The sequence below is a fragment of the Enoplosus armatus genome, chromosome 9 (assembly GCF_043641665.1).
Source record: "Enoplosus armatus isolate fEnoArm2 chromosome 9, fEnoArm2.hap1, whole genome shotgun sequence".
Lineage (NCBI taxonomy): Eukaryota > Metazoa > Chordata > Actinopteri > Centrarchiformes > Enoplosidae > Enoplosus > Enoplosus armatus.
The window spans coordinates 8,445,375-8,731,391 of record NC_092188.1 but is presented as its reverse complement, the minus strand read 5'-3'; the positions used below and the strand labels follow the sequence as shown (position 1 = coordinate 8,731,391).

At 41.0% G+C, this 286,017-nt stretch overlaps 19 protein-coding genes and 1 long non-coding RNA gene across 27 annotated transcripts in view; 13 read left to right on the top strand and 7 right to left on the bottom strand.

Moving 5' to 3' along the window:
* The first annotated feature begins 52,037 nt into the window (after positions 1–52,037).
* erfl1 (Ets2 repressor factor like 1) lies at positions 52,038–59,291 on the top strand. Its single transcript, XM_070912678.1, has 5 exons — positions 52,038–52,104; positions 52,757–52,991; positions 54,812–54,989; positions 56,659–56,788; positions 58,474–59,291. The coding sequence occupies exons 1-5, from the start codon at positions 52,044–52,046 to the stop codon at positions 59,289–59,291; spliced, it is 1,422 nt and encodes a 473-aa protein (XP_070768779.1). The 5' UTR covers positions 52,038–52,043.
* Positions 59,292–73,057: 13,766 nt separating this feature from the next.
* arhgef1 (Rho guanine nucleotide exchange factor (GEF) 1) lies at positions 73,058–101,132 on the top strand. Of its 3 annotated transcripts, XM_070911295.1 has the most exons (30): positions 73,058–73,122; positions 77,477–77,563; positions 77,701–77,814; positions 79,411–79,509; positions 81,303–81,345; positions 81,474–81,579; positions 82,238–82,378; positions 84,313–84,342; positions 85,212–85,323; positions 85,525–85,600; positions 85,797–85,826; positions 86,260–86,460; positions 87,384–87,525; positions 90,893–91,080; positions 91,204–91,350; positions 91,746–91,828; positions 92,113–92,238; positions 92,480–92,594; positions 93,440–93,540; positions 93,713–93,787; positions 93,906–93,981; positions 94,628–94,795; positions 94,894–94,981; positions 95,078–95,185; positions 95,316–95,368; positions 95,479–95,622; positions 95,736–95,861; positions 96,735–96,916; positions 97,412–97,516; positions 97,977–101,132. In XM_070911295.1, exons 1-29 carry the CDS (start codon positions 73,096–73,098, stop codon positions 97,484–97,486), a joined length of 3,063 nt encoding a protein of 1,020 aa, XP_070767396.1. In that variant the 5' UTR covers positions 73,058–73,095; the 3' UTR covers positions 97,487–97,516; positions 97,977–101,132. The 3 variants fall into 3 exon arrangements, with proteins under 3 accessions (XP_070767396.1, XP_070767397.1, XP_070767398.1); XM_070911296.1 differs by lacking the exon at positions 85,797–85,826; XM_070911297.1 differs by lacking the exons at positions 73,058–73,122; positions 77,477–77,563; positions 77,701–77,814; ... (2 more) ...; positions 81,474–81,579; positions 82,238–82,378 and adding an exon at positions 84,082–84,221.
* Positions 101,133–101,663: 531 nt separating this feature from the next.
* Positions 101,664–104,094, top strand: cd79a (CD79a molecule, immunoglobulin-associated alpha). Its single transcript, XM_070912618.1, has 5 exons — positions 101,664–101,718; positions 102,180–102,515; positions 103,269–103,384; positions 103,709–103,771; positions 103,967–104,094. Exons 1-5 carry the CDS (start codon positions 101,679–101,681, stop codon positions 104,090–104,092), a joined length of 681 nt encoding a protein of 226 aa, XP_070768719.1. The 5' UTR covers positions 101,664–101,678; the 3' UTR covers positions 104,093–104,094.
* Positions 104,095–105,182: 1,088 nt separating this feature from the next.
* Positions 105,183–132,673, top strand: lipeb (lipase, hormone-sensitive b). The gene is made up of 14 exons (XM_070911309.1): positions 105,183–105,273; positions 112,904–113,145; positions 114,083–114,367; positions 115,287–115,377; positions 116,525–116,670; positions 117,076–117,261; positions 118,282–118,434; positions 122,909–123,053; positions 123,761–123,996; positions 125,158–125,337; positions 125,995–126,025; positions 127,599–127,762; positions 128,466–128,650; positions 130,363–132,673. Exons 1-14 carry the CDS (start codon positions 105,183–105,185, stop codon positions 130,400–130,402), a joined length of 2,175 nt encoding a protein of 724 aa, XP_070767410.1. The 3' UTR covers positions 130,403–132,673.
* A 2,510-nt stretch (positions 132,674–135,183) lies between these two features.
* Positions 135,184–167,461, top strand: tmem145 (transmembrane protein 145). Its single transcript, XM_070912574.1, has 15 exons — positions 135,184–135,294; positions 145,415–145,489; positions 146,026–146,103; positions 147,924–148,010; positions 148,693–148,794; positions 155,513–155,597; positions 156,129–156,200; positions 158,570–158,638; positions 159,297–159,377; positions 159,713–159,791; positions 161,187–161,280; positions 163,912–164,084; positions 164,785–164,905; positions 165,286–165,474; positions 167,219–167,461. The coding sequence occupies exons 1-15, from the start codon at positions 135,184–135,186 to the stop codon at positions 167,459–167,461; spliced, it is 1,659 nt and encodes a 552-aa protein (XP_070768675.1).
* Positions 167,462–171,255: 3,794 nt separating this feature from the next.
* mrpl17 (mitochondrial ribosomal protein L17) lies at positions 171,256–173,241 on the bottom strand. Its single transcript, XM_070912496.1, has 4 exons — positions 173,165–173,241; positions 172,856–173,048; positions 171,819–171,887; positions 171,256–171,702 (listed from the first exon to the last, which is right to left on the bottom strand). The coding sequence occupies exons 2-4, from the start codon at positions 173,027–173,029 to the stop codon at positions 171,448–171,450; spliced, it is 498 nt and encodes a 165-aa protein (XP_070768597.1). The 5' UTR covers positions 173,030–173,048; positions 173,165–173,241; the 3' UTR covers positions 171,256–171,447.
* Positions 173,242–176,919: 3,678 nt separating this feature from the next.
* On the bottom strand, positions 176,920–178,274 carry LOC139289985 (trypsin-1-like). Of its 2 annotated transcripts, none has more exons than XM_070911669.1 (6): positions 178,235–178,274; positions 177,984–178,134; positions 177,618–177,872; positions 177,369–177,495; positions 177,100–177,201; positions 176,920–176,967 (listed from the first exon to the last, which is right to left on the bottom strand). In XM_070911669.1, the coding sequence occupies exons 1-6, from the start codon at positions 178,272–178,274 to the stop codon at positions 176,920–176,922; spliced, it is 723 nt and encodes a 240-aa protein (XP_070767770.1). The 2 variants fall into 2 exon arrangements, with proteins under 2 accessions (XP_070767770.1, XP_070767769.1); XM_070911668.1 differs by having other exon boundaries at positions 177,369–177,505; positions 177,622–177,872.
* Positions 178,275–180,080: 1,806 nt separating this feature from the next.
* LOC139290111 (trypsin-1-like) lies at positions 180,081–181,383 on the top strand. The gene is made up of 6 exons (XM_070911805.1): positions 180,081–180,120; positions 180,199–180,349; positions 180,444–180,694; positions 180,859–180,995; positions 181,142–181,243; positions 181,336–181,383. The coding sequence occupies exons 1-6, from the start codon at positions 180,081–180,083 to the stop codon at positions 181,381–181,383; spliced, it is 729 nt and encodes a 242-aa protein (XP_070767906.1).
* Positions 181,384–183,891: 2,508 nt separating this feature from the next.
* Positions 183,892–185,448, top strand: LOC139289987 (trypsin-1). 3 transcript variants are annotated; one of them, XM_070911670.1, is made up of 6 exons: positions 183,892–183,931; positions 184,239–184,389; positions 184,501–184,751; positions 184,846–184,982; positions 185,098–185,199; positions 185,308–185,448. In XM_070911670.1, exons 1-6 carry the CDS (start codon positions 183,892–183,894, stop codon positions 185,353–185,355), a joined length of 729 nt encoding a protein of 242 aa, XP_070767771.1. In that variant the 3' UTR covers positions 185,356–185,448. The 3 variants fall into 3 exon arrangements, with proteins under 3 accessions (XP_070767771.1, XP_070767773.1, XP_070767772.1); XM_070911672.1 differs by having other exon boundaries at positions 184,501–184,755; positions 184,856–184,982; XM_070911671.1 differs by having other exon boundaries at positions 183,892–183,937; positions 184,501–184,755; positions 184,856–184,982.
* Positions 185,449–187,934: 2,486 nt separating this feature from the next.
* On the bottom strand, positions 187,935–207,205 carry LOC139289984 (trypsin-2-like). Of its 3 annotated transcripts, XM_070911665.1 has the most exons (17): positions 207,083–207,205; positions 206,059–206,439; positions 200,506–200,652; positions 200,261–200,417; positions 199,732–199,853; positions 199,049–199,186; positions 198,877–198,964; positions 198,601–198,732; positions 196,395–196,574; positions 196,013–196,156; positions 195,763–195,821; positions 194,967–195,050; positions 194,727–194,779; positions 189,592–189,745; positions 189,242–189,501; positions 188,218–188,354; positions 187,935–188,087 (listed from the first exon to the last, which is right to left on the bottom strand). In XM_070911665.1, exons 2-17 carry the CDS (start codon positions 206,433–206,435, stop codon positions 187,935–187,937), a joined length of 2,385 nt encoding a protein of 794 aa, XP_070767766.1. In that variant the 5' UTR covers positions 206,436–206,439; positions 207,083–207,205. The 3 variants fall into 3 exon arrangements, with proteins under 3 accessions (XP_070767766.1, XP_070767767.1, XP_070767768.1); XM_070911666.1 differs by lacking the exons at positions 194,727–194,779; positions 194,967–195,050; positions 195,763–195,821; ... (8 more) ...; positions 206,059–206,439; positions 207,083–207,205 and adding an exon at positions 189,841–189,880 and having other exon boundaries at positions 188,218–188,337; positions 189,228–189,488; positions 189,588–189,745; XM_070911667.1 differs by lacking the exons at positions 194,727–194,779; positions 194,967–195,050; positions 195,763–195,821; ... (8 more) ...; positions 206,059–206,439; positions 207,083–207,205 and adding an exon at positions 189,841–189,880 and having other exon boundaries at positions 188,218–188,337; positions 189,228–189,488; positions 189,588–189,739.
* Positions 190,919–192,814, top strand: LOC139289988 (trypsin-like). The gene is made up of 6 exons (XM_070911673.1): positions 190,919–190,973; positions 191,202–191,358; positions 191,641–191,739; positions 191,867–192,030; positions 192,411–192,547; positions 192,662–192,814. The coding sequence occupies exons 1-6, from the start codon at positions 190,934–190,936 to the stop codon at positions 192,812–192,814; spliced, it is 750 nt and encodes a 249-aa protein (XP_070767774.1). The 5' UTR covers positions 190,919–190,933.
* A 4,311-nt stretch (positions 207,206–211,516) lies between the features above and the next one.
* Positions 211,517–228,074, top strand: bcl3 (BCL3 transcription coactivator). Its single transcript, XM_070912443.1, has 9 exons — positions 211,517–212,048; positions 212,740–212,860; positions 219,545–219,653; positions 224,195–224,396; positions 225,751–225,839; positions 225,958–226,035; positions 226,405–226,572; positions 227,061–227,160; positions 227,274–228,074. Exons 1-9 carry the CDS (start codon positions 211,517–211,519, stop codon positions 227,390–227,392), a joined length of 1,518 nt encoding a protein of 505 aa, XP_070768544.1. The 3' UTR covers positions 227,393–228,074.
* A 1,870-nt stretch (positions 228,075–229,944) lies between these two features.
* On the top strand, positions 229,945–237,454 carry LOC139289713 (probable ATP-dependent RNA helicase ddx6). Its single transcript, XM_070911331.1, has 12 exons — positions 229,945–230,209; positions 230,452–230,515; positions 230,703–230,807; positions 232,052–232,181; positions 232,414–232,560; positions 232,911–233,005; positions 233,096–233,218; positions 233,312–233,440; positions 233,941–234,121; positions 234,215–234,316; positions 234,434–234,646; positions 235,352–237,454. The coding sequence occupies exons 1-11, from the start codon at positions 230,031–230,033 to the stop codon at positions 234,637–234,639; spliced, it is 1,461 nt and encodes a 486-aa protein (XP_070767432.1). The 5' UTR covers positions 229,945–230,030; the 3' UTR covers positions 234,640–234,646; positions 235,352–237,454.
* A 514-nt stretch (positions 237,455–237,968) lies between these two features.
* tomm40 (translocase of outer mitochondrial membrane 40 homolog (yeast)) lies at positions 237,969–243,318 on the top strand. The gene is made up of 9 exons (XM_070911941.1): positions 237,969–238,016; positions 238,910–239,143; positions 239,754–239,914; positions 240,282–240,383; positions 240,503–240,608; positions 241,364–241,486; positions 241,762–241,838; positions 242,150–242,252; positions 242,836–243,318. The coding sequence occupies exons 2-9, from the start codon at positions 238,927–238,929 to the stop codon at positions 242,973–242,975; spliced, it is 1,029 nt and encodes a 342-aa protein (XP_070768042.1). The 5' UTR covers positions 237,969–238,016; positions 238,910–238,926; the 3' UTR covers positions 242,976–243,318.
* Positions 243,319–245,378: 2,060 nt separating this feature from the next.
* Positions 245,379–251,175, bottom strand: LOC139290110 (meprin A subunit beta-like). Its single transcript, XM_070911804.1, has 13 exons — positions 251,118–251,175; positions 250,903–250,928; positions 250,725–250,809; positions 250,459–250,576; positions 249,965–250,143; positions 249,290–249,508; positions 247,926–248,090; positions 247,440–247,670; positions 246,876–247,328; positions 246,576–246,752; positions 246,329–246,434; positions 246,189–246,236; positions 245,379–245,798 (listed from the first exon to the last, which is right to left on the bottom strand). The coding sequence occupies exons 1-13, from the start codon at positions 251,173–251,175 to the stop codon at positions 245,720–245,722; spliced, it is 1,944 nt and encodes a 647-aa protein (XP_070767905.1). The 3' UTR covers positions 245,379–245,719.
* A 2,927-nt stretch (positions 251,176–254,102) lies between these two features.
* LOC139290109 (meprin A subunit beta-like) lies at positions 254,103–257,240 on the bottom strand (the record flags this gene model as incomplete). The annotated part of the gene is made up of 9 exons (XM_070911803.1): positions 254,103–254,254; positions 254,460–254,624; positions 254,738–255,178; positions 255,567–255,791; positions 255,883–256,035; positions 256,130–256,348; positions 256,668–256,846; positions 256,956–257,073; positions 257,201–257,240. Coding segments are annotated over 9 exons (1,692 nt in total), but the record flags the coding sequence as incomplete, so codon positions are not given.
* On the bottom strand, positions 257,241–257,789 carry LOC139290442 (uncharacterized). The gene is made up of 4 exons (XR_011597537.1): positions 257,771–257,789; positions 257,625–257,666; positions 257,395–257,426; positions 257,241–257,297 (listed from the first exon to the last, which is right to left on the bottom strand). It is a non-coding gene; the product is annotated as an uncharacterized lncRNA (long non-coding RNA).
* Positions 257,790–268,805: 11,016 nt separating this feature from the next.
* Positions 268,806–270,335, bottom strand: LOC139290807 (apolipoprotein A-IV-like). The gene is made up of 4 exons (XM_070912670.1): positions 270,196–270,335; positions 270,041–270,088; positions 269,727–269,877; positions 268,806–269,599 (listed from the first exon to the last, which is right to left on the bottom strand). Exons 2-4 carry the CDS (start codon positions 270,078–270,080, stop codon positions 269,023–269,025), a joined length of 768 nt encoding a protein of 255 aa, XP_070768771.1. The 5' UTR covers positions 270,081–270,088; positions 270,196–270,335; the 3' UTR covers positions 268,806–269,022.
* Positions 270,336–272,262: 1,927 nt separating this feature from the next.
* On the top strand, positions 272,263–280,789 carry LOC139290107 (uncharacterized). Its single transcript, XM_070911802.1, has 8 exons — positions 272,263–272,302; positions 272,480–272,630; positions 272,776–273,343; positions 279,220–279,292; positions 279,584–279,649; positions 279,741–279,894; positions 280,068–280,355; positions 280,444–280,789. Exons 1-8 carry the CDS (start codon positions 272,263–272,265, stop codon positions 280,787–280,789), a joined length of 1,686 nt encoding a protein of 561 aa, XP_070767903.1.
* A 5,104-nt stretch (positions 280,790–285,893) lies between these two features.
* Positions 285,894–286,017, top strand: part of apoc1 (apolipoprotein C-I) — a 1,304-nt gene continuing 1,180 nt past the window's right edge. Inside the window, exon 1 of the mRNA XM_070912421.1 lies at positions 285,894–285,970. The gene's annotated coding sequence lies outside the window, so the exon portion shown is untranslated. The remainder of the gene's footprint in view (positions 285,971–286,017) is intronic.

The window sequence follows — 286,017 nt, the reverse complement described above, 5'->3', positions numbered from 1 at the left end:
TCCTTGGACACGTGAAGCCTTCTTTGCACAAACTTATCCTTGCACTTGGCAAACCTATTAATTCCTTTTCAGATAAACTAATCTTTCACTCCTACATCACCAAAATGAGCAATCCTCCCGTCTCATGACAATCCCCCCCTTTTTGATGACAATAAGGCCCCTTCCTAATGACACTCCAGTTGATAGAGAGGCCTCCACCAGCAGCCCAACAAATGGCCCCACATCAGGACCAGAGGAATGGAGTACAGTGGCGGATATGTAGATTGGGGAGCGCAGACAGAGATGGATCAGGGGGCTTATGTGTGGATAAACAGAGTGAGGTTGATTGCTAGCACAGAGAGGGGCCATTACGGCGAATCCGCACGCTAATCATAATGAATCACTTACTTATTAAGCGTTAATTATGGCACCCAAATACATCCCATGCAGGCGAGCGAGCAGGGAGGCAGGCGATGGTGCCTGCCACCGTTCTGGGGGGTACAGGAGGAGGCGAGGAGGCCACATTAATTTATTCTTATTTATTAATTTCCTTAATTAAAACAACAAGGCTGTGGAATAGAAGTGTTTTCTTTGGGTGAAACAAATGAAGGCTCTGGAAAAGTGATATGAAACCAGGCGTGGCATGGTGCAAACATTAAATCATGTGAAGTGATGGTGCTTGTTCAGTTGTTCATTATAAGAATAGCTTTATCCTATTGGGCTGCCCCCTCTTACCCATTTTCTTTGTTGTTGTATCACACAGCAGCCCCTCCTTATACTCTGTGTGATGTGGATGGCAGATTTCATCATTATTCAGTGAGTGATTTACTTGCCACACCACAATAAGCCACAGTTCCTCCTTGAACACATCCTCCTGAAATGCCATAAAATCAGACAGAAACGCCCCATCTTTCCCATTTGATTGTCAGATGTTTATACCTTCTCTCCCACAACTGTACAGGCCTTTTACTGGAGCTAAACTGCTTCTCCCATTTTCTCAAATTCATTCATCTATCTCATCGTCCTCCTCCCTCCTTCTCCACACTGCTTTCTCTCAATTTCCTGATCTCTCTCTCTCTCTCGGTCCCGGAGTGTCCCACCTGAGCGGGCGGGGCGCGGTAATGGCGTTAATGCCCGGTAATACGGGCCAGATATTATAATCTCAACACTGTCACATTGCGTTAGCCGCGGGAGACTGACGTGTCAATGCCATGGCGAGCAGGTGACGCGCGGGGCTCAGGAAGCGTGGCCCGGTAATCGCCCAATACAGACACATTTATTTTAGGGTTGAATATTTTCACCACGCTGCCTTTGCCGCAGCGCAGCGCGTCTTTAGAGGGAAACTCGTGTCAGTCCGTCGGTCAGAGAAGAGGCACTACATCTTATATGTAAACTTTAAAACAAAGCTCCAAAACATTTTAAATATGGTGGTGACATTTGTAATACCCAATTAAGACTGTTGTCTTTGTTTCAGTGCCTTAAAAGCCCAGTCACTGTTTTTGCTCTAAAAAATAACACATATGATTGAAATGTTTGACTTACAAACTAAAAGTAATAGGCATTGTATTTTGTTGTTCGTTGTCTTGGGTTAATCCATGTATTTAATGACCTCTTTATCCATTTTATATTGAAAATCAACTTTATTGGCCAAGTATGACACATACATTACAAGGAATTGACTCCAGTTCTCAGTAGCTCCAAATTTACTTAAACACCATGCAGAGGGCAGATTTACTGGATGACACGGATGCAGACTAAACTAAAAATACATGTGAAGCTTTCAAATATAAGAAAACTTAAACATATAGCTGTTATTATATACAACGTGTTTTGAATTTTGGTGGTGATGCTACACTTGTGGATTATACCTTTGATAATTTTGTAAACTACATGAGTGAAGTCAAGTTTGTTGGTACACATCTCAAAGTGCTTCACATTCCATATCATGTACTGCAATATACATCACATCACATCCTCATGTATCGCTGCATGTTGTACTGGATATACAGACTATATACTGTATAAATCAGTTGCATACACTGCATCACGTATGTGCCTTATACAGTGTTACAGCATAGTGAGTAGTGTGAGTCTGTATGGCCAATTTTTAGTGAATCTCTTTTCACCTCACCTTTGAATTGTTGGAGAAAAATTGGGCACCAAGAGGAAACTCATGCGACATGGAGAGAACAAACAAACTCCACCAGAGATTGAAACCTAACACTTTTGTTGTGAGGTAACAGTATGAACCACTGCATTTTGGGAATCTTCTTGAGATGTGAACTTCCAGCACACACTGATCTTTGGTATTGGGGCACCGTAGAAAACATATCTGACTAACTTGCAATGTATTTGAGACAGTCAGTCTGCGTCTGCTTCTGAAAACCAAACAATATCAAAAAGGACATATTAAAGGTGTTGTAGACTCCCTCATGCCGTATAGTGTCTATCCATTGTAAAAGATCTGCAGCATACCCTATTCTGTCTGCAGTCTTACCTCCAAAACATTTTTTGGCCTTTCGTGAAAGCAATGGCAAAAGAAAATGATCCATCCCTCACATGGCAGTCCCCAGTTACACTCACGTGGGTGCACGGCTCGTCAGTGATTTATGCGTGTGTGTAATTGAGTGTTAATAAAAAGTGTGTCCGGAGCGCATGTAATTGTGTGTTTTCAGGACCCGCCATGTGTGAGCTTGTGTGTAATTGGGTGTTATCGATGTTGTGAGTGTATGTCGGGGTTGAAAGAGCGAATGGACAGGTTACAGTGTGATCTGCAGTTTGGAGAATGCCTTTGAAAGTACTTTTTTTTTATATTCTATATTTTTAAGGCAGGAATTCTTTTTAATGATTTTTAATGATTTTTTGATTTTAATCTGATTTACTTGATAAGTTACAGGATTTGTTGTAACCCTCATTCACACCAATATCCTTTAATTTGTGTTTGCTTATTTTGTATGAGACTATAGCATTAGCAAAGGTGTTCAAAAACCTAAAAGAAACAAGAGAAATAGATTTGTTGACCAAGAAAATCAGTTGTAGCTGTTGCACATATTAGCAGAGTGGGGTTAAGTGCGTTAAAAACAGTGCAAGTATTTATTGTATGTTGTTTTCAGTTTGGCTGTTTAGGATATAACATTGTGAGACATGGCTATGAAAGATACAGTCTTACATAGTTCAGTCTTGTCTTTTGCATATTTTCTGCTAGCTACTAAATGTGTGTGTGCTATATTTGTGCTTATATGTGTTTTAAAGTGTTGCCGTAACAATCGGTGTGTGTATGTATGCGGTGGTGATGGCAGTGTATAGAATAGGCGCGTGTGTGTATATATAGTGTGGTGCGGGTGCTGTTTAATTGATGCGGGCTGGCCATCGATCCCTCCCGCCCAGCCTAATGAAGGCCTGATTGGTTTGTGAGGGCTGGCTGGTTCTGCTTAGCTGCCTCTGCCTGCTGCCCTGGCTGCACACACTATAACACACACGCACACACAATTCAACGTCATTCTTCTCTTTCTCTTTCTCTCTTGGTCTCGTGCTTTGTCTCTGTCTCCCACTTTACATTTCTGCTCTGACTTTCTTTTTCTCGTACTGTCTGTAACTCTCTCCAGCTCCTCTTTTATTCTTTGTATCGGTGCGTCCATTCTTAGGCTGAATCCTAAAATGACATCTCAATTCCCCATAATTTACAGCAGAGTGCTACACTTACTGATAATGAAAATTCACTTTTTTTTATGAAATTTCAAGATACAACACTCAGCGATCTATCAACGATACACCTTGAGTGCTCGAGCTTGACCCTAGCTGTGTAAAGTCTTGGCCCTTTTTGATCAGTTTGAAAAACTTTGGTGCTGAAGTGTCAATACAGTGAGTGAAATTATGCTGACATATTCCTGCGTGTAGCTATCAGACAGTCTTGTAGAACATGTGGGTCCTCCCTCACTCTCTCTGACATGATTCGTGTCCCGTCTCTCGTCTCCATCACTGTCTCAGTGGTGTTGGTGTCTCTGCCTGCCTTTATCTGTCAACCAGCTCGCAATCAAGTCAGTCAGTCAGATGTCACAGTGCTTCTCCTGTCATGGCAGTGCCCATAAATGTCTTTTCGTGTCACTTAGCTCGCTACAGACACAGGTATTACACCGCCCTGTTAATGGCTTTGTCAGATGGCCTTTTTCACAGAGCCAGTCACGAAGACAGACAGCGGACTGCTATCAGTCTGTGTGTGTGTCTCTCTCTCTCTCTGGGTACATGTGTATGTTTCAGCCGCAGGAATCAAGATTCGGTTCAGGAAATAAAAGGCCACCCAGGTATCCGCCACAGTCGTGTATCAGCAAAATTCCTCTGAGTGGCTTTCCAGTCAGTCAGCAGAGCAGTCGTTCCAATCTGTTACTGCCTGTCATCCAGCCTGCCATCATACTCAATAATCTGGCTGATATGTTATTTTATAGAAAGATTATTACATTACAATCCTGAAAAACTCACTTAACAAACTCACTTCTCTGCAACACGGTGAAATGATGCCATTAACAAATGTATACACACACAAAACACAATATTAGTGTTTTATCAACTTTACTCATCACTATAGTGCCAAATCCAGATGCACATTAACTTTTCCTTAAATGGGAGATTGCCAAACGTTAATGATAATAAATTTCTGAAATAAACTATTAACTATTATAAAGGCCATGCTATAGGCAAAAGATATAATAAATATCTCTTGATTATATCTAATAAGACTGGACATTACGGACCCGCCAACTCCCAAAAGATAATATGTATTTTATATTGTTCGCACAGGATGTTATCTTTGCACTCAAAGGACTTTGGGAGCGTCATACAAAGTAAACAACAACAATATCTCCCTTTTGTGGGAGGACAACTTCAGCACCACCACCATGGACAGCTCCATGCTCAAAGTATTCAGAACAGTACTTTTTGGACAGCGATCATGTTCTTTTACTGACTCAGAAACATCCAAATGGAGGGCTTATTGTCATTTTCTCTGTCTTAAATCAGGCACCTACTGTCTTTAATGCAGCAGAACAGTGTCTTAGATTACTGTCATTTAAAATGTATTAGAAAGACATTTTAGTTTTCTGCTTTCCACTACGAAACCAATATAATGACGGTATAGAGATTTGTGTTGAAAGTATTGATGCAGATCTTGATTACCACCATAAGTTTCTCTTTTCATTCTAATAAGTGGTTTGAAAGACGAGGCTAGCGTTTTTATATTTATATATTTTTCTTATTGTCAACAAATCCCATGAAACCCACAATGCATTATTCTGTATTTCAATACTTTGCAAGATAGATAAACTACCCTGTCTGTGCACTCAGCCCAATGCCCAAGATGTAAATCTTCATTAAGAACACAAATACAGTTTCCTTTTTTAAAAAGGCTCAGTAATTTCCTAAAACAGCTGACAACTATAGTTTTTAGCAAACTTAACTCAAACAATAGTAAATAGATAATTTGTTAGAAACTATTTTCAGCTGTGGGTTAATACACATTTATGGCACCAGGGTGGAGTGAGATTGACTTAAATAAGCTACAGTTCCTTACTGTTTACTGTTGTTTTAGGAATAAGCTATATCTGGCTTTGGCTACACAGACTTGTTAGTACGATCATTTCATTGATGGTTTTGGTCTTTTATTTGGGATTTGTTGACAATCAGAAAAGTATTGACAGCAGTCGACAGCACAAGACTTATTCTCCACAGTCTGTATAAAAATTCCACATACTCTAACTGTGCACATTTCAGCAGTTGCAGTTTCAGAGCAGAAGGGTAGAGTGAGCGACCAACAGTGCATTGATCAAACTGCCTTTCAACCTGTGGTGCATCTTTATTTCACGTCTGTCTGTCTGGTACAGTAACCCACACCTCTTGGCCTCATATACCACAGTCTTCACCTTGCCAGCCTTCGCCAACAAATACACAACAGCATACACTGTGATAAGTGGTGTGTGTTTACAGCTTGTTCATTTCCACTCTCCAACTCTCAGCAGAGGAAAAGAACGGGGGAAAAAGAGAGAGAGGGGTAGAAACGATGGGGAGAGAGAAGGGGCTATCGGAAAGGAGAGGGAGGGCTTGTGGGGAGTGTTTTTGTCCTGGAGAGAAATAGCCCTCTAGGTTGTAATTGGAGGTAGAGAGAGAGAGGGAGAGAGAGGGACAGAGAGGGAGAGAGAGGGAGAGAAAGTGAGCGAGGGAGAGGAGGGAGGAAGAGACAGGAGAAATTGCTTGGCTGGGGCTGTGTGGGATGATAGTGTTTTTGACAGGTAAATAAGGCTGTGATTGTCGACAGTTACACTGCACCTCGCTGACCCTCACACACACCGGCCTCCTCCATCTATATTTCACTTTGACACACATGCTGACTCTCTGCCTCTCTCTGTCTCTACTGACACGCACACACACACACACACATTCACGCATGTGCACATACATGCACCGAAATACTCAGACGGTGATGTTATCATAACTTATGGTTTGTTAATATGACATAAAATGCTCATGTTTACAGTGCTACTGAAGTTGTCTCAAGCTACGACTAGTTTCCCAACACCCTTTTAGTTTAATAGACAATCACATGACTGAACACTGAAATGCAACATCTATTTTTTTACGTTTTTTGAAGCATCTCACTTATCATTTCTACAGGCCAATGGCCACTCGAATGACACAAACCCAGGCTAGAGTTTACCACATAATATTGTTTTGAAGTGCACAGCAAAAGCAGCATTTATTCAGTGTATGACTAAATCAAGAAAACAGGAAACAAGAACTACAGCCTCAAAAATACACTACAGAGTTAATTTAACACCTTTATGACACCGTTGCAGTTTAAAAATAGAGCAGTATAAGCTTCACAAATGTAGGAGGTTATATTGCAAGCCCATATTAGATTGTTTTGTACAGGTGTTTATGTTGTTTTGTCGACCCTATATATATATATATATATATATATATATATATATATATAGATATAGATATATGTATATCTATATAGATATACATATATATATAGACCCTATACCTAGACCCACATTGCTGCTGCCTCTGCGACACCACCAGTACTATCTCTTCTTCCTATCCCCTTTTCCCCTTCCTTCCATCTTCCCATTCTCTTTTATCAAGTCAACAGCCGTCTCCCCCTCCCCTCCTGCCTGCCCTTGCCTCCCTTCTCTCCTCTCCCCTCCCTCTCCCCACCCTCTCTCTCTCTCCCTCTCTCACTTCAATCTCAAGTGTTTTCAATTTTATTCTAGAGTGGAATTAACTACCCCCGATGTCAAATTGCCGACGAAATCGATAATAATATCTTTACAAAAGAGGATATTCCAGTCTCTCGCGTCGGCTTTTGAAAAATGGAAAATTTAGCCGAGATTGATTCATTAGTTGACACGTTATAGGACGGTATAAGTATTGATCGCGGCCTGTCATGTCCCATCTCGGCTAATCGAAGCTGAGGCGCTCTGTCGATGGGCGCATTTTTCATAATTCCGTCGCCGGGGAGAGAGACCAGCCGGCAGAGGCGACTGCAAGGCACAGAGAGAAAAAGAGGAGAGTATAGGGGGGCAGGAGAAAGATAGACGGGGGGAGAGAGATGACTTGGGGGGAAATAGGTAGGGGGCAAAGAGTGGAAGAGTGAGAAATAGAGTGAAAAAGAGGCATGGGGTAAAAAGGGAGGGAAAAGGAGAGCACAGTTTTGTGTGTCTGTGCGTGTGCGCGCCTGCCCGTGTGTCCATACAACCTCTCCAGCCCAGAGGCCTCGAGGTGAGGCAGAGAGGGAGCCACGGGGAGGAGAGGGTATGTTAATGGTGCAGGTATTGGGGCGTAGATAATTAATGCATTAACTAATTAAAGTCAAACGGGGGAGATAACGAGGTGGAGGGAAGTATAAGGGAAAGGGAAAAGACGGCGGGATGGAGGGAGGAGAATTAGGGCGACAACAGGGGAAGAATGGGTTTTAATAGCGAGCGAGGAGATGCGGAGAGGTGTGAAAAAGGAGAGATGAGACGGAGGATGAGGGAGACCGAGAGGAGGTGTTGGGTGGCGGGGGTGGGAGAGCTCGAGGAGTGGAGGGTGTGTGGAGGGGGTGGGGGGGTGAAATAAATAGAAATTGAATGGCTTGGGTGCGAGCAGAGAGAAGTTCTGAGGCGGAAAAAAATATAAAGAGGAGTGAGAGAAGACACAACGACAATGATGGAGAAACTTTTGATAGTTGTGCAATTCGTTTGGAAAGTTGGCATTGGGGTGCTCAGGACTTATAAGTCCAACATAATGCCACTCCTCTGGCAGTCTTGTCACGAGTTGCACAAATCCAGGGGCCCTGTCAATCAACAAAAGGAGGTTGTTGCAAAGGAATGGAGTCTACCTGTTTGTCTTTGCGTCTAAAGCCTGAGACCCCCAGCCTCCATTGTTCCCCGTTGGGTATAGAGCACGAGATATATATGATTATAGGTCATCATCTTGCACAAGGAGCCACACAGGTTTTGCAATAAATGCCAAAAAGGTATTCGCTTACCGCACAGACAAATCTTGCCAGAAGTCAAAATAGTCTGCTAATACATGTGCACTTTTATCTTTTAGACCATCTACTGTCCCACTACTACCCATCTACTGTTATAGCTCACCATATCCTACAACGATCCTCAAAGGTTTCACAAATAAAATGCCTAGAATTCATTTGTCCACCATAAACTAATGCTATAAAAGAAACCCATATAGTCCAGTAAGAGGCAAGAGGTTTTCAAAGAGTCAGTGGATCTGACAGGAGCTCATCTTTTCGCCATTATATAACAACTCATAGCCAAAAAACATGCGATTTGTCATGTTAATGTCTTTTGTTTGGTTGGTTGTGACCGGCCTCTGCAACATTTATCTGTGTGTGTTTATCTTTTGGTCCATTTTTTGTCGTCTGTATGACACGCCACCAAATTATAGCTGGCTGTGTTCTACAACAAGCCTTACAGGTTTCACGAATAAAATGCCAAACATGAATTCATCCATGATAAAGAAAACTGTATCATAACGGACAACAATACAATCCAGTAAGAGGCTCTCAAGGAATCAGTGGATCTTAAAGCAGCTCATGCATTTACCTACAGTCTGTCTCGCTTATATCTTTTTTTCTGTTGGTTTTGACATTCTTGTGCAACATTTTTGCTAATTTTCAACACATTCGTGTCTGTGTTTATGCTCCTTTTAAACACTGCATATTTAAATAATACAATGCTGGGCCAATAAGTGTCTTTGTAGGCATGTTGTGTTGAAAACCAGACACACAGATGTGCTGAAAATGACACGTCAATTGTCAGAGTGAAGCTGAAGCAGAGTGTGCCGGTATCTCCAATGAGCCTGTGCTCCAAGGGAAAGCCATGTGAATCTCAATCTCATAATTGATTTTGATAAACTAACATGCATGGTGTGAGGAAGTCCTCTTGCATTGAGAGAAAATGGGAGTGTGTCCAAGAGGCCACCCCCAAATCAGCAATGATAAAAGTGGAGCTGAAATGGGTTGTGGGATGGAATCAAGAGAAATGAGATACACCAAATTAGAAGAGATTGGCCTGATGGACTTGGATTAGAAGGAAAAGAGGTGTATAGGGAGGGGATGACGAGAAAAGGAGGAGAGTGAGGGAGTGAGTGAGTGCATATGTGGAAGATGGGGAGAAATGGAGGGGAGGGGGGTCTCGGTACTTGGCAGTCTCTGGGTATCTCAGGTTCTCTCCGGCCGGGAAAGCGGTCGATATTTAATTGTTATTGCTAGCATGGAACGCACGGAAGCGGGGCCTGTACGAAAATTTCTCATTTATTTGGTATTCTTGTTTTCTCTCCTTTTCCTCCTTCCACCCGCCGCCCCTCTTTGCGGGGTGAGGTGGAGGAAAGTGTGTGTGTGTGTGTGTGTGGGGGGGGGGGTATTGTATGCGCACTGGGGGCAAATGGAGAAAGGGGATGAGATCCTTGGATGAAATCTGAAGGGGTAAAAACACCGCGTCCTCCTCTCCCAAGTTTAGTTTCTGTCCCTGGACACATCATATCCACCCTCTATCACCTCCACGCCGCCCCCACCCTCCTCTGCCCCCACCTCTCCCCTCACTCCATCTACCCCCACCTGTCCAAAATGAAAAATCCGTCATTTTCATCAAACGTCCAACCAAATATTATCTACACTCCGTTCCCAAAGATCGAATCTTATTTAGGGGCGACGGGATTCGCCATCTGTTTTCAAATTTCATTCCTCCATGAACTTTATTTTCCCTCGACTTTGGACAAAATTATAACCCGATCGATCCGCTTTCTGGCCACCACCCGTCTACATACATTTTCCTTGTGCGGTCTCTTCACTGTGCAGGTCAATTTTCTGTCTCACGTCCACAGGAACACGTGCAGAACACAGTCTGCAGCTGATAGAAACTTAAATGCAGTCGGGCTGATGTGAGGTGGAGGTTCAGGCTCAGCACCTTCTCTTTCCTCCCCCCCTCTCCCCCTCTCCCTCTCTCTCTCTCTCTCTGCGCTCTCATCCTCTCAACCCTCCCTGCGCCCGGATCTCTCCCCTTCGCGCTTTCTCCCCGAACACCTGCCTATTTCTCCTTGCTTTGTAATATCTCATGTAAACTACATCATACCAGTTTCGGACAGTAACTGGTTGCAGTGGAGTCCCTTTTTTTCCTGTCAACTTTTTGTTGCTCCGAGGACAACTTTTCTCTCGCTGTAGTCCTGCGCGCTGCTCCCCCATCTCACTCATCTTGATTTTTGATCTCTCTCTCCCCCTACGGGCGATATTCACTCACATTGCCAGTCATAGATCATGTCAGTGTAACTCTTTACCAATGTAGTTTAATGCAGGGGGAAGGATGCGCGGTCCGATCTGTTAAATTGCCCAGATTACCATCAGTCCTCTGCGCACATCGACAGGATTCTCAACAACCCAAGTGGGAGCTGCCAACCAAGTCAATGAAGGTGCATCGGTGAAGGTAAGCGTCCTACTTCCCTATTCTGTTACGGACAAGTGGCATTAATAATTGAGAAACGCGTCAGAAATAATATATTTCTCGTGAGAAATATAATGCACTTTGGTGAGAGGGAAACATGCGCACCTCCTGCAGAAATTGATTAATGTACACTTGTGCGCAGGAGAGTTGTCCAACAGCGCGCAGTACGCAATACGTCTGTCTCATACATAGATCGGCAACAATTCCTAAAACGTTTCTGGTTTAAAGTGAAAACGTGTTTGTGAGTTGCATCTGTGATGTGCATCCTACTGCGGCTTCAAGCACCGAGACGTTAAGGAGAGAGGCTGATGCCGGACAAACGTGGGATGAGGAGTGTAAGTGCGGTCGGGGAAGTGGAACACGAACTTGGGGAATGAGGATACTCACTTCCTAAAAAAGTTGTCCAAGTCAAAACGGCATAGGTGGGCATGCGTGCATATGCGCTTGCGCAGGGTCATCTTTCAATATTTGATGACTTGTAGGCTATTTATCCTATGTGAAGGTGACCATAACCATGCAGCTACAGACTCCTGTACTCAGTTACATGCAGCTGCAGTCCCACAGACTTCATTATTAACAGTAAACCATATCCTTTAAGCTGGTATCTGTATTTTCTTCTCACCCTTTATTGTGCACAAACATCCCTCTATCACATACACCGTTTTTATACCGCTAAACCCAACAAATATGGTCAGATTTAACTTGCGGATGCTGTGATAAAAGGGAATTTCACTCAGTTTAAGATCTCAACATCATATTCTTGTGGCCCCGGGTGGTCTGCTCAGTTTGTGTGATTATGAAGAACTCCTTTCCAAGCACAGGGAGCAGAGAAGTGAGACTCCAGTCTTTGATGTCCAACTGATATATACACTCTGGAGCTGTTGCTTTGATACAGAATGGGAGACTGACTTTGTGAACTCGTACAATGTTTGGTTGAGTTTGTACATGTTTGCAAGCTTTATCTTATTTTCTCAATTTCACTTTGAGAAGAAGCGAATGCGCTCAAGGTCACCACGTAGGCTCTTTCACCACACACACTACATACGGATAAGATCCTTGAGCGGATTGTTGCTTAGATATTTTGCACCATCAAGCACCTCAACATTTGCAGTTTTATTGTGGTGATTTTTCAAGATCACTACCAGCTAATGTCTTTTAATTTAAGTTGATGTTTTTACATTTTATCGAGGACACCAAAATGCTCTGGTATTGCCTTGACAGCACTAATTAAATACTGCACTGATGCTCACTGTGAATATTGTTAGAAGTGTAAAACTGCTTCTCATACTCTCCCTTGCTCGTGGCCCCTCTCCTAATATATAAGCTGTCCTTAAAGCCCCCCCTGGATACTGTCAGCATGACCTTTTCATTGATTTCAAGTTCATGTCACACAAGGTCAAACACATCACTTGTAAAACTGAGATGGCTCCAGCTGTTTTTCTCATTTATAGATCAAAATCCAATGTGCAGCATGAAATTATACTACTCTGAATGTGCGGGGAAATGAGGAATGTCATCTGTGTCTGTGTTAGCCATGCAGTTACAGATGAGAAATGTCACCACTGCTGTTGTTGTATAGTACATGTTTGGTTCATACAGCTGTGATACGATAACATAAATAATCAGAACAAATGATTTGCAAAGTACTGAGAGTGTTGAATCTAAAATGAGAGCCTGATCAGTATCAGGACAAAATCAACACATGTATTGTTTTCCACTACATAGGTGCAAAACTGTTGTTTGTGACAAATGTGACTGAACACAAAGAATAGCTTCTGAGCTAGTGTCAATGTGAATTCCAGTGAAACTTTAGTATATAGATGGATTGTAGTTTTGATTCATACTCATTTGGTCAGGTGTTTTCCACCTGTGTTTTGCTGCTTCAACGTAAACATTACCTTTCTCCTACAGGAAATTTTTGACATCATTCGTGAATTATTGCATTGCTTAAATACTTATAACTAATCTACTATTTGACTGATGAGTACCTTGTTAGAATATTTCCTTTCTTTTAGATAACTAAATGTAGAGAAAGATGCCAAAAGTAAAGGACCCATCCTGGCATACACACACGCTGATTGGAGTATTTCATGGTTGCACGGACTATGTTTGTTAATGTAGATCAAAATATTTAGTTCAACAGTGAGTATCAGTGTTATTCTCCTTTTAATTGAAATGTAGCAGAGTGGGCTTGCTTAAGGCTTCTTAAACCTAAATATCTCCCTTCATCATGGAGAGAATCTTCCTTTTGTGGACTGGGGAATGTTTGGATTTCCTGAGGTCAAAGAACCTGGACTCACATCTAATCTCTAACACCAGCACCCAGGATTGGGAAAGTGACCCTGCCAGAGACTTCTTAAGTCAGAATTCCTCACTGGAGCTGGCAGGAACATGTTTAGTTCCCACTGCAGCCTTGATATGTTTTTTTTCCTACATGGCCATGCCGATACCCCAGCAGTTTTCAATTCCTCCTGAAAGAACTTTTCCTATTGACGCTGATAATGTGTTAATCAATACGGTAGTTTTGTGCTTATTCTAAACCACATTATATCCGCACCCTCTGTATGAATCAAGGCTCTGTGAGGGTCCACTGCAAGGGAGCGTCCCTCCATTGATTAGGTATTAGCTTCACCACCTCCAACGCCCAGCCACTTGTTTGCAAACGGTACTCTATTTCGGAGGTATTCAAACGATCACTAAGCATGGGAGCCAATATTTATAGAGGCTTTAACAGGTTCATTATAGTCAGTGGGGATGGTTCCACCGAGGGATAGAGCACTCATGAAGGGCCCAGCGGAGTATGTCCCCATCCACTGAGGATTTGACAGTACAGTCAATGGCTCCAATCATTCCTCATCTGCTTTATGGCCACACCGACGTTTATAGCTGTTATGGGGTTAAAATAAAAGCATTAATGGATGCGAAGGGCAGGAGCTCTATTCAGCAGGGTGCTGCATTTAATCAAGGGTCACTCTGTGTAAAGTCCATAATCCACTTGGTGACAGTTAGTGCCACCCCAGGGTTTTGCTTGCATACACACACTGTTGCTTCAAGGGAGGCGATGGGTGAATGCTCTCGATCACTCGAGCTCAATTTCTTAACAACACTTTGGTCCTAAGATCTTCATCACATTAAATAATGTGAATAAAAGGCATAACTGTGTCCAAATTTTTGACCTGATGCATCTGTCATTAACACGTTTGTACTTATATTTGCTGAAACATGCAACATCTGTAAAATAATAATATACTTTCAGATACAAATCATGCAGAATCCGAATCTTTTCTTTAAGAATTACAGATTATCTGTAGTGCACCACGTTTACAGTCAAACCTTCTGCATTAGTTTCACATGCGCTCTGGATATTGCTCTAAATCGTGCAGAAGATACTCAAATTACAGTATGATGATAGCTTCTCCTTTCTGCTTGTTTTCAGTTTGTTGGCAAAAAATGTAAGCGTTCAAGCTTATGTCGTTTCTCTCCTTCCTCGTCCAAATCATCATTATTCTCTTGCACTCCCCACAGTGCCTCCTTCACCCTGTTGAGCTTCTGTTTGAATTGTGTCTCCTGCTAAAACCACCTATTTGTGTTCCCCTCTTTCTTTTGGCTACCTTCCCATCTTCCGCTACATCCAAAGCCGCTTTCCTTTTAGACAGCGTGCCCCCTGTTTTGGAGTCACTGACCCCCCTCAGCTCTCTCCTCTCCCTATCCCGTCTCCCACTTAACCCCATATTTCACAGCTGAACTACGGCTAATTTCCCCCCAGTCCTCCGAACAGCGCTCTCTCTACTGCTGGAGCACGCTTAATTACCCACAATTAAAGCCAAACGCTAACGAGAAAATTGCTCTGTTATGAAATTACTTCAAAAGGACTAGAGTAAGTAGAATGGATTGGAGGAAAAGTTTGGTATAGCCTCGGGTGGCAGGGAAGAGCCTCTGTGCTGTGTTTTCCCCTCGAGCTGTCTCAGTGGAAGGCAGTAAGCAAAGACTCCACTGGCAACACCCAAAGCTGTAGACTACAATATTCAACAGCTAAACTCGAGTGCTGGTACTGAGAAAGCACAAGTATTCACTTTAGTAATGGAAGAGTGGATGTTTGAAAGCTTTGTTGTGACTTTGGTTGCCAGTTTGGTCTCTTTTAATCACAGCAGTTCAAAATAGGCAGTGTGTATAGCTTAACTGGAAATATATCTTGCATTATGTCTCATGACTACACAGACATAATGGCGGTCACTGTAGCTGGTGTGACCAATAGATTTTGAATAGATTGCCTGCTGCACTCTCTATGACATGAAATTTCTATTCTCTAAGCTGATGCTAATTACATTTTGTGTATTGAGAGTGTCGACCTGTAATCATTGTACATGCCATGGTCTTTACTGACATTCTTTTCAAAGACATGTCACGCCTGCTGTTAATGTATTTATGAGAAAGCACATACAATATTGCACCCAAGATGAGTTCTGGTTTCAAGTAACCATAAGCGTTTGGAAAACCATGTTTTTGCAATACAACAAATTTAATACAGACTGGTTTTGAAATATCTGTCTGAAATTTCTGCCTCCTTTCCAAAACAGTGGAGGTGAATGGAATTTCACATTTGACCCGACTGTCTCTGTGAAGGTTTACTTAAACACAGTGGTGCTTTGAGCTAAAAACTAACTTCAGCCTTTTAACATGCTCACAATGACAATGCTAACATGCTGATTGGCACTAAACACAAAGTACAGCTGGAGCTGACGGAAATGTTATTAGTTAGTTAATATTGTTGTTCATGGAAATCCTTTTAGTGGTTGTTGTGACATTTCACTCAAAGCACAAATGTCAAAGCTCATGGTGGAGCTAGAAGAAAAGTCACCAAAGTCATTAGGCTTCATCCTCTTGGTACTATGAATGTTAAATCCATCCAAAAGTTGTTGCGATATATCAGTCTGCACCAAAGTGGTGGACTGACTGACCAACATGGCTGTCCATACAGCAACGCCGCTAGCATGGCTAAAAATATCAACAGGAACACCTCTTTTCAGAAACAAATAATATAATAATATTCCACAGAACTCACTGTGAACAGTTTTCATGGGGATTGTTTCTTTAGTAGGAAATAGTTTGAATGAAAACTGTTCACATGTTTTGAGTATTTTTTTTTATAACTCACTTTTCATTGCCAATTCCATTCACTTCCATTGTAATGGCGGCGGGGCAGAAATGTAAGATTTCCGAGACAGATATCTCAAACTGTGGCCACCAAAACCATATGCATGACTTGTTACCACTTGTGTAAACTGACTGTCATGTGTTTAGGTTGCTACACATGAAAACACATGATTTGAGATGAAGAAGAAAAAATGGCTGATTGGTGCCCCCAGAACCAACCCTCCCTCCCATGTAATAAGGTTACACTGCGATCATGAACACATTGTTGTAACATAACAGCATTATCTCATGAAACCTTGCCGAAACAGTCCTACAGCAGCTGAGCTGAATTGAGACACCCAGATGTTGGAGTGTATCCGGCACAATATACCTGACCACAAACCCCATTCCCTGCCACCGAGGAATGAGCCGAGCCTTCCACACCGCCACCCCCGCCCCCCACCTCAACCTCCCAACCCAATCCAATCTACAGCCGGCAAAATGAAACAAATAAACACTAATTCGGATTATTTACGTCCAGTTTACACCACATGACGCTAGGTATGAGAGGGAGAAAAAAGAGCTATATGGTGGGTGGATAATTGTAACAGTGGTAGTAATAAGTGCAGCGGCTACAGTGATAACAATTAGATTTGATTTCATTTGAGAATGCCTCCACAGCTGCTCCCCACTCACCCCCTTAACCCCCTTCTTCCCCTTTTTCCCTTCCCCCCCTCCTCTCCCTCCCCTCGCTCCTCTCCCCCTAGATTAAAGTGGGTGTGTTAATTCCGTGGTGTAGCGATCGAACAGCTCTGGCAACAATGGGAAATGGGCTATTGATCAGAACAGCTCAGATTAAGACTAGGCAGTGGAGCTCTTTCTTGCTCTCTTTCCCCTCCTTTTCTCTCCATTTCCCACCTTCTTCTACCTGTCTTCCTGTCTGTCCTGCTTGTGTCACCCCCCCCCCCCCCCCCCATGCTCCTCCCCTCGCTTGTCTTTCACACCGACAAAGAAGAAGAGAGAGTGTTTGCATGTATAAGAGAGTCTAAGAGTCTATGAGGATTTCCTTGTCCTTCCTCCCTGTCCCTCCTCTCTTGCTCTCACTGCTTCTCTCTTGTAATTTCTTTCTTTTTAGCTTCATCAAATCTAAAAGATGCATAGAAGCTGACAGGAAGTATGTAGTGGCTGCAAGCGGAAATACAATGCCTACAATGTGAGCCTTTTTAACAGTTCACTCTGCTGCAATTTGACATCCGTTCACATGAGATTATATATCAATCAGTCACACCGAGGCCCTGTGTTGTCCCACAATTAAAATCCGCCCTATCAGAACAGCTCACATGCCAAAATTAGCTGTCATGATCGGCCTGCGGGACAGAACACATTGGATTTGCATTGAATAGACATAAAACATACCAAATGTGAGGAGACAGCAAATCCATACAGTGAAAAGTGAGCTAAGAATCCCCTGCTCTACTTGTATTAATTAACTCAGTCAATGTGGATGTGATAGGTCAGTTATTCATCCTCTTCCAGTGCCTCCCCACTCTGTCACATATACCTCCCAGGTGTCAGAGGCTCAGACGCTCCAGCTGCTGAGCAGGGATCAGCAAGGGGGGGGAAAAACACCCCATGGTGGACGTTAGAATGAGCTGCTCTGAGATCAGTGGTTAGAGGTTACTGGCATGTTTCTGTCTTCTTCTGCTTTCGCCCTTTTGGATTTTAGAGGTGACATGAACGAATGCAACAGACACTGCGTACATGTACAAATACTGACATGCACCGGCAGCATGCATCCACACACACACACACACACACACACACACACACCAGTGGTCACATCAATATTGCCATGACCCTCAGGGGACTCGCAGTATTGGCAAAGCTTTCATCTGCTGAGTGTGTGAGTGTCTGATACTCCAGACACACACACACAAGCTTGACATACAGTAAAAAAACAAAACAAAAAAAACACCATTCATATACACAAAGAAATACTCTCTGGCAGTAGCTTTGTGCAGGCGTGAGCCCAAAAATCAGGGCTAGGAGTTGAGAAAGTGTCAGCTGGAGGGGTTAACCAGCAGTGATAGAAGGCTGAGATCAGCAGTCAACACTAGAGGGCGATAAAGAGGTGCATGGGCTGAATCTGGGTGTAGTGATGTATGTGTCTGGCTGTGACCATGGCCGTGTTGTGCCAACATTACTCTCTGTACATTCAACATTTCTGTCCCCCAACAGTTTTGTATACCAGTTTTCGAGTTTTAAAAGGGACTGATTCGAACACATGAGGCTTGTAAAGAACTGACTTTTTGCAGTTAGAGTTCAAACTAATGATTATTTTCATTACTGATTAATCTGCTGATTATTTTCTTGATTGGTTGATTAAACATTTGGTCTATAAAATGTCAGAAAGTAGAGAAAAAAACCCACAGTGATGTCTTCAAGTTACTTGTTTGGTCCAACAAACAGTCCCAAACCCAAAGATATTCAGTTTACGATGGTACAAAACAGCAGATCCTTACATCGGAGATGCTGGAACCAGTGAATGTTTGGCTTTTTTGCTTAAAAAGTTAACAATAAAAGTCAATTTTCTGACCAATTGATCTGATGAGTAATCATTTCAGCTCTAATTTCAATGAGCCCATTATCACCAGTGATGTTACACCTGCACAGCACTACAACGAGAGATACCAAAAACATGATCGCCTCCCAAAACTGCTTTTTACTTCCAACATGACCCGCGACCCTCCTCGGCAGCGGGGGCATGTCATGTTAGAAACACAAGAATTTGAACTTTTTCAACTGTCAGAGTAACTTCAGCTCGACACCCAGCAGAGAACATAGCATCTCGTTCTTTCTTCCAGCTTCAGTCCCCTTTTTCCCCACCCTTCGATTCCTTCACCTCGTCTTCCTCTCCTCTTTTGATTCCCTTGTCATAGACTCCGGCTCTCTGCACACAAGTGAGTTCCATAGGTTTACCTAATTGATTATTAAGTAGCTGATTGGGGATCAATTAAATAATTAAAGTTTGTTAAGGGCAGAGTCGATTCACTGGTATGGGAGCCGGGGCCTGCTCTCTTCTACTCTGTGTGTGTGTGTGTGTGTGTGTGTGTGTGTGTGTGTGTGATCTCATTTATGCAGACGGTTGATAGAAGTGATGCTATTGAGTTGAAGACAGATAATGTGTTTCATCGTAATGTGGATTCTGCTGCAGCGACAGCAGGGAAAATGTTGACAATAACAGTGAATCTCTTCTTAGTAGGCCACTAAAGCCAGGCTGACAGGTAGGGCTCGACCTTTAGTGAGTGGCGTTTCAGGTTTCCTTCATATTCATGCTGGAAAAAGAAAATATTATTGTGGCTCGGTATCATTTTACTCCAGGTAAAGATAGGAAACCGCAGTGATTCCTCTAGTCCCAGACTTGAGCTCTGGCTTTAGGTGGAGGTTTTCTGTCATAGCGCTATGGAGCCCAGTTGCACCAGCAGCTCCTTCAGGTGGGGGCTTTCATTGCTTGTTTGGGGAATTGCCGCTTGATTCAAGTTGAGCAACTTTTGGAGTCAACATGTTGAGGAACGCTCCTTGGTGGCCAGGACGTGAGACAGGGGGGATGGAGAGGCTCCTCTTGTGGTGGCAAAGAGAGCCCTGAAAGAGAAAACACACACACACACACACACCATTACACTACACTCTCTCTCTCTCACACACACACACACACACACACACACACACACACACACACACACACACACAACCTCATATATGAGACACAGGAGCGGAAACGGGTCGAATCCTACTTCAAATTCTCTTTCCTCTCGGCTTGTCGACCGGGGAAAACAAACCGACCCGAGGCACAGCGAATGGGGATTTACTAATTAACTACTTACACACGCACACACAGAAAGAGAGAGAGAGAGAGAGACAGAGAGACAGAGAGAGAGAGATGCACACCTCCTCTCCTCCCTCCTCCTCCTCTCCCCTCCCTCCCTCTGCTCTCCTCCCCGGGTTCAGGTTGGTAGTAGTGCTGCCTCTCCGGTCGCTGGCTCGCTGCGCCGTCAGAGTGAATGCGTGTGGATAGACTGGTCGCACTTCAGCCTGTGAGAGCTTTAACGCCACTTCCTGAAAATACAAAAAAACTGCAGGTATGTCGTCTTCGTTGTACATTTTATTACGTATAATATTTTTCTTGTTCTTTTTTTTTTTTAAATTTGGGAATGAAATCGGGTTTTTTTTCTCGAAGAAAAAAAGTTGTGGTTGTTGTGAAATTGTGTGTGTTTCAAATATGGCATGATATATTTGTGCTGGCGATATTATTGTTCATTATTTGAATGCTTTTGCTGTTACTAGAACAAATGTTTTGCCTGTATTACTATCAGTCTGGGGACTGCAGTGTAACCGTGCAACAAAAAGTTGATCCGTGCGTAATTTATGTATGCAGGTTCTTTTTGCTGCTATTATTTTGAGGCTTGGATTTTATTTTATTTTTTTAGCTTCTGTCTTTTCGGAAACGTTGTGAAAGTTTAAATCTTTTGCGCACACACACACGCACGCAGCAGGAGAGGGAAATACATATCCTGGTTTCGGCGTGCAGGTGTGAAAGTCTCGGCTACACGGGAGCACTTTGATGCGTTCAGCTGTCGGCGTTGGCCCGGATTAGCCTTTAGGTGTCTCTATTTGTTAAGACGTCCAAACCTCACATCCACGCGTATCAATCAGTCAATTAAACAGCCGCTCACACACGGCAAGCTGCACGAGACCTCAGCCGGTGCCCCCCCCCCCTCCCTCCCTCCCTCTCTCTCTCTCTCTGTCTCTCTCTCTCTCTCTCTGGTCCGTATGTGTGTGTGTGTGTGTGTGTGTGTGTGAGTGACCCCGTTTAAATTACCTGTATAAATATGTTAGAAAGTGTGTGTGAGAGAGTGTGATATTTGAGCGCTGGTGCATTTCTTTTTTGTGTCATGCTGTTTGTTCTCTGTCCTCAGCTCTGTGCTGGAAACTGCACGTGCTAATATTTTGGTTTACCTTTATTTTGAATTCAATTAATTAATCAATTGTTTGCTTTAGTTTCTCCGCTTAAAGTTTGAGTCAATTTCAAGTTTACCCACCTGCCACGAAGAGCCTGAGTTTTCAAAGAGTTTCCCAGCCACATATACCAAAATCGTATATCTTCTATATTCGCAGTTCTACACAGAACCATATTTCCCTCACTCAAAAAAAAAAATCAACCAAACAGCAACAACTCGTGGACTCTCTGTAACCATCCGTCAATGTGTTCACCCAAGGAAAATGCCGAAGTTTACTCCATCAGGAGTGAAACCGTGTGTTTTCAGACTCGCATGGGAGTTTGTTTCAGAAGTGGGCGCATCGATAGTGCGGAGCCGAACTTGAAAAAAAATATTTGGAATAATCTTTATGTGGATTCGCTGGTTTCTCCTCAGACCTTTTTTTTTTTTAGGTGTTTACCCCCTCGCAACTTTGATGCATATTTATGTGCGCCGTGGGTGTACTCCATCAATTATTTGTGCCAGTATATTTCCAGATAAACAGTGTTTGTAAATCAATACATGCATGTAACTATTGCAGATTAAGAGATCGATCAATGGATCCACCCTAACCCCAACCAATGTTGTTTTTCTGCCGTCAATTATTCACATCTAACTTTACACATCACCAGCCTGCCTCAACAAAGTTTGAAAGCCTGTGTGTGAGAGAGCGTGCGCGTGACTAGATTTACATGTGAGGAAGCTTTCAGTTCATTTCTTTAATTTGCAATTGAAAACAAATTAATTTACCAAAACATATAGTAATGATAATATGCCTTTTATCCATTCTGGATGTATTTGTTTTTAAATATGCACAGGGAATAAATCAAAATAAATCTTTCTTTTCTGATTTGTAGCTGTTTTTAAAAGTCGTTTTGGCTCTGTGCCTCCCTCCCTGCTTCAGCCTCTTGGCCTGAAACAGTTCATCCTGCCTGTCTGTGAAGTTTCAGACCAACGTGTTGAACCTCTCTCCTCTTCTCTGGCCGTTTAACTGGATTCCTTCCCCGGTTTTGTGCTTCTTCTCGCCGACCGTCTCGTCCGTCTCCGTGCTGTCAATACTTGGTGGAAATATTTCCCACATTAAATGGCATTTGGGGAAATTTCTCCCCACGTCACTCACCCTCCCCTCCTTCATCCTTCACCTCAGCACGGCCGGCGTTGAACTCGTTAACCGTCCAATTACATTTGTTCTAATATCAGCGCTTTAAAGCTGCTGCTCTTTAACACAGACTGTGCAGGCAGTTATTATAAATATATCTCCAGCCACTGATGGCACTTCTCTGCTCCATTTATTTACAGGGATAATAATAATAATAATAATAATAATAATAATAATAATAATAATGCATTATGTAGACCTGCTCTCATATAATAAGTAGGATAAACCGTATTTTCGTTTCAAACCAACTGGTCTATTGTTAAATTATTATTATTGTTATTATTAGTATTAGTATTGTTATTATTATTATTATTATTATTATTATTATTATTATATAACGAATAATCTGCACCCATAAGTGTATTTCTCAAAGCATCCTGGTTTGAACTTGAAACTCCCCCTTTTCCACTTCATTGTCGATTGTGTTATTAGATTATCATCATAATCATAATCGAGATCATAACCGTTGTATAATTTAATTTGCTCAGATTAATAGATTTAATTTAACCTTTTGGAATCAAAAATACTTTACTAACTTACTGCTGCTCTGTGCGTAATTCACTTGTAGTTCACTCGCCGTTACTTCCACAAAAAGAAAATATAAATATTGCTGTTTCTTTTTACTTTTTATCTGTGTCTTTCCTTTTGCTTTATATTTAGAGATTGTTAGATTTATTATCTTATATTAAATGCTTAAGTTTTTTTTTTAGAAGTTTACCTGAGTTTTCCCAATATATGCTTAGAATCAGATTTACTTCTCCGCTTATGATCGTGATTCTTTGATGAGTAATTCAAATTTTGGACATTCCCCTCCTAAATTTTCTTTTCTTTGTTTTTCCTTTTTTTCTTTTTCTTTAAATCCCTTTCCTCTTTTTTGAAATAGGCTATTGGCTTTCTTTCATTCATCAAGGCAGTCGACCTATGGGGGCTCTCACCTCGCCTCATCTCCATCTCATTCGGAAAAGAAACTTCTGACAGGTGCGAGAGGCGGGTTTGATTTTTTAAAAATGCTCTCATCCTTAATGTGTTGTCATCTGGAAAGCAATTTCGTATGATCAAAGTGCGGCTAGTTAGTGCGGTCAATATCCTTTCCAGCAAGCTTCTCATATATCGATAACAAGACAGCAGAGCCTCTCGCTGAGCAGCATTCAGGGCCTCTGTATAAAGATAAACCCGGATACAGCCCGTGCGTAGAAAGAGCTATAACCTCACATGTACATCTCAGATACTTTCATATAAATACTGCAAAATTATACGTCACTCTGGGGATTTTGTTGTGGACACGCCAACTCGAGGAGACGAATAAATATCATCAAGGTCATTTATAAATAACGCACTCTTTAAGTCATTACAGGAGAATTATAGTCATTTTTCTCCTAGTGACATGTCTTCCCCCCTCTCGCTGTCTCCGTTACTGTATGACAGTAAAGAGTAAATAAGGTGATTGATCTGTGATCTGCGGGGCAGCTGCGGTCCTGCGGGAAAACAACCCAACACAAACCCCAGGATCGGCTCCACTCAGCTGGACCAAAGCGTCGCCGGTCCCGAAGTTTATTTACTGTTATTTCATTGAGTTTAATTTCTGATTTGGATGAACATTTCTGTCCACACAGAGTTGTCCGGTAATGAGGATTTAATTTATTATCTGTTGTTTTTTTTTTTAGTGACGCCTTCGTGCACTGCGACAGCGGCACTTTCCCCCTCTCGCCTCCTCCTGCCTCCCGGGTCGGAACAAGCGCACCGGCGAACAAACTCCAGTCCAGTCCGAGAGACGGTGATCGGGCTTCGGCCTCAGGTGCATCTCTGAGGCGGGGCGACGCGGAAGTCCAGGTGGGTGAACTTCCTCTTCATCCTCAACCTCCCAATATCTGAGTCTCTCTTTCCTCATTGTTATTCTTGTCCTTCATTTGTCTTTTAAAACGCTCATTAATTGCACAAAAAAACACCATATTTTCATATTATGGGGACCTAGAGTCATTTAAGGTCAAGATGTTTTTCCATGGGAGGAGTCATGTGTTGTTGATTTCAGACTGAGGACCACAACTGTCAAGTGTGTCCATGTGGAGATAGAAATGGTGATGCTTGCACTTGGATATATTCATATATATATATTTTTAAGTTTAAAGATACATTACTGCAAAATATGAAATCTCTGAAACCCTCTCTCAGTGACTCAGGAGCTCGCACCACAAATTATGAAGAAATGTATTATTTCTTATAACTTCAATTTTGAACGTTGATGGATACATTTTTTTTCTGTCTTGCTTTTGAAAATGTGTCGGCAGTGAAGCAACACAGACCTGTCTGTGAATAATCAAAGGTGTCCAATGGGCCATGCAGTAGCCCTTGGCCATTACCGATCACATGCAAGATTCTCCTCCAGCCAGCCAATGTCTGAATGCTTCCTCCGGCTCCTCTGCTCCCCCCTAATTCTTCCTGTCTGATATTAGCCCCTTGGCGCACCTTAAAATTTGTGTTTCATTATTCATTATTCAACACGCATTACTGTTTGGTTGTAGACACACTTCTACCTGTTACACTCCAAGCCTATAGGGCAATTGAAGGACTCCTCTGTATCTTTCCCACTATCTCCAAGCCTCTGTCCTGCTTCCCTCCCCTCCCTCTCCCTCGTCTCTCCCCCCTCTCTCTCCCGTGGCCCTCGTACCGCTGTTGTCTCTTGTTGCCACACCTGGTAACTACAAACTTGTACACAATAATAACAGCCAGATGTGTCCATCTATCTCTCTATCTAGCCTGTCGGCAGTTAGTGGAGTGGCTGAGAGACTTGCAGGCGTGAAAGGTCAGTTAATCAATGGCGCACAATTTGACAAATCCCAGCGACTCTTATCATCCTCACGGGCGTTTAGGGCCGAAAGGAGGACCACCGAGATAAATGCTTAATCCTGACTGCACTGTGTGTGAGAGAGAGAGAGAGAGAGAGTGAGCGAGGACAGATACAGGAGCGCTCTGAAGCAGATGGACATGCAAAGAGGTTGGGAGGTGAGGGCTTTGAAAGAGTTGGCGAGTGGAGAGAAATGGGAGAAAGAAAGAGACGTGGAAGTGGCTCAAAGCAAAACTGGAAGGTGAACAAATGTGTTCCCGTATTTGGAAATGACAGATTCTCCTTTTCTCTGTCATAATACAAAAAAAAACAAAAAACGGGCGACTTTGTGGCTCTCAGATCATCAAATTCACCTCAGGCTGGACAGGCCATGCACATGCCTTCTGGGCTGACATATAAATCCTGGTTCACCCTCAGTTATGGCTCTGCTGCTGTGTGTAAAGTTGAGAAAAACCTGAGGAAAACAAAGGTGTATGAGTGGTTGAATTCTCCTGTGGCATGTTAGCCCGCCTGCAGCAGAGTGCAACCAAGAGGAAAATGAGCTTTTGTCCACAAGGCTGGTCTCTTTTTTCCCCTCAGTTTTTTGAACTGCAGGGGTTTAGAAGGTGGCTCAATTTCTTTGCCCTTATACCCTTAACAAGGATCACCTCAGTATGACACGGTGGCAGTTGTTTTGTATTGAACTGTGATGCACTTTTTATTTCTTGTTGTGGTTTTATCGGCGTTAATCGTCACCAAAACCGATCTCTTGAATGTGTGTGTGTGAGCATGTGCGCTTTACGTCCCTGTGCTTTTTCACATGGGTGCCAGAGAATGCTTGAGCAATCACACAGACAGACGCTCATGTCCTTTATCTCCATCTCAATACAAGTTCAGTGTAATTCGATTGAGATTAGTTGCACTGGCATGACAGCAGATCCCTAGTATTGCCAAAGCACTTAGGAGGCAATGACAGGACCACATCGACGTGTGCTAACACATACACTAACACCCTGAGACTGGCCAACCTTGTAGAGAGAGAGAAAGTGGAGAACAGAGAGATGGAGTGACAGCCAAGTCAAAGAGGTTTTGGCAAAATCTCAGGATGATGAAGTTAAAGAATGATAGAAAGTTGTCGAAAGAGTGCGAAAAGAAGAGGAGAAAAAATGATGAGGGGACCCGGATGACGAGCAGAGCTGAAGCATGAAAGAGTGCGTCCAAAAAGATGAAAGAATGATTGACTCACAGGGAGCGTGATGGAGAGAGAGGAGAAAGAAGGACGTAGAACAGGTGACACGGAGCAAAGCCAAAAAGTAAAAAAAGAGGAGGTGACGGAAGGAGAGAGATGGACTGAGCAGGGAGAAAACGGCTGAAGACAGAAAAAGGGGGGACAAGAGATAACGGGAGCAAGGGAGGATAAAATGTTTAAGAGTGATGTACGAGAAAAGGGGAAAGGAAGAGATTTACTAGAAGAGAGATTAAGTCAAGTTGTCCCCGGTCAGTCATTAATCCGATTTAAGAGCAATTAAGGTGAGACTGATTCCTTCCTAGAGAGAAAGAAATAGATGGAGAGGGTGAAGGGGGGGGGGGACACCGAGGGAGGGAAGAAAAGAGTGATTGAAAGAGAAAAGTGGGAAAATAAAACAGGTATCTGAACTCTGATTGCCAGTTGGTGGACAAAGAAGCAATGCAGTATATACAAAGAACATGCCGAAATATTTCAAACTGAGATGTGATAATATTTTACTACATGCACAAAATAGGACGTAAAATTAGATGAAACTACATATAAGGTGGGGAAACTGTCAAAGGTCAAACACAGGTTAGGGTGAGAGGTGAAGTTTTTTTTTTTAGAAAGAGAGTACATAAGGTTTTGGTCATGGTTTTTCTTACACGCTGGTATCCTTTGAATAACAGACATTCCTTTTTGATCAAACTGTGGATTTCCCGTGAGATCAGGATCATACAGAAGTAACTCCTGACACTGTTGACAGAAGCTTAATGTGAAAGCAACCAACCAGGACCCTCCAGTCTGCACGTTAGAGCTCTGCTACCTGGGAGATTATTTCTCTGAGAGCAGACAGAAGTTGTAAAGTTGAGTTTAAGGTGAAAGTGCAGCAGCCGTTTCCCTCTTGTCAACACAAGACCGGGTAGGGCAGAGAGGAGAAGGAGACAGAGGTGGAGAGACATAGAGAGGATGAATCTCCTTTGAATGAAAATGAAAAAAGGCACAGAAGCGATGAAGGTAGCTCCCCCCCTTCTCCTCCTCCTCCTCCTCCTCCTCCTCCTCCAACAAACCCCTCCAATCCCTGCTCGGTGTGCTCTGTTGTTCCAGATGTGTATCAGAGGTCTCAGGGTCGACAGAGGGGTCCCTCCACTGCTGTAGCATTTCTGTGTCTATTGGGAGATGGTGGTCCTGATAGTTCGGCCGTCTGACATGTACACAACAGTACATAAATCAAACGCATACATACACGCACTCACTCCATTTATCTCCCACTCAAGCAGTGCGGTGATAGCAGCCGACTCTGCATAGAGTCAGAGAGAGGGAGAGGTTGTGGTCTGTCTTGTTAAGTGGGAAAGTAATGGGTAGCTGTAAAAGGTTTACTTCTGTTGCTGCTGTCTCTATTGTTCAGGCCTTTCCAGTGTTTGTGCCTCTTTTGTTTGATGTGCTTGAACAGTATATAGCACACTCGACTGCGTCCATAATTGCTGTTCCACATAACTGCAGGACAACAGTGTGTTATTATGAAGCCTGTTAAGGCAAAGAATGGAGCAAATTGAAAGCAGAGGTCATAGATTTTATTATTGTGCAACATTTTAGGCATATGAATGGAAATGGTTTTACATGATTTCATTGACTTACATCAATACTGAATTAATCTGTTTTTTAAAAGCAGCTCCCCATTACAGGGAAAATTACCTTATACACAATACTTTATTTCATTTTTTATCCTGGATTTTCTCAAATCGAGGTTCTGTCTATTTTGGCGCATCCATTGCAGTTTGTGTGTACCAATCTGTAGCCCATCACAAGTCCCAGATTGAGAGGCCATTTGGCTGCTGTTGACAGGAGGGAGCAGCTATTGACAGGGCCCTGCCGGGGAGGCGTGTCTCAGGCCCCGCGTCCAAAGCGTTTGTGGCGTTTAATACACTGTCGCAGTGGTCTTCGCAGCCCTCACCCTGCATGCTACTGCCATAGGGATCAATATGCACTGGGTTAGAGAGAAATGGACCATCTGATGCACACTCAGAGAGGGGGATGAGAGGAAAAGAGTGAGAGAGACAGAAACAGCAGGGAGGGGTGGGTTAGCAAGGGATTTAAAGGAAAAAGAGGGGAACAGGCTTGAAAAAGGGGAGATGGCGAGACCAAAAGCAGAAGAAGAGAGGACAGGAAATGATTAGAGGCATGGTTTAAAAGACATGCAGGCAGAGTGCTGCCCGGCACAAAGATAGATAGCAAGGGAGAGAAAGTGGTCAGTGGTTGAAAGAGACATTCAGCTGGGAGAGAAAACAGATTGCAGTGAACGGGGATAGACACTGAAAAAGAGGAAGACTCTAGACACCAGGGAGGATACACACAGGAAAGAAAAAAAGACATAAGGGAAGAGAAGAGTGGGAGATAGGAAGGGAGAGGGGGGGTAGACGAAAGGAGGGGGGAGAAAAACAGAGTGAGAGAGAGGGGTGTGGGGGAAGGATGAGGAGGAAGGGAGGGGAGGGGGGTAAAATTTCCATCAGGTTTTCAATTGGGGCGGATCAATAGTGTATTAGAGCTCACCTTGACCCCGTCTCTCCCCCTTCTCCCCGGCCCAGCACATAGGCCAAGCTACTCTCCCTCACAGCAGGGGACGGAGAGGGGGAGAGATTGCATTACGGCCTCCCTTTCTTGGACCAAAGTGGCAGAAAATGGCACAATAAAAGCAAGAGCAGACAGAAAGAAAGAGGAAAACTACGTCGCGGCAGGCAGAAACAGAGAAAGTGGGAGACAAGGAGTAAGAGAGAGTGGAGTGAGCTGGAGGAGACACCAGCGGGTGTTGTTGTGCTTGTTTGGACAGAGCTTTCTGGGAGAGGAAACTGGTTGGGTGCCGGGGTGTGTGCATGTAGACATGACTTGTGTGTGTTAGTATCACCACAACACTTGAAAGGACAGGATGGAACTGAAAAACATTGTCCACACAAAACCAACGCATGCATACTTTTATCCATACCGAGTGTAGACACTTGCATGTTGAAATTGTTAATATAATTGCGCACACTCTTGATACACTCACAGGGACTGTACCTTGATAGTTAGTGCTCTGTATTGCAACACGCAGTGTCCTATGGGTTGTATTTCTGCTGTCTGCCAGGGTGTCTGCATTTAGAAATGCTTGAACACACTCATGCCTGATCTTATGGGACATTTGTAGGAGCTCATTTTTATTTTTGTTTTATTTGTATGATTTATTAAAAAAATATGGGCTCTATGAACTGCCTGCTTTAACTTAAACTTGACCATCTTAACCCAAGAAAACACAACTTAAAGCTGCATTAAACTATTTCTGACCACTAGGGGGAAGAACACAATCCAAAACAAGATAGAAAGAGAGCACCTGATTCAATATATCATCCGAGTATCCAGGAATGATGTCCATATCGGATGATACTGCACAATTTACAATGTACATCCAAAAAAGGCAACGGCTACATTGTCAACACAGGAGGCATTTCAGCCGTGGTTTTCAGCCAGGTGTCTTTTTGATTAAACGTAACCACAACCTTTCATTAAACTGTATCACACTGTAGTTGCCATGCCCAGATATTGTAGAAAGCAATAATTGAAAAAAAAATGGCATTATCATTGAATGTATTCTGAGGTTTTGCAGACCCAGTATTGACGTTCTTGTCTGGTGATAGGGTTGGATAAACTTACAGCCCATCAAGTAGTTATAGCTAGCCTGTTGTCTAACATTTGCCTACTTACACATCCAGCAGACACAGAGAAGCATGAGCATCCCAGTGGAATTATGTTTCTGTCCACCTGATAAATATCAGTCCAGTATTCATGCGCCTTTTTGCTACATTTTGGTCTCCACCAACTCCTGAGACAGAATATCTAGTCTTTCAGGTTGCCAGATGGCTGGATTTTACATTGATTTTCTGCCATTTCATGCTAGCCGGGTAGCATACATTCACCTTATCAAAGTATATGAGATGGTTGGTGAGAGCTGTGAGACTCAACCATACAGTCTGTCAGAGAAACAAAACAATGAGCTAAAAGTGGCTAAAAGCTGCATGGAGCTTCAGAGTTGGCTGTTGATTCTCAGTGGGTTTGACACTACAAATGCGCTTGATTCAATGTTCATATCACTTAACCATAAAAGCTATCACAGCAATTGTGTAGTTTTCTGATGAAACTACAAAATTCAGCACTGCAAAAACTAGGTCTGTCATTTTCCGTATAGGGTGTGATGTGAAAGCTTCTGTGACCTGCTGTGAGAATAGGTTGCACACAAACGCACGCAGACAACCACTCATACACACACAGAGAGATACACACGGGGCTGGTAGGACACCTCCATCACTGGAGGACAGCAAGACGTGAAGCTGAGGAGGACAGAGGCAGGGGGCAGTGGGGACGCGTTGATGGGGGGAGAGGTTGAATAAAAAAAATTGATCTGGGAATTTAGCATTTAGACACAGTTTACAAAGCGATATAGAGGGGAGGCACAGGAGCAGAGGGGACCGCGCGGGGGAGGACACTTAACTTTACAATAGGTCAGCTCTGCCTATTTGACTAACTGTAACCCTGACATCCTGCCTTCTGTGCTGCACTGTGCATATACCCTAGAAAATAAACACGAAATACAATTCTCAGATTCTCAACGATCCATCTTTGGGCGAGCGTGTGATTTAGCTGTTTAGACAGGAGCTTGTTTGTAAAAGCGCGGACCTACTAGCAGCACCATCCTCATCTCTTCCCCACATTTCCTAATGCTGTTCCTATTGTCACCCATCCACACTCCAGCGCACATGCACACGCCAAGACAACACACAAATGCACTCACGTACACACACGCGCGCGCACCCTATCTCAGACACACACACACGCACACACACGGTAACACACAAACTCTGTCCCAGTCGCTGAGGGGGAGAAAAGGAAAGAAAAAAGGAGAGAAAAAAGAAATCGATCGCTGGGGATAGCGGTGCGCGTCGGAGAATCGTATCTTGTCAAAATAATATATTACCCTCATCCCCGCCTGATCGATGCGGTGGATTAGGGACGGAGGGCTCCCTCACTCCCCTCCTTTCTCTCCCACTCTTCCTCCTCGGTGCTTGGTGCAGTTTAATATTTACCTCCGTGAAAGAGCGGCCGCGACGGCTCTCAGCCCTAATTGATTCCGACACATGGGGCTCTGTGCTCAGGCTGCGGATGAGAGAGGGAGGGCCGGCTGGAATGCAGAGGGAGAGAAGAGAAAGAAAGAAAAAGAAAAGAGAGGAAAGGAAGAAAGACGGGAATGAAGAGGAAAAGACAGAAAGTAGAGAGGGGGGGAGGGAGAAGGACCTGCAGGGTGAGACAGCAGTGTAAACAGCAAAATAGTGGGAAATGTGATGAATGCATATGCTTATTTCAGGGAGGGGAGAGACAAAAGACAAGAAAAGAAGCTGCAGGCAGGGAGAAAGGAAAAGGCAAAAGTGAAAAGGCCAAGCTGAAGTAGTTTAAAGAAGGGGCTTGATAAAGTTTACAGAGAGACAAAGTGACAGATGAACTAAAAACCAGGGAGGTCAGAGAAAATACAGTTGGAAAGGTGTAAAATGGAGATAGGAGAGCCCGGGGTAGAGAGGTATTATGATGTAGGGGGGAGAGGGATGAATGGAACGGATAGCGGAGAGGAAATGAATCAGGAAGAATGAGGGGAAACGGAGAGGAGTAGGTGGAAATGGGACAGCGCACGGAAACGGCTTGAGGAGAGCAGGAAGAGAAACGGGAGGGATGAGGGCCGAGGAGAGCAAATGAGAGGGGATTAAGAGAGCGACATGAAGATGGATAGAAACGGAGGAGTGAAACATGACGGGTGGAATGTAGAGCACCAATAAAAACGCAGGAACGAGGAGGAAAGAAATAGGAGGATGATGGAAAAAAGAGCCTGGCGCAGAGGTGACAGAATGATATCAGGTGGGATAGACAGAAAACAGGAGTGATAGCGGAGCGCGAGGCGGGAGGGTAGAGAGGGACCATATTTTCCGTTGAAGGAACTGGCCTGTCATGCTGTTCCGCCAGCGCAGAGCAGCTCTATAAAATACAGGGAGCAGGCGGGTCGTGTCGGGTGACTTATGTGTATATCTAGGCTTTGTCAATATGTCTTTCTGTCTTCCTTCCTCTGTGCTCCCCCTATTGCTCCATCGCTCCTGTGCTCCCTTTTCCCAACTCCATTTGCGCCTCCTCTCCCTCTCTGCGTGTGTGTGTGTTTGTCCCAGTTAAGTGCTCACTTCTTCTTCACAGCAGCCTTCTTCATCTTTGTTCCTGTTTTCTCTATCAAGTGGGTGCAGATACACGGAAGGTATAAGTTTTGGAAGTCGCTTGTGCCTCTGAGCATTGGCTCACAAGCCAAACACGACTGTGGCACACTGACTGGAGGACTTGGCAGGCTTATATCCCCCAATGATTCTCCATTATGATACAATACAGGCTGGTTGATGAGCCTTGGAGTTAAATTGACATCATTGACAGAACGCCAACACAAATATTCTCATTCGTACGATGAAGTCTCTAACCCCCAAAAACCAGTAGCACCGGCGTTTCACACCTATCGCACCGACAAGTCTCTCTCTGTTTTTCAGTTTCTCCTCTGCATGTGTGCATGTATGAATGAATGCATGTGTTTGTGTACATCTCTCTGTACGCGTTCTCCTTCGCCCCGGCACAGAAGCACCGGGTGGTAGGCTGATTTATTCATGTGGTCCCAGGGAGGATTGCACCTCCTCTTCCTCATTTGGCATGGTTTAGTATCCTGAGCACAGGCCTGCGGAGACCCGGGTCCATGGGGGGGCCAGACATCCTGCAGATACACTGCCCCGGTCTACAACTGGTGGACACTCACAAATTACCCTGCTCTGCATTTCATGTATATTCATTAAGAAAAACACATTAAAACTTCTCAGAAGAGTTCTGTCTTGCCAAACACGTGAGGTTGATGCAATGTTGCCTTTATTTTCTGCCTCGATTTTAGTTTAGCCGATGCCTTGACCGCATGTAACTTCCAATCCCAGTTTGAGTCCAGGTGGGACTACATCTTGAAATGTGTGTTAAGAGAGAGAAAGCAATAGGTTTTTGTTTGCAGTGTCAATAAACTCAATGGGGAAAAAAAAAAAAAAAAATAAATAAATATATATATATATATATATATAAACCTCTCACCGCAGATTTTGATACGAATCTCTTTTGAGCTGCCATCATGAGTCCATGACAACTGAGTGTCACCGTGGAAACAGAGAGAGGATAGAGGACGAAGAAGTTGCACTCCAATGAAACAGAACTTATTTATTTTTACAGAACAAGCTGAAAATTCCCAATCTGTCTCCATGACTTCCTCCATGTCTGATCTATGGGGGGTTTTTTCACTTCCCACCCTCCTCTCTCTCTCTCTCTCTCTCTCTCTCTCTCTCTCTCTCTCTCTCTCTCTCTCTCGCTGTGTCTGTTCTTTATTTACACCTCTCCCCTGCTCTCTGCAGTGGCTCAGGAAGCGGTAACAGAAGTGTCACTTGTCATTATTGGTCTAATTCAGTAATCTGTCATCGTGCACTCACTGTATGCAGCACATTATACGCCGGCACAGCAGGTGTACTACGCACTGAGGTGGAGATTCGATTTGACATGCACACGCAGGCGAGAGGGCCGACGGGGGCCGCGGCCGACGGGGGCCGGGGCAGAGTGTGTATAAGTGTGTACATTTGTTTGTGTGTGTCTGTATAAGAGAGAGTGGGAGAGGGAAGCGCAGATAGAAGGATGGAGAGATTGAATTTTTGTGTGTGTGCATGTCTGTGTGTGAGTGTGTGCGTGCGTGCACATGGATATATGACTTCAGAAGAAATGCAACAGTCCAAGAGGTCTGTGTAATGTGAAGAGACCGAGATAAAAGTAGAGATGAAATGGACATTAGAAATCGTAGGAAATATGGAAACAGAAGAGACATTAGTCATTTTAAAAAGACATTATATCATGGAGGCTTTATATCCATTTAGAATCTGTGCTCATTGAACTCGGGAGTTGGCTGTGTCTTGTTTGTGTTTGAAATATTTTTCTTGACTTCAAAGTTTGTGTTCATCTATGTGCTGAATGTGTTTCATGACCCTGAGGTCCATGTAACCCAGTCAGCAACCAGAAGGGAATTTGAAACTGTCTGAAAACAAGGCTACGATACGATCCACAATACAAAACAAGGTTGTTTTAAATGTGGTGTTAAGTTGTATTGACTCTCCACGTTTGTGGTTGTTATTTTACTCAGTTCTGTGGACTGCAGGTTTTTCTGTACATAGTTTTATAGAGGTGTTATTTTTTTTTGTTTCTTTTAGAAACTTTCAAAAGAACAGAACAATTTATAAAAATGACTAAAAGATGATATTAATGGGAGGTTATGATTAATGACTGAATAGCTAAATACAGTCAATTCAGTCTGATTTATAAAATCAGCCTTTGAATAGTTTATTTTCTCTTCACATCTCACTTAACAGCCTGTCTATTTGGGCCACATTTAATTAAGAGGGAGAGGAGCGATGACATGCAACAAAAGGGACATTGTGCATATGCATATGTTCAGCATCTTAAACCCTGAAGCCATCAGGACGCCCCCACATTGTATCATTAGATCATATGGACTCATTGTGCCACACTAATAATAATGGACTAAAGGGAAAGACACTGGGAAAGTAATAATAGACACCCTTAAGGGATGTAAGCAGAGGTTACACTGGCCAGGTGTTAGCCAAGGTTTATCTCTGTACCCTCTCATCAGTCTACAACAACAATGTAAAGCTATGTGCCATGTCAGTTTTCCATCCCGTTGTGGTGGAATAGGTTCAACTTGGACGTAGTGAGGTTAGGTAAGATGTTGCTGTGGTTAGGGGTTATAGTAAGAATGCAGACGGTTTGGATCCACACGAATGATCCCTGGAGGCAGGCCCTTATTTTATCTGCTTCTTTCTATCTTGTGTTTTATCCGTTTGTTTATATAGAAACAGATATAAGCATACAATAAGCTAATTTATCACTCCAGCTCCACCTGGTTATGCTGCCTGTTATGGGACATTGTCATTACTGCAGACAAACAAGATTCTTGCATTGTTGCCTGCTGCTTTGTACAGTTTAATGTTCAACCACTCCAGCCCACTTGGTGCCGTGATTTTAAATCCAATATACCCACACTTGGCAGCAAGCGCCTTTTACCAATATCACTACCGGTAACAGGCCTATATCCAGGACATCATAATGACAAATATTTTTTTAGGTCAATCATTCATACTTATTGTGTGGTTTATATTGAGTCCTGAGTACCTGTCCTGATGTCACCATGATTATTTGTTCCATTTGAAGGGCGGCATTTTGTCATACAAAAGCTTTTTTTTGTGGCTGTTGTATGACACTTATTAATCATAGTGCTTTTCTGGAAATGACAAACAGGCTCGTAGTTTGTCCTCCATTATTGATGGCACCTTAAGCAGCAGCAGTCACTGGCTGCACTGCACTCCCAAAGGTCAACACTTAGTAGGTTTGGAGTTCAACAAAGCTGAAATCTTCCCAGGTGTCACGCAATATTGATTGCATACATTGTGGTAGGGTGATCCCCAGTCAAAAGCAACTGGCTCCGTTGAAAACAATTACAAAGCAAAAACATTTTTATGCAATAACGTCAACCTCACCTCCCCCTGGGTCCCAGATGGTGCGAGCTGCACTGCACTCTGGGTAGGATAGTTGTTTTTTTTGTCTGAACCAGTGTGAGAGCGATGGGGTTTAAGGTTTGTGATGGCGGATCTTCCCCTTCTCTCTCTATCAATGGCAATTTGTATGTGAGCGCTCACCTCTACAGTCCCAGTGGGCCCGGTGGATTTCATCAACTTCTTAACCCCACAAGGCTCCAAATCCGGTTACCACTGTAAGTGTTTTAAACTGTTTAAACGATCAAAATGCTCCATGCTGAGTCCCAGGCCGTGTACGAGTCACGCCCGGACCACACTGAACCATATGAGTCTAACTGCATTTACTTTACTTTTTCCTCTTATTTTATTTTTGCTTCATATAACACCTGCCATTTCCACCAGTTTATCAAACTCCAGCTCTCAGCCGACTCCAAAGGGACTCAGTGCTATTGGTTTGTGATGGTCTCAAGTTTTTTCTGTTGGTTTCATTGATTCATTTTCATCATTCCTTTTTTCATTAACAACAAGTTAACAGAATATAAGACGCTTTTATGTTATTTGACTATCCTCCAACTCTATCTTTTTTTTCTGTTTTTACAATATAATTAGTTTGCATATCAGTATACTAGAATCCCCTGAATGACTGTTGTTGTAATGTGGACTAAATCATTATTATAGGATTATTGTAATATCCATAATAATCAATACAAATATGCTTAGACTAAAGGCCTTCCTCTTAGGCTTTAATTATATCATATTTGTAATGACATAATTTCAATTAGCATAATGAACCGTTATAGGCCACACATGGAAATGTAGTGAAACTGAAAGTGAGTGAGGTTCAAAGATTCAGATAAATGAATTCATGTCTTCAGGCTTACTCAGACAAGCCAAATACCATAAGTGACAACTTTACTCTAAATATACTTCGTTGCTCATTTCAAAAGTATAGTCAAAGATACTAATTCCTTTCACTTAAGCCATCATCTTCCAAAAATAATGTTCTCTCGCGATAACTCTGTTTGCCCTCATTACATCTTTTTGTCAGTTCTCCTTAGAGAAAGAGAGAGGCGGGACTGGTGTGTTTGGAGAATGTTTTGCATTTGTAATAATAAACTTTAGTTGAAGTCATTTGAGACTTAAAACACTGAATAACCTGTAATTGTTAACTTGCGTTCCAATAATAAGGCTGAAACTCAGAAGGCAATTTGCGCAGAAACATCTGTAACGTGTTACAGATGTGTTGCCGCCCATCCGCTGCAAGCAAACCATGAGTCTAAAAGTTAGCCGAACTTCAAACAAAACGCTGTTTATAGACTCCCCTCGTTTTAATATTTATTGTGCACAAACGACTTTTCAGTCTCTGTGCACTCTCACTGCAGTCCACTTTTGCCTCGCTGGATCTCACTTCCTAAACACAAATGGGTGAGTCACATGGTTGAACTTTAGAAAATCACTGACCTGATTTTGCTGGCTTATACCACACAGAAATAACTGTATTAAGAAAAACAAAACAAAAAAACTATAAATAATAATATCAAGATGTTCTGCTTATGGAAACATTAACTCACTAATTGATACTCGCCTAAGACCTAAAATTGATTTTACCTATCGTGGCTGTTTGCCTGATCATGATCACCGGCTGGAGGTTTATTTTCCATTATACGATCAGAGGCAGTCAATACCGCTCAATAACCCCCCTCCTCTCTCATCGCATCCCTCCTTCAGCGCCATAACGTGTTCATACCAAACAACCTATAGGCTGTAATGATTCTAATACTCCATATTAATAGTCTGAACACTACATTGATCCTATAGCGATAGGCACTTAGGTTTGCTTCGACTCTGTTTGAGAGCTTATTTGTACTATAGCATCGTAAACTGATGGCCAGCACACAGTAAACTACTTTTCCCCTCTGGATCAGTCGATTAAACCAGCTTGTATTTCATGCGGTTAATAACTGCCATTATTGTAGAAAGGGGTGGGCGAAGGAGGGGAGAGAGGGGAGTTGAGGGGAAGGAAAGAAGTAACAAAGTTGAAAAAAGGGAGGAGGGAGGAAGAGGAGGGGAAGTAAGGAAGGAAGGTGTTTGAATTATTATCCTGTATATGCCTGAGTGGACACGAGACAGAGAGCAGGGGGGTGATACGGCGAGTTGTTGAAGAAAAGATGAGAGGTGAGCCCGAAGGTGGGGAGGAGAGAGAAGGAGAGAGTGGGGAGATGGAGAGGGAGGGCTGATGATGAATGGATGGAGAACAGGGATGAGAGACGGAGCAGCATGAAAGAGTATATACGGTGCGCGGTCCCGCTCCGAGGATGATGAAACGTTAATTAAAGTAAACGAGCTACCTGAGCTCCCCGGCTAACCCCTTGTCACACTCTGTCAGGAGACAGAAAGAAGGAGGGAGGAGGTGGAGGAGGAGGAGGAGGATGGGTGGAAATTTGACTGAACAGGAGAGAAGTTGGATAATCCAGCTGTGGCTTTAGTTCAAGGTTGATTGCTGTCACACGTTTCAGGCAGACCATGCAGCAATTATCAGCGGGTCACATTCTTATATGCTCAGCTTGTATTACACATGCACATATTTTTCGTGTTACTTTTATGATCATATTCCTCCACCTCTGATTGAAATTCCTGTTTGTTTTAATTGCTTTGAGGGCGAGTGTCTTGTACAGCATCCCTTTATTATTATTGCAGAAAAATGGGCTCTCTGCAGTGACATCATATACAACTTAACGGAACTTCACAAACAGTTTTAATTGATTTAGCATTCATCATTTTTTGACAAAAGGTAGGTCCTAATTTCCCAACCCTAACCGCCTTTAAAAAAAAAAAAATCCCCATCCTCTCTCTGCATGCGTGTTCCTCCTCTCTGTGTATAAGCCTTATTTCCCGTTCAGTCCACGCAAGGTTTATCCGCCAAGATCACCTTTGTTTCTTTTTAATGCTCATATTCATTCAATTAATCTGGGCTCTAATTCGTTTATATATTTATTTACTCGGTCTCGCTATCACTCTCTCCTTTTTTTCATCTCTCTCCAACGATTATCCTGCCGTCTAATTAGAAATCGATGCAGCTGGGCCGGCGGGTATTTGCAATGTGTTTGTGGACGTTGAGAACAATTCCCCGGACAGAAAAGACTGAGAGAAGAAAGAGAGAGGAAGAGGAAACGCTACACTACACTGCACTGCACTCTATATGCACACACACAAACGCACCACACGCACACACACACACACACACACACACACATATTCTGACAACCGACTTTGCTTGCAGCTATTCTTCTTTCTAAAAAGCAGTAAGCTAAGTAAAAAAAAATAAAAGAAAGAAAGAATGGAAGGAAAGGAAAAATGAAAAGAAAACCATTTTTTAACGACTGACGCAATGGGATTTCTGCAGAATTGTTGAGGAGTGTTTCCCCGTCTTTTAGGAAAACAAACAAATCTCGAAGTGGAAAAGCACTTTAAATGTGATGGCCTGCATCCCACCCCAGCCCGCGCTTTGCCAAAAGTCGGAGGAGCCAATTCATCAGAAAGTTATAACATGCAGTCGGCTGTGGCTCGATAGCTGTAAATAATAACAATTATTATTATTTTTGTTGTTGTTATTATGTGATAATAATGTATGCATATTATTAGCCTTCAGGCCTCCGTATGCAACATCGCACGAGCTGTAATTCATGCATAAATCCAGATTTTTTTCTTTTATTTTGAAGAGATGTGCAGTAAAATCAAGCAAAAACGCTCAGAAATGTATTTCTGATGCTAACCCCCCCCCCCCCCTCACCCCCCCTCCCTGTCATTAGTGTGCGTTTGTTTCTTAGAATACCCGCAAATATGAAGGGAAGTTTGAAAGTTTGGGGAACAAATTATGCTAAACCTAGAGGGGACGGTGCCACACATTTTTCTTCTTCCTCTTCCTCTTCCCTGGACCGGGTCGTTACCGTCACCGGTGTCTTGTCTGACGCTCATACCGAGCCGAAGTCGCCTCCTCTCCGCCGAGTCCCGCGGAGACGAGTCGGTATAGAAACGACGGGTTAGCGCCATTACCGGAGCCAATCGAAGCTAACCGCATTAGCAGCTGCCAGATGAAAAAAGAAAGTGTTCCAACCAAGTGAGAAAAAAAGAAGAAATGTAAGGAATGAGAGCCTCGCACTTTTATTAGTTCAGCTTTACACCACGGTGTGTTTACCGTCTGTGCTCTGCGTTTTATTGGCTCGCCCCATAATCTGTTTTTCAGACGCTGTTTCTCTCTGTTTTCTGTGTTCATCATCCTAAACGAGATGCATCTCTCTCTCTCTCTCTCTCTCTCTCTCTCTCTCTCTCTTTCTCTCCCCCCCCCTCTCTATCTCTGTGTCTACAGTCTACATGGGTGCACCAGTCAGGAAGTGTCATATCGGGAAATATAGTGTTGGAGTGTCACCCCCCCAACCCCCAACCCCCCTCTGTATGATGAGGAAAACTGAATAACTTGCTTTTTCTCGTTGTTGCTTCACATTTCGTCAACCTCTGTGATGCTTTACTTGTGCCAAAACCATCAGTCTGGTCTCCATGGTGTGTGTGTGTGTGCGTGTGTGTGTGTGAGAGAGAGAGAGAGAGAGAGAGAGAGAGTGAGTGTGTGTGTGTGTGTGTGTGGTTTTGCATGTGAGTGTCTGTGTGTCTTTGTTGCTCTGTGCAGTATAGCAGTAAGTCATATTTGAGGCTCCATCCTTGCATTTTCTGTCAGTCTGTCTTTCCATCCTGCACGCTCATTAAACGTCCCTCACACACACACTCTCTCTGTCTCTCTCTCTCTCTCTGAGTCTCTCTCTCCCCTCTCCTTCTTCTTCTTCCTCCGCGCCTCACGCTCCCCTTGCCCGTGGCTATATGATCGTGAAAAATGTGTTTACAAAACTCGCTCTCTCGCAGATCAAACCATACGGACGAATCAAAGACTTTGGAGAGAGGAGAGAGAGGCAGAGAAGAAGTGAGTGAAGAGAGAGAGAAAGAGAGAGAGAGAAGGGGTACGAGCAGAGGGTGTGTAGAGGCCTTATAATTTTAAAATTCTCTGTGTATTATTCTCTTTTTTTTTCTCCTCATGTGTGAGTGTGTGTGTGTGTGGATGTCTGCCTGTGTCTCCTTTGGTAATACAATATCTTTAAGGCCCCCAAAACTACTATCTGTGTCTCACAGTTAAACATGAGATAATGCAATATTGATGTCTCCTTGTCTTTGCTATAACGCAATACTGGACCCATTCTGGCTGGACACACTAACATGGGCCGATAGTGCCCTTGCACTTAAAAGAATTACTGTGATCCTATAATAAATTTTAGAGGGATGCTACACAAATATCAAGTCCCTGAAGGAATATAGCAGGGTTAGTGAAACCATGGAGTCAAAAATACTCCCAAAGTAGCATCAGGTCACATTTCAGACTAAGTATTCAGCGCACAACAAGTCCAGATTGAACGCAATTATTATTGCCTGTTTCAGTCTTGATGGATGGAACGGTTGATGGACTGTGTAAACACGGACACAAGTACTTCTACGTTCTACCCCGTCTTATGTGTTGTGTTTTATGAATATATTATAATTTAGTCTATAAACCAAACAAAACCCCCCAAAAAGGCAGTTTGGGAATTCCTAAAAGCACAAAATCTTATATGGTATTGTTCAAAAAGTGGCATTCTTATTTTTTTGTGACATTTTTATATTTCTCATATAAGTGCGATCTTCTGGAGAAATGTGGAGTCATTTTACACGTTTAGGTATGAAAAGGTCTTGGTCGTGTGCTCACATGGTCTGCAACTTTTGTCATTCAAAGAAAAGACATTCTTTTCATATAATTAGATCAAAATTGAATGAGATCAGGCTCTTTGAGAAGTTACACAGGCTGCGTGAGCTGATGTGTGAGCTTTGTGTTTATGACGATGTTTGATGGTTTTATATGAGAGGGAGAGTGTCTCAGTTAGTTAGAGGACAGAATGAAGACATAAAAAAGACAAACAGTGGGACACAGGAGGATGGGAAGAGAAGTGCCAGTTAGAAGCTGAAGAAGGGGGTAAAGGGTGAGGAGAGGAGAGGGGAGAGAGGGAGGGGGCAGACAGACAGGCAGGGGGAGCGATTATAGCAGGGTTTATGTATGAGCTATTGATTGAGTCGGTGGTGACTTCTTGAGTGGTTAATTCGGGAAGTGAGAGCGATAGAGAGAGTAACTCACTGACCAGAGAGGGGAGGGCGGGTGATTTGGGGGGGTGGGGGTAAAGAGAGAGATAGAGAGAGAGTGTGATTACGATGAGTAGAGAGAGAGAGAGAAGTACATTTCCTCAGGTAAAAGTGTGGAAAACAAGACACTATTTTGCAAGGAATCATGTTGTGGTTCTTAATGACTAATACGGGCACTATTAACGGTTGTGTTTTGTTTGTTTGTTTGTATTTCCTTCTTGTTTGGGGTCCCACAGACCCCCCTGCTGTATGTGTATGTATTGAACCCCTTCCCATTATCGCAAACTGGGCTTGCACATAAAGTTGACCAAATATGGAGGTGACCTTAAAGCATTTACATTACACCAGATAAGGAAATATTTTATGAGTTATTTGTTATATGGGTTGTGCATGAACACATGTATATAAAGTCATTCACAGACAAACAAATGTATACAATACATCATGTCACCCTACATAGTTACTTCTCTTTGGGGTCAGTTAGACCCCAAAGAGGTCAATCCATAGACTGTACATGTCAAACTCATTGTTAGACTTCTTGTGAATGAACTGTAATAAAACTCCAATTACGCAAATCTTAGACTTACAGCATTTTGAATTAGGGGTAAAAAGTACTATCACCAACAGTCACTGATGTGGAGCATATGAAAATCTCATGTATTTCACTGTGTTTTACAGCTGGGGTCTCTGAGACCTCTAACAGGACTACTGTGTGATTTTCTGTAGCCGACTACTGAAACATGTCGTCAGTTAAAAATGATGTTTATAAGAAAGTTTAAAAAAATAAGCAACCTGCTTTCACACGCTTAGTTCAATTTGAATGCAATGTGTCGCGTTCAAACTGCTCTTTTTCAGACAACCACCTCCTCTCTCTCTCTCTCTCTCTCTTTCCATCACACACAGAAACAGGCACGCACACTCACGCCCGTTCACACACACAAACACACCTCTTCGCTCTCTATAGGCGTGAAGCTGAGCCCATAGGACACTCATCTGTTCCCTGGAAACAACAGATGGTTTCCTTGTTCTCGCCGTATCACCTTGTCTGAGGAAGTCAAAATCAAGAGCAACAACTTGCACTAGGAAGCAAGGTGGTGTGTGTGCGCGTGCGTGTATTTGTGGTGTGAGGAAGAGTGTTGAGGATCATTGTTATGGCCAATAGCTAGATTGGTTATTATTCTAAATGTGTCCTATATTCGCCTGTATTTTCGTTAGTAATGCATCTCTCATAGTTTGTTTGCTGGTAGGATGTCCTGCAGTCAAATTCCTAAAAGCTGCGCGCGTGCGTAGGCTACGTGGGTTTTGCGTAAATGTGTGTGTGTGTGTGTGTGTGTGTGTGTGTGTGTGTGTGTGTGTGTGAAGGTCAGCTCGCCGGCGCAGTTTCTTTTCCTATTTCTCTTCCCTCTCGCGCAGGTTTTGATCTCTCAGCCGCGAGATCAAAGGCGCTCTCTGGCTATTAGTCAGCGCGAGCCATTGATCCCTCATCGATCCACGCGAGACACAGCCGCCCCGTGAACACCGCGCGAGGCTCCCCAAAGCTCCTCCCGCGCGTCCGGAGAGAGAGAGAGGGAGAGAGAGAGAGTGTGAGAGTGAGAGAGAGAGAGAGTGAGAGAGAGAGAGAGAGAGAGAGAGAGAGAGTGAGAGAGAGAGAGTGAGAGAGAGAGCGCGAGAGCGAGAGAGAAGGAGAACGCAAAGGAGGGAGGTGGAGCAATTTGTGTGTGCGTGCGTGTGTGTATTTTTCTACTGGCGCGGGTAGAGCCAAACTCGAGCTTTTTCTTTGCCGCGGGACATGAAACAATGAGGCTCGAGCCGGTTTTAATAAAGCGCGCTTTCCCTCCTTTCAACTCTGGCGCGAGGCGGACGAGCCGGCAGCGGAGAGCGATCGATAATTAATGACGATGAATAATTTAACCCTATCGATTGATACTTTTTTCTTCATCCTTTTTTCCCCTTCTTTTCCTTATTTTCTTAAGGCCGGCGTTTCATACCACACTAATACCGTTTCACGCACTCACATCCTCATCTCCACTCACCTCTTCTTAAACTTGTTGGAGTTCTCCACCTTTCATGAAAGTCTAAAAAAAAGAAGTTCCCTTATTTATCAGAAGCTACAGTAGCCTATTTATGACCTGAGCAGCTGTCTCAACTTCACCTGACTGTAGGAATCATTGAGCTCTAAAACTTCTCTGGCCTTTAAACAGCAAGGCTGGCGTTATTCTATATTTTTCATGTTGTCAACAAATCCAATGAAAAGACCAAAAACAACAATTAATGTATCCCATTAACAAGTAACAACAAGTTACAAGTCTGTGTTCCTTTATTCCTTTGTGACATACACCTCCGTCGTTGTCCAGAAACTGTTAAAAACCCATAAATGAGCCCAACTGGTGCAATGACTGACATGTCCCTTCATTAAAATGAACATGGCCACTGTAGTTTCTTTTCTGAATCAATCCCTCCTGGGGCCATAAACACTCACAGGGGCACCAAATGTGTATTCATCCGCAGCTGAAAGTAGTCCCCAAGAAATGCACAATTTGCTCCTGTTTGGGTAACATTTGCTAAAAACTGGTATGCTCAGCTGTTTTAAGAAATTACGTACTCTGTTCAATATATGAAACTATATATTTGTGACCCATTTTTAAAGGTTGACGCCTTCAGTAGAGACAAATGGGTAGGGAAGTCGGAATACTATTCAAAGAGCACATTGCCGGTTTTGGTCTTTTCATGGGATTGGTTGTCAGGAAGAAAAATATAAGTTAACGCCAGCCTTATTCTTTAAGCCTTGAACCTTAGGTCTGTTATCGGACCAACTTAGTTTATTGTGGAAAAATGTTTCTTACTTCAATTATGGACTTAATTATTCTCCTTTGTCGTATTTCTGAGTTTTTTTAATGTGTATATTCTGACCCATTATCCCCCGTCCTTGATCTCACTTCTTTAAACATTACACTGGCCTCACAATCACTACACCCACTGATACATGTAGTGTATGTTTCAAACTGAATTTCACTGAATGATGTAGTGGCGTGGCGGTTCTGTCAGGTGATAGCCTGTCTCTCGGTGTGAAGGACTCAGTATTAGCTTTGCCCCTGCAGTGTGGAGTAATGGGTGCTCTGTGGGAGAACAAGCAGAGTCACGGAGCCTCAGTGCTCCTGGAACTATATATCTTGGTTAAATACATTGACAGTACTGCACTGCTGTCTCTTCCTGTTACCATGTTGCACGGATTTCTCACTCTTTCATATGACAGTATGATAGGTATACAGAGTTCAAGGTACAAAGGAGCAAACCTGTGGAAATTTAGCTGCAACAAAAGTTGCAATATGGCCACTATAGTGTTAGTGTATGCAGCTCTTTGAGTCTTAAACACTGTACAGAATAGTTTTATGTTTTATATATAAATCACTATTTATTGTAATTTTGAGCGATTTAATGCCGTAAATCTAATCCAGTGTATTCCCATTCCATTGTAGTTTTTATAATATCCCACAGAAAGTTCAACGTATATATATCATATGTCATAAAAAGTTATATTTTTTGCAACATTTAATTACAACTAATTGGTTATGTTTTTGGTGAGCTTTGAGTTTTGGGGGGGGGGGGGTTAAAGTTAAGAAAATGTATTTTGGTTAAGCTTAGGGGAGGTTAATTTGGTTGAGGATGAGGTTGTAAGTTTTAGGTTTTCGTCATTATTTCTCTTAATTTAACGTCCACAGAGTCTAAAAGTTTTCATACAAACTTATATCTCATCACTTATATTTCATACTCCATTCCTCTTTATATGCACAAAAAAGGTAGGAATATTAGGAATTTCTGGGGGAAGATACAGGCTAGATAGATATTCCGTTTTAGTTTAGTTTTAGTATATTATGCTGTATGATTTGACATGTAAAAGGTAAATGTGACATATTGGAAATGTTATTTCATAATTTAATAATCGGAAAGAATTGTAGGCCACTGCAGTGATAAAATTTGATTCAGCGTTGACTTTTCTCTTTAACATTTGGATGGAAAGGTTCTTTTTTCCCTCTTCCTGACCAACCCTCCCCCTCCTCCTCTCCGCCTCCTCCTCCTCCTCCTTCGTCTCTCCTCTCTCTCCCCTCCTCGTTTCTCCTCTCTCCTTCTTTCCATCTCCTCTAACAAACCCATAGCAGAGTCCCTCTGTTCTTCCACCCTGAGGCTGACCAGTGTGTCAGAGCTAACCAGGGAGAGGAACAGAGAGAGAGGGAAAGACAGACGGGAGAGAGGCAAGCAGAGAGAAAGGGAGAGAGAGAGGGTTCAGTTGGGCCTTTTTCAGGGGCAACCGAAAAAAGGAAGATGAGACAGATGTACAGAGCCCGTTTCATCTAGTGGAAAAAGAAAGCGGGAGAGGCCAGACTCTTCATGCCTCTCATATTTTTCTGTCTTTTTATATCGTGACCCATCACTCTTTCCTTCTTTAGACAACACTGGAGACATAATGTTGCCTGAATGTCAGGCTGCCCCCCTTCCTTCCTCTACCCCAGTCACTCTGCAGAATTTCAAAACATAGTTGGTACTACAGTATATTCACTCACACTGTTTCATTTTCACTCCCGTCAGTGGCCTACTAACCTTGGCTTTACCAGTATACCAGTTCTGCTGATGGTCCTGGTCTTATAGATTACCAGCCTTGTTGCAAACTTGCATCAGTGTGGATCAGTCGGTCCAGTTTGGGAGGAAGATGTTACGTTCCAAAATACACATCCAAATACTGATCTCTTCCAAACACCTGAAACTCTTCAAATTCTGACTCTTGGACTTGAAATATGCCTCCAATTTTGTTTTGATGTCCATCTTTTCTTGGTCAATATTTAGTTCAGCTAGAAACCACAACACGCACACCAGAAGACGGGACTGAGCCAAATGTTGCGTCAAGTTGTAGCTCAAAGTAAACCTTCATTTCATATGACTTATAATCGTGACCATAGCCTAATGTTTCTTCCAATCAGCAAAAATCAGGTGATTATGAATGAAACTAATAACTCAAGCATGCAAACAGTCTGTATTTCTATAGCACTTTTTCAAAACAGAAGTTACAAAGTGCTTTACACTCAAAAGAAAAGAGAAATAAGGCATAGAAGAGACACAGACATATACATATACATACATAAACCACAAAAGTTACAAAGTCAGAAAAAAGACAAAAAAACAAGTTTAAAGCTGCTGTAATCAATAATGTGAAAGGGGTCCTGTAGTGGTGAACCCACAGAGAATTATCACCAGACTCGACAGCTCCCCTCAGCCCAGCAAAGCATTTTAGCATCTTTAAGCTCATTGTTTTGGTTTTATGGTCCCAACTTTAGTGTTTTGATTCAATCTCACTGCTCGTCAGTGTCCCTTTCAGTGTGAAAAACAGTCTGTAAACCTGCCCCTTCATCAAACGACAGACAAAGTTAGCACAACATTTAGCAGCTAAATAGCCACATAATCCACTTACTCTGGAATTGGTGGAGCGAAAAACCGAGCTAAAAGGGAGTGAATATTGGACTTACATTGACCAGAAACATGCTAATGTTAGTCTGTGTCTGCTGGATGTGTAAATATGCAACTGTGAGCTAACAAGTTCACCATATCAACTTGATGGTGATAATATTTCAATGTTGTGTATGTGGCCAAAAAAAAAAATCCGTATTGCAGGTTTAAAGATGATTTTTTTTTTTAAAGATGTGGCCTTTCTGAGAGTCAAGCAGCACAATCACCTTTCAGCCTTGACCAGCCTTGACCCAACGTAAGTGTGTGAGTCCTCGCATCTTTGTAGTGTCCTAAAGACACAGGGAAAACTGTCCCTAAAACCAGCAAAGTCTTTCAACTGAATTATCAAAAGCCTCTGACTCATCGACACACCAGAGGGTTTGCAGCAGGAATGTGTGTTTGCTAAAACTGGTGTAGGCCTACGCTCCCCAACATGTGGAGGAGCACAACTGAGGTTTCCTTTGAGCGGTGAGGATGCTATTGTCAAGATGTGACTGTGTACAGTAACTCGGTGCCCCTATTGTATGCATTTACCATTGTCGCTGGTAACTGTGTGATCCATCATCCACCCTGGCTTTCATAGGTGACCTTTTTTTGGATAGAGGTCCTTTGTTTGGACTGTTGAATCCTCAGTCGCTCTGTTTTTTAGTTTCTGTTTTTGTCTGCACACATCTCTGTGTTCGATCACTACCACAGCATCTTTAGTAAACAAAGTGCATTCTGTCTTTCGGCTCGGTGAGATGTGTGTTAGAGTGTCTATATTGATTCAGTCAATATCTATGGGCTCCATGTCTTATTTTGTGTGCTGCTTCTCACTGTGTGTGTGTGTGTGTGTGTGTCTGCTACCTGAATACCTGTGTATTTGTGGCATATCTGCTTGAGACAGTGTGTGTACTGTGCATGTACAATCCATTACAATCTGTGAGCGTCTGTATCTGACAGTCTGTGCATGCATGTGTGTGAGAGTGTGTGCGTACAACGAACAGTATTCCCTGGGCTGCTAGTTATAATGTTTCTGGGGGTGATGGGGGGAACTTGAAAGCCCTGCGCTGCCCAAATCAAAACTAACAAGGAAATGATGGGGGCTCCTTTATCTCCTCTCTGGCCTGGGGGGCCGAGGGGGGCGAGAACGGGAGACTGGGGAGAGAGGGAAGGAGGAGGAGGAGGAGGAGGAGGGAGGGAGGGAGGGAGGGAGGGAGGGATGGAGGGAGGAGGAGGAGGAGGAGGAAGAGGAGGGGGGGCAGCCTGGCTTCCTCTTTGATTTGTAAAAAATGCATTACCTCCGAAATCAAACGGAAAATTACTGCGCCGAAGCAAAACACACAGAGCAGGAGAGAGGGAGAGAAGAGGAGATGGGTGGGGCGGGAGGGGGAGAAGACAGTGGATAGGTGTGTGTGAATAGAAAGGAGGTGGGAAACAGGAAAGGAGGATTCACCTGTATAGATACGCTGTTGGATAGGAAGAGGCAGGATGGATATAGATATAGGCGGTGCGTAGGTAGTACGAGGGGTAGTTGGAGAGACCCTGACAGATAACAACGCGCATATATATCATCCTTGGAGGAGACGAGCTTATACACGCTGTGGACCACGAGAATATGGCAAATGAAAGAGATGATACAGTATTGATGACCTGCAGCCCACAGGGGAAGAGGCAACTTATAGATCACTACCTCGAACACAAAGAATATCTTATTTTTTAAAGACTTGTACCAATCTCTGCTGCGGCCTTCAGTCAGATGTACACGTTAGATATCAGCATTTTAATGGAAGGACATGCGTTTTGAGCAGTTTCTAAAAGTGCGAAGGCCGATGTGTGTGTTGATATCCTGCCGGCACACTGAATACAAAATGATCTGTTACAGGCTACGCATAGTATAGTTTTGTGGGGGAACAAATCCCACGTGAAAATGAGGAGCTTTTTGTGAAGATATAACTTATAGCTGTTATTTGAACCCCCCACCCCCCGATAACTTCAACTCATTATGTGAAAGTGAGTGCAGGCAGAGACACAAGATGGAGAGAGAAAAAGATGAAAAATAAGAAATGATAACATGTATGATGGGGGGGGGTACGCGAGTGAGATAGGATGAATGCCAGCTCTATATTTGAAGACAGAAGGAGCGGCTTGAAAACAAGAAAGATGAAGAGAGGGAGGAGAGAGTGAGAGGGGCCACAATCCAAAGGCTGGAAGCAGGGTGAGAGCGAACGAGAGATAGATAGATAGATAGATAGCGAGAGAGAGAGAGAGAGAGAGAGACGGTCAGAGAGTGTGAGAGAGAGAGAGAGAGAAATGCCTGGAGTTAGTAATAATAATTTATACAAACACACCTTAATAATTCACGTTCCATTTCAATGCTGGAGGGAAAATCCAAAATTCACAGAGCATAATTAAATAGAGGCAGAGAGTGAAGGCAGAGATGGAGAGGCCAGCATTAAAGATACCAGTGTAGCAGCAGGGCATCTCTTCCATCTGAGCTTTGTAAAACAACCCTGATGAAACTGTGATATCCAAACTAGATCCTGTCTCATAGTCCCCCCGCTCGTCATGGAAACACTGAAAATCCTTACCTTCTCCTGTCAGCAGATGTCTATATGCATTTATTTAAGAGACATTGCCATTATTAGCTGTCATTTAATAAAGCAACCTCACTCACACATGCTTGCATTGTTGTTTACGGTGTGTTCAGATCACCTGCGTGCACATTAAAGGAGCACGAGGGAACGCGGTGTGGAAACCAACAGTTTGTTTAAGGCTTTCATGCACACCTGTGGTGCTTTTGCTTAGGGTGCTCACTCGTGTTTGTAAAAGAAGGTTAAGATATTAAAAAGAAAAACTAAAATATCTCCTTTATGATAGTTATTGTTTTAGAGAGATGTTTTAATTGCTGTTGTCATCAAATTCTGGTTGTTTGAGATATCAAACATGGAGGTGTTTTCCGGACATCAGTATATTTGTTGAATTACTTTCAAATGGTCACCTGGAGCTGGTTTCTGCTTTTTCAAATATTATTTGAAAACTACTATATAATTACTTGTACATTTACTCAAGTACTGTACTCGAGTACAATTTTGAGGATTTTGTGCTTGAGTATATTCATTTTATGCTACTTTATACACTCCGTTGCCAGTTTATTAGGTACAGCTAGGTAAAACTAATGCAGTCTAATGCAACAGCCATGAAATAAATCCTATCTTCATGAAGGTTATAATGGCAACTGAGTTATATAATCCAGTTAGTATACAGATCAAGATTTATATTCAAAGCAAATAAGGAGCTTATGAAACATGATGCGTTGTTATAAATTAAGTACCAAACAGTATACAAAGCAATTAAAATGAGCTTCACCTCCACCAACTACAACAATAATTAATGCATCAATAATAATAATCATAAAATATATGTACAGGGACCATCTTCTGCGTAATGATTTTAAGCACATTTATCTGGTGGTACTTTTGTATTTTTTGGAGGAGTCTGATTATTTCTTCCACCACCGATAATTACTTATTCTAACTCATACCAGTATTCATACCAGTAGTTGTTTATTTGTGTCAACTACCCAGCCAACATAAGACATCAAATATACTGTTTCAGTGATGAAATGTTCTTACATTTGTGAACAAAACTCTTTGTCTCAGACATTTAAAAACTAAAAACTATTGCCCCTAAATCATCATATAATGAACGAAAAATCTGAAAATGGACTTTATCGTCAAATAACAAACAAAGCCTTTCCTCTTCTAGATCATCAGTTGCTATAACTAATGTTAGTGTAACTGAACATAACTTTGTACATAGATCTTTGACTTAGTGTGCAGTTTCTGATTTTAATAACTCCCCCAAGGAATAGCCAAGCCATATTATATATTTAAAGAATCCTATATTTAATGTAGAATATAGCTCAACTTTAACATGGTTTTCAAAAGTCTTCAGTTCCTGTTGTTCATAAATGCACTTCAGGGATGTCCACCATGTTGCATCAGACACAACTTCAGGTGGCCACACAAGATAACATCTATCAAACACCTGATCTCTACCAAAGACATATGAAACATAACCTTGCCATATTTCGAATTAAGGTATGTTTTTGAATTCATAATGACCCTTATGCAATACCTGCATTTCCAACAAAGTTTACACTCACTGAAATAAACCTGCTGGGTAGCTGATTCTGGCTTTAGCAAAAATGTTTCTATGAAATGTCTTTACTCATTTTTCAGAATGTTCAAATTCATATGCAAAAGTCAAGTAATCTTTGTTTTCTGACTTTGTCCCTCTATGCCATCTCTTGGTTTTGTTTCAGGTGTTGTGGAGGCATGGACTGTAACTGCGTCAGTGATCTGTTGCTCCCCCCGGTGCCCGCACTCTGGACGCCAGGTCAGTCCCAACATCATGCTCATCATTGTTGCATCGGGTTTGCCCAAAGTCATGTATTTCGTCAAATTAAAATCCTCACACGTCTTCATACACATCTCTAAATCTAGACCCAGGTCACGCCTGTGAATTGAGTGTAACCAGACAGCCAAAACAAGCAAATTCATGATAAAACGTAACCATCATCATCAAAATCACAGTGATAGATGAAAAAATTTGTTTCAGACTTTCAGTTATTTGAAAAAAATAACCATACACATGCGCATTGGTAAACAAATTCAGTCTCTGGTAGTAATTGGTTGTATGTCTAATGCTTTTACGAGGCTAGTTAGTGCCAGATTCACTTTGGGATGAGTCGAAAAGCTACTTAACTCCATCTGTGATGTGCATATAGTCGGCTTTTAGAATTCAGACCCGAGCAGCATCAATCAGATCTCTCCCAGCGAGCTGTCATCATCCCGCTGACCAATCTGTTGAGGCTAGAGGGCATTAGCGCAGACTAACATTGCTCAAGGCACGTGCTGTGATATTAAACACATCATCCCTCACCTCCATCACTCATCAGTCATTCAGACAGCGATCCCCCTTGGCAAGCAGCGGGACAAATGACAGGCCCTAACCTCATCCTCCTCTCTTTCCTGCTCCCTCTACCCAGGGTTAGCCTTCCCAGACTGGGCCTACAAGCCTGAGTCGAGCCCCGGGTCCAGGCAGATCCAGCTGTGGCACTTCATTCTGGAGCTGTTGCAGAAGGAGGAGTATCAGGGGGTGATCGCCTGGCAGGGGGACTACGGAGAATTTGTCATCAAGGATCCAGATGAGGTGGCTCGGCTGTGGGGGATGAGGAAATGCAAACCTCACATGAACTACGACAAGCTGAGCAGGGCACTGAGGTATATGTTTGCACATGATGTGTTGAATGTCAAGCAATAACGCTGTTGGTATCAGATAAATCAAGATGTTTATCACACCACAGTTTACATAAATTGTTTACTCTTGTTTGACTGAATCCCCACTTACGTCTCTCTTTTTCATGTTGGTTTAATGGAAAGATAAAGGTGGGGCTTTTCCCGGGGAACGTCAATACCCTCATTTTCTCCTTATCTGTGGACATCCTAATGGAAAGTTCACCATTGAGCTGCCAAAAAAAAAATTCAATAGGGATTTCAAAATTAAACCCCAGTCTGAAATTGCTTGGACTTCTTCAGAGTGGAGGATAGGGAAGCTGCTTGGCACCAAACTTGCCGAAGGTGATTGAAACAATACCGTTCACACTCCGTATCTTCAGCTGTTTACACCCCCAACCGCACACACAGTTTTCTTATGCAAATACACACTACCCCGACTTGTTCCCCTCGCCCACCCCCTTCCTCTGCTTTCCTTTGGCCTCTTGTTAATGGGGGCTGTCGTCAGAGTCTAATTGTTATGAATTGGCTGGGGCCACAATTAGCCTTCTTAATTAGCCTCACTTAATTGCTCAATTAAGGGCCACGGCACAATTGCCACGCAAAGCAAAACACGTAGACATCATTGCACTGGGCGCAGCCACTGTGGATACATGCTGATACGTACATGCTGCTGTGTTTGTTGATATAGTGCGTCTGCATAATGAGGCGTTGCTTACCAGTATTTAATGCTGAGGTTGTCTAATGCATTCTGTATTTGCACTTACTGTGGTCACTTTAAAACAAAGAAATCTAAGTGCTCAAACAAACGGCGTGCGTGATTTAAACTTATGTCTCGCGATGGCACATTTGCAGGTTTTTCAATTTGCAGTATCCCACTCTCCCCCACCTGAGCACTCAGCTCCTTTACCTGAGCCAGATGGTGCCATGTTTTGCCTTTACTGCTGATCAGCCTGGCAGACTGTACATTGTGACACCTCAGTGGGTGGCACAGGAAACTGGCATGACGGCGGCTCGACATGCCCAGCGGGAGACACCTGAGGTCGCTACCGTGGAGACTTCTGTTGTGGTCCCACCTCTTTGTAAATGTGCTTTTCTCGCTGTCATTCACATTTATACATCACCTGGGCTGGATATCATGTTTCAGAGTCCAAACTGCTTCTGATGATTCAAATTAAATACCACGTCCATCCTGAAATCTTGTGAATTATTTTCACTTTGACGGTGTCAAATTAGTGTTTTTCTGAATAAAATCAAATTGTTTACTTAGTAGAAATACACTTCTCATTTTAAGACACCAATATTTTTCAGGATCAGGATAGTATCTTTTCATTTATTTTGATCCCATAATATGTGTATCAAAATCTAATATCCATATTATTATTTGAATTGATAAATAGTCTGATGAAAGCAGTATTTTGTTTTGTTGTTTTTTGTTTGGTAGTGTAATGTTCGCAGTATGTTAATGGCCTCTGAGAATCAAAGGGATTCTGATTTTTGACTTTTTGTCTGTTAACTGAATAAAATTTCACTTTAAAGAACCGTATTGTATTGAATCAAGGCAGTCAGGCATGAATTGATTTGACGAAGGAGGAGATGAATAAAAACAGTGGGAAATCAGCTTAGCTCTCACCCTACAGCGCTGAAGTTGTTTACTTATTCTTTTCTGTTAGCGATGAAACACAAAACCTTGATGTGAGCATTATTTTAATCCTTCCCATCTCTTTTCCTTTTCCTCTTCCTTTTTCCTTTATCCTCTATCCCCTCACTCCATTCCTCCTTCGATATCCTGTCCTCCTCCTTTGCAGGTATTACTACAACAAGCGCATTTTGCACAAAACCAAAGGGAAGCGTTTCACCTACAAGTTCAACTTCAGTAAGGTCGTGTTGGTGAACTACCCCATCCTGGACATGACCAACTCTCCCTTCTTTCTGGCCCAGAACCACTTCAACGGGGGATCCACCGCACCAGACTGTAGCCCAGAGGTACGAAGGGTAGGCTGGAGGGACTGGGAGAGGGTGGGATTGGGAGAGGGATATATTTTGTTGTATTTTTTAAGATAAATATCAAAGTCTCAATCGTATAGAAACAGAAATTTACAGTCCGACACATTTAAAACATGAGACTGTAAAATATAACCATATCAGATTTAACTCCCTACAACATGTGTCTCTATAGCAGGTAATAAAAATAGTATTTAAATACACAGGGAATTTAATAAAGAGAAAACTGAAACAATGAAAGAAGAGTGAGAAATAGCAAGTCCTTAATTTTTTATTAATAGTGATTAAATTCAGGTAACTGAAATCCATTTCACTGTAGTGATTCTGCTGTTGTATCTCTCAGGCTCCCGCTGTGAGTTGGCTTTTTTTTACAAGAGAATGGGTGGTATTCATCGTGTCTATCTTTTATTCACTCTCTAATGGTGATCATAATAGAATACTTATTGTTTGCCCTGAGAAATTGTAAAATTTGTACAGAGATAAATTGTATCAGAACACAGCAAAAGGGAAGCATGAACAAAAATGTCCTAATTTAGTTTTATAAGATAATCTTACTTTATTTGTTAGGTCTATTAAAGTGATGAGATATTTAGAGAAAATAAAACAATGAACAAATCAGTTTAAATGTTTTAAATTCTACACTGTATTATGGATATAGCCACACAAATTGTTGAAGAAGACTCTGTTTTCTAACTTGGACGTGAGTGCCAGTGTGCAGGTAATTTTATTTCAAACAACTGATGTCCTAGAAAGTGCACATAACTTGAAAGTACAGTAAGAGAGAATCATCCATCATTTGTCTGTGCTATCCTTAAGATCGGATAAGGAGACAGAGACTCTGAAGGAGACAGTGGAGGGGGGGACGGTTTTAACTTGTCCTTAAAACAAAAGAAGACGTTATCCCCTCCTTCTCTCATCCCCGTCTCCAATGGCGTATCCATCTGTCATCGATTGAAAATGAAAGAAATAGAAAGCAAAGGGGTCGCGTCAGATCAGATCAATGGCGGGTCATTAATGCGGTTTGTTAAGCAACGCAGATCTCACAGCTTGGGCGTACAGTCTCGCCTTTCAAACTTGGGGCTGCGGGGTGACAGATACTATTGATCCAAAGTCCTGCCAGGGAGAAAAAAAATCCCCCCTTTGTCCCCTTGATTCCTGAGATTCAACTGTTCCATGTATTTTACCTTGCCTCCTTCTCCTTCACATATTTTAAACTGAAAAAAAATACACACACACACAGCCGCCCTACATCCTGAATGGATGTCACTCTCTCAGATCTCAGTCCTATTCGTCCTGTGTCCCTTCACACAAACTGGCCCACAATCCCTCTCTCTCCTCGTCATTTATCCTTTGTGCCCACGATCTTAATCGCTGGTCTCCATTTGACTCTGTACTCTTCCTGCCTTTGAGTCTCTGAGCCTCAGCGTCCTCCTACCTCCCTTTTTACCCCGAGTCCCATGACACCCCTTTTTATCCTGTCCTTGCTGCGACTCTGTCACTGTTTGCATCACGCTCTGCAGGGTGCTGCTGTCAACATATGACTTTACCCCGCACACCGCATGCAGCGCCATAATACAACTTCAACCACGTACACAAGCTAATCTTAATCTTTTTCCACTCTCTTTTTTTTCTCCCTCTCTTTGGCGTTCAGGCCATACAGTCCCTGTTTCCTCGTTTGCCAGACTCTGGCAGGGGAACGTCCCTGTTTGAACGAGGGACCACGGCACCAGGGCCCGAAGGAGACAAGATGAGACTGGACTCATTCCCCTTCCTCGGTTCAGGTGAGCTAATAGAAGGAGAAAAGTTTGGTGCCAGTGCCAAAATAGGAATCTTTCAGTATCCCAGAGACAAAGCCTTCTTCATGTGGAAAGAGACAGCTTGTATAGAGGGTGTATGAGGTGTATAGGCTCAGTATACACAGAAAACAGACCTGCTTAAACAAGGAGGAGGAGGAGAAGGTAGACAGAAAGAGGAGAGCAGGGAGAGAAATGAGGATATGGGGAGGCATAAACATTTATTGTTAAAGGAAATAGGAGAGATGGCTGTCCCATCGCAGCCAGCAGTGAGGCTGTGCTTCAGGTGAGAGAGGCCAGGTTAGCTTGTGAATTATGCATTTCAGCAATGGTAAGAAACAATTGAAGGCTGGAGAAATCATCCACCTTTTCAGCGCGATTGCTCTCATTTGTCCTCGTCTTTCTCTGCATACGAGTGTCAACGAGTGCAGCGTGGATTTGTTTGCTCGGGTTGACAGTAAACGTGCGTTAATGCATCTGCCTTTGTTTGTATTTCTGCACACTCTATACGTGCATCAGAATGTGTATGTATGTGCAGAGCGGGAGAGGTAGTGTGTAAACAGATGTACTCACACACACACACATGCACTCCTCATCACACAACCTGCCCCCCTCCCTCCCCACTCTGTTTGTCCTCAGGTCCTATTCCCCCCTTCTTCCCTTCTCACCCTCCTCTCCCTCCCATGTGTCCCCGCTGTCCTAATCCCTTCCCAGGCAGGAAGGCCCTAATTGAGGGTGCAGGCTTCAGTTTGTGGCCTGTGGGCGCCCATTACTGTGTTTTCATAAGCAAGTGAGGCCTGCCTGACTGATTCAATATTCATGTGTCTGCCAGCTACTCCTGGCCCAGCACGCAGAGACTTCACCACTGTCAAATTAGCCCTGCATAGTAAATAACAGAGTGAGGAAGAGTGAGAGAGGTGGAGGGTGCAGCAGAGAGAGAGAGAATCTTTGGGTTGCTTGTCAGTTGGAAGGAAGTACAGTAGGTTGAGAGGCAATGCTTTTGTTTGTTCATTAAAATTGAATTCCAGCATCACCTCAAATGTACCCCCCTATATCCTGCTACCAGGCGATGCTTACAAGGAGCTGAATTCAAATACGGTGCAATATTTAATTTGCCACATCTTGAGGTTTTGGCGTAATCTGAAATGATACGATGACATGTCAAAACATTGCGGGGGACAAGAAACAGACAGTTTGCAAGTTTCCTTTCTGTCACTCACTTAACCTCTGGAAGTACACAGACTAGGGTGCTGATGCATTCTTTATTATTTCTCTAGCTAGATGTTTCGACAAGGTGACATTCACCCCTGTGATGATGTGCAGCCAAAAGAGAGGCGGCATGTCTCCAAATGTTTCTCTTTTAACATACAGAAGTAAGAAGCCATTTGGAAGACGTAAACTCAGCTTGATTAGTTGTGAGATTTTTTAGTTTTCACTGCAGTGCAGAATCTTTGTGTTCACATGGTGGGTGTACTACACAGTACTGGCATGCATAAATGAACCATCAGGTTTTTTTGTTGAAAGCAACCGTGCCAGAATTGGCCCCTGTGGCTTCTGATTGGAATTGCTAATACCGTTGAGCATAATTAGTGAACGTTCTTGGATGTTGTATGTCAAGAAACCTTTGGCCCTTCTGAGAGCTAACCTCCATCTCTGGATTTTCTCTATCCTAGGTGCTCCGTGTTACTCCAAACCCCCGTCCCTGCTGGGCCCGTACCCGCGCAACCCACCCTTTGACTACCCCTGGGGCTTCAACCCCTACCTCCCAGGGGCCTTCTCTCTCAATAACTGCCCCAAAGTGCCCCCTGGCTCCCTCTACCCCTCCCAGTTTTACCCCAACCCTTTGCAGAGCAGCCTTTCCCAGCTGCCTCACCCCTTCTCCTCCCTGCTCCCCCCAGGGGAGACAGGTGGGGGTGAGAGGGGCGCAGCGGGGCAAACCGGAGGGACAAATGGCTCGGCGGGTGGTCAGCCAGTCAGGCTCTTCCTGCCACCCTACCCGGGGAGCCTGTCAATGGGTCGGACGGACATTGGCAACGGGGCTTCATTGGGGGAAAGGGAAAGGGGGGAGGCCAATCCTCCAGGCACGGGGCTGAGTCTGGGTCTGGGAGCGGTCGCCCTAGGAGCCGGGACTGGGACAGGCCGGCAGAGCCCCACGGAGAGGAGAGGAGGGGTGAAGCAGGACCCGGAGTCAGACTCAGACCTGGAGATCACAGATCTGAGCGACTGCAGCTCAGACAACGAAAACGAGCATGAATTCAGCATCAGGAAGGAATCCAGCCTGGCGAACCGATCACAGATAGTGTTGGATGGAAAGAAAGGGAGCGGGCTGCCACCCATCTCCTCTCTCCCCCCGCCAGCGTCCCCACATCCTCTGAAGAGCCTGATGCCCATCAGTCCTCCACCCCCGTCCCTGCCTCGGTCGCTTTCCCCTTCCATGGCTGTGCATGAAAGACACAGGGAGACAGAGACTCTCAAAATGATACGCAGCTAATACATTCTCTCCTGCGTCCACCATCTTGCCACTCTGTGCTCTGATAACTCTCTTTTTCTCTCCTTTCTTTTCGCTGAGACACTTTTCTGCTTTAAATTGTCAACTCCCCAATCACTCTTGATAGATACTTTTTCCAGGAAAAGCAGTTATGTTCTTTACTTCTAAAATCACTGTTTCCCTGTTTGCTGTGTAAGTTTTTAACTTGCCTACAGTCCATTACACCACCGACTTGTCCGTCTTGGAATATATGGGGCGTACAGTTTTTAGGGTATCGGCTGTCTGTCTCACCATCTTGTCCTTTCTGTTTTGATCTCTCACACCAAATGATCGCTCCATGGTTTTGTTCGCTTGTTTTAAGTGTTGCCAGCAGCAAACTACAATTTGCTGTCTGCAGCCGAGCTATGATAGAAGGCAGTGAGGTGGTAAATTACAACGCAGCAATGCCTGCCTTGACAAACATTAACAAACAACATCCCTATACTAACAAAACAGAACAACAAATAATGCTCAGATCGATCCAATTTTACAGATTTGTCCTGTAATTCTTGAGATTTGGACTATATATGTAATCACCATGACTTTTGAGACACAGTCAAATACTGCCACCTAGTGGTCATTTTAGTCAATGTCTCCTTCAATGAAATCATCTCATCGCCGTAAACCTGTGAGTAAAATTGTTGCCCCTAAAATGAATTTGCACTTACTCTGATTTTGATATGATATTGTTTCATGCGGGTTAATTTAAATGTTAAAATCCACATTTCTAATAGTGTTAACTGTGATAGTCTGTGAATATTTATTTTGTCCTGTGGTTCAAGTATTTTCTAGAAGGAAAGAAAAAGAGAGCAGAGGGAGCTGGACCAATCTAGAAATTTGTATGAATATTTCTGTGTATATATTTTATTATGGTGTACATTACATTTAATTATTATTCACTATGATAAGATTTAGCTGTATTGTTGTGATTTAATTCAGTATTTAAACATGTTGGAAAAATTATAAGCTTAGGTGTATCAAAGTTTAAATTATTAATGGCAGAAGATCTGCACTCTGAAGATGTTTTTCTATGATGAGGACAGAGTTCACACTGGGAATTGTCTCTGATTTTCTCAACCCCAATTAATTGTGCCCTTTGGTCATTTTTGCCAGATGCCCAATGTACAAACCCTTTGGGTTCAAAAATATGCCGGTAGACTTATTTTTATAGTTAGCATTCACCCAGTGTAACTGTACTGTAATTAGTCTAATGTGAATAATATTGGTCTTTGCATTTTCTTTTTTAAATCCTCCCCCCAAAATCTGTTTTGATTATTTTTCAATCTGTGCTTTTTGTCCATGCCAGCAGCAGAGCAATTGGGTTTTCTTGAGGACATTTAACAGTGGGGGGAAAAAATATTCAAAAACTGTTTATCTTTGCTCGACCCAGATCTAATGAAAAAACATCCGTTCTCCGGCCCCATTTCTCAGCACAGAGTGAACACTAACCCATATTGTACAGCTTCATAGCCTTTATAGCCTATGGTTTGTCAAACAGTGGCGGTATACGATTAGTTGTGAAAGCTCTATTGTAAAGTTAATGTAAAGCTCTATGTTTGTTGAGTTGCTACAGGAAAGGCCTCCAGTCACCTCCGCGTGGAGTACACTAACTAACAGCTGTAAATACTGTTTCCTTTGTGTGTGTATGTGTGTGTACACATCCAAAAATGACAATGCAGTGGTTTTACCTGTCACCTCTCTTTGTTTTACTGTAAAGAGGAAAAATGGAAAGTGCAAAAAAGAAGAAAAAGATTAATATCTTCAAAAGCAATAAACATTATTCTGGATAGTGGACTGTTGGAGACTGTGAGTCTGTTGAGTGGATTCATTGTGCGGCACCGAGCAGCGAAAGGTAGCTGTTCCCTAAGTGTTTGAGATTCATTGCAGGTTTTTCATCACATAGTTATTTATGTTAGTGACCAAACATTGATAAAACATATTCTTTTGGACACCACAGTACATTTACACATTTGGAATTAAACTACATGTTGCTATCCGATCACGTTATCACGTCATCTCTTGTAGTTAGTAAATTATAATTTATACAATTCAAACGTTACTAAAAAAAGTGAAGAATACAAAATAGTGATGTAATGAATGAATTTTGCATTCCTGCAAATATGTGATTCAAAAGTGCCATAAAATAATTTGCACAAGCTTACTGCAGAGAGCTACATTGTGAAGAAATTAAGAATTCAAAATTGAGAAGTTTGATTTCATTGCAGCAAAGTGATACAGATTTCTGTTAAAACAGCCCATATTTTGTCCTCACTTAATTAGATTAATGAAAGCATCAATTGAATGATCATAGAATGACTCATGACAATAATATATAGATTCTAATGCTAATGGGGTGAACGTGTTCCTAATTTGGAGTATGAAAGTTATTGTTTTCCTGTTTTACTTACTTTCAATACTGGCACAATAATAAGGTGAAAATACACACACACTCACACACACACACACAATACTAATAGCAGAAATAGCAGTTCACTCAACATATGTGCTGATAAAAAATGCAAAACAGTATCCGTCATCTGCTAACCCCTCAGAGACAGCGTCTACAAAGGTTTGGTAAGTCATAGCCTGAGTGAGGAACACGTCCCTCCAGCCTAAAGCAGACACTTGTTGTGACAATCAATGACACGACGTATGAGGTCTTAAAACACCTTTTAAGTAAATTTGCACGTTTGAACATAAAGGGGCACGACTGAGGAATGTTTCGCAAACAACATGATGACTTTAACTATCGCATCAGAAATGTTAAAACTAGATTTAATCAGGCTTATGATCATGATACAAACAGAGGAGTAAACCTGATGGGGAAGCAGACAGAGAGTCTAGTAGGAAGGACCACAGCAGGAAAGTCCTCATTATATTGCAGTTCATTGTTAGCCCAACGGGAACCTCTGTGATCTGTATCAGTGTATACAATGCACTTTAATACTTAAACGCTGACTGATGCAAACTCTGCTGAACTCGTTTGTATTCGATTATCTTTATAATAAGTCCGCCATAGCTCCAGTTAAGAGAAGTAACTGCAAACCTTTTACTTTACCATTCCTGTCATCTGTAAACCCACCGCCACCAATCTTGAAATGATCTAAGGTGTGAGTCCCTACTACGTGCCTGGATTTAAACAGGGAGATGACTGAATAAATTGTACAGCCCCAAATAGACGTTATTTCAAGCCAACATCAACGAGAAGTCTTTAAAGTGCTGGGAAATACAGGAAATTTGAACCATGAAAACTGATTTTTTTGATGAAGATCGTGTGATATTAAACGGACCTTGAGGTGAGATTGTTTTGTCAACTGCTGTTTCCAAGATCAAGAATGAACTTCAGATCATCAGATTTTATTCAAAACTTTAGCTGAGCCTTTAAAACCTTAAGGACTTACTAAATAAACATGCACTTATATGTAGAATAGCTGCTGGTCATGTTAGTTTGAGTGTACAGGTCAAACTGTTGGGTCAGTGCTGGAAGTATAACAGCAGATGGGAAGGGACCAGGTCGTGTCCTTGTTTCTCCACAAGGTGGCGCATGGAGGCTAGAATAGAAGCGCGGCAACCAGCGACCAACTCAGGGAGTCAAGTTTGATTTGAGCAATCAACTCTGTAAACAGTTGCTCTGATTTCACGACAGACAGATGTTCTTTATGGCGTTTGAACATCTGTAATATGCTCAGACTGGCTTCATAGCCAGATAGCAGGTAGATATTATGGCAGATCAGCTGTGCAAAGGAACATAAAGTGAAATAATGTATGCTTAATCCAGTAGATCATGGTTGTTTAGGAGCAAATAAAAGACTCATTTAGGAAGAAAACAACTTTCCTGTTCGCTGCAGGAAGTTTGGACACTAATACTGAGGATAAGAGAGAAATCAGCTTTATGCAACAGGCCACCTCACAGTAAATGTAGAAAATTGGCTAATAGCCTAATTATTAGAGAATTAATAAAATGTTGGACAGTCTGGTTCTGTGGAGTTCAAATGACATACTCTGACACATCTCTGTCCGGTATTCCTAATACGCTAATATGCCGCTTTTACAAAACACAAAGCATGTAAAAACGTCAGGCTTATACATTACTTATGTCCAGTATGGCACACTAGTGGGGACTCAATGGGGAAGAGTTAGTGTGTAACACAGTGCGGAAACAAGCCGTTTAAACTGTTTACTTTTTTTAATGAACAGTCAAGCGTGTAAAAAAAAACAAAAAAACAAAAAGCCTTTTTTTTAATGTGTTATCTGACACTTTGTGCTCGATAATTTTGAAAACGCCAAATCTTTACTTTTCATCCGCCGTGTCATCGACCCTGTGCCTCTTTTTTTTCTTTTTTTGGATGTGTACTTCCGCGTACAATGTTTTTTTTTTCCCACTGACACACGACAACTTTCGAACAGGAAACCTATTAGGCGCTTCGACTGTCGTTTTCTCTGTATTCACGGGTGAGTATCATGATTTTAACTCTATGCCGACGAACATTATAAAGAGCGAGAACTTTTAAGGATCTCGTGTGGTACATTTAAAGTCGCCGTGGATGTTTGTTTTACCGAGAGAAACGGCTTATTATACCCCCCTCCTGTAGCCCGAGCTGCAGACGGTCCACATACAGGAATGCTGTGCTCGGCTGTCTGCACTAACATATCTCGTCCTCTCTGGATAAAAAAAAAAAAATGAGCTGAAGCCGTTTTATTTAACATTTCGGTTAATTAATGTAGCATTGGAACAAAAACAACTCTCTCTAGGAAACTTGGAAGTGTGTGTCAGAAGTAGTTCTGTGGGTAAAACAACTTCAGGTAACAGAGTTGGACCGTGTGTGTTTTCTGCCGAAGCCATCCAGGATTTTACGACCTTTTTTAGGTCTGATCCCAAACAAATCACTTTAATATTCCCAAAGGGAGTTATGCTGTGTCATTTGTAGACAGTGGGGAGTTTATAGCTGGCGACCTTGTGAAAGTTTATGTATTATCTTCTTTGCAAGAGTATCCTTCTGACATTTATCACAGGAGGAGTACTGTGGTTGTTTCTCACAAGGAAAATACAGCCAAAGAATATGAACCAGCTTGTGTTTTTGTCTCCTTAAATTGACTTATTTTGTTGTTTTCTGCTCTGTCCATTTACAGAGACTCAGTGCCAGATCAAGCTCCTTCTTTTCTTCTTAATTATTTGCCCACATTGTTTTTGTACAACATGAAAGGAGGCTACAAACCTGCTGCACAGTATGACACGAGTCCCCTCCCAGTCCTCCTATAGCACTCACTGGTCTGATCAGCCCATATAGAGTGGGGGTTTCAGTGCAGACAGTGTTCAGTAATTAGTGTCTGAAAATAATTGATTACCCATGATGATTTTGCCTTGTGAAACAGAGGACATTGGTGGTGCAGAATAGGCGAGAGTTTCCTGCTCTCACAGGAAACTGCAATTACTGTACATGTAGTGCGGCTTCATTATCTTGCTGCAGTCATTATTAACTTAGGATAGGAGGCTGGAACAGTGTGGGTTGTGCTTGCCAGTAAGCCGTTATGTTTCCATTAATCACACCTCAAAGAAACAACGTTTGTTTTGTTTTTTTAAACCAAGTTGCCAGGCCAGTTTGTCTTATTTGTGCCTCCATGGGTTTTCACTCCTTCTGGGTTGTAGTCTTCAAGCGTGTGGCTGAGCAAACCCATTATTCCAGTGAATGTTAATAACAATTAGGTTTGCTAATTTTTAGACAGTGCCGTGTGTGTGTGGGTGTTAAGGGAGTTGCAGGCGGTGGTTTCGGAGACTGTGACGTGCTCCCAGCCTGCCGCTGCACCCCAGAGGCCCCATGTGAAGCGGGCCCTGCCACTTCCTGTTACGCTCTGCTAGACTAGAGGAGTACTGCACTTGTCATCTCTCTCTCTCTCCACGTTTTACAAGTGCAGACTTGTCTGGAGCCCAAAGGCTACCTTCGCTTCCTTTTAAAGGAATGTTGGCTATAATCTGAGTTGCTGTGCCGCTCTCTCTCACTCCCTGTCTCTCACTCTCTCTCTATTGTCATAGGCCTACGTAAACTCACCCACATCCACTGTCTCTCAGAAGATAGGAAGATAAACTCAGATTGGGCTGCAGCGAGGCGCAACAGTCATTGTTAGCCTCTATGAGAGATACCCAACAACTGGAGTGACAGGTAATGGCACCCACAGTGGAACAGCCAGGGGGTGTCCTCAGGGCCTGGAGCTTTGTTGCAGGCAAGCTAATAATTTACTGTAGTCAGGCTCGGACTTCAAAGGGAACACAGGTATTCTTCTCTGGCTGCAGTTGGATTGACGCACAGGCAGCAGATAATGAGAGACAGAGCGGACTGGGCTGCTCTTCTTCTCTCCGTGGGTCAGAAGTGAAATCTACTGATTCCTCCTGAATGAGCTCAGTGGGTGAAGTTACAGAGGAAGGTGTCACACTGTAAGGTGTGCCTTGATTTATCCGGTATTTACCGGATTATTAACTGGATCAGCCACAAACAGACATTCCCATGTGGTTACTTTATCTATAAATGGTGCCTTAATTGAATTCTCAAGCCATTGTTGATGGTAAATCAGTGACACCTGTTTTCTACTATGATGAGTCAAAATGTCTGCTGCGAAAAAGACCTAGATACTAAAAAAGGGCAAAGCCTGCGTCTGAAATCACTCCCTCATTCATTAATCAGACACTCAAATAAAATGGCAGACAGTTAATATTTACACTGTATAGTAAATAGGGAGTGAATTCAGGGCAAAGCCAAAGGAGAGCTGTGTACAGCAACAAATACCAGTAGAGTCATTTAGCACAGAATTTACACTATAGATTATATTGCTGTATATATACTGTAATAGAAGATACTGGCCATATTGCCCTTCGCTAGTATACGGATGTAATTGTGTGGGGTTTTAACTCCAGTGATTTAGTATTGCACTTCCACAAAGTCGTGAGAGTTGTGAGAGACAGATTCAAAACTGAATAGTCCAAAAATTAAAGCGGCTAATACCAAGATATCCTGACTTAATATGGGTCTAGCTCCAGAAACGTTTAATCCTACAATTCCCACAATGCAACTCAAGTGTCTTTCATTCGCCCCTCCATGTCTGCTAAATGCCCACATGTTCGAAACCCCCACACTCCTAACAGAGTTTTCTGTTATACATTTTTACTCTCGAAGCACAGGGTGAGATTACCCTTATGACATCACTGTGACATCATCAGGGTTATTTTCTCAGTTCGCTCCAGTGAGCCACATAAGTATATTTTACACCTGTTTTCGCAGGTAAAGTCGTGCTCCCCATGAGGAGTAAACTGACCTATATGTGTACAGTCGGTGGAGGTAACATAATATTATTAGAGCTCCACAACACTCGTCTGTACTGACTTGTTCTGGCCCTTGTCTGAGCTGACAAAGTGTTTTAATGTAGACAAATCATTGATTATTGTTTTCATGAGTTGGTTTCAGACCGTTCGTTGTAAAGCTAGAACATAATTGCCTCTGTTCAGTAGTCATATGGTATCGGCTCATTCGCAGGACAATGATTTTTAAGTGAAAGTAGCTCACACAGGCAGCTCAGTGTATTCACCCGCCAATCTCTGTCATCTCTCTGCTGTCATTCAAACACTCCCTGCTCGCAGTATGTGTGGTCAACCCCCCCCCTCCCACACACACACACACACACACACGCACACACACGCACACAACTGAAGGACCCCTTCATTTGTCAAAAATGAATGCAGCCAATTAATGATAGGAGGATTTTGTGAAAGTATAACCTGTGCTGCAGCAGCTTGTTCCTCACACTCCTGAAAAAAGGATAGAAAATGGAAAGAGTTACATCTGTCTGTCCAAGTGTGAGTCAGAGAGATGGCTGGAGAGCTGATGTGACGGAGAGTGTGTGAGTGAGTGAGAGAGAGAGGGAGGAAACAAGAGAGCTCTTTCATTTGAGGGTCATGGTGGAAAAAGCGAGACTAGACTCCATAGATGATGTTTACTCTTGAGGAGTGAAAGACGGGGGGGGTATGGTGGGGTGAAAGGTCCTCCAGTCTGAGTGAGTGTGTGCTGGCTGTATGTTAGCACTCAGGCCTTTACCAACAAAAAGGAATCTAGTATTTGTCATATTGTAATAATTGTTGAATCACTACAGATACATGATAATGACACTTAAACACAAACTTATAATTTCCATTGTCACTCTGAATAATGCCACAATTTATCGTTTTCTTTTCATTAAATGCAATACAACGGTCTAGTTACGTCGTCTAGTTTAATTTTAATGTAGCTGATGTTTAGAAACTATAAACTATAACTGGCATTTTTTGCTACTTTCGGACATTTCAACGATAAACGGAGAAAATAATGGATAGATGGATTAACTAAAATAAACACATTAGGGCTAAAAGTTATTGTTAGTCGAAGCCCTAATGTGCTTATTGAAGAGGATAGGCACACATTTCTACATACTACACTAATTTGGGTCATATTCAATCTGTACAACATGCAACACCCTCTATCCTTAGACATCCCCAAAAAACATTTAACATGGAACCAAAGGGAGAAACCTGAAGAAGAGCAGTAGAGGAGGGATCTCTCTTCGAGGGTGGAGAGACATGCAGTAGAGTTGTAGATCTGTACATGTAGAAAACATATAACATTTATTTTGGCACAGCGTCTACAATCATCTCTTGCATTTCTTTCTTTAGTAGGTTGGTATTGAAATGTTCCCTTTTGAAGTGCGTTGGCACCCAATGTGTAACATCAGCATGACATACCGAAAATATTTTGGATACCTCTTCTGATAGATGGAGCCTATTTTTAAAGCACTCATTGGCTGATACTGATAAATGTATTAGGGCTGCAACGAACATTTATTTTCGTTATTGATTAATTAGATCATTGGTAAATTGTTTTGTCAATAAAATGGTAGAAAGTAGTGAAAAATGTCCAGAATTTCCCAAAGCCAAAGTTGACTTATTTAACTGTCAGTGGTTGAGTTGCATTATGGGTAATGTAGGCGACATGTTTTGACTAGGAAGAAGAATGCATTGAATGAAAAAGACGATATCACTAATTTTGCTGCATTGATTTTGGTACTTTTTAAAAAAACTGTCATCGTGAGTCTCACAGTGTTTATAGAAAAGAATACTGTTATAACTTGAATATTTTGGCTGTAGACTCTCATATTTGGAAGTTATCAGCTCTATTATTTGCCTTATCTTGAGTGTTAGCTAACCAAAGTTGGAGTCATTATTTCATTGTAGATGTGGATTTAAATTTGAGGTGAAACACTGATTATTTAGTCCATAGAGAGAACTGTGTGACAGCTGAATTATCCCTTGATGCCTTATTAATTGGCCTATCCTGGGAGAGAGAGAGAGACAGAGAGACACAGAGAGAGAGAGACAGAGACCGAGAGACAGAGCGAGAGAGAGACAGAGAGACACAGAGAGAGAGAGAGACAGAGACCGAGAGACAGAGACAGAGCGAGAGAGAGACAGAGAGAGAGGGTAGAATGTAGCATATCTGGATTGCACACTATTGGCATGACGTTCAGCATCAAGGTGTACTTGTGTGCGAGTACAGAGGCATTTTTTGGCCTCGTAGACTTTGATTCTCAGCAGACTAAATTCTTTCCAGAAATGTTCTGTATCAGCTTGCTGTTGCTGCTTTGTTTGTTTGTATCTTAAAATCAGCAGCTAAGGAACTCTGGACACGCAAATACACACAACGGACCTGAATGAAGGAGAAGCAGTTTTTGTCACAAAATCAGAGGTTTCTGTGTTTGGCCTCAGCCATTACTGCTCCACACACACACACACACACACACACACACACACACACACACACACACACACATACACATGGAAGCAGTTAGGCCAAGCTGGAGGTTCGCTGTGAACTGCCAATCCATGCCAGTCGATTGGCCCCGGCCTATCAACTGTTTCCATGAGGCCAATGACCTCTATATGGGGACAGGGAGAGAGAGAGGATGGAGGGGGTGGGTTTGGGTGGGGGTGGCAGTTTGTTGGAGCAGGAGAATGAAGTGTACTTTGGCTCTAAGGAGAGACGAGAGAAAAAGAAGAGAAGGTGTATTAAGCCTCGGTGAATGGTTCAGCAGTAGCTTGTTATTTGGGATACCTTGTTTAACATCATCCTCAAAACGCTGGGAAGTCTTGCGCCGAGATTGGGGAGGGGGTGGATGGGGGTTGTTCAGCATCATTAAAAACCTCTGAGAGCAATGTCTATTCAACTGAAATCATATGAGGAGAAGGTCAATGATTCTCTGCAGCGTTTGCATCCAAATAAAATCACATCAAGAAAAGGTCATTGCAGTAAAATTCTCAGAAGAGACATTTCACTGATGCAAAAAGGCCTTTTGAAATCAGGGAACCAAGAGGGATTCAACAATATGACTCCTTTTGGACTTATAGCTGAAAATGAAAATGAAAAACATGTAAGGTAGGATCCAGAGAAGCAATGAAAAGACCTGCCTGTGTTTTCCCTGCACTGTTAGCCATAATCTTATTTTAGCCACTACGTAATGGTCGTTAAATTACATAATTGGCCCTTGTGTGCCGGCCATGAATGCACTGGCTGTCTTGGAGCAATCGCACAAGGGGCTGCTTTATTTTAGGCTAAAGGTGGAGAGGACGAAGGAAGGAGGTTAAGAGAGAGAGAAAGGAAAATGAAACGGGGGATGTAGAGAGAGAGGATGAAAAGATGTTTGAGAAGGCTTCTTACACCTTCACCGCAGGCAAGCATCTCCCTCTCTCACGCATACACTGACGTCACTTCCCTTGTACTCTGCTATGCTACACTATCTTCAGTATCTCACGGTGAACCCTCTCCGCTGTTGTTTGCTTGCTGTCAGTGCAGTGATGAGATTTCTGGGATAACTTTGGCCTCTCTAATGTTCAGACCACTGTTCTGTTGACCTCTTACCTCGTTGAACTAACAGGCAGACTTTCAGTCACACACCAGTTATCTTGAAATGTCTTATCTGTGAATTGATAAGAGCCTTATCTATAATCAAGTCTGGTGTTTGTAGAATAATTTAAGATGCTTGTGTTGTCTGTTGGGCTAATCTGGCTAGAAGTAATGAATTTTTTTCTTTGCTCTTTCAATAAATTGGAAGTCTTGCGAAAGACTTTTTAAAAAGTAGTCAAAATCAAAGCAGCAGAGGTTGAGATGGCCTGACTTTCAGTCACTAGTATGGGTCAAGCACTTCCCATAATGCAACTCCATCTTTCATCAAACCCTCTATGTCTGGTAAATGCCCATTCTACACCCCCCCCCCCCAGTTTGTAACGCAGGCTTTTTGACAAGATTTGAAAGTCTGGAGCCCAATCCATCATAATCCTGATGATCATTGTGGTTGTTTTCTCAGACTTTAGAAAGCTGCCTCCTAAGCCACATTATACAACTGTTTTCATGGGCTGAGTAGTCCTCTCCATGACGCGTAAACTAAACTTTATGTGTAAAGTCAGTGTCCCTTTTTAATACCAGCGTTTGACTGCTTGTTCTCACCTGTGACTTCATTTTTTACGTCACCCAATACTTCACCTCAACATAACCACAACAATTAGCGAGTTGTGCAGTCAGACAATGTCAGAATATTAGTTTGCATCATGTGAGGTTTTTGCATATTTGTAAAAAGAGAGGCGTAACTAGTTACATTTGCATATTTACACTCAAGTGTGTACAACATTTTATTGTTACAATTGTGTGTGAATTTGTACATTTTACAGTTTAATGTAGTGGAAAGCTGCTCAGACTATAGAGCAAGTTTTCACTGAGGTGTTTTCTCTGCCAGCTGCAGCTAGAAGCATGTGGTCGAGGGTGTAAGCTTTCAGGTGTACGTCTGCTCAAACACAGCTCTGAATGCTTCTGTGCTTGTTAGACTTTCCAGAGTTTCTCACACTTATGTTTCCATTGCCTGTTTTTTCTTTCTTTCCCCTGTTACTGCCTTGTTCTTCATTTCCTGCTGCAGTGTGTCCCCTGTTTTAATTTCTTCTCCACACTCTCTCTCCTCCTCCTCCTCCTCCTCCTCCCTCCTCACTTGGCCCCTTGCTTTTTTCTCCTCTGTTTAGTCTATAGGGTTCATATAGGCTGGTGCTTGCAGCCACAGTCATGTTTACCAGTCTGAGTAAGTCCTGGAAGTTTATAAATGCAGTAGAAGAAGCCTCGAAGTCAGTACAAAAAAAGAATTAGTTAATTTCCTGGTGTTGAAACATTTATTAGTTCTGTGAATGCCTGAAAAAATATGAGGAAATAATTGTTGAGATGCAAGTATGACCACATTTTTCATGTTGCTGAGGATCCCACTTTTATTACATTTCTATTTGTGGTGGTGTATCAGTCTCAAAGCCATCATACTGCCCAACAACATCTCTGTGTCTAAAAAACCCATTCAGAATTCACATTTTTCCAAAATGTGCATGCAAACTTTGCAGTTTTAGGCCATTCTCTGTTCACACTCTTTTCTCATGAGCTTGCTGTTCCTCATGTTTTCATCCCTTGCTTTTGTTCATGCTGAGCAGTAACTTCCTTTTTCTGGTTCCCCGTGAACCTACAGACGAGTGGCACACGAGGTTTGTTTGATGCAGTTTTGACTGTCACGTTTCTTACAGAAACACTTGTGGGATCTATATTTTTTCACTTTTCTCACTCCCTCTGTTTTTCCTCTCCTCCTGTCCCAAATTCTCTTTCTCCCTCTTTTCATCTGATAGGTCATACAAGAAATGGCTCTGATAGCTTCCTGAGGAAATTACACCCACTTCCTGTCTGTGCCTCCCCATTTGCCACCTTCCACTCCCCCATTTTATTTTTTATTTTTTTTGCTCAGGCGCCTCAGGGAGCAGCCGCTGTAGGAGCAGTGGTGCTTGTAGGAATCCCCCAGTCGCTGCTAATGAGGCTGTGGCCTGATGAGAGAGCCAGATAAACAGCAGTACAAACACAGCAAGCTAAAGCCATTAGCTGCTGGCCTATTTTTGGACACTGCCCTCATACCATATAGAGGACAGGACACAGCCTATTGTGACTGAGTGTAAGAAGAGAACAGTGACCTACGCTTATACAATGGATTCTGTGGCCAGGTGCATCTAGTAATTGTGAACAAGTGAAGCTCTTATTTTAGTGTTTTCAGTACAGCAAGATATATGAGTGTCTCCTTTCCAGCTGGTACCTTTTACTGATTTAAGTAGTATTGATACATCTTAAAAGGCGGGGATCTAAAGTTACTCTTTAAAGATATGTGTGTAGCATATTGGCTTTTCTTCAGCATGAATTTATCTGTCTTGTGTATGTGTAAAGAGCGTTATTGTGGAGAAAACAGTTTGCTCAAATCTAACATTGCTTGTCACGTCACTGTGTATTCCACTTTTGATTTAAGTGTGTGCAACCAAGCTTATTAAAAGAGATGCACCGATACTACCTATAGCTCTTGGTTTGGATACTTCTCTTTAATCATTTCTCTGTTATAGACAATGGTGGGGTTAAATGTCTGTGTTGTGGAAGTTCTTTTTTACTGAATGAAGAAGATGATAAAAACACAGAATGCAACCGGTGTGCAACAATAGGCTGTTGGCCACTGTTTGCCAATCCACTTAATGATGAACTTTGCTCTCACATATGGGCACACTTTTACTCATAACACTTGGTGGTGCCACTTAGGTGGTGAATAAGCACTGCACTGTTTTACCTGGTCCTGGTCCACTAAACTCATCACACTCCCCTCTGACAGTCACTGATTGACAGGTGTGGGCCCCTCCGGTTGCGGCATGGACGCTGAGGATACCCACTTCGGGGTGAGGTCACAGTTTGAGTCCTCCTCTCTTCTCAGCCTGAGGGGTTTTACTAAAACAGCAAATTGTTAGCTAACAGCTAACAGTTTCACAATGGGTATGGGGTTTGCATAAGAGCTGATGTAACTGTGTCTCAGTTATTATTAGGCTGCAGCGTAACATCTTACTGACCTGGTGGAAATATGAAATGCTAAACTGCTGCTTCTTAGTCTAAATGTTCAAGAAGTCTGCTTTTTCTTTTGCTTATGTACAGTATTAGATCTGGGCCTGATCGGCCCAGAGGTGGAGAGGAATGCTGAGTTGTAAAGACCAGTTGTCATATAACACACACACACACACATGCACACATGTACACTGGCAGCTCCCCACTATCACATAGGAATGGCCCCCTCCCACATACGTGCTCAGTCTTAACCCACACACACACACACAAAGGCACGTACGCTTGATGGCTATCATTGGATTGATGCCACCTGACACTTAGTTAGGACTGGAATGTGATGGGAGGGAGGAGAGGGCAGGGTGGAGGGGGCAGCTGCCGACTCTCAGGAGCACCAGAACTGATCTCTGCACTCCTGGGACGCTCTGTACGAATACTGTATACTCTTGGTCTTTCCTTTCTCCCTCAGACACATCTGTATCAGCTAGGAAAGACCATCACAGTTTGGAGCTTATGCCAGCTATCATATAATAACGGAGGTGAAGAAGAAGAGGGTCTGGTTACTGTTGAAATTCATAGACCGTCTCCATCTGTTGTCTGAACTGTGCCATATGCTGGAATGTACCACTTGGCTCCTTCTAGGCAGAGGAGGCTCCCACTCCTGCCCCGCTACAAACTCTTTAAATGCAGAGCAGAGTTGACCTTCCCTACTTCCTACTTCTTAACTGCAATTAGCTTCCCTCCTGACTGCTCCAATCTATCTCTCGGAGTATGTATTATGTATGTATTACAGTAACGCCGATATCAGCCAAGACATAACAATAACAAGGGATTGGCTTCAGCATCTCCTGTAATGAGGAGGCTGAAACGCTGTGATCAGTGAGTGATTCTATGATATTGTGAAGGGGCATTTTATTTTTTTAGGTTTTATTGACCAAACAATTAATCGATTAATTGAGAAAACAATCAGCAGATTAATAATTAGAATAATAATAATAATAATAATAATAAGTTGCAGCCCTACTCACATTTATTTAATTCTGACACTTCAATTGACCCTCACATTGGACCAACACAGTGTGAAAATGGCCAACCTTTACCGAGGATTTGCTGCTTTTCTATGTCTGAAAGTAAAGTGAATATATTTGCGTTTGGACTGTTAGTGGGACATTTTTCATTATTTTTTTACATTTTATCGATCAAATAATTAATCGTGAAAATGATTGGCAGATAAATTGATAATGAAAGTATTTTTTAGTTTCAGCCCTAATGTAAATCATACGGTATAGCTTTCACAGTCACCAGAACACCTATGGGAGATATTGGATTAACTGTTTAGACGGCGCTCTTCACCACTACCAACACATAAAGTGTGGCCCGATGTCTGTCTGTGTGCCAACTGTCAAATTAATATCTCTTCATACAGACCAAAAAGTGGAAACTAAATGAAGTGAATACAAGCGACTGACATTGTGCAGGACTTCTGGTTCCTCCTCAGGTAACAGAGTTTTTGGTCCTACACACCTGTCATCATTAAAAGTGTACGTTGTGCAAGAAAATAGTCGAGCTGTGACAGTGAAAGCATTTTATCTTTCCACCAGGAAATGGCTTGATCTGCTTTTGCAGCATTAGTCAGTTGTAGCTGTTGTTGTCATGGTGACATAACTTTGTGTTTGTTTGGGTAAGGTGACGTTGGCGGTTTTGTTTTGATAAGGTGCTCCGTGGTTGGGGGTGTGTGTGTGAAAACAAGGAGCTGTGTCCCTGTGTGTGTGTGTGTGTGTGTGTGTGTTTATGTCTATGCAGATGTGTGTTCATGGCTCTGACAGGCCTGTGTCTCACTGTTTGGCTAACCCCTCCCACGCATGCTGCTCCAACACTGGCCTTTCTCAACCCGCAGCCCACTGGATGTGACCATGAATGAACACATTCTCTCTCTCTCTCTGTCCATCTCACAGTTTCTCTCCCCGACTATCAGCTCTGCCTCTCTCTGTGTCTCTTTACAAGAACTCACCTTGACCTGCATACCACTGTACACTCACACACTGTATTCAGGCCATCAATCGAGTCATGGTCGTGTACACAGTCACATTTACTTATAAACTCTAACCATTAAGTGATTTTTCAGTTCCTACTTAATAACACGATCTGCAGCATAACCGCACATACACTCATATATTTATTCATGCTCTGTAGAACATGCAAACATGTACAAAAACATGCTTTAATTGACTCACACAAGTCTGTATTCAAATGTATTAACAAGTCTGAATGCATTGTTAATTCTGCATATCCAGTCAGAATAATTTTGAATTCCTATTTATTGGGGGAAACACATCTAGAGAACATAGTACGAAATAGAAATACTTCTATTGCAGTATAATTTTAAAACAAACTCAATTTAAACACCTCTTTTGGATAAAATAACTAGGAATCAGGAATCAAATGGATAAAATATCCGACAATTCAAGTTATGTTGTCACATTGATGCAACATGAATCCAATATTTCCATAAAACTGTTCAGACATTTTCCCTCATTTGCCTCATACAACCAGAAATATTTAAGGTTTTCACAGTATAATAATAAACTTTATTTATTATTGTTTATTTATTTACACTTTTCCAACCCAAAGTTACAAAGGGCTTTATAACATGAAGCCAAACAGACAACCACAGTGGTGCAACAAAATGAAAAATAAAACAAGACAGGCTTAAAACACGTGGTCAGAAATGACAGGATAAGATAATGAATAAAGAATAAAGTAAAATCAGGGTGAGCTGTACGATTTTAAGAAGTCATGTAAAAGAGGACGCAGGCTCAGCTAAGTGCATCGTATTCCAGATCGCCCTGGTCTTTAGCCTCGACCCTGCTCGAGGATCTCTGGTTACATGAAGGTTTGTATCGTCATATCGCCCCAACCCTGTACTGAATAATGACCCTCAGGTACTGTTATTCAATACCATCATACAAAATGGAGATGAAACTTGGATATGTCATATTAACTGTATTCTTAACTCGCTCCTTACTAACAGTTTCTCAAGGCTTTCTTCTTCCTATTAGACACACTTTTTCCTTTGACTCGTACTTACACCTCTTTTACTCACCTAGCAGGGGACAGTGGTAAATGTTGTAGCTGTTGGGGTTTTTGATGTGTATTTTCTGTGGTTGTTTGGGTGTGCCCTGGTAGCGGCTCTGGGTCAGCGGCCTTCAGAGGGCTGAATACAAGATCTATGTGTTATTTGGGTGTTTTGGGTGTGTATGTGTGCAGGGGAAGTGGTGTGGGGGTAAATTGGTCACCTGTTCCGATGCATTTTTTTTTTCTCCCATTCATAGATTTCAAAGGCATAAACCTTTAATTTCAGATTAGGTTAGTTACATTTTTAGACCTGTAGGGTTTACATCATGGCAGCTAGAGGAGTGTTTTCCTCTGAGTGTGTCACTGAACTCAACATTCGTCTGAAAAACTATTTCCAGAGGCCAAATTGGGCCAAACTTCAGAGAAAGCTCAAATCGAAAATGCTGTTTTGCAATACATGTTAAACACTGAATTATTCCCCCCTGATTTCAAAACCTAAACTAAATGTTTTAGTGTAGCCTGGGGGTAGGGGACTTCAGCATTTCACAGAACACCCCCATCTTAATAAAATACTCAAAATTATTTAGTTAAAAACCTTTTTAATTGCTTCATTATCAGTTCATTATCATTCATTATCAGTGTCCCATTCCCAGTAGCCTCAGGATTTATTTGAAGAGAGAGCTTAACTGAACCCAAATAAATATTTTAAATATTTCATGCTTTGTCAGTTTCAGTTTCCCATATCATGAATCGTCATTTTTTAATAAAAATGTAGCAAAGTTAGTTGTCAGTGAAAAAAGACAAGTCCCATATTGTGCCTGTGGCTGATGCTTTATATTTCTTTGCCTTGCTTGGCTCACATGAATCTGATCCTGCTTCAAGGACCATTATGACACATCAGGTCCGTCAGAGACGGGCGGGTTTTGGATGCCAGGGCGTTTACCCTCTTTCCGCTTGATGTTATTTTTCACTGGGGAAAGTTCACTGTGTCCAAACCCTAATCTGGCTTCATGTCTGGCTCTGCTCAGCGGGGGCTCAGGATGTCAAAGAGGTAGCCTACCGGTTCAAAGTATAGCACATGTTTGCTAATTGTTTTCTTCCTCTCTCTCTCTCTCTCCATAGCAGGGTGTGTTTGGGGCTCATTGCTCTAACCCAGCCATGAGCATCATCGGGGCTGAGGACGAGGATTTCGAGAACGATCTGACTGATGTGAGTGAATAAAAGAGTGGCACCGGACAGCTGTGTGTAATTTCATCATCACCTCTCAGCTTCATTTTTTGTTTTCCTCTGTCTCTCTCTCTGTCTCTCTCTCTGTCTCTGTCTCTGTCTCTCTCTCTCTCTCTCAGGTGGTGGATGACCAGTGCACACACTTCAACAATATAGACCAGTTGAGGGACCGGCCGACCCATCTGCTGGTCTTCATGCAACATGTCATTCTACAGTTTGACCCTGCTCCCCTGGTGAGAACTACAACTCCCATAATGCAACAGCATGTCTACGCGGAACACGTTTCAGCCAAGTTTTCCTGTCGTCCGTCTCATACATTAAGTCTGAGGCTTCAAGGTTGCTTTTGCTGTCTGTGTTGACATGATGTTGCAGTATATGTGTGTGTGCTTAGGTATTCAATTAGGCAGAAAATGAATCAATAACAATTTTGATTGAAAATTAGCTGATTTTGGTTTCTGGAAAATCTTATTATATATTAAACATTTCATCAGTTCATGAGAACATCTGTGTATCAACCAATAACAAAAATAATCATTAGTTGCAGCTATATTATGTATACATTTGGACAGAAAGATACCTGACACATTTAATAAGGTCAGTATATAGTAGCTGCCCATACTGATCTTTTTGCATTTTGCCTGTATTTGATAGTGTTAGTACAAATACAGACAGGAAATGAGGAGAGAGAGGAGCGGTATGATGTTCACAAGGGTCCCAGTTGGAATTGAACCAGAGACTTTGCCGTTAAATGGTATTCATGGAAGTTGAATGAACGATTGTGGCATCAAATAATTATTTTAATTAATTTGCTCAGAAATGAAAACTTAATTATTTGATTGTTGATGATTGTTTATCCAACTTCATCAATAGAATATCATTTTATTGCACATTCCTTTTATTATTACAACCTGGGTCTTATTTTTTTGGTTATGATAACATTTTGCTCACAAACTGAGATATGTGTCAGCTCCACATTAGGATAAACAAGACGAGCAGTCAGACAGGTTCTAAAGAAGTCCTAGTTTAGCGATCTATAAACTGATTCTGATTCTGAAAGCAGCTAGAAGTAGAACCAGTTGTTAATGTTACTCTGCAGGTTTTCTGTGTGGTGACAAATCTTTGCCTACGGCCAAGTTTTGGACACGGAGATAATCACAGCGTCCTCAAAACAAATGATCAGACAGATAGTTTTACAGTAAATAGAGAGTCATTTGATGCGAAAGAGAAGCCACTCTAACCAGAAAGATGCAGTATTTCACCTGATAGATCAAAGTGAAATCATGATGACTTTACAAGATTCATTGTGCAGCCGTAGTTTGTATGAATCACTTGAAACAGCACAAATTCCCTATGAGTTTTTACTGAAGTGTGGATTAAAAGACTTGCCCCCGTGTGTGTGTGTGTGTCAGTGCTAATATAAAGCATGCCTGTCCTTTCCCCTTTGTTCTGCATGCAGACACCGTGACCCACCCAGGTACTGTTACACCTCCCACAGTCACGACACCCTCCCTCACTCACCCTCTCCTTTATTACCCCTTTAGCTCTACCGCTTTAGGGATAGTGGTGTGTGCCCACTTGTGGCTGAAATGAAAATGACTATTATTTGATGAGATGTTGCCATTATGATTAAAATACCAAATTAAGGATCTTGATATTGAAGTACATCAGGTGACCTTAAGTGAAATTAAGTTTTTATATATTATGATATATCATACGAGTGTGTGTGTGTGTGTGTGTGTGTGAGAGAGACCTGGCACAGAAATTTAGGAATGCATTGATACAGCATACAGGACATTAAAAGCATCTTCCGTGCGTCTCTCCTCTCTCAGCTGTGTTACCTCCATGCCGACCTCTTCAGGAACCTCAGTGCCAAAGAGACCAAGAAGCAATTTGTGGAGTTTTACAACACGTTCTTGGACAAGGGTGCAGTAAGTAGCGCACTACGCCTCATTTCCATGTAAGAGATTGTCCGTACGCCACTTGGATACGTGGATACGAACGGACTTCAACAAATTCACTGTATTGTGTATTATTATGTAATACATTATGTAGTGTGTGATATGTTCAAACAAAAACACAAAACCTTGCCTGCGACCATCAAGGCAGGCAGAGAGTGAGGGACTAAACACTGATAACATCAATCAATCAATCAAGTTTATTTGTCACATGTAATCATCTAAGGTACAATCACAGTGAAATCCCACCAGCTCCTTCAATCCACATGCAGACACATGCAGTGTTTAATTATCATGCACTTATCTAGCCTATGCTTATTAACATTATTAGTCTGATGACCTGTGAGTGTGTTTGGACTTGGCGTCCTTTCAGCTCTGTGTTTTGTTCTTAATGTCCGTCTTGGGTTTGGGGAAGGAACTCGCGGCTCTCTTTCAGGTCGGTGCAACTTGTTGAGTCTGTGAAGACCTCCATTGCACTGTTCGGACTCCTTATTGTGATTACCTTAACAGATGTTTCAGATGCTTTATGACTTAAATTATCAAATTTAATTGGTTTTGTGGTTTTAAACCCTTCCAATAGTCCTATAATGATAGTTTGGGATTAAATCTTTAGACTTCAGACTCTCCACGGTCGCTCTCTCTTTGTATTTTCTATTTCTGTGATTCGTAGCTTTAGAGAGTTGTCAGTTAGTCACTAATTCTTGCTCTTTCAGTCTTTGATGGTGTGTATTATATAAAAATCAAATCAAAAACATGGCAGCGTTTGCAATATAGATATGTCTTTTCTCGTCAATATGAATTTGACATACTGTGCAGCTGCAGTATGTCTGCTCTGTTTGCTCTGTCTGTGTTGCATCCTTCACTTTCTTTTTTTCATCGCTCCTCCCTGCACACCTGGCCTCTGTCACTTCTCTCATATTTCCTCCTCAGAGCTCACACACTGCACGTCTGTCACTCGCTCCCTGTTTGTCCGTCTGTCCGACCCCACAGCTTCCTGTCAGGATCGTGGGAAAGCCCTCTCGTAGCCTCTCTTTTTTAAACCTTCTTTTGTAAACCCATTGACTTAAAGTTGGCCCGTGTGGTTATTTTCATGTCAGTGACTGAGCTTTATGTCTCCCATTTGGAATATTATTTCTAATGTTTAAGTGACCCCTTGTGGTGATATGTAGCTACTGCACACTTTATTTGGATTCTTATCAGTTATTATCAGACACTAGACTGTTTTTCCTTGGGTCAATACATAATAAAGAAGCAATTATCCATTCAGAGCCGGCTCAATGGCCAGTTTATTAGGTACACCTTGATAAAACTAATGCAACTAATGTTTTAGAGATGTGTTGATTCAACTTTATGGTCATTTTGGAGGCTGTAGTTTCTGGTGCTGTTGCACTTTACAGCATTACCCAGAGAAGTGTTTCTGTTATTTAGCCTGCCCTCATTGAGTTAAACAGGGTGGACAAAATAATAGAAACGCCCGTCTGTATAACAATTCAACAGCAGCCCAAACTGCAGCCTCTAAAATAAACATAAAGTTGAATCAACACCTCTCCAAACACAGAAAATTATATTCTTCATTAAGGTTTATTACAGGTCTGTTGTATTAGACTGCATTAGTTTTAGCCATGTGTACCCAATAAACAAAACAAAAAAAAGATTCAGTCCTCATTTATAATTGCTTTACATCGTATATTTACTGTAAAGATAATATTCTTATTCTATTTTCTTTCTGTCTCTGTACCTATTTTGTCTTTTGCTCCACAATATAGATTCTCAGAGTGGCAATACCACCGATTATATCCTATGACTTGGGTAAGTTATTTTCCTGTGTTGTATTTATCAAAAGTCATTATATATACTCACACCTCAGCCCCGCTCCCTGCCCTCTTCCCTGTATCACTACTTCTTATTCACTCGCTTCTCCTGCCCCCTTCCCCAAGACCGAACCCGTCCAGATCTGCTCTCTGAGGACACCCAAAGGCGTTATGCTCAGGAGGTTCAGGGCCTGCAGGCTGCTGAAGTGGCCAAACAGCTTGAAGATTTCAGGTGAGAATCCCCATTCTGAATTCTACTCAGCCAGTCAAGCACAGTTTTTATTATACCCCAAATATTTATTTTGTAAATCCACAAAATTTGTCACAGGTCATGATCACAGCACTCTCCCACGGGGGGGACCTTATGCTCTTAGGTTTGATCGTGATATGAGTATACTGCAATGTCACTCAGGATGGTCTCTGCTGTATATACTGTACTCAAACGTAAAGAGAAAAGGTGTTTAATTTATATTTATTATTTCTCATGCTTCTCACAAGTACTGAAATTGTTTCTGAGGTTTGAAAGATAAAATCATTTTTAACCCAAACAAAATAACTTCGATGCACAGGAAAATCTGAGATGGGTGAGCTGCCAAAAATCAGTTTATTCAAGAGCAATGCTTTCAGTTAATCATACCTAAGAAGATAAAAAAAATTAGCAGATATGGGCATCATGTAGAGGATAATGGTGATTAGTTTATTTCATGAATTGAAAATGTTTCTGTTCAGCAGCTACTCACTGTTATGAAGAGGCATATTTTAGGCATGGTACTGCTCTGAGCTCCTCATCTACATTATGGGTCTGCTCACAGAATTGGGAAAATATTCAGCATACTGTATCAATATTAATCTCGCCAAACTCCTGCCTCTGTCTGCTTTGTCTTGCGCAGACAGAAGAGGATGATGGGTATGACGCCCAACGAGGCTGAGCTCATTGACGTGGAGAGCCACTATCCCACTGACCGCATCCCGATGGAGATGAAGGAGAAGTCTGTAGCTGAGAACCTGCTGGACAAGATGTCTGAGACACAGTGAGCATTTCTTTCTTCCACCGCTTCTTACAACACCAAAAATAAGCATTACAAAGTTTCAATGAGGAGTTGTTGTTGAACCTTTAGCAGTATTATTGTCTACCTACTACAGAATAGCCATGAGGAAGGAGTTATGAGGAAGAATTCCAGAAACTAGAGGACGTAAACTAAAAGTCCCTTTTGCGTATTCCTGTTTGCATTTCTTCTGCATCTGAGGAACTGTGGAAATCAGTGGAAACCGACCAAATGAAACAAAATGCAATTTTCACACACAAGACAGCAACAGGGATATTATGAGTGAGGATATTACTAAAATAAAACTTTTCAAATAGTAATTAGACAGTAGGGAAAATACTTCAGTCTCCTCCCTGCTGCTCGGCCCTTTTAAGCTGAGAAGATGAGTGGTCTGTCAGATCAGTTGGAAAAGCAGCCTTTTTGGATCTGTTCCCTCAAACGTTGACACTAGACTTTCTATAAAGCTCCATAGTGGGTATATTCAACATAAGCTGTGCACATAACCAGTCTAGAGACAAATACAGCAGGAGGTGTAGAAAATCAAGCTCACTGGACTAGAGAGCGGGAGAGGGAACAGTGATTGGAAGAGAGCACAATAGAGCAAGAAGAGGCAGAGAGGAAAAGATGGAGTCAGCAGTGCCACGCTGGCAGGAAGGCTCTCCCCTGGCATTTTGCCAACCAAAGGGAGGGCGGGGGGTACACAGCAGAAGAGAGAAGGAGAGAGAAAGGGCCAGAGGGTTATCGATGCTGGATAGCTCCTGCCCTGCACACGGTTAAAGAAAGAAAGCAAGAGATCTGGGGGAAAGTTAATCTATCCTTGACCCCGTGGCCAACTACAATGTGTTATCCTCTACAAGAAGCGAGTCAGACAGAGAGGGAGAGGAGGCCAGGGAGAGGGCAGAAGACTGTCTAACTTCATCTTGTGAGAGGGGAAAAAATGAACAGAAATGAAGGGAGATGCAGACTCGTCCTGTGGATATAACCACGCTGTCAGTGGAGAAGACACACAAAGCCTGCAAAGCAGTCTGTATCAAAGACATGATAATTCAGCTCTTGACTCACTCAGTTACTGTCACACAATTGGATCTCTATCTCCAATGCACAAACGATTCATTCAGTTTCACTCTATTCATTCCCTCTGACAATCATCTCTCTATTCCCCTCACTCTTACATTCTCCCACACTCTTGCACCCAGTCACCCCCATCCAACCCCCCCCCCCCCAATTCAACCACAACACAGTGACCTCGCCCCAGCTGTTTCTTATTGGTCTCTCCGGTGATGAACATGAGACAAACAGACCATTTGATTGGATTATGCAGGGAAATCCCGGGGAAACCCCTCCCACCCTTTATGTTCATAGCAAAACATGAGTATCCAATTTCCACAATCTTGCCTGTGTGTTGCATCAGACAAAAACAGGGTTAAATAGACATTTCCGCTGTGCTGGAGCATTTCCCTTTGCAGACGGCTTACTGGAGAGACAAATCAGAGCAGATCAATCTTTAGACAGAGAGACAATAGTTTGACTTATTTGCCGATCTTCACAAGTGCAAGTTGATTTTAAAATTGTTGTTAGATCGAGCAGAGGTGCATCTTTTGATGCATCTTTTACTTTTTTGATCTTTTTCTTTTTCTTTCTTTTTTTTTCTCCTTTTTTGTGCAAATTTTAGAATATGTTCAATAGCTTCTGCTCTGAACACAATAACACAACAATCAGCTTCGAGTTGGATCAGGAAAAGCTTAGTCGCTTCAGATTCCACCGGCCCAAAACACACTTGATAATCAGTCGAGCAAGAGAAAGAAAAAATGCTACTTAAAAAGAAGAGGTGAGCTTGATGCTGCAGGATGAGTGTCTGTTTTGCTTTTGTCTCTTTCCAGTTGTAACATCACTAACACCTTTTTTCTCTTTTCTTTCAGACTGACAATTGTCTCGGACGAGGAAAAATGGTGAGTTAAGTTTTTAGTTTAAAATATTTGCATGAATGTTCTGTTTGAGCGGGTATTTGTGCACACGGAGCTGATTTGATCTCTGCATGCTTTTTCCAAACTTGGGTGTGGTCAAACCACAAGATTTTTGCATACTGGCTCAAGTGCACCAGTTACTCATAAACTATTTCCTTCTGTTGCCTTTTATATATAAAAGTCCCATCTACATGTATATATCTTTGCACTTTGTTTGTCACTGCTATCCATAACATATCTTGTGACTGAGATGCATTCTTACATTTTCTATTTCTTGATTAATGTGCTGTACATACGGTAAATTATTAAACCTTGTTATGCACAGGTTTTTTATGCTTTTCTCACAACAGTTCTGGTCCTTTCTGATTAAAGTTCTTTATGTTGCAGTCAGTGTATTCGACAGCATGCTCTGTAAAACTGTGACTGGCGAGGCAAGACACTTGTGCTTTTGTTGTGTGCACATCCCCAGAGGCTCCTCCCTTAGTCCTCTTATTTCTCTCAACTCCTCCTTTTGTCTTTTTGTGTCATATTTTTCTCTCCACCCTTCTTTTTTCAACTCCTCTTCTTCTCTATCTGGACATCCTCAACTCTCCACCTCCCTACATCTGCCCATCCTCATTTTCATCCTAAACCTCCAGAGGCATTATGTTATGTTTTCGGATTGTCCATCCGTCCCATTCTTGTTAACATAATATCTCAGGAACACCCTCCAAGTATTCACTTGGACAGACGTGGATGTAAACTTTAATTTATATTAATAAAAAATCCTGCAAAACAGAACATTAACAAATAAGTATTAACAAAAACATTATTAGATATTATTAATTAATGCCTTTCTCTGACTTCTCTTGTAGCCAATCCATCTTTTCAGCGGTGGCCTTCTACATGAAGCACCTTGGGGTTAAAACCAGGGCAGTTGACAGTAAGAAGTCCAGAGGAGGCTTCTTCAGGAGACAACTAGTAAAGGTAAGCTACCATCACCTATGTGGAAGGATAACACTCCTTCCTGTTAGGGAAACCAATGAGTCAGTAAACAGGTCAATACATGTACTGCACTGTTCTCATTAAACCTTTGTGGGGATGCATTTGTGTTTTTTCCAGCCCTTAGATTTGACTTATTTTTCATTTGGCCTTCTCTCTGACTCCTTACCTGTGTTACCTCTCCAGAATAAGAAGGATGAATCCACAAAGGCCAAGCCCAGAGGGGTGTTTCCTGGCATCCCCAGCTGGATTGCAGGCAACAGTACGTATCTCCTTTTGTGTCTTAGCAAACATCACACATGAACCGTATTATAATGATATCATTTACAATCTCTAATTTTACATGTTATAATGAAGTATTCTAGTGACATTTACAATAACTATATGTATTATCTTTAAATATTGATGAATGGTCTGGATATGAGAATATGTTGTCCTGCCCTTCTTTCCTGTTGCAGCTGAGGTCAAACCTAAAACGGAGGCTGAAGGTACTAGTCGTCCAGAGTCTCCCCCCGCCTCTCCCCCGTTATCTGTAGAATGGTCACATCCCTACTAATCAACCCATAAGCATGTCTGCATGTCTCAAATCAAACTGGGAGGGGACCGGCAGTGTTTAGTTGATTCTGTGGTTCAGGGTGGTTGTTTGACGAATTAGTGGTACTGTATATTTTATAATCACCAGAAAACCTCACACATTGCACACTCATCTCGTCTGCAGGGTTGTGGATGTTCTGTTGTACCAAACTAACCCTCTCATTTACTATAGACATCCTGATTGCACCATACTCATCCTGTCTGTCTGTCTCACAAAGTCTCTGTCCCTTTTTCACTCACTGAAGTGCTTCTAGGTCATGTTTTTCTGCACCTGCTTTGTGTATACTTCAGCTATGTTAAACTTGTTGCACTCTTCCCCCTCTTCAGCGGAAAAGGAGAAAGTGAATCCAGAGCGTAAGGGTCTAGCTCCCGGCAGAGGCTCCTTGACCGACCCTGCAGCCCCTTCCCTCCCTAACAAGAAGTCTGGTTCCAGCGGAAGCCCTGCCTCCCTGCCTGGGTTAGAGATCAGTGATGGTTCAGGCAACAACATCAGCACCGCCAACAGCCCAGAGTCTTCACACGCCGATTGTGAGCCTGCTCTTTGACTAGACTGTGCTGTATGGAGTCTGGAGTGTGCCACCAGAGCAATTATGGACTCTTTCAGTGTTGAATTGATGAATAAAACAAGACTACAGTCATGCTAACGGCTCTGTGAGGCTGAGTCAGCATGTTAACATCCTCACAATGACATTGCTAACATGTTGATGTTTAGCAGGTATAATGTTTACCATGTTCACAATCTTAGTTTAGCTTGTTAGCATGCTAGTTATTAATATTCATCACAGTTGTCGAGACATTTTACTCAAAAAAGAAAATGTCAACTTCATACTGGCACTAGAAGAAAAGCCAGTGGATCCCCAAAGTCTGTAGGATTCATCCTCTGGAGAAATTAATGTTTGTACAGAATTTCCTGACTGTCCATCCAGTAGTTATTAAGATCTTTCAGCCTGGACCAAAGTGGTGGATTGCCATCCCTAGAGCCACACCTCTAGTGAGGCTATAAATACAAAATCCCCCCCCCCCCACATCATTTATACACAGATTGAATGATCTTTTCAATTTTTGAGTATTTTAAATGCATAATTTAATGTAATATTGAATAATCAAATGGTAACTGCTCTTTTAAATGTATTAGTTTATTAATTGCTTACAGTTAAACACTAAAAGGTCTATGATTAGTCCATTGGCACACTCAAGACTCCACCGTTTAGCCTTTTAACTGATGTAACAAACCTTTTGGTAAACATGACATGTATTCGGGCATATAATCAGTATATCACGATTGTTTGGTAACAGCATTTGAAGTGAGTAGGAAAATTGGCATCGGTTTTCTCGTGTAAATAGATTGTTGATTAACTGGATAAAAGCACCAACTAATTCTCTTTCAACAGAAAAAATTGCAATATATATCTCCTCATTTGTTCTCTCGTCCCCCTTTTCTAATCTTCCAGGTCTCGCAATCAATCGCTTAGAGCCTCCGACCCCGTCCGACGGGGGTGATGTGTCCCCTGTCGGGCTGGGAGGGGGGCTGACTGTCGGGGAGCCCCTCTCACCCAGCGACACTCCCACAGAGGAAAATCTGGAGAAAGACAGGTGAGAAGGACGGAGGTGGTAATAAATACGGTAGCATCCAGGGAGTGAGATTATAACTGCAGTGTAGTGACTCAATAAGACAGTATAATAAATTACAGGATTAGAGATTATAATCAGATTATAATTAGACTGTATGGGAGGTGTATAGATCCAACGACCAGGGGAAAGGGTTATACGTGTCTGAAGTGCTCAGGCTGAGGGAGCGTGGTAAAACTCCCCCAGCAGTCTGTCCCTGCTGTGTGCAAGCTTTTGTCATGCTGCCCGTTGCTCGCTAGCTAACAGAGCCTGCAGTTTTGAGAAGGACCCTCAGCAGGTGAACTCCGACCCAGCCTTCCCTTCCACCCTTTGCCTTCCCTCTCCCTCGTGTCCTTTCTCCTTTTTCTTCTCACAATGGATTGTGTGCTCTCTTCCTAATATCATTCTGTCCCATTTGTGTTCTCTTGTGTTTGTGTGTCCTGTTGTGCATCTCCTAATGTTGACAACAGAGCTTCATTGCAGATTTTGAGGCGTATAGGCATTGTTTGGGCAGTTCTGAATATCTTGTTTTCCTACTGGATTCAGGTACATGTAGGTCAATACACTGGTGACTTCTTCTAGGCTGAGGCATTTGTAATTGTAATGGTTATATGGCACTGATTATAGATGAGCCTTTCTGTGCTGCAACTTTCTACCTAGTAAACATATAGAAGTGGCAATATTTTGTCTAAAGCTTTAAAAAAAAAAAAAAAAAAAGAGCTGCTAAGTTTTAGACAAAGTAGCTAATCTTCACCCTGTGCTGCTATTTAGTTAATAGTCAAAAGTGAACAGTAAGTTGAATTTTATATTCTAGTTTTCGTTGCTCGCCCCGTGTGCTTTTCAAGGTGTCTGCGTCTATCGTGGCCAGGGCCCGTCCTCTGTCCTGCTTGTCTCCACAGTGTGTGCGGTTACATGTTGTGCCAGGGGCTTTGGCATGCTACTCTGACAGTGGTTAAAATATAGTATATAGAGTATATCGTGTTGGGGTTTTTCATTTGCATGTTATGGTTTGCTACTGTGGCTTACAATAGTTGTATAAAGGCAGGTGTGTAACGATGTGGTGTTCCGTGTTTTTGCAGACGGAAGACAAGGTGGGTGTCAGCGCCTTGACAGAGTCATGGACATGCTTCAGGCCTTATACTGATCACACAAAACACACATACAAACACTTGCACGCATACACACCTCACGCCGAGCCCTGCGCTCCGGATACATAAACGTCAAACACACTACATGGCTAAGTATCGTGTACCTGCTTGTGAAGGAATTAGAGTAATTTTGATTGTTGAGATCAGTTGGATTATTTCATTGTGGATGTGAATGCACGTTGTGTGGATTTGGAGAACTGTTGACATAAATGACTATTAAAGTTGCCAAACTGAAAACAGACATTATGTAGAAGCAATGCAAGGCTACTTTCTTAACATACTGTTTCCTTACTAGTTGGTTCCCAGTAACTCATTAGGAAATGTAAAAAGTGTTGGCATTAAAGTGCTACCATGTCTACAATAAATGAAGCATAGTCCATACGTTTCATTGTCTAACCAGTATATGCATGTCATATGTCATGCATATTCACTTTGCATACTTTCTCTCTTTCTGCATCTTTTTGTTGATGTGATCTTTTTCCTTTTTCAACAACTCCCTTTTTGTATAAATCCTCTACTGCTGTACCTTAAATAATTTATCCTCCTCTTTACTGAACACAAATGTCTGTGCACACTGACTGCATATGACTTTTGTTATTTTCACTTCCTTTTGGCTGCCTTTCCATTCGGCGTCATTTCCTCCCTTCATACTCGTACTTTATCCTCCTTCTCCCTGTGGCCACTTTTCCTTTTTTCTCTCTCCATCTGTCCTTTCTTGCATTTGTTCCCACCTTCTTTTTCTATCCCAATTCCTCCTTCCCTCTATTCTATATATTTTCTCATCCCTCCCCCATCCTCTCCCACCTTCCCTCCCTACAATAGGAAAGTGGGGCGTAGCGAGAGTGCCCGCGTGGACCGGCACTCCTCTCGGCGCCGTGGCTCTTCCCGGGCCAAACAGTCTCGCTCCCGTAGTGATGTGGACCTCCAGCCGCTATCTACACTGACAGCAACACCTGCCCCGCTCACCCCCCAGCACCTCCATCCGTAAGATGGACAAACCCCCTCTTAATGCCTCTCTGAATGGGGAGGTGCACAACAGGGACAGACAGGCTGTCAAACACTGACAGATAAAACAGGATGGTTGCAAAGCAGTTAAACAAAACAATTGGTAATAATGAGAATATTGATGGATCAAACCATTCAGAACTATTAGGTAGACCATGTTGAAAGGATATTTCAATTAATCTTTGTATTGTTTTTAAAGGGCAATTGTGCATTGTCTCCTGTAGACAAAAACTAAATGAATCAACCTGACTGACAGGTTTACTGACTCAGTTAAACACTACTCTCATTTTCAGTGAAAGGTCAGACATTTAGCTCTTCAGGGGAATGATTATTGAGTTAGCTCAATGTTGTCCATTGGGTAAGCATTAGGTGCCAGCCCTTTATTAAGGGTTAATTTGCTGTCAGTCGACTATAAATACTTTGTCAGGACTCAGAAGGGATCGTCTTGAAACAGTAAAGGATCCTGAGTCATCCAACAGGGGTCAAGTTCATTCCAAAGATTTTGATACATTTCTCCGTTTGTATATTTTCTTGAGCAATCCTTACAATGACAGCTGCTGTCATCATGGACGTCCAGTGGAGAGCAGCTTTGTGCAAATAAAGCCCAAGAGTGGTAGAACAACGAGGCTAGAAAAAAACACTTGAAATTGTATTGGTGTCGATTAAAGTTCAATCAATACAATAATAAACCATGTGATGGTCACTGTGCATGGCTTTTGTGCTTTCTCATTTTTTATTCTAAAGCACTTTAAATTGTAGTTCGAAAAGCTTCAGTTTGACTTATATCATGACCCGTTATTTGTCACCGTAAGCTATCAATCGATTATCAGCTGGCTGATTTTGCAAAATAAATCTTAATCTTAACATGTAACTACTAGATGCTATTAAAGTGAGGCTCTGCTAGATACTGCAGACAAGCTGCAGGAATAACAACAGGACATTGATAGATAGCTTATCTACTAGATACTCTGGCCAGCTATTTAACATCCTTCCATTATCTAATGTTAAGACATCCCTTGTGTACATTTAGAAATACAAGCTGTTCACAGCGGCTGTTGCTACACAGCCAACAAGCTCCACTTGTGCCAGCAGACCAGAGAGTCTGTCACATCACTTGATAGCCACCTGGGTCATACTTGAATTACGTTGTAGTAACTAACATCTAAATTAATCATTCTCCCACTTCCTTCTTTCCTCAGTTTTGATGGACCAGTATTTCCTGAAGGGCCTGGCCACTCCCCCACCAGCCCCTCCCCACAGTTGGAGGAGATGGACCCCCGCTTCCTGGAGTTTGAGCAGGACCCGCCCAACTGGAGGGAGCTGGCCTCCCCTGAAGCTCTGTCCAGTCTCAGCAAGAAGGAGACCAAGAGGCAGGAGGTCATCAATGGTGAGGAGAAGAGAGAGAGCAGCACATGATGAGAAGGAGACACGTGCAGAGAAAATGAGGTTGTCTCTTTTGAAGATCTTTTTAGCGTCTTTTATTCTGTGTCTACTCCCTCTCTCCTCTCAGAGTTGTTTGCGACTGAGCATGCCCATGTGCGGATGCTAAGTGTCCTTCAGATGGTTTTCTCCAAGCCTTTAGAGAGAGAGGAGCTCCTGACCTCCCCTGAGCTGTCCGCCATCTTCCCCAACCTGGATGAGATCATTGAAATGCACTGTGAGTGCCACTACAAAGGGGCCTTTTCTTACTTATGTTTGTATCCTCCCAGAGTCAGACACATGATCTGGGAAGCTAGTGCTGTCCTGGCACACAACAAGCAAACCATTATACAGTGAATCTAATTTTTGTACTGTTTGAATTTGGGCAAATATTGTGAAGCTGCTTGCTGAGTACTTGTTGCCAGTGATGAAGGTAACTGCATGTCTATTTGAACAGGATATAACTGGATGCACAGTCAAGAATAATACAGGAGTCAAAAACGGTTACAGAGAACAGTGTTTCAGCAGTCAGCCTTCATTAGTGCTTTTGTGACTGTTGGTTGATGACTGCATAAAGAAGAGTTGCTCACTGCATTTAAAAGTACATTTGTTTGTCTCTGACTGTGAATCCAGGTAACTTCTATGAGAACCTGAAGGAACTGCGTTTGGATGACAACTTCATAGTCAAATCCATCAGCACCACAGTGCTCAACAGAGTGAGTCTACATTATCTTTCTCTTTATATCCTCCTGTTTCTCTTTTTAGGAAAACTCCAACTGATATGTGCTGACAATTAAAATCAAGTAATTGAGTAATTGTGCTGTTGGTTTAACAAATGCTAAAAGTAAAATATTGGCTGTAACAGCTACACCATTATATTAGTTATTCGTCTTTGCTCTGTACCTTTTCCAGCTCTTTCTCAGTCTGCCCATCTCTTTATTCCTCTCATTCTTTATTTCTGGCCAGCGCAACACAGTGTCATTTTGTGTGTGTTTTCTAGTTTGAAGGTACAGAGGGAGAGTGGTTCCAGAAATTGACAGCCCGGTTCTGCAGTCACCAGTCGTGGGCCTTGGACCAGATCAAGAGCAGGCAGAAGAGAGACCCACGCTTCAACTCCTTCATATTGGTACTATATACACAAACACACACACACACATATACACACACACACAAACTGAGTCAAAAATAAATTCTGAAAGGTTTAACAGCAAGACGCAAATGGGTGCACTCATAGATGCATGGACATGCAGGATGTCGCATGAGTGGTCCCATACATGTGCTCTTATTCTGACTGTGTGTGTGTGTGTGTGTGTGTGTGTGTGTGTGTGTGTGTGTGTTGTGTGTGTACGTGTGTGTTTTAATCCCAGGAGGCAGAGAGTAAGCCCCAGTGCCGCAGGCTGCAGCTCAAGGACATCATTCCCTTCGAGATGCTGAGACTGACCAAATATCCGTTGCTGCTGGAGAATATTGCCAAGAGCACAGGTGTGTGTGTGTGTGTGTGTGTGTGTGTGTGTGTGTGTGTGTGTGTGTGTGTGTGTGTGTGTGTGTGTGTGTGTGTGTGTGTGTGTGTGTGTGTGTGTGTGTGTGTGTGTGTGTGTCTCATGCCTGTTTGTGGCTCACTTTTGTGTGGATGTCCATATGCTCCTGGCATAATTGTAACCACATTAATGAGACCATATGTTTTACTGATGGCAGGTGAGTTAATTATTGCTAATTATTAAAATGTGGAAAGGGATGGGCAAAATGGTCAAAATCCTCTGTCACGTTATCGATATACTGTATATTGTGATATAATACATTCCTTTGGTAAATCTATTTCTTAATTGTTAATGGATAAAATAAACATACAGGAATATCTGTTATTACAGAAAATTAAGTAATTGACCAATCGCGCCACTTCATTATGTTATTGATGCAAAAATCATACATCTGGATTTGTAAAAAAGAGAAAGGAAAAAAGGGTTTTTTCAAGTGACAGTCTGGTGTTTATGTAGATATGTAGATATCTGATACATGGGCTTGTATGTTTCATGACAGCCATATGATCTCTGTGTTTGTATAAATGTGTAACTTATGAGTAAATTACATATTTTTAGGTCAAAATGCAGAAGATTATTATGCCAATATTTAAAACCATATGTGCTATCTATATCAAAACACAGGATAAATGTTTGCACGACTTACTTGAGCACACTAGCAAAAACACTTAAACAATCGATTACTGTCCGTCCCAGATTTTTGTGTGCACTCATGATTAATGGCTTTCGTTCGGCCTCTGCTGTGAAAGCTGTATTTTCCTCAACTCTGTGTTTTCTGTCTCTCCACAGAGGACCCGACAGAGAAGGAGAGGATCCAGCAGAGCGCAGAGTGCTGCAGAAAGATCCTCAACCATGTCAATGAGGAGGTCAAAGAGATGGAGAACCTATTGGTGAGAAACACACAATCCATCACTCAACACACTGTTATGTAGTGATTGAGCACCAATTGGAGTTCGGTAAATTCATTTTGAGACCTCTGAAGGTCTCTGCTTGCTGTTTCTACTTCAGAGCTGTTCTGTCTGTCCTCTTTCTGACCCTCTTAACCTTTCTCTCTGTTACCAGAATCTGAAGGAATACCAGCGTAGATTGGACACGTCAGGGCTCAAACCCAGTAATGAGCTTTATACTGAATATAAGGTAAAGTTCTTTTAAACAAAGTTTGTTTGCACACATGGTTGCACTTTGCAGACTTTAGTTCTTTGAGATTTTTATTGCAAGAAATGTTCTCATTATCATCTGCTTGTGTCTTCTCTAGAACATCGACCTGAATCAGAAGAAGATGCTTTATGAAGGCCCTCTCACCTGGAGAGTCACAAAGGAGAAGGCAATTGGTAAATATGTGATTGCTTGTCCAAACATTTCACAGTTGTTTAACATTTGCCGAACCATTTTTGAACAATTATTCATTTAAATCAAACTATTTATTAGGCCAGTCACACCAAGCCCATATTTATTATATTTAAAAATAAAAGGCAAATAACTCACTACTCACTTTGAGTAAGCATTCATTTTGGGATATATAGATAATTGCTATCAGATTTTTCTGTTTTCATTTCCCTTTTTCAAATTCGTAGATTAAATTTTGCTATAGAAGGAAACACAGCTGTTGTCTAGGTGTTTTTTTTTTTGTTTGTTTTTAGATCTCATTGGCCCCTTGACTTCCTTTTTTACATCCAGATCAATACAATCATTTAACCTTAATTCAATTCAGTTCAACTTTATTTATTCCTATATGGGCTATTGTATGCAGACATTTACTGCCTGGATCAACAGATACACACACACACACACACACACGCACACACAATAGATAGGTGAAGAAAGAAAAAATACTGTTTATCACAAAACTAAGAACAATCAAGGCCATAAACTTTATGAACTATATGTACAATTGGTATGATAATAAATAAATATCTATCTGTCCTTTGCTATCTTTTTCACGTCATTGTCCTACTCCTTCTCCTCCCTGTCTCCCAGAGGTGCAGTGTGTGTTGCTTGGGGACCTGCTGGTGCTCCTGCAGAGGCAGGACGACAAGATGGTCCTCAAATGCCAGAGCAAGAGTAACATCGCCGTGCAGGAGGGCAAGCAGATGCTGAGCCCCATCATCAAGCTGGACTCAGTCTTCCTACGGGAGGTGGCCACAGGTTAGCCGCACACAGTAGTTTCACAGCCAAATACAGTCACTTCCATTGTGAGATCAATATCATTCAACCTTCCGATTGCTGTTTTTTCCCTCCGTCAGATCGAAAGGCCTTCTATGTGATATTTACCTGGGACAGCGGTGCTCAGATCTATGAACTGGTGGCTCAGTCAGTTGCAGAGAGGAAAATGTAAGTGTCAGAGAGGAATACACAGACTAATCGTGTTTGTTATCAGAAGGTAAATCAAAGGATGAATTGTAATCTGATTTGTGTGTGTGTTTACAGCTGGACTGATGTGATAAAATCAGCAGTGGATGATCTGAAGAAGAGTGGAGCACCCATCAGGTTGTCGCTGCCTCTTGGAGGTGGAGGAGTTCCCTTCAGTCCCACCACGTAGGTGTCAATGTGTGTGTGTGTGTGTGTGTGCTTACTCGTCTGTTGAAAGAGCAAAATATATTCATCGCCTGCCAAAGTTCACCCATCTCAAAATATCTCATTTCTTTTGTCATTTTCTCTCCGTCAGGCTGACTGCCCCTTTGAGCCCGACTGAGAATGGAAGTTTGAAAAGCAGCAGTGGTGAGAGCGCAGTGCTTTATCAGCTGAGCACTTAATAAATAGTACAAATTTGTTATTGTTACACATTTCTGAAAGCTCGAGCCAAAGTTAAGCCTTGTGTCTGTCTGTAGATCGAGATAAGGACAGCTTGACGGATGACAAGTCTTCAGACCCCAGGCACAGGCTGATTGATTTCCTGTCAGACAAAGGCTTCGACTTGATAGGCCACTCCAACAGCGATCAGGAGAAGGTGGCCAACAGTGCTTTGGATGAAGGTGAATAAGGGTCTTCCTTGTACTTCTCTAGATGATTTTCATATAATTGTTGTTCTTTCATAGTAGCTTGCCTGTCCTTCTAATGAAACCACTGAATCTGTCTCCTGTGTTAGTCATTTCGCTGAAAAGGCTGTTGGTCGGCAGCATCAGTCTATCGGAAGACTCGCAGCCTGATGAAGAAAACGGAGAGGAGCAGTCAGAGAGGCCCAGTCAAGACATGGAGGGCTGTCAGTCAACAGGTAGGCTTTTGTGTATGAAGCTTTCTAAATATGAAGCTAGAGCCAGCAGGCTGCTGGTTTAGCTTAGCATAAAGACTGGAAGCAAGGGGAAACAGCTAGCCTGGCTAAAGGTCAGCACGTTACATCTTGTTTGTTTTATCCATAAGTGTAAAAGTAAGTGTAAAAATGACAAGTTGCGGTTTTACGGTGGGTAATATAGCCAGACTGTTGTCTTGAAGTCTTCATCATCACTTTGAAGTTACCTGGAACTGCTCACAACCACAAAGTAGTTCAGCCTATAACCTCTGTAAAACAGCAACTTGTCATTTTTCCTTTTTTTTTGGACGGATAAAACTAACAAGATATAACATGTTTACCTTTAGCCAGGCTAGCTGTTTCCAGGTCTTTATGCTAAGCTAAGCTAACGTCTCCTAGCTGTAGCTCTACTTCTCTGCAAGTAAGCGAATGAGTACGAGTGTATTTCCCAAAATGTCAAACTAATCCTTTAAACATCATGTTTAATTGATTGATGTCCAAATATTGTTGATTGTCTATGATGCTTCATGAATGGAAAATGTTTTTTTTCCTCCTTCCATTGCCAACAAAAACAAAACAAAATTCAGTCAAAATATGACAAAACATTTTACATTCCCCAAAATTTGGTATAATGACAAAATCTTTTTTCTTCTTGTTTATTCTAAAAGCAGGATTTTGAGACCTATTTCACCTTAAAATGACATTACAGAGAAATTGAACAATATTAGCTTTACAATCATGTTTAATATGTTTAATATGTGAAACGCATACAGGTAGATAGTGTTAAATATCAGTTTTACTGGTCATAATTTACTGTAATTCAAACAAAACTGACTCATCTAAATTGGATCTTTCCAGCCACAGAGGAAAGCCAGACCACAGACAGGGGAGCGGAGGAGGAGAAAGATAACTTGTGTGAAAAAGAAGGTGCAGGCGAGGAGGAGAGGAGCATCAGTGCGCCCCTGGTGCTGTCCCAGGAGAGGATGGAGGAAGTGTGCAGGAGGCTCCACAGTCTGCAGGAACAACTAAAGAGACTACAGGTGAGGTGAACAGAGAGAGAGCTAGATGAGAATATAGAGAAAAACTGTGAGCAGCGAGCAGGTAGTATGACGGGCGCAGATAAAGATGAGAGACAAAGATGGGAGCCGACTTGAAAGAGACACACAGTTGGGCATCAAGGATTTCACTGAGGATGACTTAAGTAAGGAGCGAGCTGTGGTATACTTTGGACAAATGGGGCCAAAATGGCACAAAAGAGAAACTAGAGAATAGAAAACCATTTAACCACTGCTGTTATTGCTTGGCTGAAAATTGCCCTGTGAAATTGGACTTCTCAGAAAATGGCTATTATGTCCAGCGCTTGCAATGGGATGTGTCAGAGAAGCAGCGAGGGAGACGAAGAGAGGATGTTAGGAGGAGGAGGTTGCAGTGTGTGTGTGTGTGTGTGTGTGTGTGTGTGTGTGAGTGTGAGTGGGGGTGGGGATGCGAGTGTCTGTCCTCGGTTCCTAAGGTGATATTGATTTTGTGTGTTGCAGACTGTGGAAGAGGAGCACCACAGGCTCCAGGAGGCCCTCTCCAAGTTCTCACTGGAGGGGGGTAACTTCCAGTAAGACCCCACCGCGCCACCTGCTGGCCACTAGGTGAGAACACTAAACTCGAAATTTAAAGTGACGCTCAAGGATAAGTTAAGTTTTTAAGTATCAACATTCATCATCAAAGGTTTAGTTTCAGAAGTGAGGAGACACAAGATGTTTTAACAATAAAATGTGATGTCACATCCATCTAGCAAATAAAAAATATTATGATATTGGTTATCAGGCTTTCCATAATAATAATATTATAATAATAAACTTTATTTCTAAAGCACTTTTCAAAACAGAGTTACAAAGTGCTTTATGTGGAGAAATCAAGTTAAAACAATTAAACATCATAAATTAGATCAAATCAGACCACTAAAAGTACAGAGACGGAAATAGAATAAGATACGATAAACACAGCTTGTATGTGCACCCCCAGTGGAAATTATGCCCATCATCAATCTCATTAACTTTGCATGTTGTTATCTCACCTTTAAACTTCCTCATCTTTTCTTCTCTTTAGATTTTTACTGGTGCTGGTTTGGAGTGCAAGAGTGACTTCCCTGGAAATTTCTAAACTCACAAGTCATGCCTGGGCCCTTGCTGCATTAGGGGGCTTTATGCACAGTGCAGTGGTTCAGTGATGGAACATGGGATGTGTGTGCATGTGTATGTGTGTCTGTTTGCGTGCGTGCTCGGTAGAGAGGTATACAAAGAAAAAAAAAACAAGAAAAAAACACGGGACATCCTACTTTTGAGTGGGAGGTTGTTGTTTTTTTGCAGAAAGGTGCCAAAAAAATGAAGCAATATTTTGCTGTGAGAGAGATGCTGCCTAGCAAAATGTAGTGATTGCGATCTGCTGTAACACACATACGCACACCAGAGACATGCACGCTAGAAAACCTTTTACATTATTGCCAATAGCAGATGTACAGTAAAGGAGAAATCCTATGTTTGCCTGCCAAGTTAGTCAAACCAGGTGGAAGCCTTAAGGGGCCAATGTAGCGTTTGAAGATGTATTGAGATACTACTGCTGACATATAGTGTTATTTCTAGTCTATGCCAAAGTACCACAGAGATGCACTTTTTTCCTAATCAAAACAAGTTCAACCCACACTGTTTTTGCTAAATTTATTACATTTACTCTCTATTCAGTACAGTTTTTGAACAATTGGGCTTCATGTAGGCAGCCCTCATTATTGAAAAGATTGCATGCAAGAAAGTGTGTGTATGTGTGTTACAAAGTTTTTAATTAAGGATGTGCTTGTTTGGAGGGTTCTTACTGTTACTAGGTCACATAGAAACATTTATAAATAGTGGCACCATAAGTAATCGTGCTGTTAATAATGGAGACCTCTTTGTATTTACCGCTTTTATTTATTCCTCTGATTTCTGTTGGGTCAGTGAGTTGCCTCACCTGAGTGAAACTGTAACAGCACTGGGCCAAAACAAAGATAGAGCAATGAGTTAAACAAAACATAAGAAGGTAAACCTAGAATGTGTAACAAAGATCAAGGTAGAGAGTGAAGAAAATGTAGGGATGGGGTAGTGTCTTTAGAGGTTGCTTTGGTTTATTTGAAACCACCTTGAACCAGACGGTCATGAGAAGATGTGTAGAAAACATGAGATTAGCATTTGCGCTCACTGTACTGAAGAAAAATGTAGACACACTCGCACGCACACACACACACACACACACACACACACACACACACACACACACACACACACACACACACCTACAAACACTGAGAGCCCAGTGCTACAGAAGTGTTCACAAAGGTTGTTCAGTGTCACAAGATTCCGTTATAAAATGTATTATGTTATTAGCAAACGATTCTTTTCTTCCCTGGTAGCAATATTTCTATCAAGTTTGAGCTCTGTCTGTGTCTTTTATTCAGCAGTTGATTGTAATTATAATTATGGTGATATAATTTCTGAGTAGTGGCATAACTGTGACCATGCACACAGGACCAAAGACATAACAAAGCACCGTTAGATCCTCATACGAGCTGTAGTTTTCTTAATGACACGCTTCATCTGTATATTAGCATGTCACTTGATGCTCAGCAGCTGCTTTTCCTCTCCCCAAACTCCAACATGAGGCAACTTAAGTGAAGGGATTTCAAAAAGCACATAGAGGAATGAAGCATTGGTTGTCAATAAAAATGCCTGGTTTTCGATTCTCTAATAAATGTACAAGTAAATACTGAGATGAAGAATGTTGGACTGGCCTAGCCTTATGACCAAAGCCAAACAGAATCTGTGATTTATTGCAAACACTTCAGTGACTTTCAGCAAAACATTCATAAAAAAAGTTGTCTTCAGAGTCTGTTTGGGTCAGTAAGTGTAAGTGTAAATGCCGGCGTGACTGCCACAAGCTGTTCTGTTCTGACCTGGATAGAGGACTGTTAACACCTCTGGGGCTAAATTGAACACATGGGACCTGCTCCAGCTGCAGAACAAGGACAAGGAAACAAGACAGTGGAGCCAGATGAGGATACAAAGGAAATGTTGAAGGTTTGGAGGAAGGAAGACTGCAGTCTCATTCCAACGTCGCTCTCACCAGTACTGTAATCACTTCCTGATATGCATTCTCATCGTTGTTGCCACAATAACAAACTGACCCTAGTGAACCCTCAGTGTGAACTTATGTAAATGATGGTTCCATTAGTCATTCGAGTGTCACAAGTCTCTAAATTATATAAGTTTGTGTTTTAACATTACTGCCATCTCTCCTTCAAATTGTACATAGATGTTAGCTTGAAGGAAAAAAATGGAAAGTATGAATTAGGCCCCTCTTAGTGTTTATTAAGGTTATTAGCCACATACACCTCTTGGTAACACTCTCACTTTTGATAGCATGATCACCTTTTCTTACCCCACAGTTTTACCATATGTTGTGTATGTCTTTGATTTACTTAAACGGGTCGGGGAGGTTTTTGTTACGGTTTTTGTTTTTTCCTATTGTTTTTCAAGCTCAACAAGCTTTTGTAATTATGTACTGTGCATTTGGCCATAACGGTGAGAGAGACCGGACTTATCTGTAACTCGTCTATGCATGAATGAATTTAACAATTATGCAAATATTGTAACTGTTTTTGGGTTTTTTTGGTGTGCACGTTAAAGCGTAAACCCAGTCTGTACTGTGGCTATCCAGCTAACCGATGGGATACATTCAGATCATCTCAACCAGGGATTTTTAACTGTCAAAACTGCAGTGGTCAGCAGGTGAAACCCAGTTAACACCAGCTTACAGTGATGCCTTCACTCACTGGTTGAACAACTACTACAGGCACTTCTCTCCTCCAGATGTTTTCCCTCTTGCATTCTATATACAAATACCTAGATGTATGGAAAACGTATTTATAGAGTGGTGCTTTGTTGTGACGATCAAGTTGTTTTCTTCATAAAGGGCTCGAAAGTCTGCAAACACAATCGCTGTTGTTTTGGTTGGGCTGTCTTTCATGGAGGACTGTGAAATGGACCTCTGAGAGTGAGAGAAAACAACCCATCACTAATAAGCATTGAGAGATCATCCCAGGATTCTGTTCTTAGCAATAGGATTTGAGCCCTCCACCAACTCAGCCAGCCAGTGCCCTGTATAGAAAAGACACTGCTCCTTGTTATACAGGTGTCTGCCATCTTGTCTATCTATAAACAACGAATATGCAAGAACTATACTGTGTATTTGGCTTTTGATTTTTATTGTGTAAGAGGCTCTTTAATGATGTATACTTCAGGAAAATTGTGGTACTGGTTCTGTTTTTTAATTCTTCATTTTTTAAATAAATTGGGGAAATAAATTCCTGTTTTGTCATTTTATATAGTTAGTTATGAGCCAATAACTATGTGAGCTAATGGTTGGGGTTCAAAGTTAGTTTTGTTGGCTCTTCATGGGTTCATATATAAACAGGATTGTATTTGGATCCTACCATTGTTGATTTTATACAGTCTGTGTGTACAGTATAAAGGAAATTACTCTGTACTCACGCAATAACCATAATATTCTTCATGAAGAAATTAACATACAATATATTGTCTAATGCAGAAATAACTTTTATACAAATGTGGGATGGTTCAAATTCATTCAAGCGTAAATCCTGACTGAGAGAAAAGCAAGACACCAGTGTGTTAGTACAATAACAACGAGGACTGCGACCAGTGTCGTATAAAGAATCTTAGCTGCATTATTTCATTTTTTTAAATCTCTGAATTAAACACAATGGGGACAGTTACAAACCTTCTCCTCTGCAGCTTTGTTGGTGAGTCAGATCAATTTATTATACGATACAATAATATCTAAACTTATTATATAGTGTATATACTATATAACAGTTTATATTTGTGTAGATGCAATTATCTTTTGGGTGTTGTAGAAAACAAGCATTTCTACATGAATGTACATTAAAGCTAAGTTTATACATGTACTCTATATAACTTTTTTTTTTACATTTGGCTCTTTTGAGTTCTGCTTCAGTGAACCACATCTCCTGTCAAAGCAGATGGCTGCGCTATCATGTTACATTTTTGCTCTAATCATTTTGGTAAATTTTTTTTGATCTCTTTTAAAACCTTACATGTCCATTGTAAATACAGGTTATGCTGTTATGATATTTGTGATCATAATTTAATAATTTGACAAATGTTTAAAATCAAATAGTGAACAAATGTATAATAAACGCACAAAACAATATGATGATAATAATTGTTGCTTCTTCCGCAGTGGTTTTCGCTCTGGGTGAGGTGAGTTTGGAGGTAGACAGGCCTTTTTTGAGGGTGAAGCTCTTTGAAGCAGCTGTCTTGAAGTGCTGCTACACCACCAGAGTGTCGGTGGATTTCACTTGGGCGAGACGTGTTCAACCTAGCAACATGACCCTGGGTCCAGATGCCGTGCAGTTTCCAGACCGTGCGACTCAAGGAAACACAAAAGTCGATGAGATTTTTTGTGGCACCCTAACCTTCAAGTCAGTCGAGTTGAATGACACTGGGCTGTACCAGTGTTTGCTGAATGGCAGTGACGTCCACCTCTTCACACATGGCACCTACCTGCAGGTCTACAGTGAGTGTGTGTGTGTGTGTGTGTGTGTGTGTGTGTGTGTGTGGTGGGAGGGGCCCTAATTGCAGTGCAAACCATTCAGAAGTGCTAGTGTGAGTGTGTGTGTGTGTGTGTGGCAAACATGGAGACCTGGAGTCAAGCAAGCTCTAAGCACTGCTAACACCTCATAAGCCATAAATCCTGTTAACAATAGTCTATCCAAGAGCTGTGTGAGTGGCCGCATCTTTGCGTACCGCGGCTTAGTTAATCTTTACATCATCAGTACGGTCTCATTCCCGTCTGCTGCCCAGACATTTACTTTAAATAGCGCCAAGGTTAGATCAAGTTACAATCAAGCTAATGTGTGGAGGCATTTCTCACACTGAAATGCCATTTTGCATCATAATCTCATTTAATACAGATGGCAGATGTGTAAATGTAAAAGAACCACTAAACTCCTCTGGGGATTATGTGTGAGATAACCTGCATTAGTTCACAAGAACACCATTACCCTTACCGAACAATACCATCAATTGTTTATTCATGTATTTTATGTTAGACGGTGTTCTTTATTCTAAATAGCACGGTTATATAACAAAACAATCAAATCTCCAAGTAAGTCTGTTTAGTAATTATTTAGTTGGCCTGATTCTTTCTTTATACACTCCAGCTTCTTTCAAATGTGCTTTCTCACTTGCTACAAAAACAAGTAAGGACTCTGAAGGCACAACTGTTGTTTTCGAGTGTTTCACCACTGAACCCTGTCTGTATGCCTAGAACCAATAGAGAAGACAATAAACCTCAGCGAAAGCACCAAAAACAAGATCCTGACAGCTGAGGGAATCTTACTGTTGCTGTGTGTGATTGTTCCTTCTGCCACCCTTCTCTGCCAGGTGAGAAGGTCACATCATTAGGACTGACTGTACATTATCTGTCAACTACCCTTGACCCATAGCATTGATGTTGAAGCCATGGTTAATTTCCAGCATTTCTCAATAGTAGTATTGCCTTATCACTCACTTCTGGTGTGTTGATATGAGTGGTATTGCTTTATCACTCATCTCCACACACCAGAAATGATTGCAATCTGTAGGCCAGCCCTACTGTGCCTGCTCCTGCCATATATAGCTATATGTTTCTCAAAAGGATAATTTTCAAGTTTCCTGGGAAGTTGCATCATTTCACAGCTTTACCAACTTCTGTTTTCGTCCCTACAGTCAAAGAGACTAAATGAACTGGAGAAGAAGAAAGTGAAGAGGGAAGACGAAAACATATACCAGGTGAACTGAGCCACATACTCTCAGAGTCAAACACATGTCATGGCAGGCACATGAGAAGCACTTGTGATTGTCACTTTGCTGAAAGCAGGAACAAAGATGTGAATGAACATGTTATCTTGTGCCACTAATCAGTTTAACATGAATATGTTTCATTGATTTTTGTGTGTGTTCCGCCTTCCTTATCTCATACACCAGGGGTTAAATCTGGACGACTGTTGCGCCACATATGATCAGATCGAACGCTCCCAGGCACATGGCCCGTACCAGGATGTGTGCAACATTATGGAGGAAGAGGAGGAGATCCAGCTGGAGAAACCTTGAAGGAAAAAGGAAAAGATAGGGAAAGGGAAGGAAGAAAGTGTTGAGTCTATGTTAAGAGCTGAAGTTTAAGCATGTGACATCTGAATAACAGGTTCATTCTTTACTACACACATTGGAATTTGGAGTTATGTACATAGCCTGCAGTTTTAGCATCTGACAACATATTGTTTTACCAGCTCCTTTAATTTGAGATTGAACATCGATTTTTTTGACCTTGGAAACAGCAGTTCACAGAACAGTCTCAGTTAGGGCTGTAGCCAGGATTGTAGAAATACGCCCCTACACTCCAGATTTGATACAATCAGCTGGATATCAGATTTTTTTTTGTAAAAATGATGTGCATTTAAAACAGTAAATTGTGTTGTCTACTCCAAAATGTCTTCATTTTCCTCTGCATAAAAAATAACTGTATCTGTCTTTTCAACACCCTATATGTGTAACTGGAAATGATAAAATGGAAAACTATCCTTCAGGTTAGGACATGCCCTCTGTGTCCTCAACAGTAGCTACAGCACTCAGTAACTGGTCTGAGCTTTTAACCATAACACATGATCCTCCTCAGCAAATAGAGTTGCCCCATAGTCATGGAGTTAGACCAAAGCCCTAAAGTGCCCAGAACATTTTTTAACATCTACAAATTCATGACAATCGGGCAACTCCACCTGCTGAGGAAGATCGTGTGCTCCTGGGTGGACCTGGTGGTGGGATTGTTCTGGTGTCCTTAAAAAAATTCACAGAAGGAATGCCTTGCATTTTACTGAATGATTTTCTGCTGTCACAATGTATTTGCTTGCATGCTTAAAGAATAAAGTTGTGTAAAAACTCCTACAGATTCCTGTATAAATTGTATAAAACACATAAAGCCCCTTTAATCTATACTGAATGCACTGGGCTCACTTTTTCTTTGCAAAGTTGTGCAACCAGTGCAGCGGGGCGGACACTTATTGATTTTCGACAGTCTTGATTGGCCACTGGACCGCTACACAGTCATTCATTGGCTTCCATTTTTGGCGTGGGCGGGGCCTCTGCGCTCCCCAGGCAGGTATGTAGGAGAGATGTGAAAGGCGGTGCGTAAACACAGTGGGTGAAGATGGCGTCGAGCAAGAAGAGTGGTGGGAATAGCAGATTCGAGAAAAGTGTGAATGGAAGACGCTCATCGAAACACAAAGAGGGTCCAGTGGGTGAGTTTTTCTGTGCCGTGACAACCTCGTCACAGCCCCCTGTCGCTTTTCCCTTTAATACCGTCCCCTTTTTTTGACGCTCCTGAACTGTCACCTCCCGCTAGCGTCCGTTAGCAGCTACGTTAGCTGGCCTCGGGTAGCCGAAACGAACAACTAGGATTTAAGCCGCTGTGTCCTCCTCAGCTGCTTAGGTCCTGTGATTGTTGTATGACATCAAAAGAAGGACGCACTGACAGAATCTATACGTAGACTGTTTAAAAGCGGAGAAAAAGTCAACCTCCTCGTTTGCTGGCATGTCTGTAGTTAACATTACGAGCATCAGCTTACAGTTACAGTGACGCTATCTGTGCCGTTAGTTGTAGCAGTGGTAGTAGTGGTAGTAGACTTTAACTATAAATATATTTGTCCAGACTGTATTTATATTCACCTTTTCACGTTCTGTGCCCCTAGTCTCAGTCGCTGACACTGACAGGACCAACCTGAACAGGTACTCCAAACATAAACAGGAGGGGGAGGGAGTTAAACTAGATTAACATCCCCAGTGTGGTTCTTCCTGCCGTGCATAAATCGATTTAGCGAATTGATAGGGTAACTGGTGACGCATGTGTGGTGTGAGATCAGGCTGACACATGGGTTACACATGGTGACAAATGGGCAGCCTGTGAAAGAAGGTAGCAGATTTAACAGTGCTGCCCGCAGGCACTGTGGATCTGCTCTTATGACTAAACAAACTCCCTCTGTTGCTGTATTCTCCGGCTAACTAGGCCACTGTCTCACTGTAACTGGAACAATCCAACCAGTCCCAAACCACCACTACTTTCAAAAGGTGTCCTTAGCTTTGTCAGGAGCCAAACAATATGATACATTGTCTGTGTCTTTGCTACAACAATAAAATGTTTTACTTGCCTATTTATGAATGGTGTGTTTATAATAGACTTAGGCCTGTATAATGAGATTGAAAGAGTTTTAACCTAATCGTACTTATTGCGCGAGATTTGCCAACACGCTCAGTTTTCATAAGACCTGAATCTCAGATTTCTAATTTTCTATTTCATTAAAGGCATTGCATTATAAAACGGAAGGGAAGTCTTATGTTTCCCATTTGGACAGAGTGTGGAGGCTCATTGTTGCTAGTTTCCTGTTGTTCGGTTCGGGTGTGTGTGTGTGAAGGTGTTCTGTCTGGGAGAAGGGTCAAAGCCTTCCTAAACACAACGCTGCACAGCCCCTGCTGTTGGCGCTTCCTCTTGCCTGTGCACAGCACAAGTTTGCTATTTTTAACCCTGCTTCCTATAGACACAACATTTTGTAGAGTATCAGATCACTGACCACTGTCTGGTCTTGACACAGACAAATGTTGATACATTCAACTTGCCTAGAAAGATGAGGACATTGTGCTGTGACAGTGAGTTCCACTTCAAGGAACAGCCGCTGTGTTTTCATATCCTTGGACTTACATTTACCCAGAATTCACATTTCTCCAGAATGGGCCTGTTTAGGCTTGCTAAAGAGAAACACAAGAGAGCCACGGGTTTGAAACGGCCTAGACAAAATCAGCATAGTTAATCATACTGACATTAAGAAGTAGCTCAAAGTCTTCTCATCATTAGACTAGACCATTAGAGCAACTCTTGTTCGTCCTTTGTGTGGAAGGGACCAGCTCAGCTCTAATTTCTAGTCATAAATGTAGGCAAGCAGGTTTTTCCAGACAAAATAACAACTCTGCGTCAACTTGTGTCTCTTTGTGCAGAAGTTACATGTCATAACAGGAGTTACAATAAATGATAAACAATAAACAATGAATGAGCCTGCCTTTTGCATGTATACTAAGCATTTATCAGCTTTGAACAGAGAGCGCATACCTCCCAACAGGGCTGCATAACTCTCAACTATGTATTTAAATAACAGAAAATGTTTTTACCTAATCTGACTTGCAGGAGGTTGCAACAAGTAAGATTGGGTCAGGATTTGCATGTAAATGGTGCTAGACAAGAAATACAGGTGACAAGTACTTCACAGATAAGTGCAGATTAGTTTATGAAATCTTGTTCTTGTTGATCTTGTTCCTTGTGTCATGGCCTAACTTTTCACCAAATTTCTTGGAGCTTTATTAACAGCTAATAGGCCTTTTAACCAGCAGACATTTTGAGTTGTGATAGTATGAAAAGCACAGGTGTTACTGATAACAATAACGATTGCGCTTTTCTGTGTGAATTGTGAAGCATGCACAATACCAGGACCCTGAAACTGAAGGAAGGATCGTTTATTTTATTATTTATATACATCGCGTTTCCTACTGTGACACATCAAAATGTCTTTCATGAAATAGTCCCTCTTGGTGGAATTAATAACAACAATAACAAAAACAACAGAAACATCTTCCTCAGAGTCTTAGTGTTGTCTGTGTCTCAGTGTTCCTGGGTATGTTTATGTATCTTAGTTGGTGAGGGGTCGTGTCTCAGTTCATCCGAATTATGGGTCTGTCATCTGTAGTATCAGCCAAGAAGTCTAACTTAAGGTCACATTTTCCGCTGGAATAGATTCTCTGAATTACATTTTCACCCTCTATTTTGGGTGTGCACGCGTTGTTCATGTACTGCATTCATTGCCAAACATTAATATTTCTCAACAGTTGGGACATGACGGCACATTTCTGCTGCATACACACACACACACACACACACACAACAAATGCTCAAAGGTGCTACATGGATATAAATGTTATCAAAAACACAAAAGACACTACCAAAAGATAGCAGGACTTGATGGAATAATAAATATGATCAACTTTCAATCAATAGATCAATTGATAATTGCTGTTTGTTTGTTTTGTGACCTTATTAAATGTGGAATGAAGCGCTCAAGATTTATTAAGGAAAAAGCCACAATTGAAATATTGTTATCATCTCATAATCTCATGGTTGCGTCTCTGCCAATATCTGTTTGTATGAGACCTGCCAATTAGGTTGAAGGTCATAGGGAGTTGCAAGCTGAACAGCCAATAGCAAAATAGCCAACTGTCACAGGGAGAAAGTTAACTGGGCTGGGGTTGTCTGTAGCTTGACTACTCTTTTTCAGAGAGGAAAGAAGAGGACAACACATTGCCTCTGAGTAGAATTGGTTATGACAGGTTGACATACAGAGTCTGACAGCGGAAGAGCCACATCGTGAAGACGACAGACTGCAAGAGCGAGAACAAAACCAATCATAAAACCCTATCTCTTTCCTCTTTGCCACCCTCTCATTCTCTTTCTTTTTTTTCCTATGCTTTCGTGGAAGAGAGGAGACAGACAAAGACAGAGCTTTGAACTCAGACACTGGTAAACAATTTTACTTTTTCCTCTTCCAGCTTTTAAGTAGTTAGTCCATGCTATCAATTGTGTGCTAAGCCAGAAGCAGCCTGCATGTTGTTTTATACATTCAATTCACATTGTATGTGGGCCCAGCAGGAGTCATCACATGTCTGTAATGTCGCTGGTGTGGGTTGTTGTACATGACTTTTTAATGCCCACCCTCATCCAGCTTTAATGTGGAGAGAACAGGTGCAACTTAATGGCTGCAGTAGGCTTACAGTGACCACTAGTGTCGGTAACACAAGAAATGATGATGCTGAAACATGGCTAACAACGTTACTGACATAGCTAGAGGTGGCCTATCGTAGATATTTAGAATATTTGCTGATGCACAAAAGGCGGAGGCGAAAAAGCAAGTAGGTGAGTCATATCATCTTTTCTTACTCCCATAGATTATGTATTGACAGATAACCTGGCGTCAGTGCAGCTTTATTGTTTCTCTGTTTGAGGTATTAACTTACGTCAAACAAAGGTGAAGGCTTCTCTGGGCCAAGGCATGTTTGAACTCTGAGTGAGCTCTTGATAAGATTGTACTGGTTCACATCACTGTGTTCATTTGCATCGTTTTTGCATAGGATATACTCCATGTAGTTAGATGGTGGTGTAATGTGCGCTGGCTTCATTATCATTAAGCAAGTTTTAGAGCAGCTTATGCTGATCCAGGGGTTCATAAAGTTCACGCTTAGCTTACTCTGTCAACATAAGGCCTATTGGCTTGCCCAGCTGAGAGAGTTGTACCCCCCGCTCTAATTAAGCAATGTAATTTTAATTTTGGCTGCTCGCCCAAACTGGTTTGACTGCTATAGCTGGTCCTGCAGCATGGCATTTGGGTGACTGCTTGACCACAGCAGCCATTGTGCCCCATAAGGCCACACTGATGATTATGCAGACAGATGAATGTGTATTTATAGATGCTCTTTTTGTGTGTCTCTTGGTTTTTCCAGTTTTATGCTGATGTAATAAGTTGTCACACATCAAGTAACTGTTTCCTGTGTTGTCAGGTTCAGAACATTCACAGTCGGTACGTAGTCCACTGGTTCTTGTCCAAATCCTGAGATGGAGCAACAATCCCAGAATTACATGTGTAGCTTTTGAATAGTTTTGACATGACGCATGGAAGTATTATAGGCTTCCTTCGTAGATCTTTATTATGACTTTGTATGATTAATTTTTGGGTGGAAAACTCCAATTTACTGCAGTCCTTCAGGCTCGAGTAAAGATAACATCGACCCAAAAATGATTTTCATAATCCTGTACAGCTCAGTTTTGTTTGGAATTCTCTCTAGGGTGAACAACAGAAAGTCAAACTATAGGGATGTTGTCATGTAGAGACAAATCCTAAAGCTTTCCAGAGACAGTTAATACAGAAACAACTACAATTTAATGACAGAATCAGTTGAGATTTTACTGGGATAGGGGGACATTTGCTCATGTACAGCTTTAAGCCCTGAATTCCAGTAAGTCATTTGGATAAAAAATATCTCCCTAACCCAGCCCACGGTGTCAATGTTGATTAACTTTCAATCAATCAAACTCAAAAAATGTCACCCTTGATCACAAATTCATGTCTTGGTGCTCAGAGGCTGTTTAGGGACACAGTTGGCTATATGTTGTAGGTTATAACCTCTCTATCCAACATCATTTGAATAGCACATTGTAAATTCTGTTTTTAGTGTGGAGTTTCCCATGCAGTCATGAGATGAACTTATGTCAGAGGACCTTTCGCATGGTTGAATCGATGTGAAATTAGGCCCCAAGCTGCTTTATTAAGCTTTGCGGGAACAAATAGAACATGATATTATGCTGAAAAAACGTGTCCCCACTGCAGTGCTGCTCTGTGTAGTCTGCTCATTTGGCTCTGCAGATTTGTTTCAGTCTTATCTCTATACCCCAGGGCCAAGGAATGCCTTCTCAATTCAGCTCAATTTTGTATACTTTATATAGCAGCTTTCATACAAACATTTTGCAAGACTAACAATTAAAACAATAAAATGTTAGAAATGGATAAAAGTCAATAAAATAGATAAACACAAGGAATAAAAATTGTATAAAAAACAATGGTTAAGACTTCAAAACTAAGGCAACAAATGACGAGGTCATCAGATAGACCATTCCAGAGACTAGGGCCACAGTGGCTAAAGGCTCCCCATGCAATGGGACATTCATCATGGGCTTGATGGCAACATTACCTACACTTGTACACATAGGGTTTCCACTTTGCAGATAATTATAACAATTTGGCTTGTGGCTGAAAAGTCCTCAAATAAATAAGTGGATATGTGACATAACAACATATTTCTGAGTGGTCATTGATGTCTGGTATGTCACAAGGCCCGACACTGTGACATTTGGGTGTGTTCAGATGAGGCATGTTTCCAGTTCCAAGTGGAAGGAACAATTAGGCAGCACGCCTCACTTGTGGATTGGGTTTTAGCGTAATCTGAGCCAGTAGCAGAGTGCTAAATGCTGAAGTGGACAGCCAACTCCAAAACATTTTGGAGGAAATCTTTGTGACAGGATTCAATTATCCATTGCTAAACTTTTAACTGTGACAAATTGGCATCCAATATAGAAACATGTGCCTATGGGGGGGCATCTTGCCTTGTAGAGTATGGTTAAAAAAAAAAAAGCTCTCCCTGAAAGAAAAGTAGAGTGAGAGGCAAAGAGAAGACGGGAAAATAAGAAGACGGGCAACTTCTGAAGAGTGTGTGTGTGTGTGTGTGTGTGTGTGTGTGTGTGTGTGTGTGTGTGTGTGTGTGTGTGTGTGTGTGTTCTCGCTGATAAATGTCTCCTCCCAGATGTCAGGGGGTTGTGATTCCTCCCAGCAAACTGAAATTGCCTCTCCCATTACTCTTCCTGAATGGCAGGGAATAGCAGAATAATTGTGCGATAAGGCTCCATTATTTCTTTGACCCTCAAAACAATATTTCACTTTTTAGCATGCATAGGCAACCTCCGCTCTACATCTCAGGATGTCGCTTTGGGGATCTGTGAAGAAACCGCTGTGCTGTTGTTTTTTTTTTTTTTACTTTCTTTTTTTGTATTGCTTCATTGCACTAGCCTTAGGTGAAGTTTTAATAGCAAAAGTTTGCGGATGGGTGTGTGCTAATTCCATGGGCGGCTGGTGTCATTTGGGATGTTCATTCTTTTATACATGGTTTAACTAAAGATGATTTAACACAGCAGAGTCTTTTTTTAAGAGTAATTTTGAACTTATCATTATGTAATTATCTCTCCATAACTGCTAAATGTGCTTCAGACCTGCAAGGTTATTAGTTAACACCCATCCATAACAAAGAAATAATTTTCCTTTCCCCTGTCCGCTTCGCCCCTAAAATTCTCACTTTCTCATCTATTAGATGAGGCACTGCTGTCTCGCTTCCTTTTGTTTTATTCTCTGTGTGTCCATTGTCCCTTCTCCTCTTTCCCGTCTCTCAGCGTGCCTGTCACCCTATACAGTAACTACCAGCTAGTTCCCATACTTGGGTGTTGTGGAAACAGAGGTCTCAAGTGACTTGTCAGAAGAGCTCAACAGGGACGTAGCGCTGGATCTTTGTTATTCTGCATTAGGCCAGGAATATGAGCACGCACTCAGCTGTGTGTTGTCAGCTGTATACCTCCCTTTGGGACTCTTATATGAGTGTGTTTATGTGTTTTTGTCAGTGTATGACTAATCTGTGTTTCTTCCCAGCAGCATGACGTTAGCAAAGGGCCTCTGCCTTCTCCTCCTGTTCCATGCACGTCTGCCTAGATCTCGGTGGATTGTGGCTGCTTAGCCCAGATTTACATCATTTAATTTCAAGGCTTGCTTAACACGTTTCAATCAATGAGCTTTTATACGCCAGGCTATGGGGGATTAGTTAATACGAGTAAAAGAACATTCTGTAGGATATATCCAATGATATCCCACCTGGTATAGTGTCTATATGCTGATAATAAGTGTGGGCCTGACGCAGAATAGGAAGCAGGGATCTCCAGATACCAGCTGACAGTCAAGTTTTAGAAGCTACAGAAAATACTAATATCATATTTTTAATTTTACAAATAAAGTATGTATGTATTGGGGTCAGCAAGGTGGTATAATGAATAGTGAGATCGTTGGGTGTTATTGGGATACAAGCCCCTGTGTCTGTAGTCATCTGCCTGATGAAAAAAGGAATTCCACCTCAATACAGAAAGAATCCCATTAATAATTGTTGAAAATATTATTTTGCCAACCCACAACTGACATCAGTTTCAGTGTCAACCTTTTCCATGTTTCTCTGTCTGACTGCTCCTAGTGATGGACACCAAGGCAGTGTTTGCGGCCCTGTACAGCGTGTGCGAAGAGAATGCCACTTTCTTCTCAGGAGGAGCCAAGGGGTCGCAGGGTGATGCGGCGCGGCGGCTGGTGGATGCCATGAAGCTGATCCAGGAGCACGGCCGCAGTCTGGAGCCTGTTATTTCTGGCTTTGCTGCGGTTTACCATCATTTTGACTTTGACCCGCACATACCTGCTAATGGCTATCGCTCACTGGTCAAGGTAGGCTGTGTGACGTTTTGAAGTCTCTGTGTGTGTCTGTGCCAAGTCTTGGATCTGTGTGTGTGTGTGTTTTACTTTCAACCAAGTGCAGCTTTGAGAATATTAAGCCCCCATACCGCAACACATTCTTATCAATATTCCCTCCACACTGTGAGAAAATGCTCACCAGCCCCTCTTTGCCTTGATGTTGCTTTGTTTCAAGGTCAGTCCATTTGTTTTACAGATTGATTTTATGTTGCAAATCAGGTTAGATAAATTCTTCCAGCTGCAGAATATCTACCCCTACTGTACCCACTGTATTTTATCTTCTGCCATTATTGATGAAACATCATGACCTTCAGTGGCTGCAGCCCACCACAACCGAATGAGTCTAGCAGAGCAGCAAATGAATGCTGCTCTGTTTTCTAGCCTCTCGATTTCCACATTTATAATCCTTCTCATTCCCACAGTGCTACTGACTAATCTGTAACACCCCAGTGAAGCAGCTAGCTTTTCACATGCTCGCATGCACGTGTGCTATCGTGCATCATTTGCTTCCCTTCAAGCTTACCACCCTAATCTTAATTACAATTTAAGCAGACCCAGAAGACATAGCCTTTTTTAATGATTGCACAATTAAAGAAAAATGATTTGCTTTGTTGCTATTATATAATGCTATTCATCCAAGTAATAACCTCAAGTTCGTCATTCATTGTCTCAAGAATACATATATCATTTTGTAAAAATGTTGTCCTTTATTACAGTGACATAATTGACCTAATGTGCTTGTAATTTAATTTAACTGACGTTGCTTTGCTACAATATCGCATACTTACCTACCTATATACCTATAATTTGGCATATGGAGACCATGGCATGGTACGTAGATATCACATTTTGGAACAAGATTCACCAATTTTCCCCCAAATTTTATTGACACATTCTTCTACTTTTTTAGGTGGTACGCTGCTGCCTTCTCCACATCATCCAGAAGGGGCGCTACATCACTGCCAACCGCCGCAGCATCTTCTTTCGAGTAGCACACAATGCGGGGGAGATGGAGGCCTACTGCAATGCTCTGTGCCAGCTGCGCGCCCTGCTCTACCTGGCTCAGCGCATGTTACATGACAACAGCCACGGCAACCTTTTTTTCCAGGATGAAAGCGGCCTCAGCGAGAGCTTTGTCCGCGAATACTCATCCATGCACAAGGGGTGCTTCTATGGCCGTTGCCTTGGCTTTCAGGTGAGATGAGCTGCGTGGCACAGGGATAGGAAGAGTGAAGAATGGGGAGGGTTAGAAGTAGCTGTACTTTGTGCTTGATGGTCCAGAACTGGGGATTTTAGGTTAAGCAAAAGCAGCACACTGGGAAGAAAGAGAAATGGAAATAGCTGCTGTAGGTAATCAGGGGTTAGAAGGATATCCATTTCCTACAATACCTGACTACAATACTGAGGAAAAGTAATGAAAAGCAACCTCAAACTCACCAATTCTCACTTGACACATACAGACCAGCAACTGAATGTACCCACATCTACAGTTCTGGCAAAGGTGTTGTTACATTCTGCAGTTTTGTTATTAAAGATTATATAGATTATAAGACTTGTAAAGGGATAAAGCTCCCCACATGTGTCTCCCGTAGCCTGTCAATCAAGAAGTATTTTTTGAAAAAGAAGTGACTTGTTGATGTTCGAGGACAAAAATAAAATATCTGTGCCAGGGGATTGTTTGTCACCAGGTGCTCATGCACAGACCTCCTGACGTCTTAGACTAGAGGGATTGACCCTGACATGAGAGCAAGAGTGGTGAGAAGTGTAATATTTAAAGTCAGGAGAGGAGTACAGAACTACAAACGGCTCCTGTTGCTTAAATCTTCAGGTAAAGGATTTGGATGGACAGAGGGAATGCTCCTTTCTATAGCGATCGTCTCTGTTCTTAGTTGAGCTTAACGAGAGAGGCTGAAACCTCAGTGGACGGTGGGCAAAATCAAACCAAAGGGAAAAAATGATGAAGCCTCCCTCGTGCTGTCTGCATCAATTTATAATGTCAAGACTCATCTGATATTATGATATCCCATCATCTATGTTCCACTTTCTCTGGTTGAATGATAGTTTTAATTATAGTCTATTTCTTCTTGTCTGTTTTTGTCCATTCCTCCTCCCAGTTCACTCCAGCCATTCGGCCCTGTCTCCAGACCCTCGCTATCGGCCTTGTGGCCTTTGGAGAAAACTACAAACGCCATCAATCCGGAATAGGTCAGCATCGTCTTGTCTGCAGCTGTACCCTCTCATCATCCAGCCACTTGATTCTCATTCATAGATCGTACTCATCCCCGTGCCTCCTCTACATTGCTCCTTGGCCCCTGACTGTGTACCTTTTGATGTTGTGTGTTTGGATTGTAGATGCTCTTTCATCCTTTGCAATCTCGAGGGCTAGCTGGCGTGCTTCTTCTATATTTCAGAATGTTTTGAACATGCACACAGTTATTTACAGAGGCAGAGATAGAAGAACATGCACCATCATATACACATTTTTGCCGTGCACACATGCACAGACTCAAAAAGGAATCGTTCAACTCTCATGGTTTCTTGTGCTCTGTGCTGCGCCACAGTGGAGGCAGGCGGTATTGCCCCATATGGTGAGTTTACTGGAATCCCATCGCCCCTTCATCATAGTCCTCTGTAGTGAATTCAGGCTATATGACTATATGAAGAACCTGCTTCTGTCCTACAGCTCCTAAATAGTTCTGCACACAGCACTGTAAGCTGCATTAGCTGTCCTGAGTCTGTTTATTTTAGTTTACAGACTTACGTCTGAGATGCAGTCATATTATCTGAAAGTTCAATTCCTTCCCAATTCTTTAGTGTCCATCCTTGACTCCTTGCAGAGCATTGAAAGCAATACAATGAACTGCTTCTGTTTCAACTTGGCAGTAGCACAGTAGACATGAAACATCCATGCTGCAATAAGACTGTAGTGCTGTGATTATGTAAAAGCCAATTCATTCTGTTGAGTGTGACGGCTGTTCTGAGGTTTGCTGTGTTTTAGCCCTCTATCTCCTTCTTGGCCATCTTTCTTTCTTTCCTTCCACCCTTTCACCTTCCTTCTTTTGCATTTTCTAATGTTGTTTTATGTGCTAGGGTTCAGTCACTTACTGCAATTTTAATGTTCCCTCCTTCCAACAGTTTCTATCTTTGTGAAATCACCGTTTTCATTCCCATGATGCTGAGCTTTTGTCTGCCAATTACTTTTCAATTCCATTTACACTCCCTCCTCAGCCATACTCTTTTCCTCCCCTTTCATTTTAACCTCCTCATTTCTTTTCTTGCATTTCACCGTCTCTGGTGTCTCCTTCCCATTATTACATTCTCCTCATTGTGTCGTCCTTCCTCCCTTCCCCAGGTGTAGCAGCCAGCTCTTTCTTTACCTCAGGGAAGTATGCCATAGACCCAGAGTTGAGGGGGGCAGAATTTGAACGCATCACCCAGAACCTGGACGTCCATTTCTGGAAGACCTTCTGGAATGTCACGGAGACCGAAGTCCTGTCGGTGAGTAGACTGTTAATGCTTCTTTTTATACACACAGATAAACACACTCAGACATCTGTAATCTACCCATGTTATCACCACTAACCTATGCACACAGATAAGTTCACTGCCCTGTTTTTAATTTAAAAACTGTATCGGGGATATTTTACTTTCCTCTGGTGAAAGTACCTTTCTATCATTATGCATTTTGGCCTACAGACCGTTTGTAATAATAGAGTGAAATTCAATTTATTCAATGGGGTTCATGATTTATTCATCCGGTTTCTCTTTCTCTCCAGTGACCTGACTTGCTCGGTAACTTGCTCTCTTCTCTTTCTCTCTCTCTCTCTGCCTTTCTGTCTCAATTCTTTCTCTCTATATGTCAATCTCTTTCTCTCTTTTTCTCCATCATCTCTCTTCCTCCAGAGTCTTGCCAGTATGACATCCACTCAAGTTAAGGTGAACCGGGCCCTCTCTGTGCCCCCCGTGCCCTTTGACCTTCCCCTGGCGGCCAACCACAGAGCATCTGTAACTATAGCTCCACCATCAGCACACATCGGCACAGCTCCTGTTCAGATGAGGCTCATCTCTTATGACTTACGTGAAGGACAGGTACTTCAATTTCAGTTTTTTCAGTTCAGTTTTATTTATATATTGCTAGATCATAACAGAAGTTATCTCAGGGCACTATAGAGCAGTTCTAGACCGTACTTTTTTATAAAAGAGTCCTTGAATCATTCATTTGTTCACACTATAGTGGCACAGTGGAAAATGCAATAAAAAAGCTTCATAATCTTAAATTTAATGTAAAACTAGACTCATACTTGTACTTGCTGTGTACTTGTCACACACTACTTCCTTTTAGCCTGTCTTCTTATTAAGTATTTTTTGTGTAACCTTGTTTATGACTAGTTATGATTTTCTCCACTTGCTCTTTTCAGACCACCTTGCATATACCAGTCATACAAATTCTTAAAATATTCTAACAATATTCAACAGCATATCTGGTATGTCTCCGAACTGTTTGAGTAAACGACAGCGTCATGGACTTAATCTCCTTCATTATCTCTTTCTCTCTCCATTTCTCTGTCATAGGTATCATTTTCACTTTTTCTACTCTGCCTTCCTAATTCTCTCGGGAGATTCCCTCTCTCAATCCAAGCTTGTTCTCCTCCTTTCTTTGTAGCCTGGCACTTAACCAGACATGCTATCAGCAACACTTTCAGCCATTGATCACGCTCCAATGAAACAACAGTGTCCTTTTTTAATGTTGCAAAATACAAGCCTGCATCAGCGGAAACCCTCCCTCTCAGCCACTGCTCCCCTCCCTCCTTGTTTCTGTTAGTGAACGGGAATTAGTGTGCGTTCATGCAGGCGCAGGAAAGGCTGGCAGCAAGCTGCTGCAGAACAGCTAGTTAATCTCTCTCTCAAAGGAGCCCTGTTGCTAACACTAGCAATAAAATATATTTACAATGAAAACAAGGCTTGTTTTGCAGTGGACACAGTCAGTGGACAGTTATCAGAGTGATGCAAACCTCAAGATCTGTCATGATCTTGATTATTTGTCAGTGAATTTTTGTTCTCCTTTTGTTTCATTCCTCTTTCTTCACCTTTCTGTCTCACTCTCTGCAGGACAGCGAGACGCTGCTATCTCTCTCCCGCTCTGAGGGGGGAGCCATCTCTCTGTCGCTGGGGCTGAAGACCAAGCGCCTCCCCTCGTCTCCCTGCCTCCTGATCCACTTCCATGGGGGAGGCTTTGTGGCCCAGACCTCCAAGTCCCATGAGGTGAGATGGTACTCTCCAACTAGAGTTTTCCTTACTCTGACCAGAAAAGCAATATTTTTTTTATTTATTTTGCAAGACAAACTAAATCCAAAAGACTATTGACATATTTATGTCATGTAGTACTTGTACCTGTATGTGACAGTGTTTGACCTATTTGTGATATTTATACTGGAACAGTTGGTCAAGATGCAGGAAACAGTGGTATAATATGTCATGTGGCACCTACATATCCAAATACTGACAACACTACACCTCCACCATTGGACACCTGGCTCAGATGTTTTTTTTTTTCCAGGATTTGAGCCAGTATCGCCACAGCGGTCATCCAGCTAAATTCACCTTCTCATTCTTTCAATGCGTCAACTTCTGGATATGTTTTCTCAAACTAATTGTAATAGAACCTCACTAATTAAAGTGTTAAGGGCGAAAGACACTAGTTGACAGTGTAGGAACAAAGGGGTTACCAGTCTGAGTCTCTTCCTGTGTCAATAGTGTGGCACGTAATGAGCCCTTAAGCTAATTATTTTGTAATTAGTCCCTGAAAACTTAATAGAGACACTATTATGCCCTCCCTCCATGCCTTCTTTACTGGTAAGGTGCACACAAAGCTGGTTCTTCTTTCATGTAAGTCATTGCTTCCCATCATTTACAGTGCATCCGGAAAGTATTCACAGCGCTTCACTTTTTCCACATTTTGTTATGTTGCAGCCTTATACCAAAATGGATTGAATTCATTTTTTTCCTCAAAATTCTACACACAACACCCCATAATGACAACGTGAAAAAAGTTTGAGATTTTTGCAAATTTATTAAAAATAAAAAACCTGAGAAATCACATGTACATAAGTATTCACAGCCTTTGCTCAATATTTTGTTGATGCACCTTTGGCAGCAATTACAGCCTCAAGTCTTTCTGAATATGATGCCACAAGCTTGGCACACCTATCTTTGGGCAGTTTCACCCATTCCTCTTTGCAGCACCTCTCAAGCTCCATCAGGTTGGATGGGAAGCGTCGGTGCACAGCCATTTTCAGATCTCTCCAGAGATGTTCAATCGGATTCAAGTCTGGGCTCTGGCTGGGCCACTCAAGGACATTCACAGAGTTGTCCTGAAGCCACTCCTTTGATATCTTGGCTGTGTGCTTAGGGTCGTTGTCCTGCTGAAAGATAAACCGTCGCCCCAGTCTGAGGTCAAGAGCGCTCTGGAGCAGGTTTTCATCCAGGATGTCTCTGTACTTTGCTGCATTCATCTTTCCCTCTATCCTGACTAGTCTCCCAGTTCCTGCCGCTGAAAAACATCCCCACAGCATGATGCTGCCACCACCATGCTTCACTGTAGGGATGGTATTGGCCTGGTGATGAGCGGTGCCTGGTTTCCTCCAAACGTGACGCCTGGCATTCACACCAAAGAGTTCAATCTTTGTCTCATCAGACCAGAGAATTTTGTTTCTCATGGTCTGAGAGTCCTTCAGGTGCCTTTTGGCAAACTCCAGGCGGGCTGCTATGTGCCTTTTACTAAGGAGTGGCTTCCGTCTGGCCACTCTACCATACAGGCCTGATTGGTGGATTGCTGCAGAGATGGTTGTCCTTCTGGAAGGTTCTCCTCTCTCCACAGAGGAACTCTGGAGCTCTGACAGAGTGACCATCGGGTTCTTGGTCACCTCCCTGACTAAGGCCCTTCTCCCCCGATTACTCAGTTTAGATGGCCGGCCAGCTCTAGGAAGAGTCCTGGTGGTTCCGAACTTCTTCCACTTACGGATGATGGAGGCCACTGTGCTCATTGGGACCTTCAAAGCAGCAGAAATTTTTCTGTAACCTTCCCCAGATTTGTGCCTCGAGACAATCCTGTCTCGGAGGTCTACAGACAATTCCTTTGACTTCATGCTTGGTTTGTGCTCTGACATGCACTGTCAACTGTGGGACCTTATATAGACAGGTGTGTGCCTTTCCAAATCATGTCCAATCAACTGAATTTACCACAGGTGGACTCCAATTAAGCTGCAGAAACATCTCAAGGATGATCAGTGGAAACAGGATGCACCTGAGCTCAATTTTGAGCTTCATGGCAAAGGCTGTGAATACTTATGTACATGTGATTTCTTAGTTTTTTATTTTTAATAAATTTGCAAAAATTTCAAAAAAACTTTTTTCACATTGTCATTATGGGGTGTTGTGTGTAGAATTTTGAGGAAAAAAATTAATTTAATCCATTTTGGAATAAGGGTGTAACATAACAAAATGTGGAAAAAGTGAAGCGCCGTGAATACTTTCCGGATGCACTGTATGTCATCTTCAGCCCTCTTTGTTTTCTTGTAGAGGAGGAGCCAATGTCCTAGATAAAATTTCTAGAAAAAGAGACACCAACACACATGCACACAAGCTTTGGCCTCATGTCTTAAAAATTGTGTTGGATATTTCTTGTCATTGTTCTGGAAACAAAATAGTGTTTTGTCAGCCAGTTTTGTTATAAGTTTAGATGAGTGACAATATATGAAATAGAGCAGAAGGAAGCATTCAACCTGCTTGGTTCAACTTAATGAGAAAGCTTGTTTAAACAAGGTTTGTGCCCCTGTGTCTCCCAGTTCATCCTACACTGATCTGGTCATCTGTAGCAGTGTGTGTGGTCTTTATGTGGCATCAGGCAACTTATAGCTAGCGCAAGACAGGGCTCTGTGAAATCGCCAAGGACATGGGCATCCTTGATCTGCAGCTGCGTAGCAACCAGAGGATGAGAGGGAGCCATCAGAGAAGGGGGTGAACAGGGCTGTCATGTTGAATTAACGGAGAACTGTACAACCCCGCAGAGAAAGATTACCCCGGGCACTAATGGAAGACTTGTCAGACTATCCTTCTCTCTTCGTCTTCTGGGCTCTCCTTTTTTATTACATCCTCCCTCTCAATCTTTCTAATATCTCATAAAATCAGTTTTGTTCACTTAGTGTCTGTCTGTCTGTACTTCAGTGGCAGGAGCTTTTTGTGAACTCAGTGCCCAGTGATGCTGAGATCACAGGAATGGATGCGCTGGCATCTGGACATTTAGCAACTTGGGCACGGACTGACCACACACCACACACCACACACCCACACACACACACACACACACACACACACACACACACACACACACACACACACACCACACACCACACACACACAGTGTTTGGCCAGTAGAGGTATAAGCTTGCAGATTAACTGCTCTGCCTGTCTGAGAATGAGTGGGACTGCAGCTCCGATTAATTCCTGCTTTGAGAACAGATCTGGGACCCCCTGAATTGGTGTGTGTGGCCGTTTTCCTTTGTGAATAGGATGTGAGTATGAGAAGAGTTTCCTGAGTCATGTAAAATTAACCAGCCTTGGTCCCAGTCCATCAAAAAAAAACACACACACACAAACTTGCACCTCTTCTCTGCCTGATGGGCAATTTTTTGTGAGTCCTGAGTTCCTTTTATGCAGGCAGATGATGAACAGTCTGACTGACAAACCTGCCCATGGACTTGAGCACATGTTGACACTCATTGTAGCCTGGCAACAATGGCTGTTGGTCACACGCAGTTGCACACACACACACACACACCTTAGGAGTACGTTTGCTGATTCGTACAAACCCACACTGACCTGAACAGTGCTTGAACTGTATGCACACTCACTTGTCAGCGATCTCACTTTAAGACTTCTTGTGACACGTGGGGCTTTAAGGCTGACAGTTGGAGCTGCTGCTTTGTTTTTTCCTACTGAATCAGTGGTCAGTGAGGCGACATACAAACATACACACGCCGTGCTTTTCCTGGCATTGTGATTGGAGAGCTGTTGCTTTCACCGCCAGCCCTGTCATAGCTAGTCAGAAACGTGTTGGGAGAAGATAAAGACGGAGGAGGAAAGGACGAATGCTTTGTGGGAGGAATATTTTGTCATGACAAGTTTTGATGCCTTTCTCACATTTCAAGGTCACTGCATTGCAGTTGTGAAGTAAAGCACTTGCCTTAGGTTGGCATACGAATAGTAAACACTTAACCTGACTGTAGCAACTAGAAAAAGAGAAACACTCAGTATTCTGAGTTTGTTTTTGTAGGTTATCCCTGTAAAAATCCACACCATCCCTTTGTCTTTTTCCTTCATACCTGGCAAACTAGGACATGTGGGCACCTTTTGTTATTACCGTATGAAAAGAAAGGAAATGGAGGTGACTGTGAGGGCAATGCTCATTCTCCCTTTGTCTAGACAGTAAGCCAGAAAGCAGACAGATGACATCAGAAGGACACATCATTTTCATAACTTTTTATCCTTGCTTCTTAATGTTCGCCCACACGCATCTCTCTCCCACCACATTTCTTTTTCTCTCTGTTCTCCTGCATCTGTGTTTTATTGTGGCTGCTGTTGTTTCTCATAAATTTAACAACATATAATATATTCACTGTGAAACAGAGTGTTTTTCCATTTGTAAATTCACCCCTCCATATCCTTTTGTCTTGTGCAGCCCTATCTGAAGAGCTGGTCCCAGGACCTTGGTGTCCCCATCCTGTCAGTGGACTACTCTCTGGCCCCTGAGGCCCCCTTCCCAAGGGCTCTGGAGGAGTGTTTCTACGCCTACTGCTGGGCTCTGAGAAACCACCACTTACTAGGTACACACACATCACACAGCATTGTTTATACTGGAGTGCTGGCTTTTTTATCTCCTTTGTACATTTTCTGTTTGCTTTTTAATGTCATGGGGAAAAAAGTATATGCATTCAAAATAATATATATACAGAAGGCAGTTAAAAGAAAGTGTTTTAGTAGAATTAATGAGCAGGCACAACAAAAAGGGGTAAAACTCTCTCCTTTGTGAGTGAAGGTGTCCTCTGCACTGCTTCTGTAAATCCTCACTTACATTCCCTGTACCTCTCGAGAGGATTCATTCATCACTTTGAAAGTAATCATGCAGCAGGATGTCTTGCACTGTACTCGTTGTTCTGCAATATCACACAAATTGTGATGCTCAATATTCAGGCAGAAAACAAAAGACATCTGGTCGGTTTCGGGTACATCCGACCGCTGAAGCACACTGTGTCAAATTAACAGGGATCGTAGTGCAATATGTTAGTGTTGTAGTACAAGAAGACAATATCACGGTCATGAGGCAGACGGTAAGACAACAGTCCCTTGCAGCAGCCACATATTCAGCAGTGTTACTGTGGAGGAAAGAGATACTTGATGCGTGTCACACTGTTTTTTTGTACCTTAGTGTATTTCTATTCTTGTCTACTTTATTTTGTGTTCCATTTTCTTAATGTTTTTTCCCTCTTTTCCTTCACCTCCTCTCATCACTGTCCCATTTTTATCCCTCCAGGTTGGACCGGAGAGAAAGTGTGTCTGGCTGGCGACAGCGCGGGGGGCAACTTGAGTGTGACGACATCGATGCGCGCTGCTGCCTTTGGTGTGCGAATGCCAGATGGCATCGTGGCAGCCTACCCGGCTACCCTGCTGACCGCCTACGCATCGCCCTCCCGTCTGCTAACACTTATGGATCCCCTGCTGCCACTCAGTGTGCTCTCCAGGTGTCTCAGCGCCTACGCAGGTAAGAGTGTGTTTTTTATCTGGTGAAGTTGAGAATTAAGTTTATATGCATTTTCTTTCTTTTAAGCATTTCTGCATGTCTCTGCCGTCTGCTGCTCCACATTATTCAGTCTCTAATGATGCTGACAACTACTTGTGTAGCATAAATGATTAGGTTATTAAGTAAAGATGTTGTTCATCTTATCAGGGCTGGAACAGTTATTTACATTATAAATGAATCTATTCTATTCCATTTGATTAACTAATATAATCATTTACATATAAAAAAAGCACAAAGTGATGTCTTCAAGTTACTTACCAAGTCTGACCAGCAGCTAGAACACAAAGTACCAGTATTCAGTTTATGAGGAAAAAACAGCTAGAACAATTGATTGATAGCAAAATTGAAATAGATTTTGTGTTGACTAATCAATTTTTCAGCTAGTGTCTGCACTGCCCATCTTTTAGTTTTGGAACAGTAATAATGATCATATTAATCATAAAGCTGTTTTGCTCTCACCTTGGATGTCACTGTTGTCTAAATTCCGTATGCAGTATAAATGTTTGTAATCTGTAAAGATTTATGATTAAAAATAAGCCTTCAGTAGCCTATTCAAATGAAGAAACCTTCAGAAAATACAAATTAAAACACTAATTAAAATACTTGCTCCAGTGTTGTATAGCAAGTATAGCTGTATTGTATCGTGTCTGGAAACCCTTCACTAACAACTCAACTTATTAGCAGATGGATTGTTTTTATGAATGCACGTAAAAAGCTGTAGAAACTCTCACAAGTCTTTTCATGAATTGTTTTCTCACAAGAGGAAGAGGACTGCAGTAATTGAGATATTGTGTATCCTGTGTTGCCTTTCAGTAACTGAACTTAAACACTAATCATTTTCTATTCACTCCTACTCTCATCGCATATATATATATATATATATATATATATATATATATATATATATATATTGTTGTCTGTAATACAAATTTCTGTGGGGTAGTATTGAACCCACTCTGTCAGTGGTTTTCTTAACTCTGCTATTATATCTTTCCTATTATTGCTTTTCCATCTTCTCTGTTGTTACTCAGTCATGCTTATTCAAGAATAACTAAAACACGTTCATCTCTCTTGTACATCCATCTTTCCCTACTAACCGTTCCTCCATGTCTCCTCCTCCAGGCAATGAGCCGCAGACAGAGACGCAAGTAGAGAAAGTGAGCACACTGAGCCTGGTAAGGAGAGACACGGCACTGATGCTTAGAGATTTCAGACAGGGAGCCTCCAACTGGATCCACTCTCTGCTGGATTCCAACAGAGCCTCAGCCTCCCCCAGCACAGCTGCAGAGACGCCACCAGGAGCCACTGGTATACCACCGCCTGTGACTGTGTGTGTATGGGTTTGTTTGTGTGTGCATGTGCAGTCAGGTGGGAACATCAGACGGGATGTGGGTGGCATAAATTTATTTTTCTTGGCAGTCTATTGTGTTCAAAGTTTTCTATAGATGCAATCTGCTGGTGTCTTTGATCACATCTATTTGCTGAAAGTACAGTTCAGATCTCAGGTGTGTGTGTGTGTGTGTGTGTGTGTGTGTGTGTGTGTGTGTGTGTGTGTGTGTGTGTGTGTGTGTGTGTGTGTGTGTGTGTGTGTGTGTGTGTGTGTGTGTGTGTGTGTGTGTGTGTGTGTGTGTGTGTGTGTGTGTGTGTGTGTGTGTGTACTGCCTACAATTTCAGTGTGTTCATTAAGCCAATTTATTTAAGCGTTATGAGTGCAACAACATCAGCTGCTGCTGAAGTTCATTTATAACCCATATGGAGGAGGTTATTGACAGAGATTCCCTTTATTCAGCATTCAACTAACAAATTATTGCCTTATCCCACCCTGTTGCGTAACACTCATGTAGCCCCATTCATATCAATTCACCTCTTTGGAACAGCAGGGCTTTGACAGTAATTGTTAATTGTAGCCACCGTAAATCTGGTGGCGAATCGTAATTTCCCTGGGGCCCCCTTAGCTTAGGTGACACCCCCACAGCTGTAAGCCCAAAACTAATGAGAGTGTCATTGGTGGGTGTACATTATTAAAAGGCCATCATGGTGCTGAGATGGTTCATTATTAAAGAGATGGGAGATCGGCAGCACTTTGTGAAGAGACTAGCCATGACGACTCTTACAGCTGTGTTTTGACGGCTCAGGGCGGGCGGATGATATCACTATGACAGCGCTATTTGAATTCCCTCCACCCACTTCTCCGCTCTTCTTCCTGATATATACCAATTTGCATTTTAGGCTTTTAACTGTTGGCTGTCAACCAGAGGACGTATGATAAGTGGAAACAGCAGAATAAGTGAAAGTGGTTGTGTAGTACTATTGGTGTATTTTTCCCTGTGTCCTCCACCTGCTATTGACCCTAAGTAGATTTGACTGGCCTCTTTCTCCTTTATACACCATATACTGTACTTTGTGTGGTTAATGGTTATAGCTTTTTATTGTTTATCGGTCTCAAACATTTAGTTTTATGTTTTTGCCAACTGTCTCATTAATCACTCTATTTCCCCTTCTCTCCATCTCCTTTCTTAGACACAGTGAGGAAGAGCATTTCAGAGGCGTCCATCTCTTCTCCTCATGCTGACCCCCCTGTACCCTCAGAGCCCTCAGAGTTCCCCACCAGGAAATTATCTGCAAAGAGCCAGACTTGCCATGACTTGGGATCCCACAACAATTCCACTTCTCACAGCACACCGCTGTTCTCTGGGCGGACTGTATGTCACTTTTGAACATGTTTACATTGAAATTAGCATGCTCTCACTTGATGCTCTTATCCACAAGAAGCAGTATTAAACAGCTATGGGCTGTTGCTTAAAAGAACACTGTAAATGTTTTTTTTTTGTGGGAATTAAATCCTGTGATTATGGAAAGGTCTGTAATTTGATGATGATTTTTGCACCATTGCGGTGCTAGAGAAATCACACCAGCCTCACACCAGCCTCTTATCTACGATTTAACATACAGTTCTAGCCTTTTTAAAAGGTTGATCAGTTTAGAAGCATGGACATATTTTGGCCCTCTGTCATACAATGCTGTGCATGTTTCATATCAATTAACTCAGCTGAGGTTATGTTACCCATGCCTCAAACCGATTTAGCTCAAAAATGCTGACAGAATATCAAAACTTTTTGGTTGTGCGGGCACTGGCAAGGTATTGCAGATTATCCTTGCAAGTATTTTCACTCAGGCACACTGGATTAGTGGCTGGCTTGGGAAAAATAGCAAGCAGAGGTGACGTAAGATTTTAAATATGCTTTTCCTCCTTGAAATGGAGATTGTTTAGCCAAGACTCTCAGGCACTGAGCCGAGGTTTTTAGAAGATTTTCACAAGGACAAAGTGTTGTGTGTGTATTTCTTATCAAATTTGCCTGTCACATATTTTATGCCTTTCTTCCTCTTTCCTTGACATTACCTTCTCCCTGGACCACTCGATGCTATCTAACCTCACCTGAATTATTTCTCATCTCTTCTTTTATGTAGCCAGAAGATGTGAATTTCTTCCTCTCCAAGGATGCAGATCCCTCCATGTCCAGCGACCTGTCTTCAGTGGCTATACCGCCCCCTGCTGGCGAGGAGGGATCAGAACTGGAGCACCCTAGGGAGTTTCCCCTGGGGTTTGAGCCACTGCGCTCCGAGCAGCTGACTGAGATGAAGGTGGAGAGCTCTCCAGTAGTCAAGGATCCTTTCTGCTCTCCTCTGCTGGCTCCCGATAGCATGCTGAAAGGGCTGCCACCTGTACATATAGTGGTAAGAAGAAGCAGCAGTTGGAATGATTGACAGGATGATGTAGGGAAATGGGGAAGGAGGACATTCCTACAGTTAGACATGCACAGGTTAAAGGTTGCTCACTCAACTCGAGTGTTAGGTAAGCTATCATCAGTGCATTAAAGAGCTTTTGAGTCCTTATAACTGTCTGCATTTGGTTGCACATATGATCCTCTATGAGAAAGTTAATTGTTCATATGTTTCTATGTTTCAACAAGTTTTAAAGTTAGCTGATATGATATTTTTTGAGCATGCAGGAGCAGACCCACCACTAGGATTGTTTGTTTATGATGGTGAAGAGAGGGGAGGAGCAGAAAAGGGCTTGGAGAGGTAAAACAAGGCAGCCTCAGAATGTCAAGAGATAGAGTATCAAGGACTATACACTGCTTACACAGCTCTATCAGAGTGAGACAGGGTGTGATGGGAGAGATGGGGGAGGTTGAAGCCTGCTTTCTTATGAGAAGGGTTTTAATATGAAAATGAAGAAATTGGTGCCGATTTTTAAGTGGCTAGAGCGAGTCAGCGAGAACGTGAAGAAAGCAGGGACAAAAGAGACTGGGGAGCTTGGCTTCCTTTTCTTCATCCCTTAATTAAGATTCTTGACATGTCTGAAGGGAATCCTAATTTGCTTTTCACCATTCCCACCCCTTTCCCTCCCTCCCGCTTCTTCTCTCTCCCCTCTCAGGCTTGTGCATTAGACCCCATGCTGGATGACTCTGTGATGTTCGCCAAGCGTTTGAGGAACATAGACCAGCCTGTCACTCTGTGCGTGGTGGACGACCTCCCCCACGGCTTCCTCAGCCTATCGCAGCTCTCCAGGGAGACGAGGGAGGCTGCCGATGTCTGCGTGGAGAGAATTCGCGCCGTCTTCACCCAGAAGGACACACCCCCAGAGCCACGCAAGCACCGCAAGCTGGAACGGACCGATAGGGGTGTGTCGGCCTCTTCTGGGGAAGCCGGCTCTCTATTTGTTGGCCCCATTGAGGGAGTGGACCTAACTGTCGGGAGAGTGGCTAAAATTGCTGATGGGGAGGGCTTAGTTGCTGTGGCAGCCCAGAACACTGACGCTGGTGTTATTGGGCCTTAAATAAGGTTAGATTAAAAAAAGGACTGCAATTCTCCCAAGGAACGAAGAGAGGAAGAGACTGAATGAAAGTCAGACAAATTTAGGCAGTGCAATGCCTAAACAGGAGAGAGAAATTATTATAAAAAACAGGAAAGGAGATTAACCAGTTTTTTTGAGAGACAAAAAAATAGAGGAGGAGCGTTGAAATACAACTTCCTCTGCTTTACAATTCTTGCCACTTGTCTGCACACCATCATGCACCGACGCAAATCTGGCAGACAAAACAAGCACACCCACAAAAGGCAGTCCTGTTTTAGAATAAAATGGTAATTTAGCAGCTACTCAGATCAAAGACCAGCACTCACCCACACATGCGGCAGACATACTTAACAGAGTTGCCGTTAGGCAGCGGAGGCTCGGAAATAAAGCAGTAGATTCTCGAGATGAGGCCTGAATGGGTGATTCATCTAGGCCAAGGCAGTCGTTTGAGGCCCTAATCAGATTGTGGTAGGCACACTATATGCTTCTGTATAGAGTCATCCTCATCAAAATGGCCACTTGTCCTTTAGGGAGCCACTCTAAATCACACTTAATAACTCCACATTGTGTTCTCCACTACACCAGTTTGGCAGTCAATAAGCTCACTTTGTGTATAGTAACTCTGTTGACTCTCTCCCAAATAGAGTTAGAGAGCTGAAACACAACAGACTGAAAGGCTCTAAACTGGATGAATTGATTTACTTGTTTCTTGAGATTCTTTTGCAGTTTTTAATCATATTATTAACCCTATGCAGTAGTATTACTTTTGTTATTTATATCGGTTTTTTTTCTATTGCTGTATTTTAATCCCTGAATCATTATAGGTTTATATGTTGGTTTGTACATTATATTGTTTGTTTTAATGTAATTTTATGCTGTTTGTTCCATGTTTGTGAGTGTGCTCAATATTTACCTCTCCTTCTTTGGCACAGCTGCTCCGACATCCCTGGCCTTTCCAATTCAACTCCTATCCCTCTCTCAGTAATGCATACTGATAGGATAGAGTAAATGTAGACTATTACACAGGGACACAGTGCCCCATCTAAATGCTGCCTGGTGCTTTTCGTAGTGCTGATATTACTAATGCAAAGATTGTATTTTATTGATTGCTACGGTGAAATCTGTGGAGATGCACTGAGATGCATTATTTTCTGAGGACAAGCCCTTGCTTAAAAAGTTGGGTCCCATCTTTATAAGTCTTGTAAGAACGATGATTTCTGACGCTAAATGTTTTTATTTGTATTATTTTAAGACTGGAACCAGTTGCTTGACATTCTTCTTCTGCAGAACTAGAGTAAGAGATCAATACATATTTCAAACTCCACTGCACTGATTTCCTCTCAGGTTGTCCCCGTTCCTTGCCAGGCGTTATTGCTCACTTCTTCTCTGCACAGTATGCAGTGTGTCAAACTGCCACTTCTCTTGGGCCCAGGGTATCTCCTGCCTGACAATTTGTTTCTACCGTAGGCTTTTAGGCAAAGCTCGAGCACCCTGACCAAGAGCAGAGTGCTGTGTGAAAGCCACTGAACTTGTATTTGGTCAACTTAAAGTGGCTGGTGGTCCTGATTTTCTTTTTTGCTCCCCACCATCACATTTGGGGTTGACTTTGTTTCGATAACCTGAGGACACTCCTCTGAGCGTGTTGCCACCGAAGCACTTTGAAGTACACAAAAATGTCCTTCGGAGGGTCATTCACTCTATCAGGACCAACTAAATATAGATGCCAACAATGCTGGCACCGTCCTGCCCTTGCCTGGTAACAGGGCTAGGGTTGCCAGGTCTGTAGAGAAGGGATGCTGTGTGATGAATAGGATTTAGCTGAAGCTCCGGATGCAAAATCCTCCCCCCGTAGAAGAGCAGGATTTTCAGCAGCAAAGTCATGCTACAGGATTAGACCATGCTCAGTTCTGTCAGCTCGGAGTACTTACTGCAATATTTTTAGTCAGATTGATGGAGAGAACCAGGGCCGTGAAGAGGAAGAAAGTAATACACTCATCCTCTCGGAAATGCTGGGCTGAAGTTTGTACTTTCTTTACTAGCCGCTGTTTATGCCCACTCTGCACTTTTGCGGTAGTTGATTTGTCGGTCCGTGCAAGTGTATTTTAAGCTTGAGCTTGTATACATGTCACTGTTTTGGTTTGTTTTCCTTTGCTTGGTGCCTGTATGTGTGGCTCAAGTGGAGTCTGCATGCTCTCAGTCACGTGGTCTCAGTGGTCTCTGTGGTGTGTAAGAAACATGAGCTCACACGTGGGCGCGTCCTCTTTGTTTGTGTCGTGTGTTCGCATAAAGACAGGAACGGCACTTTCCAGTCAAGAGACTATTCATAGTATTAATCATCTGGCTGTTTAGAGCAACTTCTTTGATGTTGTCAAGCCCCTTATGGGACAGCGCTCTCTGTCTGTGATATACATTGACGCCATCAGTGCTGGAAACACCACCACCAATGAAGCCCAGGGGGGTTGATTGGTCCTTAGTACTTTGTTGTATAAATTATGTGAGCTACTAGAAAACAAAAAAAAAAGTGTCAAATTCACCCACTTGCTGTTTATTGACCTCCGTATGCCTCTTACCCTTGATGACCACTCATGCATCAGGCTAACCTGAGTGCAGGTGATGGACCAGAGAGGCCATCTGGTATTTTAGAGTTTGCAGAGATCAGTCAGTGTTACCTTTTTAGCTTTCCCAATTCCTGACTTTTTTTTGGTTCCACTGATGCTTATATGCTGCCTGCAAATTAGAGCTGAAATGTTTTATTCAGCATTGTTTCAATTAGTGTAGCTGCTTCGTAGTGTCTAATTGTTCATGATCCACAGACCAACTTTAATCACAAATTGTCCTTGTGAGTACAAACTAGCTGTATTAGTTCAGTGTAATGCTGCTTTTTGGGGGTTTGTTCAATTAGGTTGTACAGCATACCTCCAGTTTTACTCTTCGAAAGCTCTACTCACTTGAGATTTTCTTTGCCCCAGGCAGAATTCGGTGAAGTGCAATGCAAAGTGCAACGCTGCTACAAACATGAGCAAGCTGCTCCAGCGATTAGGTCGCCATTATAGTAAAGCTATGCAGTTACACACCAGCATCACATAATTTTTTCTCTGTGTCCTCCGTCAGAAATGTGGTGTTTATTGTTGTGCAATGTGTTTGAGTCATCTCAAGGTTGGATTTCATAGTTAGCATAACAAATCCATACACCACAGCACTTTTTAATGAAGATTTAACCTCAACCTCTCCTCAGAAATGTGAGAAATGAGAAATACTCATTCGATCAATCAGTTACATATCCTACATGTGTGCTTAAATCCTCAAGCAGAACCAAAGACTGCAGCCAGAGTCTTGTAACAGATGTACTGTCCTTGCTGTTAAGTGTTTGCTGTTAACTGGTATCATTGAAAATGCAGGTGCTAGCCAGTGTCATAGCCTGTCTGCACTCCATATGCAAAATGCTCCGCACTGTAAAAGGCAATTCTGATGTAGAATGATGAATAGCCTTTTAAAAGAAACAAGCCATAGACTGGAAACACAGCTGTTTTAAAGTTTACTTGTTTTTTTACTTTTTTTTTCTTTCATCCAAAACACCACAAGTGCAAACCTGTGAATAAAAAAAGAATGTATATTAAACATTATATGATTCATGTAGATATTTTTACTTTCAGATTTGTTAATCAGATTGATTGCTGATTGATTGATTTTGACTGCATTTTCTTTGCAGGTTTAATACTAGAATGATTAATACTAATACTAGAGTAGGCTGATTTCTTCCTTTGTTGATTTTTATCTAAATAAATATATTCTCCCATGAACCTGCTGTTGTGTTCAAGCTCATCAATTAACCTTTTCTTTGTATTGATCAAACTAAAGGTTAACTAAAAGTCACTGAGAATAAGAAATAGAGATTATAATTTAATCTAGCTGGACAGATATTCTTCCTATATCTGATTGCTGTAGATTTTTTTGTAAAGATTATGATTTATGATTGCATTTGTGAATACCAAAACAACTCGTAATTGAATTTTTACCAACATCTTGATTCAGTCAGGATTTGGGGAAAGGTCAATTACAAGGTTGACCTTTGGTAAACGTATAGTGTAAAGTGTCAGATCAAATCCAAAAAAATAGGCAATGCAGAGAGCTCTCTGTGATATTACTCATTTATCATTGTGTCTCTACACAGAGGTGGAAAGTAACCAAGCACTGCAAGTACACTTTTGAGGCAGATGACACAAGTGTCTTCTATTTACATGAAGATCCTGGCGCCTTCTTTAAGTGAAGAGCTTCATAAGCTGTCTATTTGCATATATCATTAAAAATTAAAATAAAACAAGATTAATCTTTTTGTAACATAACATCCCACATAACTAAAGTGCGTTCTACACGATTCCTGCTTGATGAATCCTTATCTTGGAAACCTCATATCAGGGCCATAACCACGAAAATAGCCAAGAGTATTGTTATACTAGGCAAAACCCGTCACTTGATCAACACTGAGGTAGCCACTATGTTATATTTTTCAATCGTTCATATTAATTATTGTAATATAGCTCGGGCTAATACTCATTAAGACATTCCTCTCAGCCTCTATTTCTTCAATTAGGTGTCCTCCGTGTTCAAGCAGATCTCCAGATTGTGTTATTTGCCCTTCCCCCCTTTTTTTCGTGACATATTTGCAAACAATTAGCAATTTCATACTTATTCCACATGTAGCTCTTGTCTCCTTAGACCACCTCATCCCCGCACTTCCCAATCTCAGTTTAGTATATTATACTGAGACAGATTTCTCTACCTTTACAATTTTTGAATTTGTCTTCACTGCAGTTTAAAAGAGCCCTGAACGACTTCTTCCTCACTTCTTCTAACCAACCAATATTTTCCATATGGACTGCCTATATAAACTGGGTCCACCCAATATTTTCTTTTTGCCATACAAGTCTAAAGGCCTATCATAAATATAGCCTGTTCTTCTCTTTTAGTCATTATTAGTGTTTATTTTCTCCTTTGTCTTTCTCGTGTTATGATATCACATGAGTATATGCTCTTAGTCTGTTAATCATAGTGTTTGTGTATACTTGCATGCATTATGAATGAGTGTTTTGATATGTGTGTGTGTCTTATAACTATGACTGATTCATTATACTAGTGTAACAGGTGGGTGTTTATGACATGTGTTGTTGTTGAGTACTATGCTAAACTATGTCCCCGTTTTTTTACTATGTCTAAAATTATAGATAGATAGCCTACATACTTCATAGCTGTAATTATTTCCTGTAACATGCTGCTTGGAGAATGACACTTTTCAAGTCCCTGGAGGGTTTTAATGTAATTCTCCTTCACATTCCCTTGCAAATTATATATTGTATCTTTTTCAAATGTTTTATATGCGTAAATAAAGAAACGAAATGAAACAAAACTAGGTACTTGTATTTCCATTTGATGCCACTTTTTACTTCTACTCCACCACATTTCTGAGGCAAATATTGTACATTTCACTCCACTATATTTATCTGACAGCTACGGTTACTTTGCAAATTTAACACAAAAAACATAAATATGATGCTTTGTATGGATTAAGCTACCTGATAGTATAGCTGCAAGTAAAAATTAGCTCCACTTTGACCAGCTACAACACTAAGAGCTAATAATATAGTATAATATAATACTAGTAAAGTGGACATTCTGCATGGCAAGTACATTTTGCTGACATTTCTGCTCTTTAAAAGAAATTACATTTTGAATGCAAGGATTACATTTGTAACCGAGTATTTTACATTGTGCTACACTTCCTCCACTGCTGTTTTCGCATGGACAGAGGAAAAAAAGTACAATATTTCAAGGGAATTCAGCAGTAACACAATTAGATCCTGTCCCTATTGACAGCCTACAGTATACCTCTGTAGCTATATATCCTGCTGATTAGTGATATAATAATTTGAGCCAAGAGGCCGGGCATCATCTGTCTCAGTGCAACTTCGTTAGAGGTGTGTGACCTCTAATGAAAACATGATTGCAATCAGCGATGGCATTTTTAATGTGTGGACGTGTCGCATTCTCAAAGCACGAGCGGAACCGGGAGCGCGCACTCTAACACCCCCCCCCCCAACCAACCACACACACCACCCACAATCCAGCTTCAACTGCTGGAGGGGGGGCCACATGCATTGACCAGCGTGAACGCGCCCGGCTCTTCCCCCTCACCCTCGCTCGCGCTCTGTGCTCGAGCCGTTTCCTCCGTGCGCGCTCCCGCTCAGAGACAGGCTTCAGAGATCCCGGAGAGCAGACGAGCGACAGCAGGGGAGAGAGAAAGATGGAGGTGAGGGTCGGGGAGAGACTCCTGTGCCTGGCTGTGCTGTCCAGCGTCTTCTGCGTGGACTCAGTCCTCGGGAAATACGTCAAAGGCATCGTGAACACCAAAGAGGTGAGCGCGGTTTTTTTCTTTACCTCTTTAATTAGTTGCCACTTGCGACAATGACACCGCCACAGTCTGAGAGGAGTGGGGAAGAGGGACTGGACTGCGTATCCGCACGCAGGTGTCTCTGTGGTGGATTGTACCGCGGATAGACGAAGAGGCGACCACCAATTCACCGTTAAGTTGCCTTGGATATTCACATGCCGCCGCATGAAACACACTCACCTCTATTCTGCCTTGCAATTGCGCGCCATTTGCGTGCGTATCATCTGTGGCGTATATTTTACCCTCATTATGATAGTCTTTGGCATCATTGCAGCCCCAGTAAGCGACACCACCCCCCCGGTCCACCGCTACCAACCGAGCCTCCACATGTGATTACTCGTCTTTAAATCAAACGCAGCTTTGCATGCGTGATTTCGTTGTTTGCATTTCAGTTTATGATCAGAGGACCCGTTACAGGTGTGCGTCATATGGCTTCTGGCGCGCAGCGCCTGGATTTGTGGTGATCTTCGAGAAACTGGCCTCAGTCCAGCCTGCTCGGGGTTTTGAGTCTGTTTTCAGACAGATCAGCATCGACATCATCGCTGCCCTGACAGGATCTGCGAGTTGAAATGTAAACTGTGCAGCTGAACAGATACTGTAGCTCCGGGTCGTTTGTAATTCAGGAGACTACCTCCTGCTGTTCCACATCTCTGGTTGGTATTCTCACGAGTTTGTGGATCAAGTTTGACATACATGAGTAGTTCAGTACGGCTGTCTACCATTTGGTTGTGAGTTCAAGCAAACGGGCTACTATGCAGACAAAGTGCCCTTAATAACAACACAGATTAGCCTTAATTCACTCATGGTAAACATTGTATTGATTATGTTGGAATTCCTGCAACAACCTGTGCTGTGGAAGACAAAGTATTTATCTCACACATTTGACCTTTCAGTCTGTGAGGTCAGCTGTGCCTGGAGACTAACCAGGGGTAAAGAAAATGTATGTGTTTAACAAACATGCCACATGGATCATACAAACAAGACAGAATAGATTTGATAACATTTCATTATCCCAGAGCTCCTAATGTTTCTTGTTGGGGCAGCAGTTGCAGTTATTATTATTATTTTTATTATTATTTATTATTGTTGTTGTTGTTTTGCCTGACAATTTGGCTTACTCTGATATGAAACATAAAGAAGCAGCAAATGCTCACATCTGAGAAGCCAGAACCAGCATGTTTGGTGTTTTTTCTTGATAAATAAATGATAAGATTAGTATCATGCGTTGAATTGTTTCATCTCCAACATGAGCACCGTCAGCAGTTGACATCTCAGTGGAGCTGCTCAGTGACCAGCAGGGGGTGGGGTGGGGGGGGTGGGGGGGGGGCTATGTTGTTGCACTGTTCAGCTCAGGTCACAATGTGATGGAAAGTGCCGTTGTTAAAAAAAAAAAAGGAAAGTGCATGCATTTTCACAACTATCCCTCCTTTTGAAACGCAGTATAAATAGTTTGCACCAACCATGTGCACTCAGGTGATTCAGGTGCCACAGATTTTCATGTGTTGCCAAAATGCGACTTGGCAGCAAAAAAACGTACAAATACTTTGCTACCGAGCACCAGCATATCACCTTACTTGTATATCACCTTACTTGGCTCCTTCCCCAAAAAACAAACAGAATCTATCAGGCAGCAGGCAGTTTGAGCCAACAAGCTTTAATTCTCACTTTAGCTTGCTGACTTGTTGTGCACACATTCCCGGATCTCTAACTATAGTCAATTTGAAAATGCGTCATGAACTGAGAGATCAAAGTCACCAGTTTGAATTCCTGGGATGACGATGGGGATCTGAATGGATAAACTGAACCAGAGGCACTCATCCATCCATCACTGCTGTTGAGATGCCCTTGAACGCGGCGCTGAATCTGCACCTGCTCCACTGGAGCTGCTCAGTGGCCGGCAATAGGTTGCACTGGCAACTTCCGTGTGTGTGTGTGTGTGTGTGTGTGTGTGTGTGTGTGTCCAAGTCCTCTGCAGTAAATAAGAATATTAGTTAGTAGTAATAATAGTTTTAGTCAACCTGTCTTACGTAAGGCCACAAATGAAAGAGGTTTTATATAAATTCCGCACTTAAACTGCATTTTAGACTGAAACTCACAATTATTTTCATTATTTATGAATCTGATTATTATCTTGATTAATTGTATATAACATTTTTAAATTTTAAGATATAGTGAAAAAAGTTCCATCACAATTTCCCAGAGCTGGAGGTGATGTCTTCAAACTGATTGTTTTGTCCATCAACACAAAAAAATTAAAATATAATATATTCAGTTTACTATCGCAAAAGGCTAAAATAACCAGAAAATATTACGTCTGAGGGGCTGGTGCCGATGGATTTTTGGCGTTTTTGCTTAAAAAGTGACTGATTACCAACATCGATTTTCTTTTGATGGATTAAGTGATTAATTGAGTGATTGTTTTAGCTTCACTGCTAAAATGTAAAAAAAAAAAATTGGAGACGTGCACTTTATTTCTCGCTTTTCAAAACTTTCTTGAACCTTGTGGTCGGTTTTCTTGTCTTGCTCCTGTGCTTCTAAAGAGTTCAGGGATCATTTGACAACCTAAGCAAAACAACAGAGCACTGTGAATGACATTGGACAACACAGGCCGTGACATATTGATATTGTGTGTGTGTGTGTGTGTGTGTGTGTGTGTGTGTGTGTGTCTGTGTGTACAGTTTAACACATCATCAGTCTTGCTTGTGCATTACTGTCCCAAGGTCACCCACTCCACATCTCCCCTCTCTAATTTACACACACACAGAGTAAACCCCAGCACTCACACACAAAAACATGATGTTGTAGCTGTATCAATGTCTGCAGAGGTGAAGGCAGAGTTTGTGCAGCGCTTTAAATTGACAAATGTAATTTACCACACTGGGAGGGATGTACTTTTGAAACCTGTGGAGTTGCTGAAGAAATAAAGAGAAACACCAGCAAAGTTATCCAAAGGCATCGGCGTGGCAGACTGGTCCACAGCTTTATTTGGGCTGGTCGATGTGTACAATTAGCTTTAGCGGCTCATGGGGTGTGGAGGCACCGATAAAATGTCCCTTTGAGAAGCAGTAGAAGCTTTAAGGTCAGAGGAAGGTTGCTGTTTTGAATCCAGCTGGGAAAATCTGAGAAAGAAATAAAAACCTTGCACTTCTTCAGCAGCCAACAGCAGGACCCCTGAGCAAGGCAGTAAATCCACACTGTGCTTCAGGCTGTTTCTCCTGTGTCATGTCCACAGAGCTGAGGCAGTTCGCAGCAGACCGATGCTAAACTTCAACAAAAGCACAGTCCTCCTCTGACCTGAGGTCAAGCTGAGGTGTTGCTCAGTTACGTTTTGACAGCATAGGGGGTCAAAAAGGATTTCCAAAAAGGCCAAATGATTCTGAAAAATATTTTATTGCTATTATTTTGACCAATATTGTTTTTGCGATTTTCTTCTATAAATTAAACTATAGGCCTGTACTTGTGGACTACATAGTATTAAATACAGTACATTGTACCTTATTTGTTTTCTAGTTCTAAGTAAACTTGGCTAATGACCTTTAGAAAACTTTTGGCCATTTACAGAAGTAGCCCACATTTAGTCCAAGTGTGAGAGACACCAGCAGTGTTTATTAACCAGGCAACAGACGAGAGTTTCCCCTTTGTTGTTTGGCCAACTCAAGAATTAACACTGATTAACTACAACCAAATAAAATAAGTAGAAGTAGTGCAGGCAACATTCGCCAGCGTAAACTTAGTTGCTACAGCTTGTTAAGATGCAAGAATGCAATTTTGATATTAGAAATAATCCTTCAGCTGTAGATTTCTGCATTCTGTTGGGAATTGAGAGTGGGGGTTTAGACAATCAGCACTGAATACTTATTCTGTAAAAAATGTGGCTATAGACAGGTTCAAAAGTCTTTGGTCTTTGGTTTCCGCTGTTAAATTTAAATTTGTGGATTAGACCAGAAAGGTCTTTAAACTTTTGTCTTTTGAAAATTAATGAAAATGAACAGATGCCCTTGAAAGTTCTTTTTCTAATTTAAAAATCTAGCACCCAAATTCATCATCGTGCCTCAGCTCTGTGGGCCTAAAATCAACATCCAGAGGAAAAACACTGTGATGGATGTTCGGGCTGATACAGCAGCAATTCTGAAATGAAGGATTTCATCAGGATTTCTGGACATAATAGGATCATGAAGTAAAGAGGTCTAGTATGTGGTGTCTTTTTTTTAATTAATGTCATGTCTTATCTTAAAATATGCCTGCTCTAAATTCTCCAATTTTAGCATACAGGACTTTGAAAGTCATTGAAAAAAATCCTTCAAGTTGACATTGAAGTAATTTTTGGGACCCTTGTATGCATAGCATTTCCAGCTCAATCAGTTTTCATGCATCTCTTTTTAATGAGGACATTGTGATTAGATACAGGCACCATGTATGTGTGCAGGTGTGTGCATGTGAGGGGAGTGTTTTCATGTGTCCATATGTTTGCCTTAATGAATGTGTATGTGTATGTGTGTGTGTGTGTGTGTGTGTGTGTGCGTGTGTTTGTGTGTGTGTGTGTGTGTGTGTGTGTGTGTGTGTTTCCATGTCTGCAAAGTCTGTGTGTTCTCATGTGAAACACCCACAGAGACAGAGAGGGACAGAGCTTGAGTGTGTTTGTTTGTGTGTGTGTCGGCGCGTCAGTGTGTTTATGCGTCGCAGTGTTGTGTAACCCTGAGTAATGAATCATTGAGAAGCCCAGCGGTCCAGGGGTGACTTGACTAGCTGATTGGTAATTAATTGTTAATGAGGCTTAGCAAGCAAACAGGGATCTGGAGAGAAAGAGAAAAAGACAGAAAGCTACAGAGATGAAAGGACGGAAACTGAGAGGGAGGAAGAAAGAAAGACAAAAAGAGAGACAGAGGGAATGAGACGGAGAGGTGCTGAATTGACCGGATACTGCATCAAGGCAAAGTACTTGATTAATGGGGTGTACGTACACACACACACACACACACACTCGTGTGCAAGCACGCACATACGCTTGGGGAGGTGGCTGAGTGATTCTGCATCACAATGCAGTGGCCATGGGGAAATAAGAAGACTAAAGGGGGATTAAGGTAGACACCTCATCTACTGTTGCTGTTCTCCAGAGCTCAGTCTCTTTTCTACTCTCCACTGACACACACACACTCACACACTAAGCTGCGCTGGGCTAACTAGAGCTATCTGGGCGCCATGCTGGCTTGTTGATGCCGCTTTGCCGTTGTTAGACGCAGTGGTCTGCCTTTAAAGGGGAACTCCACCACTTTTACACATCAAAGTGTGTTTATGGGTCCTGGGGAGAACTACTGCATGTGAGAAAAAAGTTGTATAAAACCTCTTGTGGCTCCAGAGGGAGCTCCGTGAAATCTGCTAAACTGCCTCAAGTGATGTCACTTCCGATAAAAGTATATTTACTCCCCCGAGAATATTTGACATTTTGCTTGAAAAATTACTCAAAAGATTACTTAATTATCAAAATTGTCGATAAAACGTTAGAAAATTGTGACCAGTAAACATTTTTCTTGATTAATGACTTGAAATGATTAATTGATTATTAAAAAATTTGTCAGTTAAATAGGGTTGGATGATATGAAAATCTGTATTGAGATAAATCAATGGATTTACCTGTAATGTAAAAATCATTTTTTATACTGTACATTAATGCACTAAATGTAGACAGTATTTGTGCGCTGAGGCTGTTTTCATGGTTTAGGTTAGGGCAGCAAATAACGGTTTTCATCAGTGATTTTTCTTCCAATTAGCCTATTTTCTCAATTGATTAGCAATTAAGTGTGTCAAATGTCAGAACATAGTGAAAAATGGGTATCAAAACTTCCCAAAGCTGAATGTGACGTCTTCAAATAACATATTTTCCATGTCCAACAGTCCAACACCTAGAAATATTCGATTTAATCTTAAGTCCTCTCATTTCAGAAACTGGAACCAATGAATGTGTGGCATTTCATCTTGAAAGGTGACCTATTGTCGATTGACTAATTGGTTAATCAACTAATCGTTTCAGCTCAAGTGTAGCTCCATTAATGAAACATTTTTAGACATTATTATTGTGCTTCCAACTTTGTGGCACCAGTCTGTGAAAGACCCTGTCCTGTTTCAACATGACAATGTCCCCAATGCTCAAGGTCCATAAAGAAATGGTTCTCTGAGTGTGTTGATTAAATACATGACTGGCCTGCACAGATCCCTGACCTCAACCCCATCAAACACCTTTAGGATGAACTGGAACGCCGACTGTGGGCCAGGACTTATCACCCAACATCAGTGCCCAACCTCACTAGTGCTCTTGTGGCTGAAAGGGAGAAAATCCCTGCAGCCAAGCTCCAAGCGCCTTGTTGAAAGCCTTCCTTGAAGAGTGGAGGCTGTTACAGCAGCATGTTAATGTCCATGACTTGGAAATGTTTGTACTGTATGTCCACATACTTTTGGGCATGTGTTGTATTTAATTTCTTATATTGGCTCACTTCTGATATGTTAGTCCTGTTTAATCACAGGACTATATGACCAGTTAAAGATACTGGGCTGTTGGTTGAAGTTCTGCTTAGATGTCACAGGTTATTTATAGACATTTATTGAAACGTGTGGCTGGGTTTTAAAAGTTATTTAAAAGGACGAGCGTACAAGAGCCGGACAAAATAAGTGTTTATGTGTGTTTGAATGAACTGTTTGGCCTTTTTGATGTTTCTATGGCAGCTGGAAACTAAGGCATGCTGTGGTTGCCATGACAATACTGGGGGGGTGGGTGTAAGTGGTTTGTGGATGAGTGTGGGTATGCATGTTTGTTTCAGGCCTGCCATGGCATGCTGTAAGAGTCTAACAGATGCTCGTGGTTAATTCTGTGTGTGTTTGTGTAACAAGGAGGTCTTTCACAGACCTAGCCTATGGTGAGTTAAATGATACCACCCCCCTCCTCCCCAGCCATCCCAAGCAGACCACCCCTCTCTCCTCTCTCCAGGGATTCATCTCTTGGTCAGTGCTTCCCTCTGCTGCCCTGGTTGTCGTGGTTACAACCTTAAGCGTCGCCGGGGATAACACACAGAGGTGGGAGTGAGTCTCAGGCTTCAGTGGCTTTTGGAGTTTGCCATGAATTATAACCCAGAGGCTCCAGGGGGATGAAGCTGGCTGGCAGCGGCTGAAATATGGCTGCGGTTTTGTTTGCTGTGATATATGGAGGCAGCAGTGCTAGCCACGCTACACTGCTCTGGTTGCACTTTATTTCTCAGCACAGAAATTACTGTGCTTGTTTATGTAGAGAGAACGCAGGGCAGAGGTAATTACAGTATAATGGTGCACGGAGAGTTTACCTGGTTGGGTGGAGATCAAGAGTTCATAACAACCAACCTGAAGGCTGGTATTAATAAGGAAGAGGAGAACTGGGCTCGGGTACTTGAAGAGCCTGAAATGTGCAACAGATTCTCTGGTGTGAATGTGGCTATGTTTTGGACCTCCTTGTTTTAACATTTAAAAAGCACAATTGATTTTATGGAAAATAAACTTTACCTGAAGTAGAACTTCAATATGATATCATGTCCTGAGATTTATATCATGTGGGATTTTTTGTATCAAATACCATGCGATTGTGATTTCCTGGTCTGAAAAGCCACATTGCAGTAGAGTAGTTTGACTGTTCACCTGTTCTGTGAAATGAGAAATGAATATTGTCATTATATCCAGATAACTCTAGTTAGGAATAGGAGAGCACGAGTAGTCATACACCAAATCATTATTATTGTGAGTAGGGCTGAATATTGAAGCTCAGTACTTTTTGAATACTGACCAAACTGTGTCTGTAGCATTAAGTATCAAAAATAGTACGTAGTAATTACTTAAATGATTAATCAATTATCAAAATAGTTTAGCAGATCATTTTTTTTCGTTGATTGACTGATTGCTTCGGCTCTAGCGTCAAGTTGGCATTGAATAGGCTACTTGGTCAGATTCTGAGTTTTGTTTACTTCAATCTAAAATATAAGGAGAGCAGAGAACACTGTCTTTTGAAGAATTTTGAATTTGAATGAATCTTAGACAGTATGGCTGTAAGTTGACATATTCATATTGCATATTTTGTCTGACCAACAGTCCAACAGATCTTCAGTTTACTATCAAACAAGACTAAGAAGAGCAGTAAATATACTTTGAGAAGCCAGAAGTTTGGCATTTTGTCCTTGAAAAAAAATACAGATTAATCCTCTGTTGAAAAAACGGGTTGATTCCTATTGACTAAAAGGCATTTATCACAGATCTGTAGTATTTTTGGTTTGAATCCAGCCCTGGTCTCTCTATGGTGTCATTTGTCTAAATAGGTCATTTGTTGTACTAATCTTGCAAGACTAGCTATTACTTTTTCTTAAAGATCTGATGTCTCATTCTGGTTCAAAACTCTTCATTTATTCTAGCTACCTCTGTAGGGTCTACTCACACCGGGAAGTCCTCCAGATAAAGAAAAGTGGGTGTAAACAACATATAAGTGATGTAGTGTAGTGCTGTGTTCAGCACTATGATCCATATCTACAGAATGTGTCTGCCCACAGCTGTATAGAATATATATATATATATATATATATACACACACAGACCACCACTGACTGATCCACCATGCTGCTGCAGTGCCTTATGTAAGCTCAGTGAAGTACACCATCAGCACTATTATCTCGTCTCATGCTGCCAAGCTTATGGCTGAATAATATTAAGAATGGATAGTTTTTTTTCCATCTCCTCCACCTCTCTCCCTTATTAATGTGCTCAGCAGCCCCTTGATGCCCTCTCTGTTTACCCTGTCAAGATGTTTAAACCTCTTGGCACTACCTCCCTCCTTTCCACTTTTTCTTATTTTTCTCTTCTACCTAAATTTCTCTTTTTTACTACTCTTCCACCTCTTCTTTAACTTTTCTGAAACTCTACCCCTCTGTTTCAACTCCCCTGCCCCCTCTCCTCTCTTTCTGTTCTTTATTGCTGCATTTATGTCCTCTCCGACTTTTGTTTTATTTTCTTTCTTCTCTTCCTTACGGCTGCCCTTCCCTCTTTTGCTTCCCCACAACCAACAATCCTTAGGTCATACACTTCACTGCTTTGTCCAGATTGAAATATCTCATCATCTATAGGATGGATTCATGTTACATTTTGGTGCCCTGAGAATGAATCCTAATAGCTTTGTTTCTCCCCTGACCTTCATGCTTCCCAGACAATAACTTCTTCTGACTTTGGTGATCCCCCTGACTTTTCCTCTAGCTACACCACAAGGCTGACATTTGGGTTTTTGAGTGAAACGTCCTGACAACTATTGGATGGATTGGCATGAAATTTGGTACATACCCTTGACTTTTCACTTTTCAGCACCATCATCAGGGGGCCAGTTTTGGAAAGTTATACTTTGACCTAACTAATAGTCAGACACATTCATTTGTTGCACAAAGCTGTTTATTTCTTGACTATTTTAAGTGGGACTAATTTCATGAATTCTGGGTGAATTCAGACTTTTTTAAAATGAAAAAACATGACTCATGTCAAACTGCTCAGTTTCCTTCACTCATTAGAAAATATTTGCCTTTTGGAAGCGTTCAACAGTTACAAGGACATTTTACTGGGAACATTCAGCAAAGAGTGTAACAATACCAAACACTTCCAGCAGCATAAAATCTCAACACAGAGCTGAGATGTAGCAGGGCTCACACTTCCAACTCGACAGTCATGGTTTCCTTACACTCTCCTCACAGCTATATATTTCCAACAGGTCTATTTCCTTTCTCTCTACTTGCTTCACATTGTTAGTAAACCCCATTTGGTCATTTGGTGCCACTGGTCAGCAGATGTCACTGATTGTTACCATGGAAACATGGGACTTAGCTCTGAGTTAGCCTGGGGGAAGGGTGACAAACTTTTTAGGATTTATTTTTGTGTAACTTGCATTAAGAGCATATTTAGGACCTAATTTAAGGCCCAACACTGCTGTGCCTCACAGAGCTGCTATGGCCATAGACCTCTTCTTTCTACCATGCCTCATCCATGTTGATTTGATTTTTTTTGTTTCACCTTTTTCCCTCTTTTCTGTTTTTGACACCAGGACTGGGTTTTCCTCACTCGCTTCTGCTTTCTCACCGACTTCGGACGTCTGGACTTCCGGTTCCGCTACCCAAAGGTAGGACGACTCACTGCAGCTGTGCGTGAATGCATTTGTTTGTTTTACATGTTATTTTGAATCAGTGTTCCACATTGCCTCACGCTTTCTTCTCTGGCAACATAAGTGTTTTACTTTTCTTCTTTCTTCATCCTTTCTTTGGCTACTTAAATACTGTATCTTCCTCTCAACTAGTTCTCTCTCTCTCTCTCTCTCTCTCTCTCTCTCTCTCTCTCTCTCTCTCTTTCCTCTTACCTCATCTAAACTGATGCCATCGCTCTTTCTCTCCTCTCTCCTCCTTCCTCCGGCTCTTCCTGCTGCACCGGCCTCGTCCTCTTTCTCCATCCCCTCCTTCTCCTTCTGCTTTCCCCCGCTCTAACTTTCTACGCGTCTGTTTTGTTCTTCCGCTCTGTCTTCTTTTACCCATGCCTTGCTTTACTGTTGTTGCCTGCAGACTTTGGAAACAGTTTTTGTCGTATGAATCTCAAACCGTCTCACTGCCTCCTCTCTGATCTGTGCACTCTCCATTTTCTCTCTCTGTCTCTCTCTCTGTGCAGTCTCGCTGCTGTCAGAACATATTGCTCTACTTTGATGACAGTTCTCAGTGGCCAGCTGTGTACAAGAGGCCTGAAAAGGTGAGATTCTGTCGCCTTCTGCAACATGTCTTTCTCCAAGCCATTATTAAAGACAAATACAGCTCAAATTACTAATTTGCATGTCCATGTTGTAATGAAAAAGCCCTTTGACTCCAATTTACATAATTTTCACATTTTAACTTGAGCTAAAGGGTCACATGATGCTCAGAATAAAACAGCTGTCTTTCTCGGTTCCTGAAAGGCTTTTCACTCACAGGCAATGATTTGTTATTGATGATACATGCAGTGATCAAGGATTGGTACAATCCATATTTGTGAGCACAACATGAGACAGAGAGTTCAGCCTGAACTGAAGCTGCTCCACAGACTCTGCACATCTATTTTCTGGTTTGGAACCAGTAATGCTTGGATTTTATAGAAATGTATTTGGACAGCGACACATTTCTGTTTTGGCTGAATACTTGAACACATTACATCTTAAATAAGACAATGATTGAAAGTGTAAAGTGTGTACTGTCAGCCTTGATTTAAGGATATTTACATCCATATTGGGTGAACACTTTAGGAAATACAACCCTGTCTTTGTACCGCTGCACTGTTCAAAATTAGGGGAGTGTATAAAAAAGGGCTATGATTGATATTGATATTGTTCGCCCAACAATGTCATTGGGTGAACAATAATTGAACATCCTTAAAACTGAAAGTCAGCACTTCAGCCTCATAGTCATTGTTTTATTTTGAATCCAATCTGCTTGAGCACAGAACCAAAACAATAGAAAATTCATCTAAAAGACTGCACTGTATGCATTTGGAATAATTCCCATTTTGGTGTTCTCACAAACTTACTCTCCCATCCACACTCTATGCACTGTACATTTAACATCTGGTTGACTGCATATTTTAAGTCTATTCTAAGGCTTTTAGAGAGAGTGGATTCATGTGATATTGGCCTCAGCTACAGGAGTAGCATGCATAAATCCTTAATCTGTGTTGTATATGCGACAGTCAGCTGCTACTATAAGATATAACATGATACAGTATAAAATTTAACAGCCAATGAATAATGTATGATGTGGCCATTTACTGTAGGCAGAGGTTGGTACCCTCCACAAACTAATTTTAAAGCTGAGCTTAATCAGGGTTATTTTATCATTACATAGCATCTGATGTAACTGTTTTTTGTGTTATTAAAGTTATTATAATTGTAGTTATAAGTGTTTTGTGAACTATATAGGATAATCCATGCTCAAATACCTTGCATTTCTCAGCCCATGCGGCCATTTGGTGGTATATTCTTCTTCTTTTGACACCCAGATGTGATGTTGAGATATTTCCGACACCGCTACAAACAACGGACCATTTCTCAGCTCTCAGACAGATTTTGGTGTCAGTTTCCCCAGAATCAAATACTATGGCCTTCATTCCACACTTGCCATTTTGCACAAGTATTCAGCCGTCACACAGGGAGAAATCCATCACAGAAGAGACAAAAAATATCAATTTTAATTCCACTCACAGCAGCTTCAAAAGACCAGAAGGCAATGTAGCCATGATTTCAATTACATTTTGATTAAACACACATGGCATTTTCTTGACTGGAAAAAAACGTCTCTTCACTACTGCTGCTCTGTTATTACTTAATATGCATACAGATGAAAGTAGGTATAACCAGCAGCTGCATGCATCAAGTTTGGGCACTTCTTCTGAGCTGTATTGAAAAATATATTTTGTGATATGTGTGAAAATAGAAATAGATGAGAGAGGCTGAAGGTAAGTGGCCACAACAGAAATTTCAGTTACGGCAGTTTTGAATGTTTTTTGTTCCTATTTCAATTTTGCACTGTGTCTTCTCCCGTCAGAACTGCTACCAGAAGGAAGCGGTGCTGAGGCCCGAGAACAACCAGGTCATCAACCTCACAACACGCTACACCTGGTCAGGCTGTGTGGTAAGAGTACACACACACTCAATTATATACATATATACACATGCTTGTACTGAGTGCCCCCGTGAATACCACAGAATCTAATGCAGGGATGTTGTTCTGTAACTGAAGATGACCTCTGACCTCTCTGTGTTGTGATATATGTGGGAGTATCACATTATTCCTTTTTATCATCAGACAGTCGAACTTATTTTCATCTTTCCTATTGCATATTCTTTTGTGGTGCAAAAGTGAAATATAAATATGCAAAAGAGGTAAACAAGTACAGAGAGAGAGAGAGGGGCAGTGAGCGCTAATGGCCTGTAATGTGTTTTTGTAACATTTTACTGATTCACACATTTCCACTGTTGATGATGCATCCTGGTCAACCAGAAAAGGTCCAAAAGATATTTCTCTTCTGTAACACCTTTTTTTCTGAACATTCCTTTTTGTCTCTTTTTCAATAAACAACACAACGTGTTTGTTTATCACATTAGGAAGTGTGATTGCCAGCGTGACTCTGTTGTTGTGGCACATTTCAGGCTATATCGAGGTGTGAAATATGTTTATATCTTGATGTAGCAGGCTCCCACTCTACTGGGATAATTCAGTGTGTCTCTGAGGTAGACTGCGCTGCCTTTGTGTATAACAGCATCCTCTGTGCACAACCCTCCATGCATTTTTTCTGCCTCTCTCTCTCTCTCAGGTGGAGGGAGACGGGAACGAGGAGGTTCTGAGCTGCGTGGGCGGCCGTAGCTTCCGCTCGGTGAGGGAGAGATGGTGGTACATCGCTCTCAGCAAGTGTGGGGTAAGCACTGACCTCTGACGCCCCCTGACCCCCCCCCCGGCTCTTCCTCTCTACAAGGGCAGGTGTACTACCAGGCGGTTGCTACGGCGATGCACCACCGTTAGCACAGTGGACTCGGAGGGCTCAGGCGCGAACATGTGACATGTAGTCACGCTGTTTGTTTTCTGCTGATCTTCAGATAAACAAACGTCATCACTGACATCATCATCACCGTCAGCATCATCATCTATCCATCAAAACTGAACAGATTACTCCTTAAGGGGATTATTATGTATTTATATTAGATATCTATGTATTTATTGAAATGCAGCTTTTTTTAAATGCCCAAGGAAGAGCTATTTCAAATCATAGTTTTAAGTTTTTACAGTCAAGCAAAAAATACTGATTTCAGGTACGAGCAGCAGCATCAGATATTAAAATGGGAAAGCTCAGGCGAAAATATACCCAGCACACCCTGAGGAAAGCTCTGTGAAACCCTGGATGTTTTAAGGCTACTTTTTGTGCTGCCTCCCTTTTTTCAATTTTAAATCAACTTGAGAATAATTTTTGTCCCGGTATGTGTTTTCCCATCTGAGCATTTTGCACCAGGCTACAATTTAAATTCTAAAAGTAATCTAAATAGGCCAAAAAAAAATGCAAGGAAATTTAACACTGTGATTTACTGTAGTTATGCAAATGAGATAGATGGACATAGACAGATACTTCTACTAATCTTATTATATTTAAAAAACTCATTATCAAATGCTTTTGCAGACCTGATCCCAAATGTAACATAGTTTTACTCGATTCATTTGTTACAGCTGATCCTGAATCTGTGCATGTCCCTTTGATTTGCCTCTGGACACTGTGAAGTGCGTTATCTCTCTCCCATGCTACAGGCTTTTGTGCAACAAAGGCTCTTAATATGCGACTCTGCTTAAACTGTGCTAAACATGCCTTACAAGGGCTCCACTGTAGCCTATTGATTAGCTAGCTTCAGGGACTTTTAAGCACTGTGTGTGTTTTGCTAATGGTATACCAGGAGAAAAAGAGCAAAGTGGTAGCTGCGGTGTGTTGTTTATTGATGTGAGTTTGGACTAGGACTGAAGAAATCATGAGCTCATATAATGATAGCTCTGCTCAGTGATGATACATCCTCCTACACCGAGGGCTTCAGTCAAGGACGAATCCCAGGAATAGTTGTGTGTGTTGTTGTTGGCTTTTTATGTTTGCAGTGTTTTCATGTTTGTGAAAGTGGGGGAGGGAAAAGGGTGAATAAGCTGAATGTGTATCACTGAATGTCTGCCTGCCTATCAGTGTCATACTCTGGGTTATATCAGTGTCATGCTCCTGGATATGATTCTGTGTGAGAGAATTTGTTTTTTGTGGGTTTGTTTTTGTGCTGTCTGTTGAGAACGCTGGCTGAAGAGGGATATGATTAGAACAGATGCTTCCCGTGGAGTGTGGTTTAGTGTCACGCCAGCGTCCGCTGATAGACACGCTGCCTAATGCTGTTGGACTAAAGTATAAAAGCTCGTCTTCACTCCCGGGGACATATGCATGGCGCGCCCCGCAGCCAATTTCCACCCCTTGTCTCCCACCGCTCGCCATCTCGCTTCCTTTTTGCTTTCACACCTCTCTGTCTTTCCTACCTCTGTCCCTCACAATCTTTGGCTATGTCCCCACTCTCTTTCAACTCCCTGTCACCAGGCTGGGACACGCTCCACGCCTTTCATATCTATTTACCCCTCCGTCTCCTGCTACTCTCTGTCAGCCTCTAATTGTGTTTTTCCTCTCCATCTTGCCATCTCACTGGTCTCATTTCTTTCTTTGCGTCTCACTCATTCCATGCATTTTTCTGTGCTTTTATGTGCTACTACATATTTTTCTCTCTTTGTCCCTGTTTCTCTCTTATCCAGCTCTCCTTTCATGTACTTTCCATCTCAGTCCTTACCTGTGCTGAAGTGGGTCTGAATCTATATCAGCTCATAAGCCCTTTAAAACCAGAAGATGTCTACTCTCAATCCCCAGATGTAGACTTGCCTGCATGAAAAAATGTGAGGTTGATCGTTATTCAACATTTCCAGGCAATTTCACTTGATTAATTATAGCAGGAAACCTCAAGGCTGGAAATAATCATTATTTCATCAGGAGGAAAAAAGACAGTCATTATAAATAAAATTCAGGTCATCACAAATTACAGAGTAGAGGACCTCTGGCAGTCAGGATGAAGGCTTTTCAGACAAGTAAATTGCCTTATTTACCAAAGTTCACTAAAATTAGCAGGCTTGAGTGTTGTTTTCTCTCCTGCATGAATGGTATCTCACTTGATAATTTGTAGTCTGAAAAACTTTTAATAGCTTTCCTTGTCATACATACATCATACTGCACAGTCCAGCTGTAATTGCATCTGTGCAGCAGTGTACAGCTACAAAGCTTTGAGAAGGTAAATAACACTTATTTCTCTGGTATTGCCTTTTTTGATGAGTTGCAGTAATATAACTTGTTAGGTTGAACTAATTACACCATTAATTGAAAATAAACAGAACAACTTGATAATATGGCTTCATTGCTTGCTATCGACCCCAGCAACTGTTATCTGATCATTAGTTTATGAGGCGTTTATCCTTGTGGTCTTTGAAACTGAAGTGGAGGAATGGGAAGCTTTGAATGGCTGTAATCAACCTCTGCTTTATTATGCTGAGCAGAACTGCTCTTAATGAAACAAAATTACCCCAGCAGGTAGCCAAGGAAGCACTGAAATTAGGCTGGCTGTTAATGGACACGGGCCACCAAAATGGCCAAAATTTCTCAGCTGTTTACTTGGCCAGGTGACTCATCTTTAGAGAACAAACAGTGTAGAAACACGCCCACATCTGCTGTGTTCTGTCCAGGTCTCATAAACTATATTTCTCATAATGACTTTCAACACATACTGAAGAAGGATCCTTATCGTATCCTTTTCAGCCAGATTGGGAGCCAGTTTGGTCTTGAAACATTGGGCTACTTTAATGTAATAAATAAGAAATAATAGCAGAAGTATTTGACAGTGTTTTGGAAGAGATACACACTTTTTGATTTGTAGATTATATTGTACTGTTGCTCACAGTGTGAACCAAAAGTACAAGAAGAGTGTGATTCTGCTAAAACATTTGTACAGACCTGCAAATAAAATTATTTTCATTATCTATTTTGTTATTATCAATCTGGTGATCATTTTCTCTATTAATTGATTATTTGTTTTGTCTTAATGTCAGATTATAGCCAGCGCTACACTATATGGCCAAGAGTATATGGACAGCAGTGTACCTCTGGTCTGTTTTACATGGTTTGGGCCCCTTAGTTCGAATTAAGGGAAATCTTATTGTTACAGCATACAGTGGTATTTTAGACCATTGACTATTGATTTGTTACAGTTTAGGGAAGGCTCTTTCCTGTTTCAACATGACCATGCCTCCATGCACAAAGCGAGGTCCATAAAAAAAGGATTGTCTGAGCTTGTTGTTGAAGAATTTGACTGGCCTGCTCAGAGCTCTGACCTCAACCCCATCGAACAATTTCAGGATAAATTGGAGCGCCAACCCTGAGCCAGGCCTTAGAGCACAACATCGGTGCCGCAACCTCACTAATGCTTTTGTAGCTGAATGGGAGCAAATCCTTGCAGCCAGGTTCCAAAATCTTGTGAACAGCCTCCCTAGAACAGTGAAGGTTGCTCTAACAGCATGTTAAAGGTACACTCTACACTTACATGTGAAAGTCAATTTACTCGTCATGGTTGGTGCTACATATCCTGTGGAAACAGTTGTATAATGTCTTCTGTGGCTTTGGAGGAGCTTTGTCAAGTCTCAGGAAGTAATCCAGATGATGTCATAGCGATGTTATCTCCGCTTGGGCCAGAAAACCTACTTTAAAAACTGTAGGTATGGAGTTTGAAAGGCATTGTGGGAAATGTAGGATCCAGTGTTTTTAGAGCTTGACTCATACTAGTGATTAAAAGTCTGGATATCGCAGCCGTTATTTTGTAAATTATGAATTAAATGCAGATTGTTTTGTAATGACATTTTAAATAATCACATATGGATGTAATGGTTGGGTGTCCACATACTTTGTTCAGATGTCTTGTGTGCATAACTGACTGTGCACACTCGAGTAGGTCCCCTAAACTGTAAGCTAACACTTAATGTTCCAGAGATATGATCCAAACTCTCAAAAGACTCTCAGAAGTCCTGTTTTTAAATGCGGTTATCAGCAGCCCAGGGGAGCACAAGACTGCACAGGTGTTTGGGTGAGAACACCTTCAGTGTGTGATATATCAGTACAGTACATCAGAAGTGGATGCCTTTTACACCTGAAACCAACAAACAACTCCCAGAATCATCCCGTGACTCCCTGTCAGCCCCACAGAGAGAGAATCCCTGCTGTGTGAAGTGCTACTTCTTCCCTCATCTGTCCTTTCTCTCCTGCATCCGTCCCTCCTTCCCTCTTTGCATTTGCTCCTTTTTCTTCATTCTGCCTTTCTCCGCACCTGTTTTTTTTTCTTTCTCCCTCTCTACATCTATCACTCTCTTTATCTCTGTCTCCTTGCTCTTTGTGTCTGTATTGATTTTGTGGCAGTGCACGCTCCACGCTTCTCGCCCTTTTTGATAGAGGGAGAGAGATGAAGTCTCAGGCTGCCAAATGAAATCAAAGTCTTTTTTTTCCTCACTCTCTCTTTTCCCTCGCTCCACCGCAACAAGCGCAAACTCCATCGGCTTTGAACTTGTGTGTGTGAAATGAGCTCTGTGTGCTCTGATTGTCACCCCATCTCTGTCCCCCCATCTCTTGTTCTCTGCTCCCCATCCCTCTATTTTCTCACCTCCCAAATTCACTTCAGTTTGACACTTTTTATTTGTGTGACAGACAGAAATTAACATAATTTCACCTGAGGTTTACCACACCGGTACATTCATTCATTTTCTCCACGGTATTTCTCCTTCCTGCATGTTTACCTACCCAAATATTCTTTGTCTTTGCTCTCTTTTAAAGAATTGCAATGTAGAACAATTATATCAGATCGACACATAATTATAATGAGCCTAACAAATAATTGATAAGTGTGTCACACTAATGAAAAACAAGAATACTCTGCTTTAAATCAGAGGAAACTGATATGGATGTGATCCATCCATCCATCCTTCCTTCCTTCCTTCCTTCCTTCCTTCCTTCCTTCCTTCCTTCCTGTTAATCTAGGTCATCTCCTCATTGGCAGCACAGCAGGCAGAGCAGCCTAGATTGGTTTTATTTCTCTTCTAACTTCCTCCACACACCTGGGGGATCCCGAGGCACTTTCAGGCCAGCTGGGGGACTGACTGACTATATGGCACATTTACACTGAGCAGCTAAAATAACAGTATGTGTCCCTCCCAAAGGAGGATTTGGATGTTTTCCTCCTCTTGTAACAGGAATGGTTGGAAGAAATCTGGGCTCTGTTAACTTCAAGTTGTGGCGGGCATGAATTTTATGTTAAGACACACTTGTCTCGTCAGTAGCAACAGAGACGAGCGGCCCATCCACTGAAGTTACATGCGGTACATTTTCCCTGTTCACTCACATGACTGGTGTGAAGAATGTACAGTGGAAAATGTCTGCTGCAGGAAAGATGAATCAATGATCTCAGAAAAGCAAAAACTGTCTCATGGTCAGCAGCAAGCGAGAAACATAAAATGTTTTTCATCATGATTGTGCAGTTTATGAATATGTTACATGGTTTCTGAGTGTAGAAGTTAAAGCAGGGTGACGTTTTTAATTTTCATGATTTGGCAGTATAGTTTAGATTTTTGTTTTCGTGGTCTTAAAGGCTGCATTGCTGATCCTATGTGATATTTCTGATATAAATAAAGGATATAAAGGCTCCTACTTGCTTAGTCATTATTAATTATTAACACATTATTAAAAAGGCTGGCTGTCGAATCTCAATACTTTGTACCAACTAAGTAGCAGTTGTATGCTACTTATTCTTTTAGATATTTCCTGATTAAAGCCACAATTTCCCCCTTTTTTTGTGGGCAAAGTTCTTGTATAGCTGTAGAGTAAATTTAACTTTTGAGAACTTTGGCTTCTTTTGTTAAATAACAAAAAAGGTTTTGAGGAAACAACATGTTCATTATCTTGAGATTCCGACGGATTAATAGGCCCCTTATCTCTGTATCATGAAACCAAAAAACATAAAATATGAATTTCTCCCTTTTGGTTTCAGAGCAGATATATACGCATATGCTGTAGCAAAAAAAATATGCAGTTTAATTTCAATTGGACTGAATTGATTTCCTTTTTGTAATTGTTCTCGTGTGTAAATATTCTATGAATGTGCCAGTGTTCATCCTCAAAACATTATCACATTACTTTGATATTTATATATAGATACCATGATGTTGTGATATTTGATTTCGCCAGTGTCCCCTGCTCAAATTTAATCCCTTCCTACTTCTATTGTCTGGGTGATCCAGCACTCTGAGGTTCATAAAGTTTAACTGCGAAACATTTTTTTCTCTCCTAAAAGGTCCTGCAGGTCGCCGTCCTGAGATTTATAATGAAAAAAGCAAAATGTCAAAAGGAATAATGTTTAAAAATATATATAAAGTGTTACCGCTCACTGCCATTTCAACCTGCAGTGTACGGATCACAAAGCCTGTAACGATCATCTGCCTCCTCTGTCGCTCTCTCTCTTTCTCTCTTTCTGTCTCTCCCTCCTCTCTCGCAGGGTGATGGCTTGCGGTTGGAGTACGAGATGAAACTGACCAATGGCCAGTCTTTCTGGACGCAGCATTTCTCTGCAGATGAGTTCGGTAAGAGTGATTAGACAGAAAGAGATTATGGGACGAATCACTGATGGCACACGCCAACATCACTTAGCACGGCCAATAAAGCACACTGAACTGAACAAATTACAATAATGAAGGGACGGCTGGATGAATTAATGATGATAGATGAACTGAGAGGAAGGGATGAAAAGAAGAAGATGCTCAAGTAGCTCCTAAATGAATTATGCCTACATCTCCTATGTTCTCTCTCCTGCTCTCCTTCTACTGTAACTCTCTCTCTCTCTTTGTTTCTTAACTAATCCAATATCCTCGTCACGTACGTGCTGCTCTGGATTCTTCATCCCTTCATTTTTCTACTTTTTTTCTTTATCTATCATCCCTTCTCTTCTCCACCTTGATACTCTCTGAACCTCATTGACTCCTTTATTTTCTGGTTTTGATTCCACCTCCTCTCTTGCACCTTCGTTTCTCCTTTTCTCACCGTCCTCCCACCTTCTTTCTTTCTCATCAATTATTTTGTTTCCTCCCTCTCCTTCCTCCATCCCCTATTCACAGGAATCCTGGAGACGGACATCACGTTCCTGGTCATCTTCTCCATGGTGTTCCTCCTCTCCTGCTACTTTGCCTGTAAGTACTGTCTTTTGCACTTACTGCATCTCTCTTTCTCCCTCTACTTCTATGAACAAGCCAGTATATTCTGACTTTCAAAGCCTGCAGCAGTCATTAAGTGCCCTTTTCCTCAAATCCATTATAAAATCTACATGCTTTCTTGATGTGATAGGAGTAAGTCTTCATGTTTCCTCTGATAAGTAAAGGTGGAGCATGTGCCTATTTTTTCTTGGGGCCGGGAGTTTGTCAGAGCAGAGCATAAGCAACATAAAAAGCAGGAGTGAGAGAATGGCGAGAGCAGGGTTTGGTTTTTGTGTAAAGGTGAACGGTTGAATGGAGAAGGTAGCGGTAGACTTAAGGTTAGTGAAGCGAGTTTGTCACACGAAGGTCACAGCTCAAATAACCTGAAGCAGCAGGGAACAAAAGGTCCAAGGAAAGTCTTACCACTCGATGAAAACTCATTCCCCACTTTCCTCATGTACATTTTTCCTGTGTAGCCATACATCTTCCTTTTTCCAAACTACCAGAGGGTTACATAAATTACAAAAAACATATTTTTAAATCTAGTGCAGTTGTTCCCTACCTTTCTTGGCTTGTGACCCCTTAAAATACAGCAGTGTCTACTTGTGACCAAACGTCACAGATTATGGCTTTAACATGGACATGGGTTATACCTTAAGTCTAGTTTTCTCTCCTCAGATTGTTTCATTGGATATAATGCCTGAAGAAATGGGAGTATCCAGTATTAACAGGGAAAAAGAGCATACAAATAAAAGAAATTTGGTGTAACAGAGAGATATCTAGCCATACAGATAGTTTGGGTTTTATTTGTTTTGAGATATGTGTCCCAGAGATTTTTGCAGCCACTCAATTACAATGAAGGTGATTGGGAGTTTGTTTTTGTGCCCACAGCTATAAAACATTAATTTGAACAATTAAACCGCAACAGATTGGATCTGGATAATCCACAGAACACACTGTCAAGTTTTTATTGAGACTATTTCTTTGTTGGCCCACAACATGATTCTGGAAAGAGATTTCGATATTAATTTGTTTTAATGGTGCGAGTGCTACAACCTCAATTCCATTCACCTCCATTTTATTTGTGTGAAAGCAGAACTCTCAAAACATGAATGTCTCAAAATCTGGGATAGTAAAACCAAAACTATCTGCATGGCTAGATACCAAAAGAGAGGTACATGAGGAAATACGTAATTTGGGTGAACTGATCCTTCAAAGTGAAAGGAATCCGGATATTAAGCTCCAAAATTGGCATGAAATAGCCTTCAAACTCCTCAAATTAATTCCTGCAGTGGCATTCAAGGGTTTTTGAGTTGGGTTGGAAATGGAAGTGGACCTGTCACAACTTTAAATCCGGGGGGTTAGTGGAAGTTTATTCCTTGCTTTGCTTGCCATACTGCAGAGAAACGAGTCTGCGTAATGAGGTGCAAATGCATCTTTTGACTCTTGGACTCTGCTGAAATCGTACTGTGATTTTATGCAGATTGGGAGAAGGCTTTATTCACCATGTGTATGTTGCATCTGCCAACATCACTGACATGGAGGTTTATTGAGTTTTATGTATTTGCACATGTTAAAATCAAACAAACAACATAAAATAACAATGTTGAGTAAATAGAGGGAAGAAAGGCCTAAAGGGACTTCATTACTTCTACCTCAAAGAAAATAATATTAACAATGTCATAGATACATGCAGATTATCAAAGACAAAAGAAAGAAAAGGGTTAAAAGGTTGTAAAACATTGAAGGTGACAGAATTTTCATTTTTGGGAGAGATGTTCTTTTGACAGCCATCATTAGAGTACCTTTGAGGAAGTCACAGGAGGATCCAGCAGCATTTGGCTCGCCAAGCCTGTGGTTATACAGGGCAGCTGTGAGTGTGTGTGAACGTTTATGACCCTTCCTCCCCCTGTAAATTTTCCCCCGAGCCACTGCTGTTTGTAGAACTGTTTTGGTAGTAAAATTGCCTGCTTAAATACGCATTAGAAATATTTCCTCCCAGATTAGGGAGAGAGGATAGAGGAGACGTATAAGGCCTCATCTAGAGACGGGCATCACAAGATGGATGCATACTAATGGTCGCTCCCCCCCATTTATCTGGCCTGCTCCCTGGTTCTTTTTTTTTTTTTTTTTTTTACTTCTCTCTGTCTCTCACTCTCTGTACCTCCCTCGCTCTCCTTCGCCATCTGTTAGCATATCCATCCTTTTTATCTCTATCTTCACCAACACACACACACACACACACACACACACACACACACACACACACACACACACACACACACACACACACATACACACATACAGACACACACACCCCTTCATCACCTCTATCTCATTCTCGTGCTTTTTTTTTCCCACTGCAGACAATCTGAAGGGAAGACAGCTTCTTCACACAACCTACAAAATGTTTATGACGGCGGCAGGTGTGGAGGGTGAGAGCTTCTGTCCGGAACCGACACACACACACACAATCCATAACACACACACATTATGCCATAACACACACACTCTCAAGATGACAATGAGCCTCTCGCACGGCTGCAGCATCTCATACCTTAATCCCGACTTCAAGAGCCGAGATATTATCGGCCCTATTAGACTGTGAATAGGAACTATTGCAAACAGCCGTGCTGTGCTACAGTGTTCAGTGGAGCGTGCTGTTACTGACGAACACCCCCCTTCTCTTCCCACCCTATCCTCTCTTTTCTCCCCCTCCCTTATCTCGCTTTCTTCCTCCTCGCTTGCTTGTCCCCTTTTCAAATCCCTTTTGATTCTCCTGCCACCTCCTGAATTCTCTTCCTCCCTCTCCTCCCACTTCTCTCAAGCCTTCTGCTCCTTTTTCATCTCCTTTTATCAATTCTTTTCTCGCTTCTCTTCTCCCCATTTCTCTCCCCTTCTCCTACCCCCTGCCCTTTCTCTTTCCTCTTTATCATCTCCCTGTCTCCTCTGTTCTTTATTTTTTCATTACTTCTTCTCTCTGACATCTCCTTCTTTTCTACCTTTTCTTCCTCTTCCTCTTCTCCCTCTCTTCTTCCTCCTTTTCTCTTGTTTTCCCATTTCTTTCCTCCCTGCATCTTTTTCACTCGGCAGTGCTCAGCCTGTTGTTCCATTGTGTCTACTGGGGCCTGTATGCTAGAGATGGAGTCGGCAACGGCAGCCTGAAAATACTCGGTGAGTTCTTTTCCTGCAACGGCCACTGACTGACTGACTGACTGACTGACTGACTGACTGACTGACTGACGGACGGACAGACACTGCCTCTGCACTGGAAAATCACCCACTGCCTGAGCAGAATGAATGAGTGGACGATGATGGATGTGTGTGTGCCAGCGCAGAAGTGCAATAGCTGGTTTGATGGGCATAGACAGGACCATGCATGATTCTATGTGTGCGAATATGTGTGTGTGGCGACCTGATTTTATCTCCCCCTCTAATATTACAGATTCGGAAACCACAACCTAATTACCCCCTCTGTCTTCTCTTTCTCACTTTCTGTCCATCTCCAGGGAAATTACTGTTCTCCGTCAGTTTCTTGGTGTTCCTTCTGATGCTCATATTGTTGGGCAAAGGTTTCACTGTCACCAGGTGGGGTTTTGCACTTTTTCGTTGCAGCTTATGTGTGTGTACATGTATTTCTTCAAGCCTATGTGTGTCTCTGTTTATGCAAGCCTGTCACCTTGTGCGGGTGTGTTTGTGCTGCCACTGTCTCTCACTGTCAGGCCTCGCTGTCACAGTCATAACACTATCTCATGATATGACAATGTTAGGTGTCAGTCAAAAAGTCAGTTAGTACGCGGGGTCTGATAGTGTGGATGAACATCGGATATGTCTGGGGAACGTGATAGATGGATGCTGCTGTGTTGTGAACTTTATGTTGTGTTTTTATTTACAAATGTGTGGTTTGCTCACTGTTTTCTGGCAAGGCTTAGTGGCCATTTGCTTGGGTCAGGCATCATTTCAGATATCCTGCACAATAGATGATTTACGAGTGCTTTCCTTCACTGGAACATCAGCATGTATCCATCTCACACCTGACTGGACAAATGCCTGACTATCAGTGGTCTTTCCAGTTGTACATTTCCAATTTGAAAGCCCAGTTATCAAACAAGCCAGCTGTCCTTGAAATGTTGTTAGATTTCTCCCAAGCTATCTCCAGAAGTCGGTTTATGTTTGAAAAGGTAAAATAACTGCTAAAATAACTGGCTGTTCACAAGGTTTTGAGTTTTGATTCGTGGTGAGTCATCATCTAAACCACTGCTCATAGCTTGAAGATTGATCCTGCTTCGGGTTCAGTTGAATCTCTGTGGATATTTTCCCAGACTGAACTCGAGCAAAAACTGAGCTTGCAAGATTTGAGCTGGCTTTTTCCAACTCTTGGATTATATCCTCCTCTGGGTTCAGAAGTTTCTGTGATCTCTCTCACTTATTAAACCCTCTTAAAACCCCAGTGAATAAAGTTAAAACTGCCTCACCATCAAGCTAAAAACATGGCTGTTTATCTGCAGTAACTGATAAGTTGACAGTTTGGAGATAACTACCCGACAACTTTGATGTGTTGTCTCTGGTGTGTGTGGTGTTGAATTAGTCTGAGCAAAAGGGTGTTTGAAATGCTGATGAAGGCTTAACGCTGCAGTGCTTCTATTTGTTGACTGCTGCTGTGCAAATAAAGAAGCATTAATTTCTGCCTTTGTGAGCGCAGACAGCCTTTTTTACAGCCTGCCGTGTCCATGAGTCTGCAGCCATTTTATATTTATAAAGTTCAGAGTTGAGCACACCAGTCCTTTGTGCTGTGTGGTGTTGAATAGCTGCTTTTAGATTAAGCTATCTTTGCTTTGAGTGTAAAAAACCTAATGCATGATTTTGTGTGTGTATGTGTGTGTGTGTGTGTGTTTGTTTGTTTCTTATCTTCCTCTAACTTCTGTGCGACCTCTGACCCTCTTTATGTGTGTGTGTGTGTGTGTGTGTGTTAATGTGTGTCAGGGCGAGGATCAGTCACAGTGGGTCGGTTAAGCTGAGCATCTACATGACAGTCTACACAATCACCTACGTCATCCTCTTCATCTACGAGGCAGAGGTACAGACACACACAATACATTACACACACAACACTGGGGCTACAACTAATTTTTGATTACTCTATGGAATTTCTTTTATGAAATCAATTATTCTTTAATCTATGTGTCAAAAAGTTTTCCCAGAGTCTAAGTTGACGCCTTCGAAGCCAAAGACACTGGGTTGGTTGTAGATTAATTTCAAATATATCAATTGAAAAACAGTTTCAGCACTAGTCAACACTCAACTCCATCCTCCACTTTCCTCACCAACAGAACTAGATGGGCAACAATTGTACCTCATTCATGCTTAGTTGGGTTTTCTGTAAATATTTTCACTAGCACTGAAAATTAACCAAAACTGACAGTTTTGTTTAATTCCAGCTTTTCAAATGTGAAGAAGATTTGTTGCTTTTTTTTAAAATCTATTTTATCATATCTATCTATTATGTTCTGTAAATCTGAACTGTTTTCTTGACAGAACAAACAATATGAAGTAGGGAAGTTAATAATTAACCGTTAACCGACAATATTATAACTTATTATTAATATTATTAATAGCCACGATGTTGCTCCTGAGAGACGACTACAGCACCGCTCATCAAGCTAATGACCCAGAGGCAGAGGTTGACAGCTGTATGACAGACAATCCCCCCTCAGGATACGCTTGACCAGTGGAAAAGTATTCAGACGCATTCCGTTTTGTTCATCTTTTTTTTTTTTTTTTTTATCATTAGTCTATTACAAAAGTCTGTCTCTTGTTTGCTAGGCTCCTTATTTTAATAAGTTATAAAATATTTTTCTACACAGGAGATCTAGGCTGTTAGACCTACTAAGGTTCTATACAGCGGTCTCAGCTGGAGGATTCAATGTGTGTCAGCCTACGATGTGTGAATCCTCATGTTCTGTTGTTTGTGTAAAAATGTAAAAATAAACCCTTTCTTATGAAAAAAATAATTTCTTGTAGGGCTATTGGTAATTTTTAATGGATCATAGACATTCGTCCATTCGAAATATACATTTTAATCTTGTCAGTTAGCGGTTAATGATCGGTTAAGGAGGGTTGGCTATGAATTACAATGGGCATTTTTCACTATTTTCTGACCTTTTATAGACAAAGATTAATCGATTAATTGGGGAAAGCAATGACAGAATTATCAGCGGTGAAAATATTCTTTAGTGGCAGCCTTAATTTTCCAGCTAACAAAATGATTTGTACAGTGGTTACTTATTGCAGTTGGGTTATTTTCATTTTAAATTCAGATCCCAACTAGTGAAACACATGGACACTTGTGTGACTTATAAGCTGTGTCTGAATTACGTCCAGGATGACTGGGTGCAAGATTTCTGACTTGACGATGCTCGACACGGTATCTGCACTCGTATTCTTGCTCTTGCTGCTTTTTTAATAATCTCATAAAGATTCATGGAAGAGTTGGGCCCACAGATCAACGTGGGCTGTAATGGCTTTTTCTGTCAAGTCGCTCATTACGTTGATACATTGCTAATTATGAATATACATGAAGATGATTGTTAAGGGGGGAAAAAAAGAAATTCCTTGATGAGTTACAAATTATGGATCCTGACAGGAACAACCAGGCAACTCCCAACTACAAACACAGCTAAAGAGGTTTGCAGTGCTCACTGCTGTACCTGAGATCATATATCATAAATCAGTGACTTGGGAGGTTTCTTGGGATTGGAAAGTTGGACTTACTAATCAGCATACTGTGAGATCTCCACTCATTAATCATACTGTGGCTCTGTGTTTCGCATGTGAAGACAAAAACAGAATTCACCAGCTATGATGTTGCATGTGAGCTCATGAATTAATAACACACTCATGAGCCTAACGGTTACATACATCTCTGCATACTGAAGAGGCTTCATCACAGTCAGATGTAATGATGGTACATTTAGGGACATTGGATTACAGTCTTTGAATACAGCATGGTAATGACATAGCGGGAATAGTGCAGTGGAAGTATTCGTGCTATATTTAACGCTGGAGCCTATAGCCATCTCTCACACTGCGATATGTGGATCTGGAGAAGTATAATTTATCTGCTGCCTGTCCCCTTACATGGTCCCTGCTATTAAAGAGCTCAGAACTCAGGGGAGCTCCTGCTAAAAATACGCCAAACTAGGTTACAATCGGAACTGAAATGAAGACTTGAAGAGCGTTCCTGGCACTGGACCTGCAGTTGGGGCTCTGGTTGGTCGGTTGGATCCCAAGAAGCTCCACACCGAGCCGTCAGATGTATGCATTATGTAGTAAGGGTAACCCTGTACGGCCTACGCTATCCAATCACTGGACTGTGAAATGCAATCTAGTGTCCGCAGATGCAAACACACGCGCCACACACACACACACCCACCCACCCACAAACCTGTGCACACACACACGCCGACGTCCTAGTTGTGAAGAAGAAGTGTCAATGTCAAAGACCCACACAGAATGCTACAAGCTGAGTTTTAGCTCGGTCATCGCAGTGCGTCAGCTGAACCCCGAGCAATCCATCTTAGTAATTAGGGCACAGACTACAAAGTGTAGTCAAGCCAATAGATGCTTCTTTTCTACTTTGTGTGAACGTTTTAGCTTGTTTAATGTGTGTGTCTTTTATTTGGCTTAACTTCCCATGTTCCTGTGCCAGTTCTTTGACCCAGGTGAAGTGCTGTACGCCTACGACAGCCCTGCAGGCTACGGACTGATGGGCCTGCAGCTGCTGGCCTACGTTTGGTTCTGCTATGCCGTGCTGGTCTCTCTGAAACACTACCCAGAGAAACAGCCCTTCTACGTCCCTTTCTTCACCACGTACACACTATGGTGAGACCTGCACAGCTTCCCCCCACAGCTTCTGCCCTCGCTGCGGATAATAGCACCTGAGCGAGAGATTGCAGGAGTAGGAAAATACACATTTCTCTGTTTGAGGTCTCTTCAATTTGAATAATTCATGCCGCTCTGTAAAAATGTGCACAAGATAGCTGATGCTTTAGCGGTCCGGGAATGAAAAGTTGTTTATTTTACACTACCCCTCTACAACATTGTGTGCCCAACCTCGGTGCTCTGCTAACACTGAAGATAATTGTACTTGAGCGAATGATTGTTAGAGGAAAATATCTATTTTTACTCAGCTGATGAGGCCTCTTCTATTAGAATAATTTATGCATCCATATATTTGTAGATAGTTTAAAGCTTTGTGCTGAAAAGTAATGTTTTTCATTTACACAACCCTGAGAAAAACCCTTCGACACCCTCTCCTCAGCTTCTCTGCCCTTCACTCACTGTGTATAATAGCATGGGCTTGAAATGAAGGGTAGATTACAAAGACTAATATTATCTCTGCATTTCTCTGTCATTGCTTCCACTATCTCCCGCCTCATTATCTACGCCTCTTTATCTTTTCTCTGTGCTTTACATCTATTTCTTCTCTCTTTCTCTCACCATCAAACTCTGTTCTCATCTTTTTCTTTTAATGTGTTTCCTCCACACCATTATCCTAAATCTACTCACTTGTCTTCCTCAGGTTTTTCGCAGTGCCAGTTATGGCTTTGATCGCCAACTTTGGGATTCCTCGTTGGGCCCGGGAGAAGATCGTCAATGGCATTCAGCTCGGCATCCACCTCTACGCTCACATCGTCTTCCTCGTTCGTACCGCACACACACGCTCATGCAGACCCTTGCACTTCTGCATAGTTGACATTATTCAAGAGTCATTATTTCCACTGTCAGTCATACATTATTCACTATCCTTGAGTCATATTTGCCTCATGCTGATTGTCTCCTCCACACATCATTATCTACCTCTTCCTCACCTTCGACACATTGTTCTTTACTAATGGGCCGTATTGCTCCCACAAATTTCCTTTTATATTCCTGCTCACTGCATGCATTACAAGTCTCACTTCTCACTTGGACCTTACATGCTCCGGCTATGTGTTTGCTACGATATATACTGTTTATACATAGATTATATATGTAAGAATCGGTGGAAATCATTGTATCTTTTCATCCTTTTGTCCCTTAGGTTATCACACGACCTTCAGCAGCCAATAAAAACTTCCCATATCATGTTCGGACGTCCCAGATCGGGATCCTGCTGTCCAGCCCAAAAGCAGGCGAGGGGGCGGAGAGCTTCCCCCATCATGCCTATGGAAATAGCTCCTTCCTGGGAGACTCTCAACCCAACTTCACTGAACTTTTCTCCATCCAATCAGTGAGTCTACCTGCACATGTTTTTGGATGCATGCTTAGTATCCTGGATGGAAGTTGTTGAAGCTGAAGACAGAAGAGCAAGTGCTTATGCAAATGACTGAACAGATAAATTCATGTGAAATCAATATATTATTCATTCGTTTTTATTAAATCTGCCCCATTCATGAACAAGTGAAGTAAATGAAGGTGCAGAAACAGGTTAAAGGTAAATACAGTCCATGTACTGTATGTGTATCCAGTTTAAACGTCTCTCAACTATTTAGCAGTGCATGCTGTATGTAATTAGATTAATCCAAGTTGTAGTCATTTTTTTAAGCTTTTAAAATGCAAACTTTACTGTGTCAAACGTAGCTTGAAATTACCTTCTGTCTCATCTTACAAAGATGCCTCAAATTAGAGAGCATCAGTGTAACTACACAGTTTGTGAAGGGACATGTTTTCAAGGATTATTTCTTGGCGAAAACCGCCATCTCTTCCTGTGGGCTTCAGGAGAATGACAGTAAGCACAGCGCAACGTAGCACACGCACTGATATGATACGCACTCGGGCAACAAGGAAATAATGATTAAATAGAAACTCTGACACGACCAAATTAAGGCGTCGTGTTTACCGTGATGAATCATCCAGCTTGGGGAACTTTTTAAATCTGTGGAAGTTGCTTTTTCATACCCCCCATAAATGAGTGACAGAGGACGAGCTCTGAATCTTCAAGTACACTGATACAATGTGCAGACACGAGCAGGAGTAATACAACATGAAGAGACAACACAAATACTTGGTACAGAGTTGACAAAATGCATGACACAAAGTCATGACAAGGAAAGACAAGTTTATAAGTGCAGCACCTTTCAGACACGTCTGTATAAAAATGCATTGGAAATTAATAAAGTTACATGGCAGTAATTGACAGCCCAAAATATCATAAAAGTGCAGAAGAGAAAACGAGCAAGTTTTAAATTTGCATTTGAAAGTGTCTTAGGGTGAAGTTGGTTGTGATGTTCTAATGTAAGCGATTATGTGTTTTACAATCGAATACTAGCACTTAGGAATTAATTGTCTAACTGCCTGAAAGCCAGCGTAAAGAGGGGTAATGTGCTCAGTTCCCCTGGTTCTTGTTAGAAATGTAGCACCAGAATTGCTGCATTTGCTGCAGACATCTAATTGGAAGACGCTGGGAAGACCACGAAGAGTGTGGCTGCTAAAAGTACAATAAAACACTAGTTAACCTTTATTACCGTGGTATCAAGGTTTGTTGCCAAATAGAATGCACTTTATATATAGACGCTTCACAGAGAACAAGACATTTGATGATGTGATCTTGAGCTCTGAGAAATTGATGGACATTTTTCACTGTTTTCTGATGTTTTGTAGACCAAATAGATCAATCAAGAAAACCATTGGCCGATTAATTGATATTGTAAATAATAATGATAATAGTGATTTCAACCATATTGCCCAGGCTCACGTAAAGGCTCTACCTAACACTAAACGTATGTACAGCAGGGTCAGGTTTGATAAACTGTAATTGTGGAGAGTAAAGTAACTGAAACCCAGTACATGTGTAATGTACCCCGACCTATATAACCACCACAGCATGGAGGAAGCTGTCAAAATGGGATGAATAGTATGGTGTTACTGACACAGTGTCTGCAAGGTCACTTTCTGGCCAGGGCAACACATTTCCGTGACCCACATTCAGAGACCCAGACCAGGTCAGAAGTGTAAAACCATCTTCTTCCCTCCAGGACCCGGTGAAGACGGTGGAGGAGACGGTGGCCCGTAAAGGACCCGAGGTGCCGAGGAACAGCGAGCAGAAGATCATCACCACTGCTGCTGACTTGACGTCGATATTGCCCCCACCTCCGCCTCCGATACCCCCCCGCCCAGCCGCACACTCGCCCCCGCTGCCGCCCCGGCTTCCTTCCTTCACCGAGTATTTCAGCATGCAGAGCGGAGGAGGAGGAGGAGGGTTCGGAACAAAGGCATGAGACAGAGAGAAAGACGGGACCAGAGGGCAGCACGGAGGGAGAGAGGGGAACGGACAGAATGACAATACAAAGTAAAAGAGTCAGAGTGGAAATCAAGTTGTTACTGTTTAAAGACAAAAGGGACGGCCAAAATAAGTTTGGATGGACGAAGAGAAATCATCAGAAAAGTGAATCCCTAAACGGTCCCTTTTTCACCTGTGAATGGAAATAACCTGCATGGAGGAGGGAGGGAGGGGGAAATGGCTGTGAGATAGGAGTGCTGAGCTTGTTAAAGAATAAAGAAGCAATAAATATTTGATGCTGACCAGTAAAAGGCACACAGGGAGAAAGATGACAAAGTGGATGTAGCCAGAGCAATAGAATGATAGCTGTGCACGATGCGGAAATGAACAAAATTCTTGAAATACTCTTATTCAAAAATTGATGAGGCATTGATGGTGTAACTGGAAGAGTTTGTAAATAGCTAAAACTGGAGAGAGCTACCAATCTTTATAGTTTTTATTTCCAAAAATTTGTTTTCATGTTTTTTTTTCCCCCACATAATTAAATTCCAGTTGGTGCTGTGACCATCAAAAGAATCTCATGCCATTACATTTATCCAACTCATGTAAAAAACAACTTTTTTTATGTTTGACACATTTTGATAAAGCATAGGTATTTACTCTATATGGAGTTTGTTGGTTTCATTTATATTCTTATATGCCTTCATTGCAGCTGGTTATTCTGGATTGATATGCTGATGTGTAAAATGTAAAATGTCACGTTAACTGTGGGCACTTCTAGGTACTCGTAATACACGCATGTTTGTATTGTATTTCCCGTCCAAAAAGCTGATAAATGTACTTCACGTGACCATACAATATTCGCTTATTGTGTGTATTGAAATCTATACTTTTGTAAATACATACAATAGGCTTTAGTATATTTTTGACTGGATAAATTCTGTTAATTGTTCAAAAACCCTCAAAACCCTCTTGCGCTGTCTGAAACACAATGTAAAACCAATATTATACTGTACTGGTTTTAGTTGAATTTTAACTGGAGTGCAGAATATGCCTGCTCAAAAATGTCATTTCTGTGTATGTAGACGTTGGTGAATGTACTGATGCAATACAGCACAAGGACAGGGGTGATTTTAAAGTTACTGGAGTTACCACAGTACACCTTTTTGTCGAATTCTCTGTTCTTTCCTCTTTAGCTTCCAAGCTCCAACACATCCATGATTTAAGAGCAGGAGGCTGCCTTTTCAAAATACACGTAACTTCATCCTCACCCCTGTCTAGTACCTGAAACATGAGTATTTGTTGGCTTTATCTCACTTTAATGTTTAAAGCGTGTGGAAAGCTGAACAAATATTACTAGTTTTGTATCCCTAAGCTATGACATTGAGCTATGACAAAAAAAAAAGAAGCCTTGTAGATGAACTGTGAAAACGGCAACGCTGTACATTTTGTCTGTCCTGCATGGAGCACTTTAATGTTCCTGGTCTTAGTCTGTTTATTCGTGATGATGTCACCTTATAAGACTGCTTTGAAACCTGTATTCACACCACATCGAGATCTCATCTATTCCAGATGCATACGCCTGTAAATACAGTCTGAACATGTCAGCGGCTGTCCGGACATTTTAGGGAAACGTGTCATGCTTAGTCAACGTAATTTAACACTGAATTACTGAAGTTGATGAAGTCATGAAAGAGTGTCATTGACACTGAGTTTACCACCAGCTTCCAGCAATTCAGAAACTGAAAAAAAAAATCAGTGAAAGGACACAAATTTACCAGTTTTATCTTGAGCCTTCATTGATTTCTGGTTCATAAAAATGGTGGTACAGTTCACAGATTTATCGATGGCAATCTTGCTGTAATGGAGTACTTTAGGATGTTAGGTGTGCAACTTGTAAGAGTGTAGTCAGAGGTATAACTTAGTCTGTGAAACAGAATGATACTTGAATTAGAGTACTAGTCGTTATTTCTGATTATGTCTGGTTTATATTAGGCATGTCTGCCATTTTGTCTGCTGTTGCCTATCGTTATGGTTGCCATGACTCGACTCAATAGACACTGGCTGACTCGACTGACGGACAGGCTGACTGATACTGTATCACTGCTTCAACCTTGTGCATATTGACATACAATTACAGGACTGACACACACACACACACTTGAGGGAGAGGACTTGAAGAAAAGAGATTATGTATGCATGACAGAAAACAGCACAGCTTTTAGGCTACTCAGAGCGATCTGGTTAAGAGCACATCACTGAAGCACTGTTCAAATGCATTTTAATGGTGTCAAATGAGAATTCTAAATACGCTGTACATATACACTTTTTGCCAAAATAATAAAAAATATGGTTTTATTAGAGGCCTTGTCTGACTGTGTATGATTTGGCTAATGTGTCTGTGTTCTAGTTAGGACAAGGGCATGTGTCCAAAGGAGTCAATCTAATATCTGTAAATCATATTTAGAATGTGTTCTCATTACAAGAGTCCATTAAAGTAAAACACCACAGGGACACACTCCAGGCTGGTCACAATCTGATATAAGCTAGCCTAATTATTTCAGTCACTGCCAGCATCCCTCTCTGTGACTGCTGAAGTGCAGAGTCACAACAAACTGTCGGTACTCGTTCTCCAGTAAGGGTCTAAATTTGTAAATGGGTTTCAGGCTAATCGCTGCAAGTCTTTAAAGGAAAAATTCAAACTTATTTCATTATTTCGTAACAATTTGTGAGCCAATACAATAGTCCAACAATATATAAATACCGTCTTTGTTAATCTGTTCCAGTTTATCTTTGCTGAGACATTGTATCATAAAACATTCAGATGTTGTATTGTTTGTTTGTAATCACTGCACAATGTGCAGCAAAATAGGCCTTTTCCACTGCAGACATCGACTTGTGAAAGGGTTTCTCCAGTGTTCTCCAAATTACATTTAAGACCTTGACCTTTTCACTACCACATAGAATGCAATTTAATACCTTTATCACCAGTCATACCAGTCAAAGAACGGCAGAAAACCAGTAGGGACAATACTTTGTCAGTACTTCCTAGCTGTATAACAATAGTGCCTAGAAATATAGGAGAGTAACATAATTAATCAATTAGCATGACCTGGATTTAAATAAGTGGCAGAAATTGATGGATGGATTAACCAATTAATTCAATTAAAAATGTATTAATTACAATTTTTGCTAAAATTGTCGCTCATGAAGAGTCAATGAGCTTCCGAGCCACTGCAGCTAGCGTTAGCTCACTTTTAGTTTGCAGGTGTTTAACGTCACGACAGCCCGCAAGCACATAAAGATTAATTAAGTTAATGTTACTGTCAACAGCAGGCAAGAAGAAATATTCAAGACCTTCATAAATGAAAAGTCGAGACTTTTTAATACCTTCAATTGCCCTTTTGTGAGAGAGCTGAATTCAGTGTAGGTAACCTGTCATAACAGGAAAAGCACAGCTGTAACTAATAACACTAATGATGAACACTCAATTCCATTTAATTCAAGTGGAGGCATCATTACTATTAATTACACCTGTGCTTTTCCTGCTACAACAAGTCAAAATATCTGTTGTGAAAAGGTTCTGTAGTATGGCGTTTTTCTTCATCCTGTGTTCAAACTGAACCACAAACTACGGCCTAAAAAAGTATTATAAGAGTTGAAATGACACATTTTTTTAAAATGGGAAGGGGAAGTTTTCCACTTGTGTAAGAATGGTTTCACATTGTCATGAAGTGAAAATCTGTTACTTCTGTCAAGAAATAATATTTATTAATACATAATCTGTCATAAATGTCCTTTTACAGCAATTGTCTTGGCTTCAGTTGACTCTGGAGCTGGAACTGTTCATTTGGTGAAGAAATGTATCAGTGTCTCTAAGCCACAATCTGCAGCATCTGCAAGTGACTCTTGAGAAGCATTTCAACACCCAGCCATCACCCTTCAGCGACCACTATCAGTGATCCAACACAGGGATGATTTTAATTAAGCTTTTGCAGTGAGCTGTTGAGCCCTCTCCTCTCTGTAGCCTTTGAGCAGCTGGTTGATGAGAGTGAGTTCATTCTCTTTTTTCACAGGATAGAGAGGCGGGAAGGGATTGCCTTTGTACTCCAGGACGGCCATCTTAGCTTTGTCCAGGTTCTGTCTGTTGGGGATGCGTGCCATCCGTGTGTAGCCATTTGACTGAGTCTCAAACCGTGGAGCAAGGACCTTGAAGAGCTTTGGGACCAGATCCTTTTCCTGGAGAGAAGAAGCAGACTCAAACTAAAAACCTTCAGACTTCACATCGACTGTTTAACATTCAGAGGGACACAGCGTGAAACTTCACACAGTTGAGAGGAGCTGCAGACACGTACCGTCAGCCAAAAACTGGCCATTTTCATCGCCTTCTCATCAGTGTCTCCCTTTTTGGCATAGTCAACCAGCTGGGTAAAAAGAAACAAGAAAAGACACGCAGTCAGAATCACTGTGTGTGGAAGACAGACAAATTTAGACAGTCTTCATATAAATATAATCTTGTTGAGTTCAAATACATAAAGTTAGACATGGAGGTCTCAGGGCTGCAGGAATACTTCAGCTTTCCTCTCATTACAATCAAATAAAAAATGACTCAACTGATCACAAGCATGGCTGGGCTTTACGCAAAACACGTCTCAACACACCAACATCCACCAATACATGCAGCATCACATATTAGATAACCAGTGATATTTTGGATTTTTGATTATAGCAATATTGATGAAATACGATACGATATACTTTATTGTCCCCTTGGAAAGGTAGTAAACCATTTACTGAGTCACTATATGCATTATATGGCCAAAAGTATCTAGACACACCTGTTTACACATTTTTCTGTACATTTGGTCTTTTTTGATCTTCATTTGAGCCACCTGACAATGCCCTTGTGTACAAAGAGATAAAGATTCACAGAAATTCATTAAAAAAAATAGTTTTCCCACTTTGGTATGGAACAACTTGACTGGCCTGCACAGAGACCTGACCTTGACCCCAACACCTTTGGGATGAACTGGAGCACAGACTACAAGCCAGCTTTTATCGTCCAACATCAGTGCCCAACCTAGATAATGCTCTCGTGGCTCCCAGCCTTTCCAGAAAAGTGGAGGCTGTCACAGCAGCATATTAATGCCCAGGGTTTTGTAATGACATATTCAGTAACCACATGGGTGTAATGTTGTCAAGCCATTAACTGAGGTTTGACACATTTCTATTCTTAACTGCTGACTTTACTTCTTCCACTTTAAAGCTATATGGACAACACCTTTTGAGGCTGATATTACTGTTTTCATTTGGCTAATTAGAGCTGGTAACATTAGCTTAATGGGCAGCTATGTTAGCGAGCTAGCTAGCACCACCACCAGGTCGTCGTTACCTTTTCGGCGTAGAAGCGGACCTCATCGGCGCGAGCCATTGTGGTTTCTATCCTCTCGTGTCGGACCAGTCCTGTCAAAATGTTCCGCAGCATGTCGAGTCGGGACTTTGGACCCATACCCATCTTACGGGCCACCCGGCCATGGGAAATTAACATTTGCAACGTGAGGCGCATCTTGTCCAGTTAGAGTCGCCTAGGAGAGTCCGAGACAAACAAACGGAAAATCAAACTACATAAACGGGAAAATGTTTCCGAGTGAAGTGTATACTCTCTTCAAACAGTCCTATGTCTAGATAATAGAGCAGTTACCTCAACGTAAGAACAAATACCGAGGTCAGTTGAGTCAATGCGAAGTTTGCTGGGTTTGACATTGGTGGTGCGTCGTCAAATTTGTCCGACTTGTTCACGCAACTCGGGAGCGACAGTTCCGCTAAACTTGCTGCAACCAGAAACGATGAAAACCAAGAACCACACAAGAAATATCAAGATATTATTATTGTTATTAAAGATAAGTGATAGGACACTTTGGTGTCTTTGTGACGTTGTTTGTTTAGCCTGTTATTATGTTTAAAGGTGTGTTAGTTCAATTTACAATGTATTTAATCAGGCTCAATATCTTTTTTTATTTCAGTTTGTTTCCTAATTTCTACAGACCTATTTCTTGATTGTTATTTCTTCATAATTTAGTTTTGTTTGATCTATTATTTGTCGATTATAACTGCTTGGTCTCAATATTGTATAATATGATTTTTAATTATAAAATGTAAAACACAGCTGTTAATTAATTATTTTTATTATCTTTTCCCTCATTTCATTCACCATGTAGCCAGGCAGGCCAGAAGGAAACAGAAAGAGAGAGATACAGGGATATAAACTAAAAGCACATACTAAAAATGCAGGTGTTTTATTTCAACAGGCAGAGTTTCATCGTCACAGTATTTTGTAGTATAGAAAGAGCTGTAGCAGAGGTACGATTGGACTGGACTCAGTAAGTGGCCATGGTGCTCTGAAGCCAGTCTGTGAAAATGCAGGTGTGATGCAAGAATGAGGGAAACGTAAATGGAAAAGTCATATTGAAAACTTTATGTCACATCAGGCTTTGAGAACATTTCTGTGACATAAAAGAGAAATAAATGATGTGTGGAAAACCTATTTTTTACCTTGGCATAGACACTCTTCTCTGCTCCCCCAAAGCCCCAGGACCCAACACCCTGCAGCTCATCATTACACACAACAGGACCACCAGAGTCACCCTGAGAGTGGGGGAAGAAAGCAGTTGAACATAATGAAAGTATTAAGTCTCAAGAAAGTGCTGAGGATACTAAACAAGTCTGAAAATAAATACTCTGTGCCCTTTGTGCATCAGCTGATACGCACACCTGGCAGGAGTCCTTGCCTCCCTCCAGGAGTCCAGCAGAACATGGCCTCAGTGATCATCCTGGGGTAGGAGTTGTCACAGACCTCATCAGACAGGATGGGGATATCCAGACACTGCAGCCTGTTACTATCATATACTGTCATCCTCTGTGACGGCTGAAAAAATATGTATATTTCTATTTATATAATTCATATATACAAAGAATGAATAATATCTATATAAACATGTTACTCTGCAAATGTCCAACATTTCTGTATGTCCTTTGCATCTTTGGTGTTTTTCTGTGGGTTAATTAACCCACAATTTGAAAGGCATAGTATTTCCTGCACTAAACATGTTTTTAAATGCGGTCCATACCTACACGCAGCTCCTCGGAGCAGAGCAAAGACCTGAGACCTCATGATTGGTTGATGGTAGATAGAGATGCAAAGAGTTTTCCTGGACCCATGCCGGATTTTATTGACTGCTTTAATCTGTGCCAGCTGTGGAGACAAACTCCTGGTGCTGATGACCACTCAAAACTTTCAAATTGTGCTGACTCTTACTAAAAATTGGCCAAAATGGGGCTACATAGTTTTAATGGGACTCTGTTTTTTGGGGATTTTGCTCACTTTTGCCACAAAAATACACCCTGAAACCATGTGTATTATTTTAGTTTGATCCGTTGTTGCTCTGGCCTGGTTTGAGTACTATACAGTATGTTTTGCACAGGTTGTTATCAGCATCCTGACCTTGACTCGGCCCCAGATTCAGTGCCAGGTGGTGCTTCTCCCACAGACTGACTCACTGACTGTCTCTGGCTTTCCCAGATGAAAACTGCAGGGAAAGCTCTTCTACACAGAGCAACTACTCCAAATGCATCTCTTTCTCTCAATTTAGTTCAATACAGTTTAGCAATTTTAATGGTATGATAATGTGTCGTGTCATGAGAACAATATTGCCAAATTGAAAAAATGAAGGAAATACTTAGAACATTAACTAATTCAATTCAAGCAAATACATTCAGATAAAATAAACTGATGAATATTATTACTAGAAAAAAAAATAAATAAAATGCTATCAAATCAAAAATGTCATTAAATTAAGGTAACAGAAGAGCAACAATAATAATGACTGATAATAATGACTGGATGCAGCACACTGAGGTTTTATTTGTCACATCCAGGGGGGATGTTCTTTGCTTTGACTCCACCACTAGATTTGCCACCAATTAAATTTCCACGACATTCTACTATAATATAATTATATATATTTTTTAAAAGACTAGTCTGTTGTGATTGTTTGCTTTTTAGGTTTCCCCGGACCGCTTGTTCTATCTTGTCTTGTTGTCCAGACTGCAGTAACTCAGTCTGTATTTTTATCAGCTCTGTCCCTGCTTCAGTTGTCGATCAGTGAAAGGATTTTCTGCTATTTCATTATTATCAACACAACAACAGTGCTTTTATTTTGTCTACCGCACTTGTTTATCTACTTAATTTCTCTGCAGGGGTGTTGTTTGCTCTATAAATAAATTCGCTTGACTTGTTGTGACTCTCTTGAGGTAATGGGCTGTTTGCAGAGCTGATTATATTTGACAAAGGTTTAGGTAATTCTGACTATAATGAATAGAAACTAAATCATTAAGTTATTATGACTTTAAAATGAGCATGCATCATGCATCGCACAAAAGAATTTAAGAATACATCCAAAATCGAGTGAAAGAAATTGTGGACACAGAAGTCGTGGGAACATTGAGCCCCAATTAGCCCCCAACACATCATAATAATATCATAATGTATAATGCCATAAAGGACACTGACATTTGGGTGCAGATACTGACATTGTGTCACTGACACTCAGAATAAACAGACTGGAAATCTTCTACATATACTACCTCACTATTACCTATTCTTAAATGAATAAGTAATCTGGCTGACATTCATGCAATACATATATATATATATATCTATCTCTCTCTCTCTATATATATATATATATATATATACATTGTTGTATATATTTTTTACTTTTGTTTTTCACTTAAATATTGTAAATGTATATATTTTTATTTTCTATTTCTTATTTTTATATTTTGTACATACTTTTATTTCTAAATTTATGCTGCTTTCTAATCTTGAATGGGAGCACCGGTACTGTACAATTTCCCCCCGGGGATCGATAAAGTACATTTAAGTCACACACTGTATCTTTAAAAGGTTGAACTTTTATGTCCTTTATGTACCAAATGAACAGTGCTCTCTCTCACATTGCCTGTTTGTTTGTGCAGGACTTAACTTTTCTGCTGAACAAACTGGTCTTGCTGTGAATGAACATCAGTTCATTCTAAGCTGTTACACAGGGCAGCAAGCCATTGTGTGGCATATTTTTATAATAAGTCAAAGAACGTACAGTAGATACAGGACAACCAGTATATACTGTCCCTTGTTTCAACTATATCTTGAAGCAGTGAACTACTAACACTTTAGTGAAATATCAGAGCATGGTTGTAGGCGTTGTGCTGACAATACCATGATACAGGAAGACACAGGCCAAAAATTGAAACAAACATTGCGTGGTTGTCAAGGTGTTAAGACTTTATTGACTCAGATGGAAAACAGCTGCCTGTTGTTCAAAACTCGACAACAATACTGGAGTTAGAATGATAGAAGAAAGGCAGCAGAGTAAGATGGCGATCACAGGGTCAGACTTAATAGCTGGCCATGGTGCTCTCCAGCCAGTCATTGAAGAGGCAGACCTGTGGATGGACAAACAAAGTTTGTTAGCACAGACAGCCAGCAGCGAATATGATTTAACTGGGCATGCACAATGTGAATTTTCAAGTTCAAATATCTATGTTATTTATTATTTAGAGATATTTTAGGTTTACCTTGGCGTAGACACCAGGGTGGTCCTTCTCAGCACATCCGTATCCCCAGGACACAACACCCTGCAGCTCACCATTGCACACGACGGGGCCACCAGAGTCACCCTGAGAACAGAGAGAATAAGAACAATAAAAAGAGTGAAATAAAACGGAATAATTTCAATACTCAAGTTGAAAAATATGTTAATGTGAACATTCTCAGTGTTCTGGATTTGCAACGGAGAGGCACTGGTCTCGGATGAGGACATCTGCAGAGTCCTCTTGTTACATACCTGGCAAGAGTCCTTGCCGCCCTCCAGGTATCCAGCGCAGAACATGGCATCAGTGATCATGCCGGGGTAGGAGTTATCACAGTCGCTGAAAGACAGGATGGGGATGTCCAGGCACTGCAGCTTGTTCCTGTCAGCAGCTACAATGTGTGAAACAAAGTATGGGTGGAAAAGGTTTAAAATAACACAAGTGAAAACAAATGTCACCCTGAAACATTCTGTGACTCCCAGCTGTTAAAATGCGGATGTTACTCACTGGAGCTCATGGTGTTGCCCCAGCCGGAGACTTTGCACATGGTGCCAGCGGGGGCACAGCTGGTGGGCAGAGCCACAGGCTGCACATACTGGTTGAGGGTGGCGGGCTGGCTCAGCTTGATCAGCATGATGTCATTGTTGATGTTGTAGGAGCTGTACCTGGGGTGGCGGATGACGCGAGAGGAGCTGATGAACTGCTCGGTTCCCTCGTTGACCTTGATGTTGTGCTCTCCGAGACGCACCTCAACACGGCTGGAGAGGAAAGAGAGGATTAGTGGCAGCTGAGTTTCATGATGCCTGCTTAAAGCACATTAATTCCTGCATGCAAATCTTTGTCTTTATGATATTAAGTGAGTGACATACGACTTGTAGCAGTGAGCAGCAGACACAACCCAGTTCTCATTGACCAGGGAGCCTCCACAGAAGTGGTAGCCAGAGTTCAGAGACACCTGATGGGGCTGGGAGTAGGCCTTGCACTCATACCCTCCGACGATCTTGTCGTCCTCCAAGGCAACTGAGAACACACAGGAGGCCAAATAGTCAGCAACCAAGTGACCATTTTTTAAATTCAGTGGTTAGAACTAATGAATACAAGCAGAAAGACTTATGCTTACAAGCAGCTCCGATGAGCAGAACGAAGACCAGAGACCTCATGGTTGCTGTGTGATCCTGTTGATGAGAGACTTCTCTTGGAGCCCTGGTTTATATGGGATGGTTCTTCTCCTTGTTCCCTGTTGAACACACCCCCAAGGTTATCTTTGACCAATCAGGATCCTGGAAAAATAATTCTGGATATTGCAAAAGCAAATATTTTGTTGACTGTGGGGTGGTGACATACTGCATAGGTAAAATTGTATTATTTGTAAATCTTTTAAGAAGCATGTTATAAATGCAGTTGTAAAGGAGGTGCATTCGGGAAACAAGTATTTAAATGCATTTACAGTGCAGCTCAATATTGCAAATTTGTGCATTTTTATGAAAAAGAATTATTCATGACATGGATTGATTGATCTCTGAGTGAATGTACTTTACATTAACTTATCTGAGGAACAAAAACTACTATTTCTCTTGGTATCTCTGCATTAGCTAGTTTACATGATACTGTGACTATATATAAACCAAACATTTCATGCTGCATTTTTGCCGAGTACACTTTATATATGGGATTGCATTTGTATTTAGCACAGGATGTATTTTGGTAATCGTTAACCTTGACATGGGTGGATTTGTGTTGTGAAGACGTGGTTGCAGCTCTGCAGATGGGCTGGTTCACAACCAAAGCTGTTGAATGTGGCTTTCACAGGAAAACCAACCCACGTGTCTTTACATAGAACACCTCAAAAAATGTCGATTCAGTGAAGTGACAAGACATTAACAACAACACCCAGAAATTAAATCACTTAATTGCACAATTACTGTATGAAATCACCAGCAAGGACACTTCTTAGTGAATAAACTTTAAATGGGATTGCACATGATTATTGGGTTTGAGTGTCAAGCGACTTTTTAACTTCTTTTTTGTCTTAAAAGTAATCAGATGATGTTTTTATAACATTGTTACAATAAAAAATGATATTAAAGAACTAAGGTCAATACAAAGAATTAGAATTAACTAAGTAGTAATCAAAAAACTGATATCTGAGTTTAAATACAGTGCAGGTCTGCTGTTAGCCTGAGGAACATTCGACTTTTTAGATGTTACTGTTCAGGTGTTCCCATATATAAAGGCCATGGAGTTTACTTGTGATGTAATGTGCCAGTTGCTAATTGCCATTATAGTGGATATATATAGGCAAATAGGCATGAATCATATGGATATTAGTGGAAGATCAACAAGTACAGGTACATGGTTCCTTGAAAAACACAGTTTGAAGATTCAAAGTGTTTTGAAAGATATCGAATCCACAGTAAACAGTACCTTATTAGTTAACGGTGGGATTTTTAATAGGATTTTTCCTCACTTTTATAGATGTGCTTAAATGACACTGCTTCAGTTGTATTTTTAACTGTCATTGACTAAATGAAATGACAAATAGCAATTAAAAAATTATTTGCCAGCACAGTAATTACCCTGAGTTGAGCATAGAAATGAAGGTCTCCGAATGTATTCATTTCACTATTAGATAGACACCCATTCTATGCCGGTCATTATGCTAGGCTTGTTTTAAGTAAAGTTTCATGTACTCTTAGATCATCTTGGCTGACTCTTCTAGTACTGATCAGTGACTCGGCCTTGAGTAAAGGCATTATGTGAATAATCCAGCTGTTTCAGCCTTATTGGGTTGAATATTATTGGATCACAGGCCCGTGCCTCCTTGACTTACGGGTCAACTTGATAGTACCTCACTATCAAGTTTTGTGTTTTTTTATTTTGATTGGCAATTATTGGACCAATCAGGCAGCTTGGAGTAGATATAAAACAGGGAATCAGGTGAACTGACAGGGTCACACACTGCAGTCATGAGGTCTCTGGTTTTTGTTCTGCTCATTGGAGCTGCTTGTGAGTGTGATACAGCACTTGTACTACTTTCGTGTAATTTCTATACTGCAGCAAACTAATAACTACTTCTGTTATCAGTTGCCTTGGAGGACGACAAGATCGTCGGTGGGTATGAGTGCCAGCCCCACTCCCAGCCCCATCAGGTCTCTCTAAATGCTGGGTACCACTTCTGTGGTGGCTCCCTGGTCAGTGAGAACTGGGTTGTGTCTGCTGCTCACTGCTACAAGTCGTAAGCACACTCTAGATGTTTTTTTCAATCATCTGATGGGGGAATAAACATGCAAACATAAAAAAACAAGCGTCCGTCTTCTATCTCTTGCCAGTCGTATTGAGGTGCGTATTGGAGAGCACCACATCAGAGTCACTGAGGGCAGCGAGCAGTTCATTAGTGCTTCCCATATCATCCGACACCCGTCCTACAACCGCTACACCCTTGAGAACGACATCATGCTGCTCAAGCTGAGCCAGCCCGCCACCCTCAACCAGTATGTGCAGCCTGTGGCTCTGCCCACCAGCTGTGCCCCCGCTGGCACCATGTGCAAAGTCTCCGGCTGGGGCAACACCATGAGCTCCAGTGAGTAGAAAACAATTCTTTCAGACAGACGTAGATCTCGGAAACTGTGTGTGTGTGTTCCTTTAGACGCAGTTTCAGACGTAGATCTCTGAAACTGTGTCAAAATGAACATTTGAAAATAATCCACCTCTACTGCACACTTCCCTTTTGTTTTCTTGCTGCAGCTGCTGACAGCAGCAAGCTGCAGTGTCTGGACATCCCCATCCTGTCTGATGAGGACTGTAACAGTTCCTACCCCGGCATGATTGACAACACCATGTTCTGCGCCGGATACCTGGAGGGAGGCAAGGACTCCTGTCAGGTGTGAATCTCTGATTTTTTTCACTGTTTTCTAATTGGACAACTTTTTTTCACACCTCTATAACATTCATATTTGCCTTATTGACATAATTTAGTATGACGTTGCAAAGGTTTACAATGTGAGTATAATAATTCTCTTTCTCTCAGGGTGACTCTGGTGGTCCTGTTGTGTGTAATGGTGAGCTGCAGGGGGTTGTGTCCTGGGGCTATGGATGTGCTGAGAAGAACCACCCTGGTGTCTACTCCAAGGTAATGTTTCACTGCATCAACTAAAAATATAACTATACCCTCCCCAATGTAGTCTCACTGCAACAAACTGACTAATATCTTTCCATTTTCAGGTCTGTGTGCAGACTGAGTGGCTGCACACCACAATGGCCAGCCGTTAACTCCACCGTCCAATCTCCACATCAGATAGACACCCCGACATTATTGACTGCCCAAATAACAACCTTCTCTGCTGGAGATGAAAGAGTAAAATAAAGTGTTTGAGAATGAATCATTGGTTCTTCTGTGCACTTATTGTTTTCTTTCTATTACAAAGATATGTGTCTAATGTACCTATAACATATATGACTCATTTAGACCATTAATAGAGGTTTTCAGCAGGTTACAAGCTATTATTGTTAATAAGAATTTGTTCTTAAGTGAATGGGAAAGAATAAATAAAAATATATATTTTCTTTTTTTCATCCAATGAGTTGATATGAAGGACACTGACATCCAAAACTATTATTATTTCTAAATTAACCGTCACCATCTCTTGTATCAGCATATATAGAAAAATATCTTTTTCACTCTGAGACAAGCAGAGCAGCGCCGCAATATAACCATATAAATGTGAGACCATCAGTGGTGGTTAAAAGTACATTTTGTCCTTCAAAAAAACTCTGTAAAACATCTTGCCTGAGGCTCTCAGGCTGAACAATTGTATCATTAGGTGTTTAATGATTTTTCTATAACGTTTACACATTTTGTTGCCTTTTGTTTCTTAATTCCAATATTTACTATTTGCCCTGATGGCACCAGTGTGTGCTATTAACTTTTTTTAACCTACTTTACATTATATATTTTCATGTATGTGTACTTTATTTGAGTATTTCCAATTTGAGCTACTTTATACTTCTGCTGCAGCACATTTCAAAGGCAAATATTGTACTTTTTACTTAACTACATTTATTTGACAGCTATAGTTACTGGTTGCTTCCCTTTTACATACAAAATGAACTTATACATTATGATGTATTATTATAGATTAGGCTATGCATACCACACAGGTGTTTTCAGTTATGTGGCTGATCAGTCTTACTCAGTTGTGCAAAGCTATGCTGGGATTTACAAGAAGTATAATAAGAAGGATAAAGTTGTTACTTTGTCCCACAACAAAACTAACTTGTAAAAGATTCATTTTTACATTTAAGATTGTGAAATGGTCCATTCAACAAACTAAGTACTTTTACCTTTGATACTTAAAGCACATGTTCCTGGTAATACTAATACTAGAATTTTGAATGCAGGACTTTAACTAGTAACAGAGTATTTTTAAGTTGTGGAATGGCTACTTTTATATAAGTAAAGGACCTGAGTATTTCATCCACCACTGCTTTCTAACCATTTCTTTCAATTTACAAGAAGTATAATAAGAAGGATAAAGTTGTTACTTTGTCCCACAACAAAACTAACTTGTAAAAGATTCATTTTTACATTTAAGATTGTGAAATGGTCCATTCAACAAACTAAGTACTTTTACCTTTGATACTTAAAGCACATGTTCCTGGTAATACTAATACTAGAATTTTGAATGCAGGACTTTAACTAGTAACAGAGTATTTTTAAGTTGTGGAATGGCTACTTTTATATAAGTAAAAGACCTGAGTATTTCATCCACCACTGCTTTCTAACCATTTCTTTCTTTCTACCTAAGTGCCTTATGTGACTATGATTATCATCTGTTTCTCAAGGCAGCCTCACCCCTCATATCTGAATTTAGTTTTGAGACAACAGGTGCTGAGAAACACACAGCTGTGAGATACTGTGTTCACACACATCTAAATATAGAGGTGACTTATGTACCTGTGCAATCTGATGAGAGGAACATGCTAACGTTCCACAAATAGGTGGTGAATTCAAACGTTTACCAAAAAAGTAGCAGTACTAAATAATCCACTAAAAACTGCATTAAAAACTTAAAGTAAAAGTAAAGAAGTGTAAGAAGTTCTCATTATGAAAAGTGGTGCCTTGCAGAGTGTTTAATTATTGATGTTTTTATATAGAGATGAGTTGGACACGGTGGTGCTAAGTCAAATATAAGTACAATTAACTTATTCTTAGGTCTTAACCAGGAGCAAGAATATCGAAATGTTCAACCTCTCTGTCATCATGCCAGGTAAGATATAAGCCACTCCTAATATTAATACAACAATTAATTGGGCTGTGAGTGTCATGTGTGGCCATTAAGAAACATGTAGTAATGATGTAGTGATTAGTTAGGAAAAATTAAATTTAACACATTTTTTCATGATAATATTAAAAAACAGTGATAACTTTAAACGTTTAAACAAATACGTTGTCCACATATCATGGATAATAGATGGACTTTTTACTTGTAGTGTAATAAATAATAAATACTTAATACTGAGGACAATATGATCCATATTCGTACTTTCCCTTATAATAATCCAAATGTGTTGACAAGAAAGCCATCCTAACTTCTACCATGAAAAGTGTTTTTTTATGTAATTCTGGAAATGAATCACCTAACCCCAAACATCCTGTGACAGCGATTGGCTCCTCACTGACCAATGAGGGTGGCCGGAGAGCAGGGCAGCTCTCCTGACTGTGGATATAAACCAGGGCTCCAGGTGAAGTCCTCTCATCAACAGGATCACACAGCAACCATGAGGTCTCTGGTCTTCGTTCTGCTCATCGGAGCTGCTTGTGAGTGTGAACTTCTTTTCCAGCAGATTGCCTTCCTTTCTGCTCACAGTCTGTTGGCCTTTATCCCAGAACTTTATCCCAGAATAACCACAGCATCTCCCTAAAGCGAGGGTTTTGAATTGGAGAACGGCTGATTGATCTCTAAACATCTTCAGTACTCAAATGAATAATGCACACGTTGGGCTTTGACTAAAAATACACATAAGGATGTTCTGCATTCAGATACATTGTTTTGTTGAAACTTTTTGCTTGTAAAAAGTATTTTAAGCAAATTACTAACTTGTTGCTGACATGTGTGTGTTCTCAGTTGCCTTGGAGGACGACAAGATCGTCGGAGGGTATGAGTGCAAGGCCTACTCCCAGCCCCATCAGGTGTCTCTGAACTCTGGCTACCACTTCTGTGGAGGCTCCCTGGTCAATGAGAACTGGGTTGTGTCTGCTGCTCACTGCTACAAGTCGTATGTCACTCACTTAATATCATAAAGACAAAGATTTGCATGCAGGAATTAATGTGCTTTAAGCAGGCATCATGAAACTCAGCTGCCACTAATCCTCTCTTTCCTCTCCAGCCGTGTTGAGGTGCGTCTCGGAGAGCACAACATCAAGGTCAACGAGGGAACCGAGCAGTTCATCAGCTCCTCTCGCGTCATCCGCCACCCCAGGTACAGCTCCTACAACATCAACAATGACATCATGCTGATCAAGCTGAGCAAGCCCGCCACCCTCAACCAGTATGTGCAGCCTGTGGCTCTGCCCACCAGCTGTGCCCCCGCTGGCACCATGTGCAAAGTCTCCGGCTGGGGCAACACCATGAGCTCCAGTGAGTAATAACTCCTGCGTTGTGCTCTCAGCATCTATGTTTTCACTGCAGTGTAGCTCCAGTTTCATCTCTTTCTTTCACTCTTGATCTCCAGCTGCTGACAGGAACAAGCTGCAGTGCCTGGACATCCCCATCCTGTCTTTCAGCGACTGTGATAACTCCTACCCCGGCATGATCACTGATGCCATGTTCTGCGCTGGATACCTGGAGGGCGGCAAGGACTCTTGCCAGGTATGTAACTCAATGTTCAGGATGGAATACAGCAATAACTGTATCCCTGATATGAATTGTTGGGCTTTATTTTACTTTTCTAAGTCATTTCATGCTCTACGCTCTCTGTTCTCAGGGTGACTCTGGTGGCCCCGTCGTGTGCAACGGTGAGCTGCAGGGTGTTGTGTCCTGGGGATACGGATGTGCTGAGAAGGACCACCCTGGTGTCTACGCCAAGGTAACTTTAAAAAAAGGATATTAAATCTGTGTCCAGTTTATTCTGTCCTCCTGAACTGCAATGCTGTGCTGAATCACTGTTGTAACTCTGGTCTTTTTCCATTTGTAGGTCTGCCTCTTCAACGACTGGCTGGAGAGCACCATGGCCAGCTACTAAGTGATCCAAACAAAAAGTCCGGTCAAGCAGCTTTACAACAATCGCTGTTTATGTTCCATCTTTTGAACTGGACAATGTGACAAATAAACAATTGAAAGCAAATCATTTGGGTCTACTTTTATGTGAAATAACTTCAATAGTAGTAGTTCAGAAATGTGGCTCTTTTTTATAATCTCACTTGACTTTTATCATGACTAACTTTCCAGGTCCACCACAACACTGCACTATGTTTCATTTGGTTTGAAATAATTTAAAAGGCTTCTTTATATTGGCTGCTACAGTTATAAATGCACATGGAATTCACTTAGCATTACTTGTTGCTTAAAGTTTTCCTTACTTTGTGTATTATGAATTATTGATAATCATCAGTTTACCCAACAATAATGACAGCAAGTATTTTTCTTTTGATCATAAGACAAGTTTGCTGCTAAATAGTTAGCAAAATACTAAATAATATTGCTCGTCTGGGGTCTTGTGTAAAACATAATATCCACTATATTGTTGACATCCCCTCTACATTAGGATTTTAACTTTTTTTTTACCCCCTTGGACAGTATTTAAATGGATTTGTATTGCAGCTCGAAGGACCTGTGGACAGACTGCAGGTACTTCGGCATTATACGGTACTAGAAGTCTCACAAATCATTAGAGGAGGGATGTCTGCTGTGGTTGTTGCCAATTAATAATTCAAATGAATTCCCCAGCATTTGAATTATGAATAAATTAATTATACATGGATATGCAAAATGATTTTTAAGAGGGACTTTAAATTTTACATTTAGTCATTCATTTACTAATCTGTCTTCCTGTCATATTCCATTTCATCACCTCATCTCTTTCTGCATCTTTGTGTCACCGTGGCAATGATCAAGAGGGATTATCCGCAATCCTGGAAAGAGCAGCAGGTGCATTGCAATCTTCTCTGTCTGTGGAGAACAGATGGGCGATATTTCTGTGCAACTGTCCATCGATTTCAGGCAGTCTATTGTGTCAAACAAGACATGTGCCATCATGGCTGATTTTTAACCAACAGCTTCAACTCACCCTTTCTCAGAGAAGAACACAAGACACTTCGTTTCTTGTCCAAGAAAAACAAAATGTAATGAAGTGGTAAAAGTAGTAAAAGTAATTGCAGTGTTTTTGAGCATGGTAATGTTTACGTGAATGGTGACGATAGTTTAAGGTACTGAATGAAGCTGTTGGAAGAGCAATCAAAAATGTGTGACTTCAAGCTTGTGTTGCATCATTTTTTCTGCTAAGAAAACTTCAAGTGCTTATTTTTTCCCCATTCTCATGAAGTACAGTAGAGCACCAAATGTTTTAAAAACCTCACAGATTAATGCCTCTCAAACTATCAGACAAATGTCATATTCGGTTAATTTCAGGCTGGATATTGCTCTAAAAAGAGTCAGGAAATCGGGAGGTCCTTGGTTTGAATATTCTGCTTAGACTGAACTATAATGATGACAGAGCATCCACTCGTGTTGTCAACCCAAAACTGTACCAGCATCCCAAAATAATCCACATTTTAGTTAAGATCTAAATTAAGATCATCTCAATGAGCCCAATTCAGTTCACAGCCAAAAGCAAAATCAAATCTTTAAGAATACTGACTTTGACCTTTAAAACATGTTTATCATTTTAGACTTTGCTGAAAAGGGTTGTGAAGAAAAAAAAGAAGGAAGAGAGTGTCTGTTATCTTCAACACGTGACAAAATCTGTACCAGAGACTACAGATTTAAAAAACTGTTGTTCTTTTGTTTGAGTTTCTCTGCCACCAGATATTTGTTAAAGAAAGGACTCACGGCCAACTTCTCAGTTCTGAATGGAAATCATTGGACAAATTTCAATGTAAGTCGAACTTCTTTTCAGATTCTTGTCGTATGCTGACATTGATAAATGGGCTGTTGCAACATCTGTGCCCTTGCTTCCCAGGTGCATAAAGCATTCTGCACTCAGGAGACAGAAAATCAAAATGAGGCCAGTGTTCATTCACTCCAAGAAAACTGAAAGTCTGACAAAACCTTATTAACGCTATTCATGCAGCTTACGAATGCTAAACACAAATGCCATTCACTCATTAATGGATTAAAGCAAAATGTTGTGTCTTATTTTGATGGAAATCATATTGTTTTATATTGTGATATGGGTCAAAGAAAAAGATAACTGACACACAATATGTTGGATTTGCTCACAGCCTGATGCAATCGTGTGAATTTTTACCGTGCACTGACGTTAGCTGTAATTGTTTGACAGAATTTAAATAAAGTATTCAGAAAAGTCTCACTGTAACATAGTTGTTGGGAGCAGATGCAGCACTGCAGCATTGTCAACAATAATAAACACACTGATGCTTCACAGAATGATAGATTTTATTGATTGTGCCCAGAGTAAACACATCTCACATCTCTTTTTCTCTCTCTTTGCCACTGTTTCTCCTTGTCGCTCTCTCCCAGCTGCTCTCCCGCTGCTTTTCTTTCTGACACTACCCACCACCACCTCCTGTCTCTGTCGCCCTCAATTTCAATCTCTCTCTGGTTTCCCCTCTCTCACATAGTCCTGTGATGGGAGATCACAGCCTAGCTGTATCTGGAGAGAATATCGTTGATCCAGGGCATCAGAGAGCAGACTTTGGTGTAAACGCCCGGGTAGTTAGGCTGAGCGCAGCCCTGACCCCAGGAGACAATACCTTGCAGCTCCCCATTACACACCAGAGGACCACCAGAGTCACCCTGAGCAGGGAAGAGGAACAAGAGAAGAGTTTATTCCTTCCATCATCTTATCCCATTAAATGTTTTTTTTACGTGTTCACAGATCACCAAGCCTTATTTCTTATGTGCTGTGTAATTGTGTGGAAAATACCTGACAAGCATCCTTGCCTCCCTCCAGGTATCCAGCGCACACCATGCGTTCAGTGATCATGCCAGGGTAGGAACCTTCACAGTCCTTGTTAGACAGAATGGGGACTTCCACACACTGAAGGTAAAACGGGTTGAACACTGCAGACAAGTGCAAGAAAGAAAGATTAAGGGGAAAAAGTTGTGACCACGTTTTATGTAAGTGGGCAACATCACCATAGAACATCTGTGGATCATCTCCAAATTGTAATGTAAATGTAAATGTAAATGTAATGTAATGCTTAGCAAACAGTCAATTAGTCAAATGGTGCTCTGAATGGGTTCTGAGAAATCTGGTTGAGGAATTGGGGATTTGTCAGCCATCAAATAAAGATGAGCTTTCAAATGAAGTTAAATCTGACAGTACATAGACTAATCATTTGGCTTAAGAAAAACATATTCAAGTAAACTTTCAAGCTCCTTTTCAAAGAAAGGGAGAATGAGAACAATTCTGTATTTTCATGTCTTGCATTCATGATTTCTACAATTTCTACGATCTATGATTTCTTTCTGTCTAATACTTTTTTATAGGGTTTCTTCTTTTCTTATCTTTCCACATCTTGTCTCATGATTGATAAGTAGGTAGTAGATGACGGCCTCTGACATCTGCTGTGTACAATAGCGCCTCTACTCTTCCTGCCTTTTAAATGTTTTACATCATATTAGTTTGGTCTTTTTTTTTTTTACAGTAGGTAGGGTGGTCTTTGTTCCAGGTGAGGTGGTCCACTTTTACTAAAACACAGTGGGAAACTCTGTTTTAGCACATGACAAAAGTCAAGAAATAATTGTATGTCAGTACTCAATGGTTTGAATATCAAACCTTTGTGAAAATGTATTCAAATCTATGGAAGGCCATGAGTATAATAATTCCTTAAGTCCTGTTTTGTTTCTTTAGAAAAACACGAAGAAACAATAGGGTGACAACAGAATAAATATTTTGTTATCATGAGCAAAGTGTTTTAATGACTCTTAGATCAGGTGCACCTCACCTTGATCAGTGTAGATGTTCCCCCATCCGGACACCGTGCACATGTCTCCAGGTGTGGGGCAGGCTTTGGGCAGGGGGACAGGCTTGACGTACTGGTTCACGGTGACAGGGTGTGCCAGCTTCATCAGCATGATGTCATAGTCCAGGGTCTGGTAGTCGTAACTCTGATGCCAATAGATGGCATCCACCGACATGAACTGCTCCGTGCCCTCGTTCATCCAGATGTGGTTGTCACCCAAGATGGCAATCTGTGCATATGGGCTGAAATAGAGACAAAGAACAAAATGATCATAATTATCTTAAACTTTAAGTTCCTACAGAAAAGTTTGAATACATTGATGTAATACAAACTTCTGCCAGCAGTGGGCAGCAGAAATGATCCACTGGTCGTTGATGAGGGAGCCGCCGCAAAAGTGGTAGCCGATATTGAGAGACACCTGCCAGGGTTTTGAGTGGGCTTCACACTGGTAGCCACCCACAATCCTGTCATCCGTAGGGGCTGCAGCTGAGGTGTAAAGGATATACAAAATTCTTCATATTTATCATAGTTACAGTTCTTTTTACCCTAAAACCGTTGTACATGCTACAGATGTGCTTTACCTGCAGCACCCAGGAGTGTGAGGACAATTAGGCCAATCATCTTGGCTGACTCAAGCCTTCCTACGACCACACTGGACGAGAATAATCTGTCACTTACTGCATTTATACCTAAACTCCTCTGTGTCTTTCATGCACTCCTCCACCCAATTCTACCCACCCACCCCCGAATCTCTGTCCACTCCTCCCGGCCTAATCCCTGCCCAGAAAAATAACCTTATCTTCTGATGTGCCACGTTCATCCTTTCAGTTAATAAGTGAGCCACATCTTACGTATTTTTGGCCTTGGAGAGTGTTTTGCACAGATCATTTTTTTAGATTTTCTGTATCTTTCACCTAAATAAATGTGTCTATTCTTTATATGGGTGACACACATGTAACTCCCTTTTTAGCAGACACCACAATGAATTATTGTAACCAGTCATGTTGTGTTATTATATTTTGGTTGAATACAATGGAAGAGAATTATTTCATCTGCACTCATTGGAGCTCAAAGGCTATTGATTGCCTGTCTGACACAGGAAAAGAAAAACAGCATACAGCATGTTGTTTTAGTTTTCAGTTTTTAGTGGAGCTGTGAAACAGCATATTTATGTATTTTATTTTATTCTTTTACCAAAACCAGGATAAGGATAACTAAGATTCATAAAATGTCTGCCAATGGAGTCTCCTGGTTAAAAACAACAGTTATTGCTGTAATGTTCTTATTTTCCCCCCTTTTTTTCATATTGGCCCAAGATTAAAGAAGGTTGCAGAACTGTTTTCACAGTTTGTATATTGTAGCTTGCCAACAATGAGTGACCCATGAGAGAACCATAAACAGGTGTTAAATGTGTGGAGACCTTGGTCCACATTTGTAAATGAGGTGCACAGATGACATAACCACAGGGGGTGTGCTACGATGGGGCAGAAGTGGGAAAACATGAAAATAGGAGCGTGATAAGAGAGTAGATTTGAGTTGTCACTTAGAGCCAAGAGGGTGAGGACACATGAGGTCAACAGGAAGAGGGGGAGCGGGCTGGGCACAGTGGGGCTGGTAGGATATAAATCTGAGCCTGGGTGTGTCCAGGTGTCTTCTGATCATTCACCTGACACCATGGCACTGCTGGCTCTGCTGCTGATGGTCGGAGCTGCTGGTAAAGAAACAGAAATACACACATGCATACACAGCCATATATGCGTACTGTGATGTCAGCGAAGAACTATGATGGAAAGTTGAGGATAAAGATAACCTTAGACTTAGACTTTAGACTTAGACTTTATTCATCCCACAGCGGGGAAATTTACAAGTCACAGCAGCAAAGACAGAAAGGTTTGACCTTGAAAGATAAATCTCACTCTTTCTGTGTGTGTTTGTGTGACAGCGGCAGTTCCCCGTGAAGATGGCAGGATTATTGGCGGACAGGAGTGTGAGCCTCACTCTCGTCCATACATGGCCTCCCTGAACTATGGATACCACTTCTGTGGTGGGGTGCTCATCAACAATCAGTGGGTGCTCTCTGTTGCCCACTGTTGGTACAAGTAAGTATGCATGATGGAAGAAAGATTGCATTCAAATGTTATATGCATTATCCTCTCTTGTTGACAAGTTCTTGATTTATCTTTTTATTTATCTTTATGTATTTTTTCCCCTTTGAGATAAAAACAAAACATCCGTAGGTGGAAGGCTAATGCTTTTCAATCTAGGACCATGTGTGGAGGACATGTTAAATCTACAAATAGTCTTTGCAAAAAAGAGATTAAGACTTATAAGTAAGAAAATGTTGGAAGCATTTTTCTAGTATTATTCACCTCCTCCCTCAGTCCCTATGCCATGCAGATCATGCTGGGAGAACACGATGTGCGAGTGTTTGAGGGTACAGAGCAGCTCATGAAGACTGAAAACATCATCTGGCACCCTAGGTGAGTGAAAAAATGAAACATCCCGTCTGAGAATCTTCTTACACAGCTTCATGATAATCCGATTTGTTCATTCAGTGCACAGAAACAGCTCAAGTCTAAAGCTTGTTTTATGTTTCTCTGTGTGCAGTTATGACTACCAGACTCTGGACTATGATATCATGCTGATCAAGCTCTTCCACCCAGTGGAGGTGACTAAGGCAGTCGCACCCATCCCATTGCCAACAGGGTGCCCAATGGGGGGGCTTCCCTGCTCGGTGTCTGGCTGGGGTAACACTGCCATGAATGGCGACGGTGAGTTGCTAATAGTGATGTAAATTGTACAGCTAAGAAAGAATTTGTAGTGTAGATTTTAGCTTCTTGAGACATGAGACATTCCTGGTGAAACTGGTGTGGTTTTCAAACATTCACTTCAGAGCCCCCAGGTCCAAGCTGGGCAGGGAGTGGGAAGTGGTAGCAGCATGCATTGCATTATTTAGGCCTCCACTGGGGGTGTCAAAGTTGGCCATTTTCAAATTCTACACATAGCAGCACATTATTGGTTTAGTTTTTCTCATGGGATTTGTTGACAGTAACAAAAATGACTATCAGCCAGCCTTATCCAATAAAATGATTTATCTACTTACTGAAGATGTCTAAAGAGGTTTCTATGACTATCTCTCTGCCTGTTACAGTCATCCTGCCCACCCGTCTGCAGTGTTTGGACGTGCCCGTAGTGAACGACCAGGACTGTGAGAATGCCTATCCTGGCAAGATCACACGCAGGATGGTGTGTGCTGGATACATGGACGGAGGCAGAGATGCATGCAATGTGAGTTTTACAGTACATGCTTCCAAAGACTAGCTGGACTCTACAGCTCTGTATATGTGGAGGAATGAATCACTGTCTACCTGCTGACACTCACTCCCTCTGTGTGTTTGTCAGGGTGACTCCGGCAGCCCTCTGGTGTGTGCTGGAGAGGTCCACGGCCTGGTGTCATGGGGTCAGGGATGTGCCCTGCCTAACTACCCCGGAGTCTATGTCAAAGTGTGCGAGTTCCTCTTCTGGATTGAAGACACCCTGGCCGCCAACCCTTGAAGAAATTACACACTTTTTCACTTTATTTTTCTTCACTTCTTCCCCTCTATTCTCTGCTCTACGTTACCACTCGTTCCTACTTTCTTTTACAGCCCTCATTTTTCTGTCTTTCTCCAGTCTCCTTTGAAGTGTCCCCTCTCATATATCCAGACTCAACACACGTGCCAGAACATAGAAAACAAAATAAAACCAACACAGGTATATATTTGCTTTTCATTTGTCTGTTCATATTTTCATGTCCACAATGAGAGAAAAACAAAAAACACTTCACAACAGCTCAATTATGTGTCAGTTACAGGTTTATTTGTTTTATTTTAGTACCATATAAGACTGTTTGATGGAGTTATATAGAAGACTTTATTTACTCACGTAACTTATTTATAAGAACAAACTTCTGCTGTGGGTTAAATGACGAGGTAGCATATTTCTATTGTTTCATGTTTTCACCCTAGATGTGTGATTGCCTTCATTTGTCCATATGATTAGATTTTCAAATACCAAGCCTTTCATTAATTTGTACTATTTCATGGAGGCTAAGAAAGCACTTTAATTATAAAGAAGATGTGATGAGGTGTGCAAGACTATATTTAGGAATCAGTACGGAACCTGCTGTGGAGATAATGGCATTGTGATTATTGAACAGTAGGAGGCCTCACTGAGCAATTTTCCTGCCAGTCCCACCCCACTAATCTCAACTTCAGCAGTGCAGCAGACACACGGTCATTTACAGTTAAATATGACACCAAAAACTATTTTTACATTCATTGAGGGCTGATTTCTGGAATGAAGATATTTTAGTCGCCAAGTATTTCTCACTTTATTTAAAGAGTCTTTGGATGGAAAGAGGTTTTTTTCTTGTCAGGACGACATTGTTCTTGTTATCTCTCCGAGGCCACATTTGTCTTTTCCGATCCTTGCTCTCCTCTGCTCCTTCTCTTTATGTCTTCGTCTCTGTTTGACTGGGCTGGAGGATCCGAGCCATGCTGCTCCACCCACACACAAACACAATAAATAAAGTCACATGAATTCAATTCACATGAAAAGTGTAAAAGTCTAAGGAGATATAAGATACATAATAATGTGGCTCTGCTGAGAAATACTAAATAAGTTTTGTGAAGTAACTTTACTGGAGTTAACTAGACTTAAGGCTAAAAACTTACACAAGTGGTTCTCAAACCGGACAGTGAGCTATTGCAGGGTGGGCACGACCAGAAGGGGAAAAATGGAGTGAAACTAAAGTTGAATTGACTTTTTTCACAGCAAACAGTTTAAACGCTCAAACAACGGTGTCACTAACAACATTATTAATTGCATTGCAGTAGTTGCTGGAACTGAGCCATCATTACTGTTATTAGTTCCACTTGTGCTTTTCTGCAATGACGTGTCAAAATGTCTGCTGTGAAAAGGGTCTATGAATATGATTCATTTAGGAACAATAAAATAACAAGATGCTAGTAAGGCTAACAGGAATGCAAGATCCATTCAGGAAGCATAACAATGTGTAAAATACAGGGCCATCTGGCAAGAAGTGCTTGTTAAGCTAACACATCAGTCAAATCCAACATATGAAGAAGCCTGCCTTGCTCTGGAGTTAACTGTCAGTTAACTTGTCAGTACATTTTTTTTTATTTGCACACGTAACAGAACCTAAAGAGAAACATCCATGAAAAGAAACATGCAGTTCATAGTCTGGATAATGCTTTTTCAACAAAAATGTAACCGGGCTCCTTTTGTTACTAGTTTATCCGGTATTGCTATCTGTTGATGAACATGCTATGCTAGAGTTTTGGAACAATTGGCATACAACATTGTACAGTTTTTAGGATAGGATCCTCTGTGTAGTGTAGAATAATCTCATCTCTATTTAGTTTCAACACTGTATGTGCACAGTTCAGGATACAAGCTCACTTACTGTCTGACTTCTGAGAGGAAGAAGAAAACTTGGCTTCTGTGAGGAATTCAGCACTGTTTAAAACATAAAATGGAAATAGGGGCGAATTAGCTGCTGCAAAAACAACTGAATCAACTTTCCACTAATATGCCTGTAGCATGATAGCGTTTACTGATGATTATCAACACTGTGTACATGCAGGCTCAGGTGAAAAATGCTGGTTCATTGCAGTAAGTCTCAATGGAGACAGCTGTCAATCACCTGTGGGAGATTGGGTATGACTGAGGCAGTCTCAACCCACCAGAGTTCTCCTCCTCACTGCTGTTTGACTCCTCTCCCTGACACCTAAATGGAAAGGACACAGCATATGTTTTGTATTCCCAAAGTTATGTTTTTCTTTTCTTAATTTTAATTACATTAAAACTGTTAATGTATAGATCTTATCCCATGTATTTATATATGTGACCGCATCAACAGAAGCTAATGGAAATCTACTTAACAATAAACAGAAGATCATAATTAGGAAGTCATTTAATTAGGAAATTAAACAAACATCAGCAATCACCTAATAAACACCAAAGAAACACTCACACAGTCAAATGCCTGATTAGTTTTGTTTTTTAAATGATATTCTTTTCATTACAAGGTTTTTTGTTGTACAGACCAATACATACATATACATGTGCATATAATACAAAATTAAACCAACAAAGACATAACAACAAAATGCACAATCAGTGCAATCTGCAAAATCAGTTAATTAATGTGACATGCTGAGTGTTTGCACAGTTGATCTGGGTATTTATACATCTAGTGTGTTCCCAGCATTACAGTAACTTGGTGGAAAGGTTTTCTCTCAGTTCCCTCATAAAAATTTGGAACTGATTTTATCAGGAGACTATAAATAAAGCTGCAATGTCAAGATCTTTATCTCAGTAGCAAGAAGTCACTCTAGCAGCATGCTCTCATTTAGACTCCTGAGGGTTTCTAGTATACAACAGTGTAGACAACAACAGCATGTTTCCCCTTTACTGCTCTGTTTTAAACAGTGTCTCACCTGTTCATGTTTGTGTGTTGTTTGTGTCCTCTACGTGCTTCATTACCACTGTAAGTCTGCTGAAGAGAGGAAACTTGTCACAAAGATTGTGCAGGCATCAGCAACTACACATGTTCACACTATAGTTGGTGAGTCTCTGCAGAACTGTGCATGAATTAACTTTCCTCTGAGTTTGGTGTCTGTGAGGATGGAGTAATTAACACATCACGCCAACAAAATGCAAATAGCTTGAGTGTCAGTGGGAACTTACTGAATGGGAGTGGGAGTGTTTGGCTGCCGTCTTGGTTTCTGATGTCTGGGATTGGCTGCAGGGAGATGGGGCTGTGCTGTTTTTAGGGGGCAGAGGTGGAGCGCTGATGTGGGAGCTGGGAACCTGGTAATCCAAACTTGAGAACTGTTGAGATAAAATGTAAGCAGTTAGTGGGGATTCTTTTTCATCCCTTCTTCATTGGCGAGAAAGTTACAGGATGAGACTATGAGCATGAGGATGCATGTTGCAAATGAGGTGCCCAGATTTTAAGATTTAATTCCTGCTAAATCACTGATATAGAGTGAGGCTGTACATAGCGGTGCTAGCATGGCTAAAATTATACGAAACAAATGGGCACATGCAGAGAAATGTATTCACACACCTTCCTCAGGGCAGCCATTTCCTTTACCATCAGCTCAATGTCCTCATGGTCCTCTTCCTCTGCATCGTCCTCACCCTCCTCCTCCCACTGACCGCTGCCTGGCAGGTAGGGCTCGATGAGGATGGACTCTGTTCCTCTGATGTCGCAGCGACAGTAAGGGCAGGAGTGGCCGGCTGACTTCTGCTAGATAATTATCGATGACAGGTCATGGGCAGAGTAATGGAAACACTACATGAAGGTAAAGACCAATTGTCACACATTGTCTTGAGAACAGCTTCATGTCTTTTGACCTGCATGTAGTGGAATATGTTGGACTTGTCTTCAAAGAAAAAAAGCCACCAGTTCTTTGAAAGATGAAGGTGGTGGAAAATATCACGTTCAACAGACACTGTAGATTGCGGGTTTCCACAAATGTAAACCAGATGAAGATAAAGGTGAATCGTTGTAACATTTTACTTTCATTGTTCTAGCATACAGGCTTAGTGTTTCTGCAGGTTTTATGATGCTCATATTGTGCATTTTATGTTGATTCCTCTTTGCAGATACAGTCTTTTCAGTCCTTGTTGTTGAGATTTTTCAGATTTCTCCACTTATCTAAATTTGTAGTTTGACTGACTGATATACCTACACTCTTTTACTTGCCCACACTGCTTTTGAAAATCATGTAATAAAACCTTTATCCAAGCTCACGCATCCTGCTATTCGGTTTTCAGCAGCAAATGAGTGCAAATGCCTTTGTTACTTAACTGCCCGTTCACTGTATTGTACTGCAAACTTACTGTTGATGAGGAAGTTTACTTGACCACAATCTAGACTAACAACTTTTCCATTGTGGTCTGACGTCCACAAAGCATATCTAATTTTCTGTTCCTGCCTCTCACTCTCTCCCTCTCACACACTGTTTCTCAAAGTGAATGTGACTGATACAGTTTGAGGGGGAAGTGAGCCTGAGCTCACACAGGAAGTCCTCTGCCAAATGTCAGGACTTGCTGCTATGCACCTTTGCAAAGACACCTCCTGAACAGATGGGAGGCTTCTGCTGGCTGAAAGAAATAGTAGTAGAGCATGAAGTAGTAGTTTGCCAGCAGCAGCTTTAGTTCTGATTGGAACTAACTTCACTCTGTGATTAAAAAGAGGAAGTACGAAGTCGGGGAGGCCCCACATGCTGTCCACATGACGACAGAATCTTGATTTACAGACAGACTTTTGGGATTCGTGTGCCCTCTGAAATTGCTAAATGTAATAGATTTCATTGAAAGACCACCATATGATATATCTCTGACATTTATGTAGATGTGATCAGCCCCATTGTACTCCCTGTCTACAATTTTACAGTTGTAAAAATAGACAGGGCAGCTTGATTTTACAGTAGTAAAATTGTTGTCAGTTTACATACTGACGGCATCTATCATTAATATCAAGGGTTCTTTTCACAGCCCTTTTCTTTTCGAACCATCGTAGCTTTGCGCTCGTCTCTCCAGTAAGTTATCAAACTATTTGCTCATGCAAATAATTGGTTTAAGAGAGTTCAAGAGAGTCCACAGCTTTTTTGTGGCCTGAGGGAATTGGAAAGTTGACATTTTTGTGGATGCAATGTGACCTAATTCACAAACAAAGGTGTACTGAATATTTCTTAAAATGCTGTGTTGTTTCAACAAGGCTGACTGATGCAATGTGACTTCACAGTAAAACTACAGTATCTATAGTGAGATATAAAACTACTTAGTTCCACATTAACTTTGAATAGGAATATCTGGGTATAGAAACACATCAGTGGCATGGAAGTTACCAAATGGAATTAGCCTTAATTCATAGTATTTTTAAAGCAAGCATTTGAATGAAATGTTGTGCATGACGAAAAATTTGAGTTTCTTGGTTTAAGATAAATAAATAAGCCATGTGTTGATTTGTGAGGGTTATCTTTTAAGCATGTGAATATCACTTACAACACAGAGCATATTTTTGGCACCAACCCCAATCCACATTTAAATAATCAGCACTGTTAAAGCTTGGTGGGGCTATAACCAACAACCAAACCAAATGATCTAGTTTATTCAATCCAGACAGTTTCACTCCACTGATCACCCACCAACTGTTGCGGTAACAATCGGTCTTGTTTTGACATGTCAGTATTGAGCATGTTTTGAAATAAAGGTGGATATAGTGTACTGTAGGCAACAATGAGTAAGTGGATGGGGGTTCATACCTGCCAGCCTGTGAGGCAGGGTTGGCACAGGAGATGCCCACAGGGCTGGATACGAGTGTCTTTATCCCTCTCTGCACAGATCTTACACAGCTGGAAGGTGCTGCCGATCTCACAGTAAAGCTCATACTGCTCCTGTTGGTGGGTACACAAAGAGACAAGACAGAACACGATAAGAGGACATCTCAGGATATGATCTATGTTTTGTCTTAGTAAAGCTTAAGGATGCTTTTGGCAGTTTGATAAATTCATAAAGAGGTATAAAGTGCACTCGCTTACTTCTGTAACTTTGACTTTGCCCCACTGGGTCGATTCACACAAGCTCGTCAGGTCGGGGTTCACATCACGGCCATCTGGGTACAGGTAGCTACAGGCACAGAAACACACAGCACTTAGAGAAAAAATACAAACAAAGAAGAAATAAACCAGAATCCAGTGTGTTTGTCCTAACCAGCCTTCCTTGAAGCCCTGAATGAGTGCCTGGTAGAGAGGTGTATTCTGGGGGATGGTCTGGACGATGCTACCTTCACTGGTCACGTGGCCAATAGCCCACTGGCCCATTCTTGTGCAGCTCAGACGAAAGATATAGCTGGGAAAGAGATCCTTGTAAATCACACTTGTTTACAAGACAGAAAATCAACACTGAAATAAATTTGTTGTTATTTTGTTTTTGGGTGTCAGTGAGTCTCTACTTGGTTCTATAGTTTCTGTATTTGTTCAATTAATTGCAATACAATTCTTATTGTATGGCACTTTGGACTGTTTTTATTGCTCATCTACATCATTTCATTAAGCTGTACTAACAACAAGAACAAAATCTCTTGAATACTAGATGGAAAGCTGGAAAGCTTGAGTTTGATGCCAAAAACTCAAGAGGAGAATAAACAGATTAAAATGTAATAGATGAAGCCTTTTTCCCCTGATGAATTTTTAAACTTTTCATAATGAATAGCCAGGTACTTAACGTTGCTGGAGTGCTGAGATCAACTGAGATCAATTACCAGATTTGATGTAACTCAAGCTCTCAACAACCTCTTCAGTGCTAGTTTGAGTTTTGAGATATGTGTTACATAAATCAGCATTGCTTTTCTGACAAGTGTGCCACTCAGAGTTTGTTGCTGTGCTCATCCTCACCTCCCAGGTCTATGCAGGTAGTGTTCCAGACGGGCTACAACCTGGTCATAGGTGAGGAAGGCCATGTAGCCTGAATGAGTCACTGCTAGCTGGTTCCAGTTCCTAATGAGTGACCTCCAGGGCTAAAATGAGAGGAGACTCAGGATATGAACTCATGTTCATCATGTTTCATCATTAAAGGAATAGTTCAACATTTTGGGAAATATTTGCCGTCTTGCCAACAGTGCTAACTGTAGATCAGAAGATACTTCTTTCATGTCCGTATGCTAAATATGAAGCTGCAGCCAGCAGCACTTGTTGCTTTTACACTTAGTTTAGTGACAGAGTTGGGCTAGCTATTTTCCCCTGTTTACAGTCTTTATGCTAAGCTAAGCTAACCAGCTGCTGGCTGTAGCTTCATGTTTGGTGTGCAGATATGAGAGTGGTATCCATCTTTTCACATACTTATTGACAAGAGAGTAAGCGCATTTACCAAAATGTCAAACTAAGTAATCAGTTTATTGTCTTTGATTGGAGAATGTCACCTTACCTGAAACAGTCTGGTGAAGATGTCAAACTCAAACACAGAGATGTGGTCATTACAGGTGAGATCTATAGTTGACTTCAGAGCCATGGACTCCATCCCTTCCTCAAATGGATGTACACTCTGCAGCTGCTCTTTAAAGTGATTCCACTGGACTATACATCTGTCAGAGCACATTATTAACATAATGCGAATGTGGACAAAAAATGACAAAATATTCATATTCATTTATGAGAATTCCCCACACTCACTTGTTGCTAAATGAATGCCTCCAAAACTCCTCCGCCTCTGTCTTAGTCACCCTGTAGGTGTCACCCTGAAAACATCCCCCTGGAAACATGGCCTTCAACTCCCACAGCATGTGACTGAACAGCAAGGATAGTTTGGTCAAGTTCCTCCTGAGAATGAAAAACACAGCAGACTTTTAGTTGTGTTTGCAGATATAGAAACAGGCATACTTTGTTCTAATATGCTAATGTTTTCTGGCCCCGTGGTGGAGAAAGAATACAGAGTATACAGTTTGTGCTCTCATACAAATATGTAGTGAGTCAAACAATTATTTGCCTTAAACAGATAATCCTCATTCTCACACACTTAATTATAATATTCTTAAAGCTCAAAGTGTCAAAGACAGAGAGGGGCCGATTTTCTGCAGAAAAATCATAAATCTTTAGTCTTTATTATTTCATATCATGCTTATCATTGGGGCTTTTGCATCTTACTTGTGTGACTATTTAAATTGTGTTTTCTTGAAGCTTTTACGTAGTTACATAAAGTATCGCTACCATGGAGTTAACACTCCAACTTGCAGAGTAGGTGTGTGAAATCATGAGTTTCACTCTAGGAAAGCATGTTCAGCAATGACAACTGTAGTTTACACTGAGGACTGGCTCTGAATAGATGTGCAGAAATCAAAAGAAATAAGATAAAATAAAATTCTACAACCACATTTTTGGGGTAAACATGGCTCTAACTGTTTTGCTTTGTTTCAGTTGAAACAAGCATTGCTGAAGCACTGCTTATACTGTCTATAGACAGGCAAACACAGACAACAGGTAGTCCAGCTAGCAAACAGGATGCTCTCTGCAGCATGCTTCTCTGTAAATACCACAAAATGTTCCAGTGGCCAGTGTGTCACAGTCTATCTACTCTCTTTCTAGGCTATTCTGGGGTCATTTATAAATTAAATTTTTTTAAAATTGATAGTTGTTTTTAAACATCTCTCAACTCTTGAGTTTCCTTTTTAAAAAACTTACACATGTCTCTCTGCCAACATGTAGCTTGGTGCAACAGGTAATCTGGCACTCAAAATGGATTAAAACTACCAAAACACTCAACATTCAATATTTCAATTTCATCTATCATAACACCTACAGCAGACATTTGTTATAAACACATTAGTATGACACAAAACATGAACAAGTAAAAATGCATGCAACATTTTGTCTTTAAAGTATTTTCTAAAATCCCTTCCGGACATGTTTTTAGGCAACACACTCTGCGATGAATAATGATCTGATATGTTTTTTCCACAAAAGATAATGAGCTAGTTAAAAAATCTTCCGCCGCATCATTGCAAAAAACAGAATCTATGGATATGCAAATATTTTTGGACTTCAAAAGGTTAACTATTGGATAGAGGAAGTTTCCTACTTCACTGAAAAGCCAATTCTGCTGTGAGAATGTCAAACTATATGTTACACAAATTAATCAAAAATACATGAAAAATACTGCAGTATGCTCTATTGTACTGTATATTTTGCCATTTTTAATTTTAACTCATTTCAAAATACACAAACTACAGTAATACTACTGTCAAAATAAAAATGCAGTTAAAATTGTGCAGTTTTATATAGGATATCTACTGATACTGAAACCTGAATACAGTATATAACAATGCTAATGCTAATATAACAAAAGTCAGTCATATTGAATTTTGCAGCATGTTCTTGTCATCATTACACCAAATCACCTCTTTTGTGAGGCACTTCTAATGTATCTCTGGAAATCCTCTGCAGATCTGCCCAGCCTGTGTGGGTGGTGGTCATAGATTTTCCACCTCAACGAGGAAAAGAAAACCTCTGTGGTGTTGAGTAGTGGAGAGTAAGGTGGGAGGAAACGTGTAAGCCACATCTCTCACTCTGGCTGGCCCTCGTGTACATAAGAATATCATGAAAAAGATGGTGGTGAAATTTTCAGTAAACACACCACTGCAAATGTTATTTTTGGACAAATGGCTGAGATACTGCATGCAGTCGTGGCTCTGGACAATGCATCGCATTACGCTAATTCTTCATTCACAATTCACAATGCTAATTGTGTCATTTTTAGAGATAGTATATCAGCTTGATCAGTCAACCCGATGAGGCTCGATGTGAAATGTGTTGTTCGCTTCAAATCTTTCTTATCTCTTGCAGAACAGAGAAGAAAGAAAAACTTGTTTCAATCTTGAGGGCAGCCACGTTTGAACTCCTGCGCTCTACCAGCACCCGATGGAAGAAATCTTTTCAGTAAATTCTTAACATAGATATATTATGTAACACTTTCATACACCAATGAAAGCCTCCTTTTCAGACACAGTAATGAGAATGTGATAATTAATTTTTACTCCAAGAAACTTCAAGACCCAGAAACCTAAAGCTGTCTCTGAGGGACCCTCTTTAACATTATTCTCATATTCTCTAATTGAAAGTCAATTCTGCATTCTGAAATCCACTGAGATCTACGATCAGTGTTTTTAATTTAAATCAAAATTAAGATTCAAACACTCTAGCCACACCCTGAACACGATGAGTACACTGAGATATTAAACGCTGATCAAATATTTGTCAGTGTCAAAATTAAACCCAAAATGAAGGGCTTTAGGGCATAGCCAGTTTAATTTTTTGATTTTGTGAAAAGTATAACTTGTTTATAACATGTATAACATGTTTCATTTTCATCTTTAAAATTTAGATAAATTTATTACGTAATGTATATATGGACCAATAAATATATGTGCACATGCACTGCTAGTCGCTCCTGTTTGTTTTCTTATTTTTTTCTTACTTTTCTCCTTGTATAATTTCCCCCAGGGGATCAATAAAGTTTTTTCTGATTCTGAGTCTGAGTCTGTTTCTTTTGTTGTCGGAGTTTGTGCATTTGCATGTGTTTCTGAGATTCCAGTCAGAAGAGTTCAAAGCCATAAGTGTTCATTTCCAGCCGTTAAACCTTCCTGTCTGTTTCTGTCGCCTGTCAGATTTCAGTTCTGTTTTGAGCTTCACATGATAGCCAGGCCGACGTTTCACTAAAAGGGAGACTTTTATTCAAACCATCCAATGGTCACTGTAATTAGAAATATACGGAGTACCTGCTTACTGGCCAGAGTCAGTGGGATAAGAGGACATTATAGCAGGGCATTCTAAAAACACAAAAGAGGATATTTACACCATTTGCCCTGACATCTAAGCCACATTATGTATAACACCATGTGGATTTGCCACTTGACTGCCCATGCAGATCTCGCTGCGGTGAAAGGGCCATCTGTTTTCTCGTGTGTGCAGAAGATTCTTGAGGATGACGCAATAAGTCTTCAAATATAGCTTATCTGACTTTCTGATTCTGCTGACATAAAATCTTTGATAAAAGCTGGCATCTGTAACAATTTTCATACAATGAGTGAATGTTGTACAGCAGAGCAGAGAGGGATCAATATGCATCGGCCGAATTGGAGCTCAGCGGTGCCTCAACCGACTGAATGGGGCTCGGTGATACAGTTGAAATTACAGTAATAGCGCAATCTTACAGCATAAGAATATTTCTTCTGTTATTGATATACCTGACAATATGGCAAATGTAGGTAATGTCATGAAATTTAAAATTTTCATTGGAGTGTATTGAGCTTCATTGTTATGTAATAAATCAGAAAAGACGTCAATGACAACGTATTGTGCAAAACGATTAAATTATATAATCAAATTTTCATGATAGATAGATAGATAGATAGATAGATAGATAGATAGACGTTCTACTCTGACATGCTGGTTGTTGAAACTTTAGTTGCTGCTCTTTATTACAGTAAAAGCTTTACTTATCCCTAATCCTATCCCTCCTGTATGTTGTATAGTGCCAGGATATATTTGCAGTAGATACAGCAGAGTAGGTGAGTGCTCATCCAGTCCTGAATTTAGGCCACATGGAGGTTAGAACATACAGTAAAATAAAAGCAGAGGATATCTGTGTGTACCCGGTGGATACAACTGTATGGACACAGAAAAAATATTTTTAAGACCATACAGTCTCTCTCCCAAGCTGCTCACACACCGAGGTTGTAATTGCTTTTGCCGAGTTCCCCCAAATTAGCATCACAAAGATGCAGTTGGCCCTTTTTCCATCTTCGTCATTAGTAGTCCCAACAGGAGCAGGGGACGCAGACCAAACTCCAACTAAAAATGTCACTCTTTTTAGCTGTTCCAAAATATCCACTTTAGCCAAACAGCAAACTTATAGAACGTGGTCATTTTTCCCCCTGGCACACAATGAAGTCTGTATTTGACTTGTGGGAACCAGGGAAGTTACTTTATTTTACTACAACTTATATAGATGGAGTAAAATAGTTATTTCAGTTCATTTAATCTAGTGTTCAAGGAGGGGTCAAAGCATCCACCATAACTGTCAAATATTAAGTTATGACTCTTTCTTTTAGACATGCAAATATAGAAGACAACTTTTGGATTAGAGATGAGAGTCCAAGTCCTGGTCCCATGGTACTTGATACAGATTTGAGGCATGTGTGGCTGTGCTCTGACCCCACAGTCAGTATATTTGTCTTACAGAAGGGTTACTGAGTGCCTAGAAAAAGATCATGTTTTCAGTTTGAGAACATGGTTGAATTGGAAAGAAAATGGCGAGCACAATATGAGCCCGTCCTCGTTACCTCGGGTGGTACCCGACCATGCAGGTTGGTTTAATTTGTTCAGGTTGTGAGGTCTCGCACATTTTTATTGTTTGAATGAGTTTGAACTGAATTTAATCTGTGGTGCTCCCAGAATTTTAGAAATTCAAAAGCAACATCTATTTTCAGAAAAAGTGAATAATCCACAGATCTAACATTGAACAGTTTTTATTGGAATTAGAAAGCAAAACAATATGATCCATGGATTATTCCAAGTTACAGGGACACTGTTTGTGGAGAGAAATGTTGCTGTTGAAGTTTTGTTTACTTATAATGTTTTAATGCTGTGAGCACTATATGCAGTTTCATTGAAACTGTCCATTGTAGTACAGTAGGGTTGAGATGGATATTACTTCAAAACAAAAATAGTTTTTTTTCTTGCATGAACCAACCCTTAAAAAATAGAAAAATAGCTTTTGGGTTGTAACTAACAATTATTTTCATTGTTGATTAATCTGTAGATTATCTATTAGATTAATCAATTAATTATTTAGTCTATGAAGGGTCCAAAAATAGTGAAAAATGCCCATCACAAGTTCTGAGAGCCCGAGGTGATGTCTGCAATGTCTTGTTTTTTCTGACCAACAGTCCAAAACCCAAAGATATTCAATTTACAATAATACGAAATGTAGACAAACAGCAAATTCCCATGTTTAAGAAGCTCGAACATTTTAACATTTTAACATTTTTGGTTAGATTATTAGTTATTTTAAGAAGGACCAAGGACAAAGGATGTAACCATGAATGAATGAATGAAGGATTTGACGAACAATCTACATTAACCTCTTTTTAAGTACAGCCCAGCAAACTGTCCCACTAACACGTGCTGCTCTTGTATAAGGATGTGGATGTCAGCCAGGGGCCCTCTTACCTGCAGCTGGATGTCTCCTCAAAGATCTTCTCTCGTCCCTCTTTAAACAGCAGCACGGCCCTGTCCGTCTTATCCAGCAGGTTTCTGACATGGACCCTCAGGTACTTGGCTTCGTCTCCCCGGGGAACCTTGCCAGCTGCCGGCCTGGAGCCTCTGTAGGGCTCCCAAACCTGCGTGAGCAGGGCTGTCGTCTCAGATGCCAGGTCTGGCAGGTATGGCGGACTGTTCCTCAGGCCCAACCGGGGGTTAGTGCACAGCTCGTGGAGCTTATCCAGTCTTTTCAGGGCCTTGTCCACCAGGCGCCGGTCTCCACTGGTAGGGGGCTGGGAGCTCAATTTCGGGCTCCTGGAGGCTCCTGGACCTGCTGCCGCCATCATTCCGCTGTCCGTGTGTTTGAAAGTGATGTGAATCAAAAACGAAAAATGTCAGTATGTCTGCATGTGTGGGGGCGTGACTATAAATAATGATATGAAAGCTCAGTTTTTGAATGTGTGAATATTTATGAGCAGAAATAGGAGCTCTTCATACTGGCTCATGTTTTTGAGTGTTTAAGCTGGCAATTACTGTCCTTACAATGATTTTTGTAAGATGAGTTTCCAGCTTCATCTGAAAAGCACACATCTTAGCCTCCTCAAACAGCATCCACCCTTGATCCATACGATAATAGTCCAACAGCATTACATTATCGAACAAAGGATAGCACGTTCAATTACAGCATCTCTAAATATGCTCTTGAGGCTAAGCATTTCCTCCCAAAACAGCCCCTCCGCCCGTTTGTAGTGTCTCACTCCTGTGTCAGATCTTCAGAAAAATACAAAAATACACAATCTATTATATAAAAGTTTTTATAAAGATTTCCACAACAGCAACAATACAACACAATAGGGCCAACCACGAGAAAGAGTTAACTAAAAACAAAGAAAGGGAGGGTTTGAGACTGATACTCAACCTGTGAAACTGCTTCAACTTCTACCATCCCACTCCCAACTCTTGCCTCCTGTTTAGCACAGTACAATATGCTTACCAATATTCATGCGCACATCTCGGCAGCACAGCAGTCCCACATTCTCCGGGTCAACAGAGCTGAGACATCTACTCAGAGCACAGCGGAAAACATGTTCTCTGTCATTGGCTAAAACGTTGCTGCTTCTTCTTTTGTCTTTCTTGATGTCACTCTCTCTCTCTCTCTCTCTCTCTCTCTCTCTCTCTCTGTGTGTTCTTGGTGCACCCTTTGATTGGTTTCCTGGTTGCAGCCAGCCAAACAGGTTTGTTTTCTTTGCTCTATTGCTCAGGCAGGCAAGCAGAGAGAGAGAGAGAGAGAGAGACAGAGAGAGAGCGAGAGACAAGAGAGAGAGAGAGAAATGGGAGGGAAGACGACAGAGAGGTGTGGACTCAAAATTAAACATTTTGTAAGAATGAAAGCAGTGTGCAAGACCTACAGACTTTCCTAGTAACATTTAGTATCGAAACAGCTATGGCTGCTTACTAACATGCCTGTGCATTCAAGCAAAGGTCAAAGTTCAGCAACTCCAACAACCTCAAGTTTAGATGTAAGAAGATCATCATCTTCACCTGACTGTCAGCATGGAACAATCTTTACTGTTTAATTAAATGGATTTAGTTGAATTTCTGCTGCAAATTATAATGTATCCAATATTTTTATTCATGTCAATTTAGGTCAAATACCTGAAAAACTAACGACATTCCCATCAGCCTCAGCTGTGCTTTGTATTTAGTGCCAATTACATGCTAACAGAACCCGGAGATATTCAATGTATAATGATACTACACAGAAAAGCACAATTTCTTATGGTAAAATAAACAAGTGAAACAATTATTCACTTGTCAAAATTGATGAGTGAACATTAAGAAAAATAATTAAAAGTTATTTTTATGATGACAAAGGATGTAATCATGAAAGGATTTATATCAACCTTTCTTTAAGTAATTAAGATGTAGGCTATTTCATTTTAGAAGGACACACTTCAAGAAAAGAAGCTACATTTTGTTAAGAATATCTTTTAAGTATCTGTTTCAAAATCAACTTTCCCACTAACACGTGCTTCTCTTGTTTATGGATGAAGGTGTCAGCCAGGGGCCCTTTTACTTGTAGCTGGATGGTCTTGGGCCCTGTCCTTCTTACCCAGCAGGTTTCTGACCCTCAGGTACTTCAAGATGCCTTAACTTTTGCTTTAGCGCCATCATCTGACCAAGTGCTGAAAAAAAACCCATTTCCTTCAGCCTCAGATGTAGGCTACTTTGTGTTTATGCTATATAGCTAGTTAGCATGCTAGTACACTAAACTACGGTAAGATTAAGTTAAGTTATAAGTGTAGCATCAGTGTGTTAGCAATGTCATTGTGGGCATGTTAGCATGCTGATGTTGACTTTTAGCTAGCTCAAAGCAGAGCTGCTAGCATGGCTGTAAACTCTTGTCGTTCCATTGTCTTTCTTTTATAGCTTATAGATAAGAAGTAGGCAGAAGAATATGTGTGGTCTCTGTAAACAGCCAGCACAGGTAGAAGAAGTACTCTGATCTTGTAGTAGTATCAATACAATAGTGTAGAAATACTATGTTACAAGTAAAAGTCACATATTAAAATGTTTACTTTAGTAAAATTACAAAAGTATTGGAATCAAAATATACTTCATTTACCAAAAGTAATAATGTATATTATGTTATTGGATTATAATTGTGATTTATGCATGACTTTAATGATGAAGCTGATAAAGGTGGGGCTAATTTTAACTACTTTATGTACTTTATCTGCTGGGTAGCTTGTGAATCCCCCCTGGGATCAATAAAGTTTTATCTTAATCTATAATATTACATCACCAATAATTTTTATTTAATAATCAGAATCTATAAAAATGACTAGTAGGCTAACTAAACAACAATCTGCATTATTACAATGAGAAAACTGTCAACATCTGCTTCAGCATCCACAAGAGGGAGACACAAACTCAGACACTGCTCAGTCAGTTTAGTGTTGTCACTGAAATCTGATTTTTTCTTTACCCGTTTAAATGTCAGTTTACCTTAACTGAAGAGTATACATTATGCTATATTCATATCTAACAATGCAGAAGTAGTCGGTTTTCTCCAGTTGTGCATGCTACAGTAGTAGCCCCACCACCTGCTGCAAAAAACAGATGTCAAAGCCACTTAATCAGCAGCCAAAGAGAACAGTAGTTTGTACTATATTGTCCAAATGTTGGTTTATTCTTTAGAGATGTATTTCAAAATGCTTAGAGTTTCCCTTGATCATTTTTCGAGAGTCTAGTTGCACCTTTGCTCTCCTGACACAAGGGGGCCTCGTTTCATTGGTTTGTATCTGGATAAGTTACCATATGATCTTTGCCACTGACGACTACTTTGTGCTCATCATGCAGAATACTGAGCCCCTAAATATTCAAGGGTTATGGGATTTTTTCTGTTTTCATACACGTGTATGCTGTTAAGGACCATTAAACCTCAGTCAGTGTTTCATTCATTCAGCAATAAGCTCTGTGAAGTGTGTGTGTTCAGGATGAGACTGGCTTTAAAAGAGGTAGGCCAATGTTTTTCATAAACAATGATACCAAATGTCAGAGGATACCATAATGGTTGAGTGCATTGACAGCTGCAGAGCATGTTTGTGTAGTGTTAGGGTCTTTTAGGGACTTTAGACACCAAGCTTGTCTTTCCGTTGCCAGCTCCACACTTCAGTGGAAAGAGGAAAGTCCCAAATTGACCCTGGTAATCAGAGCCTGGTCTGAGGGTGGAGTAGGATAAGATTAAAGACAAGCAGATGAGGTGTGATTTGTGTGTGTGTGTGTGTGTGTGTGTGCCCATGCATGCTTGTGTACGCACATTTATGGTTTGTATATACGTGCTTACGATCAGGTAACATGGCGACATGCAGGGCAGCAGTGACATGGCATCAACTGATCAGTCACTTTGGATAGGGCATCTTCAAATCAAATCTGCCTCCTCCAAACAACACCAGAACAACAATCTAGAATTAATCATTAGTCTTACTTGGGTTTTCATATCTTGCTTATTTACAATGTTATGAGTTCACATTTTTGCAGAAATTTAAAAAAAAATCACATTTCTGACTTTGTGACTGAGTCCAACATGCTATTACCAGAGTACAAGAGTACAGTCAGCTGTAATATACAAAAACTGGATCATACTGTAAGGAGATCAGCAAAAGTGGGACATTGTGTAACTTCTTGGACTGAGGTGTGAAAATCAACAGCATGTCTGTTGACTGAGGCACTGAAACGTGATCAAAATGAAAAAAATCCCTTTCATGACATCTTCAAGAGGGCACAGAAAAGTTACCTCACCTCAAAATGATCATAAATAGTGCAATATACCCAATTTCATAATAAAAGTATATCATTCTGCACAGTCTTTCCTTGTTGCTTTCTGATCTATAAAGTGAAGGCTTTTAGAATAAAGGAAATAAATACACTTCACTTTAAGGGACCACTTCGATTACTCTACACTTTACCTGCATGAGACTTAGCTCTAATATTGTTACTTATATATAATAATATTGAGTTTGAACATTTAGCTGTATGTTATCTGTTCCTTAAGTGTGAAATAGCCATGTCTGCCATACTAACTGAGTCCAAATGTAAGATGGAAGTCTTTATCATTAACATGACTGCAGTTGAAAAGCAAAGAACATTTGGAAGAAAAAGAAAATTACAATGAAAATAAAAAAAAAAAGCACATGTCACTGAATCCATGTTGTCCATGTTAACAATTAAGGGTGCATTACAAATGCAGTTGAGTAGCCAGCTACAATGTAAGCCACTGACTCAGGTTTAGTCCCCTTTTTTTCCTGACATGCTGTCACATTTTGCACAGCGATGTGCCCGAAGCACCCGAACCGGCAAAAGCATCGATCCGTGAACTTCTTGAGAAATTCAGTAATAGATGTTTTGAATTTGCGTGCAAAACAGACAGATGTCAGAAAAGACGGAAATGCAGAAATTATTGTGAATTCAACGGAGTGTTTTCTCTTTTCCTCCCTCACTCAGTCGATAATATTTGCCCTGAAGTGCCACAATCGCTTTGTTTCGGTTTCAAAGGGAAAGCACCGTCAAGTGTCTGATTAAGTTCATTTAAAGCAGATGAGCGCTCGCGCAGCTACCTGCAGTTGTTACCATAGGTGCGCAAGGCTACACATTGTCAACACCAAACTTCTATTGGCTCGTCTTCAAAAACAAATTTGCATTCCGAGTCAATGAATTTGGGCGCTTATCTAAAATACACCAGTGACACGAAAGGAAACAGAGTGATGATTTGATCGCTGCCCATCTGATTTCATGGGGATGTGAATAGCGCACTATTGGCCACTTTGAATGGACCGATCCTAAACTGTCACTGAACGTCGAGACGTTGTCTTCACGCTCACACACCTGAAACTTCTTCAGATCCTGAGCGCCTCGCCCCCAGTTGATGCCGAGGATCATGACCATGAACGGTCACCACCAGTCGGTTGCCACAGCGCCGCTGGATCTGCGCACCACCAACCGAGAGCGTGGGAGCGCCGGGTCGAGGACACCGGACTGCAAAGGTCGCGCCAGGGACACTCGGTTGACAGGCGGCTCACCCGCACGCCCTGAGTTCACAGGAACGGACAGTTTGGAAATACGCTGCCCAGCGGTCAGAGAAGCACCGGGCTCAGAAACCGGTGCTTCTCGCAAACGACCAGCGGACAACTCTTCCCTCAGGCTTCCCTTTAGGAAACGCCCGATTCTTGTTGAGCCGGAGACCCAAAGACAGTCACCGCCTCCACCACAGAGCGGAGACCGCTTTCCCCCTGCGGTAAATACGGACGTCGCACTTCAGGAGAGTTTTGCCGGTCGTTTGGAAAGAGCCGCGGATGAAAGCAGAGTCGGCGTTACACAAGTGACTCCCAGGCGGCTTGAAGAGCCAGGGCAGAGTCCGGATGGATACCAGATACGCCTTTTGCACCCGTTTGATTACGGTAAGCGTTCAGTCTATCACCTCAGTACGATACCTTTTGTTTTATTAAGTTTTTTGTAACTATATGTGAGAAGAATAATTCCTGATCTTTGTTACACTAAACATTTTTGCGTCTATAAAGTTCTCTTCGGGAATATTTGATTTGCTGTTTTCCAAGGAAAGCATTATTTAGTATGGACGAAATAATCAGGTTGGATGTGCAAGTTAGAGACAGACAGAACATGGCACAACCTGCAGGGGCTCTCAAAAGTATTTTTCCTTTTGGTATACATGAATGATTTTGATTTGTAAAACACTAGCAGCACACTGCACAGCACACCCTCCTCCTTCTTTAATAATTTTAGTCACATAGTGTGTCACAGGAGGGAGAAAAGACAGTAGGGTTGCAGTTACTGCTGCAGCTACTGCTGAATCAATGAGAAAATGTCCAGTCAGCTATTCTGCAGTGTAGTCTCCTACACTGACTAAGGCAGCTTACTGTCAACTCATAACTGGATAGTACACATACACACACATACATGCACTGTTGCATACTTCCTTATTACAAAAAATTACTTGTTTGCCAGGCCAGCATTTTCATTTTATATATATGTCCGTCATTTTCTCTTTTTTCTTCCTTCTCTCTGCCTCCCACCTTCTGTCTCTCTCTGTCTCTGCCTCTCTTTGTGTCTCTCTGTGTCACTCCTGTTCAGGTCCCTACTCAGTGTACTGTTTGCCCCCTGTCCCAGAGCCGAACCACCCTCTGGCCCTCCAAACCAGTAACCTGCTGACTGAAATCGCTCTGGCTACACGTCAAGATGAAGATGGAGACACGTATGTCAATGTATTTAAAACGGCTTAGGTCCGAAGTTAGGGTGTCACTTTCTTGGTGTATAATTCAATTATGCATACAGCCTATCCATCCACCACATATCCAAGCCACTGATGCATGTAGTTAAAGAATACTATGATTCATCTACCTCATGCATTTTCATAATCATCTCATTTCATTCAGACGGCAATGTTGACAGCTGAAACTTGGTGCAATACACAGATCTGAAATCTTACCACAGCCCTAAATATTCAAGAGATTTCCAGCAGATTGAGAGGATTCATTGTCATTTTGCTTAGACTGAGCAGACCCAGCTCACATCTTCACCTGTAGAGACCAAGATTTTGAACTAGTTTTGAACTCCACTTTACATAATGAGCCTGAGATTAATAGTTTAATATGCAAAACATTCCTAACTTCTTGGAAGTGGTGACTCGTCTGTTGCAAACTTCCCAAATGTGAAAGTTACACTCAGTTTAAACTGTCTTAAAAAAAGCTAAACACTTCACTGAAAGGACAATTTCAATGAATTTTTCACTCATTTTGTGTTTTTTAAAATTAATTTTTAACATAACTTTCTGTACTTTGATGCCCTCTATGGTGGCAAGAAGTAATTGAAAAGATTTTTTAACTACCATATTAATGGCATATGGGAGTGAATAGCAGGGCATCGACAGGAACATATTTTAACCTCCAGCAACATTTAGACAAGCAGATGATGTAAAATATCAGTATTCTAGCCCAAAAACATATGTATAGTATTTCAGCTTTATTTTATTTTATTGACAACGATTCAATAACTATTACGTTTTCTCACATAATCTGTGTGTGTGTTTGCCGATTCATCGATCTGGCATGTCTGTCTCTAGAGCTGCATTCTCAAATTTGTCTTTGCGTGAACCAAGAGGCCTTTTCCACAGCAGACATTTTGACTTGTAGGAGTAGCAAAGTGTCCCAGGAAGCCATGACAGTGAGCCAGCATGCACAATACCAGGAGCCTGAAACCGAAGCAGCTAAATGGAATTTTATTTTTTACACCTGTGTTAAAATGTCTTGCATGAAAAAGTCCTGTGACATATCAGTCTCTATCATAGCTCCTTACCAGCCAATGACAGACAGCAATCTGCGTGTTGCCTCTCTCACACTTGAATACTACTTGAACTGATCTTCTCAGGGGAAACCGTCGCGATTGTCATAAAAAGTGAAACTGAATTGGTCACATAAATAACTAGTGAATTCAAGTGATTCACTGGGCTGGACCCAAACAACACTAGTCTCAACAAGTGACGGTCTGAACTCATAAACAAAACGTTTAGTGTTGCACAACCTGGATGTGGTTTGTGAGATGTCTGTATCATCTCAGTTCATTTGTTGTCCTCTTTGTGACTCACCTGGTTCCGCACAGTGAACAGGTACAGTCAGTGCCCCCCTCATATCCTAACAAATTCTTTACTGTTGTTTCACTCCCTATCAGGGAAGGTGGTTTCGTATAGATCAGGAAGGATTCATTAAGTCTCAATGGAGACTTTGATCAAACACATTAACCTGGAAACTATAGCACTTGAGTCTAAGATGCATGTACAGGTATGTGTTAGTGTGTGTGTGTGTGTGTGTGTTGAACAACCTATAATTTTAGGTTGGCTAGTCTCTCAGGGCGTAGGATGGGGGGTCGGAATGAGAATACTGTACAGAAGAAACTGGAGGAGTTTTTGAAGACCACATGAATGCAAATATTAAACTTTAACGCATGGTTACTTTACTTTGTATAAAGGTTTAACGCCCACCCACACACTAATTGAAATGTAAAACTGTATGAGAACTAACACACACACTCAGTCATGTGACTGAAAACATAGCATGTCCAAGAATTAAATGGCACTTTGATGTTGCGGTTTCAAAAAGTATCAGCATCATTTGCATCCATTCGAAACAAACTCGTGATGACCAACTTTTAGAGGAGCCACAAGTCCCGTGACATGTCACAGCTGCTTATTGTCCCACAGAGGCTCATAATTGCAATGACATATCTGCTATTAACAGATAGTTGTGGAGAGGAAATAAGAAGAATGCAATGGATGTTGACTCTCAGAATAGCCATGATAAAAGGTACTTTATCATTTCTATACTTGCAAAGGTCTGTATTTTTTTTAACAATGGCAACCTATAACCTGATTTTACCTGACATTATCTTATTAGCAGTGACTTAATGCAACATAGCTGCAGTGCTGAGACTTTTCGTACTTTTCACTCTGTGAAGAGACCTTGGCTGGCTTATGTAGTACCTACTTGTTGCTGTGTGGTTGTTTGAAACTTTGTGTGAATTCTGCAGAAAGAAACATTCTCAGCCCCCCGTCCTTTTCACACTGTCTGTATGTACATGAGTGTGTGTGTGTGTGTGCGTGTATGTTCAATGCGAGGGCTCTTACGTCAAAGCCCCTTAGTTTCGGGAAAACCAGTGGTTGCTCAGTTTTTAAACACGGTTGCGGTTTTTCTCAGGTGTCTCTTTCTCTCTCTCTTTTCTTCTCTGTGTTTTTAAATGAATGGGCTCAAAAAACCCAAACATCCGCTCGTTACTTCCTCATTTACCGCTTTCTTTCTATCAGCTTCATCTCCCTCTCTCTCTCTCTCTCTCTCTCTCTTTATTCATGTGTTATGTGTCACTTGCTTATCCACACTGTAAGTATAATGTGCAGATGTTTCGATTTTCTTACAGCTCCCACCAATGAATTCCTATATACTTCCAGTCAGTCAGTACATTCACCTGCACACCATCACTATTATATGCAGAGTTTGGCAATATACTGATTATTGAAACTGTCATGTAAACATCTTTACTGGGCCATTATCTTACTTGCAGACTTAGATCATTTTAAATTACTATGGCATGTACACTCAATACTCAGATTTTTTTAAACAATATTTTGATTCTGCACACGCACTGAACCAGATGCAAACATTCAACTTCTTGTTTCTGCAAATAAACACACAAACACAAATCAGGACTAATGGCCTACAGTCACACTAGCCATTCTATGAGGCTATTCACATGCACAGTGGAGCTTTGAACTAAGTGCCAACGTCAACGTTAGCAGGTAATGTTTACCATGTTCACCATCTTAAGTTAGCGTGTTAGCTTGCTAACATTTGCTAATTAAAAATAAAAATTAAGTGCAGTTGAGGTTGATGGAAATGTCTTTAGTTTTTAGGTATTTGGTCCATATAAACCAAAGTATTGGAGAAATAAGAAAAATTGCTACCTCATGGTTGCAATAGAGGAAAAGTCAGAGGATCATCAAATTTCAGTCTGGACCAAAGTGGTGGACCGACTGACATAGCCATCCATAGAGCCATGCCACTAGCATGAAAACACATGAAAAACACACTAACTATAACACTAACTTAGCTTGTGCTAAGATGTTCTGTAAATTCATCAACACAACAGCTTATCATCAGAGATGTACTGCTATTTTCTTTCTCTTATTTTGTAGTGTATGTTCTGCAGGCTACCACACATCATTGAGGACATGACTCTAATCATCAAATGTAATCTTAGTGTTGAAAGTAGTCAGTGTATTTCTGTTCATTGTATACATGCAGTATGTACAAGTATTTAGTCAGGCAGCCTGTCACTCATTCCCTTATCACACTGCAGCAACTACATAGGAAAACACAGTGTTTGCATATGGGGTGAATGGGTCACTACAGGTCATGAATATGAGAGAGTGTACACGAGTTAATAACTATGAGATTGTGTGTGCTGAACTGTATTTGCCCAAGTTTTCTGCAGATGTTAACGGCCTGATATGTACACAGATTAATGTTCAATAGCCTATATCATCCAAGCATTGAGTTCAACTCCTGCACTTGAGTGAGTGAGCATCACACGCTCACTCACGCAATAACTCTCTGACAGACTCAAGTTTAAAACTGAATGCTTTACTCTAAATGTTGTAGATGTTACCCTTACGATGAATGTAGAAATGCTCTAGAAAAAAAAACAGATCCCACAAAACAATAAACTTCTATCTTACCCAGCTTACCCCCCGAATACCGTTACCTCATTATTCTATGTGACGAGCACAGCAGGCGATACAATGTGACGTAAGCCGCCATTTCTTGTTAACTGGACTGTGGTGCGTCTCTGCTTCTCTTTTGTTTACTATTCACACACACTGACACATCGTCTCAGTGCTCAGCTGGTCCACCGACCACAGGATATGTTAAGTTTCAGTCTGATCATTCAGCCTCGCCCTTCCATACCAAAAAGGATACCGCACAATGCATCTCTCTCTGCTGTCTCTTTTTTCTTAGTTTTTCTCAGCCTCTTTTCTTCTCTCACACACACACACACACACACACACACACATATACTTATGCTGGGACTGTCTGTGTTAATGCAGCGAGCGCGGGACTCCTGCCTGCGTCAGTGCCGCTGTGCCTGGGGTTATCTGGGGCTGTGGTCTGCCCCACTTCCAGGAACTAGAAGCTGTACAGTTTCATCTTAAGAGAAAAAGAGAGAGATGGATGCAGATAATAAGAGTACAACAGGAGAGATACAGTCACTTTAAGCCTATATGAATGCAACTATTGATACAGTAGTTGAGCTCAATGCTTAGAGAGATGAGCTCTGATTCAGTAGTCTTACCTGAACAGCCTGTAACTGTATTTGATGTGGATATACTGTAGCATGATTGGTGACGCCAATCACTGTAGGATTTATTGTTGAGACACTGCAGGGGCTTTTTAATGCAAATGATGGGTAGCTGATACCATGTACAGTAACTATGATTAATAGGTCTTGTTGATGCAGATTTGTTCACACAGTGCGGAGCTCAGTTACAGGAACAGGGACCAGCTGAGGAAAGAACCATCATGTTCATTCCCGTTCCAACGTACAGTTCTGCTTTTTCTGCTGTTCGTTCTGCTGTCAGGAGCAAATCATTGCGGATTTCAGTTGCAGTTCCAACCTGCTCTTGCACATCTATTTTTAGTTTTGCACTCACACTGTAGAGTTGATGCCTATGCTTGCTCATGCATGTGCAAGAATTATGCATGTATATATACATGCACACACAGTTTATCCACAATTTGCATTTTGTTTTTGGTAAAAATTGTTTAATTATATACACAGACATAGTGGAGCATGACTTTTTTTTTTCCTGCAAGTGAAGGTTGGCACATGCTTATCCTTCAGTTTAACAGACCACAGGCATTATTCTGTTCATACTTGTCTTCATCAAGTTGTCAAAGAATTTGAATGTTTCCACTGCGAATATAGAGATTATGTAAGCTTTTTATGTGGTTGGAAGAGATAATTGTAGTTATGTGACACTGGATACATACATACATACATACATACATACATATCTGAAGAACCTTTCCTTGAACCACACACCAGTTTTGATAAAATGTGCAGGAAAATGTAGTTGTCATGTGCATGTAGAACTTGCACTATATGTCAGAGCGTTTGTTGTTTTCTCAGAGAGGTCTTTAATCTATATGTTTCAGGCAGGAAATTACCGTCATTAATGACTCCATGTCAGTGGGACACATCGCTGAGAGGAAGTGTTGCAAGTGCTTTTGTCATTGTAAGAACTTATTTTCTGACCTCAAATTCTGTGCAAGGGCACTTCTAACTTCTCAAGAAGCGTCCCTGTTTCCTGTCGCACAGTTGTGCTGTATGTTTGATTATGACTTATCCACTGGATGAAGCTGACTGAACCTACAGAAAGCCCCTGCCAGAAACCATACAGCTTAATGGCTGGATTTCACAGCACATAGAGCGAGATAAAGAATGCTGCCATTTTTACTGACAACAGGAAGTGACATAAAACCAGTCTGGCTCTTACTGGAAGCCGCTTCTTCTGACAATGAAAAAGAAAAATGTGAAAAGAGCTATACTGTTTTTTACAGCATCCCCCCCCCCCCCGCCTAGCTTTCTGCCTTTCCCTGTCCTAAACTTTGGCCTGCATTTGTTCTTTCGCTTCACATAGAGACCACAGATAGTGGTTTCCGATTTAGTCTTGATAAGGGTGTGAGAAGGGTAGTGTTAGTCATGCCTGTACATCTGTGGAGCTCCTTGCTACAACTGTCATTGGGATCATTTAGATCAAGTGATCAAGTAGAATTTAAAGCTTGTGATAAAAAAGAAAATCTAAAGTCCTTTACAGGTTAAGTTCAAAGGCCATGAAGAGAATGTGTGATTTCAAGGTCGAAAACAGGAGGAAAGCAGCAAAGTCTGCCTCCCAGCACATCAAAAGATCACTAATGAACTCATCATATCTAATTTGTTCGATCCGTAAAAAAACAGGTGTGTAAGTGTAAAATAAAGCTAAGCTAACTGGCTGCTGGCTGTACCATCTAACTCCCGGCAAGAGAGCGAAGTAAGCGCATTTCCCAAAAAGTTGAACTTTTGCTTTAAGTTGACTTTTTGTCTTTATTGCTACCATGTGGGAAAGAGAGTTGTAGTGCACAGACATAAGTTTTGAACAAAAACTTCAACTGCCATTAGTCAAGCAGTACATTTGCATAATCACATCACCGACAGCAATAGTGCTGAAATGAAATGCCATGTCATTGGGGAGATTATTGCACTTCAAATAAATTTTGCACATACACATATATATATAGTATTTCTATCTATATAGTACACACATTAATTCACATTTTTCCCGTATTCATTACAGAGCTCTCCATATAGCTGTGGTGCAGGGGGAGTTGGCCATCGTCTGCAAACTGATCCATCTCCTGACGATGGCTCGCAGAGGCCTTGATATCTACAACAACCTCCGCCAGGTAAAACAAATACACTTTAAATAAACACATCTGTCCATTAAAGCATACATACACATACAGTTGCCATCACTGCTTTTACAAATGCAGAATTTGAATTAATAGTTTGACGTTTGGGGCAAAATTTCAAAACTTCCTTTCAAATGTGGCAGCCATCCAATCCACAGAAGGATTAAAAAAATGTTTGAATACATACATACTTGACACGAAGAAGTCTCAGTATAACATGATGAAAGATATATGTAGAATAGAAGTGTGATCGGGGACTTCTGCTCCGACAACCACAGCATGTAAACCACATTCCCTTGTCAGACCCTTCTGATAACAGTAACATGGAAAAGAATGAAAGAGGAAGTGCCTTGGTTTCCTCCTTGCCTTGCACCACGTTATCGCATACTATTACAGTCATAGTGGCTGATGATTATGCCGTGGAATTCACCCTTCCTGATTTCTCCACCTGTACTTGCCACAAGCCAAAGCCATGCACATGCTGGGAATGACTAAGTGTGTTTTCCAGCATTCTGTTTTATTTTTCACATGGTTTTCTAGTTTCCGTAGGAAGGGATTTTTAAGGGTTTGCATGTTGGATTTACCATGCTGTGAAATTCAGAGGAGAGAGCCAAGATGATTGGGCGAAGCAAAGTGTGACTCCCATGAACCCTGCACTTTTGTCCCATGTCTTGGCCTTAACTAAAAAACTAAAAACAAAAAAGTGACATGACATAAGTTGCAAACATGTCACTTTTAACTTGTACTCCATCATTTAGGCATTTTTTTCTTGCATATAAAGTCTTACTGACATTCTGATGGCCACTTTAACTTCAAATTTAACTTTAAAATTTACATCATTAATGGACGAATGGACGAATGAGCTTTCATTAGGGGAACTAGTCTTTCTAATGAAAAAGTGACTGTGCCCTTCTACTCCCTACATAGTAACCTCGACACAAGGGATAAGCAACAGTGTACTTAACTGGAATGTGTACTTGTCTTTGAGTGTTTCCCAATCCAGGGCTGTCCCAACCACTGGCCTTAAGTCAACACTTCCACATTCTCTTCCCCTCTATTGTCTCCACCTCTGCCAGCTTTCTCTCTTTCATCCTTTAACAAAAAAAGCACCTGAGCCGTGCTGAGCTTAGTTCTCAAGGCTGGGGTTTCACACCACACAGGACACCATGGGTTCACTTACCAGAAATAACGCTGGTGCTATCATCAGTTGTCTTCCCTCATTGCTGAGGCTTGACAGCCTAGGTTTTGTGATATCCTGTGTCTGCCCTGTGTATGAAAATGCATGCACGCGACACACATACACAAACTCTCTTTTCACACACTCACATATATTACGCCATATGCAGTTATAACCAGAAGGGGAGATTTTCAGGCTCAGGCCCCGTCATAGTCATTTGCCTACCAGATTGTGTGGTTTTTGCTGAATACCAGGCATAAAGAACAGACTTATTTAAAATGAGGCCAGGGAACTTTTTATTTTTCAAAACCTAAAGTTTACCCGACAGACCTGAACACATTTTCTGGCACCGGTCAACTTCCCAGAGACAAAGACAAAAGAAAATACAGCTTTTCCAATACTGATGACAAATCCTGAGTTTCTGTGGTTTTGCATATGGAACTTGTTGACAGAGTGTTACTATCAGTACCGTAACTGAACAATAGTGCAAGTGTTTTGCCTTTCACTCCCTTAACTACTATGATGGTAGAGACAGCTGTTTGATACTCCCACACTGGTCATGCTATCAGTGCGGCTACATGAACACACACTATAGTAGTCTACGTTTTGCTGCTCTTGCCACAGCTGATGGTGTACAGCGTGGCAGTGACACTAGTGGGGTTTGGGGACTGAGTCCCCGGGGGCCACCCACACTAAATCATGCACTAATGGTCATGTGCTTTAGATTAAAGACATCCAGTACATGCATGTGTTACTGCGACAATGCAGTATGCAGGTGATCTGTAACAATTCACTGTACTATTGATTTTTTAAAAATTCAAATTCATGTCAATTCATATACATTTTTTCTGTTTGTTTATGTGCATGCTGATGCTGGTGGCATGCCATTTTATTTTTTTAGTGAAAATGTGTGTGCATATGTGTGCACGAGCGAGACATCTGTGTGTGTTTGTGTGTACTTTAACATCCTTGTTCCGAGAAGTCACATGACTCACCCCCCCTCTAGCTTTGGCCTGTTTCTCAACATACCTTGCGCTGAGGTTCAGAGGGTAGTTTACAGGGACTTTCCCTTCCTGCGCGTGTCTCTCTCTCTCTCTCTCTCTCTCTCTCTCTCTCATGCTGTCTCTCTATCTGTCTCGCTCTCTCACCACTGTCATTTTTTTCATATATCTCGCTGCATATATCTTAAGAGAATCTAGGGTTCCTAACCATAACTGATGAACTGTCAACAACACTGACGTAAGAGCGTGTGGTGTTTATTTGTGCAACAGGGCTGTCTTTACTCTTGTGTCTCTGTCTATCGTGGTGCCTTCCACCTTTCTTTGTGTTTGGCACTGCCTACAGCCCGGGGCTGTTCTTCATGCCCAGAAACCTCCTCTCTTCTCCTCTCATCTTTTCTCCTCCCTCATGTTGATCCGCTCATTTTGCAGGAATGCAAGTGTGCGAGGACAAACCCAGGGGAAAGAGAAGGGATTTTCCCTCATTATCCTGTCTTTCCCCTGGACTCCCCTCTGCCGCTTCCGTTTCTTCCTCATTCCTCCATCTCTCCACTCTGCTCCCCCTTCACTCCCTTCCTCTTATCTTTGTTTTAGACTAATTTTTTACAGGGACCCACAGCTAGACTCTACCAACTCTGAGAGGTCTATTTTGAAGGCCTTAAAAGGCCTTAGTGTGGAAGATAATTTCATTAGTTCTGGAAATGGTTGAAGAGGATACTACCATACGAGTTTCACAAGAGCTATGTGGGGTCAAAATAGTAGTATGGCACAGTGAATGCTGTGATTATACTTTATATATTTATACTATTTATACTGTACAGGGGAATATGATTGTGTGCGTGAGTGAATGTGTGTGTGTGTGTGTATGTGTGTGTGTGTGTGTGCTCACTTTTGAGTGTGTTTTTTGTCCGTAAGTGTGTGTGTGTGAGTCACAGGATTCAGGGAAACACAAGCTGAAGGGAGGAACACTGGCATTGACACAGTGGAGGCATTCCACAAAGACGCTCTCCCACTGCTAGACTGTTTTTTTTTTACAGTCTTTACTGGAACAAATCCCCAGCACACACACACACACACACACACACACACACACACTCACACACACACACACACAAACAAACACACAGTAGTGATGCAGCAAAAGTGAAACTTTGAGCAACGATCTGTTCCTGATTGCTGTGTTTATTGTGTAACTTGAATAGAGGCTAAAAACTCCAGGTTAAAAGACTTCCCTGTATGACTGAATTCATTGCTTAGTACACACAGCAGGTTGTCAGTACTGTCCCTGGCCAGAGTTGACTAACTATCAACAGGATGATACATGCTGACCTCACCCATAGGAACATTCTAGATTGCTCAAGTGATTTCATTCAGCAATAGATTAATCCAGGCAAGCACCTGGTGGACTGTGTGTAATTTTAGTTTTCCCTGTTCTTGCAGAGTGCCTGTCTCTCAGAACAGGTTCCCCTTCATTTTGAATTAATCACACAGTCGCGTGTTAGGGTTGTTACTGTTTGCTCTCTGAGATATGGTGCAAAGGTCTCATCTTTGACTGTCAGCCACCTTGATTTGATCGCTGACAACTATAGATTTTGGCATTTTGTGTGTACATGTGTGGGTTAGGTGTGTTTGTCCATATGTGTGAATAGATACGTAATACCTGTGCCTGTATCTCATGATCTTCTGATGTGTAATAATGATAATCTTACCAGAGATTTCCTTGTTTATTTATTTTAGGCATTGGCCTGTTCTTACAGGTATTGTTTTATTGTTTCTCTGACCTTTAACCTGTTGAACAGGTTAGAAATGAAAGGCAGCCTTTACCAGAAGTAATAACACTCCTCCAACCTCATGTACAAGAATGAGGGGATTTTAAGATTTTGAAAATGCTTCATATTCACCATACAGACATTAGTTATCTATATTATCAATCTTCTCATCTTCTCACCAGAAAGCAAATAAGCGTATTTCCCAAAATGTCAAACTATTCCTTTGATGGATTTGAAATTTGGAGATTGCCGTGGAGGAGGGACCAAATTATTGGATTTGGAGGCAAACAGAATCTGGGATTTCCATTATTAGATGAGCATTTTCAGTCAGAACAATGACACTAGATAGATACTTGTTTCAAAAAAACAAAAAAATGAAGAGATAGGAATGATATCTTCGAGGATAGTAGAGAGCGGAAGCATTGTTCAGCATTAGTTGGGGGTTTCACGCTCTCTGAATGCCGTCCAGTGTGAGCTGCAGTGTGAAAAATGAAAACTATTTTGAGAGACAGTGTATTGCCTTTTGTGGTCTCAGATCTGAATACACTGGTTTGTCTAAACTGCCATTTCTGCCCTCATCCTCCCCCTCAGACTCCCCTTCATCTGGCAGTGATAACCCAGCAGGCAAACATGGTGGAGGCTTTGTTGAGAGCGGGGGCCGACCCTTCTGCCTTGGACCGTAATGGCCAAACAGCGCTCCACCTCTGCTGCGAATACGACCAACGTGACTGTCTGTCTGTTGTACTCTCTTGCTCCTCATCCTCCACATGCCTGGAGATCAAAAACTATGAGGGTAAGTTGTGGTCTACTAAAGAAGCTCCTTGGTATGCATTGCATTGAAGATTCTTGACAAAGAAAGATCTAGCATGACTCATTAGCTCTTCTCATTAAATTATTTAATCTGATAAAGCCATGTGATTGTAACCATTTCCTCCTCAGTGATTTCCCTGTTAATTAATTTTATGAATTCATACAAAGTCATTATCAAATTAAGAGTGTTTGATACATCTGGATATAATAAATACTCTACTAATAAATTTTGGGCACCATTATCGGTTGCCTTTTTCTCATACTGCCTGTTTGTGACCCACTTTATATTTACATGTAGGTATTGCAGACACATTTATAAAAGTAGTTTACAATACATGTACAAATAGAAAAATGGCACAATGAGTGAACAAACATCAACATGGAAACCAGACCACAGAGAGTGCTGTAACAAAAGTAATTAATACAAGATTACGAACTTCCCTCCAATCTGGTAAAATAATAACAACCATATGGACTACCTTACTAGTGTTTGTGCATAATAGTTTGTTGGGGGATATGAGTGTGAACCCTTGTTCAGGTAGGGGTTCAGTTGGTTGTTTTGTTGGGTGTGTGGGCGGAAAGAGAGGAGGACGTGTCCTTCCTCTGTGGTCTGGTGTACTGTCACATTGCATGTCACAGCGCAGCAGACATATTTAGTGTGAAAGTAAGTCTTGGTATGGGAGAAAGCCCCTGAAATACACCCAGGCTCCTCTTTTTAAAATGGTTATTATTTTAGAGGAGCTGAGTGTGTATGTAGGGATCAGATCTAATAACATGACAGCCACATCAAGTGAGTAGCAAAGTCTCCCTTCTATCATTTTCATGGCATAGAATCTGAGGATTCGTATTCATGTCCAGGCAAGACTAAGAGGCGTGGAAGAAACCTCTTGGCCTCTCATGTTGTCTGGTTGCAGTCTGCAAACCCAAGAAAAGAGAAGCATCATTTAGTTATTTTGTTTCACATAGCTGGAAAAACACTTCCAGAAAATGACTTGCCCTAGCATCCTGCACTGTCTGTGACTTCATCTTTTTAATTGCTTTAAAATGCTTTAAATTTCTTTATTATTTCTTTATTTTTTTCTCATGCTGTACTTCTCATGTAACATCTTTTAATACTTGTGGAAACCCCACTAATTTGTCTTTGTGTAGAGAATGTGCTATTTACTGCCTTGCCTGTGTCTTAGAGTTTATACTGTGTGGATGTGATATATATACAGACAGGTTAATTCAGGAGTGTGTATGGCATTCACCTGGATCTGTGCATACTGCATATGTCTATGTGTATGTCTGCATTTGCTCACTGTAACACTCAGGCTCTGCTTTGTCCCTGTTCTCAGGTTTGAGCCCTCTCCATCTGGCTGTGCTGCGTGGCCATAAAGATTTGGCCAGAATGCTGCTGGATGCAGGAGCTGACATCAATGCCATGGTCAGTACCTGTGCTGCAATGACTCAGCAATGACTAAGTTTCATAACATCACAAATTTTACATTTACCATATCTGCATCCTCTGACTTTTCCCATGGTACCATTTTTTTTCTAATCAGGACATTAAAAGTGGCCAGAGTCCTCTCATGCACGCGGTGGAGAGCAATAACGCAGACATGGTCCACTTCCTCATTGAGGTAATGAGAGTGTGTGGGCAGGGAGGAAGGAGGGGAGGGAAGGGCTGTGACTCAGCTCTATTTGATGAGTTTAGTTTTCTTTTTCCAGTTCATAAACTGCAAAGTGAGTTTGCTATTCTTTTTCAAGCTTATAGATAAGACCTTCAGAGAATTGGGACAAAATATTCATACTTTAGCTTTATTATCAGAGCTTAGCAGATGTGTTACACATGGACAGAATTATCTTTTCTCCTTCTTTCATCTCTCCTATGTGATCTAACTCAGCCTCTCCATGGATCTATCTTTTGTTTCACTTTCTAAGCTGAACTGCATCTACTCTGGCTTTCTTTATGAATCACATCTGTGCCAACTTCTGTTTTTCTGTTGCAGAGTGGCTCTGATGTCAATAGCCAGTCATACAGTGGGAACACAGCCCTGCACAGCGCCTGTGGTCGAGGGCAGGTGGACACGGTGCGGCTGCTGCTGAAAAATGGAGCTGACAGCAGCCTCAAGAACTACCATAATGACACCCCTGTGATGGTGGCCAAGAACAAGAAAGTGAGCACAGAGATGACATAAAAAGAGAATATGCATAATAAAACAGACCTTGCTGTATTGTTTGTTGTACCCTTTTTTATGGTTGTGAGTTGCTGCTTCAGGACAATTCAGATAGTGTCAAGAAAACAGTGAACCAAATCAAATTGACTATGAATAACTTTCTTGTGATTGTCCAGATTTGCAGTCACTCACTGTAATTTTATGATGGAAAATCCCAACTATTTGCTACTTCAGTCAGAACGTATCTAAACAATTGCAAAATCTCCTTGACTCAGCAGGGATTAGGATAATTGGAAGAAATGGCTTGAGCCAGAAATGGAAAGTAAATGTGTGTATCCTTCCCTCTAGAGGTCAGACCTGAATGGTGCAGTGTTTCATTCACCAACATTGTATTCTTGTTTGACTCAAGTGTTGTTTTTTGTAGATCACTGTGAATATCACTTTCGGCCTTGTACACAAGGTGGTAACAGAGTGTAAATCTTTTTCAGATAGCAGATGTGTTACGAGGGAGAGGCTCCAACCAGATAAGAGTTCAAGATCAACTCTGTGTGTCTGTCTCACCACATGGGAGCAACGTAACGGAAAGCGGTAAGAACAGGCACACATGTTCTCACACACACACACACACACACACACACACACACGTGCACACATTCACTATAATGACAGTATTTAATTTGTACTCTTTGCTTCTCCTCTAGGATCCCCATCTCCCAACCACAGTCGTGGATGTTCGCCTTTGACTACACCACACACCCCTCATCATAGCACCTCCCACTCTCCAAAGACTCCATCTACGCTTGTAATTCCATTTTACTAGCTCAAAGTTATTGTCCAGTGCAACTTGCAACTACCTCCACAAAGCCAACCAACAAAGAGACTTAAGTGGCCAAAATGACATCCAGGAGATTGTGAGATGACAGACCAGCAAAAGACTGCACGTGAAATTAGACTTCCCTACAAGCTGGCCTTCTTTTCCTGGACTCCATGACAAAAGACAGTCATAGTTGGCATCCCTCCTTGTGTGCTATGACAGCATGCCTGCAACCTCTCTGCTCATCCAGCTGCTGTTGTGGGCACTCCCCTTATGACTGGGAGCAAACTGGTGACCTACAAGCTGCTGAAGTGATCAGCTGGATTTCTCCACATGCAAGTATGCAGCAATGCCACTGCATGCAACCAAGGCTGAACATAAAGAACTGTCGAAACTGCCAGGAAATATCAGCAAGTTATGGACATGGACCTAAACTCAGTGAACTCAGAGTCCCTTTTTAAAGTATTTTAGCCTTTACTTTTTGATAGAGGGCAGTAGAGAGACAGCAGGAAATGAAGGGCGAGACAGAGAGAGGGATTACATGCAACAAATGGCCCTACTGGGGATGTTTTGACACCCTAACTGTTGAAATTGCAAAATTCCTTCTTTCTTACATTTTAGTAATCTTTTTCAACAGTACCTTTCAGATCTGTTTGTGTGCATATGTGGCTGTGTGCGTTGTTTTATCATTGTCAAAAGTTGTAGATATTTTTATATAAAATGTATCCAACAGATTCACTTTTGTCTTGTTTTAGTCAGCTTCTCCCATAGTGGCCTTTGCGAATTTGAAAGCGGTGTTGTGATTGGTCAGTGGGAGGTCCTTTGGAGCAAACAACCAGCCCAAAAACGAACGCGCGGCCATGTTGAATTGTCGCGATTGTGAAAGAACAGACAAAAGAGTGACAATTAGGTGGATTTCCAAAAACAGCGAGTATTTACCAAACTTAATGAAACCGTCGATATAACTTTAAGCAACGACACAACGGGGAAGACTTTGGGTGGATGTAGCAACTTTCTCCGAATGGGTAAAGAGTTATTTGTCAAGCATATTGATTAACAATACGTTAACGTTCCAGTTGATGTTAATAGATACTGGCTAAGCTAACACTAGCATGCTAACTTAGACGTTTGATCAGGTTGAATAAAAGTGTTGAACTGACAGGTGCGAGCAGATAAGATTTGGACAGGTTTGTATTATGCACGTCGTTTCCCGATACACAGTTTAAAACATGGTCCCATTCACCAACAGGAACAACAAGACCTAACGCTAACGTTAGCTTGCTAGCTGGACGTTCAAAGCCACGTTGCTATGCATAAAGTTTTAACGCTGCTTACAGGCATGCTAATTAACATCTTTCAAGCTAACTTTGCTGTCGATCAGTGACAGCGAAGTATTCATGAAAGAAGAGACCCACGGGACAATACCCTGATATTTGGCTTTTCTTTGTGTTTTGTACAACAAGGTTAAAAGCCCAGTGGCTAACTAGCCAACTTTGAACATAAGTTGCTCTGTCAGTTGGTGTATGGTAGCTTGCAACTGTTGTTACGTTAGCTTAAGGTTAGCTCGTACCCATAGCATCATAACAAAGCCGCACTGGCAAAATTTTTAAGTGTCATTTCACTACAAAATGAAGCTGTTCACTCCACAATGTTTGGCCTTGTTCATCTTCCTGACATTAAGATACTTGTTGAACGTTCTTACCAGTTAACTTTTATTAGTTTTGCGGTCTAGCAGCTGTTGTTGCTGACATTTGACGGGTAAACGTGGCCTTGTTCCAGCTTATTAAACATAACCATTTCTAATGCACACATTTGAAACGTATGTGATTGCTCTCCAGTGCTTCTGAGTAACGTAAGTTTGGGTTACTCACGGTAAGTGTGCTGTTATTTTTTTATGACTCGCTTGTAAATGCTCTAAAGTAACCACCACGATTATTTATTGCCTGGCAGGTAACCTGGATAATTGCTGATCGGCAATTCCCGAAGCACTTTGCAGACTGCCATTTCAACTGTTGCTGCAGAAGTAAAAGAAACTGGAACAAGATAACTACAGACATTTAAAGTGGACTATCCATGTTAAAGAACAGATTGCTGGAGGGATTTTTTTGAGCCGGTATTAAGCCCGAGCAAAGATGTTTGAAGACTTTTGATGTCAAAGTAACAAATCATAAGAATAGCCTGAGACGTGACCAATCGGATCATATTTTGCTACTTGCCATTTTGAATGTATAAACGTAGCACTTGGACTTAAAAAGCCAAGATACAAGAACACAAAGAAAATTCTGGATGATCATTACAGCCAGGATAAGAGTGCTTTTGACAAACATTTTTGAAAGAAAAACAAGAGTTTGTTTTGGTCACATATTTGATTTATTTATTCATATGAATGTTAATTTCTCCCTTTTTTGGAGAGTTGTCTTGTAAATAGACAGAATTCATACACAAACCTCTTCTTTTCAAGAGGACTGAATGTCACATTGTGTACACAATACATTCTTTAATAAGGAAAGATTTGAGACAAATATTTTATTTTTTCAGCTTTTAGGTTTTTTTTTTTTACACACTGGTGCATTAAACAAAACATCTGTGAAAAAGAGGCAAATATAACACACTGCGTAAAATTGCGACTTAAGGTGTTGAACTCATGGCTACAGCAAGAACAGCAAACCCAGCAACAATGATTGGATTGAACAAACCAGCAAATGGGCAGCTAAGAGGACCGACTAAGCCAGCTGGACAACAGTCGGTACTCCTTACAACTGCTCAACAGCCCAGTGCCCCCCAGAAATGGACCAGTATTCCTCAGAGCAGTGGGGGCATCAAGTAAGATACTTATATGGTTCCATATACTCTATTAACTTCTGCATTGAAATTTAGTTAATCACCTCTGTAGCTTCACTTCTTACACTGGGTACACTTGTGAAGGAAAATAAATAATTGTTTTCCTGGCCAGCCTATATACATGGAAAAATTGTTTTTGGGTTGAGAAAAACTTTTTTGGGGTTCAGTATATTTCAGGTGTGTGGGTGTTATATTAATGATGCAAGTTCTTACAATTTACAAAGGTTTGGTGATGACTGGAAGAAGTGCCTGGAGCTCCCTCCAAAAGATAACAGGATGAGAACTTCGGTACGGTAACTATAAGTTACAGCAGGTGTAATTGTTCAGATACCATTCATATCTCTGAGACACCTCTCACATTTTCTCTTGAATTTGAAATGTTTTAGACTCGCAAAGTGTGTTGGGTTGTAATGCTAACACAACACCTGTATCCTGTTAAATAGTAATCTCTAATGTTTCTGCTCTGGTCTCCTAGGATGTGACATCGACTAAGGGAAATGAATTTGAAGACTACTGCCTAAAGCGGGAACTTCTAATGGGAATCTTTGAAATGGGGTGGGAGAAACCCTCCCCTATCCAGGTAAATAAAGCTATTAGAAATTAGGGCCCTCTTGTTTATGTGAGGTGAACTTGATTTGGATTTTTTTTTGGAAACCATCTTGAGGCTGGCTTAGAAACTACCCAGAATCAGAATTATAAAATTAACTACACTTTCTGAAGCCCAGTGCAGTTACTTCAGTCCATGTTTCAAATTTGAGAAGGTTCCATATTTCACTCACCAAAATTTATTCTTGCATGTGTGCATGCCAATGAAGCATAATTTGGGGCCTGTAGCCTGTTGTAGGCTTTAGAGGTACCAGGGTATTTAGAAATCCCGAAGGTATGACGCTCCTCTTTGTATTAAACTGATCAGAGATGCTGTATTGAAGTGATAGATCATAGTGCACAGCACGCGCCACCAGAGGTCAGTCTCTACTGGTGGAACAGACAGCTGAGCTCTGATTGTACTTCATATGATTACATGTGACAAATAAACTTGATTGACTGAAAGTGGTGGGCATAATGTTACAGCACTAGTTTGGTAGTATTTTGGGTTTAATCCTGATGATAAAGGTGAGATAGCCAACATGGACAAAGCTGTGCACTGTTTGCCTCAAGAAACTTGTTGCTAAAGAGGGTAACATGTCGAACCTAAATATTAATTGTATCATTTAAATATTACTAGATATGGTAAAATATTGCCACATAACATTAACATTGGGTCCTCAAGCAAGAATATATGGAAGAAGGGCACTTATTTCCCATCTATTCATTATTCTATGAGCCATAAGTATTTAAACCCAGCAATACTTGCCTAAGTAGGCTAATTGCATATTAGTTGCATAGATATAGACGGATACACACAGCATTGTAGTGTAGACAGTGTCATAAATGCTACAATGACTTCTGTCACCAGCAGCTCAGCTTTTTGTCAGGATGGTATGAAAAAAGATGCCACCCAAAAGATACCACTAACCAGCCACATGATCCTGTCATTCCCACTTCTACAACCCAACCCCACTTTAGTTTGCTGGGGTGTGGTCCAACAAAACACCTCCCTTTGTTTCCTTTGCCCCCTCAATATCTGAACAACAGATTGCACAATTTTAGGTGGGGTATTATTACAGTTATAGATACTCTTCCCTACATACTGTTTCTATTCTTTTGGTGTGACGTTGCAGCCCTGTTCTAGATTCTAAAGGGTCAGGAATTGTCTTTAGTCTTTTGTATGTTGTTCTTCATGATTGCTCATTGTACTGATTGGACTTGTCTGTCTGCCAAAAGGAGGAAAGCATCCCCATCGCTCTGTCAGGCAGAGATATTTTGGCTCGGGCCAAGAATGGCACAGGAAAAAGTGGAGCCTACCTCATCCCCCTCCTGGAGAGGATAGACCTGAAGAAGGATCACATCCAGGGTGAGTTTCTGCTGCCTCTGCCTGTTGGTGCTAATTTTGGTCTACAATCACTGGAGCATGTGGACAAACAACTCCATGATTACTGCACAAGTATTTCTTTCTACTTTTGGTGAACAGGGTTTTTAGTCTATATATATATATATTTTTTTTTGAGCATCACTGTTTAATTTTCTCCATGCATCCCATCAACCCTTGCATTTCATCAGCCCTTCCCATTTCTGTCTCAATTCAGCCATAGTAATGGTGCCAACAAGAGAGTTGGCCCTACAGGTGAGCCAGATCAGCATTCAGCTCGGCAAGCACCTTGGAGGGGTCAAGGTCATGGCTACCACGGGTGGCACCAACTTGAGGGATGACATCATGCGTCTTGATGAAACAGGTACTGTTAATATTCAAGATAATGACAAGGGATGTTTCCATAAAGAGGATTGCAGATTAATAATCTTTCTAGAAGCTACTGCCCAGTGTTTGATGGAATGTTTTTATCTTTGCACTCTGAAGGACTAACATGACTCGTGCACATCAGATTGATGCGTGCCTAGCTTTTTGTTTTTGAACATTTTATTTTAAAAGATGATTATATTTGTAAGATTGTATTTTTTGTTTCTTTTTTTTAAGTCGACTGCACTGCTCAAAATGCTGCTGGATGACAAACTGTTGAACTCAGTTTAGCTGTTCTCAGTGGAATTTGTTGTAATGTGCTGTTTGTGCCTCCTTCTCTCCTAACAGTACATGTAGTGATTGCTACACCAGGCAGGATACTAGACTTGATGAAGAAGGGTGTGGCAAAAATGGATAAGGCCCAAATGATGGTGATGGATGAGGTAGGTTTGGCTCTTAATTTCTGAATTCCCTTTTTATATTGTTGATAGTGTTTTCTGAACAGACTGTCTTTTAAATATCTTTTTATTCAGGCAGATAAGCTGCTCTCCCAGGACTTTGTGGTCCTGATTGAAGATATTATCAGCTTCTTGCCAAAGGGTCGTCAGATCCTGCTTTACTCTGCCACTTTCCCCATCAGTGTGCAAACATTCATGGTGAGAACTCAAACAGCAATTTTATTCTCTGAAGAGGTAAAAATTAAAAATCTTGTTTGCACTTCATTAATACACTGTGACTGTCTTGTCCAGAGCAAGCACCTGCAGAAGCCTTATGAGATCAACCTGATGGAGGAACTGACGTTGAAGGGCATCACTCAGTACTATGCCTATGTGACTGAAAGACAGAAGGTCCACTGTCTCAACACACTCTTTTCTAGGGTGAGTGTTCAGCGCCTACCACTTGGATACTAAGTGCCTAATCATTTTAGAGAGTAACGTGATGCACTCACCCCTCTCTAGTCGAAAGACTGATCATTTAATTCATAAACGGTTTATCAATTGATTTTTACACAATCTACTACATTATTATAAATGTATATTGATACCTCCAATATGAAATGACATATTGAGATCCAGTATTTTGTCCATATTGCTAACTCCTACTTGCAAAATATCATAGAAACAAACTTTTGTTTTGCTATAAGGTATGTGATTGGTCCTCTGAGAAGTGTGCATTTTTGTTCTATCAATTCAAGAGATTGGCTCTTATTAGGGCAATGATTTACATGATATAAATAGAATTTGAATCATAAGACAACAGGGTAAGAGCCACAAAACGGTAGCTTAGGTAGACCCATATAGGGTACCTGTGACGGAGAGCGTAAAGAATTTACGAGATTATTCGTCATCAATGATTAATCTATATATTTCTATTACAGCTGCAGATCAATCAGTCCATCATCTTCTGCAACTCCACCCAGAGGGTGGAGCTTCTGGCCAAGAAAATCACCCAGCTGGGCTACTCGTGCTTCTACATTCATGCAAAGATGATGCAGGAATACAGGAACCGTGTGTTCCATGACTTCAGGAATGGATTGTGCAGAAACCTGGTCTGCACAGGTAGGTGGAGCGGGTTCTACATTTTAAAATATAAAGTGGAAATTTAATTGATTAATGGTAAGCAGGTTGACTAATATAAATATTATCTTGTAGACCTATTCACTCGGGGAATCGACATCCAGGCAGTAAATGTGGTCATCAATTTTGACTTCCCCAAAAGTGCAGAGACCTACCTGCACCGCATTGGCAGATCAGGTAAAGATTGACCTATTTATAAAATCTCACACTCAAGTAGTTATGTTTACACCCGGGTTCACTTCATGACACGACCACTAACGGTACGTAATAGTTACACTGTCTCTTCTCTCTCAGGGCGTTTTGGTCACCTGGGTCTGGCCATAAATCTGATAACTTCAGAAGACCGCTACAACCTGAAGAATATCGAGGATCAACTGGTTACTGACATTAAGCCCATCCCAGGCAGCATTGACAAGAGCTTGTATGTGGCAGAGTTTCACTCCGTTGACCCAGATGATGACGATGGCAATGACCGAATCGAGGAACTGGGAGCAGCCTGAATGAAAGGTCAGTCCTCATAAAACTTAAACTCACTTAACTGCTCTAAAGCAGGGTTTTTTCTGCTCTTATTAACACCTTGTCTACATGGGGACATTTCAGCTGCATTTTTCAGCTTTCTGTCTGACAGCAGAAAAATATTAAGCATTGATGTTCAGCCCTGTGCGTGGCTGGTGTTAAGAAGGTGTAAAGCTGTAAAACCAAACTACAAAGGGGCAAGTTCTAGTTATTTACTGGCAGTCTTATGGTCATGAACCCACTTAAACAGTCACTCGTAAGGAATAGGTTAAAGGTATGTTATTTGGTAAATGGGTGAATAATTACAAAGATAAAAATGGAGAGCAACTATACATTTACACATTCTGGTTCAGATTGAGTTTGTGTATATGAAAGAGCATTTTGGTGGGTATAAATTAGTACCTGTTGTATTCATAACGCTGGAAACATCCGAGCACTCTAGCTTGAAGGGGAGCAAATACCAGTAACCTTGCTAATGGATAATATCCTCTTTCATCAAGAAGATTAACTGAAGTTTTACAGGATTTAAAGGTGAAGGGTTGTCCTCAGGCTGCACAACAGCAGTCAACGTAGATTTGGACAGAGCTGATCAGTGCACACAGACAGCTGTCTGCTCTGCAGGTTTGCTAAAGCTGTGACTCATTCACGTGGTTATTATCAGAAGTTCTAACTTTGCTTTTGTGGTTTGTTTTGTAGGAGAGACATGGCGCCTGGCATTCATCACACAACACTGGCGACGCATTACACAAGATTCCAAGTGAAGATTCCTGTTCCCCTCTTTGCCACCAAAATGGTCTATTTTAGATTTCTTTTCATTTCCACTTTGAGTTTGCTGCAATCTCCAGTTCTGTCTGTGCATATGCTAGTAAAGTTGTATCTCCCCACTGAAAACTGCCACTTTAATCAGTTAAACTTTCTGCCACATTACCAGTGATGGCCACTACATGTGATTTGGGCTATTGGTTAAGTCCGTCATTGAACTCAGCCACTCTTTTGATGGAAGTTATTAACTTTTTTTTGTACTTTGCTGTAAGAATGAAAATGTGAAACCAAAGACAGATTTGGAGGATAGAACCCAGCACATATCCTTTCTGTGCTGATGAACTACATACGGCTATGTTCACATCCTGCTGACATGCCTTTTGAGCAGATGCTTCAAAGATGCCTCCGTTTTCTTCGTCTGCATTACTCTGCTGTAACACATGTTTTTTTTGTTAGTCACCCTCCTCTGACCTCCTCATCGACATGGCACTTTTGCCCTCACAGCTGCCACTCATGGGGTATTTTTTCTTTTTTGCACTGCCATCTGTAAACCCTTGATTTGTGTGTGAAATCCCAGATTAGCAGCAACAATCATTCCACAGTGAAAATCCCTTTGATCACATTTCTTCCCCATTCTGATGTTTGGTCTGAACAACTGAACTTTTATGCATTGTGTGGCTGATTAGACATTTGCATTAACAAGCAGGTGTACTTAATGTGGCCACCAAGTGTAGTTATTTTTGTAGCTTTGGCCATCATTCCTGTGGTTATAAAAACATTTTGACCACCAACTGTATTGCAGAGATTTGGAGATGCAATGGTAAAATAAGGCAAATTTTACATATATCTGTAGTTTAACCAAATTAACATCCTTCAAAAGGGAACCAAAGTTGGAAGAGTAGACAGAGAATTATAAGTAAGAATGTAGATGGCTTCAGAAACTAACATGACCACTTTGTTCTGAACAATGTTTAAAAGTGGGCTGCTATGGTGCTCCAGCACAGAGCACCTGAAACAGTGTTGCTGATAATGCACTTGCTATTTTTTATATTAAGTGTTTACTGCTGAAATAATATTTAAAGATGACAGTGTAATGTGAGTGACATTATAGTTCATTTTGTCAAAGCACAGATCCAATAATGACAAGTCAGTATTGTGAAATTTCTTTCATCCCTTTTTTAAAGCCATAGCACCAGGCAGCGTTTTCTCAGGTCTTGAGGTCATCAGTAATGAACATGACAGGATGAGAGGGGCCTTCGTTAACATTATGTTGAAACCAGCCAACTTGTTCAATCATCTTGATGTAGTTTCTGCATCCCTTCTTCCCTCAAAAGTGCCTTAGTCTAATGTCAAGCCTCTACTTTTCCCAGGCCCTTGTCTCAACTTTGTATTGTATGTAAAATGGCACACAAACCATCTATTAGTAGTCAGTCCATTTTGAAAGTACAGTCAGCCTGAAAGGATTTGCAGATTTTCCTTATTTGTACTGTACATTTGTCTGACAACACATTGTAAATATGACCAGCTAGAACTGCTCTTGATGTCTGAATGTATTACAGCCTTGGACTTCTTGACTTCAGCAAAATGTCACAAAAGATGCACATCTTTAAATTTAAAACATTAACACTGTGAAATTCCAGCCAACCCGCTTCTTTGGCTGACCAATGCATTACTGTCAAGCACCAGCAGGGAAGGGACCATTGTGTGTGCCCTCTTCTAAAGTATCTTAAGTAGTTAGCCCTAACTTTCTTCATGTCTGACTCTGGAGTGCCCTTTTTGATGATAGTTTGGTTCCCCAATTATTTTGTCTCAGTGCAGGTAACACTTGAATTGATATGTCATGTAATAGGAAAAGAAATGAGTGGGTTTATAACCTGAGACCATTTTGTCCCATCACCGCATTCTGGAGAGAGAAATATCTTCATGACTTGATGACCAGATTCTTTGTTAAGTAGTAAGACAGACAGTCCAGAATTTTCTGTTAAGTGTGTCAATGCCAGCGCCTCAGACCAATTAAAGTCCATCTGTCTAACTCTACCTTTTTGTTTTTTATTTGTGTATACTTAGTGGGTCAGTGTTTTTGTAAATGATTTAATTATTCCCATCCCTAACTCCTGACTTATTATTATTGCTTGCTCAGACGGGAAAAAACTAATCTTGCAGTTCTTATTTGTATGACATCTTTATATTGCATTTATACCATTTGTCAAATACAGCTGGCGTTACACTGGCCATTATCATCTTGAAATAGTCTACAAAAATGCACATGCATGCTGAGGTTTATTGATGTAAAATATGGCGGTATAGGTATATAATTTTGTAAACGTTATCACGCTACGGCCTCCCGAATAGGTGTACCCTTGGAATGTCATTCAGTAGGAGATTGAATGAAACCAATGTTAAGCGAATGAACCCCGCGGCACGTCATCAGGAGGCGGCTGGCCTGCTGTAATTTCAGCCAATGGCGGTTGAAGTGAGAAGTACATTGGCCAATCCACGATTGAGTTACAGGAAATAGGCGGGTACTTGTCAACTACGGTCACGGACGTTGTCGTGAACTTTGCCGGTGTTGAACTACCCCTGGACCCAAACCGTCGGCGTGAGTAGCTAAACTGTAAAATTGCATGAGTACTTTTGTAAGACGAGGATAGTTTATGTTGTCAATTCGCCAATCGTCGTATTCTTAATTACCGCGATTTCCATATGAAGACGAACAGATCTCGTGGTCGACTCCACATGGCTACCTAGCCTCCCAGCTAGCTAACCAACCAACCAACCCTGCTAGCCTGCATTAGCCTTCACAGGTTAAATACTGCTAGCGGATAGTTGCTGCTGGCTTATCTCCAAATGTGGCCTTTGTAGCAAACCACAAATTGCAGTTCGGTATTTCTTGTGGTTACCAGGTTGTATTGTTATCTGTTATAACTATATATGTAGAGAGTCTTACTAACCTGGGCCTTAGCTTCAACCAACCTGCTGTAATTACTGTTGCTGCCTGGACAGTAGAACAGATCACTCACTGTAGCTAGCCAAGTTAATGGTAGCTGAATGCATGTAAGTGAGCTTTTGAAGCATGTGCATTAGAGATACTGTGTGAAGAGTGGGTAGTTGAATGCTAAGCAGAATATTAATGCGTCTGTATGAAACCTCGCAAGTCACGCAAACCAATGTGTGTGAAATTACACTACCAATTTGGACTCGCACCTTCTCAGGGATTAAGATAAGACACAGTAAGATTACTTCATTTTTCCCGAGGGAAATTGTTGTGAAGCTTATAAACTATACTGGAAATATAGAGTGTAAAAATATAAGATATCTATAAACAGATATACACAATCCAAATATGCAAAATGCCAAAAATATAAACAAGGATAATGGTAAGGTGTGCTTCTTGGTGAGTTAACGGTTTCTAGCCTGCAGCTGTGTGATTAAATTACATTGATATAATTAATGCATTAGATGAAATATTAATCTACTGTCTCTCTTTCCCAGTCTGTTACAGTCAGAGTATGGGCAGTGTGTTGGCTGCCGCCTCCCCCAGTTCTGCCCCTGCTGCAGCTGGAGGTAGTCAAGGGGTCCCAGGGTTGGTGTCGGTCCCTCCAGGGTTCACCATGCCCTCAGTGTCTTCCGTCCCTCCAGCATCTGGATCTGACCAGCAGACAGCAGATTCAGATTCCTCACTCCCAAACCCTGGCACCTATGAGGAGTGCCACCGCAAATGTAAAGGTGAGAAAATCTGTTAAAGCTGTTAAATTATTCCATGCACATCTCACACAATTCATGACTGATAGTAGTTTATTCTTCACATTTGTTCAACTTTTAAGTAGGGGTGTAATGGTACACAAAATTCACGGTTCGGTATGTACCTCGGTTTTGGGGTCATGGTTCGGTATGTTTTTGGCACAGCAGGGAACAATATGTCAATAAGAAAAAATAAATAACACAAATGATTTTACAGGGCAGGCCCAATGGACTGACTAAATGCACATGTGAAAGCACATTGTAGCAGCGCTCAAATACACCATATTCTTAAATTCTGTATTCTCTGCAATGGAGTACGGTCCCATATCTGAAGTGATAAACACTCCTGTAGCTAACTAGCATTAGTTATTACTTTAGCATGGTCCAAATCTGCAGTGAGAGGCTACCTGGGCGCTGTGTGGAGAAGGACTCGCTTTCGGGACGCATACATGTAGCGTTACACTACTACTTTTATATATATTTATTGTAATAATCATGGTATTGTAATAACAACATCATTATTGTCATATTGGCATGGGTTTAAATAATGGTCTGATGTTGAGCTACACTGATTTTTGATCATTTTCTGTTTTAGAGGTTTTCCCTCTGCAGATGGAAGGGGTGCGGTTAGTGGTCAACAAGGGCCTGAGTAACCACTTCCAGGTCAGCCATACTGTTACCCTCAGTACCCTGAGTGATTCTGGTTATCGATTTGGTTCCACCTACGTAGGCAGTAAACAGACTGGGCCAGCAGAGGTAATGATCATTTTCCCATCACTTCACCAATCTGCTAAAATTAACTGCACAAATTTTTAACTTTGGGTTGAACATCTTCCTGGTCAGGGTAGAAGTCTGAATATTGTCTGATGTATTTCGGTGCTTGTTTGCTCCATGAATTCCCTCTTATTTTCTAATGACCTGTTTTGTCTTCATCAGGGTTCAAAACTGAAAAGACTTTTTCTTTACTTTGCATGCAAGCAACTGATAAATACAGCTCAACAACGTTTACACACATACTAAGGATCGTATACAGCCCAAAGCTCTATAACATTGCTCTAGGCTATCTTTTAATACACATCCACGTTGCTTGAAAGCTGATCAGAATGTGTTTTGTTCCCCTTAGTCATTCCCAGTCATGGTTGGAGATATGGACAATACTGGCAGTCTGAATGCCCAGATCATCCACCAGCTCACGACTGCTGTGCGCTCCAAAATAGCCATCCAGGTATGTCGCTTGTCAAGGGAACAGGCATTCAGATGTTGTCTTTTAGAGTCAGCTTTGAAGTATCACTGACATTGTCATTCCAGTGTCAGAAATTTTGTTCTACTCTTTGTGTATTGCAGACCCAGCAGCACAAGTTTGTGAATTGGCAGTGTGACCTGGAGTATCGTGGTGAAGACTTCACCTCCGCTGTGACGCTCGGAAATCCAGACATACTTGTTGGATCTGGTATGATTATTTTCTCAAAATTGTATTGGAGTTGTTGTTGGTAATTCCTATTAACAATTTCAACTTAGGGGTTTGTTGAGAGTTAGAACAATAATAGAATATAACTATTGTTTATGGCAGGGTGATATGGTTGAAATCAATACAACAATATTAATAAGTAGGGATGTACGGATCAAGTTTTTATCTGTCGATACCGATTGCCATCTAATCTTTTGGGCTTGTTGTTTAGACAGAATTAGCAGTTTTAAGGTGTCACCTTGGGCTTTAGGAAATTGTAAGCATTTTAAACATTTTCTTTGTCACTGTATTGACTAAACAATTTATAGACCTAATTTTGATAAACATTTGAATGTTTTTCTACAAAATATTTGTTTTTCATTAAACAAAAGAAGCCAAAGTTCTCAAATGGCAAATGTTGTCTAAACCCAAGAAGTCGTAAAAGAGCTATGCCTAAATTAAATAGTCTAAATTTGGTAAAAATGTAGTTTTAAAAATATTTTGAATCTGGCCAGGCATTGAGTGCCCACCGGTTGGTATGACACTTGGCTGTTTTCATATACTTGGTGCTATGGACACAATTCATTGGACAAAGATCAGAATACAGAAGTGGTGACAGATCCATTTAACATCAACGTCTAGAAGAAGGAATATGAAAAGCTGGAGAAATACCAGGGGCGCAAGGAGGAATAAGAAAACAAAATGAGAAGGGGCAATACTGTGTATATAATGGAAGCTCTTTTACTGCCTTCCTTCAGGTATTATGGTGGCCCACTATCTCCAGTCTATCACACCAGGACTGGCTCTGGGTGGTGAGCTAGTGTACCACAGGAGACCAGGGGAGGAAGGAGCTGTCACCTCCCTCTTGGGCAGGTACACAGGTAAAATCCACTCTGTGCTTATTGAATCATGCACTGCAAGACTACTTGATGCTTAAATTCACATTTTACAATCTTGCTTTGTTATCTTTATAATTTAATATTTAGCTACCAGTTTCCTATATGTTCATTCATTGTGGAAGTTACTTTAACTTAGTTACTTTTCTGTAGTGTGACCAGGATTTAGATAGTTTAGATAGAAGTTGTGCCTAATTCCATCTCGTTGGTTTATGTTATCTGTGTGATAGATGTTTAAACCTATTTTTTTTTCTCCTCAGGTGACAACTATGTAGCTACATTGACTTTGGGAGGAGCAGGAGCGCATGCTACATACTATCACAAAGCCAATGATCAGGTACCTAACATTAGTAAATGTGTGCAGATGTATTTCTATGTCTCAGACATGGTTTGTCTCCCAAAATTGCTCAAATGCAGCATTTTTATTCATATTCTGCAAAGTGTCTTCTTTGCATTACTATGCTTCCACTGCACCTTTTTTTTGTACTAAAAAGCCTCATATCGGCTTCAGCTGAACTTGGAATAGATTTTTGCACTGAGGGATCCCTGTAAAAATTATTTCCATGTGCGTATTGTCATTTAAGTGGTGTATTAAGATAGACCCGAAAAAATGTGAACCTATCCTTTAACTTCTGTCTTCTAATACAGTTGCAGATAGGAGTTGAATTTGAAGCCAGCACAAGGATGCAAGACACCACAACATCCTTCGGTTACCAGTTGGACGTTCCCAAAGCGAACTTGCTCTTTAAAGGTAAATAAATGGAGTATGAATACAACCATAGCCACATAAATTAAGCAGTGATGGAAGGTACATTTACTCAAAGACTATGCTACTCTGAAATGTAGATGACTAGAAGTTTAAAGGTAAATTTGTACTTTTTACTTCAATACATGTATTTGACAGCTTTAGTTACTAGTTACTTTTCAGATTATTAATACAAAATATAACCAACCCATAAATTATGATGTATTATTATTATAGATTAAGCAACCTGGAAGTAAATAAAGTAAAAAAGTTCTTAAAATTATCTCCACCCTTACTAGCTGCATCGTAATTATAATTCAATACTGTCATATATATTGTTCTGAAATGGGCCATTCTACGTAATGAGTACTTTTGCTTTTGGTACTTTTAAGTATATTTTCATGGTAATACTTACATACTTTTACTTAAGTACATTTCATGAATGCAGGACTTGTGCAGAGTATTTATATACTGTGGTATTGATACTTTTACTTAAGTAAAAGATCAGCGTGCTTCCACCACTCAATTAAGTGACTGTTCATTAGAACATTACAAAATAAATATAGATTTTCACCTTTCCTCTGTGCAGGCACAGTTGACAGTAATTGGGTGGTTGGGGCCACCATTGAAAAGAAACTGTTGCCGCTGCCTCTCACACTGGCCTTAGGGGCTTTCCTCAACCATCGCAAGAACAAGTTCCAGTGTGGCTTTGGTGTCACCATTGGCTAGAGGTGCGGGGGCTGCCTGGAGTCAGCTCGCAGGCCACAGCTTGGACCGGCACAGAAACACACAGGAACCTGGACTTAGAAATTGGATTCAGAGACTCTCTTTCAACTGTGATTTCTGGGGCAGACAGAGAGACAAAGACAACTACCAAGGAGCCAGGACTGGCCAAGCCATGCCTACATTCTGTAGCACAAATGTCTTTCCTTTTTGGTGTATTGGATATACCCAGAGGCTAGAGAGATGTATATCAGAGGGCATCAGTGATGCATGAGAACATGTGATGTGAAAATCAAAGTAAGTGGTTAGAAATAATATATGGTGATCATGTATGATGGATTGAAATAAATGTGACTACTTTTTGTAAAACTGGATGTTGTAGTTTTTTCTCATTCCCGGAGTTAAACATATGGAATATATAAAGCTGTAGGCAGAATAGCTTTTGAAAAAAAAAAATAGGAAGGAAGGAAAATATAATTCACGAATGTATTAAAAAAAACAGCAACACTAGAATAAGCATAGTCATGCTGTTGGACAGCACATACTCGTCTCACTTTTGGATAGAAATATAATAGTCCTCAGATTCTTTGTTTGATGTCAATGGATGACTTCAGTTGAAATGGTTAAAGCTCCATCCTATCCCTTGTGTTTAGTGTGTGGGGCGAGTGCTATCCGAAATATTTCATAACCAGCCCCCCCCCCCATCTTTCAGTAGACTTCAGGTCATATAAACATACAAGCCATCTTCATTTTCATGCCTGCAGTGCTTGAAATTCAACTTATCGTAGGGATTTGTTAACTTTCATTCATGAATAATTTTCTTTATATGAACATGGTTGTAATCAATACATTTTATCTTTCAGCTTTTCCAATGCAATGCTGTTCAGGCCCCTTCTTTTCAGGCAGTACATTCAGCGCTCAGCTCTTTAAGCCCATGCATTCCTCACTATTTTCCGACATTTTATAGGAAACAATTACAATTTCTAACAAAATCTGCCAACGGGTTGACACTATGGAAGATTTAGGTTTATCATAAAGCCATTATCATTATCACTTTTTTCCACTTCTTTAAGAAATAAAGTATTAAATTAGGTCTAATATTTGTTATCAATTTATTCAACTTCTTCCTGTTTACATCCAGCTGTAATACGGCAGCCTCATAGTACATAGCTATTACCACATATTAGCCATTGTCAGCTCCACTGGTCCAGTCCAACAGATGGCGACAATATGACAAAAAAGGAGCCACTTTCATATGCAGTACAGTATTTCATATTTGCATTGCTGTTACTAGCAATAGGCCTTTAAGCACTAATCAGAAAAGCAGAATATTACAACCAAGTCAAGTATTTAATAATCATTTGATTAAAAAACAAATATTTAATTATGTTTATGAAAAACATTTATGTTGAATTGAAATGTTTACATTTAAATAAACCCCAATGTTTGTTTTGTTTTCCATATAATCCTTTTGCTTGTTGAGATCATTCAAAATGCTACAACTCTTTATTATTCCACGTGAAAAGCCTTTTGAGTGCTGCTACTGAATGAGGTGATAACCCAGTTGGCTGTAATATTGCTTTTATTCACAGATTTCCTCACAGCCTGCACTGTAAGGGCCTGTAGCCGTCTACGTTTAAGGTTTGTTTGGCCGCCATCTTAGCTGGTCATGTTGTGATAAATGGCCTCTGGGTTTATACAAGGTGCTAATTGCTCTTCATCTTTTTCACGGGACTCTGTCAAAGTGTTGGATGCTCTGACTCAACTGTTTCACAACACGTTCTGCTCCCTACATGTTGAGAACACCTCCATTTTGAAACTTGTAGGTGAAAACATCATCAGCCCAAGCTGACCAATCACAGTTTTGAGGTCCCCATGTAGTATCTCTGCAACCACCGTAGCTCTGACATGTAGTTACATTTTTGAGGGGATGCACATGCTATGGTGTATAGTTGAAGGGAGTTTTCCTCATTGTTAAAGATTTTGTTTATCTACAAGACCTGTGTGTGAAGCAGAAGATCACACATTTCACACATCAAAGAACCCAAACGATTTCACCAGGCTAAGAATGATATGATAATGACCCAGAATATTGAAAGTAGACTGTGGTTCAGCCTTTTAGATGTGCCCTTTGTCACAGTGGCCTTTGTTATGGATGTCTGGATTAGTGTTTTGGCAAAAATATACAGTCTTCAAAGTCAGAATTCCTCATAATTGCTCATAATTCAAAGAGTTAAGAGTCAGTGCTAAGAGCAACCATAATCACCACCCTAAAACCTAAAAAACATTTTGATGGTATAGTAATATGTTAATAAATATCTATGACATTTTAACAGGGTTACAAGCATGAAATATACTTTGTGTATGAGTTTAGCTGTTGCAGACACAAAAATTATTTATTTGCTTCAAAGAAATACAATATTGCATGAAATCCCACAAACTAGTCAACACATTTTCAAGAATAATCCCCGAATGATTATCTAACATAAATATGGTCTCACCACCAAAAGTAAACTATTGTATTATAGGCATTTCTTTAAGTCTCCCATGTTGTGGCTGGTGACTCAACAACAAGGGACAGGTCTGAATTTCCCACTCATACAGTAAACCTGTGTATCCCTCTTATAAAACCAGAAAAACTATTAAAAAACATTTAAAAGGAATCTTTAAATGACTGGCTGATTTACTCAGCCATTGGCAAATTTACTGGCCCGTCCATGTGCCGAGGAGGGATGTGGAAGAGACGCACGTCAAGGTATCAGAAGCATCAATGCTAGCAGGAGGGTGAGGACAGGTGAAGACACCAAACCAGGAGAGAAGCCAAAAATGCTGCAGCAGAAACAAAGCAATGGGTTAAATTAAATGACACACCTAGGATTTTTGACACAGGCTGTTGTGACTTATAGGAGAAATTAGCTTGTAAGTTACTGGTAGCTGCTGTACTGAATGCACTGGGCTGTACCCTAACTCACACTGTCGAGGTTCAGCATATGGAGCTAAGCAGTGGATTTTCTCAGTTTACTATTATTCCATCATTCTTTATCTTATTTACTTATTGCAGCCTTCTTTACTTTGAAATGTAGATATTATTGTGTAACATACAGACCTGTTTAAGTAACTAGTTGATTAGCCTAAACAGCACCAAATGAAGCTTTTCAAGTCCACTATTTTTACAGCTAAAAATGACTGCGTGTAAAATGTGTGAGTAAATCGAAATACCTCTTGTCATCTGTTGTTTTGGGAGGTGGAAGGGTGGTGGGTACGATCCTGTAAAATGCATAGCATCATTTGAAAGGTTTTAAAATGAGAATTAGTTTCAGTGCTGAAAATGTGTTTAATTTGATAACACAGTGTCCTACCCTGATGAGCATGGGCCTTTCTCCGGATCTGTATGAGGATGTGCAATCTTCACTGGTCCAACTTGAGGACATGGTAGAACATTTCCTTTAACTACAGGAGTGAGATCTAGCAAAAAAACAGAAAGTTTGAGTTATGTTGTACAACAAAACTTCCACTTAGATGTAAAGTGATCTAAATGTTTCAAACATGTTTGTTGTAGAATTCCAAGCATAAAAGTTACAATCAATTTTAGCAGTAAAAACCTGCCTTGGAAGCTGAAGACTAAAATGGCACTCCCTCCCTTGAGGAAGTCTCTGGATTTAATTTCTTCCAAAGATGTAAAAAAGTTTCTGCCAAGCAGAGGTCCAGCAAAGACGGTCTGATTATTCTCATCTACAAATGTACGTCCAATCTTGCGAGGATTGTCCCAATAATAATAGGAACCTGTTCACAGAAACACATCGAACATTAAAGGTAAATAACCAGAGAGAAAATACTGTTACATATGGTGTCAGTATAAGTGGTGACTTAATCTTTTAAGATTTCTTCATGTTCTTTTAAACTTACCATCAGGGCTGGTCAGGCTTGGGTCAGTGGTGATGCTCCTTTGCTTGGACATCTGCAGCTGGATGTTGGGGTTCTGATCCAGCATTTGGAAGGTCACCTGCCTTTGTGGGCAAGGCCACTCCAGCTGGTCATCATTTTCACCAGACAAGAGTTGCACAAACAGTCCAAAATATGTCTTGTACAGCACTGACGCAACCCGGTAAGCATAGCCCCCTCTGGAGTACTGCTGTGGGCTGTACATAGTGGTTCCAAATTTACTAGTTTTCAAAAGGTTCTCAAAATCATTTATCTGCATGGTTACGTGTGGACATTCGATCTCTGACAGATTGATGTCATCGATTGAAAAGCCGCCTGAAGAGCTTCCTGCTCCTTTACGAACCTCAAACACCACCTGGAAGTGCTTGGTGGCATTCAGGGAAACATGCTGGAGCTGCCAGTGAGATGTTGGTGGACCTGGAGGAAGAATTTGTGCTGACTAAGTTATATTACATGAATATTAATCAGTGCACAGTCAGGTATAGCTTTCAAACATCATCAGAGTCTTAAAAAACAGCTTGACATTACCAGTGATCTGTCCCATGAGGCGGAGAGTTCCTTTGAAGTCCTGTTCGTCTTGAAACTCTCTGATCCAGATGTTAAGTTCGTCTGACTCATCCCCACTGTGGTGATAGTAGAACTGGAGACACTGGACATTACATTCCCGATTGGGTGTCATCCTTTTGGTCTCCAGCCAGGCTGAGTCTCCCTTCTCACCGACTGTTGTGCTAGCATGCATGAAGTAACCTGCATCTTGACCTAGATGGTTGATGTCCAAAATGAATGTGTTATGGTGGACCGTCAAATGTAATATCTACATGTAAGGCACATATGATGTAATTAAATTATATATCAGTAAGGTTTAAGAACGATTTTTTTGGTATAATCTGTCTAAATATGGAAATACATGTTTTATAACATTCATTTTTTTTATCATTATTTATGGGCGACGAAGAAGTCATTTAATTTCATTAAACAATAAACAACTGCACAATTTACATTTTGAAATCTTACCATGATCCCTGGAATTGCCTCCTGGTAGACTGGTGTGGTCAGACTTAGGACCCCCATTGACTTGCGTTACCATTTCCCAGCCCCTGCCACTCTTTGAACAGCGATTCATTTGACACATGGTCTCATTGGAAAAGCCACAGTACATCTTAAATGCAATGGTGGAGTCTGTAGAGATGAATGAAAAACACAGGATTGAGGACTATCGATTGACTTGGAGATATCAAATCAAAATGTGAAAGCTTTTCAGTTTATTATTAACGTTCATAGAAATCGATGATGTGTTATAGTTGCAATTCAAGCATGGGTAGTAATTTATTTGGATCTTTATTATATTATCAGTAAGATTGACTACACCTCATTTTCATTGTTTCATTACCTATTAAAGCATTTTCTACTGCACAAACTGTACTGCATAAACTTATCCAGGTATGCAGGAACCTTTTAGGAACCCCTAAAGTTTACTTGTTTTCTACAGGAGTCAATGAAGCGTAGTGTTAGTTCAGGCTTGTATTGTAGGCTTGTATTCGTTGATTGCCTCAAAATCACTGGCTGTCAGCTGTGTGGGTGTACAGCACAGCATCACAGTATAACCTTACACTTATCACTATTACTATGCTGCCGAAACTCTTTGTATGCTATGTTTTTTGGTATTGTTGATTTAACTAAAACACAATGTTCATGTATGTGTTTATTAAGAAGGGGTTGGTTCTCCAGAAGAAGCATTGTTGCTGCTTGGATTCTTTGTAGCGCTCCCTCAAAAAGCAGAGCCTTTTCTCACAAGTCTAACAGTACATATATTTGCTATAAATGGTCAATACCTTGACAGAAATGTATTGGCTTTTGGTATTTATTGGCTCTCACCAGTTGCCAGCCAACCAGCAGAGAGTGTTAATTAGGGAGCTGGAAGGTGGATTTTGTTGCCGTTTGATAGAGCCAGGCTAGCTGTTTCCCCCTGTTCACTAACAAGCTGCTGGGTGTAGCTTCAGATTTAACAGACAGACATGAGAATGATATGGGTCTGCTCAAGATATAGATGAAGATGAAAACAGCCTGACAATGTAGCATAGCAAAATCTCTTAGGAGAGAGGTTGCGGTGGATGGTTGGGAAAACAAACCATATAACTTGCAGCTGTTTGCTTTTCCTAAAAATGCTCCTGGAAAAGTCCATGGGCTAGAAATAGTATAATTACATCTCTAAGACTTAAGTGAAAAAAATGTGAGTATGATAATTCAAACAATTTCTTTACTGTGAATAGTGGCACAATATGTTCACACTGATTTGACTTATTTTAGACACTGAAGCAAACAATCCCAAAAACATTCCCAAAACTGGGTGCTGGTCGTTTTAAACTCCAAGAACTTACTGCATTCGTAGAGGAGATTCAGCTCCTTAACATCACTGGGACTCACTTCCAGTCTTTGACCAATAACATCCTGGAATTTTGGATCTTTGGTGATAATTGTTGACCCATTGCCATTGCTGAATGCATTTTTGCCGTAGTGCATCACTGACAAGTAGTCGTACGGGACTCCATGGGTGGTGCTGGCTTCATTTTCAACTTTTCTAAAATTGTTCTCGAAACCTAGATGACACAAATAAAAGCCTACCGTCAATTACAGTATACTGTGTTAAAAAAGCTTGAGAGCAACATAGATGATCAAAGCATAATTCACCACTCATTGATTAGAGAATAAAATATAACTCAACCTATCAATTAAAAGATTTTAAAAATGGAAGAAATGAATCATGTATGCATTGATGTCTTGGCGTGCCAAACAATAAGAGTTGACAAATGGAAATTGGGAACCAACAAACTGATAATAATATTAAGATATTAATAAATCTTTTTGGAATAATGTAACATGTTTAGTAATTGCTTAATTTAGGCATTACTAAATTAGTTTTTACATAATTTGATCAATTAACTGATTAATTTGTAAATTTATAATAATGTATTCATTTGCAACCCTCTCCTTCGTATACCTTGACATAATACATACAAAGAACAGCAATATTATAATGAAAGTCCTAATCAAACCTTCTTGGATGTTCTCAAATGCAATGGTCAAATAATCATCTCTGTCATATCTGGACTGTTCATGGTAGAAGCCAAGAGCATGAAGGAACTCATGCTCAACGGTGGAAATCTCATCACAGTATCTCCCAATGGAGACCACCTGTCCGTTGCCTTGTACTCGCCCAATATATGAAAAACATCTAAAACGGAAAAAGCACTCATCAGTAAAAGTCACATTTTTTTGTGTCACTGACACATTTATCAAAGCATGCGTAGAGCATGTTCAAAATCTGTGCGTAGCAACTGTCTGTATGAACAAGGAAATGTATATTTCTGAAACAATATTTCTGTACATCCATTTGCTTGCGCACGTACAGGCTCATTTACATACAGAATGCTAAATATGGTCAACCACATATCTCTGAAAGTCTTAGAAGCCCAAATGTAGAGTGACTTGTTGTGAACAAAAGTAGCAAATGAGAAAGATAAAGACAAAAAAAAAATGCAATACATACCCGTCTAACTTTTGGACAGAAATGTAATAGCCCTCAGAGTCCCGTGGTTTGAAGTCAATGCATGACTTCAACCTGAACTGGTCAAAAGCTCTCAGGATGACTCCTTTAGCATTCATCTCTTCCATTGTTAATGGGAATTGTGTTTCAGGGAAGAACAAAGAAATGACAATTTTGATGCAATTCATAGGCGAGGTATTCTTGTTTGTGTCGATTATTCTGAGACACTGCTCTAACAAATTCCTTCCTCGAACAAAATATATATTTACCAAGGTCTTTTTCAAAAACATATGGGACTGGAGATGTCCACCGTCTGTTTCCAGAAACAATGGAACTCCTTTGTGTTTTTGGTGGCTAAGATGTACAAGAAATGTATTGGGTGACACAAAGAATTTATACACACACGTTTAAAATTTTGATAATTTACTTCACAAATACTAAACTTACCTCCAGAATATCATCATGTAATGAATCTAAAATGAAACATAAAAAGTTTTTTTCAAGAGTTTTTTTTTTTTTTTTTTTTTTTTTTACAAAGAAATCAATAATTAATAGTTAATGACACTAAGGAGCGACAACAAAGACAAGGGTGCCAAATATGAAGTTGACAAAACAATCTCACCACAAGGTCCGTTTAAGGATATGAAGATGTTTAACTTTACCTTTGTTTGCATCTGCAATGTCCTTGTCTTCACCAATTTCTACATAAACAGATGACATGATGCCTTATGAAGTACAAATGATTAATTAAGAAAACTAATTAATTTCATTAAAATAAAACAAAGAATATCAAATAATACAACTTACCCACTATATCTGGTCCATTCTGTGAAGAAATCAGAATCGTAAGGATGTAATTCTCAGATATACAACATGAAATATAAGAAACAGCATGATTGTATTCTATTTGCTGGTTATTGATGGACTTTCACTGCTACTATACTCACTATACTGGTCTACAAGTAAAATCTACTCAAATTTGCAATTTGAAGTCAGGTGATTGCTCTGCTGTGCTGACAATTCCACAGTATTTCAAATCTTCATTAATTAAATCATTGGTGACGAAACACATTAGAAAATCAATGGAGGTTCATTCTGAGTGTAGCATGAAATACATCATAATTTCACAAAAACAATACAACAATAAATGAACTCTTACTGGGTTTAGGGAGAGTGATGAAACTGCCAAGTTCACGACAAGGAAAATGAAGCCTTTCATCCTTGTAGTGTGTCTTGGACCAAACTTAAATCATACAACAGAGATTATATGATGAACAATTCAAAGATTGATATGTCATTAATTTATAGTTAAAGAGGATAGAAAATACCTTCTGTCAGCCTGATTGTCTGTTCCTCAACCGCATGAGAAGCTTCGGTTGTAACAGGAGTTTTAAGTAGGCATGAAGACCCTGTTCTGAAAATGACAACCCACAAAAAAAAACAACAGGGTTTAAAACATTTCTGAGGATTGCAGTCATGCAAGACATGCATTGTTTAAAGTCCTTTCAAATACTTCAACCATTGATCTTTTGGTTCAAGATACAAATCTTGTCGTGCCAAGTCATTGTCACATTCTGTGCTATGCACGTCAGGTCATTATCAGATTTTTGTGAAATGCAAACAGGATCTGCCAGAGAACAGTCCACACAAATTACATGAAGCGTCACACTTTAGGGTATTACTTATTCAAGTGAAATGAATTAGAACTACAGCAAAGACACTAAACTGTATCCTTCTGTCTCTGTTGATCTTTTGATTTGATCAGCAGTTTTTAGAGGCATTATGTGTTCGGGTTGTCACTGACCTCACAAAACACATTTTAGGCATAACTCAAGAATTGACGACCATATTTCCATTATTTAGTTGGTCAGACAACTGGTCACACCTTTGACTCAAAGGCCAAAGGTCACTGTAACCTCAAAATTACCTTGACAAACACGTTTTTGGCCATACCTCAAGAATTGATGTGGTAACTATGATGAAATTTCACACAGATGTTTAATGAGATACAATGATGAAGTGATGACATTTTCTACCTGACTGGTCAAAGGTCAACTTCACTGGAACATTATAATGTCCTGTAAAAACACTTTTTGGGCCATTACTCATCACCATAACTCAGGAACAGAAGGGGCGATTGTGACCTTATTTCACAGTTGGTCGGACACTGAATGGTGACACTTTGACAAAGGGCAAAGGTCACTGTGACCTCAAAATAGGTTTTTAGCCACAATTTAAGAATGAGTTCCAGATTTCACACACACGTTGACTGGGACGACACAATGAGTAAACAATAACTAGCACAGTACGGGCTTTCCTCCATCTCGTCTACTCTGCCTTTCACTTCCTGCCTCATTCTGAATTTTAATTGTTGTTGTGTGTCTCGCTGTATAATTAAACTTCCCAGTAAAGGCACTGCTGTGCTTTGAGCTAAATACCAGCGTCGACATGCTAACATGCTCACAGTGATAATGCTAACATGCTGATGTTTAGCAGGTTTAAACATGTTCACCATCTTAGCCTGCTAACATTTGATAATTAGCACTAAACACAAAGTACAGATGAGGCTGAATGTCAATCTATAAAAATATCATGGCGATCCTTCCCATTCGTGGATACATTTGGATACACACTGCCTTGATGATGATTGTAAAAAAACAATTATTATTATTATTAACAATATTAACTTTGTAGAGAGTTCCTTATAGAATGAGACCCAGTTAAATTAATTTTTGTAAACACAATGGGAGTAGAGTATGTAACCAGGAGGGAAGTGATAAGTCTGAACATTTCTTAATCAGCTCCCATGACACGTTACTGTATGATATGTAAAAATATCGGAGTAGATGAGAGTACCTATCCAATAAAGTTATCAAATGTCTTTATAGACGAATAAAAAATGTGGGTGCACTGCATTGTATGTCACTGATGGTTGTGAGGTCATAGGGAACTTTGGTACTAGGCTGCCTTTTGGATATGTAATGTTGTCTCGTGTTTCCTTTTTCTATGCTGAATGACTTGTTACATGTTTCACCTTGTAAATAGCATTATACTTAATTGCTGTTTGATTTTATGACCAAATAAACTGCTAATGACCAATAGGGTATAAAAGGAACGGACTGAAAATGACTGCACTAAAAATCTGTCCTGTATGAGGACATTGCTCACAGTAAGCTGTGGCATTTTTACTTTGCAGCTTTCACAACTCCAAAGGCTTTTTTGGAGACAACAGCATGATTTAAAATTAGAAGGAAATGTCATGCACACTTACAGCAAGCAAACATTACGCACACACACACACACACACACACACACACACACACACAAAACACTGACGATATGAAATGTCTCTTTATTAGCAGATGATTTAAAACATGAAGAGGAAGGGCGGGGGTCCTGGTGAATGAGGAATGAAAGAATCTCCACTTCTTGTGATGTGTATTTCCTAACAAAAATATTATAAGGTAAGGTGGCAAAATTAATTCAGAACAATTCCACAATGTGAACAAAGTAAAACTTACCATTTTGAGACAAGCCATCCCAGAAACAATGTTGAGTTAGCGTGATTTAGCTTTTGAGTCCATCCTAAAGAATCACAAACTCAGTGAATGTAAACTTTGAACATTAAAGATGAATGTAAATGTTCACTAATGGAAGATTTCTGAATTATTATAAGTCTTTGGATCGTACCCTGTGTCACATGGGCCTTGGTTGTAGTTCTTTGGGTGGGAGGTTGTAAATTTTCTTGGTGGAAGTTTTGGACAAGGCAGAGAACTTTTATACATCAGACTGGAGATATCTAGAGACAATGCGTATGAATTTAAATAGAATTTTAAAAAGAAAAAACATTTCAGCCAACAGCCAAGATAAGAAAACAAGTAATTCAACAAGTACATTCATGTTAATAAAATATCAGCTACTACTATAATGTCACATTTTCCACCACAGCATCAAAGATTTACTCAATAATTCATTAAAATTAGGATGAAACAAAAATAGCTCACCTGCCATTGAAAGGAGGAAGACAGCAGTGCCCCCCTTCAGGAAGTCTCGACTCCTAATTTGCTCCAGGGAGAGAAATGAGCTCAACCCATACGCTGGGTTCACAAATACAGATTCTCCATTCCTTGTAATATGTCTTCCCACGACACGAGGGTTGTCAAATGCAGCTTCAGAAAAACAGAAAACCCATATCAGTGGTGACAGTATTACAAATGGTTGCATTAATAGATCAACATACCAGTCACAGTAGAGCCTTGAGATATCTCTTTCATAGACTCACCGGATGATGGATCAGTGGTTACAGTGATCTGTTTGGACATCTGTTGTTGAATGTGTGGGTTCTGGTCCAGCATGACGAAGGTCATCTGCCTCCATGGGCAAGGCCATTCCAGTTCTAAATCATAGTCACCTGACACTAAACGTAAATACGCTCCAAAAAACGTTTCTTGCAGATCAATTATCATCTGATAAGCATAACCTTCTGGAGAATACACCCGAGGGCTGAGCAGATAGCTGTTGTAGTCAGTACTTGTCAAAAGCCTCTCAAAGTCCTTAATTTGCCAGACATTATGTGGACACTCAGTTTGAGATAGGTTGATGTCATCAATGGAAAAGCCCCCTGAAGAGTCTTCATTTCCTTTACGCACCTCAAACACAACCTGGAAAGGTTTGGAAGAATCCAGAGGAACCTTGTAAAACTGCCAATCAAAGGTCGGTTGACCTGGAGGGGGAAAAATGTTTTTGTTTTTTTTACCAATTTCTGCTCATGGTTTTTGTCTCTTATATTTTTCTCACTTTGGTCCATACTGAAATATCTCAACAACTATTGGAAGGGTTCCCATTATATTTTGTGCAGACATTTATTGTCCCCAGATGATCAATCCTCATGACTTTGGTGGTCCCATGACTTTTCCTCTAGTGCCACCAGCAGGTTGACATTTGTGGCTGTGAGTTTAGTGTCTCGTCCACTACTGGATGGATTGCCATAAAATCTTATCAGCAAATATTACACCTGCTAAAATATGTCAATATGTTAGCATTGTCATTGTAATCATGTTAGCACTTAGCTCAAAGTTAGCGCATTTCATGTCCCTGTCTGTTTTCCTCACCAGTGATTTGACCCATGAGGCGGAGATTTCCTGTAGAGTCCCTCTCGTCCTGGAAATCTCTGATCCAGATGTTGAGCTGGTCCGACTGGCTTCCGCTATGGTAATAGTAGAACTGGAGACACTGGACGTGACACCTTCTCGTGGGGCTCATCCTCTTGGTCTCCAGCCTGGCTGAGTCTCCCTCCTGACCTGATGCTGTGCTTGCATGCATGAAAAAACCTGAGTGTTGTGTAGGTATGACCATTAGTTATTATTTTAACCCATATGATGTTAGTAATTTGCTGTCAAACATAAGAAGTATATAAGCAGGCTTTACCCCCCATCCTGTTCAGGTCGGTGTAGTCAGTAAAAGGCCCTCCAGGAGCTGCACTCATTCTCTTCCAACCTTTGGCCAAACTTTTTCCACAATAGCTCATCCCACAGGTATCAATGGAGAAGTTACAATTCCCCATAAAAGAAACTGATTCACCTGTCAGCAAATATTGCACAATTGAAACATGTCTTTTTAGGTAGTTTAGAATTAGTGCAACATTTTCAGCATCATGAGAGCAGTCACAACTTACTGCAGTTATAAAGGCGATTCAACTTATACACATCAATGGGGCTCATTTCCATTCGCTGGCCAATTATGTCCTGGTACTGGGGTAGCTTAGTGGCAATTGTGTTTCCAGAGTTTTTAGAAAAAGATTTTTTGTCGTAGTGCATCACCGAGAGGTAGTCGTATGGAGCATTAAATGTTGTACTTGAACTTGGGGTTAATTTCACAAAATTTCCTTCGTATCCTGTAGACCAGATAGACACATAATCAGACAATTCATGCAACGTAGCAGTACATTGATTAATATATTTTTTTCATTGATTATTATTTATCTTGAAAAGTCACCATTTTTGTTTTTTTAATTTTCAAACATATAGGGATTTATCAGTAAAAAATAAAGCAAACCGAACGGTGTTTTCTGACATCAAAAAAGAAATTGGCGACATAAAATCTGTTTGATGTATTTTTTGGTAAAAAGTAAGTCTTGTAGTGTAATATTGCCTTTAAATATTGTGATACAAACAATTTTTGAGAAATGTTTTAAAAGATGGAGATGTTATTACCGTCTTTGATGTTTTTCCAAATAATGGTTATGTAGTCATCTCTGTCATATCTTGATTGTTCATGATATAAGCCCAAAGCATGGAGAAACTCATGCTCTACGATGCCAAGATGATCACATCGCCAACCAATGGAAACAACTTGACCACTTTTAATAATCCTTGAAACATAAGAGTAACATCTGCATAGAGAAGAAGAGTGGCACATAATAGACAGAATAAATCAATTTATAGGGTCAGTTGCCACAATAAAGTTAGTAGATTATGTTTGGGGAGGAAAAACAAACTTACCCTGGATTCTTTCTGACTGAAAGGTAGTATTCCTCAAACTGTCTGGGCCTGAAATCAATACATGTCTTCAAACGGAAATGTTCAAAGGCCTGCAGAATGATTCCTTTAGCGTTCATATCTGTGCTCATAGACAAAATACAAAGTCATAATAAGCATTTTCCACCATAGTTTGTCTTCTGATTCGTTCATGCTTCAGCAATATATAAACAGTGATCAAGGAAAAGGGTCTATTGACCATCACCCACCAAGGCTGACTTCCAATACATAAGGAACAGGGCTGTCCCACAACTGTTTTGTATTCAAAATGGCATTCCTGGCGACTCTTGTTTGTGCCTGAATTTCCTTGGGTGAAGTAAAAACATTAATTTAATAAAAAACAAACTCAACACACTATCCAGCCGTAAAAAAGCAAGATAAGACATGATACATAATTGCTTACTTCCATAATGTCACCCTCAAATAAATTCAGGCCTGGAGGGGGAACAGAAAGGTGATCGCTTTTGTTACTGGACGCAGCAACAAAAAAACACAACAATACAATTTAGGATATTGTTACTAAAATCTGTTTTCTTTCATTCATAGTATGTTTGTATAGTTCCAGTGAGGCAAGGTGTCTCATTCATATACTCTAATTCATTGTTAACTACTAAAATGTCTACTCCATCTTACCTTCGTTTATTTCAGTTATGTCCAAGTCCTCATCATCGATCTCTTAAAAATAAAACATCAAATTTGTTTTACAAGAAGACTGTTTAATATCGAATTATTATGAAAATATTTGATCTTCATTTCAGGAAAAAAAAAAAAAGCCTCACCTATTAGCAATGGCTCGAGAGACTAGAAATGAATGGATCAGAGGTCATGAGAATATCAAACTGTAGTAAATTCGTAGACAAATATATACAACTTTCTGTAATAATAAAAATATACTTACCATGGCAAGGTGAAGTATGCTCAGCACAACAATAATGCAGTTATACATGACTGTGAATGAATGTCCTCAAATGTCCTCACCTCTCAAGAGTCCAAGAGAGGAATATAACTATTAGAAATAAAATAAATAAAACAAGAGTATAAATAAATGTAATGGTAACATCACAAATACAAAATCTTGAATATAGAGTACTTCTTTTCAGATTTTTGTGCCGTTATCTCCTCCAATACATACATCTACAGCTCAACTAAATATGTTTGAAACTACACCTCTTCGGCAAGTGAAGGTACAGACTTGAATGGGACACCAAACATGTTCCTCCACAAACACTAACTTCACTAAAAACCTTGCTGATTCAACATGGTAACTGCTTTTCCCCTCGAGGCCGAGCAAGAGTTTTTGCATATCATTGTCTGACAAATATTACTCCCTCAGTGCTCCAAGATGTGAAAGACTTAGACTCTTGTACATTAATAATCTCAGGTGAAAAGAAAAACTCATAAATCTGAAATATCTTCAACTGATGTGAAAGTATTAAAAAAAATAGGAAATATGAGTTTGTTTTGCATGAATGTTGTTATTTATACATCACTTCTGTACTAACATGTCAGCTTCACTTAAGTGTTTGCAGACTTCAGGTGTGACATTTCTTCTTACCTTTATGTACTTTGCGACACAAGCCCCTCAACCAGTTGGTCTGGTTTTTGTAGCAGCAGTTACAGTCACACCACATACAGTTTACCAGTGTATTCTGCTTCTGATAAATAAATTAGCTCGTTGCAGAGGCAATATTGTGGGAAGAATGATGAAGGCTCTTAAGCCAGGTTTGATCTATTCATAGCAGATGGCCAGAATAGGTGGGTGTGGTTTCAGCATTTCAGTTTTAGTACACTAAATGAGCACAGCAGAAGGCTTTAGCCTGTCAAACAGAACAATGCTGCTTTTGAGACATAATAGAGGATGCACAGTATGTATAATTACATGTTGTTGTTGAACTTTTTGTTTGGTTCAGTACGTGAAGGATTCACGATGACAGATGATTTGAACTTTGACTCAAGGAAGATCTCTTGGCTTTACGAGGAACGCAAGCTTAGTGAGAGTCTTGCCACATTTGAGCAATTTTAGCATTGTCATTGTGAGCATGTTAGCATTTAGCTCAAAGCAAAGTACAGTTTTGCAGTCTTGTTTACATTTAGGTAGCCATTTAGTACAGACATTTTATCTTGTTTTTTTCAGCATAAATAAAATATCACATATATACAACAGAAAGTAATTGAATACTCCCCAACCAATCCCTCTCCATCTCACTGACTTCTGCATCTTCTGCTACACTTTAATTCTTGTTTTTGGAAATGTTCTGTAGGTGGAATTTACCAGTATTACAGTACATGAAAAAGGTACTTGATTACAGGAAGTACAATGCTTGTAATAAGTTACAGTGGCCACAGCTGGCAAATGTCACTCCTGAAAGAACCACAGTAAACTGGAGAACCCATATGTGCAGCTTAGAAGATCTCTTCTTTGTGATGGGCTATCTTTCACAATATTTGACATTTTATAGTGTAATTAATTATCTGATAATGAAAATAATCATTAGTTGCAGCCCTAGTTATAATCACTGACCTCTTTCGATATCAGGATCAAGTACATTTATTGCAACACAGCCAAACTATATGCTGAGAATGTCAAGTGCAAACAGCAGCGGCCATCACATGCAGACAACAATAACATAAGAAACAAATGTATCTGACTGCAAACGATGATGGGACTGATGGAAGGATGGTGGTTGTGCTGTTTCCCATGCTGTCAGAAAAGGTAGGGGGTGTTACTGGTTATGTAATACAGGCTTTTCCACATTCTTTAGCCCATTGTATGTAAACCTTTCAACATCTTCATTTGTATTTTATCCTTTTCTTAGCATTTGTCTGTCAGCTGCATCTCTTATGGTTGTTTTAGACATACATAGGTTCCCTTATCATCTGTCTACATCAGAGTCACATGGCTCAAGTTGGACCACGTGAGGATTAGGAAGGTCTGAGGCGCTCAGTCGAAGACTTGATGAATCTATTTGTCAAAATAAAAATAAGTGTTTCATATTTCTGAAGTTATATTCATATGTTTCTGCTTGGGCCGATGTCAGGAAGCGTGTAACATAGAAATGATAATGAACATGCTGAAAGAAGATTGACCTTCCCCTAAGTGCAATTATTACAACCACAATCTGTTGCTAATTAATGAAAGCTGACTAAAATGACCTTAGCTGGTGTTTAACTTGACTGTACCTGTACCAGACACCCTCACAGAAAAGAATTACATGATGCATGGCCAAGCATTGTTCAAACATACACAAATTTACAGTATTTTATTTTATAACATTTGAAAAGATACCAAATTACACAGATTACACGGAATCAAAACATCTAACATATGTTTACATAAAATACATAAAATATCCTTTTTATTTATGTCAAAGTCTGTTTTGTTTTTACTATAACATGCACCATCAAAGTTAGGAGATAGAAGACACTTTGGTGACCAGAATGCACCAAAAGACAGGAATGTGCTGTAGCCGAGGTTCGGACCAGCTTAGTAAGAATCTCTATTGATTTCACTGATGACATGCCCACCTTTTGGGGGTTACCCCAGTAGCGAAATGTCTCTCCATTATCTTGATGTAATAATGAATGAAACACATGATTTGCACTCTCAATATAACTAAACACACAATACATTTCTCAAGACATATTGAATCCTTTTATGTATCTTTGTCTGATTTCGGTGCAGCTCACTTACCTTCAGTGAACTTTCTCTCTGAATCGGTTGTGATGCTGATCTGCTTCAACATCTGCTGCTGGATGCAGTGACTCTGGTCCAGCAGTGAGACAGTCACCTGTCTCCATATGGCATGGCCACTGGACCTGGTCATCCTGGTCTGTGGACACCTGTCGAAAGAAAACTCAGAAGCGATCGGAGTACGCTTGTGCCAAACACTGCTCCTTGCCAGAAAGTCGTCATATTTGGGGATATCCCAGACATGATGTGGACACTCAGCTTCAAACAGGTTGATGTCACCGACTGAACCCCCCAAAGGAAATTCCAGTTCCTTTACAGACCTCAAACTCCACCTGGAGGAGCCTGATGGCACTTAGGGGAACATGATGGAGCTGCCAATGAGATGTCGATGGACCTGGCAAATGACATTGAAGGGCTTTAAACCAAAATGATCGAATGTAAAAGAGCATACAGTATACCTCTAATAATACTTGTATACTTGAAAATGTGCTAGCAATCAAACACTGTACACATCAAATTTTATTGATCGCGTTTTGGTAACAACTATTGGAGAACAGGGACAAGGACATCATGACAGGAGTGTTTGTCAAGTTATGGAGTGGCTACATCTTTAAAATCAAATCCTAAGTGACTCCTGGATATGAGCTCATTTACACAGTGGATTTGACTGTGCAGGGCACAGAAACACCTGTTAGGACAAGGTATAAATGAACAGTATGATGATGATAATTGCGTTGCAGATTACAATTAAAGGATATAATACACAGCAGCTGTACCATTAAAGAGAAATGATTTGTTGAGGGGATCGTGTTTTTGATGTGAGATGAAGGAAAATAGACTGCATATGTTGGAATATCATCCTCAAAGCTGCATGACTTCACAAAGGCGACAGCAGGTATTATGGGTAATGACAATAATAATAGTAAAGAGCAGAGAGTAGTATTAATAATAAAAACTAAAAATCAACAAGTAAGAAATGCCACAATACTAAAACTAACCATCGTCTTTGATGACTACAATGTTGTCAATGCATGTTTTCAGTCATATTTGGTCAAAAACGTGTAGAGCAACCTCTTTGGCATCAAGTTGTTTATTCCACTCTTGTCTTTACAGATGAATGAACACAGAGACACTTTCTCTGTCTTACCAAGGCTCTTATCCAACACATGAGATTGCTATCTCTCCCATTTGAACTGATCTCCCAGAACGATGTTCCTGTCAAGGCCCTTTGACAGGAACAATAAGAGTGATCTCAAGTGTATTGCTTTAATCGTAATCGTATGACAGCCGAGGTGCTTACAATCATTATGTCTCCTTCATGTAGTTTCAGATCTAAAAGAAGAACATTTATTGGTATTGTTATTTGTTGTTATTATTTTTCTCTGTAAATCCAAATCCAAGGGTTAGGTTTGAATCATGTATGGATCTTTAAACACTCCTTTGTTTATCTCAACAATGTCTAGATCAGTTTCTTCCTCACCATCTCCTTCTGATGCCATGTTCAGTACGTTGGATATGAGTGATTGTTCTTGCTGTGTTTTTCATAAATGCTTTGATTCAAAAATGAATATTTTGATCACAACTGAGGGGGAAACATAGATCATGTACTTTTGAGTGCTACTCACCAGTTAGCCATAATGAACTGAATGAAAATGAATTATTTATAAAATGAATTATAAGATTCAAATCAGAGAAAATGTTGCTATATTTCTTGTTGCAAGTCATTATGAGCCAGTTATCCTTAATTACAAATCTACTCTCTTAGTCTACTTTACATCCCCTCCTGTACCTCCTACAGATGAAATGCAGACAGGAGATAAATTGTATGATGAGATAAATCATACAGCATCTGATCACTGTGGTAAAGTTACATCATCAGTAATATGAATATTAAATGAATGTGACGTGTTTCATAGATGGAAACTTACTGAGGTGGATGCCTGTTCACACAATCACATTCACTAGTAGAATTGTACAAACATTTGCATTTAGATAGATCACAGCTACACTTCAGAGAGCTAATCGAATAAATCACCTGAATGGAGGTTTTGTATGACTTTGGATTGTAAAAGTATTGGAAGAGAGGTAAGTGAAAATATGTACTTTGCACAAGCATCATTGCAATAATGTAATGAATCACATACCAGACAGTCCACAAGACAAAGGACTGCTAACCTGTCATCTAAGTTATGACTGTCTGCATACCAAGACTACATAAAATCTGCCTGTGTGTCCCTTGTATCTGTCCCCAAGTGAAACAACAGATCACCAGATACTGCAGATATGTTTTTATTGAACACCATATTGGACAATAGTTTAACCTTTGGCATCACTTCCTTGTTGAACCCACTGCTGTACGTGTGAAAATAACATTCCTAAATACACCTGCACCTGAATGTGAATCTGTACCTGTGCCTTTTTCCTGCCCTGTTCCTGTTAAAGAGCAAAGAGAGTATCCACCTTCACTGATGGCCAAGACTGTGGTTCAGTGCCATTTGAAGTGGTGCTTAACTTTAGCTTAGAAAGGCTTCAGCAGAGTAGTAGTAGTGGTATTTCTACTAGTGTAGAATTTCTACAACTACTACGCTCAGATGCATGCTCTCCATCTTTTCATTCTCCTATTCTGTCCACACTGGTGGTATTTGGGGTGTGTGGAGGATGGGGGTGCGGGTTGAACCTGATGTTGCATCATAGTTTGGTGTGAAATGTCCCAGGGTACGTCATGGATGGTTTTTTGGGAGGTGAAGTATACAGAATTCCTAAATGTTCTCTGTTGTAAGGAACACTACGGAATGGGACCGTGCAGGATCAATAAATAAGGAAATATGTCATGTTTTATAGGTTATATTGCATGGGCTATACATGAACAACAATATATTGCTTGTGTTTGCTAAAGAAGTAATTTACAGATGAAGAAATGTGCTGTATTTATTCGACTAAATAGACCTCAGGGAGGGTGTGTTAGGTTATAAAACTCCAAAAAAGACCATTCACAGATACAGAACATATGAAAATACATTGTGAACTAATGTGTAATTTTGTAAATCTTGTTTATAAGCAATTATGATAAAATTAGAAAAGGTCATGACGTACAACGCTGGTAAACAATGTCAAGTGTGTTTTCTGAGCTGATAAAGAGGGGTGTCTCCAGGACCACATACAAATTAATTAATAAACTTTCACTGCCTCAGTTAATTAAATCATGCTTCATCTTGCTTGCAAACTCTATTCGCCTTTTTTCTCTTTCACTGTGACTGACATGTGACAGGAGTGAAAGGAGGTGTGTCAGGATATCTGAGTCACGATCAGGAAATTAATGTTACATAAACCTGATTTTGTATGTGGCTTCCTCATTCTTATGCTTCCATTCAGCTGTGCAAACATGACATCTTCATTTTAGACAGGAGCCAGGTGTTGACGGGCATCTCACATCCATCTAAAAAAAACTTGCTTTGAAATGCTGATTAGACTTAACGTGTTTTACATGTGTGTTGTAAGCCTTTTGTACATTTAATCACACTGAAATTGGACCTTGACGATATTATGAAAAACATATTATTATGTATTTTGCAAACTGTAGTGCCATTGTTTCAGACACTTAAAATTAAGACATTTTGTATTGAAGTAAAGCACAATTGTTCCTTGGAAACAGGAAACCCACTGTACAGTACAATCAACTGTTGGAGACATAAAGATATCCTGTACTCACACACATCCTATATCTTAAAGACCCTGAAAACCTGGTTTAAATCTTAAATGTTTCTCTATGACTACATGAGCAACAAGGCCAAAGTTAATTAATTAATGAATACATCCCAGATTATTATTTATGTATTTAAGAGTTTTACGATTAAAAACTCTGCTTCATCGGGGCTGTGTGGCCCGATTCACCTCAAACCTGCGAGAAGAGCGCAGACAAAAACACAAATAAAGAAAGCTCTCATGTGAAATAACTAAGATGATTCAAACTTTGGCAGAACATTTTGTGTTTCATGCAGGATCATATCGGTGGTAAGAGGCTGATTGATGGTTTTCGCTTTTTTAAGCCATGTCATGCAGCATATAATTGTGCCTTGTGTTGTCGCTGTCACTGTGTGACAAGATAGAAACAGTCAGCCATAAAATTAAGAGCGTTCATAGATTCATGATTCTCTCTCAGTCAACAGCAGTGCAGTAAGTCAGCTGAATGAATGATTAATATTACTCTACCATACCATATGAAACTACAAAAAAGCATGAAAAAGGTTTTCATCAATCTTAAAATGTTACCATTTACATCAACGTGGGGAAAACCAAAGAGATGGTGGTGGACTTCCACCGGTGCAAACACACCCCTCCCACACCAGTGAACATCCAGGGAATGGACATTGAGATGGTGAAATCTTACAAGTACCTGGGTGTTCACCTAAACAATAAACTGGACTGGACTGACAACACAACTGCACTGTACAAAAAAGGCCAGAGCAGACTCTACCTGCTGAGGAGACTCAGGTCTTTTGGAGTGCAGGGGGCCTCCTGAAGACCTTCTTTGACTCTGTGGTGGCATCAGCCATCTTTTATGGAGTGGTCTGCTGGGCACCAGCATCTCAGCTGCCGACAGGAAGAAACTGAACAAACTGATTAAGAGGGCTAACTCTGTTCTGGGATGCCCCCTAGACTGAGTGGAGGTGGTGGGAGAAAGGCGAATGATGGCAAACCTATCATCCCTAAGGGAGAACATGTCCCATCCCATGCAGGACACTCTGGCAGCACTGGGCAGCTCCTTCAGCGACAGGCTGCTTCACCCGTGGTGTGTGAAGGAGAGATACCGCAGGTCTATCCTCACAGCTGCTGTCAGGCTCTACAATCAACACTGCTCCCATTTTTTTTTAGTTTTAGTAGCTTTTTATCAGAATCAGAATCAGAATCAGAATCAGAAACTGTTTATTGCCAAGTAACATACATTACAAGGAATTTGCTGTGGTCTGAAGGTGCTATTGTTTTGATAACAAATAAGTAGAATATAAAAGCTAAAATAAGAATAAGAATAAAAAATAAAAATAAGATAAGATAAATAACAACAGTGCAGCGACCAGAATAAAGTAAAGTGTCCAGGTAAAGTGTCCAGTAGGGGGTGGGTGCGTTAATGTAACGCAGGGGGGACAGGGGTGATGTACGTTAATATAACGTATAAGTAGTGTTTGTGTTCGGGGAGGGGGGTCAATGTAAGTTCGTCAGGTTGACTGCAGAGGGGAAGAAACTGTTTTTGTGGCGGGAGGTTTTGGTCCTCATGGACCGCAGCCTCCTGCCAGAGGGGAGGGGGTCGAACAGATGGTGTCCGGGGTGGGAGGGGTTGGCAGCGATCTTCCCTGCTCTCCTCAGGGTCCTGGAGGAGTACAGGTCCTGAAGAGATGGGAGGTTGCAGCCGATCACCCTCTCTGCAGAGCAGATGATACACTGCAGTCTGCGTCAAATATCAGTCTTTATTGTTTTTATTTATTATATCTTGATTTTCAACTTATGTCTGTATTACACTATCCTGTATGCTGCTGTAACAATGCAAATTTTCCAGCTGAGGGATTAATAACGAATTATCTTATCTTATCCTATCTTGTGATTTTTAGACAACATTTTCAGAATGAGCAAAACACAATTTTGCTGATGGGCCTCAACTGCCACCAGAACTAATCATATATTGATGATGAGTTCAAAACTGGCTGCAGTTGCACCCTACAACCTATATTCAACATGGTGGCCAAGGACAGGAAACTGTACCTCCACCTGCTTATTAATTCTACATTTCCTTTCATAACACTGCTCTGTCACAGTTTCACCACTAGGTGGCTGTGTAGCCTCTTGTATTTGCACAGGGAACACTGACATCCCATGTGGCTTTACAGTGTTAGATGCATTACATGACAATCATTTGGCATATCTTAAGGCAATTTACATTTTGTTCCCACACATACACACATCATGGGTGTTCAGTGTCTTGCTCAAGGGCACTTGACACAGCCGTCGATTAAGTCACGAACCCTACAGTCAGTGGTGGATGGTCCATTACAAGTAAAAGTCCTCTTTTGAAAATGTTACTTAAGTTAAAGTACTAGCAACTAAATATACCTAAGTATTAAGTTAAGTTAAGTTAAGTTACTCACTATGGAAAATATTATATATTATTGGATAGTTGTTATATAGTTATAGTTATAGATAGTTATGCATTAACATGTAAGCACTACTTTAATGTTGTAGTTGGTCGAGTTGGAGCTAATTTGAACTGATTCTTAATCGTGTGAGTAGTTTATATTAAAACAATGTATCATATTTTATGAACTTATATTATATTTAGTATATGTTAGAATAAGTAACTGTTAATTGGATACAATATTTCCCTATTTGGAGGTACTCAAGTAAACTACAAGTACCTCAAAACTGGACTTCAGTATTGTTTGAGTAAATGTATATAGTAACTAACTGTAAGGTGTTCTCCGAGAACATCTCCTCACAACCATCCTGTTCTGAAACCAGACCAGCCAATAGGTGACAACAAGGTTTAGCAAACAACATGTCCTGAGAGCATTTACAATGACCCGTTGACATGAGACAGCAATCTTCTCATCTCCACAGACACTGATCTGCTTAACAAACCAGCAGTAATAGTCTACTAACAACCTCTTATCTACATCAAAACAACCCTGAATCTCTGTTTGTCACTACGGTGATAAAGGCAAGATGCGTCTTGTACAAAGAAACTTGTGCACGTCAAACAACAACTCCCTCCTCTCGGTGGTCTGTGTCAAAGAGTTTGAATGGGGCAGACATCAGTCTAGCCTCCAGTATTAGAAAAGCGGCCGTTGGGATCAAGGCCTTAACGATGCCTTTTGGCTGTTTTGACTGATAATGCAGTGTGAATAGTACTTCTGGGTGCCCACACAAGTGCTAATCAGGTATAAGACAGACTGGAGCCTGAAAATGTGAGATCAGATTTGCATTTGGAAAGTCTCTGGGAGCTTTGCAGTAGTTTGTGTCACTGAATGCAGCACTTTAAAATGCTGCAATTACATTAGACATTAGGCAGACGGAATCCTAGAAGTTAAGAAGTACAAACCTAGGCAATATCCTTTAAGTGTAAGAATGATGGACATATTTCAATAAACTGCTGATATTCATACAATCATTTTTGCCATCATGACTAGTGGGTTACTCACTGCACCTTTATGAAGTCAAAAACAAAAGTTATTCTCTGTTAAAACACAGGTCTCCTCTTCTCAAAAAAAAGTAGTGATTTTATTTGAGATATCTCAACAATGATCCATACACATTTTTTTTTTATGGCAGTTTTTGGCCTCTGTTTAGATGTAAGCAGGAAACAAATATGCATTGTGTGTGTGCATGTGAGTGTGTGTGTAGTATTGTCATGGACTCTGACCCTCCACGTTGGATGCTGGCACTGTCAATAGTGGGAGGAGAAGGCTTTCTGTTGTATATTTACAACAATAAGAGGTTGCACTTTTTTCAAAAAGAATTCAAAGCACCATCAAAACAAATAACTAATTCTAAACAGAATCAAATAAGAATGCATTGTTTTTAGAGCAACACACTTTGTATGTTTTATATGAAATCTAATGGGATAAATCCATAAATAACTTGTCTAGGCCTCTCTCACATCACGTTGGTCATCCACGTTTCTCACAGCCATTTCTCTATTTTGGCATTGGCACCAGGAAGGTGCAGTTTCATGGCAAGCATTGACAAGTACACGAATAAGAACAACAGGCTGCCTCTGGAAAAAGTGGGAGACGAAACTGTGACAGAGGCCAGGGCATGTTAAGACACGGGAGATGAAGTCAAAATACTAGTTGCCTCCTGGGAAAAAAAGCAGCACATGTCCCAGTGTGACCATAGTAATCCCTCTTTGGGTAGTACTCTTTACTTACTATACTTTGTCAGTGCTGTGTCCTTTTTAGGATGGCCTGTCAATATTAAAATAGATGATGTTGTAGAATAGATAGATTTCTCATAGTTTTACATATTCTGTAAAAGACTGCAAAGAACATAAAGATTGATAGAATGTATATTTCGCAGATTCATCTATTTATTTTTGATAACTTACAGAAATTACAAAAAAGTTCACAACACACGATAAAAACTAAGTATATACATGTTTGACAAGTGCAGAGGTTTGCTTTGCATTTTTGCACATAGCAATAAATATTATGTAGTGGGTATACACCCAGTTTCATTTGGTTTACAATACAATTCAGATATTTAATTCATTATATTATATTTCAAGCTTCAAACAGAGGTAGATCAAACAGGGCCTGCATCTTGATAAATGATGGAGCAGGTGTGGAGGTTGACTTAGTTGGCGTTGACAAAGGATTGGTAGAGGGACATGAGCTGGGCCTGGAGGTCCTGGGCGTAGGGGTCCAGCTTGTCCCTCAGGTCCTCAGCGTAGGGGGCCACCATTTGTTTCACCAGATTTGCTCTCTGACTCAGCTCAACCTGGACCTTGTCGGTCATGGGTGCCACCCTCTCCTGGAAGTCCTGCAGGTGCTGGTCCACCTTCTGCTTCAGGTCATCAGTGTAGGGTCCCAGCTGAGCCTGCAGATCCTTCACACTCTGCTCCAGGTTGGTCTTCAGCTCCTCGCTCTTCTGCATCAGGGTGGTCCTCAGGGACTCAGAGTCCAGGGAGTCTGCGTAGGGGGCCAGCTCCTGTTTGAGCTGCTCCACTCTCTGCTGGATCTGGGCCTTCATGTCCTCTGTGTAGGGCTCCAGCTTGCCCTTGACGGTGCTCAGCTCCTGGCTCACACGCTCTCTCAGCACATCAGCCTCTGTGGTGACTTTGGTGATCAGGTCCTGGGCTGCAGGGGGAAGCTGCTCCTGGAGGGTGACTGCATACTTGCTGGCCACGTCGGCACTCTCTGTCAGACGGGCACTAGAAGACAAAGTAATGGTTAGACCATCAGAGTATTCGTGTAATACAATACCAATCTTAATCACTATGTGACCCATGCCACTAATATTGGCCTAGTCACCATGGTCCTGCGTGTCACACAACTTACTTTACATCCTGTCCAAACTGTGATTTCCTGATCATCTGGAGGGTGTCATCAGCTGTCTGGGTGGCCTTGGCAATGTAGTCCCAGAAAGCATCAGTCAGCACTTCCAGCTGTGGCTTGGGTGCATCAGCATAGAAGAGGTTGGCATGACAGCCTGTTGGATGGACACAAGAGCAGCTTGAGAACAGTGCAGATTTTTAGCCATCCAGTTAAATTTGATTGCTCTTAGTTGCTGAAACAATAATGCATACCATAACTGTGACTAAGCTTTATAGAGAAGACACTAAAAAGTTAAAAACAAAAAGCTTGCAACTTACCAGACAGCACTGCAATGGCTAGTACCACGAACACCTTCATGACTGTGTCTGAAAAACAATTGTGATCTATTTAACTTTCAAGCTGCATTAAAAAATGTCAAAACATTTACATTTGCCACTTTAAGTTTTGTCTTGAAATGTAGTGTAAATCTCACCTGCTTTTGGCTCGTGTATCTCTGAGCGTTTAGCGTGTTTGCGAGTGTGTCAGACTGGTGCTTCCATGTATATATACTGAAGCCAGGTGACAGTTGTAGTCGAGAGCCCAAAGTCCAGGAGTCCCTGCCATGTTGTCATAGAGGCTCTCTTCCTGTTTCTGCAGCTTCTCCTGGCCACTATCACATGACGGTTGCGGCCACAGTGCAGACACATAAACACAATCTTTACAGTATACTGGGGGCTTTTAGGAATGTCCTAACAATAAAACATATCTTACTACACAATACATATTGCAGTAGTTCTTTAATTCAATATTAATTAACTGTCCACGTAGTCCAGTGCTAACAGCCAGCAGATAACCACAGATAACCTTGGTATGCTAATGGACTTTGTATTAGGGTCAAGCAATGTGAATAAAATGACACAAATCACTACATTTTTTATATCGTGAAAAAAGCTCAGTATAGAATTTGTGTTAGAAGTCAATCAGCAATGCAGTCAATATATATACAAAGTACAATATTTTCCAGCTGGCTGTCAGGATAGCACTATATTTCCCTGACACATTTAAATTTCAGGCCTTCATACTGGAACTCATGGCAGATGGTGAGTAACAGGGAGAACAGAGAGGACTATCTAACAGCACACAGTGTTGTCACTCTGTCTGAGAAGGTGGCATAAATAGATAAGGGCTGTAAAAAGAAAGAGTTACCAGACAGAAGTTGTTTTTTGCAGCATCCACACTATTGAATTAACACAAATCACCCACATAATGACAAGGACATTTACGCATTGAATTTCTTGTCTGATACTGTTTGCTTCCAGTAAAGACCTCAAAGGCCAGTTGCTGTCTCCAACCTTTACTGGAAGTGTGTTTAGCTCACTGGAAAGCTGTGCTTGTCAGTGCATAGTGAGGGCAGAGGAGTAGCCAAAATATTTCAAGTCATGGAAATATCTGTATTCATTTGTAATGCTTTTTAGGTGTTTTATGTCAGCACTAAATCAGATAGTGTTCTTTTGAAATCTGCTTTAACCTTCAAACTGTAAGTTGTTTGGAATACATTTATCAAGCTATTTCTTAGAACACATTTTTTAGAGGTTGTTCTTCAGCGCACTTGTCTAAAAGTCTTGAAGGACTCTCAGGGAAAATCTTTTCAATAAAATGTTCTAGTTTCAAGTCTGTGTAAGATCTTTCCTTCGCTAAGAGAAAAATGGGGTCACAACTGGAAGGAAAATAAATGAAACTGAAATGTTGATCTTTAAAAGTGGTTTCAGAAAAGTGAACTATGGAATGTCAGATGTCTATGTCTACTTTGTCCTTTAGAAGCTGACAGTGTTTGAGTCTGCTAACCCTTGGCCAGAGTGACACATAGGGATTGTTGAACATTGGCATGACAGAGAAACTAGGGCCATAAGTTACTATGACGTTAGCTGGATGAATGTCAAGCTAATAGAGACAATAAAACACCCACTGTATATCTAATCAGAGCCGGACATCAAAGAAATTAAGGAGAGGGGTTTGGTCTGTTTTAGAGTTATCTGCTGCTAAAGCTAACAGCTAAGTGAGTACAGGCGGGCTTGTGAGGACTGAGTTCATTTAAGGGTAAACCTTAAGCATTTTGCCACACTCTAACACTGATGAATCACACATACATTTAGGTAATTATACCAAGTAAGACCATGAAGAATGCAGCAATAATCATGGTTTCAAATAAAAATGGGTATAAAAAATGGGTTATGTGAGTTGGCGTAACAGTATGGGCTTGTGCATGTGTGCTGCGTGGAACCTATGGCACAATATGTCAGTGAGGATAGCAGGGTGAGGCAAGGCGACAGCAGGGCATTATCACCTGGACTTTGGGATCATTACTTTCTGGTTTGCTATATAAGCTGCAGAACCTCACCAGTTTAACACAAGCGCTGCCAAGTGGACTTGCAGGTACACTCGCAAACTCAGGTAAGATGATGAAGGGCTGTATCAGCCAAGCAGCTGAGCTTTTCGTGTTAGAAATACTTCTTGGCGTGCTAACCAGCTTTGTATCTCCTTGTTTTAAGGTCTAAGAGACATGAAGGTCCTTGTTGTGCTCGTCCTGGCCGTTTTCAGCGGTGAGTATGATGGCAGAATACCAGTATTTCTACTGGTATGCTCAAGATAAAGACCTGCAAGCCTTGCTAAAGGGTAGATATGCACCTGTGTAAATGTCTTAATATATCAAACCAGGCTGTCATGCATGGCTGCAAATCTAGCAACACTCTCAAACTGCTCTTGTGTCCATCCAACAGGCTGCCATGCCAACCTCTTCTACGCTGATGCACCCAAGCCACAGCTGGAAGTGTTGACTGATGCATTCTGGGACTATGTTGCCAAAGCCACACAGACAGCTGATGACACGGTCCAGATGATCAGGAAGTCTCAGTTTGGACAGGATGTCAGGTAGGTTAGACAAGACCACTGCGACCTTTGGTGACATGCTAATGATGTGAAAGAAATTGTATTGTGATAACTGACATGCAATTCCTAACTAGAATATGAACTAAAGACAAAACTTTCTTGTCTCTTTGTTCGCTCTCTTGAGTAGTGCCCGTCTGACAGAGAGTGCTGATGTGGCCAGCACGTATGCAGTCACCCTCCAGGAGCAGCTTCCCCCTGCAGCCCAGGACCTGATCACCAAAGTCACCACAGAGGCTGACGTGCTGAGAGAGCGTTTGACCCTGGAGCTGAGCACCGTCAGGGAAAAGCTGGAGCCCTACACTGATGACATGAAGGCCCAGATCCAGCAGAGAGTGGAGCAGCTCAAACAGGAGCTGGCCCCCTACGCAGAATCACTGGACTCTGAGGCCCTGAGGACCACCCTGATGCAGAAGAGCGAGGAGTTGAAGACCAACCTGGAGCAGAGTGTGAAGGATCTGCAGGCTCAGCTGGGGCCCTACACTGATGACCTGAAGCAGAAGGTGGACCAGCACCTGCAGGACTTCAAGGAGAGGGTGGCGCCCGTGACCGAAAAGGTCCAGAGTGAGCTGACTCAGAGAGCCCAGCAGGTGAAAGAAATGGCCACCCCCTACGTTGATGAGCTGAGGGAAAGGCTGGACCCCTATGCCCAGGACCTCCAGACTCGTCTCACCTCCCTCTACGAGTCCTTTGTCAAAGCCAACTAAGTCAACCTCCACCTCACATTAAACAGAAAGGAACTGCATCCAAAGAAACACAATTCTCCAAATACATCCATGTTAATAACAATATGACAAGCTCACCAATTTTGAAAGTTGAAGATGTCTCTAGATATATTTAAAGTATTAAATAATAAATAATACATACTGAGTGTTAGTCTGTGACCACACACTGTGTTCTCTTCCTATATTATGGAAATAAAGTAAAAGCAAAACATAAACTTACGAGTCTGTTGTTATTTACAAAGTCCTGGTGAAATTATAAATGAGTGCTTGTAAGGTTTGAGAATGCCAAATGTTTATCTTGCAAACTCAGGCAAGTGACGACAGTATATCTTTTCTTTTCCTGAATTTCCTGAAACAATTACACACATCATTGCCTAAATGGAAAATAGACAGTGTCTCCAATGTGGTTACTTACACCTACATATTGAAATGTTTTGATCTCTCAAGCATGTATATTTTGTTCCTCATGCCAACATAAGCACTTTTGAAAACACATATCTTTTGAACTACTTCCCATACATAAAAATATGAAAGGAACCGGTTATTTTTTTGTACTTGACTAGAACAAGAATCTTTGAAAAGAATTAGTGCCATCTGGTGAACATATAGAGCCACTTTAGGCAGCCATTTTCAATGCATGGATTTAAATTTTGACAGTTATAAGAAAGCAAGAAACTTTCTATATTGACTCCAGATAAAAAATCAGTGGGGAATAAAGTCTTTCTTGTTTGTTCAGTGTCTGCTTGCAAAGTCCCCCCCCCCCACCACGCCCCTGTAAGATTCAGTTGTGGGTCCTGGACAGGGCATGTTCAGGTTTGTCTCTGCAAGTCTGGAAGTTCATAAGCACATCCTGCTTCCTCCACCTTGTTATGTTGTTAGTTTTCTTTTTGTGCCTCCATCCTTGCTGCCAGATTGCTCCCACGCTGCCTTACCCAGTGGCAAACAACATTCCTCTGTTCTGCCCCCAGCTGTCACAGACTGTACTCACCATTAACCCTCCAAGCACGCACACAGCTCTCATTACTTATTATGACTGATGATGTGAAGGTTTTTGGTTATATTTTGAATCTTCATGTATACATTGGTATACCTTTCCTGGTGTATTAATACGAATGCTTACGGGGTTTTTTTCCCCCTTTCTTTTAATTTTCTTGTTCTGCTCAACTACAACTATTTTGTTTTTTGCACTTTTGTCCTACAGCGGTCAAACAATTATGATTTGGGGATTATGAACCCAGTTACCACAAAATTATTAAAGTAACATGACAAAGTATAAAAACATTTTTTTTTAAATTAGAATACCTTCATAGATAGATAGAAACAAGATTTTTAAGCATTGTACAATCAGACAGGAGGTAATGAACAGAATAATTAAGAAAGACAAATGAAAACACCCTATGAGCTACAAGGAAATCCATGTATTTACTGTAAATCACTTATAATTACTTGTGAAGGCAAGACAGGTAAAAATGTTTGGTGCGTGTTTTGACGGACTTGCATTGAAGCTCATGTTGGTCTGCACCTTGCAGTGTGTGCATTCTCAAAGTAAGAAACTCACGACAAAACAGTTGACTGATAAATCTTCATATCTCATTCCATTAAATGTATAGATTCAAGGAAGATGATTTGTTAAAACGTGTAATTGTTGGAGCAGACTGACATTTGGCATTTAAATGTTTTGGATGAGTTTCATAATTGAGGCAGTCATAATCATCCTTTCTCTGTATGAATGAGTCAAGTTGCATCTCATGTTTTCAGCTGTCAGAAAATATAATGAGGGAAAGACATTAAAGGAATAGTTTAACATTTGGGGAAATGTGCTTATTGGCTTTCTTCCAAGAGAGTTAGATTAAGATGGATACTCTCCTGTCTGTACAATAAATAGACTGGAAACAGCTAGCCTGCCTCTTTCCAAAGATAAATCCAGCACATAATTAACATGTTATATTGTGATTGGTGGATCTGTACAAAAAAACAAAGTTTGAAAAATGTTAAGGTGTTATTTTACAGAGGGTTATGTGTGGGACTATTTAATCAGTAAGCTTTAGAACTGCTGGTAGGGTTTTGGCTAGCTGTTTGCTGCTGCTTTCAGTCTTTGTGCTAAGCTAAGCTAAGCTTAGTGACTCCTGGCTGTAGCTTCATTTTAACACTCATGCATGAGAGTGGTATCAATCTTATTACCTATCTCTTGACAAGAAAGTGAATATGCATATTTACTACTATGTCCAGCTGATCCTTTAATGAGATGCAATGTACATTGATTTAAAATAATACTGTAAATAAAAGATCTGTGAACACGAAGAAACGTGTTGCCAAACAACCAAGTTTCTGCCCAGCTTGAACTCCTTAGCACACACAAGGCTTTTGTCCTTTAGCCTAAAAGGATAACTGCACAGTTAGCTTGCCGTCTCACCCTGAGCATCATACAGCGAATGACAGCAGGCAGCGATATGACTCAAGGTTACTTTTGTTTGCAGCTGCATGCATCAAACCTGCGACCCCTTCATTACAGAGAGACGGTGCTATAAATTCAGCAGATATTTGGCTCTGTCGCCGCACATCCCCATCAGCTGATAGCACTCTGACTCAGAACCAGGTGATGGGGTACATGCTGCAAAGAAAACACTCAATTCTGAACGTGAACATCCAGTTCAACAACTTTTAACCCAGAGACATTAACTGCAGTAACCTTGCTGACTCGTCCAAACAGATGTTTCCCTGTTTTGAGGGATGAGATCATCCAGACATAACCAAAAACCACACTCTTCAAAACAGCTACCAGAGAACAACATCATCAGGCTGGGGTTACTTTGGTTCACACCATCTAAAAATGCCCTCTCACACACGCTCGCCTGGTAGACATTAGACATTGCCTCTGTTGTTGCAGAGCAAAAGTAGAGCTAGTTCAGATGCCTTTGTCACATATTACTGTATTACCTCATGGTTCTTCTTGATTCTCTCTGTTTCACTTCCCTGTCGGAAGGCACAACATGGTGAGTTTGTGCGGTCTGGCCTGTGACCTTTGTTGTTACATGTGTGCAGTTTGGTCACCGTGGTCCATCAACCTCTGCATAAAACAGAAACAAAATATTTAGTTCACGTCCGTAATCTCCACACTGAAAATACATCTTAGTAGCTAGTGTGGGTGAATGTTTCACATGAGAGATTAAACATGTTCCTCAAATGTTATACAAGATGGAAAAAGAAAATCCTTATGAATGTCATTGCGTGACGATGAATGATGAGATTAAATTACTGACCTTTGTTTGTGTGTCTGAACTGGACTGGACTGGACTTGCTATCTAGATGAACATAGAGCATTTTGCGACACACCTCCTGCAGTGACACACGCTACACACAACTGTCATGGAATATATTATTATGTTATACATATATCTTGTGTTTTTTTACAGACAAAGTGACACCTACAGGTACTGATCTCTTTCACCTCACTATTGAAAGAAAGGAACATTTTCATTCATTACAAGATAGATGAAGTATTCGGTAGGTACAGTCTCCCAATCACTTAACACACAATTGACCCCTTTGGGTTATCACACACTAATGTTATCATGTTCTCACACTAATTACCTGACCAGGCCAGCCCATCTAAACTTTGTTCCTGTGTAAAGTTTGGTTTCTGTGAAAAATGACAGAACAGAGAAATCTGTCATGTTGACAACAAAGAGACCAAGTCCTAAAGGGCAAAGGTCTTTACACATGGGCAGTGATGGAATCAGTGTTGAACTCTATATATGAAAAGAGAGAGGTGGCTGAATGTAACAGCACAACACCAAGTGGGACCTCTGCTGCTTCAATATTAAACTATTTTTCAGTGCAACATGATAGCTTTGAAGTTATTCAACACAGACTGAAATTAAACCACTAAAGTGTAAGTAGTGTGATGCCCAAACACCAAGTTAATTTACTCCCATAAATGAGTTAAATTCACACTTTTGTATACTGCTTTTACTCAGGGTGGTTCAGTGGTACAATTATTGAGAACAGGGAAGTCTGTGTTTGATTCACTGCCAACAACAATCTTTTGAAACCTTCATCTTAACAGGAAAATCACAGGTCTGTTTGATGGAGAGTGTGATGGAGGTGGGAGTCCATCATTGATATGCACCAGGGCTCATGACAGTTATGTTCTGCCACTAAATAAATATTTGTTGCTCAATAAGCTGTTGTAAACACTTTTTTTGCATAAAACTTCCCCTTTCCTTTGCCAATTTCGAAATCCTGGAAATTTCCAACTGTCCAGTGAAAACCTTCAACATTAAAAGAGATATTATTACATTTTTTTCCCAGTATAATCTACTTCTTTTGTTCAATTTTTTTTTACAGGTAATAAAATAGTTTATGCTCTTTGTATTGAATTACCTGTAATCCTTCTTTTGTACTGTGGGCTTGCTGTACCTGAGTGTCCCCAAGCCTGAACATGCCCATCACCGTATAGTGCTGACACCTTATTTGCACTTCAGGTACTTACTGTTAATTTATAGCTCTATGTCATGCAGCAGTAAAGTACATATAAAATGAAATTTGGTGCATGTGGAAAAGTTCCACATCTTCACTAATAGGAATATGAGAGTGGGATTCCCATGCAGAGATGCCATATGTGTTGGGGGTTGTCTGTCTGTAGGGGGTGGATAGGTGGGGTGTCAATGGCCAGTGCTGGGCTGGCCAGACAATTGAAATTGAAATGCATGTGTGAAAGGCAAATTTACATCCTGGCGCCAGGAGGATTTATATTCAAATAAGACCATTTGGTGATAATAACCAGAGAAAAATCTGCAAAGTTGTGGCCATTTAACACCAAACCTGCATCACCATCAGTGGAAGACTGATTAAAGCTTTTACTTGAGTAAAAGTAGCAATGCCACCATATGAGAAGCAAAGTACAGTAAAATAATGAAATTAGCAGCAAGATAAACTTAAGTATCAAAAGCAACAGTTTTCCTTGTTAAGTTACAATTTAACACACACTAATGTCCCTGGTACACACTGTCAAGATTCTTTATACATTGTTGTTACAAATTCATGCAAACTCCTAATCTGCTAAGTAACTCAGCCATCTGAGAAATGTACATTGTTTTTTCTGAGATGTAGTATAAGCAGCGGTGGAATGTAACTAAGTACACTCACTCAAGCACAAATTAAGGTGATTGTACTTTAGTGTTTAATTCTTATGGTACTTTAGACTTCTATAATACTTCTTCTTCTTCTACTTCTTCTACTTCTTATTGACACAGTGCTTGTCTGCTGTGGGTTTCTGCACCTTTCTGTCTTTGTTGCTGTGACTTGTAAATTTCCCCGCTGTGGGATTAATAAAGTCTTCTACTCCATTACATTTCAGAGGTAAATATTTGCTCTATACAATATCTTTAGTTACTAATTACTTTACAGATTCAGGTTTTACCAAGACAACATAAAAGCAGTTTATACAAAAATATGTATTATTATTATGCTACCCAACAGTAAACTTTACTCCAGTAAAAATCATATTTTCAATAATAAAGTAGCATATAAAGTAGCCTACCCTACTTGTTCTAAGGTTCATTGTTGAAGCTTTATCAACTGCGTGAAAAATATGCACATCGAATAAACAAAGACATACTTTTCATGACATTGAACGTGGAGCTTTTAGCTTGTTATTCTTGTGAAAGTCAGATTGTTCAATCACCCGCTCGAACAATGCAAACCTGGGAGAACTTCGGACGCGGTGTTGGTGGCACGTTGCGTGGAGGGAAACAGGAATCTGTGCAGACAAATATCATCACCACCACGTGAACGCGTGCGCGCGCGAGCAATCACTGCCCCCCCCCCCCCCCCCCCCCCTCGCGCAGCAGCAGCAGTCTCCGGGACTGTATAAAAGCCCTCAGTCTCCGTCTGTGGAGCACGGAGGAAGCTCAACCTCAGGTGAGTGACAGGACCGCGCAGCTGCAGCGAGACCTCGTCTTCTGATTTAGGACCAGTTTATAGAAACAGCATTCTGCTTAATCTGTCTGTATTACATTTGATCTGTTTTTTAATGCTCGAGGCTGTGTTAGAGGCTGTGACTATATTTGTGTGTTTCACAGTTAAGATTGTTTTTCCTAAAACATTCCTCGCTAAAATAGTAGTCTCTCAAATAGGTAAAAATCCCTTATTTTTCTACTACATCTGTTTGCATTATATGTTTGCTTACCATTCCCCCCTTTAATTTCACAGGTGTATCTGTCTGTCCAACAACCATGAAGACTGTAGCTCTGATCCTTGCTCTGGCAGTCATCACTGGTAAGAGCGCTGCTGGTCTAGGATTTACCAACATTTTATTGGATTTGATGTTTGTATATTTATCCAAACTTTCCATGTGTGCCCACAATAGGCTGCAATGCCCGTGTTGTGCGCCAGGCTGATGCCACCCCAGCCCGCTGGGAGGACACCGTGGATCGTTTCTGGCAGTATGTCTCTGACCTAAACCAAAAAGCTGATGGAGTCGTGCAGGACATCAAGGCTTCTCAGCTCAGCAGGGAGCTTGAGTAAGTGAACAACATATCATTCTCTTGCCTTTTCATTCCGGTGCCCCCCCTCCTACTTCCCTTTCCTAGTTCATGCATTTCTCTCTCATTTCCAAACCGTACATCTCTAACCTATGCTAACAATCCTAATTTGTCCTCATATCATGATCATGACCATGTTCTTCTGCTTCCAGCACTCTGATCACTGACACCATGGCAGAGCTGACAACATACAGAGATGACATCCAGACCAAGCTGAGCCCCTACACCGAGGCCTCCACAGGCCAGCTTACACAGGACCTGCAGCTGCTGGCCAACAAACTCCAGAAGGACATGCTGGATGCCAAGGAGCGCAGCACTGAGTATCTGGGAGAGCTCAAGACCATGATGGAGCAGAACGCAGATGACGTCCACAGTCGCATCAGCACTTACACTCACAAGCTGAAGAAGCGCCTGAACAAGGACACAGAGGAGATCCGCAAGTAAGTGAGGTGGAGGCTTTCGCACCGTAGCTCTGTCTTGTCTTTGTTCATATGAAATATAAATGTCCCTTTCTTCTTTTCCCCCAAGCACCGTGACCACCTACATGGGTGAGCTCCAGTCCCGCACCTCCCAGAACTTTGACACCGTGAAGGAGCATGTTGAGCCCTACGTCCAGCAGGCCAGTGACACCGCCACCAAGAAGCTGAGCGACATCTCCTCCGTCCTGAGGAGCCAGGCTGAGGGTTTGGGCCTGCAGCTTGAGACCCAGGCAGAGGGCCTCAAGACCCAGTTGGAGTCCACTGCCAAGGACCTGCGCATCTCTCTGGAAGGCAAGATCGACGAGCTGACCGAGCTGTTGTCCCCCTACGCCACCCAGATCCGTGAGCAGGTTGAGAACATCATGGACAAGGTCAAGGAGACCTCCAGTGCCTAAAGAAAGACTTGTGTTTTTTTAAGGGTTTTAGATGGTTGGTGATCCCCTGTTTGTAGCAGTGTAAATCACTGATTTCTTAATACCCTGGCAAAGAGGGGAAATGGAGGAGTTGAGGGTTACAGATGATGATATCTTCATTTGGGTGCTCTGTTGTTCAGGATAAGGGAGTTGATGAGATGAAGAAGGGCGGATAAACGTCTGTTTGGGTTCTTTCTTCTCTTATCGACTCCTGTGATCACTGAACACAAGCACCCCAGCCAGGAGACAATTATTTGTAATATGCTTCGCTTTTCTACTTAGTTGTAGTTCTACTTGAGTTAACTGTTCTAGCTGCCTATCCCTGCCCCCTCCCTAAGGTTCCGTCAAGTTTCCTACATTTTGTTTGGTTGTAAATATAACTGCCGAGTTTGAGCCTCATAGGCAGGGATTCCAGCCTGTATCATCCCTAAATGCACCAAACACAAGTGTCTTTCATTTCAATAAATGCACTGAATTTTTCTAGACGTGATACTGAACCACTTAAGTGCCCTTCTGTATTGTCTGCATTTCTTGTTGTTGTGCTTCACAGAGAAGTGGAATGTAAAATGACTCGATGCAATTATGACAATCAGTGAGTACAGTGTAATGCTGCCTGTCTGTTCTTCAGTCTGACCATAGAGTGTCCCTTGTGTTTCACATGTCATATATGCCCACCATGCTGCTCACTGTTAGCACACTGCTTGTGGCTGCAGTGTGCTGAACAGTGCTGAGTGAATAAAGAACCTAGAAAAGATTCCCTGTTTCCACTGTTTGTTTCTCTGATCAAACATTAAAGAGTAAGCTATTATTTAAGATGACCCTCAGTTAAGCTAATGAGTGGAGACTTCTCAAAGCTACTGGGGATCCACTATTATGCCTACACTATTACACTATTATAATCTCTCTAGCATTTTGAATATAATGTTGAACATCTCTAGAAGAATGACCGTCTTTCACCAAATATACTGAGATTATCATCCTGAGAAACTTCTACTACAATTAATACTCTAGTGCTTCAATCCTGAAAAAAGTCACCCATCATGTCCTTACTTCATGTTATTGCATAAGGCTGCGGGGACTACTTACATAAGGGCCTTTAACTGAAGCTAATGGCCCTTTTAAGCACTTTTTCAGCCATCCCCTGACACACACATGAACTCAGGGACCCCTTGTCATTCTTTGCTGAATTGTGTCTTAAATGTGCTATTCCTTCGGAGTAATTAACTAAAAGTTTGAAAAAAGTTATTCTTTGCTGATTTTCTCTGTAGCTGTACTCCACCGCAATCCTCTCCCTTTCTTCATTTGCTCTCCTCATACCCCCCCCCCCCCCCCCACACACACACACACCCCTTGGCCCAGTCCAGACTTGTTAAGATCTGTTCCCAGATTTCTGTCTCTTGATCCCAGCGGGCATTTGGGAACATGTTGTGCCCCTGATTGAATTATCTTTATGGTGACACCCACTTCTACCTTTATCTTGGCTCAGATCGTATTATAAGGCATGCATCAGCACACGCACAGATACTGTTTGTAGATAGGGTGTCCACATGCACATGCTTCCACAGATATACATGTGTGCAAGCATGTGCATACTGCTGGTCTAGTGGTTAAGATGTGTATCATTAAACTGTAATTGTTTTTTGCAGGGGACCGTTTGTTGCATGTCATACCTATCTCTCACTCCCCAGGTTTCTTGTCTTTACACTGTCAGCTATAAATCTATAGAAAACTTTCAGTATGGGTCTTTATGAATTTACTTTTTTTTCCTGACAGGTCTTACAATCAGGAAACATCACAATCTGCCTGCAAACACAAAACTCATTACATTATAGTGGTTTCAGTTACACTAGATGCAAAGGATGTTAGTTCAAAATTAGGCTTTTGAGCTTGCTACACCAATCTGAACCCACCTAAGAGGAAAAGATGGCCACGATTGTCCTCAACTCAGATCACTCACTCTTCCAATCAAAAAAAAGTTTAAATAGTTATGCTTATTAAACTCAGCAGGATTTTTCCTTTGAAGTGCAGAGCAGAGGCCAGTAGAGGACACCATTTGTCCCTTGTTCATCTCCTCTCCTCTCCTCTGACCCCTCCACTTGAGTCCATGCTGCACAACAACGCAGCTGTGTTTTGTTTTTTGGAAGATAAAGTAAACTACATTGGCCTCATAAAGAAACTCAAACTCTGTGAGCTTCAGGAACAGAACACAGATTTGTCTGTAATTAAGATAAAACTGTGAAGTCATAAAAGTCACATGAATTGACAACTTGAGACTCCATGTAACATGATTGATGCTTGCAATATGCCATAATTTTGTGTCACGGTGGCCGAGGAGCCTAAGACCACATAACCATAATATCCATGACTGGATTCAGGCCAGAGACCTTTGTTGCATATCACCCCCCTCTCTCTGCCCCCACATTTCCTGTTTAACTCTCTCTGGTACACCATCAGAAATAAAGGCAAAATGCAACAGAAATGATGTTAAAAATGTTGTATATATGCAGAGTAATAGTTAATTGTGCATCGGTATGTCTCTGAAAGTCAATTGTTCGTTAAATCAAGCTGTTTCTTTTACCCTCCTAAACAACATCATTGTGTTACAACAAAACATGTTTACCTTTTCTATCTGTGTTAAAGGGCATTGCATGTAAGTGAAAGAATGACTAACACCATGACTAGATATTTGTCCCCTATGATATCACTCCTTTCAGGAACCCGTGTTTATTTAGAACCCCCCCAGACAAGTGAAACTCCGACATTAAACTGTCCATTGTTGTGAGGATCAGTCATGGATGGTAAAAACAAGAAAACCACAGGCATCCTGCCAGTTCAGCACTTCAGCTCTGTCTGCTCCTATAGGGTGTCTGCACTCTGAGTGCTGCCCAGCAACAAAAAAAGTCAAAGCAAACTAGCAGGTGCTAGCTAGCCCATGACTGCTAGTAACCCCTCCAAAAACCCTCCTGCAGAGATTTTACCTCCTATTACAACCCCCTCTCTCCTTTCCATCCTTTCCCTCCCCTTCAGAGCTGGCACACACAACATCAGTCACCACAGGGGCCCTTGGCCAAATACAAAAACAGCCTTTTTGTAAGCTTGTTATTGCAAATTGGGAGCACGCAAGGCGCGCACTTTCACGCCCTATGCCTCCTACAATTATTCAAGAGGAGCTTATATGCACGCAAGCACAAGCTCATACATAAACCCACTGGCCACCTCATGACAAAAGAGATGGAGATTTAGTTTTTCAGAGGCAATGTGTGACTGTTGAGGCATGTGAAGGCTTATTTAACTCAATTGTAGGCTATTCATCATAGCAATAGCACCTTATAGACCAAGTCATCAGCAACACATAGCTTTTGGCTCTTTGCAGCAGACTGCTTGGTGTGAAAACAAATATGTTAAGCAGCGATGAAGCCTTCAAACAGCCAGACACAGACTTCCTGGCTCTAACTCAGGTCACAGTTGTAATGAAGGGTTACTGCAGTTTAACCGACTGTATTGTTTTTCTGTTGCATGCTAACTTACAAGGAGGACCACATGAGGGTTTGTCTGACTCACTTCCCTTTTAAGAAGGGAAGGTCTGGATAACGGAGACATCAAATGAGGCAATGAAATCCTTAATAGAGCAGTAAATGGAAAAATACACTGAAACAGAAAAGGACATTGCAGAAAAGCAGTCCGCTGCAAGCTATCAGTTACTTCTGTCCCATTAACAAAACACACAACATTTAGAGATGTAGGTCTTAGGACATCAGAGATGATACTTAATCCAAGTTGACCAAAAGAGTAAGGATTTAACACGCATTATAAAAATGGAACTAAGGGACAGTGGTGAAGAGTAACTACGTACATTTACTCAAGTACTGAACTTAACTGAAATTTCGAGGTACTACTGCTCATTTATACTTCTACTCCAATTCAGAGGTAAATATTGTACTTTTTACTCCACTACATTTATTTGTCAACCATAGTAATTAGTTACTTTTCTTATTAATATTTTAAACACAGAAAATAATGTGAATGCATTCTTATTATATTAATAGATTAAACTACCCAGCAGTACATATAGCAGTTAGCTCTAACCCTCCTTTACCAAATACAATATTGTGTACATGTTAAAGCAACAATAATAATGACTGAAAACTATAATAATATAACACTGGTCATTCTGAATACTGACTACTTTAACTTTTGATGCTTTTAGTAACATGTTGAATGCAGGACTTTTATTTGTATTGGAGTGCTTGTATAATGTGGCTTTGCTACTTTAACTTAAGTAAAGGATCTGCATATTTCTCACGACACTGCAAAGTAATGAAGCCAAAACACTTTAAAAACATCAGTATTGATACAGAACAAATAGGGACATGGTGTGAAAGTGAAAAAAAACTTTTATGGAAAATCCACATGATGCTCACAAACACACAAACATAAGGTATAATTTCCCCCCGGGGATCAATAAAGTATTTCTGATTCTGATTCTGATTCTAAACAGTCAAATCTGATCCTGTAGCAGTCCAGTTGCTTGACATCAAAATCTTGATGCCAATAAATGAAAGGCTGCTTGCATGTGTGGCCAACACTTCAGGTCCAAAGGAGCTTCCAAATAGCTCAAGTCTATTGGTAATAATGCTATCAGTGCTGAACTATGTTCCTTCTACATCACTCCTCACCTTATCTATTGACACCATTGTTGGGACAAACTCTGACCCTTTAAAAAGCACATCTCTTAACATCAGCACCAAGCTGGGATCTGTTAAATATCTGATTTTTATTTTACACTAAAGGTCTTATAGGGACACATTTCTGATATTGAAATGACCCTCCTGCTTCTTTGTAAATGATTTGTGAATAACGAGACACTGTATTTGGTGGAGGATGACTTTTATCCAGATTCACATCATCAGTGAGCTGCACATCACACCATCTTAATGCAATTAGTAACTTATTTGTTTCAGTGGTGTCTTTATCATAATCAGTATCTTTTGATACAACTGCATCGGTCACTAAAAGGGGCAGTGACACCTCAAGGTCACCACGTGTACATGTTGACTTGGTGTTTTGCGTCACCCTCCAGGATCCGAGCAGGCTTATAAAGAGGAACACACATCAGAGCTCAGACACACTCGATTTTTGTTTCTCCTCTGAGACGGAATACAGGTATGTTTTACATTTCATTTGCATCGCTCCTTGGACAGAAACAGATG

Bases quoted from the DNA above. Each gene is read 5' to 3' on its own strand.
- erfl1 (XM_070912678.1), top strand. From the start codon at position 52,044: ATGGACTGTAACTGCGTCAGTGATCTGTTGCTCCCCCCGGTGCCCGCA. The intron at 52,992-54,811 runs GTATATGTTTGC...CCTCCTTTGCAG, and splicing joins AAGCTGAGCAGGGCACTGAG to GTATTACTACAACAAGCGCA. The intron at 56,789-58,473 runs GTGAGCTAATAG...TCTCTATCCTAG, and splicing joins ATTCCCCTTCCTCGGTTCAG to GTGCTCCGTGTTACTCCAAA.
- arhgef1 (XM_070911295.1), top strand. From the start codon at position 73,096: ATGGACGCTGAGGATACCCACTTCGGG. The intron at 81,346-81,473 runs GTAAGTTATTTT...CCCTTCCCCAAG, and splicing joins GATTATATCCTATGACTTGG to ACCGAACCCGTCCAGATCTG. The intron at 85,324-85,524 runs GTAAGCTACCAT...TTACCTCTCCAG, and splicing joins TCAGGAGACAACTAGTAAAG to AATAAGAAGGATGAATCCAC.
- cd79a (XM_070912618.1), top strand. From the start codon at position 101,679: ATGGGGACAGTTACAAACCTTCTCCTCTGCAGCTTTGTTG. The intron at 103,385-103,708 runs GTGAGAAGGTCA...TCGTCCCTACAG, and splicing joins CTGCCACCCTTCTCTGCCAG to TCAAAGAGACTAAATGAACT. The intron at 103,772-103,966 runs GTGAACTGAGCC...CTCATACACCAG, and splicing joins AAGACGAAAACATATACCAG to GGGTTAAATCTGGACGACTG.
- lipeb (XM_070911309.1), top strand. From the start codon at position 105,183: ATGGCGTCGAGCAAGAAGAGTGGTGGGAATAGCAGATTCGAGAAAAGT. The intron at 114,368-115,286 runs GTGAGATGAGCT...TCCTCCTCCCAG, and splicing joins GCCGTTGCCTTGGCTTTCAG to TTCACTCCAGCCATTCGGCC. The intron at 128,651-130,362 runs CACCCAGAAGGA...AGGCTTTTAGGC, and splicing joins GAGAGAATTCGCGCCGTCTT to AAAGCTCGAGCACCCTGACC.
- tmem145 (XM_070912574.1), top strand. From the start codon at position 135,184: ATGGAGGTGAGGGTCGGGGAGAGACTCCTGTGCCTGGCTGTGCTGTCC. The intron at 135,295-145,414 runs GTGAGCGCGGTT...TTTTGACACCAG, and splicing joins GCATCGTGAACACCAAAGAG to GACTGGGTTTTCCTCACTCG. The intron at 159,378-159,712 runs GTGAGTTCTTTT...GTCCATCTCCAG, and splicing joins CGGCAGCCTGAAAATACTCG to GGAAATTACTGTTCTCCGTC.
- mrpl17 (XM_070912496.1), bottom strand. From the start codon at position 173,029: ATGCGCCTCACGTTGCAAATGTTAATTTCCCATGGCCGGGTGGCCCGT. The intron at 171,888-172,855 runs GTAACGACGACC...CTTTTTACCCAG, and splicing joins TCCGCTTCTACGCCGAAAAG to CTGGTTGACTATGCCAAAAA. The intron at 171,703-171,818 runs GTACGTGTCTGC...TCTTCTCTCCAG, and splicing joins TGGCCAGTTTTTGGCTGACG to GAAAAGGATCTGGTCCCAAA.
- LOC139289985 (XM_070911668.1), bottom strand. From the start codon at position 178,274: ATGAGGTCTCTGGTCTTCGTTCTGCTCATCGGAGCTGCTT. The intron at 177,873-177,983 runs GTATGTCACTCA...TTTCCTCTCCAG, and splicing joins GCTGCTCACTGCTACAAGTC to CCGTGTTGAGGTGCGTCTCG. The intron at 176,968-177,099 runs GTAAACCTAAAA...GTCCATCCACAG, and splicing joins ACCCTGGTGTCTACGCCAAG to GTCTGCCTCTTCAATGACTG.
- LOC139290111 (XM_070911805.1), top strand. From the start codon at position 180,081: ATGAGGTCTCTGGTTTTTGTTCTGCTCATTGGAGCTGCTT. The intron at 180,350-180,443 runs GTAAGCACACTC...ATCTCTTGCCAG, and splicing joins GCTGCTCACTGCTACAAGTC to TCGTATTGAGGTGCGTATTG. The intron at 180,695-180,858 runs GTGAGTAGAAAA...TTCTTGCTGCAG, and splicing joins GGGCAACACCATGAGCTCCA to CTGCTGACAGCAGCAAGCTG.
- LOC139289987 (XM_070911670.1), top strand. From the start codon at position 183,892: ATGAGGTCTCTGGTCTTCGTTCTGCTCATCGGAGCTGCTT. The intron at 183,932-184,238 runs GTGAGTGTGAAC...GTGTGTTCTCAG, and splicing joins TCTGCTCATCGGAGCTGCTT to TTGCCTTGGAGGACGACAAG. The intron at 185,200-185,307 runs GTAACTTTAAAA...TTCCATTTGTAG, and splicing joins ACCCTGGTGTCTACGCCAAG to GTCTGCCTCTTCAACGACTG.
- LOC139289988 (XM_070911673.1), top strand. From the start codon at position 190,934: ATGGCACTGCTGGCTCTGCTGCTGATGGTCGGAGCTGCTG. The intron at 190,974-191,201 runs GTAAAGAAACAG...TTTGTGTGACAG, and splicing joins GCTGATGGTCGGAGCTGCTG to CGGCAGTTCCCCGTGAAGAT. The intron at 191,359-191,640 runs GTAAGTATGCAT...CTCCTCCCTCAG, and splicing joins GTTGCCCACTGTTGGTACAA to TCCCTATGCCATGCAGATCA.
- LOC139289984 (XM_070911665.1), bottom strand. From the start codon at position 206,435: ATGATGGCGGCAGCAGGTCCAGGAGCCTCCAGGAGCCCGAAATTGAGC. The intron at 200,418-200,505 runs GTGAGTGTGGGG...GTGCTCTGACAG, and splicing joins AGGCATTCATTTAGCAACAA to ATGTATAGTCCAGTGGAATC. The intron at 196,575-198,600 runs GTATGAACCCCC...ATTATCTAGCAG, and splicing joins CCTGCCTCACAGGCTGGCAG to AAGTCAGCCGGCCACTCCTG.
- bcl3 (XM_070912443.1), top strand. From the start codon at position 211,517: ATGCCGAGGATCATGACCATGAACGGTCACCACCAGTCGGTTGCCACA. The intron at 212,861-219,544 runs GTATGTCAATGT...TATTCATTACAG, and splicing joins CAAGATGAAGATGGAGACAC to AGCTCTCCATATAGCTGTGG. The intron at 224,397-225,750 runs GTAAGTTGTGGT...CCCTGTTCTCAG, and splicing joins GGAGATCAAAAACTATGAGG to GTTTGAGCCCTCTCCATCTG.
- LOC139289713 (XM_070911331.1), top strand. From the start codon at position 230,031: ATGGCTACAGCAAGAACAGCAAACCCAGCAACAATGATTGGATTGAAC. The intron at 232,182-232,413 runs GTGAGTTTCTGC...GTCTCAATTCAG, and splicing joins GAAGAAGGATCACATCCAGG to CCATAGTAATGGTGCCAACA. The intron at 233,441-233,940 runs GTGAGTGTTCAG...TTTCTATTACAG, and splicing joins TCAACACACTCTTTTCTAGG to CTGCAGATCAATCAGTCCAT.
- tomm40 (XM_070911941.1), top strand. From the start codon at position 238,927: ATGGGCAGTGTGTTGGCTGCCGCCTCCCCCAGTTCTGCCCCTGCTGCA. The intron at 240,384-240,502 runs GTATGTCGCTTG...TGTGTATTGCAG, and splicing joins GCTCCAAAATAGCCATCCAG to ACCCAGCAGCACAAGTTTGT. The intron at 241,487-241,761 runs GTAAAATCCACT...TTTTCTCCTCAG, and splicing joins CCTCTTGGGCAGGTACACAG to GTGACAACTATGTAGCTACA.
- LOC139290110 (XM_070911804.1), bottom strand. From the start codon at position 251,175: ATGTCATCTGTTTATGTAGAAATTGGTGAAGACAAGGACATTGCAGAT. The intron at 250,577-250,724 runs GTAAATATATAT...TAACAATGGAAG, and splicing joins TGTTTTTGAAAAAGACCTTG to AGATGAATGCTAAAGGAGTC. The intron at 246,753-246,875 runs GTAAGTTTAAAA...TTCTGTGAACAG, and splicing joins AAGCCTGACCAGCCCTGATG to GTTCCTATTATTATTGGGAC.
- LOC139290807 (XM_070912670.1), bottom strand. From the start codon at position 270,080: ATGAAGGTGTTCGTGGTACTAGCCATTGCAGTGCTGTCTG. The intron at 269,878-270,040 runs GTAAGTTGCAAG...TCCATCCAACAG, and splicing joins AGCCATTGCAGTGCTGTCTG to GCTGTCATGCCAACCTCTTC. The intron at 269,600-269,726 runs GTAAGTTGTGTG...TTTGTCTTCTAG, and splicing joins CAGTTTGGACAGGATGTAAA to TGCCCGTCTGACAGAGAGTG.
- LOC139290107 (XM_070911802.1), top strand. From the start codon at position 272,263: ATGAAGGTCCTTGTTGTGCTCGTCCTGGCCGTTTTCAGCG. The intron at 272,631-272,775 runs GTAGGTTAGACA...TCTCTTGAGTAG, and splicing joins CAGTTTGGACAGGATGTCAG to TGCCCGTCTGACAGAGAGTG. The intron at 273,344-279,219 runs GCCAACTAAGTC...CCCCTCGCGCAG, and splicing joins TCTACGAGTCCTTTGTCAAA to CAGCAGCAGTCTCCGGGACT.